This window comes from Bos javanicus, chromosome 7 (assembly GCF_032452875.1).
Source record: "Bos javanicus breed banteng chromosome 7, ARS-OSU_banteng_1.0, whole genome shotgun sequence".
In the NCBI taxonomy this organism is placed as follows: Eukaryota; Metazoa; Chordata; class Mammalia; order Artiodactyla; family Bovidae; genus Bos; species Bos javanicus.
Window position 1 is genome coordinate 39,882,710 of NC_083874.1, and position 287,516 is coordinate 40,170,225.

The window sequence follows — 287,516 nt, forward strand, 5'->3', positions numbered from 1 at the left end:
ATGGAAAAGGAGACAAGATTAATAGCCACAAAAAAATAGAAAAAAAAAATAGAGAACTGTGTTGCAATATAAAAAATTATTCTTCCCAAGAAGAGACAGAGAAAGTAGAGAACACAAACATGGTGAGAAAAGGGAACACAGATGCTGAGAGAGAAGGATCAGGGGAAAGACAATGGCACAGATGAGAGAAGACATAGGAAAAGGAGTCCCTGAGTGCAGAAGGCAGCCAGGCAGAGGCACAGAATTCTCCCGTTAACAACACATTAATGAGCTGTCTGAGTTCTGGGACTCTGGGAGCTGGGAGAGCCCAATGTCTTTGGCTCTGCCCACCCTTCTGGGGAGAGCTGTGGAGCAGACTGGATTGTCTTCAAACTCTTCTGGCTTTCCTCAGAGGCAGTTGCTTACAGTCTGGAGAGAAGCAGTACAATGGCCTGACCCTTCCCAGCTTCCTTCCCAACCCCCACTGGAACATCCTGCGCTCATGTTCAAGAGCCTGGCTTCTTCCAGGTGAACAGAGATCCACAGACCCTGTAAGGCCAAACTCAACAGATCCTGACACGCCAGACCTGCCTGTTGAGTCTCAGACTTTATCTCCATCTTGATATGTCCAAGTCCACTCAGGTTCCTACTGGACAGAGTCTGTGCTTGAATTCATACCATCCTATCTGCCCGGAATGCCTTCCCTGACTATTCATTCATTCAGGTGACACTTACTGAACATCTATAATGTTCCAGGTTCTGTTCTAGGTGTGGAGAATAGACTGGATAAGCAGATGCACTCCTCTCCTGGGATCTGACACTCCTGATGATCTTTCCTCCCAACCCCCCAAATTCTGACTCTTCCATCAAGTCCCTCCTCCTCAGTGGTCTCTCCTCTTATATGAGTTGGTGTCTAGAATTAATAAGTTGTTGATTAATCTTGTAGTGCTTTATTGACCAACAGAACATCAAAGTTAGCTTAAATAGGAATTTATAAACCCTGAAGTTATGCACAAAATTTGGTGCTTATGTGCACAATTATGGATAGAAAGTCTGCAGTTCTATTATATTCTCTTAAAAAGTGAAAATAAAATGCATTTCATTTCTAAATTGACATTATTTTTCTGGTGGTACTGTTTACACTTTCAAGAATGGATTTCCCCAAACTTAAATTACTGAACACAAACACTGTTAGTATGGTCTCTGTGTGCACCACAAGTGTTCACACCCAAGAACATGTAGCACTAAGGGGATGTGGCAGTCCAGCAATTCCCATGGGTGCAATCTCTCTGCCCTTAAGGGTACCAGGGAGGAAGTTCTCCACTATTTTGTGGAATCAAGAGAGGCCTCCGGGTGCCCAGGAGGTGAAGTTGGATCCTGAAGGATAATTGGAATATCCAAACTTAGCAGAAGTCAATTAAATACTTCAGAGATAGGGAAAAGACAGAGCTTGAGGCAGAGAAGAGAAAGCAAAATATTGATGGGGGTGGCAAGTTGGGCCTATTGACTCAGCAGAGGATCCGCATAGGTTGGCAGTGGAGGGAGCCTACCCATGAATGTTCAGATTCAAGAGTTGGAATGGAAACCTATATATCACCAGGTCATGGCTAAGAGATAGAATTTGGCCAATTATTAGCATTGGGCAAGTGCTCACCGAATCTTTCATCTCATCAATAAAATGACGTGTAATCATCTTCCACTGTGGTTATGAAGATTAAATGAGTTCACATGTTTAAAAGCTCACACAGAAAAGGCTCAGCAAATGGTGGGTATCCTTGGCTGTTGAGAAAAGGAGCAGGTCAATGCCTAGTCACTGAATGGCAGAGAGACAAGACAGAGGAGAGAAAGAAGTAACTACTAGTAATTAGCTATGATGGTCCAAGCAGGAGCCCCCCAGTTTTATCATCTTTAAAGAATACAATGAGGGTAAAATAGGATAATGTATATAAAGCCTCTTCTCTAATGTCTGGTATACAGTAAGTGCCGTATACACAGTGGCAATTATTATGATGTCTACAACCTCTGTTACTTATTATGCTCTGGACAAAAGTGGTAGCAGAAGGACAGTAAAAGAGGTAAGTTTTTTTAAAAGTTAATTGCACTGGAAATCAGAACATACAAGTTAAAAGAAAATTTGAGCTGTTTACTCTGACTTACCAAATGAATCAATTGATTTTTGATAAATGTCTTTTAATGAATTGATGGGAAAACTGATTTTTGCTAATAAGGAAACCCCACTATAATGTAATCTAACACTTTGCTATCGATTGATATACAAATTTCTCCAGAGAAAGCCTTCCCAGGTGGCAACATACAAGATTTTGCTTAGGCAAAGCAGGAGATATTTTAGGACAGAAAGGGTTTCCTGCACCACTCAGATCAGACTTGCTGGAGCCCAAGTCTGTACATGACACTCCTGCAGAGGTACACCTAGGAATTTTGTAAGAGAGTGCAAAGGGGGGAAGTCAAACCTATAGGGTAACTTTCTCAAAGAAGAAAAAGCTATAGGGTTGGAAAAGAAGGGAGCAGGCACATCAAAACATATTTCTCCAAATGAGAGTAGAGCTCTGACATTCAACTAGATGGGGTATTGGAAAGGACTTCCAAAAGAAAAATATATATATACAGGGTGTTGGGGAACAGCAAGAAGAAATTTGTTTTCTAAGGTTGGAAATATAGGCACATATGTAAGTAGAGGATTTTATCCTGTCTTTCAAAATCTAACAACCAGATATCATCACAGGCAGATAACTCTCCCCATACCCTGAGTCAGCCAATTTCAGGTAGTCTAGACTTTGTTGCATCCTCTCTCGACTTGAAAAGACAAATCATGCCCACTGTTCCTGAAACTTGTGATGAGACCCTGAGAGGTAATCTTCTCTTTCTGGGTCTCAGTCTTCCAAGCTTTAAACCGAAAACCTCAATCAAACAACCCTCAGGTCTTCTCTAGTTCTGCCCAAGGAATAAAGGATTAAGAGAGGTAAAAATTTTTTTCAGAAGTAAAATCTAACCACACGAGTTTCCTACCTTAAGAGAAATTGTAAACAGGAGAATGGCAGGAATGGTAGTGGGGTAAAAGACATTTGATAGCAGAGAGGTGAGATACAAGACACAGCAAAAAGAGCCTTACCTGAAACCAGGTAATCAATGACATTAGGAAAGCCTGGAGAGTCAAGAGGCAGATCCCACCGGGAGCCCTATGTCCTTGGTGAACAGATTTCACAACCCAGGGAGGACTGATCAGATCGGTCAGTTGGGTCTACAGTGGGATCTCTCTCATTGCAAGAAAGATCTTGTAATCTTCTTAAAGGAAATGGGCCTGAAATGGAATCAGGAGGGACTTAGGAAATGTAAAGAAAAGAAATTTCCAGGAGAAATAAAGTCTTGTGTGGTCAGAACACCTCAAGAATATCCTCCTGTCTTATGAAAATAGCAGTTAGCTGTGGTGCTATGGGTACTTCCCAAGCTGAGGGAGGAAATATTAAATGCCTTTCACCATGGTTCTGAAGAAATGCACTTAAGACTGGTTAAAAATGGAAGAAAATGAGTCTGAAAGAATGTAGAAATCTAGGAAAACCTGGAAGTGAGAGTTCCATGCTAAAACCTGGCAAAATCTTTAAGGGTTAAGAAAGAGTCTTTCAGGAACAAAAATTAGAGCACATAGAGACCAGACATTCCTCATCCCAAAGGAAAGCCGTGTGGGAGTGGGTCAGACCAGAAGAAAAGGGGCTTCTGGTTGGGAGAAAATATAGAGCCTCTCACCTGTGGAAGAAACCCCTTACTGGGCTAGGTCAAGCATCTATCTAAAAGACTTTATTCCTTGCCAACCCTCGCTGCCATCCATCGTTCTCCCTTCTGCTGTGACTGAGGAAAGTTACTTCTGTTTTCACAAATCCTTAGAGAACCCTCTTCTGCAACATCTTTGTTCCCAGTCCCTTGCAATTAAATCTCTTGGGGAAGGAAGTCTCCTTCAAAGTTATCTGCTCACCTGATCTCACCACAAAACAAAATCTCTCCTGGGGATATGTAGAGAAGAAAACTGTTAAGAGATTCTACAGGACAATCTGGGGGACATCGGCTATCCTTCCATTCCAAAATGGAATGGGAAATGTTGGCTTTTGTTCTGAGTTGTGGTCCACTTTGTGCGTGTTCAGTAAATAATGTGTGTAGCTGAAGCCACCAGGACAGCTTCCAGAGTCTTCCAGACTGTTGCCCCTCTGATTCCTTCTGCCTCTTCCCATTATCTAGGTTACATGAAGAGGGTGCACCATGTGCTGTCATGTCTGACTCTTTGTGACAGCATGGGCTGTAGTCCACCAGGCTCCTTTGTCCATGAAATGTTCCAGGCAAGAATACTGGACTGGGTTTCCATTTCCTACTCCAGGAGATCTTCTTGACCCAGAGATTCAATCTATGTCTCCTGCATCTCCTGCATGGGCAGGCAGATTCTTTACCACTGTACCACCAAGGAGACCCAGGATAAATGAAGAGATGCCCACCTAAAATCATAATGACCCTTCTAACCTCTGAGTTCAATTCTGCTGCAATTCAAAGTCCTCAAGAGATGAAAGATTCAACAAACAATCTGTTATGATAAAGAAGTAATCTGTCCCTGGACTGACCTCCTCCTGCCCACTTTTCTGTCATCTCTAACCCAGTTGAGCTTTTGTTATACTAAAAAATTTACAAAAAGTAAAGGTAGCATAGCACAACAGACACTTTACCTTAAAGTCAGGCAGAGCTGTATGTCCATGATGTTTAAACTTCTTTTATGCAAGGGACTCATGTGAACCCGTTTCCTCATTTGTAAAATGGAAATAATAATTTTAACTATAAAATATGTGTTCTAAGAATTAAACTGAATAGACAAACTAAATTCCTCTCCCTGTTGTAGAAATGCAGTTACTAGTGTAACTTCCCTGCATTCCCTCTGCTGCTGCTGCTGCTGCTGCTAAGTCACTTCAGTCATGTCCGACTCTGCGCAACCCCATAGACGGCAGCCCACCAGGCTCCCCCATCCCTGGGATTCTCCAGGCAAGAACACTGGAGTGGGATGCCATTTCCTTCTCCAATGCATGAAAGTGAAAAGTGAAAGTGAAGTCACTCAGTCCCTCTAAAGCCCAAAAATAGAGACAAAATACAGACCTTACAAAAATCGTTTATAAATCTCATTAAACAAATAGAGCAAGCAACAGAAACAATACTGAGGAGGAGGAGGAAGAATCTAATTTCCAGAATTACCACATTATCATATTCAAAATATCCAATTTTCAGTGAAAAATCACAAACTATAAAGACAAGAAATGCAAAGAAGCTATCCTTGAGAAAGCAGACATTAAACCTACCAGACAAAGACTTTAAGTCAACTGACTTAAATATTCTTTAAGTGCTGAAAGAAACTATGGAGAAAAAGCTACAGAAAACAATTTTTAGGAAATATTTTAGGAAAGCAATCCATGAATAAATAGACAATATCAATAAATAGATATAAATTATAAAATGAAACAAATATTCTGAACCTGAAAAGTACGTAACTGAAATGAAAAACTCACTAGAGGCATCAATATCACACTTTAAAAAGCAAAATTAAAAATGAGAGCCCTTGATTATGGTCAATTCAGATTAGCAAATCTAAGAAGTAGAAAGAACAAAGAATGAAGAATAACTAAAAGAATCTAAGAGACTATGGGATGTCATCAAGCAAAGCAACATAGGCATTTCTTTCTTTTCAAGAAAGAGAGGAAAGAAAGACACTGTAAGAATATTTAAAGAAATAAATATTGAAACTGTTCAAGTTTGATAAAAAGACTTGAATCAACACATTTAAGTTCAATGAATTTCAAAAAGCACAAACATGAGATATCCTTACAGTTACACATTGTAATTAAATTATTAGAAGGTAAGAATCTTTATTTTAATTTATTTTTTATTGAAGGATAGCTGCTTTACAGAATTTTGTCATTTTCTGTCAAACCTCAACATGAATTGGTCATAGGTATACATATATCCCTTCCTTTTGAACCTCTCTTCTATCTCGCACTGCATCCCACCCCTCTAGCTTGATACAGAGCCTCGGTTTAAGTTTCCTGAAACATACAGCAAATTCCCCTTGGCTACCTATTATACATATGGTAATGTAATTTTCCATGTTACTCTTTCCATACATCTCATCCTCACCTCTCTTCTCCCCATGTCCATAAGTCTATTCTCTGTCTGTTTCTCCATTGCTGCCCTGTAAATAAATTCTTCAGTACCATTTTTTTCTAGAGAGCACATATATGTGTTAGAATATGATATTTATCTTTCTCTTTCTGACTCACTTCACACTGTGTAATAGGTTCTAGGTTCATTCATCTCATCAGAACTGACTCAAATGTGTTCCTTTTTACAGCTGAATAATATTGCATTACTCATTCAGAAAACGAAGATCATGGAATCTGGTCTCATCACTTCATGGGAAATAGATGGGGAAACAGTGGAAACAGTGTCAGACTTTATTTTTGGAGGCTCCAAAACCACTGAAGATGGTGACTGTATCCATGAAATTAAAAGACACTTAGTTCTTGGAAGAAAAGTTATGACCAACCTAGATAGCATATTCAAAAGCAGAGACATTACTTTGCCAACAAAGGTCCGTCTAGTCAAGGCTATGGTTTTTCCAGTGGTCATGTATGGATGTGAGAGTTGGACTGTGAAGAAGGCTGAGCACCGAAGAATTGATGCTTTTGAATTGTGGTGTTGGAGAAGACTCTTGAGAGTCCCTTGGACTGCAAGGAGATCCAACCAGTCCATTCTAAAGGAGATCAGCCTTGGGATTTCTTTGGAGGGAATGATGCTAAAGCTGAAACTCCAGTACTTTGGCCACCTCATGCAAAGAGTTGACTCATTGGAAAAGACTCTGATGCTGGAAGGGATTGGGGGCAGGAGGAGAAGGGGACGACAGAGGATGAGATGGCTGGATGGCATCACTGACTCAATGGACGTGAGTCTGAGTGAATTCCGGGAGTTGGTGATGGACAGGGAGGCCTGGCATGCTGCGATTCATGGGGTCACAGAGAGTCAGACACGACTGAGCGACTGAACTGAAGTGAACTGAAGCTCTCCAATTAAAAGGCAAAGACTGGCAAAACACATTTTTTGAAATATCATTCAATTCCATCTTGTCTATAAGAAACTCTCTTAGATTTGAAACCACAAGTAGATGGAAAATAAAAAGATGGAAAAAAGATGCTCCACACAAATGTAGCCAAAAAATAGCTGAGGTGGAAATATTAATATAAGAAAAAAATATAGTTTAAAAGACTATGTTATATTATATGTTACAAGAAACTAAGTACATCTTGTGTTGAGAAAATTGTCAATTCATCAAGAAGCGATAACAATTTTAATCATACATGTATTAAACATAGCCTCAAATTAACGTGAAGCAAACTTTGATAAAACTGAACTGAAAAGAGATAGTTCTGTGATAATGGTTGAAGACTTAGTATTTAACTTTCAAAAACTGATAGAACATCTAGACAGAATATTAATTAGAAAATAGAAGATATCAACAATATTATAACCCAACTTTGTCTACCAGACATATATAGGACACTCTACCCAGCAACAGAAGACACACATTCTCCTCAAGTGTACATGGAGCACTCCCCAGGATACACCACATGTTAGACTAAAAATTGTCTCAATAAATTTCAAATATTGAAATAATATAATATCTTCTTTGACCAAAATAGAATGAAACTAGATATCAGTGATAGGAAGAGAATGGAAAATTCAAAAAATGTGGAAATTAAACAGCACACTCTTAAAAAACAAATGGACCAAAGAATAAATTAAAGATAAATTAGAAAAAATCTTGAGACAAATGAAAATGAAAACATAATATACCAAAATATGGGATGCCAGGAAAGTAATGCTCAGAGAGAATTTTACAGCCTATATCAGAAAGGAAGTAAAGAACTCAAAATGATTACCTGACTTTATACTTTAAAGAAAAAGATAAAACTAAACCAAAAGCTAGAAGAATGAAAAAAGCAAAGATTAGAGTGACGATAAAGAGATTAAAAAACTAAATAAAATTGACCAAACCAAAAGTCTTTTCTGTAAAGATAAACAAAATTGAACAAACTTAAGCTAGAATGGCAAACAAAAAGAGAGAAGTCAATAAAATAACTAAAATCAGAAATGAAAGTAGGGATATTACTAGAGACTGTACAGAAATAGAAATGAGTATAAGAGAATACCATGAACTGATGCTGAAGCTCCAATACTTTGGTCACTTGATGTGAAGAGCCAAGTCATTGGAGAAGACCCTGATGCTGGGAAAGATTGAGGGCAGGAGGAGAAGGGGGTGACCGGATGAGATGGTTGGATGGCATCATTGACTCAGTGGACATGAATCTGAGCAAACTAAGGAACATAGTGAAGGACAGGGAAGCCTGATGTACTGCAGTCCATGGGGTCACAAAGAGTCAGACACAACTGAGCAACCGAACAACCTCACACCAGGAAGAGTAACTTCTTTTTGCAGATTGTTTTTTCCTCTGCAATCCTTAGTGTTGTTTTGCCATTTCAGTTCTCAAATATCTGGTTAACAACTCCTTACACTACACTTTTTCTGCTAAAGTAACTTAAAAAGTTTTTATTCCTGGCTGTACCCTGACTGATATGTAAGTTATTAAACAATGGCTTGAATTCTGTCTTTATTTCTGTTCTAATCTCTACTTTCCAAAACAGATATAGTTTTACTTTTGCAGAACTTTAAGTACAGAAATAATCACAGTTGCCACAGCAAGTCTGGCACCTGAATAGTGCTTTTAGAAATGTTTTCATACATATATCTCTTTTGATGTCTTCTTTTTGCCTTCATTTAATAAGGTTTATTAAGTAACTACTACCTATGAGACACAAAACCAGGTACTGGAAATACATAAATAATTTATTAGCATTTAGGGATATATTTGTATTTCTTTTTTATTTAAGTATAATTGATTTACAATGTTTTGCCAATCTTCGCTATACAGCAAAGTGACTCAGTTTTACACATATATATATTCTTTTTTAAAAGTTCTTTTCCGTTATGGTTTATTCCAGGAGATTGGATATAGTTACCTGTGCTACACAGTAGGACTTTGTTGCTTACCCATTCTAAAGGAAGTAGTTTTCATCTACCAACCCCAAACTCCCATTCCATGACTCTCCCTCCCCCACATCCCTTAGACTAGGAACCACCCAATAAAGAATCATAGAGACTCAATTTCTCCCATCTAGAAAATTTTTATTTAAAAATATTTATATTTAGGTGAAATCATCAACTAAATAATATAGATGATACATAAATGAAAAAAGACTGTGGCCGGGACATAGCAAGCACTCAATAAAACACAACTATAACCAAGAAGAATTAAAAATAGAGTGAATTTCCTTCAAAGACTTCATAAATGATCAATAATGATAATAACAATGCATTGCTTCCTCATGGCACTTTAGATTTACATATAGTTATCCCAACAAAATCCCTGTGAGGTAGGGCAGTGTCATGATTCCCATTTATTGATAAGGAAACAGTCACTCACAAAGTGTGAATGACTTGCCAACATTATGCAAACAGGAGGTGGCAGCACCAGGCTCCAGATGCCCTGGTGTTCAGTGCCAGTTGCCAACCCTGCAGTGATCCAGCCCCTTCTTCAAGGCGCCCATCACCTCCCGATTTCTCAAGCTATAAATGAGAGGGTTGAGCATAGGTGTTAGGACTGTGTAGAAGAGAGAGACCACCTTGTCATGGCTTGGGGCCCGATAGCGCCTAGGCCTAAGGTAGATGAACATGGCTGCCCCATAGAAGAGGGACACAGCAGTAAGGTGGGAAGAACAGGTGGCCAGAGCCTTTTTACGAGCATGAGCAGAGTGCATATGGAGCACAGCCCCCAAAATTCGAGCATAGGAAGCCACAATGATGGAGAAGGGCAGGAGCAGCATGAAGATACAGCAAGCAAAAAGCAGGGAATCAAAAATGGATGTGTCTACACAGGCCAGTTTCAATAAAGCTGGAACCTCACAGAAGAAATGATCCACATTCCTTGGGCCACAGTAGGGTAAGCTTATGGCTCCCACCATTTGTATCATTCCATCTATTATCCCAAAAGTCCATGAACTCCCAGCAATCTGCAGACAGACCTTCTGGCTCATGAGGATGGGATAGTGAAGTGGGTGGCTAATGGCCACATAGCGGTCATAAGCCATGAGTCCCAGCAAGAGCCCTTCAGATCCCACAAGAGAGACAAAAAATCCAATTTGTATGGCACAACCCACAAAGGAGATGAACTTCCTGCCAGACAAGAAGTTGAATGCCATCTTGGGCACAATGTCACAGACCAACAGGAGGTCCATGAGGGAGAGCTGGCTGAGGAAGAAGTACATGGGTGTATGAAGTCGAGGATCCATGTAGATGAGGCAGATGAGGAGGACATTCCCACAGAGGGCCACTGTGAAGACCACCATAACCACAGAGAATAGGGCAAAATCAGCCTGGCTATGAGAAAAGATGCCCAAGAGAATGAAGCCATCTATGGATGATTGGTTCAACCATATCCCCATGGTTCAGTTGTTCACAGTCACCTGAAAACATGGACAGAGAAATTCTGAGATTGAGAGACATGTCTTTACTAATCTCTGAATTATTCTTCTTCAGTCATCTGTATCTTTTGTAATTCATTAGAGCACAATAGTACATACTTAGGGGTATATAAGAGGTTAGGAGCTTTCCAGGTGGCACAGTGGTAAAGAACCCACCTGCCAATGCCAGAGATGTAAGAGACATGGGTTTGATCTCTGGGTTGGGCAGATCCCCTAGAGAAGGGCATGGTAACCCACTCCAGTATTCTTGCCTGGAGAATCCCATGGACAGGGGAGCCTGGCCAGCTAGTCCATAGGGTTGCAAAGAGTTGGACATGGCAGAAGCGATTTAGCACAGCACATTCTTACATTTTTCCCAAAATATAGATGATAAGATATTTGCTATCTCATAGAATTGAACCATTTATCTACATTTGTATGTATCCATACCAAGAAGAATAGAATCTGAGTTAGTTTATGTGTCACAGGACTATTGGACAATCCTCTTTCAATAGGCAAAATACTGGCTTTCCCATATGGCACTGACTCTTTTTAGCAGGACTAGATGGACTCAGTATACTATCTCTAGCAGAACTTGGACCATTTCATCCCAAGAGATAATTCATATATGTTATAATAAAGGAAAGTAATGGATACTTGAGATGTTCTTTATTTTGCTGAGCTCAAATACCTTAGAATTATTTTTAATTCTTCTATGTCTTTTACATCCAACTATCAGAAAAGCCTCTTGTCTATATTATTCATAATATCTCAGAATCCAGTTAATGCTTATCTCCTCTACAGCTGCCTTGGTCCAAGCCACGATTCTGTCTTAGATGGACTCTTACAGGCTTCTAGTCAGCCTCCGGGCTTCTACCACTGAAACCCTAGAGTTTATTCTCATAACAGTTCAAATGAGTCTGCTTAAAATGTAAGTCATACAATGTAATTTTCTTGCTGAAAGCATCTCAATGACTTCTCAAATTAAATAAGAGCCACCAGGGAAGCTCCAAATTACCCCACATAAGGCCCAAATACTTAGAGTGGCACACAGGCCCTACACGATACACACACAAACACGCACTGTCATATCTCTGACCTCGCTTCCTACCATGTCCCCTTTGCTCACTGTGTTTCCTTGAATTTCCTTGGACACTCCCACCTTTGGATCTTTGCATTTTTCCTCTTTGGAATGCTCTTTCCTCATATTTCTATCTCTCATCTGCTTCAGATTTTTACTCAAATGCCAATCTCTTAAGAGATACATTCTGTGAAAGTCACTAAAATTATAAACATCTTGCATTTTCAAGTCCTTTCTTGCTTTTGTTTTGTCCACAGCACTTATACCATTCAACACACACAGGATTACATTTTATAACTTTTATTGTCTGTCTCATCCTATTGGAATAAGAGCATCATTTATCATTCACCATGACATTGGCACCCCCTAATGGGTTCAGCCCCTAATGGCTTCCTGGTTCATAGTATATCCTCAATACATATGTGTTGATTGAATAAAAATAATCAAGGTGAACTAATATATAGCTGCAACTTCCACTTTCTGAAAGTAGAGAGACTCCCGCTTCAATTGCTGTAGCCCTTGTTCTTGACCTCAATATATTACTTCATTGCTATATTTCTTCATCTGAGGGATAGTAAGTGATATAGTAAGAAGGGGACGACAGAGGATGAGATGGCTGGATAGCATCACTGACTCGATGGACGTGAGTTTGAGGGAACTCTGGAAGTTGGTGATGGACAGGGAGGCCTGGCGTGCTACGATTCATGGGGTCGCAAAGAGTCAGACAGACTGAGCAACTGATCTGATCTGATCTGACCTTGAGATACTTACAAAAGAATAGGATTTCTCTGCAAATGGATAACAGGGGTATCCAGGAGACATTGATTTAGGATATATTCATGTCTACTTTACCTCCTTGCAAAGAAGAAACAAGGCAACCACACAAGATACACTCTTTGTACAAAGAAACAGAGTAATTTCTAAAACTAGGATAGCCTTGCCCAGATCCACCACCATGGAGGTAGGCTCTCTGAGCTGAATTCCTACAGAACAGAGCATGTTCTGACTCATGTCCAGAAAAGACATGCCCAGGTATCCTTGCCAAAAACAACACAAAGGTGTGATGGGAGGTAAATCACACCTTTGTGTGATTTACACAAAGGTGCAAATACTACAGGAGCAAATCACTGTTCCTATAGTCTTCAAATACCATCTTGGCCATATCAGACCCAGACTGAATCAATCAACTGAACAAACCAGGTTCCACCTCACACCAGCAATTCCTCCTTTTATGTTAAGGACCCAATGTGTATATAATCATTTGGCTGCATGTACCTTCAAAGACATACACTCCACACCTCCACTTTCCCCCTCACCCACCACTGTATGCTACAATACTATAGAGTTGATTAATGACATATAAGCTCCCTTGAATTCTAATTCTTATATCACTCTATACTCACCATCTCCATTTGGATGTTCAATGGGCTTATCCTACCTAAAGTGATCAGATAGAGTCCTTGGTCTCCTCTGGAGAAACAAAACACCTGGTCTAACCTTCCCATGTAAATTAAGGGCAGGTCTGTCCAGTTTCTCAGGATATAACACATGGGTCATATTGAATTTCTCCTTCCCTCTCACATCCCAACATCATAAATCTCTGGTGGTTCTTTCTGCAAAATGTATCGACCCCTGACCACTTTCCATTCTTGCCCATCCTACCTGGCCACACTGTCATCACTGCTCTCCTGGATGATAATGGTCTCTAACTGCATTTGTCTCATCAGCCATTCCATCCCTGCCCCTATCCTAGTCTATTTGCACACTGCACTGCAAGGCAGGAGACCTGGGTTGGGAACAGCCCCTGGAAGAGGGCATGGAAACCACTCCAGCATTGTTACCTGGCGAATCCCCATGGACAGGGTAGCCATGGGGTCGCAAAGAGCTGGATGTGACTGAGCAGCTAACCACTAAAGTGAACTCATCTCTGTAAGAATAAAAGACAAAATTTTTCAAGAATAAAGGAATGCCTATCAACAGACTTTCTATCACCACTCAGACCTCCTTTTCTTCTGTTCTCCCCAGAATCCCCATGACTCTGGTCTCATCAGCATCCTGTGTTTACTCCCATCCCAGCCTCAGGGACCTTAGTGCTTGCTCTTACCTATTCATGGAAATTTGATCGCACATAAATTCTACCTTGTCCCTTCACCTACTAACTAACCTTCTAAGCCAGGGCTTCCTCAGACCTATTTGCAATTGAAATCCTTCTCTCCTCCCTATTCCTTCCCTGCCTTGTGTTTCTCATAGCATTCAACACCGTCAGACTTGCTACATTTAATTCATACAGATTTGTCTTCTGCTTTTCAACTAGAATCCATATTCCCCCAATGCCATTTTTTCTCATCGGGAATCCCCAGCTCCTAGAGCAGTAACTGACATGTATTATACACTCAGTAAATATTGTTGAATGAGTGATTGTAATATGCAAACAACTCAAGAAACTATCCTAGTATTCCACGTTATTAATTTCGTGCTCATTAATTTCCTTCCTTTCCGCTATTTAGTTAATGGCTTCATTTTTTCCCTGGAAAGGACAGCATAGAGAAGCCACTTTGTAGCTAAAATATACATTGGAGGACAGGTTGACACTAAGTCCCATATCAGTCCTGTCCTTCCTGCCCCTTCACCCCTACCTCTCCCCACTCATCCTTTGTCTTCCTGCTGTAAACCACTATTCAACCCAGGAACCCAACACTAAGGCTCCCAATCCAAACCGAGAGAAAAAAAAAAGGAAAAGATCAATTAGAAATTAAAGGAAGAAAAACAGAGAAATAGATCAAATGCAAAGAACTAGAAGAAAGGTGGGCTCTGTGACAAACTAGGGATGGAATGGGGTGGGAGGTGGGAAGGAGGTTCAAGAGGGAGGCGACATACGTACATAGAGGTACTATGGCTGATTCATGTTGATGTGGCATAAACCAATACAATATTGCAAAACAAATATCCTTCAATTAAAACTGAACAATTTTTAAAAAGAAAAGGACTGGAAGTAAGACAGAAAAGACACATAACACTAAAAGGTATATGCCCACCAACAACTCCAAAAAAAGCGGGGGGGGGAAGCTGAAGGAGACAGACAACAGTGGAAAGAAAAAATGATATTCAAGCAGAAATGTGAAATGACCAGCAATTAGTAATAGGAACTGGAAAGAGGAGAGAAGAAGGATGACAGGAAAAGATCCTCACTCACCTTTAAGTGGGTTCCCTGAAGAAAAAAAAATTCAGCAGATACCCTATGGCAGAGATTCCAGTGTCAAAATCATTTCATTGCCCTTTTCTTATTTGTACTTACTGTGTCAGAGTACACAGGGAGGAGACCCTTCCCCCAGCTTTGACCTCCTTCCTCTGCCCCCACCGACTTCTTAGCCAGACTCAGGCTGAGGTGTTGCCTGCAGCCTCCCTGTGACTCTCCAGCTCACACAGCAAGACTCAGACAGACAACAGCTTCCTCTTAGCATAAGGGGATATGGAGAAAGAAAACTTAGTCAAGGAGATGGTGGTGGGCAGATGGGGACAGAGTCAGGATCTGTGTATCTGAGCCCACCCTCTGATGCCAGTCCACCTTCCATGGGCTGCCCCTCTGCCCTTGTTGCAGAACTATCTCCCGTTGCCTGTGAAATACTTAACACTGAATCTGAGTGAGGAAGTTAAAACTGTGAAGTCCCAGAGGAGCCCACAAATTCCAGCCCTGGAGCAGAAGCTCCCAAGCTTATAATTAAAGAAAACCAAATAGGGAGCTTGGGGACAAGACCAGAAGAAGGCCAGCGGGATGGAGGGAGGAAACCTGGCCATTAGAGAGGCAGAGGGCAGCCAGGGCACAGGAAGTGGGGCAAGTTTCTTGGTGCTCTAACCTCCATCACAGACAAATTCCACATTTTCACAGTGACCCTGAGGTCTCTCATGGGGTCTCCACCCTTGGATTTCCTGATAGGCTTTTTCTGCATCCCACAATCCACGTTTATTTATTTATTTTTTTTTTTTGCCTTCCCCATGAAGTCAATATATATTTATTGAGAACCCATGATATACAGAGCACTGAGTGAACAGTTACACTCGAATCAAAGGTGGGGACTGAACACAATTCTAGCCCTAAGGAGTTTATAACCTAGTGGGAGGGAAAGAAGAGCATTCATCTTCAAGAGAGTCAAATGGTGTCAGGGGAGCTGGGTGTCATCCCAAACCTTGTCAAATCAGTGTCTTTCACAGTTTTTCTGTGAGCAGTCCTGTGATTTCATTGTGATTTCATTATCATGTCTGTCTTCCCAGTATAATCATGGACAGCACTTTCTTTCACTCTCAAGGATGCCCCAGGTTTGATGATAAGTTAATAGTCACTTTAATTTTGTCTTTACGTCCCATGAAATCAATTTTCAAAATGACCAATTCATTGGAAATCAAATTGCCTATGTCAATTTATGTTTTTCTTTAACTCTGTTTTTTTAATTAATATGTTTATTTTAATTGGAGGCTAATTAGTTTACAATATTGTAGTGGTTTTTACCATACATTGACATGAATCAACCATGGGTGTACATGTGTCCCCATCCTGAACCCCCCCTCCCACCTCCCTCCCACCAGCTTTGAATGCCTTATTTCATGCATCGAACTTGGACTGGTGATCTACTTCACATATGGTAATATACATGTTTCAATGCTATTCTCTCAAATCATCTCTCCCTCGCCTTCTTCCATAGAGTCCAAAAGTCTGTTCTTTACATCTGTGTCTCTTTTGCTGTCTCGCATATACAAGGTCATCGTTACCATCTTTCTAAGTTCCATATATACGCGCTAATATTCTTTAACTCTTTGAAGTATGACTGATTTTTATTTTATTTTCACAACAGTAATAAATACATTTTATCTGCCATACAAAGCTCTTGGGGCCTTCAGTTGGAGGTTGATGCACAGAAAGAACAGATTAGATCAGAAGGCTGAGAGAAGGGGAATCGAAAAGATAGCTGGGAAGACACAGGGAGGTGGAGACAGAGAGACCTAGAAATAAATAGACCTCTGTCAGGCTACTTCTAGGCACAGTAAACTGTTTTTTTAAGAAATTCCATACAGCCGTTCATACCCTTCTGCTCCAGCCTCCTTCTCTGTCATTGTCCTCAACCTGCTGACCTACTCTGGTTTCCTATAAGTACTTGAAGTTTTTCCACGTCCATATTTTTGCTCAAGTTAAACTTCTATTGGAAATTATTTTGTCTGCTTTGTCTTTTCCTACTGAAACAATTTATTCTATAAATACCCACCTAAAGCTCTTCATTACTATTCTCCCCTTCTAAAAATTCATTCCACACCCTTTAAGCCTCTCTGAGCTCATACAGTGTATTGTCCATACAACTGGTAATTTGTTGTATCCTGTGAAATCTATTATGTTACTATTTATTTAAACTACATAGTGACTGGGTGAAACATGATTGCATACAACCAAAAAACAGCTTTGTGTTTATATAGGACCACCTTCATTCCTGGAATATCCTTCACCACCTTTGATGGAGTTCAAGCTGATCCCAGGGCTGTCTGGTCCACTTTCAGGTAGAAACCTATCTCCACTTAGCTAATCAAGACCAACTTTCAGGTAGGCTAAGACCCAGCTTGATACAAGTCATATCTTAAATCTCTCACCAAATTAAAAACCTTGCCCATGGCCTCTGCTCAGTTCAGATCTGATTGGGAGCTTGGGGATCCACCACAGGGAAGAGTGGAAAAGAAAGATAGCACTAAGTCATGTCTGATTCTCGCGATCCCAAGAGCTATAACCTGCCAGGTTCCTCTGTCTATGGAATTCTCCAGGCAAGAAAACTGAAGTAGGTTGCCATTTCCTTTTTATCCTGCTCCTTTCATTTTGATACTTAGAGATCTTCCTTATTTGGTTTTCTAGGATTTTCTAGGATTTAAGGGAAGATCAGGAATGTAGGGGGGCACTGGGGAACCCTGTTGGGTATATATCAGTGTCATCTGCAGTGAGATATCTGAAGTCCAGTGTGTGATCTATCTGCTTGTCTGTCTATGTGCCTGTCTGTCTCTCTCTCTATCATTCCTGCATGTTAATAGATGTTGAATGCCCTCCCCACCTTCTGAGAACTCTGCAGTGACAGTTCCCTGGTAAGGGCAGACTGTCTCCAGTTGACCTCCTGTGACCCCCTCATTTCCTGACCCTGGCAGTTTCCTTTCAGTCCTTCACACAGACCACTCTCAGAAGAGAGTTTTCTAAGAAGGTTTGAGATGGTGGCCTCACAAAATATCTACTTGACAAAGAAGCAGTTTAGTCATCTTGACCCTAGACTGTTGCTGCACTTTGTCCTTTTCTTACAAGCATGAGCTGCCCCACCTTATCTCACAACTTCAGAATTCCCCAAGCACCAATTCTGCATTCACCTACATACACAGTCTCCCTGAGAAACACATGTCAACTTCTTCTTGGAGATCTGTCATCTGGTCAGCTCCATGGAAGCAGGCCCATGAGTGTTTGTAGTTAGTGAGCCTCCATCCAGAAGTTGAAAAGCCAGTCCCCTTTCTAGGAGTGTACCCAAGAAGGAGAACTTTTGAGTCCCCTCTCAATCAGGGAGCAGAGAAATAAAATGCCACTGTAGTCAAACTGAGTTAGGCTAGTTAATGTTTGATGCAACATGGAGAACAGAGGGGTCTTTAGTGAGAAAGTGTAAGAGGAGCTTGTTACAAAATTGTTAATGAAATTGTCACACAAGGTAACTTGTGCTTTGTTTCTAAATGGTTTTCTTTTAATGTGAGACACATCAAATCCTAAGAAACACTTCAATCCTTGATCAGAAATGCAATCTCCAACTTTGACAATAAATGTGGTTCTGGTGATCTCTGAGTGATGGATGCTGTATTCATCTGCTCAGGCTTCTGTGACAAAGTACCCAAGTCTGTGTGGCTTAAACAACAGAAATTAGTTTTCTTACAGTTCCGGAAGTACCAGATTAAGTTTATGGCAGAATGCCGCTTCAGGTGTAGGCGCTCCTCCTGAGTTGAAGATAGTGACTTTTTTCTCATGTGATCTTTCCTCTGAGTGTGTGCAGAGAAAGGATGAGCTCTCTGGTATCTCCTCCTATAAGGACACTAATTCTATCAGATTAAAAACCCCCATCCTTATGAACTCCTTTAACCTTAATTGCTTCCTTACACCAAATACAGTCATACTATGGATTAGAACATTACTCATGAATTCTGCTGCTGCTGCTAAGTCGCTTCAGTCATGTCTGACTCTATGCGACCCCATAAATGGCAGCCCACCAGACTCCTCTGTCCCTGGGATTCTCTAGGCAAGGATACTGGAGTGGGTTGCCATTTCCTTCTCCAATGCATGCATGCATGCTAAGTCACTTCAGCCATGCAACCCTATGGACAGCAGCCCTCCAGGCTCCTCTGTCCACAGGATTCTCCAAGCAAAAATACTGGAGTGGGTTGCCATGAATTCTGGGGAGACACAAACATTCGTTCCATTACAGACATCAAGGATACTTTTGACTTTGGTATCAAATAAATGCTTAACAGAATTAAGCAAAATTAAATATTTGTCCATACTGAACTTTCTATTTGTCAAAAAAATTGGAAAATCTGGACAAAATAAAAAAGAAATTTGAAAGCATCAGAAATAAATCAAGACAGCCAAGACTCAGGGAGCAGAATTATAGAGAAAAGGGAAGAATGTTAAAGTGAATTCAGTTTTATATGAGCTTTTCCTCTTGAGGTGTCTGCTGATCAATAAATAGCATAAGGTTCAGAGGTTGAGAAACCTAGCATAAAACAGAGACTAAAAGGTTAGGAGTTGAGTAGAGTTTTGGGGGTCTGATGTGCTGGAGATCCAAAAATAAGTGTTAAAGCTTAGCAATGAGGCAGTTATTCTCCTCTAAAAAAATTTAAAAAAGAAAAACAGTCTTTCAGGTGGAGTGTTGTAAAGGGCATACACTACAAGCAATGGTGAGCTAGGAAGAGATGAGCTTCACAAAGACGAAAATACAGTTTTAAATCAGTCCAATTTTAGATCATATTAAGGTGATCTTTTTAACTCTAATGGTCAACAAAAGCAAATTCTCTTTTTAGAAAGTAACAACCTTCAAATTATTTCTACAGTTAATAAAATCACCCAACATCTCAGGAGACAAGACCAAATAAACAAACAAAAAAAATTGTTAATAAGCAATAGAAACAGACATATGGGAGATTCGGGTGTAGGAGTTATAAGAAATAGACTTTGAAATAACCATTATTTATAAATCACATAGTGGAGAATTTTACTAGAAACTTGGAATCAATTTTTTTTAGAAAATGGAAATTTGAGAGCTGAAAAACATATTAAATAAAATTACAAACAAAATACATGCATTTACCTCCAGAATAGACACAGCTGAATATAGGATTAGTACCAGAAGAAAATATTCGACTGAAGCATAAAGATAAAAAGAATACTTAAAACAACAAGACTGCTCTAGCCTTGGGATCAACCTCACCCAAGAGCAAGTGAATAACATCTGTAGGGCAATCACAGCCCTGCAGTCCAGGGACTCAGGCCACTAGTCAGCAGGCCAGATCCTGTTCTGAGACCACCTGGGCCCTGGCCCCGCTTATCACCAGGACAACACAAGCTTTGGAACACCCAGACCCTACAGAAAGCTCTGTCAGGAACCAGCCCCAATAATCAACAGTCTGATACCAGTCCTGGGACCCCTGTGCCCTGCAGCAAGACCCCAGTATCCAACTCTGCCTGTCAGAGGTCCAGCACTAACCCCAAGATCTGGCTTCACTCACTAGTGAACAGACACCAGCCCTAGAATCTCCTAGACACTGACTCTGCTCACCAGTCAGCCAGCAATGGCCCTGGGGTCCAATGGTGCTATGCAGCAAGCCACCTCATGACCGGACCTTGCCTACCATCAGCATGCAGCATCTGCACATAACAAGGCCTGGCAGGCCAGCAGTGCACCAGGTCTACCAGACCCAATAGTCAGCTCATCAATACAGAAAAACCCATGAAGCTCACACAGAGGAGTGCACTGCTGAGATACATAGGACATCCCCTACAAAAGTTCACTTGTCCAAGGTCAAAAAACATAACTAACTTATGAAATACATAGAAATAAAGATAGCAGTTTAGGCAAAATGAGGAGACAGAAGAACATGTTCCAAATGAGGGAACAGGATAAAGCTCTTGTGAGGAAAAACAAAGTGAGTGGAGATAGGAAATTTACATAAGAAAAAGTTCAGAGTGATGATCATTAACATGATAACAGAATTCAAGAGAAGAATGGAAGCACAGAGTGAGAAGTTAGAAGTTTTGAACAAAAGTTAGAAAATATAGGCAACCAAAAATGAATAATACAGCAAATGAAATGAAAAATACACTGGAAGCAATCAACAGTAGACTAAATGACACAGAAGAACAGATTGGTGAGCTAGAAAGATGGTAGTGAAAATCAGTGAAATTGAAAAAAAATAAATAAATGAGGACAGTTTAAGAGACCTCTGGGACAACACCGTGTGCACTCATATTCCCATTATAGGTGTCTCAGAAGGAGAAGAGAGGGAGAAAAGGGGGCTGAGAACATATTTGAAGACATAATAGAAGAAAACTTTCTTAATCTGGGAATGAAAACAAACGTCCAAGTCCAGGAAGCACAGAGAGATCCAAACAGGATTAACCCAAAGAGAAATACACCAGGATACACCATAATTAAAATGGCAAAAATTAAGCTAAAGAGAGATTAGAAGCAACAAGGGAAAAGCAAGAAGTTATATACAGGGGAATTTCTGTAGATTACCAGCTGACTTTTAAGCAGAAATTCTGTAAAACAGAAGGGAGTGGCATAGTATATTTAAGTTCAGTTCAGTTCAATTCATTCGCTCAGTCGTGTCCAACTCTTTGCGACCCCATGAATCGCAGTACGCCAGGCCTCCCTGTCCATCACCATCTCCCGGAGTTCACTCAAACTCACGTCCATTGAGTCAGTGATGGCATCCAGCCATCTCATCCTCTGTTGTCCCCTTTTCCTCCTGCCCCCAATCCCTCCCAGCATCAGAGTCTTTTCCAGTGAGTCAACTCTTCACATGAGGTGGCCAAAGTACTGGAGTTACGAGAAAGAAAAAAAAACAACCCTACAACCAAGTATATTCTACTCAGCAAGGCTCCCATTCAGACACCTTCTTCACTAAGTGAGGCACGGAAAATTGCACAGCTACATATAAAAGAATAAAATTAGAACATTCCCTAACATCATATACAAAAACAAATTCAAAATGGATTAAAGACCTAAACATAAGATCAGAAATCATAAAACTTCTAGAAGAAATGTAGGCAGAATACTCTTTAACACAAATTGCAGAAATATTTTTTGAATCTGCTTTCTAGAGTAACAGAAATAAAAACAAAAGTAAACAAATGGGACGTACTTATAAGCTTTTGCACAGCAAAGGAAACTATAGACAAAACAAAACAACCTATGAACTGTAAGAAAATACTTGCAAATGATATGACCAACAAGGAATTAATTTCCAAAATATACAAATGGCTCATACAGCTCAATATCAAAAAAGCAATCAAAAAATGGGTGAAGGATCTAGATATTTCTCCAAAGAAGACATACAGATGGCCAATAGGCATACAAAAAGATGCTCAACATCTTTTGGATGGCATCACTGACTCAGTGGACATTATTTTGAGTAAACTTTGGGAGACAGTGAAGGACAGGGAAGAGTGGCATGCTGCAGTTCATGGAGTCACAGAGTTGGACACAACGACTGAACAACAAGAAATAAATAAATTTTGTGGCTTTAATAAAGATTAGGGCCAGTTTCCCTTTCAAGATGACTCAAGTCTAGCCAATAACTAGGGTAGACAACTCTTGGAAAATATCACCCACTTCCCTCCACAGGTTCTTTCTTCATCAGAAGTCATCTCAGAGAGATATATTCAGTCTCTCTGTGACCCAGTCTCTCCATTTGATCCGTCAACCCCTGTGGGACACAGGTTGAAAGAATTGTGACTAACTTGTGTGATGGAGCCTATCTGGAACCACACATGGGTAAATCCTGCCCCTACAGTTTGATTCTTCTTTGAATGTTGGGAACTGACCATCCGTTGTCCTCAACTTTTTGTTTCAGCTAAAATTCTGAGACATAGAGAACACCATATAACACCAAGTTGCATCTGTAATTATTTTGTTTCATGTTTAGCTTATTTGTTCTGAGTCGGTAGTAATGAGTTTAAAAATTCAAAAGTTAAAAAGGGATGTACAGAGAAATTCTCTCCAGAGTATTTAACGTATTTTTCTTGGTATATTTTATGCACTTAAAAACCAGTATGACAGTGAATTTCTCCCTCACATTTACACATGTTAGAACACTACTTTCTACACCTTGATTTTCTAATTTTTGTTTTTTATTTTAAAATATATATAAAGGCATACAAGAGGTTTATATATATATATATACTGCTTCTTTGCTAACTTCTTGAGATGAAAATTAGACATTTTCGGCCTTTTTCATTTTTAAGTACATCCACTTTTTTAGTGGAAGAGAGTCTGGAAAGCCCTTCTTCCATTGGCCTTGGTTCTTGGTAAGGATGAAAAGAATCTAAAGTCTTATCCATTTCAAGAAAATTTGTTGATGATAAGGAAAGACAGAACAGAAAGAACACCTCAAGAGAGAGGTAGGCCATACCAAGGGAGGCAATGGCCCTGGAGGGCTGGGGTACAGAGTTTTTAAAGCAAGGTAATTTCCATAATCCAGGGGGTCATTGATTGAGTCTTGATTGACAGCTGCAGGTTGTGTAACAAGATGCTCTACTATGCTTATCTTTCCCATAATTCAGTCAGCTATAATTAGATGTATGCATTTTTTGCCGACAAAGATCCATATAGTCAAAGCTATGGTTTTTCCAGTAGTCATGTATGGATATGAGAGTTGAAACATAAAGAAGTCTGAACACCAAAGAATTGATGCTTTTGAGCTGTGGTGTTGGAGAAGACTCTTGAGAGTCCCTTAGAATGCAAGGAAATCAAACCAGTCAATCCTAAAGGAAATCAATCCTGAATATTCATTGGAGAGACTGATGCTAAAGCTAAAGCTCCAGTACTTTGGCAACCTAATGCAGAGTCAACTCATTAGAAAAGACCCTGTTTCTGGGAAAGATTGAAAGCAGGAGGAGAAGGGGACAACAGAGGAGATTCCTGGATGGCAATGCTGACTTAATGGACAGGAGTTTGAGCAAGTTCATGGGGTCACAAAGAGTTGGACACAACTGAGCAATTGGACAACAACAATTCATGCAATATTTATGAGCAGTTAATGAACCCAAAGGCCACCAAAGGTTACTTTAGTACATGATGGTGTGAGGTGTGTGCATGTGCTGGAGTAGGAAAAGTCTCGCCAATCAGCAGATGGGGGATTTTTCCATCCCCCTGACTCTTTCAGGGTACTAGTGGCATATTTGGGGCAGGCCTGGTAAATTGCTCAGTTATATTAGATGACCATTGGACATTTAGCTACAGGTGCTACCTCTCATTGCTATTGACTAACTTCCTGTCTGGTAACTTAAGGTTATGAATTTCCCTCTAAACATGGCTTTACCTATTCCATTAAATTTCCATTTTGCTTTCTTATTTAATTTGCAGTTTACTTAGAAGCTTATCCCTTAATTTATGTATATATGAATATACTTTTTACCTGAAGAAAATAAACTCCAGATATTTCTCTAGCAAAGATGGATTTATTCATGATCAGCAGAAAATTGCAATTCAAGGTATGCAATCATGAGGAGCCCTATGCAAGTGTCCTAACAGAAAGGGAAGAAGAACACGTTTAAAAAGAGGAAAAGGAAATTGGAAAGGGTAGAGAAAAGAGAATCCACAGCTTTTAACTTGCCAAGTCATTGTCAGTAAAGTTTTTCTTCTTCTAGTTGGGCTTTGGTATCATGCCACAGCATGAAAGTTCTCCCTTTTTGTCTCACAACTCTATCTAATTGAGATTTCTGTTTATTAATTCTTTATAATACATATGAATGAATTTTTTACTTTTTCAATTAACTTCTAACATAATACTAGAAGAATATTGAAATTTGTCTAATTTCAATGCTCTGAAATAGTTCAAGACTTGCTTTATAGAATAGCATGTGATCAATTTTAGCAGCTGTTGGGTGTCCACTTGAAGAGAATGTGTGTTTTGTGGTAATTAGGTGGAATTTTCTACACAGGTTCACTAGGTCAAGTTGGTACTCTAGTTGTTCAAGTCCTCCATATACTTACTGGTATTTTATTACTGTATTCTAAATTTACTAAGAAAAGTGTGCTAAAATCTCACATTATGTTGTGTATTTGTCTACTTCTATTTTAGTTCTTTCAAGTTTCACTTTACATAAGATTACATTATTAGGTACATATAGTTTTTTCATTTTCTTTAATTTTTATCTTTTTACAGTAAGTTCTTTTTGGTTATAAATTTTAAACATGCTAATGCACACATGTCAATCCCAAACTCCCAATCTATCCCTCTACCCCCAAAATCTTGTCCCCTGGTAACCATAATTCATTCTCTAAGTCTTTGAATCTGTTTCTGTTTTGTAAAACAGATTTGTTTCTATCATTTTTAAGATTCTGCATATAAGCAATATTATATAATATTTGTCTGTATCTACCTGTCTTACTTCACTTGATTTGATAATCTCAAGGTCCATCCATCTTGCTGCAAATGGCATTATTTCATTCTTTTTTATGGCTGATTATTATTCCATTGTATATATGTACCACGTCTTTATTCATCAGTCAATGAACATTTAGGTTGCTTGCATCTCTTGGTTATTGTAAACAATACTGCAATAAACACTGGGGTGTCTGTATTGTTTCAAACCATATTTTTTCCCAGATATATACCAAGGAGTGGAATTGCTGGATCATATGGCAGCTCTATTTGTAGTTTTTTAAGGAACTTCCATACTGTTCTCCACAGTAGCTAAATCAATTTACATTTCCATCAGCAATTCAAAAGGGTTCTCTTTTCTCCACACCCTCTCCAGCATTTATTGTTGGTAGATTTTTTGATGCTGGACATTCTGACTGGTGTGAGAGTTCTGCAATGCAGTTTTGATTTGAATTTCTCTAATAATTAGCAATATTGAACATCTTTTCAGTGGCCTCTTGGCTATTCGAATGTCTTCTTTAGAGAAATGTCTATTTAGGTCTTCTGCCCATTTTTTGATTGGGTTGTTTGCCTTTTGGATACTGAACCACATTAGCTATTTGTAAATTCTGGAGACTAATCACTAGTCCATAGCATCATTTGCAAATGTTTTCATGGTTTTATTTCTGGCCTTTCTATCCTGTTCCATTGATCTATGTTTCTGTTTTTGTGGCAATAACATACTGCTTTGATGACTGTAGCTTTGTAGTATAGTCTGACGTCAAGGAGCCTGATTCCTTCAGCTCTATTTTTCTTTCTCAAGATTTCCAAGGCTGTTAGAGGTATTATGTTTCTGTATACAAATTTTAAGATTTTTTGTTCTAGTTCTGTGAAATATGCCCTTGGTAGTCTGAGAGGGGCTGTGTTGAATCTGTACATTGCTTTGGATAGTATAGCCATTTTGACAATATTGATTCTTCCAATCCAAGAACATGGTATATCTTTCCATCTGTTTTGGGTTGTCTTTGATTTCTTTCATTAGTGTCTTATAGTTTTTGAGTACAGGTGTTTTGTATCCTTAGAGAAGTTTATCCTAGGTATTTGTTCTTTTTCAAGTGGTGGTAAGTGGGGTTGTCTCTTCTCTTTCTGATCTTTTGTTGTTGGTGTACATAAGTGCAACAGATTTTTGTGTATTAATTTTGTTTCCTACAACTCTGTTTCTTTTGTAACTTGTTAGTATCTTGTTGAGGATTTTTCACCCATGTTCATCAATGATATTGCCCTGTAATTTTCTTGTTTGTGATATTTTTGTCTTGCTTTGGTATCAGGGTAATGGTGGTCTCATAAAATGAGTTTGGGAATGTTCCTTCCTCTGAAAATTTTTTGAAGAATTTGAGAAGGATAGGGAGGATAAGAGAAAAACTGAAAAGGGAGGAGAGTAGTAACTGCTGTAACTCAACTGCTTAATAGCCAATGTGCTGAAAATCAATTTGCTAAAACACAATTTTCTTCTCTGTTCCCAGGTCTTCCTGCCTCTTCTTCTGAACATCATCCTCAGTGTAGGAGCTAGAAGCAAGAGAAGAAAAAGGGGTACATTTTTTAAAGCTATAACAAAGTCATTGTTTTGAAGAACCCAGAAGAAAGGACAGCAGTGACCCCACAGAAGACTGAACCAAACCTACTTTGTAGCATTGGAGGGTCCACTGCAGAGGCATTGGTTGGTTCTGGCTCACCATGCGGACAAAAGTACTGGCAACAGAAGCCCTAGAAAACACCCATTGGCATGAGTCCTCCTAGAGACCATTGCCATTAGCCCTACATAGAGCCTATAAACTACAGGACTAGGTTACCTCAGGTCAAGCAACTAACAGGGAGAAAATACAGCCCCACCCATCAGCAAACCAGTGGATCAAAGTTTTACTGAGCACAACCCTGACCACCAGAGGAAGAACCAGTTCTACCCATGGCCAGGCCCTACCACTATGAAGCTTGCACAAGCCTGTTAGATAGACTCATCCACCAGAAGGAAGACAGCAGAAGCAAGAAGAACTACATTCCTGCCGCCTCCAGAATGAAAACCACACTCACAGAAAGTTAATTGAAATGAAAATGCAGAGGATTATGTCCCAGATGAAGGAACAAGATAAAACCCCAGAAAAACAACTAAATGAAATGAAGATAGGCAGCTTACCAGAAAAAGAATTCAGAATAATAATGGTGAAGATGATCCAGGGTCTTGGAAGAGAGAATGAATTCAGTGGAGGCAAAGATAGAGACAATGCAAAAAAGGTTTTAAAAAAAGACATAAAAGAACTAAAGAACACACAGAGATGAATAACACAATAACCGAAATAAAAAATACATTAAAAGGAATAAACAGCAGAATAACTGAGGCAGAAGAACAGATAAGTGACCTGTAAGACAGAATGGTGGAAATCACTGCCATGGAACATAATGAAGAAAAAAGAATGAAAAGAAATGAAGACAGCCTAAGAGACCTCTGGAACAATGTAAACACACCAGCGTTCACATTAGAAGTGTCCCAAAAGGTGAAGGGAGAAAGGCCTAGAGAAAATATTTGAAGAGATTATAGACGAAAAATTTCCTAACATTAGAAAGGAAACAGTCAACCAAGTCCAGGAAGTGCAGAGAGTCCTAGTCAGGATAAATCCAAGGAGGAACAATTACTATGTGTCTTGACATATAGCAATTAAATTGACAGAAATTAAAGACAAAGATAAAATATTAAAAGCAGCAAGGGAAAAATAACAACATACAAAGGAACTCCCATAAGGTTGAAAGCTGATTTCTCACCAGAAACTCTACAAGCCAGAAGAGAATGGTAGAATATATTTAAAGTGATGTAAGGAAAGAAACTACAACAAACACTACTCTACCCAGTGAGACTTTCATTCAGATTTGATGGAGAGATAAAAAAACTTTTCAGACAAGCAAAAGTTAAGAGAATTCAATAATACATTAAAGGATCATACGCCATGATCAAGGGGGATTTATCACAGCAATGCAAGAATTCTTCAATATCTGCAAACCAATCAGTGTGGTATACAATATTAACAAACTAAATAATAAAAAATATATGATCACCTCAGCACAGAGAAGACCGTGTGAGGAGGTAGCAGGAGGCAGCCATTTGCAAGCCAAGGGGATGCTTCAGAAGATGCCAGATCTGCAGATTCCTGAATTTTGGACTTCTTGCTTCTAAAACTGGAATGGAATCTTATATTTACTATAATGCTATTGAAAGATACTTATAAAAGTAAGTAAAAGGACAAAGAGTGCAGGCAGCGAGACGAAACAAGTGCACATAAACCCTGCAACACAGAGGGCGGGCACAGGGAGCCAAAACAAGTCCATATTAGCCCCTTTCGGCAGAGACCAGCCCCAGGAGCTGAAACAGGTGTACATAGCCCTGCGACACAGAGGGTGAGCTTAGGGGGCTGAGGGAAGCCCACACAAGTTGCTGCAACGCAGAAGGATACACACAAGCATCTACCTAGCAAGTTTCAGCCAGCAACGCAGGGCAGGACAGAGGAACAGAAGCACCAGCAGTGATTCCCAAGGACAAGTAGGGGACAGATGGCACTGCAGTTTTGCTGAGAGAGCCACTTTGAAGCAGCTGCAGAAACAGACGTGCCTAACTCCAGTACTCTTGCCTGGAAAATCCCATGGATGGAGGAGCCTGGTAGGCTGCAGTCCATGGGGTCGCTAAGAATCGGACACGACTGAGCGACTTCATTTTCACTTTTCACTTTCATGCATTGGAGAAGGAAATGGCAACCCACTCCAGTGTTCTTGCCTGGAGAATCCCAGGGGGAGCCTGTTGGGCTGCTGTCTATGGGGTCGCACAGAGTCGGACACGACTGAAGCGACTTAGCAGCAGCAGCAGCACCCTGAAAGCTAGAACGACTACCCAAAGGCATACTGAACCCATAGACACTCCAAAACCTACTACTGGACACTGCACTTCAGAGAGACGAGATTCAACTCCCTCAACCAGAACACAGGCACAAGCTCTGCCAACCAGGAAAACACCACAGGACACTAACCCAACGCCATCCACAGAGGCAGACTCCACAACCAAGAACTGCGACCTTGAAAACCCTTTAAAATTTTTTTTTCCTTTTTCCTTTTTCTTTCTTTCTTTATTTTTTCTCTTATAAATCACACTGTTTATTCCCCCTACATATCTCCACCTTCACACTAGCATTTACTGGTTCTGTGGAGTTTTCCTCTTTGTTCCTCTTGTCACTGAAAAAAAATTCATTTTAAGATTCCTTCTTCTTACAAATCACACTGCTTGTTCCCCAACATATTTCCACCATCACATTAGCTTTTTCAGGTGCTATGGAGTTTTCTTCTTTGTTTTCCTTGTTTTAAAAAAATTCATTTTAATATTTTTTTTCTTTTTCTTATAAATCACACTGTTTATTCCCCCTACATATTTCCCCCTACATATTTCCACCTCCATATTAGCCTTTTGCAGTGCTGTGGAGTTTTCCTCTTTGTGTTTCTTGTCAAAAAAGGCAAGAAAAAAAATTCATTTTAGGGTTTTTTTTTTTTTTTCTTCTTCTTCTTTCCTCTTTCTCACGTTTTCTTTTTTCTTGATGAGTGTTTTGCATTTTGTTTTGGATATATTCAACTTCTTTCCCTACTGTTCTTTACCAGCTGTAGCTATTCCTGAATATATGTAAATCTTTTCCACACATGTCTATTCATCTTTGCTTTTCTATTTTTTCTTTTCTCTCTTTTAAAAATTTTTAAATCCTCTTCTCCAGCCCTTCCTTTTCTCTTTTCCCTCCATTCTCCTCTTTCTTTTTTCTTTTTTTATTCTCCCTCTTTTCCTTCACTCTTTCTTCTTTCACCAAGTAAGTTAAATTATTGCACTCTCTATGCTCTATTCCCCAGTTGGCCTGCTGCTCATGCTCAGATTTCCAGATTGAGCATTAGCTAACTCTGCTTTCAATTCGTGGATATCACCTCAGGTTTCCCCTGCTCACCAAGTCCATCTCCTGTACTCTCTTCTTTAGAATGCTTTGGTTATAACTATATGTATAGAAGAGTTTGTGCATATGTCTCAGTATTTCTGTAATTACCTACTTGATCTCCTCCCACTAGAACACAAGCACAAGTCACCCCCAACAAGAAATCAACACAAACCACCCAACCAACATTTCCCTCCAAGGGCAAAAATAAAAAGAAGAAGTAATACAACCCTAAAGCCTGGGAAAAGGAGACCTCAAGTGGAGCAAGTTATAAAAAATATATGTATATATGATGAAAAGACAGAGAAATACAACACAAATGAAAGAGCAAAGTAGAAACTCACAAGACCAAATAAATAAAGAGGAAATAAGTAATCTCCCTGAAAGAGAATTCAGAATAAAGATAGTAAAGATGCTCTGAAGACTTGAAAATGAATGGAGAAAATGAAAGAAGCATTTAACACAGTTAAACACATTTAACACAATCACCAAGGACATAGAAGAAATAAAGAATAAGCAAACAGAGATGAATAACACAATTACTGAAATTAAAAATACTCTAGAAGCAAACAATACCAGAATAATTGAGGCACAGGAACCGATAAGTAAGCTGGAGGATAGAATGGTGGAAATAACTGCTGAAGAGCAGAATGAAGGGAAAGGAATGAAAAGAATTGAGGAAAGCCTCAGAGACCTTTGGGACAATATTAAATGCACCAATATTCAAGTTATAGGGGTCCTAAAGGAAGAAGAAAAAAAGAAAGGCACTGAGAAATTTTTTGAAGAAATTATAGTTGAAAATTTCCCCAGCATGGGAAAAGAAATAGTCAATCAAGTCCAAGAAGTGCAGAGAGTCCCCTACAGGTTAAACCCAAGGAGAAACACATTGAGACACATATTAATCAAGCTAACAGATTTAAGCACAAAGAAAGAATATTAAAAGCAGCAAGGGAAAAACAACAAGTAACATACAAGGGAAAACCCATACGATTAACAGCGGATCTTTCAGCAGAAATTCTACAGGTCAGAAGGGAATGGCAGGATATATTTAAAGTACTGAAAGAGAAAAACCTACAACCACGATTACTATACCAGGCAAAGATCTCATTAAAAATTGATGGAGGAAAAAAAAAATAATGGACAAATCTAAAGCTTTAAGGACAAGCAGAAACTAAGAGAATTCAGCACCACCAAACCAGCATTGCAACAAATACTAAAGGGAGTTACATAGCCAGTAAACACAAAAGAAAGAAAACCTACAAAACAAACAAACACAAACCCAAAATAATCAAGAAAATGCCAATAGGAACATATGTATCAATAATTACCTTAAATGTAAATGGATTAAGTGCACCAACCAAATGATACAGACTCAGTTCAGTTAAGTTCAGTTGCTCGGTCATGTCTGACTCTTTGTGACCCCATGGACCACAGCAAGCCAGCATCCCCGTCCATCACCAACTCCTGGAGTTGGAGTCTACCCAAACTCATGTCCATTGAGTCAATGATGCCATCCAACCATCTCATACTCTGTCATCCCCTTCTCCCGCCTTCAATCTTTCCCACCATCAGGGTCTTTTCAAATGAGTCAGCTCTTCACATCAGGTGGCCAAAGTATTGGAGTTTCAGCTTCAACATCAGTCCTTCCAATGAACACCCAGGACTGATCTCCTTTAGGATGGACTGGTTGGATCTCCTTGCAGTCCAAGGGACTCTCAAGAGTCTTCTCCAACCCCACAGTTCAAAAGCATCAATTCTTTGGTGCTCAGCTTTCTGTATTTACAAGGCAACAATGGAGATGCAGACATACAGAACAGACTTACAGACATGGGCCAGGGTGGGGCAGCGAGAGGAAGGAGAGGGTGGGACAAATGGAGAGAAGAACATGGAAGCATATACACTACCATGTGTAAAATAGATAACCAATGGAAATTTGCTGTATGACTCAAGGAATGCAAACCGGGCCTCTGTAATAACCTAGAGGTTCACCCCTAGAGGGGTGGGAGGTGGGAGGACAGTTCAAGAAAGAAGGGACACATGTTTACCCATGGCTGACTCATGTTGATGTATGGCAGAGGCCAGCTCAATATTGTGAAGCAATTTTCCTTCAATTAGCAACAAATAAGTTTGTGGGAGAAATACCAATAACCTCAGATATGCAGATGACACCATTGTATGGCAGAAAGTGGAGGAACTAAAAAGCCTCTTGATGAAAGTGAAAGAGGAGAGTGAAAAAGTTGAACATTTAGAAAACGAAGATCATGGCATCTGGTCCCATCACTTCATGGGAAATAGATGGGGAAACAGTGGAAACAGTGTCAGACTTTATTTTTGGGGGCTCCAAAATCACTGCAGATGGTGACTGCAGCCATGAAATTAAAAGACGCTTACTCCTTGGAAGAAAAGTTGTGACCAACATAGATAGCATATTGAAAAGCAGAGACATTACTTTGCCAACAAAAGTTCGTCTAGTCAAGGCTATGGTTTTTCCTGTGGTCATGTATGGATGTGAGAGTTGGACTGTGAAGAAGGCTGAGCGCCGAAGAATTGATGCTTTTGAACTGTGGTGTTGGAGAAGACTCTTGAGAGTCTCTTGGTCTGCAAGGAGATCCAACCAGTCCATTCTGAAGGAGATCAGCCCTGGGATTTCTTTGGAGGGAATGATGCTAAAGCTGAAACTCCAGTACTTTGGCCACCTCATGCAAAGAGTTGACTCATTGGAAAAGACTCTGATGCTGGGAGGGATTGGGGGCAGGAGGAGAAGGGGATGACAGAAGATGAGATGGCTGGATGGCATCACTAACTCGATGGACATGAGTCTGAGTGAACTCTGGGTATTGGTGATAGACAGGGAGGCCTGGCATGCTGCAATTCATGGGGTTGCAAAGAGTCAGACATCTGAGTGACTGAACTGAACTGAACTGAACTGAAGTTTGTGGGGGGTGGGGATGGAATCCTCAAACAATAACTGCTGGAGAGAATGTAGAGAGAAGTGAGCCCTCCTACACAGTTGTTGGGAATGTAAATTGGTATAGCCACTCTGGAAAACAATATGGAGTCTCCTTAACAAGCTAAAAATAAAGGTACCATATGATTCAGGAATCCTACTCCCAGGCATATATCTGGAGAAAAACACAGTCTGAAAGGATACACGCACCCCAGGGTTTACTGCAGCACTGTTTACAACAGCCAAGACTTGGAAGCAACCTAATCATCCATTGACAGAGGAATGGATAAAGAAGTTGTGGTACCCATCACCCTAATACCAAAACCTGACAAAGATGCCACAAAAAAAGAAAACTACAGGCCAATATCACTGATGAACATAGATGCAAAAATCCTTAACAAAATTCTAGCAATCAGAATCCAACAACACATTAAAAAGATCATACGCCATGATCAAGTGGGCTTTATCCCAGGGATGCAAGGATTCTTCAATATCCATAAATCAATCAATGTAATACACCACATTAACAAATTGAAAAATAAAAACCATATGATTATCTCAATAGATGCAGAGAAAGCCTTTGACAAAATTCAACACCCATTTATGATAAAAACTCTCCAGAAAGCAGGAATAGAAGGAACATACCTCAACATAATAAAAGCTATATATGACAAACCCACAGCAAACATTATCCTCAATGGTGAAAAATTGAAAGCATTTCCTCTAAAGTCAGGAACAAGACAAGGGTGCCCACTTTCACCATTACTATTCAACATAGTTTTGGAAGTTTTGGCCACAGCAATCAGAGCAGAAAAAGAAATAAAAGGAATCCAAATTGGAAAAGAAGAAGTAAAACTCTCACTATTTGCAGATGACATGATCCTCTACATAGAAAACCCTAAAGAGTCCACCAGAAAATTACTAGAAATAATCAATGACTACAGTAAAGTTGCAGGATATAAAATCAACACACAGAAATCCCTTGCATTCCTATACACTAATAATGAGAAAACAGAAAGAGAAATTAAGGAAACAATTCCATTCACCATTGCAACGGAAAGAATAAAATACTTAGGAATATATCTACCTAAAGAAACTAAAGACCTATATATAGAAAACTATAAAACACTGGTGAAAGAAATCAAAGAGGACACTAATAGATGGAGAAATATACCATGTTCATGGATTGGAAGAATCAATATAGTGAAAATGAGTATACTACCCAAAGCAATTTATAGATTCAACGCAATCCCTATCAAGCTACCAACAGTATTCTTCACAGAGCTAGAACAAATAATTTCACAATTTGTATGGAAATACAAAAAAACTCGAATAGCCAAAGCGATCTTGAGAAAGAAGAATGGAACTAGAGGAATCAACCTACCTGACTTCAGGCTCTACTACAAAGCCACAGTTATCAAGACAGTATGGTACTGGCACAAAGACAGAAATATTGATCAATGGAATAAAATAGAAAGCCCAGAGATAAATCCATGCACATATGGACACCTTATCTTTAACAAAGGAGGCAAGAATATACAATGGATTAAAGACAATCTCTTTAACAAGTGGTGCTGGGAAATGTGGTCAACCACTTGTAAAAGAATGAAACTGGACCACTTTCTAACACCATACACAAAAACAAACTCAAAATGGATTAAAGATCTAAACGTAAGACCAGAAACTATAAAACTCCTAGAGGAGAACATAGGCAAAACACTCTCCGACATACATCACAGCAGGATCCTCTATGACCCACCTCCCAGAATATTGGAAATAAAAGCAAAAATAAACAAATGGGACCTAATTAACCTTAAAAGCTTCTGCACATCAAAGGAAACTATTAGCAAGGTGAAAATACAGCCTTCAGAATGGGAGAAAATAATAGCAAATGAAGCAACCGACAAACAACTAATCTCAAAAATATACAAGCAACTCCTACAGCTCAACTCCAGAAAAATAAACGACCCAATCAAAAAATGGGCCAAAGAACTAAATAGACATTTCTCCAAAGAAGACATACAGATGGCTAACAAACACATGAAAAGATGCTCAACATCACTCATTATCAGAGAAATGCAAATCAAAACCACTATGAGGTACCATTTCACACCAGTCAGAATGGCTGTGATCCAAAAGTCTACAAATAATAAATGCTGGAGAGGGTGTGGAGAAAAGGGAACCCTCTTACACTGTTGGTGGGAATGCAAACTAGTACAGCCACTATGGAGAACAGTGTGGAGATTCCTTAAAAAACTGGAAATAGAACTGCCTTATGATCCAGCAACCCCACTGCTGGGCATACACACTGAGGAAACCAGAAGGGAAAGAGACACGTGTACCCCAATGTTCATCGCAGCACTGTTTATAATAGCCAAGACATGGAAGCAACCTAGATGTCCATCAGTAGATGAATGGATAAGAAAGCAGTGGTACATATACACAATGGAGTATTACTCAGCCATTAAAAAGAATACATTTGAATCAGTTCTAATCAGGTGGATGAAACTGGAGCCTATTATACAGAGTGAAGTAAGCCAGAAGGAAAAACATAAATACAGTATACTAACGCATGTATATGGAATTTAGAAAGATGGTAACAATAACTCTGTATACGAGACAGCAAAAGAGACACTGATGTATAGAACAGTCTTATGGACTCTGTGGGAGAGGGAGAGGGTGGGAAGATTTGGGAGAATGGCATTGAAACATGTAAAATATCATGTAGGAAACGAGTTGCCAGTCTAGGTTCGATGCACGATGCTGAATGCTTGGGGCTGGTGCACTGGGACGGCCCAGAGGGATGGTATGGGGAGGGAGGAGGGAGGAGGGTTCGGGATGGGGAACACATGTATACCTGTGGCAGATTCATTTTGATATTTGGCAAAACTAATACAATTATGTAAAGTTTAAAAATAAAATAAAATTAGAAAAAAAATAATAAAAAAAAAAGAAAGGAAACCCATCAAAATACAGAACTGAAAAACAGAAAAAAAAAAAGAAGAAGAAGTTGTGGTACATATATACAATGGAATATTACTCAGCCATCAAAAAGAATGAAATAACACAATTTGCAGCAGCAGGGATGGACCTAGAGATTGTCATACTGAGTGAAGTATGAAGAACAGAGTAGACAGAGGAGCAGAAACATCGTATAACATCCATTATAAACAGAATCTAAAAAGACATGATACAAATGAACTTACTTACCAAATAGAAAAAGTCTCAATGACTTAGAGAATGAATTTATGGTTGCCAGAAGGAAGGTTGGGAGAAGGGATAGTTAGGGAGTTTGGCATGGACATTGCTGTACCTAAAATGGATAACCAGTCTATAGTCATATCACCCTGATGCACCAGATCTCATCTAAATTGGACATTAACAAGGACCTATTGTATAGTACAGGGAACTCTACTCAACTTTATGTGGCAGGCTGGATGGAAGGGGAATTCGAGGGAGAATGGATACATGTATCTGTATGGCTGAGTCCCTTTGCTGTCCACCTGAAACTATCATAACATTGTTAATTGACTATATTTCAATACAAAATAAAAAGTTGTTTTTTTTAAAAAATATGGTCTCATCTTATCAATAACTGATGCTGTGGGGAGACAAAGCCTTGTGGTTCCTATTATGACTGCAACATGTCCTTCAGCAATAACTGTCAGGAAACTTTGAGAAAATAGAGGTTTTATTACTTATACAACACCCATGGGAACACACAGCAAGGCAGGATGTAGAGAAAGAGGGAGAGTGCACAGGCCTGGGGTCCTGCTTTTATTAGGGTAAAGAGTAGGGGCATAAGGCTTTAGGGGCTCATTCTTTATTAGTTAATTTAAACAGAAGACTATTAATTTAAGTCACAGGAAGAGAAAAATACAAGCAGCCCAAATGACCAATTATTGAAATCAACAAGGATTTCTAAAACAAAGGCACTTCAGAAGGGAGAGGCAGCCTGGCTCTGGCTGTTTATCTGGCAGTGTGGCTGGCAATGTGTTCATTCCATATAGTCCTCTTTGAAGTAGATGCCTTGGCAATCAAAGCTTAGCTCAGACACTTGCATTACAGAAAAAGAAGAAAAACCACAAACAGCCAAAATAACCAGTGTCAGAGCTTATAACACAGACACATAAAAGTATAAAGATTTAAAAGAAATAGCTTTTTTAAATTTTAAAAAGAAACAAATAACTTTGGTAACTTAGCCATTTGACAAGTGAATTGCCACCATATCGGCCAGTGAGAAAATGAACTACAATTTCTACAGGACAGAAAGCCAAAAATAGAGTTACTATAAAATTTATTGTCCAGGGACTTCCCTGGTGGCCCAGTGGTTAAGAATCTACCTTTCAACACAGAGGACGCAGGTTCAATCCCTCGTCAGGGAACTAAGGTTTCAGATGCCATAGGGCAACTAAGCCTGTGAGACAACTACTGAGCCCACATGCTCTAGAGCATACATACCACAGCCAGAGAGAAGCCCATGGCCTGCACTGAAAGATCCCACAGGCTCTAAGGAAGGTACCACATGTCCCAACTAAGACCCAATGCAGCCAAATAAATAGATAAATTTTTTAAAATTTATCATCCAACCTGGTACACTCCTGAGAGTGAAAGGGAGTGCTATCCATGATTACACTGGGATGACAGGCATAATAAGCAGACCACACTGCAGAGCACTGAGCTTAGATAAACTTCTGACAGGGTTTGGGAAGACACCCAATTCCCATGCCATCATCTGATTCTCTCGAAGGTGAGTGCTTTGCTTTTCCTCCCACCAGAAGGGCAGGGTTATGTTCAGTTTCCACCTTTGAATCAAGCACAACATCTCACCCAGTACTATGTATATCATAGGCCTCTGGTAGATACAGACTGGCTTTAGAGGTCAGGTAAAGGGCAGGTAGAGACCCCATGTAGATCCTGGAGGTCACTGAGGAACCACTGAAGTGTGCCTGTGGTGGGAAAAGAGTATCAAGAAACTTGTTCAACTTCCTGTACCCTGACTCTTCTGTGCCCCCCTCATGACTGTCCCACTGGCCCTTCTTCTGGTCCTGTCCCCAAGCTCCCTGTTTAGTTTTCTTTAATTGTAAGCTTGGGAGCTTCTGCTCCAGGGCTGGAGTATGTGGGCTCTCCTGGGACTTCACAGCTTTACTTTCCTCACTCAGGTTCAATGTTAAGTACTTCATGGGCAGTGGAAGACAGTTCTGCAAGCCAGCCTGGGTGTCAGCCCATGGAAGGTGGACAGGATTTAGAGAGTGAGTTCAGATACACAGATCCTGACTCTGTTTCCATCTACCCACCACTGTCTCCTTGACTAAGTTCACTTTCTCCGCATCTCTTTTTGTTAAGAGGAAGCTATTGTCTGTCTGAGCCCCAGTCTGAGCTAGAGAGTCACAGGGAGTCTGCAGGTGACGTGGAAACCCACAGCCTGGCTGAGAAGTTGGTGGGGGCTGAGGAAGGAGGTCAGAACTGGAGGGCTCCTCTCTGTCCTCTCTGACTCAGTAAGTGCAAACAAAGGAAGGAGAATGAAATAATTTTTCATGCTGGAATTGACTTCATATAGTATGTGCTGAGTTTGTTTTCTTCCAGGAAACCCACTTAAATGTGATTGATGGTCTTTTTCCTGTTACCTCCTTCTCTCCTTGCAATATCTATTATAATTGCAGTTCATTTATGCATTTCTATTTATCAGCAGTTTCTCTTTCTGCTATTTTCTGTCTTTATTAGTTTTTGTTTTCTTTTTTTTTAATTTAAATTTATTTATTTTAATTGGAGGCTAATTACTTTACAATATTGTATTGGTTTTGCCATACATCAACATGAATCCACCACGGGTGTACACATGTTCCCCATCCTGAACCCCCCTCCCACCTCCCTCCCTGTACCATCCCTCTGGGTCATCCCAGTGCACCAGCCCCAAGCATCCTGTATCCTGTATCGAACCTGGACTGGAGATTCGTTTCTTATATGATATTATACATGTTTCAGTGCCATTCTCCCAAATCATCCCACCCTCTCCCTCTCCCACAGAGTCCAAAAGACTGTTCTATACATCTGTGTCTCTTTTGTTCTCTTGCATACAGGGTTATCATTACCGTCTTTCTAAATTCCATATATATGCGTTAGTATACTGTATTGGTGTTTTTCTTTCTGGTATTAGTTTTTTTATTTTCTTTTTGGCAGATGAGGGGATAGGCATATACCTTCCAGTGTTATGTCTCTTCTCATTCTTTCTTCTAATCTTATCCTTTGATCTACTTCTCCCTTTTTCTCAACTTAACATCTCAATAGTTTTTTTCTTTCCTGTTTCTCTCTGTCTGGACTGAGAGATGAGTTGAAGAGTTTTCTAAAGCAGGGAGACAAAAGATGAGTGGAGATAGATGCAGGTAAAAAGTCAGGCAGGAGAAGAGATATAGAGTCACTTTTTCCCCAAAAGGTGACTTGCTTTATTATGTCATTTCTAGGGATATAAATGAAGCCACTACCCAAACATCCAGAGAAAGGAATGATGTTATGGTGTAAGAAATGAGCATGTGAGATGCCAGAATAATTTCTTGAATTGTTTTGCATAATACAATTAATCATTCAACAAATATGTGCTAAGAACAAAATATATGCCAGGTATTGTCCTAAGAGCCACAGATCCCACCATGAGCAAAAGTGGCATCAGGGAATACAGGTTCTAGTTGGGAAATTAAGAGTGTCCCAAACACATGTGAGTTAAATGTAGCATGCTAGATGGTGTTTAATGCAATGAGAAACATAAGGCAGGGAAACAAAGAGAAGGAAAAAAGAATTTCAACTCTAAATAGATGTGGAAGAAGGTCTGGCTAAGACCGTGAAGAGCATATAAGGGAACAAGGTGGAGTATATCTGTAAATAACTTTTTGTGAGGAGGTAAAAGGAAACCTTGCATCCACTTACTCTGTGGATGTGTCTATAAGATGTGTCCACTTACTCTGTGCTGCTGCTGCTGCTGCTGCTGCTAAGTCGCTTCAGTCATGTAGGACTCTGTGCAACCCCATAGATGGCAGCCCACTAGGCTCCTCTGTCCCTGGGATTTTCCAGGCAAGAATACTGGAGCGGGTTGCCATTTCCTTCTCCAATGCATGAAAGTGCAAAGTGAAAGTGAAGTCGCTCAGTCGCGCCCAACTCTTAGTGACCCCATGGACTGCAATGTGTCTATAAGAAGGTAGAGGAATAGGCTGGGGAGACCACTTTCTCCCCTACAAATTCACAAAAAATTCATTTGAATGCTGAGCGGAGGACACCAGGCACCCAGAAAGGCAGCCCATTCTCTTAGAAAGAAGGTAGGACAAAATATAAAAGACAAAAAGAGAGAGAGAAGAGTTAGGGATGGAGACCTGTCCTGGGGAGGGAGTTGTAAAGGACAAGTTTATACACAGTAGGAAACCCTCTCACAGGTGGGTTTGTGGGAAGTTTTGGAATCTCATAAGGCAACATAATTGAGGGGAAAAAAGCACACACACACACACAGAATACACGCTAAACTGCAACTGCGGAAAAGAGAACTTTCCCACAAAAGGCTCTAACCCAACAACCTAACGCACAGCCTGGCTGTTCACAGAACAAAGAATTGAGCGAATACCAAAGGAGAGCCAGCTGGCTGCGTACCAGCCCCTCCCCACTTGGAGGCAGAGGCAGGCTTGTGACAACCAGAACCGGAATGCAAGGAGCTGCTCCAGTCTCAGCCCCAGAGATGGCATATTCCACCGAACTGTGAGCAGGCTCCCAGTTGCTAACCATGTCTTCCTGAGATCCTCAGTGGCTACAGGACTGGAAAAGGTCAGTTTTCATTCCAATCTGAAAAAAAGGCAATGCCAAATAATGTCCAAACTACTGCACAATTGCACTCATCTCACACACTAGCAAACTAATTCTCAAATTTCTCCAAGCCAGGCTTCAATAGTACGTGAACTGTGAACTTTCAGATGTTCAACCTGGATTTAGAAAAGGCAGAGAAACCAGAGATCAGATTGCCAACACCCATTGGATCATCAGAAAAGCAAGAGAATTGCAGAAAAACATCCACTTCTGCTTTATTGACTATGCCAAAGCCTTTGACTATGTGGATCACAACAAACTGTGCAAAATTCTTAAAGAGATGAGAATACTAGACCACCTGACCTGCCTCCTGAGAAATCTGTATGCAGATCAAGAAGCAATAGTTAAAAATGTACATGGATCAACAGACTGGTTCCAAATTAGGAAAGGAGTATGTCAAGGCTGTATATTGTCACCCTGCTTATTTAATGTTTATGAAGAGTACGTCATGTGAAATGCTGGGCTGGATGAAGCACAAGCTGGAATCAAGATTGCTGGGAGAAATATCAATAACCTCAGATATGCAGATGACACCACCTTTATGGCAGAAAGCGAAGAACTAAAGAGCCTCTTCATAAAAGTGAAAGAGGAGAGTGAAAAAGTTGGCTTAAAACTCAGCATTCAGAAGACTAAGATCATGACATCTGGTCTCATCACTTCATGGCAAATAGACGGGGAAAGAATGGAAACAGTAACAGACTTTATTTTTGGGGGCTCCAAAATCACTGCAGATGGTGACTGCAGCCATGAAATTTAAAGACACTTGCTCCCTGGAAGGAAATCTGTGACCAACCTAGACAGCATATTAAAAAGCAGAGACATTACTTTACCACAAAAGCCCATCTAGTCAAAGCTATGGTTTTTCCAGTAGTCATGTATGGATGTGAAAGTTGGACTGTGAAGAAAGCTGAGCACCAAAGAATTGATGCTTCTGAACTGTGGTGTTGGAGAAGACTCTTGAGAGTCCCTTGGACTGCAAGGAGATCCAACCAGTCCATCCTAAAGGAAATCAGTCCTGAATATTCATTGGAAGGACTGATGCTGAAGCTGAAACTCCAATACTTTGGCCACCTGATGTGAAGAGCTGACTCAGTAGAAAAGACCCTGATGATGGGAAAGATTGAAGGAAGAGGAGGAGAAGGTGATGACAGATGATGAGATGGTTGGATGGCATCACCAATGTGATGGACATGAGTTTGAGTAGGCTCCAGGAGTTGGTAATGAACAGGGAAGCCTGGCGTGCTGCAGTCTGTGGGGTTGCAAAGAGTCGGACACGACTGAGTGACGGAACTGAACTGAACTCTGCGGTAGGAACAGAAGGGAGGCCAGTGAAACGTCAGCAGAGGGAATTCCATGGAGAGCAGAATGAAAGGTTTGGGTAGTGGAGGGGCCTAGCCATATGAAAGTCTTGCTTCATTCTTCAAGCATTTTGTCTTTTATTCTTAGGGAGATGTCTTCACCCCAGTGCTATAGACACCAGTGGCAAATAGACAGAATCGGGGCAAGGAAGGAATGGGAAGGCAAGTCAAGTTAGAGGCTTCCATTTCCACTGTAGGGGAGCAGTGACGATGATGTGTCCAGGTGGGACAGGCAGGAGTGAGAAATGGTCTGGCATGGGCATATTTTGGAAGAAGAGCCAGGAGTTTCTGATGTTGGGATGTGTGTGAAAGGAGGAGAGGAGTTAAGGATACACTGTGTGTTTTTCCTAGGCAACTGAACAGATCTTCCATGAACTGATCTGGGAAGAGTGTTTCTCCAGGGGAGACCAAGGGCTCAGGTTGACCACTTTAGGCAGGATGAACCCATTGGATTTTGAAGAAAGATGTCGAGTTCACAGTCAATATGAGAATCAGAGTTCAAGGGAGTCCTCCAGGATAGAGAGATAAATGTCATTAATCAACTATATAGTATTGTATTGGGGGCAGGAAGAAGAGGTGTTTGGTGGTGCATCTTGTTGAAGGTACATGTAGCTAAGTGTCTCTGCTCTCTGTGGGTAGAGCTGAGCATCCTCAGCACAGGACTTCAGCTATAAAGTCTGGGTGGGAGCTGTGGGGCGGGGGGCGAGGCGGGTTGGGGAGGGGGCATGACTTTTCAGTTTGTTGGTTAAGCTTGATATAGCCAACACCAACTAAAGGCTGTTGAAACAGCAATTTGTTCCTGTAGAATCCTCCCCCACCCCACAAAACATGCTCAAGAGTAGTCAATCAAATAATTTCTTTGCTTTTCTTCTGCTTTTAAAAAATATCTATTTATTTGGCTGTGTTGGGTTTTAGTTGCTGCACACAGAATCTCCCTTGCAGCATGTGGGATTTTGCAGCACGGGCTTCCCTCTAGCTGTGGCACATGGGTGCACAGGCTTCGGAGCACAGACTCAGTAGTTGTGGCATGTGGGCTTTCTAGTTGCGGTGCATGGGCTCCGGTGTGCATGGTTCTGCAGTTGTGGAATGCAGATTTGCCCCATGTCAGTGGGATCTTAGATCCCCAACTAGGGATCAAACTTGTGTCCCCTGAATTGGAAGGCAGATATTTAACCACTATGCCACCAGGGAATTCCCTCTTCTGTTTTTTCTCTATAAAATTCTTTTTACTGATTCCTATCGATGGAGCACTCCTAACTACTTCTGGTTTGGCACTGCCCTATTGAAATTGATTTTTTGCTCAAATAAACTCTTAAAAATTTTAGTATGCCACAGTTTATCTTTTAGAAAAATATGTGAATATATTATAACTTATAGTTAAGTTCCTGGATGCTATTGTTGGCAAGGGCATGTCTTCTTGGGCATGAGTCACACATGCTTCCTCCTCTATGGACACAGCTTAGCAACCTGCTTCCCTGGTCATGGATCTGAGCAGGTCCATCTTAGTTTAGGAAATCATACTGGGTCTTTGCACAAAGAGCACATCCCATGACGTCTTCTTGGTTTGTCTTTATAATGAGGTAAGGTAGATGGATATACCCTTCATAAATGTCTCCTAAAGGTGACTATCGTGCATTTGCAGAAAGCATACTTGTCATTTGTAAATATCTGAATGTATGAATTATGTTATCATTCACTGTTCCTCAGAGAAAGGTATCCAGTAGTGAACACCTAGTACATTCAGATCATTCATTGCATACTCTGAATACAGTGGTAACACAAGGGGGGAAAGTAGAGGGCAGCTGTAAAAAGCAAGCATGCATGCTAAGTTGCTTCAGTCGTGTTCAACTATTTGTGACCCCATGGACTGTAGCCAGTGGCTCCTCTGTCCATGGGATTATTCAGGCAAGAATACTGGTGTGGGTTGCTATTTCCTCCTCCAAGAGATCTTCCCGACCCGGGGATCGAACCTGCGTCTTCTGTCCTACATTGACAGGTGGGTTCTTTACCACTAGCACCACCTGGGAGCCCAAAAAGCAAGCATCTCCATTAAAGGGAAATCAACAGCACCTGGAGAGTGATTCAATCTGAAGCCCTTTGGGCATCCAGCATGGGTTATTTTGCGCTTGAGTAACTGGGATGGTAGGTGTCATTTTAAAGAAATATGAAAAAAAAGACAAGATATTACCTTTCTGGGGTATGTACATAAAAATTAATGCTTAGTTGTTTTCTGTTTCTTGTTTGTCAGCAAGAACTGTAATTTTGCATAAATTCTGTAGGGAATTGAAAGTTTGGCTCTAAGGCTAGGTCTGGGTCTTGGGAAGGGTATGAGAGCCAGTGAAGATTTTGTTGTCATTTGGTAAGACAGGCAGGCAGATGAATTCTCTGGTTTCTCTACCTCAGCCTCATGATCATCATTGCCCTCTGCCCAGGTCTTTACCTGAGTTTCACAGGCTGAGAACTGTAATTTAATTTTCATCTAGGTATAGGGAATTCTGGGCTTCCAAGGTGGTTCAGTAGAAAAGAATTCATCTGCTAATGCTGGAGACTTGGCTTCCATCCCTGGGTTGGGAAGATCCCCTGGAGAAGGAAATGGCTACCCATTCCAGTATTCTTGGCTGGGAAATCCCATGGACAAAGGAGCCTTGTGGGCTACAATCCATGGAGTCACAAGAGTAGGACACGACTTAGTTACTAAACAACAATCACCATAGGGAATTCTATTTATGTTTATACTAACCAACTCATAAGACAGGAACTTAACTATGTTATCATATATTGCTAAATTGCACCTATTTTGCTAAAAGTTTCTCTGGTGGCTCAGATCATAAAGAATCTGCCTGCAACGTGGGAGATGTGGGTTTGATCCCTGGGTCAGGAAGATCCCCTGGAGAAGGGAATGTCTACCCACTCCAGTATTCTTGCCTGAAGAATTCCATGGATAGAAGGGGCTGGAAGGCTACAGACTGTGAGGTCATAAAGAGTCAGACAATTTATTTGAGCAAAAGTCAATTCAAATCAGGCAATGCCAAAGCAGAAGTGGTGCGGCATGCTCTGTGGACAGGAACCAGCAGAAAGACTTATAGTGTAAAAGCAGAAGAAAAGCAAAGAAATATAATTGGCTGTACTTAAACATTTGGCTTATTGGAAAAGCCTAGTTACTGTTTGTGTTTGGTTGTCCTTAGGTATTGATTTCTTAACCTCAAAATATTTAGAAGCTTAGATTTTTGTTTGCTTCATAGACTACTAAGGCTACTCAGTCTAATGGCCTCCCTGCCTTATTAGTTTAATAATGATGAGAGCTATATTTGACAGGAAACTAGTACTGCTTTTGAGCAAAAAAATCTTCAAATTTTAAAAGTCCATATTATGGATCAGAAGGCTATAGAATGAGCCAAGAATTAGAGAAAAAGGGAATTGGAAGCTCATAACTAAGAATTTCTTCAAGACAAGGTAACTTGCCCTTCTAAGAATATTTTTGCACAAGAACAGTGTGATGTGATATAAACTTTCCAGAACTTATATTATAAAGGCCCATTCTTAAGTCTTGGTTCCACATTTTCTAACCTTGCAACTTCTGGCAATCCAGCCAACTCTTCAGAATCTCAATTTTCTCATCTATAAAAGAGGGTCTATCTAAAAACACCACTTTACCTTCATTGCAGGATCACTGTGAGAGCAAATGAAACATGAATGTGAGCACTGCGGGGTGCAACAGGTGAATTTATTTTTATGGATTGTGTATTGCCTGACAGTAGAACCAGGCAGAGAGACCTCTTCTCATCTGATGAGAGATAGACAAACTTAACATCCTTGATTCTTTATTCTCTAGGCAAATTACAAATCACCATATTTCTTAATGATAAGATCACTTGTTAAAATTAATGAGCCCAGTCTATTTATATCAACAGTCAAAGTTTGAGGTGGAATGTGAATGGTTATGATACACAACCTCTAAGATGGTCTCAATGATATTCAGACCCTGTGTGTCGCTCTCCCAGTAACTGGGGGCTGGATTTAATGACTCACTAATAATGAACAGAATTCAGCAGAGCTCATGGGATGTCACTTCCAATATTTGGTTATAAAACTATGGCTTCTCTCTAGGGTGCTTGTGCTCTCACTCTCTCTTGCACCACTCACCCTGGAAGAAGTCAACTGCCATGCTGTGAAGCAGCCCTGTGAAAAGGGAGCAAGGCCTGACACAGCCACGTGAGTGACCTTGGAGTAGAACCTCCTCCACACATGTCTTGAGAAGACTGCAGCCTGGCTGACCGTTTCAGGGTAAGCTCATGTGAAATCTTTTATGTCAGCGACAACTAAGTTGCACCCTCATTTCTGGCCCACAGAAACTGTGAAACTATCATTGTTTTCCCTGTATTATTTCAAGTTGTAAATTTGGAGTTATTTGCTTCATGGCACTATACAGTTAATACAAATTTAAAGAGAAAATTCTGTACTGCTTTGCTACTGGTAGAGCCATGAAAATGCCTGCCTTGAATGTACAGCCCTGGATGGACAAAGCAACAGGTGATATTTGAAGGTGACTGATAACCTAGAGGGGTGGGATGGGTGGGCAGTGGGAAGGAGGTTCAAGAGGGAGGGAAAAATATATATATGTATAGCTGGTTCATGCTGATGTTATCCTCCAGTTAAAAATAAATATATTTTTTAAAAAGAAGGTGGCTGATGAGAGAGAACAGGGTGAAATCTAAAAGCTGGAAATGACTTTGAAAACGAAGACAAGGTTATCCTGGTGAGAACATAAGGACAGCAAATTTGTGGTCAGAATATTATAATGCTTTTCATTCAGTTGCTTATAATCATTTATTTTATTTTCCTTGGGTTCAGATATTGTCATTATCATCAAGGCAGTGTCAATATTGTGAAGTTAAAAAATAAAATAAATGAAAAAAAAAACAAACAAAGAGGCAGCGGGGAAAATAAATAAATATGCACAATTTTTATTTCTTGATTTCAAATTTGTCAGTGTAAAATCAGGCCATGTCTCTGGTTCCCTTCCATATAACATATTTAGAAAAAAAAATCCTGTCCAAAATCAAGAGAAATCCAGTTTTCTTTGATGTGCTCCAAATAAATTAATTAGAAACTTCATCAGACTGTGAGTAAATGGTTCAATCCATGTGGAAGACATTAATTATAAAGATTTTACAAGAAAGCTCTTGGATTTCTACTTAGGATAACTGAGGGTATTAGTTTGAATTTTTATCAGCCAAGTTTTATTGAGTCCCTGATCCTGGGGTTATTTTAAAAATCTCACTGCAACTGAAGACCACACAGTTTTTTTTTTTTTTTTAATTGAAATATAGTTGCTGTACAATATTATATAAATTACAGATATACAATATAATTTACAATTTTTAAAGATTATTTCCATTTGTAGTTATTATAAAATATTGGCTATATTTTCATGTTGCACAATATATCCTTGTAGTTTATTTTACACCTATAGTTTGTACTTCTCACTTTCCTACCCCTATATTGCCCCTCCTACCCTCTCTTTCCCCACCAGTAACCACTAGTTTATTCTCTATATCTAAGACCTCATTGTTCTTTTGAGGTTTGGGCACCAATCATTTATTTTCCCCATTGGTCTTATGACTTTTCTGCCAATAAAGATATGTCAGTCAATTCAATAATTTTTGTCCATGTTCTCAGGTGACCAGGAGCATCAGCTGAGCCATGGAGATATGGTTGAATCAATCATCTTCAGATGACTTTGTCCTCTTGGGCATCTTTTCCCACAGTCCCACTGACCTTGTTCTTTTCTCAGCAGTCATGATGGTCTTCATAGTGGCCCTCTGTGGGAATGTCCTCCTCATCTTCCTCATCTTCATGGATCCTCAACTTCATACACCCATGTACTTCTTCCTTAGTCAGCTCTCCTTCATGGATCTCATGTTGGTTTGTACCAATGTGCCCAAGATGGCAGCCAACTTCCTGTCTGGCAGGAAGTCCATCTCCTTTGTGGGTTGTGGCATGCAAATTGGCCTTTTTGTCTGTCTTGTGGGTTCTGAAGGGCTCTTGCTAGGACTCATGGCTTATGATCGGTATGTGGCCATTAGCCACCCACTTCACTATCCCATCCTCATGAGTCAAAGGGTCTGTCTCCAAATTGTTGGGAGCTCTTGGGTCTTTGGGATAACAGATGGCTTGATCCAGATGGTGGTGGTAATGACATTTCCATACTGTGGCTTGAGGGAGGTGGACCACTTCTTTTGTGAGATGTTATCCTTGTTAAAGCTGGCCTGTATAGACACATCCATTTTTGAGAATGTGATATTTGCTTGCTGTGTCTTCATGCTGTTTCTTCCTTTCTCCATCATTGTGGCCTCCTATGCTCGTATCCTGAGAACTGTGCTCCACATGCATTCTGCTCAGGCTGTCAGAAAGGCTCTTGCCACATGTTCCTCCCACCTGACAGCTGTGTTCCTCTTCTATGGGGCAGCCATGTTCATCTACCTGAGACCTAAGCGCTACTGGGCCCCAAGCCATGACAAGGTGGTCTCTGTCTTCTACACAGTCCTTACTCCTATGCTGAACCCCCTCATTTATAGCTTAAGAAATCGGGAGGTGATGGGAGCCCTGAGAAAAGGGCTGGACCATTGCAGGATTGTCAACCAGCACTGAAGAGTTAGGGTATTTTGTGCCTGACTCTGCCACTCCCGGCTTTGTGATGTTACATACATTTTCTATCTGAGTCTTGGTTTTCTCATTAATAATGAGGCTCATGACCCTGAAGTTTTATGGAGGTGTCTTTTAAACTCCAAAGTAATACTTTCTATCTCTGGTAAAACACCAGCTTCCCTCCTCTCAATCTTTTTGGATTCATTTTTTTTTTTTTGGAGAATACATTGAAATGAAGTGCAGAACTTTGTAAGCTCAAGTACTGTGTATAAGTAGGCTCTAGGATTGCTATCACTTAGTATTTAAAACTGGATTTACTTCTACAGTCAGAGAATGCCTCAAGCTGCACTCCTTAACTGTTTATTTTTTAATTTATTGAAGCATAGTTGATTTACAAAGTTGTGTCAATTTCTGCTGTACAGCCAAGTGATTCAATTATACATGTGTACATATATATATGTTCTTTTTCATTTCAGTTTATTACAGCATATTGAATATAGTTCCCTGTGCCATACAGTAGGATCTTGTTGTTAATCCACTCTATATAATAGTTTGCATCTGCTAATTCCAAACTCCTAATCCATGTCTCCCTCTCCTCCAAGGCAACCACAAGTCTGTTATATATATATATATATATATATATATATATATATATATATACATATATATGTCTGTTATATATATGGACATGAGTTTGAGCAAGCTCTGGGAGTTGGTGTTGGGCAGGAAGGCCTGGTGTACTGTAGTCCATGGGATCACAAAGAGTCAGACCCAACTGAGAGACTGAAATGAACTGGATATATATATAAAACAAGAACTCCTTAACTCTTACTGGTAATCTCTACCACTGATTTATAGCCTACGATGTACCAGGCACATATATTCTTTATGAGTATATGTAGATATCCATTTTTTTCCTATTAATATATTGTCTCACGCTAGTGTCTTTGATGAAATGCTTCTAGATGACCAAATAAAGCTAATAAAATCTCACTCTTCACCCTGTGTAACTGAGAACTTTATAAAGATTTCTTAAAGTCATATTCTTCAAGAATAAAGTGAGATTCATGAGGAAAGTGGTAAATATTGGTTCATTTGTATATTCACAGTGCATGACACATAGAAAAGTCATCTTTAAGTGTTGTATATATAAAATCCTCCAATAAAATTGCCACTTTTTGTTTTAGTTTATAACATAGCTAAGTTGATGATACTATTTCTCCTTTGGGGGAGTAAGAAGAAATAAATCAGAGAATTAGATCTACTATTTGTAAACTTGTTTTTAAATGTTTTTAATTGAACTATTGGTATAACTTGTATCCACCTAGCTAAACTCTATACCAGTTCTTGTACACATTTGCAATAAAATTATCTTTACCTGGAACAAAATGCTTTTGTTGTATGCACAGAGGAAAAAGAGGACAGAACTGGGTTCTGGAAGTTGTACCAAACCACAGGGAGGTATTTGCTGTTTTCTGTTTCCAGGCTTGGAGAGAATGGGAGGCAGTAGCACTAATAGTAACTACAAGTCTGAGAACCTGCCAGGGAGAAATGACTTGATTGTCTACTCAGTTTAATATCACTACAAACATTTCATAGTGAACAACATTACATCCCTTTCGCAGGCAGGAAACTGGGGCTTAGACTGGTGAACTCCCTTGCTCTTATTCCCCAGTTTTCTTCTCCATGTCCCCCTAGGAGACTGTTTGCTGGAGCAGCTGAGAACAGAGAACTTTGCAAAGAGGTTTCCTTCCCTTGGAGTTCAATTTGCAGACTGGAGACAAAGATATGGCACAGGAGGGGTCTCCAGGGATTTGTGAAAACAGAAGCAACTTTCCTTAGTCCCATTAAAGAGGAGAGCAATGAGTGGCAGCAAGGAGTGGCACAGAATAAAATTTCTCAGCCAAAAGCTAGACCTGACCCAACCATTGGTCTCTTTCTCAGTTGAGACCACTCCACTGACTCCCAGTGACAGGTCTCTCCCCTCTTGGTCCAGCCCTCTCCCAACACTTCTTCTCTGATGGATGAATGTTTTCTCTGTGTTATAACTTCTGTTTCTGGAAAACATTTTCTTTTTAACATTTATTGATTGATTGATATTATATATATCATGATTCATATATATATACACACACATATTCTTTTTTCAGCTTCTTTCCCTCATCAGTTAGTACAAAATATTGAGTATAGCTTCATTTGCTATACAGTAGATCTTGCTGTTTATCTATTTTATAAACAGTAGGGTGAATATATTACTCTCAGAATTCTAATTTATCCCTCCCCCAGTCTTCCCCTTTGGTAACAATAAATTTGTTTTTTTATGTCTGTGAGTCTGTGTCTGTTTTATAAATAAGTTCACTTGTATCATTTTTTAGATTCCACATATGAGTGATATGGTATTTGTCTTTGTCTGACTTAGTTCACTTTAGTATGATAATCTCTCGGTCCAACCATGTTGCTGCAAATGACATTATTTCATTCTTTTTTATGGCTGAGTAGTATTCCATTGTGAATATGTACCATATTTATGTCCACTCATCTGGATAAATTGCAAACTCAAACAAAAAGGGTAAATTTTTGCTCACTATTTTTCTGATAGCTATCAGCAAGTGGTCAAAAAATAAAAACATATTCTCAAGCATTGCAGCTACTAAAAAGAATAATTGACCAGTAATGGCACCCCACTCCAGTACTCTTGCCTGGAAAATCCTATGGACGGAGGAGCCTGGTAGCCTGCAGTCCATGGGATCGCTAAGAGTCTGACAGGACTGATGGACTTCACTTTCACTTTTCACTTTCATGCACTGGAGATGGAAATGGCAACCCACTCCAGTGTTCTTGCCTGGAGAATCACAGGGACGGGGAGCCTGGTGGGCTGCCGTCTATGTGGTCACACAGAGTCGGACACGACTGAAGTGACTTAGCAGCAGCAGCAGCATATACAACACAGAGACAGAACCAAACTTCAGCTCAGTTCAGTCACTCAGTCATGTCCGACTCCATGGACAGCAGCACGCTAGCCTTCCCTGTCCATCACTAACTCCTGGAGCTTGCTCAAACACATTTCCACCGAGTCAGTGATGCCATCCAACCATCTCATCCTCTGTCATCCTCTTCTCCTCCTGCCTTCAATCTTTCCAAGCATCAGGGTCTTTTCCAGTGAGTCAGTTCTTCACATCAGGCGGCCAAAGTATTGGAGTTTCAGCTTCAGCATCAGGGTTCCAATGAATATTCAGGACTGATTTCCCTTAGGATTGACTGGTTTAATCTCCTTGCAGTCCAAGGGACTCAAGAGTCTTCTCCAACACCACAGTTCAAAAGCATCAATTCTTTAGCACTCAGCTTTCTTTATAGTCTAACTTGCAGTACATACATGACTACTAGGAAAACCATAGCTTTGACTAGATGGACCTTTGATGGCAAAGTAATGTCTCTGCTTTTTAATATGCTATCTAGGTTGATCATAGCTTTTCTTCTAAGAAGTAAGTGTCTTTTAATTTCATGGCTGCAGTCACCATCTGCAGTGATTTTGGAGCCCCAAAAAATAAAGTCTCTCACTTGGCTAAGTACAAAAACAAAGACACAAACATAAACACTGAGCACCAAAAAAGAAAAATGGAAATTCAGCATATTACATCATCTTTGATTTAAACAGCCCATGACACTGATGTATATTCTTCAACAGATTGCCCCACCAGCAGGATTTCTTCTCCAACCCCAGAAAACAAAAGAAAAAGAGATCCATAAGTCTCAGAATGAAAAGGGTTGGAGAATGAGTGAAGTGTAATTCTTTTCCTCTTTTCTATGGTTGATCCCTAAGCTCCCAATCAGGCAGGGGCCATGTGAAAATTTTGGATTGGCTAGGAGATCTAAACTGTGACCTGTGTCAGGCTGAATCATAGCTTACCTGAAAGCTAGTCTTTATTAATTAAATGGGATGAGACTTAACCTAAAGCTGCCCAGACAGCTGTGGTATCAGTCTTATCTCCATAAAACATAGAGAAAGATCTTCTAGGAGTGAATGTAGTCCCAGCTAAACATAAAGCTGTTTCTTGGCTATAGGCAATCAAGTTTCACCTGATCACTCTGTAGGTTAAATAGTAACCTAACAGAGTTCCCAGGGCTTCCCAGGCGGCACTAGTGGTGAAGAACCTGCCTACCAATGCAGGAGAACTAAAAGATACAGGTTTGATCCCCAGGTCAGGAAGATTCCCTGAAGGAAGAAATGGCAACCCACTCTAGTATTCTTGCCTGGAGAATCCCCCTGGACAGAGGAGCCTGGCGGGCTACAGTCCGCAGGGTCACAAAGAGTTGGACATGACTAAAGCAACTGAGCCTGCATGCATAACAGATTTCACATGGTAGAATAGAATAATTGCCAATTACATAGACAACCTCAGATATGCAGAGGATATCACTCTAATGGCAGAAAGTGAAGAGGAACCAAAGAGCCTCTTGATGGAGGTGAAAAGCTGGCTTAAAACTCAACATGCAAAAAACTAAGATCATGTCATCCTGAACTTCATAGCAGATAGATGGGGGAAAAGTGAAAACAGTGACAGATTTTATTTTCTTAGGCTCCAAAATCACAGCAGATGGTGACTGCAGCCATGAAATTAAGAAACGTTTACTCCTTGGAAGGAAAGCTATGCCACACAGAGACAGCATGTTAAAAAGGAGAAATATCACTTTGCCTACAAGGGTGCATGTAGTCAAAGCTATGGTTTTTCCCATAGTCATGTATGTATGTGAGAGTTGGAACATAAAGAAGATTGAGTGCTGAAGAATTGATGCTTTTGAATTGTGGTGCTGGAGAAGACTCTTGAGAGTCCCTCAGACAGCAAGGAGATCTAACTGGTCAACCCTAAAGGAAATCAACCCTGCATGTTCGTGGGAAGGACTGATAGTGAAGCTGAAGCTCCCATTTTTTTGGCTACTTAATGATGCAAAGAGCCGACTCATTGGAAAAGACCCTAATTCTGGGAAAGATTAAAGGCAGGAGGAGAAGGGAGTGGCATCGGATGAGAAGGTTAGATAGCATCACTGACTCAATGGACATGAGTTTGAGCAAACTCTGGGAGATAGTGAAGGACAGGAAGCCTGGTGTGCTGCAGTCCATGGGGTTGCAAAGAGCCAGACACAACTTAGTGACTGAAAAATGAACAACAGATGATAGAATGCAAGAGATAACAAAAGCTGAAGGGCTATGGAGTGAATTTTGGAAGGTAAGAATAGTAACAATGAGATTTAGATGGGTCTTTACAGAAAAAAAAATTTCAATAAAAAAAGACAAAGCAGGCTGAGTGACTTCCAGTGGGAGATTAACTTGAACAAGTGTGGAGGTGGGAAAACACCAGGAACTCGTGGGGGAACTGGCATAGGTCACCAGGTAGTGCAGAGTGAGCAGAGGAGGTTAAAACAGAAAGTGTGAATTGACTCTAAGGGGTTTCCTCAGAAGCCACCGTGTTCTGCATGGTACCAGTCTGACAGAGGCCTATTTTTTTCCTACATCCCTCTGTCTCCATCTCCCTGTGTCTTCCCAGCTCTTCTTTCAATCATCTTCTCTCAGCCCTCTGAACAAATCTATCTGTATATCAGCCTCCAACTGAAAGCCCCAAGAACTTGGTGGGTAAAACATGTTTTATTGTTTTTGTGAAAATAAAACCAGTCATATAAGGAATTCTGCTCAATATTGTGCAACAACCTAAGTGGAGAAAGAATTTGAAAAAAAAAGAATAAATACATGTATATGTATAACTGAATCACTTTGCTGCACACCTGAAACTAACACATTGTTAATCAACAATACTCAATATAAAATAAAATAGCCAGGACATAGAAGCAGCCTAAATGCCCATCAACAGAGGAATGGATAAATAAGATGTGGTACATATATAAAATGGAATATTTGTTTTGCTGTTTGTTAATAAGTAACTAAGTCATGTTCAACTCTTTTGTGACCCCATGAACTATAGCCCACCAGACTCTTCTGTTTATGGGATTTCCCAGGCAAGAATATTGGGGTGAGTTGCCATTTCCTTCTCCAGCAGATCTTCTTGATCCGGGGATCAAACCCTTGTCTCTTGCATTGGTGGCCGATTCTTTACACTGAGCTACCAAGGAAGCCCCAAATGGAATATTACTCAGCCACAAAAAGGAAAAAAATTGTGCCATTTGCAGAGATGTGGATGGACCTAGAGTCTGTCATACACAGTGAAGTAAGTCAGAAAGAGAAAAACATATTTTGTATAATAGCACTTATATGTGGAACCCACAAGAATGATACAGATGAACTTATTTGAAAAGCAGAAATAGAGACAGACATAGAGAACAAATGTATGGATACAAATAGGAAAAAGGGGTGGTGGTATAATTTAAAAGATTAGGATTGCCATATACATACTGCTGCTGCTGCTGCTGCTGCTGCTGCTGCTGCTAAGTCGCTTCAGTCGTGTCCGACTCTGTGCGACCTCATAGATGGCAGCCCACCAGGCTCCCGAGTCCTTGGGATTCTCCAGGCAAGAACACTGGAGTGGGTTGCCATTTCCTTCTCCAATGCATGAAAGTGAAAAGTGAAAGTGAAGTCGCTCAGTCGTGTCCTACCCTCAGGGACCCCATGGACTGCAGCCCACCAGGCTCCTCTGTCCATGGGATTTTCCAGGCAAGAGTACTGGAGTGGGGTGCCATTGCCTTCTCCACATATACATACTACTATTTATAAAATAGATAACTAATGACAACCTACTGTGTCTCACAAGGAACTCTACCCAATGCTCTATGGTGGCCTAAATGAGTGAAAGTGAAAGTCGCTCACTCATGTCTGACTCTTTGCAACCCCATGGACTGTATAGTCCCTGGAATTCTTCAGGCCAGAATACTGGAATAGGTAGCCTTTCCCTTCTCCAGGGGATCTTCCCAAACCAGGGATCAAACCCAGGTCTCCCACATTGCAGGCAGATTCTTTACCAGCTGAGCCACCAGGGAAGCAAAAGAAGAAGTATGTGTATACATATAGCTGACCACTTTACTGTACAGAAGAAACTGACACAACATTGTAACTCCAATAAAAATTCATTTTAAAAATAAAATGAAAGACTAAAAAATAGTCATATACCAAAGAGTTAAAAGAAAGACAGAAATTAATGGCCTGATGATTTTATTTCCGATGAACTGGTCATTTTGAAAATTCATCTACTTCAATGGGACATAAAGCACAAATCAAAGTGACTATTTAAATTATCATCCAACCTGGGACACCCCTGAGAGTGAAAGGAAGTGCTGTCCATGATTATACTGGGATGACAGAATATAATTAGACCACAGAAAACTGGGAAGGGCAGTAAACTCACAGAAATATCTGACAGAGTATTGGAAGACACCCAGCTTCCACACTATCATCTGACTCTAGTGAAGCTAGGTGCTTTTCTTTCCTTCTCACTTGGTTATAAAATGTAAGGGCCAGGACTGTGTTAAGTCTTCACTTTTGATTCAAGCACAGCTCACCAAGCTCTTGCATATCATTGGTGCTCAGTCAGTGTGGGCTGATTTTATGGGACAGGTAAAGAACAAGTGTGGATGGCAGGGAGACAGTCACAGGTAGATTCCATGTGGACCCTGGAGGTCACTGAGTAACCATTGATATATGTTTGTGGTGGGAGCAGAACACCAGGGAATTTGCCCTTCATTCCTGTGCCCTGGCTGCCCTATGCCCCTCTCATGATCAAGGTTCCTCACACTGTCCCACTGCCCCTTCTTCTGGTCCTGTCCCCAGGCTCCCTGTTTGAGTTTCTTTAATTGCAAGCTTGGGAGCTCCTATTCTTGGGTTGGAGTTTGAGGGCTCCCCTGGGAGTAGACAGTTTTAACTTCCTCACTCAGGTTCTGTGTTAAGTACCTCATGGGCAGTGGGAGACAGTTCTGCCACCCAGCCTGGGAGGCAACCTATGGCAGGTGGACAGACATCAGAAGGTGAGCTCAGATACACAGATGCTGACTCTGTTTCCATCTGCCCAACACTATCTCCTCGACTAAGTCCATTTTTCCCTTTCCTTTTTGCTGAGTGGAGACTGTTGACTGTCTGAGCCTCATTGTCTAAGCTACAAAATTGCTTGCAGCCTGAGGGTGACATGGAGCCTGGCCAAGAGGTTGGTGGAGGCTGAGGAAGGAGGTCAGAGCTGGGGGGTTCCTCCCTGTCCTCTCTGAGTTCATAACTGTAAACATACAAGAGGAGGACAATAAAATGAATTTGATGCTGAAATCTCCACCGGGGACCCACTGAATACTTTTTCTTCCAGGAAATCCACTTGAAGGTTAGTGAGGGTCTTTCTCCTGTCACCCACCCCTATTTTTCTTGCAGTTTCTGTTGCTGATTGCTACCTTTTTTGCCCCATTTTTACTTTCTTATCAGAATTTCTTCATCTTATTGTTTCCTCAAGCAGAGCTGACTTTTTTATTTTTAAAGGAGGGTAGGCATTCACTTGGAGAAGGCAATGGCACCCCACTCCAGTACTCTTGCCTGGAAATCCCACGGACAGAGGAGCCTGGTAGGCTGCAGTCCATGGGGTCGCTAAGAGTCGGACACGACTGAGCGACTTCACTTTCACTTTTCACTTTCATGCACTGGAGAAGGAAATGGCAACCCACTCCAGTGTTCTTGCCTGGAGAATCCCAGGGACGGAGGAGCCTGGCAGGCTGCCGTCTATGGGGTCGCACAGAGTCGGACACAACTGAAGCGACTTAGCAGCAGCAGCAGGCATTCACTATGTAATAGTATCTTTCCTCATCCTTTTTTTCCAGTTTTCTTTCTTTGACCTACTTCCCTTTTTCTTTCCTTGATTTCTCATTGTTTTTTTCATTTCCTCTTTCTGTCTGGATTGGGGTGCTCAGCAAAGGGTTCCTAAGTGGAAGAGTAGTCTAAAGCAGGAAGACAAAAGGTGAGTGGGGGAAGAGGCTGAAGGGGAGGGCTGGTATGAGACATAGAGTCAACTCATGCCTGAAAGAACATCACAGACACAAGGTTTCTTCTTTACAGTGTGATTTCTAGGAAGAAAAGTAAAGACAGTAACTAAAATCCCAGGGAAAGGATTTTTCTATTTTAAAGAAATTTAACACCCAGAGAAAAGGATGAAGTTAGAGAGCAGAAAAAGATAAGCATGAGAGGTGCTACACTAGTTTCTTGAGGGATCTGCATATTATAATTAATCATTCAACAATACTTACTGAGAACATAATATATGCCAGTCACTATGCTAGAAACCAGAGATCACCCCGTTGGAAAAAGTAGCATAAAGAAATAGGTTTTAGTTGGAGAAGAGGTAAACAAACAAATGAATCCATATGAATAAGATGTAGCACAGCCAAGCCATTGGCATATCATAAGCACAAGAGTGACATCATCTTGAGTGACTTAAGTTTCAGGTGATGGCTTAACCCTCTGATTGTTGAGTGGAGAAACAAAGACACCTTATGCAACCTAAGGAGTGCGTTCTCGGGTCAATGAATGTGATGTGGGAGGCCACAGAGGAAGGGATCACCTGGTGTATGAGGGCCATCAGGGCATCTTCATAGCAGAAGCAAATCTGAGCTGAACCCTGAAAAACAACAACATTTTCAGAGGAAGAGTTTGAAGGAAGATATGACAGATGAATGGAACAGCATGTGTAAAATCAAAAGGGGCAAAGAAAAGTAGTGTTAGGCAAGCTGCAGGTGTAAGTTCAGGTGGAGTGTAAGGCTCGCCTAAGAGGTGGTTTAGCACAAAAAGCTGGAAAGGGAAAGCAAACCACATAGGTCTTCAGTGGGATAGAAGGGGATCTCTGCTCAGAGTCTTGAGGAGTGAAGTGATCACAGAGAGGTACACTGTGAAGTACCTGCGGCTTGTGGTGACAAAGAGGCACTCAGGTTGGAGATATTGTATGAACGCTGGCAAAACTGTGATACTCAAAAGACAGTGGAAATGCAAGGGGTGAAAGCAGAGGCCAGGGATGTAAAAAGCAAGCGTCTCCATTAAGGGCACATTGACAGAAACAGGAAAGGGATTATATTAGGGTGCATGGGGCATCCAACATGGGTCATTTTGAGCTTGAATAATTGTGACAGTGGTATTATTTTAAAGAAATAAGATAAGAGAAGGAGATATTAGTTTTTTAGGATATGCAGATGGGAGTACCAGTTGGGTTGTTTTTTGTTTGAGTATCAGGAATTGTATACATTCTGCAGGGAACTGGAAATCTAGGGTTGGGAATGGGGATGAAGGTCTGGGATCCAGTAGAAATTTTGGTGTCCATTGGAGAGACAGGCAGGCAGATGGATTCTTGACTCTTCCACCTCACCCTACTAATCATCACCCCAGTGTATTTCCCCAAGTTTCACAGGGTCATAAATGTAAATATAATTTCACTTAGGTTGGGGGAATTCTGTTTATACTAACCAACTCACAATATGGGAATTTAATAACCATAAGTGATCATGCATTCATCTGTGATGAGAACTATATCTGACAGGAAACAAGTACTGCTCTTAAGCAAAAGGATCTCCTTTTCTTAGAGACCGTATTATGGATCTGAAGGATGCTGGGTAAACAAAGAATAAGAGAAAGGTGAAAATAGAAGCTCCTAAATAATAATTTTTTCCAAGATTAGACAGCTTCTCCTTGTGAAGACATTTTTGCTCAAAAACAGCATGATATGATTTAAATTTTCCAGAACTTTCCATCTCATGTTTGGTTTTGCATTTACTAGCCATGCAAACTTGGGCAATCCAGCCAATTCCTCAATTTTCTCCCCTGTAAAAGAGGGTCTATTTTAATAAAATCACTGTACCTTCATTGTAGGATCACTATGAGGATGAATGAAAAATGAATCTGAGTGCTGTGGGATGCAACAGATTTCTTTTTACTGCTTGTGAATAGCCTGGCACTAGAACCAGACAGGGAGCCTTTTTCTTCTCAGCAGGTGAGAGATAGATGGACAAACTCAACGTCTTTGATTCTTTATTTTCTAGAAAAGTTGCAAACCACGATTCTTCTTAATGAAGAGATCACTTGTTAAAATTAATGAGTCTAAATTATTTATATCAGTGGTCAAGATTTGAGATGGACTGTGAAAGGCTAAGGTACATAGCCTCTAAGATGGTCTCATTGGTCCTTAATTCATAATATTCATGCCTTGTGTATTGCTCTCCCAGTAACTTGGAGCTAGATTTAGTGATTCACCTATAATGAATAGAATTCAGCAGCACTCTTGGGATGTCACTTCTAATATTAGGTTATATTCTACCCCACACTTGGAAAATCCCATGGACAGAGGAGTGTGGTAGGCTGCAGTCCATGGGGTCAAAAAGAGTCGGACACGACTAAGTGACTTCCCTTTCACTTTTCACTTTCATGCATTGGAGAAGGTAATGGCAACCCACCCCAGTGTTCTTGCCTGGAGAATCCCAGGGACGGCAGAGCCTGGTGGGCTGCCCTCTATGGGGTCGCACAGAGTCGGAGACAACTGAAGCGACTTAGCAGCAGCAGTAGTAGTAGCAGGGTGCTTGTAGTCACTCTCTTGCACCACTCACCCTGGAAGAAACCAACTGTCACATTGTGAACCAGCCCTGTAAAGAGACAGCAAGACTTCACACAGTTACATGGGTAATCCTGGAGTGGACCCACCTCAAGACAAATCTTGTTGCTATTATTGTTCACTCGCTAAGTCATGTCTGACTCTTTGTGACCCATGGACTGCATCATGCCAGACTTCTCTGTCCTCCATGATCTCTTGGAGTTTGCTCAGATTCGTGTCCACTGAGTCAGTGATGCCATCTAATCATCTCATCCTCTGTCATCCCCTTCTCCTTTTGCCTTCAATCTTACCCAGCATCAGGGTCTTTTCCAATGATTCAGCACTTTGCAACAGATGGCCAAAGTATTGGAGCTTCAGCTTCAGTCCTTCCAATGAATATTTAGAACTGTTTTCCTTTAGGATTGACTAGTTTCATCTCCTTGCTGTCCAAAGGACTCTCAAGAGTCTTCTCCAGCATCACAATTCAAACCTAGACAGTGTAATAAAAAGCAGAGACATCACTTTGCTGACAAATGTCTGCATAGTTAAAGCTATGGTTTGTCCGGTAGTCATGTATGGAGGTGAGTTAGATCATGAAGAAGTCAGAACACTGAAGAAGTGATGCTTTTGAATTGTGGTGCTGGATAAGACTCTTGAGAGTCCCTTGGACTGCAAGGAGATCCAACCAGTCAATCCTAAAGGAAATTAATCCTGAATATTCCTTGGAAGGACTGACGCTGAAGCTGAAGTTCCAATACTTTGGCCACCTGATGTGAAGAGCTGACTCATTGGAAAAGACTCTGATGATGGGAAAGACCGAAGGCAGGAGAAGGGGACGTTAGAGGATGAGATGGTTTGACAGTATCATTGACTCAATGGACAAGAGTTTGGGCAAACTCCGGGAGATGGTGAAGAACAGGGAAGCCTGGCATGCTGCAGTCCACAGGGTAACAAAGAGTCAGATATGGCTGAGTGACTGAACAACAAAAAGGTTTGTCATAGCTTTCCTTGCAAGGAGCAAGCGTCTTTTGATTTCATTGCTGCAGTCACCATCTGCAGTGATTTGGGGGCCAAACAAAATAAAATCTGTCACTGTTTCCACTTTTTCCCTTTCTATTTGCCATGAAGTAATGGGACCAGATGGCACGATCTTAATTTTTTAAATGTTGAGCTTCAAGCTAGCTTTTTCACCTCTCCTCTTTCACCCTCAAGAAACTCTTTAGTTCCTCTTCATTTTCTACCATTAGAGTTGTATCATCTGCATATCTGAGGTTGTTGATATTTCTCCTGGCAATCTTGATTCCAGCTTGTGATGCATCTAGTCTGACATTCCACATCATGTATTCTGCATGTAAGTTAAGTAAGCTGAGCGACAATATAGAGACTTGTCATACTCCTCTCCCAATTTTGAGCCAGTAAGTTGTTCCATGTATGGTTCTAACTGTTGCTTCTTAACCCACATATAGGTCTCTCAGGAGACAGGTTAAGGTGGTCTGGTATTCCCATCTCTTTAAGAATTTTCCACAGTTTGTTGTGATCCACACCATCAAAGGCTTTAGTGTAGTCAATGAAGCAGAAGTATATGTTTTTCTGGAACTTCCTTGCTTTCTCCATGATTCAATGAATTTTTGCACTTTGACCTCTTGTTCCTCTGCCTTCTCTAAACCCAGCTTGTACATCTGGAATTTCTCAGTTCACATAGTGCTGAAACCTAGCTTGAAGGATTTTGAGCATAACCTTGCTAGCATGTGAAATGAGTACAGTTGCACATTGGTTTGAACATTCTTTGACATTGCCCTTCTTTGGGACTGGAATGAAAACTGACCTCTTCCAATACTGTGGTCACTGCTGAGTTTTCCATATTTTCTGACACTGAGTGCAGCACTTTAGCAGCAGCATCTTTTAGGATTTTAAATAGATTAGCTGGTATTTCATCATCTCCTCTAGCTTTGTTCATAGTAATGCTTCCTAATGCTTCCACTTGACTTCACATGCCAGGATGTCTGGTTCTAGGTGAGTGACCACACCATTATGGCTATCTGGATCATTAAGACCTTTTTTGTATAGTTCTTCTGTATATTCTTGCCACCTCTTCTTAGTTTCTTCTGCTTCTGTTAGTCCCTTACCATTTCTGTACTTTATCATGCCCATCCTTGCATGAAATGTTCCCTTGATAGCGCCAATTTTCTTGAAGAGATCTCTAGTCTTCCCCATTGTATTACTTTCCTCTGTTTCTTTGCATTGTTTATTTAAGAAGGCCTTATCTCTCTTTGCTGTTCTCTGGAACTCTCCATTCAGTTGAATATATTTTTCCCTTTCTCCCTTGCTTTTTTCTTCTCTTCTTTCCTTAGTTATTTCTAAAGCTTCCTCAGATCAGATCAGATCAGTCGCTCAGTCATGTCCGACTCTTTGCGACCCCATGAATGGCAGCACGCCAGGCCTCCCTGTCCATCACCAACTCCCGGAGTTCACTCAGACTCACATCCATCGAGTCAGTGATGCCATCCAGCCATCTCATCCTTTGTCATCCCCTTCTCCTCCTGCCCCCAATCCTTCCCAGCATCAGAGTCTTTTCCAATGAGTCAACTCTTCGCATGAGGTGGCCAAAGTACTGGAGTTTCAGCTTTAGCATCATTCCTTCCAAAGAAATCCCAGGGCTGATCTCCTTCAGAATGGACTGGTTGGATCTCCTTGCAGTCCAAGGGACTCTCAAGAGTCTTCCCCAACACCACAGTTCAAAAGCATCAATTCTTCGGCGCTCAGCCTTCTTCACAGTCCAACTCTCACATCCATACATGACCACAGGAAAAACCATAGCCTTGACTAGACGAACCTTTGTTGGCAAAGTAATGTCTCTGCTTTTGAATATGCTATCTAGGTTGGTCATAACTTTCCTTCCAAGGAGTAAGCGTCTTTAAATTTCATGGCTGCAGTCACCATCTGCAGTGATTTTGGAGCCCAGAAAAATAAAAAAAAAATAAAGTCTGACACTGTTTCCCCATCTACTTCCCATGAAGTGATGGGACCAGATGCCATGATCTTCGTTTTCTGAATGTTGAGCTTTAAACCAACTTTTTCACTCTCCACTTTCACTTTCATCAAGAGGCTTTTGAGTTCCTCTTCACTTTCTGCCATAAGGGTGGTGTCATCTGCATATCTGAGGTTATTGATATTTCTCCCGGCAATCTTGATTCCAGCTTGTGTTTCTTCCAGTCCAGCATTTCCTCAAACAACCACTTTGCCTTCTTGCATTTGTTTTTACTTAGGCATGGTTTTGGTCACTGCCTCCTGTACAACGTTACATACCTCCATCCATAGTTCTTCTGGCACTCTCTCTACCAGATCTAATCCCTTGAATCTATTCATTACCTCCACTGTATAATCATAAGGGGATTGATTTAGGTCATACCTGAATGGCCTAGTGGTTTTCTCTACTTTCTTTAATTTAAACCTGAATTTGGTAATATGGAGCTCATGATCTGAGCTACAGTCAGCTGCAAGTCTTATTTTTGCTGACTGTATAGAGCTTCTCAATCTTCAGCTGCAAAGAATATAATCAATCTGATTTCAGTATTGACCATCTGGTGATGTCCATGTGTAGAGTCATCTCTTGGGTTTTTTGAAAAGGGTGTTTGCTATGGCCAGTGGGTTCTCTTAGCAAACCTCTGATAGCCTTTGTCCTGCTTCATTTTGTGCTCCAAGGCCAAACTTACCTGTTATTCAGGGTATCTTTTGACTTCCTACTTTGCATCCTTATGATGAAAAGGGCACCTTTTTGTGTGTGTTAGTTCTAGAAGGTGTTGTCAATCTTCATAGAACTGGTCAACTTCAGCTTCTTTGGCATTAGTGGTTGAGGCATAGACTTGGATTACTGTAATGTTGAATGGTTTGCCTTGTAAATGAACTGAGATTATTCTGTCACTTTTGAGATTGCACCTAAGTACTGCATTTTGGACTCTTGTTGACTATGAGGGCTACTACATTTCTTCCAAGAGAGTTTTGCCCACAGTAGTTGATGTAATGGTCATCTGAATTAAATCCGCCCATGCTTGCACATTTTAGTTCACTGATTCCTAAGATGTCAGTGTCACTCTTGCCATCGCCTGCTTGACCACTTTCAATTTACCTTAATTCGTGGACCTAACATTCCAGATTCCTATGAAATACTGTTCTTTACAGAATCAGGCTTTACTTTTACCACCATATACATCCACAGCTGAATATCATTCCCACTTCAGCCTAGTCACTTCATTCTTTCTGGACCTATTAGTAACTGCCCTCAGTTCTTTCCTAGTAGCATACTGGACACTTTCTGACCTGGGGAGCTCATCTTCTGATGTCATATATTTTTGCCTTTTCATACTGCCCATGGGGTTCTCCAGACACAAATACTGGACTCAGTTGCCATTTCCTTCTGCAATGGACCATGTTTTGTCAGAACTCTTCACTATGACCCATCTGTCTTGGGTGGCCCTGCATGGCATGGCTCATAACTTCACTGAGTTATGCAAGCCCGTTTGTGATAACTAGGCTGTGATCTATGAAGGGGCTTGCCGCATCCAGCACAGCAGGTGAGAAAGATCTGAAACGTGGGTGAGCACGTAAGGAAAAGACAGACACATATAATTTGGTTAGAGGGAGTCAGAGGGCCCTCCTGCTCTCCATGGCAGGAAGACCAGATGGCTCCTTTCAGCCCTCACTTTTATTGATAGAAATCACGTGAGATCATTAGGAAATAGCTATACTGGGGAGTTTGATCAGCACACCATAAAGTGGGAGTAAAGTTAAGGCTCTGCTGATAATCAGGAACATCTTGCTCTGTTTCTATGGGAACAGACGCAGGGGCAGACAGTGAAGCGGAGGAGAGAGCACGTCCTACCCCAAGTATGTCCTTTTGGCATGCTTACTAGGACAGTCAGGAGGGTGCAGTTTGCTACACCCTCGAGTCATGGGGCAGGTTCTGATCTCTGCTCCATCAGGCTGCAACAGGGGCTTTTACCTTTCATTTATCTGTAATACTTTTGATATATTCATCAAATCTGAATTAGAGCCTGTCCAAGTAGTGTATTCTTGGTGAAGGTTTTAACTTTTCGTCACTTTAAATATAGCATGCTGCTCCCTTCTGGCCTGTAAAGTTTCTGCTGAAAGTCAGCAGATAGCTGAATGGGAGTTCCTTTATATGTAACATGTTGCTTTTTCCTTGCTGCTTTTAATATTCTCTCTTTATCCTTAATTTTTGCCATTTTAATTACAATCTGTCATGGAGTGGTCCTCTTTGGATTGATTGTATTAGGGATCCTTTGTGCTTCCTGGACTTGGATGTCTGTTTCCTTCCTAAGATTAGGGAAGTTTTCAGCTATTATATCTTCAAATATGTCCTCTACACTTTTTTCTCTTCTTCGGGGGTTAGTACTGGCTCATTTGAGGAAGAACTGGATTCTGAGGTGGTTGTGGGGAAGGGATCTAGTGGATTCTGGATCTAATGTTGGCTTGTTTTGGTGTAGGGTCAGTATCTGACATGGTTGGCTGTGGGTTCTTTTTTTTTTCTCATAGTGGTATATATTTAATGGTGTTTATGATTAGTTATTATAATTTTTAATTAATTTATTTATTTTAATTGGATGCTAATTACTTTACAATATTGTAGTTCAATTCTGGTTTCCTCAGTGTGTATGCCCAGCAATGGGATTTCTGGGTTGTATGGCAGTTCTATTTCCAGTTTTTTAAGGAATCTCCACACTGTTCTCCACAGTGGCTGTACTAGTTTATATTTCCACCAACAGTGTAAGAGTGTTCCCTTTTCTCCACACCCTCTCCAGCATTTACTGTTTGTAGCTTTTTGATAGCTGCCATTCTGACCAGTGTGAGATGGTACCTCATTGTGGTTTTGATTTGCATTTCTCTGATAATGAATGACATTGAGCATTTTTTCATGTGTTTGTTCAGTTCAGTTCAGTTCCGTCGCTCAGTCGTGTCCAACTCTGCAACCCCATGAATTGCAGCACGCCAGGCCTCCCTGTCCATCACCAACTTCCAGAGTTCGCTCAAACTCACGTCCATCGAGTTGGTGATGCCATCCAGCCATCTTATCCTCTGTCATCCCCTTCTCCTCCTGCCCCCAATCCCTCCCAGCATCAGAGTCTTTTCCAATGAGTCAACTCTTTGCATGAGGTGGCCAAAGTACTGGAGTTTCAGCTTTAGCATCATTCCTTCCAAAGAACACCCAGGACTGATCTCCTTCAGAATGGACTGGTTGGATCTCCTTGCAGTCCAAGGGACTCTCAAGAGTCTTCTCCAACACCACAGTTCAAAAGCATCAATTCTTTGGCACTCAGCTTTCTTCACAGTCCAACTCTCACATCCATACATGACTACTGGAAAAACCATAGCCTTGACTAGACAGGCCTTTGTTGGCAAAGCAATGTCTCTGCTTTTCAATATTCTATGTAGGTTGGTCATAACTTTCCTTCCAAGGAGTAAGCGTCTTTTAATTTCATGGCTGCAATCACCATCTGCAGTGATTTTGGAGCCCCAAAAATAAAGTCTGACACTGTTTTCACTGTTTCCCCATCTATTTCCCATGAAGTGGTGGGACCAGATGCCATGATCTTCATTTTCTGAATGTTGAACTTTAAGCCAACTTTTTCACTCTCCTCTTTCACTTTCATCAAGAGGCTTTTGAGTTCCTCTTCACTTTCTGCCATAAGGGTGGTGTCATCTGCATATCTGAGGTTATTGATATTTCTCCCGGCAATCTTGATTCCAGCTTGTGCTTCTTCCAGCCCCTGTATGTCTTCTTTGGAGAAATGTCTGTTTAGTCCTTTGGCCCATTTTTTTATTGGGTCATTTATTTTTCTGGTATTGAGCTGCATGAGCTGCTTGTGTATTTTTGAGATTAATTCTTTGTCAGTTGCTTTGTTTGCTATTATTTTCTCCCATTCTGAAGGCTGTCTTTTCACCTTGCTTATAGTTTCTTTCGTTATGCAAAAGCTTTTAAGTTTAATTAGGTCCCATTTGTTTATTTTTGCTTCTATTTCCATTACTCTGGGAGGTGGGTTATAGAGGATCCTGCTGTGATTTATGTTAGAGAATGTTTTGCCTATGTTTTCTTCTAGGAGTTTTATAGTTTCTGGTCTTACATTTAGATCTTTAACCCATTTTGAGTTTATTTTTGTGTATGGTGTTAGAAAGTGTTCTAGTTTCATTCTTTTGCAGATGGTTGACCAGTTTTCCCAGCATCACTTTTTAAGAGATTATCTTTTCTCTATTGTATATTTTTGCCTCTTTTGTCAAAAATAAGTTGTCCATAGGTGTGTGGGTTTATCTCTGGGCTTCCTATTTTGTTCCATTGATCTATATTTCTGTCTTTGTGGCAGTATCATACTGTCTTTATGACTGTAGCTTTGTAGTATAGTCTAAAGTCAGGCAGGTTGATTCCTCCAGTTCCATTCTTCTTTCTCAATATTGCTTTGGCTATTTGAGATTTTTTGTGTTTCCATACAAATTGTGAAATTATTTGTTCTAGTTCTGTGAAAAATACCATTGGTAGCTTGATAGGGATTTCATTGAATCTATAGATTACTTTTGGTAGTACACTCAACTATATTGATTCTTCTGATCCATGAACATGGTATATTTCTCCATTGATTTGTGTCATCTTTGATTTCTTTCATCAGTGTTTTATAGTTTTCTATATATAGGTCTTTTGTTTCTTTAAATAGATATATTTCTAAATATTTTATTTTTTTTCATTGCAATGGTGAATGGAATTGTTTCCTTAATTTCTCTTTCTGTTTTCTCATTGTTCGTGTATAGGAATGCAAGGGGTTTTTGTGTATCAATTTTATATCCTGAAACTTTACTATACTAATTGATTAGCTCTAGTAATTTTCTGGTGGTGTCTTTAGGGTTTTCTATGTAGAGGATCATGTCATCTGCAAACAGTGAGAGTTTTACTTCTTCTTTTCCAATCTGGATTCCTTTTATTTCTTTTTCTTCTATTACTGCTGTGGCTAAAACTTCCAAAACTATGTTGAACAGTAGTGGTGAGAGTGGGCACCCTTGTCTTGTTCCTGACTTTAGAGGATATGCTTTCAATTTTTTACCACTGAGGATAATGTTTGCTGTGGGTTTATCATATATGGCTTTTATTATGTTGAGGTATGTTCCTTCTATTCCTGTTTTCTGGAGGGTTTTTATCATAAATGGATGTTGAATTTTGTCAGAGGCTTTCCCTGCATCTATTGAGATAATCATATGGTTTTTATCTTTCAATTTGTTAATGTGAGGTATCACATTGATAGATTTGCAAATATTGAAGAATCCTTGCATCCCTGGGATAAAGCCCACTTGGTCATGATGTATGATCTTTTTAATATGTTGCTGGATTCTGTTTGCTAGAATTTTTTTGAGGATTTTTGCATCTGTGTTCTTCAGTGATATTGGCCTGTAGTTTTCTTTTTTTGTGGCATCTATGTCTGGTTTTGGTATTAGGGTGATGGTGGCCTTATAGAATGAATTCGGAAGTTTATCTTCCTCTGCAATTTTCTGGAAGAGTTTGATTAGGATAGGTGTTGGCTCTTCTCTAAATTTTTGGTAGAATTCAACTGTGAAGCCATCTGGTCCTGGGCTTTTGTTTGTTGGAAGATTTCTTATTACAGTTTTGATTTCTGTGCTTGTGATGGGTATGTTAAGATTTTCTATTTCTTCCTGGCTGTAGGTTCTAAAATATCCCAGAACTGGTGCAGACCCAGGAGTCTGGGCTAGATACAAGGGCAGCTGGCTGTCAAGTCCAAAGCATCTCAGAGCTGACATTGGTTTGTTTGTAAGTATGGCCAAGGTTAGGGGGATCCTGAGAATGGTGTCAAACTGCTGGTGCATGGGGCTATGGCTCAGGGGATTCGGGCCCAGTACTGGCTCACATGTAGGTGGAACCTGGTCTGAGGATCTCTGGCTAGACAGCCCAAGTGTTCCATCCCTATGGTGAGTGGTACCAGATCCCAGGGTAGCTGGCTGCAAGGCCCAGGGGATCCAAGGTCTGTGCTAGCAAGCTGGTGAGTGGACTGGGTCCTGTCACAGCCAGCTGTGTGATTGCAATGATCCTGAGGCTGGTGTCTGTCCACTTGGTAGCTATATCTGGATCCCAGATTCTCTGTCTGAAGAGCTCTAAGTTTCCACAGTTGGTGTGTTAGCCTGCTGGTGAGTGGGGCTGGGACCCAAAGGGTCCTGAGTCTGGTGCTTAACTGCTGATGGATGAGATTGGTCATGGGATTAATGCTAGCCCACTAGTGGACTGAACTGAGTCACAGAGTCTCTGGCTGCAGGACCCTAGGGGTTCCTGAGCTAGTGCCAGCACACTCATGTGTAGGGCCATGAGCTGGGCTGCCTGGTGGACATGGCCGTGTCTCCTGGTAGCCATGGATTCAAGAGGTCTTAAGGCAGCCTGTCAATTGGTGGGTGGGGCCGTGTCCCTGCCTGGCTAAGTGCTTGGCCTGCAGTGTCCTAGAACTCGTGTGGACAGGCTGTGAGTAGGGCTGGATCCTGATGCTAATAAGCTAGAGGGAGGATTCCAAAATGGTACTAGTCAGCATGAGCTCCTAAAAGTGTCTTCCACCAGTGCTTATGTCCCCAAAGTGAGATCCAGTTACCTCCTGTCTCTCCAGAGACTCTCCAACACCAGCAGGTTGATATGACCCAGATTCTGATCAAATTACTGCATCTACCCTGGGTCCCAGAGTGTGTGAGATTTCTGATGTATCCTTTAAAAGTGAAGTCTTTATTTCCCACAATCCTCTGTGACATCTGAAAGTAAACATTGACAGCCTTCAAAGCCCAATGTTCTGGAGGCTCACCTTCCTGGGGCAGGACCTGCAGGCTGAGGAGCCTAATGTGGGGTTTAAACCTGTTACTCCTTGAGGAAAATCTTCACAGTTTTAATTATCCTCCCATTTATGGGTCATTCATCTCAGTAGTTATGATCTTGACTATATCGAGTCATCATCTCCTACTTGTCTCCTTATGGTTCCTTCTTTATATCTCTACTTGTAGAGTATCTTTCCTGCTAGATTCTGATCTTTCTCATCAGCAGTTGCTCTCTTAAAAGTTATTTCTTCAGTTGGTCATGAGGGGAGATGAGCCTAGGGATCTCCCTACTCTGCCATCTTGTCCTGAACACCCCCACTCAGTTGTTTATAATTATTTATTTTTTATTTGCCTTGGGTTCAGATATTATGAATATCACCAAGGAAGCTTTATCATTTTATTAATAATACGCATTACTTCTTTTCTCAATTTGGTTTTTGTCCATGTAAAACCAGACCATGTCTGTTCTTTTATACAATAAGATATTTAGAAAAAATATCTGGACCAAATATCCAGGAAATATCTAGGAAAATATCTTTTCATTGACATGTGCTGTGCTGTACTTAGTCTCTCAGTCACTACTCTTTGTGACCCCATGGACTGTAGCCTGCCAGGCTCCTCTCCATGGAATTTTCCCTGCAAGAACACTGGGGTGGGTTGCCATTTCCTTCTCCTTGATTTCACAGTACTCTTGCCTGGAAAATCCCATGGATGGAGGAGCCTGGTGGGCTGCAGTCCATGGGGTAGCGAAGAGTCGGGCATGACTGGGCGACTTCACTTTCACTTTTCACTTTCATGCATTGGAGAAGGAAATGGCAACCCACTCCACTGTTCTTGCCTGGAGAATCCCAGGGGCAGGAGAGCCTGGTGGGCTGACATCTATGGGGTCACACAGAGTCAGACATGACTGAAGTGACTTAGCAGCAGCAGCAGCAGACATAATTTACCAAGTCAATGTGCTCTCTGATAAAAGGCTCAGTGTAATATAGTAAAGCCAATACCTTCTCTGTTGAAGGAAATTGACCAAAAACCTATGAAAGATAAAATAATTCTTTCCATTCTTATTGACACAGATACATCCCAATACAGCTATGTAGTCCAATTCTGTATACTAGAAAGTTTCCTGTTGCTATGTTGGGGATATGAAGGGTTGCCTGCTTCAATGTCCCAAAGCTTATGTTGTTAAACATTCTTGAGTTACAAACATAACAGCTGCCTGAAGATGTGGAATATAGAGGAAGCTGAGGAATATATAGAGGAATATAGAGGAATTTATAAATAAATTACAGTCAATCCAATATTTTTTGTCCATGTTCTCAGGTGACCAGGAACATCAGCTGAGCCATGGAGACATGGTTGAATCAATCATCTTCAGATGACTTTGTCCTCTTAGGCATCTTTTCCCACAGTCCCACTGACCTTGTTCTTTTCTCAGCAGCCATGATGGTCTTCATAGTGGCCCTCTGTGGGAATGTCCTCCTCATCCGCCTCATCTACATGGATTCTCGACTTCATACACCCATGTACTTCTTCCTTAGTCAGCTCTCCCTCATGGACCTGATGTTAGTCTGCACCAATGTGCCCAAGATGGCGGTCAACTTCCTGTCTGGCAGGAAGTCCATCTCCTTTGTAGGTTGTGGCATACAAATGGGTCTTTTTGTCTCTCTCGTGGGATCTGAAGGGCTCTTGCTGGGACTTATGGCTTATGACCGCTATGTGGCCATTAGCCATCCACTTCACTATCCTATCCTTATGAGTCAGAGGGCCTGTCTCAAGATTGTTGGGAGCTCCTGGGCCTTTGGGATAATAGATGGTTTGATCCAGATGGTGGTAGTAATGACATTTCCTTTCTGTGGCTTGAGGGAGGTGGACCACTTCTTTTGTGAGATGTTATCCTTAATGAAGCTGGCCTGTGCAGACACATCTATTTTTGAGAACTTTGCTTTTGCTTGCTGCATCATCATGCTGTTTCTTCCCTTCTCCATTATCGTGGCCTCCTATGCTCGCATCCTGAGAACTGTGCTCCACATGTGCTCTACTCAAGCTGGTAAAAAGGCTCTGGCCACATGTTCCTCCCACCTGACAGCTGTGTTCCTCTTCTATGGTGCAGCCATGTTCATCTACCTGAGACCTAGGAGCTACAGGGCCCCAAGCCATGACAAGGTGGTATCTATCTTCTACACAGTCCTTACTCCTATGCTCAACCCCCTCATTTATAGCTTGAGAAACCAGGAGGTGATGGGAGCCCTGAAGAAGGGGCTGGACCATTGCAGAATTGGCAACCAAACCTGAACTTCAGGCCAGATATTGTGACTCTGTGATGTTGGATAAATAAACTCTATGTGAGGTTCAATGATCTTATTAATAAAAGAATCATGAAACCTGAAGCCTTGGAGAGGTCTTTTTCAATCCCAAGGAACTATTAGATGACTCTGATTGGAAAAAAAATAAAAAGGCTTTCCCCTTCCATTGTTTTTGAACTGATCATTTTGTTTAAAATGGAATGCAGGATTTTGTAAACTCAAGAGCAGTGTGGAAATAAGACATTGGGATTTTGGTCTCTTAAATTGAAATTGTTCATACTATCAGAGAATGCCCTGACCCTAACTTCCTCACTGGTAACCTCCACCATAGAGTCAGAGCCTGCTGCTGCTGCTGCTGCTAAGTCGCTTCAGTCGTGTCCGACTCTGTGCAACCCCATAGACAGCAGCCCACCAGGTTCCCCTGTCCCTGGGATTCTCCAGGCAAGAACAGTGGAGTGGGTTGCCATTTCCTTCTCCAATATATGAAAGTGAAAAGTGAAAATGAAGTCTCTCAGTCATGTCCAACTCTTCGCGACCCCCTGGACTGCAGCCTACCAGGCTCCTCTGCCCATGGCATTTTCCAGGCAAGAGTACTGGAGTGGGGTGCCATTGCCTTCTCCAGAGTCAGAGCCTACTATATGCCAAACACATTGCTTTGTTCCTTCTATGTTTACAGAGGTATCACTTGTGTTTTATTTATATGTATAACACAGATATACCCTCACACTACTGTCTTAGATGAAATACTTCTAGATGACAAAAAAAGAAGTTAGTAAAATTCTTTAGAGAATGTGAATGCTTCACTCTAGTACCAGAATCATTATAATGACTTTCTCAAAGAATAAAAATGCAGTCTTTTAGATCATGATGAAAGAAGTAAGTACTTGCTTATTGGTATATTCACATAAAAATATGCATAAATGTTATATATACATATATGCAAACTTCCAATGAAATCAGTCATTTTTTTAATTTATTTGTTTTTAACTGAAGGATGATTGCTTTACAATATTGGTTTGATTTCTGCCACACATCAACATGAACTAGCCATAGTTGTATATATGCCCCCTCCCTCTTGAAGCTCTCTCCCACCCCGCTACTCCTTTTCCTACCCCTCTAGGTTGTTAGAGCTCCAGTTTGAGTCCCCTGAGTCATATAGCAAATTTCCATTGAATCAGCCATATTTTATCATTTCAGTTTCTATCAATAAACTAGGAAAATTAGCTATATTATTTTTCTTTGGGGGATTAAGATTGAAACATAAATGGGAGAATTTGATCTGTTATTTCAAATTTATTTTCACACACTTTTATTTGAACCACTGGGATTATTTGTACTCATATAGCTAAGCTCTGGACTAGCTCTTATACACATTTGCAATAAAACCATCTTTTCCTGGGGTAAAAATACTCTTAGTTGCATGCAGACAGAAGAGAAAGGATAGAACTGGGTTCTGGAAGTTGGACCAAGCCACAGGAAGGCATTTGCTCTGTGTTCTGTTTTCAGGCTTGGAGAGAATGGAGACTAGAGAATGTCATTAGCAATGACACTAATAGTAATTATGATTCTTAGGACCAACCAGGGAGAGCTGACTTGATGACTCAGTTTAATGTCACCATAAACATTTCATGGTGAACATCATTCACTTTTTGCAGGCAAGAAAACTGGACCTCAGATTAGTTAAGTCACTTGTCCTCATGCCCCAGTTTTCCTCTCCACATCCCCCAGGGAGAGTTTGTTGGAGCAGCTGAGATGAAAAGAGAACTTTGCAAGAGGCTTCCTTCTGTTGGAGTTTAATTTGCAAACTGAGGGGAATGATGTAGCACGTGTGGAGTCTCTGGAAATTTGTGAAAACAGAAGTAACTTTCCTTAGTCACATCAGAGGGGAGAATGATGGATGGCAGTGAGGAGTGGCAGAGAATAAAATCTCTGAGCCCGGAGGTGGACCTGGCCCAGTGAGGCATTTTTTCCACTTCCTCACTGGCTCCCAGTAACAGGCACCCCCTCCTAGTCCAGTCCACTCCCACAGTGTTCCCCTCATGGATGAGGATGAAAGTCCTCCTTGTGCTATAATTTTTGTTTCTGGAAAGCTTTTTCTTACCCCTAAATATTCTGCCAGAGTTTTAGGATGAAGCTCTCTCAGGTTTTTCTGGGTTCCTTTTTTCAGATCTATTTTCTTCCCATTTTAACCAATCAGTACATTTCTTCAAAATGTTTCTACAACCCTGTGGATGAGCACCCCAAACATCTTCATCAACTCTTATTTTCAAATGATAAGAGGAGATATTCTAGGGGAATTCTGACTGTGCAAGACTTTCTTTCTTCTGGAAATTTCTCTATTCTACCTTTCCTAGGCCCCTCCCTCCAGTTCAGGCCCATTTTCTTCAAGGTGATGAAGATAAACTGGTTTACCTACAAACCCAACTGACTGATCAGAGCAGCCCTCCCTGGATTGTGGAGTCAGTTCACCAAGGACATTGTGCCCCAGATTGGAACAACGCCCCCTGACCCTCTGGCACTTCTTGGTGTTATTGACTAGAAAGTTTCTATAAAACATTCTCCCTTTTTTAATATATTCATTTACCATCTCTGTCATTGGATATTTTAAAATGTTCTTTATTCATTATCTTAAAAACTGTTAAGTAAAGTATAAATTGATACAACCACTATGGAGAACTGTATGGAGGTTCCTTAAAAAATAAAAATGAAATTACCACATGACCCAGCAATTCCACTACTGGGCATATGCCCTGAAAAAACCATAATTCAAAAAGACACATTTACCCCCCACCAATGTTCACTGCAGCATTATTTACAATAGCTAGGACATGGAAGCAACCTAGATGTTCATCAACAGATGGATGGATAAAGAAGTTGTGATACATAAGCACAATAGAATGTTACTCAGCCAGAAAAAGGAGTGAAACTGAGGCAGTTGTAGGGAGATGGATAAACCTAAAGTGTCTCATATAGGGTAAAATAAGTCAGAAAGAGAAACACAAATATCGTATATTAATGGATATATATGGAATTTAGAAAAACAGTACTGATGACACTATTGCAGGACAGGAATAGAGACACAGACATAGCAGACATAGCAAACAGATTTGTGGACACAGTTGGGGAAGGAGAGGGTGAGATGAATTAAAAGAGTAGCACTGACATATATATACTACCACGTATAAAATAGATAGCTAGTGGGAAGCTGCTGTATAGCACAGGGAGCTCAGCTCACTGCTCTGTGATGACCTAAAGCGGTAAGATGGGTGGGTGGGAGGGAGCTTCAAGAGGAAAAGGATATATGTATACTATAGCTGATTCACATTGTTGTACAGCAAAAACTAACACAATGTTGAAAACCAATTATCTTCCAATAGAAAATAAATAATAAATAAATATATAAAAGATAAACTTGATGATTAAAAAAAACTGTTAAGGGGAGGATTGAACCACGCATCCCTTTTCTGGATGAGCTTGTCAAAGTTTTGGGTTTTTGTACAGACAAAAACACAATTCTTGCTCTTGTTGCGAGCAGGCTGGTGTCAGTGAGAGCTTCCTGTCCCCCACTGTCTGAGTAGGAATGGTATTGAAACCTGAGGAGTTCAGGGTTCCCATCACTTCCTTAGGGTCTTGACTCGAAGGTACCGCTCTTCCCACCTCAAACCATTGGACAACTGTGTGGAAAATGTGATGGCAAGTGTGCAATCTGTGAGTCTCTGTGAGTCCTCTATGCATCCTGCACCCTGATGTGCATATGCAATGTGTATAACTATGGCTGTTACCAGGGATGCTCTGTGATTGGTAGAGGCCTTGAGTTTGACACTGGAGTTCATCACCCAAGAGAAAGATAGAGATGGTTGCCCAAAGATTGTCAGTTTGGGGAGCTCTAAGGCAGATCTCTTCTTTAAATGCAAAAAGTATGGCTTCAAGAAGAGGCGATTGATGGGCTGCCACTTCCTTTCCTCATCAAACTGCTGCAGCTGCCAAGACAAACGCCTATGACTGCAAGCAGAAAGGAAGTGGAACACAGAGCCTCAGCTGAATTGCCTATTAGTACACTAGAACCTATCCACCCTTTCCTCTTCTCTCACTCAGAAGTGGTAAGAATGGAAAAAAGATTCTTCGCAGCACATTCTGGCAGGCGGTATCAGAGAAAAACTGATAGATTAGTTTCATAGTGTTTCTTAAATTCAAGAAGCAAGGCTGTGTTATCCACATCGAAAAGTTCTTTACACCAAAACCCTCTAAAACAGAAGTATCATTTCAGTCTTCTGTTTGAGGAGTTGACTGTGACACTATCTGCAGTGAGACGCATGTCTTACAGCAGCTCTGATAGCAGTTGTCCTTGATGAAACATCTGCAGTGTGGTGGAGAGCTCTAAGAACAATAAATATAGACATTTCATCTTGCAGTCATATCACTTTTCTTTTAGAAAATTGAAAACCCTTTCTGCTGCTCTTGTATTTTAAAGTAGCACACTGACTTTTAAAAAATTTTTACTTTCAGTTCAGTTCAGTTGAGTTGCTTAGTTGTGTCTGACTCTTTGCAACCTCATGGACTGCAGCATGCCAGGCCTCCCTGCCCATAACCAACTCCCAGAGTTTACCCAAACTCATCTCCATTGAGTCAGTGATGCCATCCAACCATCTCAAGCTCTGTCATCCCCTTCCTTTAAATTCTATTTAACTCATTAGTGAATGGGAAAAGTGAAAGTGAAGTTGCTCAATCGTGTCTGACTCTTTGCAACCTCATGGACTGTAGCCTACCAGGCTCCTCATCCATGGAATTCTCCAGACAAGAGTATTAGAGTGGGTTGCCATTTCCTTCTCCAAGGGATCTATCTAACCCAGGGATCGAACCCAGGTCTCCCACATTGCAGGCAGACGCCTTACCATCTGAGCCACCAGGGAAGCTATCAGACAGTAAAACCAGTTCTAAAAGCAACTGAGTCTGCATGGGCTATCAGAAAATTTCCTTTAAAAAATCAAAGAATATTAGAATAAGATTTCTAAGGTACACAAATGGTGAAAGTCCTATAAGATAATAAAACCATAACCTTTATAGCTGTGTTTTCTACTGGACATAAATCTACAAGTTAACATGGAACTTCACAGGGCCTGGCCTTAAGTTAAATAGCAAATATAAACACATACAATAAGAATTATTTTTCCCTATCATCCTTCTAGCATATATCAGCAAATGCATGAAAACAGATTCTCAATTTTTGCTGCTATCAATGGAGAATCAATTATCAGTCATGTGCAGCACAGAACTAATCTTTCCCAAGAACTAAAAACAAAAGCAAAGACACAAATACAGGACATCAAGAACAACAAGAAAATGAAAACCAGAGAGCCAGCAAAGAAAAAATTCTTAGCCCCCAGGGAATCATTATTCTGGGAGCCATGCTTGGGTTTAAGCAGCCCTGAGGTACACTTCTTCAGCAAAGTTTACCTGTTCCCTCAGGTGAGTCCACTCAAGCAAGTATATGGGACCTCCAAAGCTGTCCAAGCATAATTTTTTGAAAGGTAAAAACCTGACTCTCATATAAACATAAAAGAAACATGTCAAGTATTTTTATTTCATTTATATTAATTGATGAAGCAAGCAATAGGATGGTAAAGATGGCTCAAAGAGTAATTGAAGAGTTGAGAGTATGGGCTATCTAATAAAGAGCTGACAGGATAAAATGCTAGGTAAGGTAAAAAACTTCATGACCCAGATAATCACGATAGTATGATCACTAACCTAGAGCCAGACATCCTGGAATGCGAAGTCAAGCAGGCCTTAGGAAACACTGCTACAAACAAAGCTAGTGGATGTGACAGAATTCCAGTTGAGCTATTTCAAATCTTAAAAGATGATGCTGTGAAAGTGCTGCACTCCTAGGATGACCCAGAGGGATGGGGTGGGGAGGGAGGTAGAAGGGGGGTTCAGGATGGGGAACACATGTAAACCCATGGCTGATTCATGTCAATGTATGGCAAAAACCACTACAATAATGTAAAGTAATTAGCCTCCAACTAAAATAGATAAATTTTTCAAAAAAGAAAAGAAAGTGCTGCACTCAATATGCCAGCAAATTTGGAAAACTCAGCAGTGGCCACAGGATGGGAAAAGGTCAGTTTTCATTTCAATCCCAAAGAAAGACAATGCCAAAGAATGCTCAAACTACTGCACAATTGCACTCATCTCACACACTAGTAAAGTAATGCTCAAAATTCTCCAAGACAGGCTTTAACAGTACGTGAACTGTGAACTTCCAGACGTTCAAGCTGGATTTAGAAAAAGCGGAGGAACCAGAGATCAAACTGCCAACATCCATTGAATCACTGAAAAAGCAAGAGAGTTCCAGAAAAACATCTATTTCTGCTTTATTGACTACACCCAAGCCTTTGACTGTGTGGATTACAACAAACTGTTGAAAATTCTTAAAGAGATGGGAATACCAGACCACCTGACCTGCCTCTTGAGAAATCCGTATGCAGGTCAGGAAGCAACAGTTAGAACTGGACATGGAACAACAGACTGGTTCCAAATCGGGAAAGGAGTATAAGGCTATATATTGTCACCCTGCTTATTTAACTTATATGCAGAATACATCATGAGAAACGCTGGGTTAGATGAAGCACGAGCTGGAATCAAGATTGCCAGGAGAAATATCGATAACCTCAGATATGCAGATGACACCACCCTTATGGCAGAAAGTGAAGAAGAACTAAAGAGCCTCTTGATGAAGGTGAAAGAGGAGAGTGAAAAAATTGGCTTAAAGCTCAACATTCAGAAAACTAAGATCATGGCATCTGGTCCCATCACTTCATGGCAAATAGATGGGGAAACACTGGAAATAGTGGAAACAGTGAGAGACTATTTTGGGGGTTCCAAAATCTCTGCAGCTGGTGAATGCAGCCATGAAATTGAAAGATGCTTGCTCCTTGGAAGAAAAGTTATGACCAACCTAGACAGCATATTAAAAAACAGAGACATTACTTTGCCAAAAAAGGTTCATCTAGTCAAAGCTTTCCAGTAGTCATGTATGGATGTGAGAGTTGGACTATAAAGAAAGCTGAGTGCCAAAGAATTGATGCTTTTGAACTGTGGTGTTGGAGACAACTCTTGAGAGTCCCTTGGACTGCAAGGAGATCCAACTAGTCCATCCTAAAGGAGATCAGTCCTGAGGGTTTATTCGAAGGACTGATGTTGAAGCTGAAACTTCAGTACTTTGGCCACTTGATGCAAAGAGGTTATTGGAAAAGGCCACTTGATTAGAAAAGACCCTGATGCTGGGAAAGATTGAAGGCAGGAGGAGAAGGGGATGACAGAGGTTGAGATGGTTGGATGGCATCACTGAATCAATGGAGATGAGTTTGGGTAAACTCCGGGAGTTGGTGATGGACAGGGAGGCCTGGCATGCTGCAGTCCATGGGATCGCAAAGAGTCAGATACGACTAAGCAACTCGACTCAATTGAACTGAAAGTAAAAAATTTTTAAAAAGTCAGTGTGCTACAGAATAATATGTTAAATCTTTGGGATTATTTTTTCCATCTGAAAGAAATTTACAAGTTCAGGGTAGAACCTCACAATGTCTAAGCTCTAATCAAATAGTAAGTAGCAAAGTCAAACATACATATTAGAATATTAAATAATCCTTTGACAATCCTGTGAAACACAGATACTGAAAGGATATGCCTACAATATTAAATAAACCTTAGCTGAGCTTGTGAAACGACATTGAAAGGATATGCATTTATCCTCAAGCCATATTTCCAAACTTTGGATGACTTTTAACTCAGAGCTCAGATGATATTTAAAGCCATGAAACTGGATGAGATGGTTCATGAGTTGCCTGAAACTAGGAATGATTAAGCAATCCCTCTACCTTTTTGTGTTTCCGCAAATGGCTAAGGGACTAACCATGAAAGACAACTTCATTCTCACATAGTCTAAGAGCTGCCTCCGCTCTTCCTCAATGACTTTCTTGTTTTACAAAACCCCAGTTTTCTTCCTCTTCTTTGAGACTTTCCTCATTACTAAACATTCTCTGTATTATAATAGTCTGAATAAAATAATCTCTTTAGCTTTCTAGTGCATTTTGTCTTTGACAATCACTTAGGCATCATAAAGAAAGAAGAATCTGCTTTTTCTATGAAGCCCTCCATTCTTTGCCCCATTTCCCCAACTGCATTTTCAATATAAATTATTGTATTCATTTTTAAAAGGTAATAAATACAAAACAGAGAAAAAGACATACAGTGAAAAATGTCTCCTTTTCTCCTCCTCCTTCTGCTGTCTATTTCACCTCCCAAAGCAACAATTTCTTTCATTCTTTTCAAGAACTTCAGTGTGTTCCATTGTGTAGATGAACCACAATTTATTTTACTGTTCCCTATTGATAGCCAAACTTACTCCTTGGAAGAAAAGTTATTACAAACCTAGACAGTATATTAAAAAAATAAAAAAAAAAACAGAGACATCACTTTGCCAACATATATCCATCTGGTCAAAGGTATGGTTTTTCCAGTAGTCATGTATGGATGTAGAATTGGACCATAAATAAGGCTGAGCACCAAAGAATTGATGCTTTTCAAATTGTGGTGCTGGAGAAGATTATTGAAAGTCCTATGGACTGCAAGGAGATCCAACCAGTCCATCCTAAAGGAAATCAGTCCTGATTATTCATTGAAAGGACTGATGCTGAAGCTGAAACTCCAATACTTTGGCCACCTGATGGGAAGTGCTGAATCATTGGAAAAGACCCTGATGCTGGGAAAGACAGAGGGCAAGAGGAGAGTGGGATGACAAAGGATGAGATGGTTGGATGGCATCACTGACTCAATGGACATGAGGTTGAGTACACTCCGGGAGTTGAGATGGACAGGGAGGCCTGGATTGCTGCAGTCATGGGGCCACAATCAGACACAACTGAGTGATTGAACTGAACTGAGAAGTCAGTGATCAAGAAGCAAAGAGGCTTCAGGTAAGACCCAGATAGGATTACAGTCAATATCTTGTAATAACCTCTGTGGACAAAGAATGATGCCTGCCATATCAGTAAACAAAGGATATCACAGTCATCATCGATTTCAGGCACCTCGAGGGAGAGCCCTGAGGGAACTCAGGAAAGAAACAAAGAATGCCTGCCATCTAGTGGTTACCAGTCTGCAGCCACCCCTCAAGGGTGCAGCTTTAGGAATCTCAGGATGCGAAAACATAAGATACTTGCCCCAGATAGCTGAGTTCAGTTCAGTTCAGTTCAGTTCAGTCGCATAGTTGTGTCCGACTCTTTGCAACCCCATGGACTGCAGCATGCCAGGCTTCCCTGTCCAACAGCAACTCCTAGAGTTTGCTCAAACTCATGTCCATTGAGTTGGTGGTGCCATCCAACCATCTCATCCTCTGCTGTCCTCTTCTCCTCCTGTCCTCAATCTTTCCTAGCATCAAGGTCTTTTCCAATGAGTCAACTCTTCACATCAGGTGGCTGAAGTATTGGACTTGAGCATCTTCTTTCCAATGAATATTCAGGGTTGACTTCCTTTAGGATTGATGGTTTGATCTCCTTGCAGTCCAAGGGACTCTCAAGAGTCTTCTCCAGAAAAATGTTATAGTTAACCTGAGATATCTAGTTTATTTTTATTAACAGTAACCTTTTATTCAACCATCTGCTTTTTGTTGCAAAACTAATATTTCCAAGCTCCCCTCTTGCCTCTGCAAAGAAGTTTTCTCAGTGTTACTTGAGATGCTGCCTCCCAGGCTTGATGTCCTAAAAATGTCCACTGAATGAAACACATCTCTCAACTTTTAGGTTGTGTGTATTTCCCAGTTGACACCTGTAGAGGGAAAAGAATCTGATAAATGAGATTTATATATATATATTTATATATATATATATATATCATATATCAAACACAACATTGTAAATCAGCCATGCTTCAATTTTTTTTTAATTTCAAAGAAAAAACAAGAAAAGAAAACCCAGATAAGGAACACCCCCACCCCACCAAAAAATGCTGTAGGCTTTTGAAATATAACCTCTGAGGCTCCCTCCTGTTCATCGCAGCACTTTACACCATTCATCTACATTTTGCTCCCTGAATCCTTGCCTTTGAGGACTAACTGATGAGAACATTTCTGGTACATTCACCACAACTCTTTCCTAATGGGAGTAGGGTGAGGAAACCTGAGGGCAGTTTTCCCAGGCCCTCCCTGTCTTCAGGGATCCCATGTGGGTCCTTTTGAGACAACGGCTGGATTTGTCCCAACCCAGAGCAAAGGAACCAGTAGTTGGAACAGCTCTGGTGACAGACTACTTCTTTTCTGAACTTCTGTGTCCCAGGCCCAGGCTGCGTAAAATGAAGAACAATGGTGGGGAGGTGTTGGGGCAGTTTAAGGCTGGTGCCTTGTTACATGTCACAGAGGCCAACTTTGCCAACAGTACTCAGGCAGTCCAGAAAATGACCTCTTGATTTTGGCCTTTCAGTCACCCTGATAATGGACAGGATGCTTGGCAGAGACATTATTGGAAATAAGACAAATCTAAATGCCACAAAAGCAGGGAATTTCAGAGCTAGAAGGGACTTTTCAAGATCAACTTATTCTGCCCTCTCATTTTACAGATGTGAAAACAAGCTCAGAGATGGGGATGGATGGCTGGCATCACAGAGCACGTCCCCACACTCCATGCTCAGGTCTCCCAGGCCGTGCAGCCCTGGAACTGAATCCACATGGAGTTCCAAATAGGCAGAGACCAGCCAACATAGTTGTCCCATGGATGCCAGACTCAGAATGACCCTACCTGTGAAACTTCCAAAGCAAAGCTCCCCCCATTAAGTCTGGATTGCGCCTCTGTGCTCAATTTGACCTCTGGGGGTCAAAAGGACCTCAGATCTCTCAGGTTCCTTTCCAGGGTGCCTGAAGACCAGGAGAAATGTCAAGGGAACCAGAGGCTGATCTCTGAGCATCAGAATATTTCCTGCCTTATCAGTAAACAAAGGAAGTCACAGTCATCAGGGATTGCTGTCATCCCAAGGGTGAGCCCTGAAGGAACTCAGGGAGGAAACAAAGAATGCCTGCCATCTAGTGGTCATCAGACTGCAGCTACTTCCTATGGTGAACCCTGAGGAAACTCCAATATGAAAACACAAGATACTGGCCCCAGACAGCTGAGGAGCATATAAAAGGAATGATTTCAGTGAGTCCAGACTCTTGCATCTTCCCATGAATAGAAAAGTACTACATTCCTTAACTTGGGATATCTGGTTTTCTTGAACTAACAATCATTTTTTGATGTTCCACCTACCTGCCCTTTGTTGTAAAACTTCTGTATAACTTAGCTCCCCTGCGCACTCCTCAGAGAAATGCTTTCAGGGTTACTTGAGATGTTTTCTCCAGGGCTTGAAGTCCTAAAACTTCCCACCAAATAAAACATGATTCTCAAATTCAGGTTGAGAATATTTTTCAAGTCAACACCTCCATGCCAGATGAACTCGGTACATGGGGAGCTAGTCTGAAACCTTCTCCAGAAAGCTGTTTTCAGTCCCCGGGTGGAAGGTGTCACCCCCTTCCCAATCCCTCTTTTGTCATGTGCTTCATCTCATCCTATCCTATCCTATCTAATTTGGGACATCATATTTACAGTCAGTTTTGAAAACCAGTGAACATACCTAGCTCCCTCTGATCCTCAAACCAGCCCTAGGAGGGGATGATTCAAATGATGCTCCCATTAAACAGCCCTTCAAGGAGAGAAGTGTGAGCCATGGCATGTCAGTGTAGAAAGGAATGCCAGGGGGACATTCTCCTGGCAACAGAGAGGGGAAGTTCCTGCTCCTATGATGGGAAGAGCAGCAACTGTCCTCTACCCTGGAGCCCTGGCAGATCTCCCTGGAGCTGTTGCCAAGGACATGTGGCTTCCACCAGATGGGTGAGTGCTCCCAGTGGGAGTAGCCAAGACTCCAAAGCAGGGAGGGACTCTTTCTATCGAACTTGCATCCTTGGTAAGTTTCCAGCAAGACCAGGGACCTTTATGTCCCAAGGAATGCTTGCCTCTCCCAGCAGCTCTCTTGCTGAAACTTTCCTGTTAATGAGCCTGGAGTAAGGCACAAGGAGCAGGGAAAAGGAGAGAGAAGACTCTGCACTCTGAGCAGGTATACCTGAAGCCTGAGGAGCAGGTTTCAAAGGGACCCCAGGATGACCTCAACCCTCCTTGGTCCATGTCCACCTGAAAGAGCTCCTAAAAGAGCTTTCAGAGTGAAAGGCTCAGGGCCATCTGCTTTACATAAGTTGTAACAGTTAAGAGAAAAACAGAAGCTTAGGCTGCAGGAAAATGGGGCAACTACCAACACTTTTATTTTTTCTTTAGAATCCTTGATGATAATACACAGAAACCTCGGCCCAGCAGCCCCCCACCCACACATCTACCCACTCACATCAGGCCGGTGTGTTAGTCCCCTCCACTGTTTGTGATCCCATGGACTGTAGCCTGCCAGGCTCCTCTGTCCATGGGATTCTCCAGGCAGGAATACTGGAGTGGGTAACCATTCCCTTCTCTAGGGGAATCTTCCTGACTCAGGGATCAAAACCAGGTCTACTGCACTGCAGGCAGATTCTTTACCTTTGAGCCACCAGGGAAGCCCAGGCCCCCCTTTTGTCTTTCATTGTTCTAATCCCTCCCAGGGCTTCCTCTGGTCCTACCTCAGATGTCCTCCTCCCAGCCATCCTCCATTCTTGCTGGTCTGTATATTGTGTCTTCCTATTGTGCAACCATCCCTCCCCCAGCCCCTCTGATTGTAGTGCTGGAGAGCAGGGTACTCCTCTGTCTCCTTGCCTTCCTGCTGTATCCCCTGAAGCTAAAACAAAGCCTACCCTGGCACACCTGCTGATCCAGTAAGCATTTCTCAACTTGTGCTTTGCACTTGTTAATTCGTTTAACCCTCCTCATCACCCTATAAGAACACTACTATCATCTGTTCTGCAGATGAGAAATCTGGGACCTCCAGATGATGGCTAACTTGCCCAGGATCCACCCTGATGGTGAGGATGCAGAGGGGAGGCCTGACACCACCCCAGGTGGGAGTAGTCCAGAAGTCACACACACTCTTAACACTACAACTTCTCTGCAGTCCTAAGTGCTTATAAACAGAATCCTTTGAATTTTAATTTAAAAAGACAGTTATAGGGACTTCCCTGGAGTTCCAGTGGTTTAAAATTCACCTACCAATGCAGGGGACACAGGTTTGATCCTTTCTCTGGTGAGATTCCACATGGGCAATTAAGCCCATGTACACAGCTACTGAACCCCTACTCCAGAGACCATGGTCACAACAAGAAAGGGAACTGTACCTAGAGAGCAGCCCCTGCTCACTGCAACCAGAGAAAGCCCAGTGAAGCGACAAAGCCCCACGCAACCAAAACAAAAAGACAGTTACAGCATATAAAAGGTGAAAATCTCCTACTTGTTCAAGCACCAGTAAATAGCTTTCACATCATGCACAAAACATCAACATAAACTGGCACCTCGTGCAGACACACCATGGGGTGTGTGCTTGTTTTCACCATAAACTGGATTTTTTTATTTCTGTGACATTCAGTTTTCATTTTTTAAACTATCTCATGGTAAGTTCTCTGTTTTGGTAATTTTATGTTGGATGACTTCCATCACTCTCATTCAACTTCTGCAATCTTACAATGGCTGCTCACTTCATTTAATTGACATTTCTTTAAATGTACTCATATCTTTGTTACTTATATAACTACTCTAGCTTCATCGCAAGCAATACCATCAATAAATTTCAACTTTCAAGGTGCAAGATACACACCTGCTAAGCTACATTGAAGTGTTACATGAACAGTTGTCTCTGGGTCATTTAAGTAATTTTGCACACTACACTTGTCACCCGTGCCATTCCCTGAAAAATGTCTGCACACTGTTGTGGCTTTGGTTTTTTGTTTTAGCATTTCGTAACAGCTTTCTTGAGGTATGATTAATGTGCAACAAAGTTCATTCACTGTAAGTATACAGTTTTGTGATTCTTTACTCAATCTTTTTTACAGATTTCTGCAACTATCACCACAATTCAATTTTAAGTGTTCCATTATGATAAAAATTTCCTACATCCCCATTTGCAGTCAATCTTCGCTCTCTCCTTTAGGCACAGACAACCATTGGTCTGCCTTCTGTCTCTATGGATTTTACTTTTCTGGAGATTTCATATAAATGGTAGCACTGGAATTGTCGTGTGTTAAGTTTTAACTCTGCTATCAAAAAGTCAAACACAGAGTTACCATTGCCTTCTCCGCAGAGTTACTATACAACTCAGCAATTCACTCCTAGGTACATATCAAAAAGACTGAAAAGCATGTGTTCATGCAAAAACTTACACGTGTAATATTCATACTAGTATTATTCCTAATAGCCAACAAGTGGAAACAACCCAAATGTCCATCAAATGGGTAAATAAAATGTAGTACAGCTATAAAGAGCTTCTCAGGTGACGCTAGATAAAGAACCTGCCTGCCAGTGCAGGAAACTTAAAAAGATGTGAGTTTGATCCCTGGGCCTGGAAGAGGGCATGGCAACCCACTCCAGTATTCTTGCCTGGAGAATCCCATGGGCAGAGGAGCCTGGTGGGCTACAGTCCATAGGATTGCACGACTAAAGTGACTTAGCACGCACTCATAGCTATACAGTGTGATATTATTCAGCCATAAAAAGAAAAAAGTGAAAGAAGCCAGACACAAAGGCCATATCGTACAGGCTAGCTCTCTTCCTCTTCCCCAGTGCCAGAGATGACTCAGCATTATTCACAAGACTCTTCAAGGCCACAGCAGATAAGAGGGTGGCTTGGTTTAAGGCCCTGCTGTGTTGAAATTCTTTATGATTTGGTCTTTGAAGGTGGGCTGCCATCTATGGGGTCGCGTAGAGTCGGACATGACTGAAGCGATTTAGCAGCAGCAGCAGCAGCAGCAGGACAATGAAGCACATCTATGAACAGAGATCTATGCACTGTTGTGCATTATGTGTCCCGTGTTCCTTGCCACCCCATTTGTACACAATCAACAACATCTCTTGGGCCCACAAGGCATGCTAATGTTAAGTCGCTTCGGTCGTGTCCGACTCTGTGTGATCCCATGGACAGCAGCCCACCAGGCTCCTCCGTCCACAGGATTCTCCAGGCAAGAATACTGGAGTGGGGTGCCATTTCCTTCTCCATAAGGCGTGGGAATTCAGTAACACTCAAAGTCGAATTCAAGGTAAGCTGTTAGCTTAGGACTGAGTAAGGAGAGACAAGGAAAGGGAAAGATAGGGAGACCCACTACTCCTTCAATCTTTTCTTGTCAGTAAGCAGAAGGTAGAATGTCATTTCAAGAAGTGAAATAAAAATAGTTGAGCTAGTTTTGTGTAGCGCTTCCACTGTTACAATAAGAATGAAGTACCTGTGCGTTTATGAGCTACCAAATGAGGATCTTTTACCAAATGGCAATTCTGTATTTGAGTGAAATGTTCTTTTATCTGCATTTAAAACCAGCATTGCATAATAAAAAGGTGAATAGAAAGCCCATGCTAATAATTTAGGTTTTTAATTTTTCTTTACTTAGAATGACATTGACTAGCAAAAGAAAAAACAAACAAAAAAACAAAATCCACCATGACAAGTCATGAGCAAGACCACAGAAGAGTGGGAAAGCCTTGCATTTACGGTTTTAGCTTTACTATCTTTAACTTTCTTGCTTGTTTGAACAAGAGTCCCTACATTTTTTCTTTCTTTTTTTTTTTTTTTTTTTGCTCTGTGCCCTGCAAATTATGTAGTAGACCCTGTCTTTGAACCTGTGACCCATTATTCTCCGAGCATGCACCTCCAGCAATACTCACTGCCCACCACCCTCCCCGCCCACCCTGTCCCACCCCACTCCACCTGGGGCCACAGGTGAGGTCTGATATAAGAATGCACCTGCGTGCACCAGAACCATGAATGCTGCCCCTGCTGCACTCTGACTCTCCCATGTGCCTGAAAACTTGTACTTCTCCCTTTGCAGCTTTCTGCCTCTCCCCCGCCCCCCCTCCATTTAGGGTACATTCACTTGTCTCTCAGTATGAAACCCTATTTTCCCCACAAGTCCATGAGTTCTCTAAGGCACACATCCCTTTATGCTTAAGATCTAGAGCAGGGCCTAGAACAGGAGCAGGTCACAGAAATGTATGAATGAACTGAGTATATGAATGAATAAAAAGTAAAAGTGTGGGTTGCAATAATCCTTCATTCCTTCAACAAGCAAATTCTGACCAGCCCACACTCTTGACGAGGGACATTTCTTGCAGAAGTAGACTTAACTCTAGCCCTGACCAGTCCCAGATGGCATGCCAGTTTCCATCAACTTCTCCCCAGCAGTGTGCTAGTGGAGACCACCAGCACCTCTTTGCTACTTTACAAGTGTGAAACTCTCCCTAACCACCCTGGGTTCTGGGCCCTCCTGGTTCTTGGAAAGTCACTGCTCTTTTATTAAAGGGGGCTGTGTTCCACCTCTCTTGCACTATTTCCAAGAGTCTCAACATTTTTGGGATCGTGAACCCCTTGGTAAGTCTGGTGAACATTATGGACCTTCTCTCAGAATCATGTTTTATGTGTACAAAATACATTGCATCTTAAAGAACCTAATTCTACTGAAAAGAAAGAAAGAAAGTGAAGTCGTTCAATCTTGTCCAACTCTTTGCGACTCCATGGGCTGTAGTCCACCAGGCTCCTCCATCCATGGAATTTTCTAGGCAAGAGTACTGGAGTGGGTTGCCATTTCCTTCTCCAGGGGATCTTCCCAACTCAGAGATAGAACCAAGGTCTTCTGCATTGCAGGTAGATGCTTTACCATCTGAGCCACCAGTTACCATTAAATCAATTTTCAGTATAGAAATAAATATACTGCTTTATTAACACACTTAATAACAAGATCCAGAAGCATATCTAATAATTATCATAATTTTTTTAAATACTAAGGAGCATAAAGGATAAAAAGTATTTACAACAACTGTGATGAGATGTGAAAACATCTGCAATTTCTATTGGCAGTGAAGTCACAGGTCCTGTTAATCCTACTGGGGTCTGTTTCCTGCATTAAGAATGGAAATAAAGACTCTATTTCACTTAGTGATTAGGAAAAATATGAATTCTGTTCTTTTTTCCCATCCAGGTTCACAGAACCACCCCCTCACCTCCAAAGAATTCTCTTCCAAGATTGCAACTACCGCTTATTGGCAGTAGAGGGCGCCAACAGCAAGGGGTTCCCTCTGCCTGTTGGGAATAGAACCAGAACAGGCAGAATTGAGTCCTCAAGCTTTGACAGAAGAGTTTCCTTCTGTTAAATCGTGAATATCATTATTAGAAAAACTAAGAATGCTCTTATCTAGATGACCGTTATTTAGCTAAAATTATTATTTTAGCTAAAAGATTCATCTAAATGATTTCTTCAATGAGACAAGACATTACCCACACGGTTTGAAAGGATTCTATCCAGGTGATAGTTTGTCATGCCGGGTACCTGCTCACCTATTACTTTCTGGTTTCCCCCCTTGTTGCTTAACACCCATCGCCAGTGTCAATTGTGTTTTATTTCTTACTGAAAATTCTGGGCTTTGTGCACACATCCCTTTGAGCTTGGTTAATAGAGTAAGCAGAGAAGAAATGGACAACTTTCTGATGTTCTGGAAGGAGGTGTTGTGGGGGTTCCTGATGAAGGGTATATCAACAATCCTGAAGAGAGATGATGGCGGCAATAGTGTTGGATGGAGCTACCCTGTGGGCTTGTGAGTTGAACAGCGGGGAGGATGCTGGCAGCACTTCCTGAAGGCAAAGAAAATGTGATGTATCTATAGATACAGGTTCCCACAATGGTGCCCATGCCTAGTATAATCCTTTTCCCATGAGTGGCTATGACCGGATGTCACTCCCAGGATCATGTTACGTTTTATAGAAACAATGATTTTGCAGAGGAAATTAAGGTTACTGGTCAGTTGGCTATGAGCTAATCGAAAGGGGAATCATCTGGCTGGGACTGACTTAATCGGTGGGAACCTTTTCAGTTCAGTTCAGTTCAGTCGCTCAGTCGTGTCTGACTCTGCGACCCCACGAGTTGCAGCATGCCAGGCCTCCCTGTCCATCACCAACTCCCTAAGTTCATCCAAACTCATGTCCATCGAGTCAGTGATGCCATCCAGCCATCTCATCCTTTGTCGTCCCCTTCTCCTCCTGCCCCCAATCCCTCCCAGTGTCAGGGTCTTTTCCAATGAGTCAACTCTTCGAATGAGGTGGCCAAAGTATTGGAGTTTCAGCTTTAGCATCAGTCCTTCCAAAGAACACCCAGGACTGATCTCCTTTAGAATGGACTAGTTGGATCTCCTTGCAGTCCAAGGACCTTTAGAAGAAGATAAAGTCTTAGAGAGGCCTTACAGTGACCTCAAAGGAGGAGTAAACTGCCCTACTGTGAGATGGCCAGTGAACCAGCAGAGGGGCTCTTAGAAGAGCCCCCAGCCAACAGCTAACAGGGAAATGGGGATTTCAGTCCTACAACAGCAAGGAACTGAACTCTGCCAACAGCTAGTGAGGATGGGATAGAACCTGAGCCTGCTGCCATGTAGCAGCAACAGCCAACACCTTGATTTTACCTGGTAAGCCATGAGGAGAGGACCTTGCTAACCTGTCGCCAGGCTCCTGACTCACCAAAACTATATGGTAATAAATTTGTGTTGTTTTAAGCCACTAAATTTGTGGAAAATTTTTGTGCAGTAATAAAAAACTACTGCAGTGGTTTTCTCATTAACTCATATTCTTTATAATTTTTGTGCAAAGATATCTTTGTTATGTACTCTTATATGTGCAAAACTCATAAGTGCACAACTAAGTGAATACATGTCTGTGTGTGTGTGTATCACCCAGATTAATACAGAACATTTTCAGCACCCAAAATACTTTCCTCATGTCACTTGTCAGTATCAGTACTTCCTTCCCCACAGTAACAAAATTTCTAACCTCACCACTGATTAGTTTTACTCATTCTTGAGTGTCATATGTATGAAATCAACAGAATTCAAACTGTTTTTTTGTTGCTATTTAGTCACAAAGTCATGTGTTGTTGTTTTTGTTTAGTTGCTAAGTCTGACTCTTTGCAACCCCGTGGACTGCAGCCCACCAGGCTCCTCTGTCCATGGGATTTCCCAGGCAAGAATACTGGAGTGGGGACTTCCCTGGTGGTGCATTGGGTAGAACACCGAGCTCCCAATGCAGGGAGCCTGAGTTTGATCCCTGGACAGGGGACTATATCCCACATGCTACAACAAAGGCCTGGCACAGCCAAATAAATAAAAAATTTTTTTAAAAATACGAGTGGGTTGCCATTTCCTTCTCCAGAGGATCTTCCCAACCCAGGGTTCAAACCTGGGTCTCTTGCTTGTCAAGTGGATTCTTTACCTCTGAGCCACCTGGGAAGCCCGTACAAACTGTTTTACATCCAATTTATTGTGCTCGATATTAATGTCAATGAAATCATTCATGTTGTTGTTTGTAGCTGTAAGCCTGTCTTAGTCTGTTCAGGCTGCTGTGATACAATACCACAGACTGGGTGACTTATAAACAGAAAAAAATTATTTCTCACAGTTCTGGAAGCTGGAAGTCTGAGATCAGAGTGCCAACCAAGCCAAGTTCTGGTGAGGGCCGTTTTTCAGACGGTCAGTCAGTCTGTTCAGTTGCTTAGTCCTGTCCAGCTCTGTAGCCCACCAGGCTCCTCTGTCCATAGAACTCTCCAGGCAAGAATACTGGAGTGGGTTGCCATTCCCTTCTCTAGGGGATCTTCCCGACCCAGGGATCAAACCCACGTCTCCTGTATTGCTGGCAGATGCTTTACCATCTGAGCTATCAGGGAAGCAATATGTAGACAGCAAAAGCTCTGCTGCTGTCAGGGGCTGTAGTCAATTAATGATTCCGTGTAGTTTTACAGACACATTTTCTAATCCACACTGAGGTCCTCACTGTAGAGCAGAGGAAGGCCCTGTTATTAAAATGATTGAGAGGAAGTTCGTGTTATTAATATTAAAACAAAATACTTAGCTGAGGCCATCTCTGCAAGCCCATGAGGCCTGAAATACACACATGTTGGCTGAAAAACAGACAGCTATACAGTTCTAAAAATCACACCATCATCTTTACATTAAGGTTTAACATAAGCACCAAGAACACGGCCACACAATGCCGCAGTTATCTCAGTGTAGTCTACTCTAGCATTGGTAACCATCCTGTCTTTCAATCTCCCATTCAAAGTCAGGGGCCAGGGGCAGAAATCTGGCTACTTTTTTCTTCTAGAAATTGAGCTTTCAAGTGAAGTTTTGCACTCTGGGAAATGTGGGACTGTGCCATCTAGATTCTAGATTCTAAATTAAAGTTGAATATTCATAATCAGGAAAAAAAAGACAAATGAGATTTTGGAATATTTAATGACACAAAATCTGTCATTTTTTTAAATGACAAAAATCTGAGTTTAAAAAAAACTTGTCTCAAAGCATAGCTCCCTTCTTAGTATAATCGCCTTTTGGGAGGTTGAGCCACTTGCACAATATTGGAAATGTACAATCAGTCTCAGCTCTATGAAGAGAGTATTGACATGCAGACGGATCTGATACATGGCAAGACTGACCTTCCGCAGATGCAGGTAGGCAGCTGGAGCCAGGAGCATCCCCGAACCACCCACAAAGGAGACCTGCCACAGCCGACCAGGAGGCCCAGTCGAGCAGGAGGAGACACAGCCAACGGCAGAGCAAGAGAGGGACCAGGGTTTTGCTAACTGGTCCAAGTCTGGGGAGCAGCCAAGCCAGATTGCCAGCCCTGGCTTCGAGAAGGGGGGTGGGGGTAGGCGGACACAAGGAAGGCTGGGAATTTGATGACTAGGACTATCTGGAAGAGGAGCAATCAAGTGGTGCAGATTACAGAATTTCAGCAGCCCTTGAAGAAGCCAATAAGATGTTTCTGAGAACATCCTGAGCAAGAGAAGCAACTCTGGATGGTGGGTTTCAGATGCATTATGAGAAGACCTCGTTTCATCAGTTGGCTTTTACCGAAGAGCTTTTTTCCACTCATGATTGTCAATCATTTGACTGAAAAACAATGATTAGGTTATCTATATGATAGTAGTTCAACGATGCTATAAGAGGAAACTAGTCGGAAAAGACCCAGCATTCCATTGTCTCTAGGGTTCATTCCAAATAGTTACTTGCCAGTGCTTCAATAGTAAGTTTCCCCTTGGTCTCATGGCGCCAAGAATTGAACCTGTGCCTTTGGTAGCAATTCCAAAGAGTCCTTTCTGCTAGTTCAGTTCAGTTCAGTTTAGTCGCTCAGTCGTATCCGACTCTGCGACCCCATGGACCGCAGCATGCCAGGCCTCCCTGTCCATCACCAGCTCCCGGAGCTTACTCAAACTCATGGTGCCATCCAACCATCTCATCCTCTGTTGTCTCCTTCTCCTCTTGCCCTCTGTCTTTCCCAGCCCTCTGTCTTTTCCAATGATTCAGCACTTCCCATCAGGTGGCCAAAGTATTGGAGTTTCAGCTTCAGCTTCCAATGAATATTCAGGACTAGTTTCCTTTAGGATGGACTGGTTGGATCTCCTTGCAGTCCAAGGAACTCTCAAGAGTCTTCTCCAACACCACAGTTCAAAAGCATCAATTCATTGGTGCTCAGCTTTCTTTGTTATCCAACTCTCACATTCATACATGACCACTGGAAAAACCATAGCTTTGACTAGATGGACCTTTGTTGGCAAAGTAATGTCTCTTCTTTTTAATATGCTGTCTAGGTTGGTCATAACTTTTCTTCCAAGGATCAAGCATCTTTTAATTTCATGGCTGCAGTCACCACCTGCAGTGATTTTGGAGCCCCCAAAATAAAGTCTATCACTGTTTCCATTGTTTCCCCATCTATTTGCCATGAAGTGATGGGACCAGATGCCATCATTTTAGTTTTCTGAATGTTGAGTTTTAAGCCAGTTTTTTCACTCTTCTCTTTCACTTTCATTAAGAGGCTCTTTAGTTCTTCTTCACTTTCTGCCATAAGGGTGGAGTCATCTGTATATCTGAGGCTATTGATATTTCTCCCAGCAATCTTGATTACAGCTTGTGCTTCATCCAGCCCAGCATTTCTCATGATGTACTCTGCATAGAAGTTAAATAAGCAGAGTGACAATATATAGCCTTATACTCCTTTCCCGATTTGGAAACAGTCTGTTGTTCCATGTCCAGTTCTAACTATTGCTTCTTGATCTGCATACAGATTTCTCAGGAGGCAGGTCAGGTGGTCTGGTATTCCCATCTCTTTAAGAATTTTCAACAGTTTGTTGTGGTCCACACGGTCAAAGGCTTTGGCATAGTCAATAAAATAGATGTTTTTCTGGAATTCTCTTGCTTTTTCATAGGTCCAACAGATGTTGGCAATTTGATCTCTGGTTCCTGTGCCTTTTCTAAATCCAGCTTGAACATCTGGAAGTTCATGGTTCATGTACTGCTGAAGACTGACTTGGAGAATTTTGAGCATTATTTTGCTAGTGTGTGAGATGAGTGCAATTCCGCTAGGCCACCAGGGAATTCCCCAGACTGAGGGTATATTGAGAAACCTTTGAAGATTCCACTTTGTGCTCTATCCAAGTTGTGGTTATCAAAGGCTAAATTTGTAATGTAAGATAAACTGAGTATTCTTCAATATCTCAAAAGGATAATCAAGCCCCCAAAGACATATGTATCATGTGTGCTGTATCCAAAAATGTACTTCCAAGAGCATCTGAGATTTTGCTTGTACTTGTATCTTAAACGTTTAGAAAGCTACTGTGATCTGTAAATCAAGAAAATTCTTTGTCTTGACAATTTTTAAAAGTCAAAATTAAGACTTCCTTAATGAAGTTTCAAATTTTATACATTAAGATGTTTGTGAAAGGAAACCAAACTATTTCTAACATCTTTATACTCTAGAGAAATTGTTTATTTCTCTCGCTCTCTATTTTTCATTTGCTTTACAGGTAAAAGACTATTTCAACTTCATAATGTAAGAACTGTTAAGTGAAAATTGTCAAGTGGAAGGAAAGCCCTACATCTAAAAGAGATTTCGTGAACACTCATGTCTGTCAACCCTTAAAGATTTTAAACCTGCCCAGAAATCTACCTCAGTATCTGAAGTTTCCCTCTGTCTCCTCCTCTAATTAAGCTTGTCATAAGTTATGCACTGGCATGGAGATAGATAATTTTTTAAAAAAAAAAGCTTAATTCAAATCTGTATCTGTAGCATGATCACAAGTAAAGACATAGCCTCACTGTTGTTCAGTCTCTAGGTCCTGTGGGACTCTTGGCGGCCCCATGGACTGCAGCATGCCAGGCTTCCCTGTCCTACACTATCTCCTGGAGTTTGCTTAAGCGCATGTCAGTTGAGTCCGTGACGCCATCCAACCATCTCATCCTCTGTCACCTTCTTCTCCACTGGTGCAGGTAAAAATCAAGAGAAAAGCAAACTGGAGATTAGTTCACCAAGTATTGATGGTTGTCTCTGAGTTTGGGGCTTGCGAGGGGATTTTTTTCTATACATTTTTCTAGGATTTGCTATTTTTTAAGAAATTGGTTTTTATGATTGGTGAGGGGCGGGGAGGCGGGGAGGTCTCCATATAGTGTTCAATCAAGCTTGTTTTGTTAAGGCCCTATACCTCCACCTGGAACATTTGTTTCAAGGGTGGAAACATCAGGCAACAAAACTGCAAGGATGGAGGCTTCTGAGATGGTGGCCACGCGATCGTTAATGAGCCACTTCTGAATGTGTCCATGTTATTACCAAAAAATGTTATGGGGTAAACAAAAAAGAACCGGGAGAAGTAATGTAGGGTTCCTTTCTGTTTGTTTTTTTTTTTTAATTTATAAAACCAACAGAAGATCACAGTTAAAATATAAAAATAAAACAAGTGATAATGTAGAAGTCTTCCCCTGCGTCCACGCCCACTTCCCAAAAGTGAAAAGTCGGAGTGACTGGAATGTTCTTCCCCAAACCATTGTGTGCGGTGGTCTGGACTTCACGACTCATCCTTTGTCAGAGGAGCGCAGGGTGCAGATTCCGCTCCTGAGACTCTGGACAATCTAATTCTGCTAGTTGGGGTGTGGTTGGTTCTGCTCTGACCTGTAGAGGCACCGGAACACAAGATTTCCCTCAGGAGCCTGGGGACGTTATCTAAATTGAAAAACAATACCAAAAAAAGTTACTTCCCGGTACGGTAGCGTGGCCGAGCGGTCTAAGGCGCTGGATTAAGGCTCCAGTCTCTCCGGGGGCGTGGGTTCGAATCCCACCGCTGCCAGCTTGTTGACAACTTTTTTTCTCCCGCCCCCTCGCCCCTTCAATCCTCCACACAAAAAGATTATGCATATTGGTCGCTCAATCGCGACCTTACCTTTATTCTGAACATGAGACTGTGTTTGCCAGCTTTCAGCGAAATACCCCTTGGATCATAGAAAAAGCAAGAGAATTCCAGAAAAACATCAACTTCTGCTTCATTGACTATGTTAAAGCCTTTGTGTGGATCACAACAAATTGTAAAAAATTCTTAAAGAGATGGTAATACCAGACCTCCTTACCTACCTCCTGGGAAACCTGTATGCAGGTCAAGAAGCAACAGTTGGAACAACAGACTGGTTCAAAATTGGGAAAGGAGTAGACAAGCCTGTATATTGTGATCCTGCTTATTTAACTTATATGCAGAGTACATCATGCAAAATGCTGGAATGGATGAAGTACAAGCTGGAATCAAGATTGCTGGGAGAAATATCACTACCCTCAGATACTCAGATGACACCACCCTAAGGGCAGAAATCGAAGAACTAAAGAGCCTCTTGATTAAAGTGAAAGAGGAGAGTGTAAAAGCTGGCTTAAAGCTCAACATTCAAAAAAGGAAGATCATGGCATCCAGTCCCATCACTTTATGGCAAATAGAAAGGGGAAAAGTGGAAACAGTGACAGACTTTATTTTCTTAGGCTCCAAAATCACTGCAGAAGGTGACCGTAGCCACGAAATCAAAAGATGCTTGCTCCTTGGAAGAAAGGCTATGACAAACCTAGACAGCATATTAAAAAGCAGAGATATTACTTTGCTGACAAAGGTCCATCTAGTCAAAGCTATGATTTTTCCAGTAGTCATGTATGGATGTGAGAGTTGGACCATAGAGAAGGCCGAATGCAGAAGAATTGATGCTTTTGAACTGTGGTGTTGGAAAAGACTCTTGAGACTCCCTTGGGCTGCAAGGAGAACAAACCATCAATCCTAAAGGAAATCAACCCTGAATGTTCATTTGAAAAATAGATGCTCAAGTTGAAGCTCCAATACTTCTGGTGTGAAGAGTTGACTCATTGGGAAAGACCTTGATGCTGGGAAAGACTGAAGGCAGGAAGAGAAGGGGACAACAAAGGATGAGATGGTTGGATGGCACCACCGACTCAATGGACATGAGTCTGAGCAAGCTCCAGGAGATGGTGAAGGACAGGGAAGCCTGGTATTCTGCAGTCCATGGCGACACAGAGTTGGACACGACTGAGCGACTGAAAACAAGCAAAATCACCCAACTTAGTGAGTGCAAAGTCCCAAAGTGAAAGTGGGGTGGGTTAATACTACTTTCATGGGTTAATGCCTCTTGAGTATGAGAATCCAGAGGTGTAAATGTTAAATTTCTCTTCCCTGGAAAAGTGTACACCTCTGTAACCAGGTGAAGGTGATGACTGGATGTCTTGGACTGGGACGTCCAGGACTAGGACTAAATTTACCTCAAAGTAATAAATTTCCAATAGTGGAAAAAAACAAAAACCCTCAAGATGCTACCAACTTTGTTTCCCCTCAGCTTCAAACTGGAGACCTTTCACCTGTTAGATGAAGATAATATCTACTACAATACAGAAACGCCTGAGCTTGGTCATCTTTGTGACACTATTGATTTTTAGGAAAACTGGTGGGATCAGTGAATATACAGTTCTGTGGTGGGAAAGGATGGTCCCACGACCCAATCAGTGGAAACACCCGCGGGAGGCTCTGCTCCCAGTCTCTCACCGGAAACCATGGGCTCTGAAGCGCCTCACCCACTCTACTACCCGAACTTCTTTCCCATCCCCGAACGTTTGGTAATGCCCATTACCCGTCCAGGACCAAAACTGTCCACATGAGAGATTTTTAGAAAGAAAGGGACAAAGGAAAAAAAGAAAAGGGCTCGTCTGGAGTCTGAACCTGGGACCTCTCGCGTCAGAGGCAAAAACTGTAACCTGTAGACAAAATAGCCTGCCCCCCACTCGGGAATGATTGAGTCAGTCCGTGGTATGACGCTATGTGGACTCTTTTACCCACTGAGAAACCAATTTTTCTTTCTGGCACGTTGAAAATGTTCTGTGCATCTCGGACTTTCTCACGCCCGACCTATCCTAGTTCGACGATATCCACGTTCGCCTCCACGTCCGCCGTCTCAGCTGTTAGTTCTGCTGCTGCTGCTGCTGCTAAGTCGCTTCAGTCGTGTCCAACTTTGTGCGACCCCATAGACTGCAGCCCACCAGGCTCCACCATTCCTGGGATTCTCCAGGCAAGAACACTGGAGTGGGTTGCCATTTCCTTCTCCAATGCATGAAAGTGAAAAGTGAAAGTGAAGTCGCTCAGTTGTGTCCGACTCTTCGCGACCCCATGGACTGCAGCCCACCAGGCTCCTCCGTCCATGGGATTTTCCAGGCAAGAGTGCTGGAGTGGGGTGCCATTGCTTTCTCCGGTAGATAGTTCACTCAGCATCAATTCTCAGTATCTCTCGGCCCCTCTGAGATCTCCTGGAATGCCAACGAGCGCCTCGTTGCTAAGATTTCTCGGGCAGCAGGCAGGGGCACCCTTCCACTGTGGGGACTCTTTTCCCAGTGGAGCCCAAATAAGGCGCAAGTCTGGAGAACTGGAGGCAGGGCACAGAAGCCGGGAGAGCCTGAGGGTCCCTGAAGAGAGTCGGGGACGAGGAGAGATAGACTGGGTCAGTACCTGCCGCAGACGAAAGGAAATCTGGATAATCGCTTCCTATCGAGCGCCTGGTAAGGGGGCGGGGGCTTTTCCCTATCATTTTATGAAAATGTTTTCTAAAACAACTACTTATTTGCAAAGTATTCCGAAAATGTAGAAAAGTGAGAAATGAAAAGCATACATGAGATGACCAGGAACCCCGCTCCTTCAAGGGTGACCGGCAGCGGCGGTTGGTGCACACCCGGCAAAGTTCGCCTCCGTGCCCTCGCGCACACATAGGCGCGGCGCCCAGGCCGCGTGTCCCGGCTATCCGCCCTTGCTGCCTTCGGCCGGGATCGTCCCAGAACAGTCTTAGGTCGGGTGAACCGAAGGCCCAGACTCTGCGGGTGCTTTCCTGTTCCAATTCCACTGGGTAACCCAGTTGTGAAAAGCGGTTATTCTGATTCCTTGCTAGAAAAATTCACGAAAATCCACTTAGAGTTGACCCCAAAGTGTATTTTTGTGCCACTAGCAGAGAAATTCCCCTACACAGATGGCTGTTACAAAACAGCGTGGGAGATGAATGCTGGAAAACCCACTCCGGGATGGGGGTGGGAGGGTGGGGCAGAGAGTGCTCTTTTTTCCTATTGCCATTCTCTTAGATCTTAGCTCAGCGCTCTGCCGTGGCCTCTCCACTCAAGTGCTCCTCCTCTCGGCCTCTTCCTTGGAGACTACGATGCTCACGCACCTCATCTCCACGCGCTGTGTCTTCCCCTTCTCCATTGCGCATTCAGCAATGGAGGTAGGTGGGCTCACCTCTGCTTACCGCCGCGGTGCGTCCTTGGCCCCTTGGCCACTACTGCCTCGGTGTTGTAAGCATTCGCCTGTCTTCTCTATGGAATTATATAAAGAAAAATGCAACAAAAAGAAAGAAAGAAAGAATCCACATTCGTGATACCTGGACCTAAAGACTACAACTTTGTCACATTCACTTCCAATCTTTAAAAAAAAAAACAAAAAAAAACAAACTTTTGGTTTTCCTTTTAACGAACCAAAAGCAGTAATTCATGATGACCTGTCTGATTGATTTATTAATGCCGTGAATGGAAATCAAGTGCACAAATAAGCCTAAATCCTAAGTGAACAATGGGGGCCCTGCCCAATGGGCAGAACCAGGCCCGCTGGAGGTCTTGGGTGCCCGCCCGCCATGGCCTTCGCAGGCATGACCCATGGCAGGGGGTGGGGGTCTTGGCAGAGGCAGAGACGTGATTAATCCCGCCGCGCCATCCGGCGGGTGAGGACCCTCAGAAAAGCCCCGAGTGAGTCGCCAGTCCACATGAGGTCTAGCTTGGATCAGCTTTGGAAAATAGAGCCCGGGCCGTATCACCAGAGGAGAGAATACTGCTCTCGGGAACCTGGGCAGACGCCCAGGAGGGGTGAATGAGATAGGTGGGGTGAGTGGCAGAGGAGGGACTCGCTTCTCTCCGTCACACAAGGCAGATCTCACCCAAAGAATCACGCTTTGCGTCAAGAGCCGAATGGACCTGCCCCACACTGGCACGATGGGGCATTTGTGCGGCCCGAACTCCTGGATTCTTCAATCCCAAAGTGACTACCCTACTGGAAGGCCACCTCATTGAAGAAGCCAGATTTCGGGGACCAAAGGCAGACTTCCCGGGGTCTTAAACACAGCCCCACTCTCAACTAAAATAATAGATTCCCAGAGTACGGAGGTGGGTGTGGAGCGTTCACAGGTGCTCCCCGCGCAAGGAAGAAGAACGAATTAGAGAACACGGCAAAGCCCCTGGCCCGAGTCAGTGACGGGAGGGGAACAAAAAGACTCGCTATGAATTTGCCAAGACTACGCGCAGAAAGAAGCGAGGGAGGGGTCGCTGGGGAGAAGGCTCGCGGAGCCAGCGGAATCTGTGACCGCAAGTCCAAGGGAGCAGTGGGTCTGGTTCTTAAAGAGATAATGTTAGAGGAGGGGTGGAGGGAGCGATAAGTGACGGCCACTTGAGGGGCAAAAACACTCAGATCTGCTTAATTTAAGTCTACCCTTTCAGTATGGCGGAAAGTCGTGTTGGCAAGCGCATCTTCTCCTCTCCAGAAATAGGGGGGTGGGGGAAAAAAGGGCAATTAGGCCCCAGCGAGATTTGAACTCGCGACCCCTGGTTTACAAGACCAGTGCTCTAACCCCTGAGCTATGGAGCCAACTGCGATTCTGCACTCTGCGCACGAGCAGTTGATACCGCTATGGTCACCGCGCAGCCGCAGACAGAAGAGCGACGCGGAAAGGCGGGGCCCACGCTCCTCAGCCAGTGACCGCCCTGTCCGGCTGCCACAGCTGAGTCTGCAGCGTCAGTAAGTGTCAGTGTCACAGACTGAGCCGCAAATCCTGGGAGAAGTCCAGCGTAGAGGGGACCACGTGGGTGGGCGGAAGCTGGGAAGGATCGGGTGAGGGCGGGGCGCGCTGCGGAAGGGGGTGGGGCCACCAGTGGGCGGAATTGTTGGAGGGCCGGGGGCCTTCCTCCTGCCCTCGGGATCAGGGGCAAGACTTGAGTAGAGAGGTCCACTAGTAATTGTGTATGAGAACAGGGTTCAGGGAGAAGGCAATGGCACCCCACTCCAGTACTCCTGCCTGGAAAATCCCATGGACGGAGGAGCCTGGTAGGCTGCAGTCCATGGGGTCGCTAAGAGTCGGACACGACTGAGCGACTTCACTTTCACTTTTCACTTTCATGCATTGGAGGAGGAAATGGCAACCCACTCCAGTGTTCTTGCCTGGAGAATCCCAGGGACGGCGGGGCCTGGTGGGCTGCGGTCTATGGGGTCGCACAGAGTCGGACACGACTGAAGCGACTTAGCAGCAGCAGCATAGGGTTCAAGGCCGAGGCCCTGAGGGGAAGGCTAAAGGAATGGTGTCAACATGCCTGTCCTGGGAGGAATCCAGCTAGGCTGGTAGAAGAGATGATCAGGAGGGAGAGATTGGTAGAGAATGTGAGAAAATCAGATGGTCAGTGTGTTAACGACTGCATCAGGACAGGAGACCCAGATCACTGGGTAGCCAGGCCCAACGAAGTTTCCTAGGTGCCTTCCTGCCTGGATGCTGAGGACCAGTGTGAGGGTCTGGTGTCAAGGATGTGGGTTCTCATATCTATCACAACTTAAAGCAAATTAGGAAAAAGCAACCCTTAGAAGCCTGTCTTGGACTTTGGGAGAGCTGGGTCCATCATGGCTCCCCAAAGGACCCACGGAGCAAAGGGCAGAGGTTGAAAGCCCAGGTAAGGGACAGGAACCCTAGCCCAGAAATGGTCAGAAAATGTGTCTGTAGTTGGTAGAACTTGGTCTAATGGCCCAATCTGTTCTTTGGTGCCTTCAAGGCCAGATGACTTTGATCACTGGGTAGCCAGGCCCAAGGAAGTTCCCTAGGTCCCTCCTGTCTGGATGCTGAGGACTAGTGTGAGGGTCTGGTGTCAAGGATGTGAGTTCTCATATCAAAGTAGCTCTCAAGGATCCGGGACCAATGAACAGGTTGTGTCAGAAGGAAACCAAATTAGGCCAGTCATTGCTTTCAGAGGCCCAGACATCTCAGAGAGCTTACAATGGTCACAGGATGGAAGAGGAAAATGTATACACAGGCATACTCACACCAGCATTGTGACATCCTAAGTCACTGCACCACCCTGGAGACCAAGAGAGAACATCTCTCTTACCAACCACGTGTGATTGTTATGTACTGTTGTTATGTCTTCGGATATGTATATATCTATCTAGTTATTCTACAAACTCTGAAAGACATATAGTCATATTCACAAACATAAAAGCTGAAAATATACACACAGACAGCCAGCTCTGCAGTGCCCAGGCCTGATCCTATAGGCACCTCCACAAGTCACCCTACCTTCTGTGATCCATAATGTGTTGCCGTACTTCAGCACAGTTATTAGAGGATAGAAAGGGTAATTGTGACACTCAATCAAAAAGCCATACAAGCCATACAGCCATACATAAGGGCTTGATGATTTTCCTTGTAGAAATCAGTATATTCAAATACATGGATTGGGTACAGTGTTCTAGAGCTATACAACATAGGATTTACCCTTTGGGATGCTGCTGTAGGCTGGACTCTTAAATGATCCTGTCCCCAGCCTATAGGACACTGGATTCTGATTGCCTGGTGTTATGTCCACTGGGTCTGCCTCTAGAACAGTGTCATGCTGGCCTGAGCAAAACATCTCTCTTACAGTCCCTTGTATGCAAAGTGTGCTTGAAGTATCTCAGGGACAGAGCATGGAAACTCCAAGATGCTTGTAAGTCAGACTATTTAATTGTCAGTGTCCCTGCATGCCAACAATATGTGCAGGACAGAATTAGGTCTGAGACTGGCTTTCATCTAGCTAGGTAGCTAGGTAATGGGGGAAGGAAACCTTTGACCTTCACCTAAATATGGGGTGGCTAATATTAATATTTTACAACAACAAATCAATAATAGGGTGTAACCATACTGACTTAGGTCTGTTCGTACCTAAACCCTATATGCATACTTATAAATGCCCTCTATAAAATTTACATGGCCCTGCACCCCATTCCTGAGATCTAAGACATATACACACATACAGATGTTCCTCACACACATAACACACATGGCCACCTAGTCTGGCAGAAACTTTGCTCACAACTGCTCTTGCATTCAAACTGGGGGAGTTAAGAATTCGCCAAGGCACCATACAAATGAGCTCACAGTCTGTATTTCCATCCTCTTTTCCAGGAGCATACTAAGCAGTGAACAGCCCACCTCCACTCTCCCAGAAATGCAGCCATACAGAAGCTGGGGAACAGTTAGCCAAGGGAATAACACAGGCCAGGGTACAGACTGAGCAAAGCTTGAAACCAGGGTCTTCTGCCGTTGGCATACATTTGAGAAGCTCCAGGAACTGTCAGGGGTATGCCTGTGCCCTGCACATTTCCATTAATTGGAGTTAATTGCTTCTGTAAAATTATAAGTGCTGCCTTGAGTTTCAAAATTCCATAATCTTTGGTCTCCTTTCCCAGGGGAGACTGTACCTTGGCACTTGGAAAGGTTTAGGCAAATGTGAGAATGTGGGACTGTCATTGTGGCCAAGGATATACATATAATCTCATCAGGCTAAGCTGTGTTGAGTGACAGCAATGTCAATAGGCTGTTGTCCTGGGCTGTTCCTATTGTACATATCAAGGGTCTCTTCCCACTTCTGGCCTAGACTCTCCTTTGGGCTGGGAATACCATGCTCCTCCCTGAGTAGACGACTTTGTCAAGCTAGCCAGATCCAGGTTCTGAAGGCAAAGCTGGCAGCTGACAAGAAGGCAAAGCAGAAGGGATCATGAAGCTGAGCAGTCTGGGAGGAAGCTGCTCCCTTGCACAGCCAAGAGCTTGGTTTTGTTCCATGGAACTAGAGGTCCTGGTGAATTGGGGCAGTGATAGGAAGCACCTCTGATGGAGCTGGGCTCCTCTCATCCACCTCCACCTCCTTACAGCTCATGCCAAATCCTCACCAGGACAACAGGCAAGAGACAGAAGGGAGAGTCCAAGGCCATATATTCCCCTGCTGAATTAACCTTAGAACACTTTTCCCCAGTAGCCCAATCTCATGTGTTTGATGTTGTGGTCTGCAGAAGCCCCTCTAAGGCAGCCTGGGGCAACAGTCAGGAAGACAGACCCAAAGTATCCAGGAGGTTCCATCCGAGGGCAACAACCCTTCCCATGGGCAGCCAGGACTGGGAGGAGTTCACCCTTGACTGGTTTACTCCCTTCGGGACGCTGGACAATGACTCTCAAGGCCAGATTCGCAAGTAGGTGCCGGTAGAGCAGACAGAGAAAAGAGGGAACACGCGCTCTTGGAAGTTGACGCGGAAGGTATAGATGTGGCGCATGTCCTCTGCAGCGTAGAAGGACACAGCCCCCACCTCCAGGTCCAGGGCGACCCGCACGCGGGACAGGTGCCCACAGCTGAGGGGCGTCCGTTCAGGGCTGGTCACCGCCCAGTACTGCCCGTTGTTGAGCTGCAGCGCCCAGACGCCCTCCTCCGGGGTGAAGGGCGTGAGACCCTTGCGGCGCACGCTCTCACGGGCCACGCCGAAGGCCCAGCCGTCCTTGGAGCCCACTTCCACTTCCCAGTGGTGCCTCCCAGAGGAGAAACTGCAGGAAGCCAGAACTCTTGTGTTGGTGTCGAAGCGGCGCGGGTGGCTGGGCAGGTCCTGGGCTTGTTGCCCAAGGCGCACGCTCTTAAGATCCAGAGAGAGGATGAGGCGGGGGTTGGCCGTGTCGGGGTCCAAGGTCAGCTCCACTGCGGGGGATGGGTGGTTTAGGGAGGTGGAGAGACAGAGGACTTCCCATGCAGGCTCCTTGCACAGCTCCCCTTGCCCAACTGTCCCCTCAAATAAGTATATGTTGAAATCACACAGCTACAGTTTATGGGCTTGATTTGGATCTCAATTCACACAAATTGATGAATCCAATTTAAAACACTTGTATCATAATTTATGGAAAAGTTTTTCCATAAAGTTTTCTTTGATATTGTATTACCTTTGTGATACTATGTAAAATTTAAACTTAAAACATATATGTATTATTAAACTGTATTTTATAGCAAAAAGACACCTGGGGAATTTTGGACACTAGATACTGGAAAGAATCATTAATTTTTTATTTATAACAATGGTTTCCTCTTTATGCTTTTTAAAAAGTATGTCTCTTTAGAGACAGCATACTGAGATATATATGAAATGATATATATGAAATCACAGTTATCTATGATTTGCTTCAAAATAATCCAGTGGCAAGAAGTGGGTAGGGATGTTTATGAAAAATACTAGTCATGAGTTGATAATTGCTGAAGGTATATGATGAGTACATAATACTTGTTATGCTCTTCTCTCTACTTTAGTGCATGTTTGAAACCTTCCATAATGAAAAGTTAAAATACGCACACTTGCTGTAAATACTACTATGTTCCAGGTCTGTGCTAGGCCCTGTGAATCCCACAGAGGAATATCCCTGCCCTCCTGCAGCTTCCTTTCTATGGGGAGAAGGAGGAGAGACAATAAATGATAAAGGGATCAGAAGAGCAGGCTGTAATTTCAACTAGACAGGCCAGGGAAGGCCTTACCGAAAATGTGCATATGAGCACAGACATCAAGGAGATGAGAAAGCCAGACAGGTGGCTGTCTGTGGGAAGGGTGTTCCAGGCCCTGGCACAGCCAGTGCAGTGCAAAGGCCCTGAGGTAGCTGTGTGCTCCTGGTGCATTCCAGGAGCAGCAAGCACGTGTGTGACTGCACAGAGTGAACCAGGGGAAGAGTATGCAGTGAGGCTAGATTTCATGAGACCTTGAAGACCAGTTACTCCACCCCTTACTGAGTGAGAGGGAGAGGCAGGGCTGTCACAGAGTCCTGAGCAGAGGAGGACATAGTCTGACTCAGTTGGTTCACTAGGTAAGATATGACTTAGCTTAGTCATCAGCATCAGGAATATGTGCCTTCCCTTCCCCACTTTCCCAGCCCATTGGGGTTAGATCCCACTCACCCCAGAACTCTGCAAGAGTAATAACCGCTTCCCTTCCTGTTTTCAGTCTGACCCCTGACCCAGTACACAACCCCTGTCCCAAGAAGAGGTCTCCGTCTGTCTGGGAGTGGGAACAGGGAAGAGAGATTTGTCCAGGTGACTGACAAGCACTTCCAGATCTAAATACCCCAAGGTGCAGGGCACTCCTACTCTGGAATGACCCATAGCTTTATCGGCCTATGGGCCCCACTGTGACATGAAGGAATCATAATTATGAGGATGAGGGAGAAAGGACAGCTGATGGCAGAGTTGCTTAGGTAGATGGGCAGAAGGAACCAACCATGCACAGAGCCGAGAGACAGTTACTGTATCTCCACATGGCCAAATGACAGGTACTCACTGTCACAACAACCATCGTACCTTTTTCCTCTTTGTCCAGCTCTCCCCGAAGATCCTCTGAAGAGAAGAAACAGAGCAGGTTGTGCATGAATGACATGGAAAATTTCTATCTGGCAATGACAGTGACACCATCTCTTGACTTGTAAGCCCCACTGACTCACTCACTCCCTAGATAACCTAGAGATGACAGGCAGGTACCGGGCCAAGCACAAGGGTGGAAAGGGGACAGTAGTCTAACTCTACCTCTCCCACGTCCCTCTCTTTTGTCTGGAGCCATTCTGAGCTGAGCTCTCCTTCCTCATCCTTCTTTCTGCCCCTAATGACCCTCGACTCCATCTGTCTTCAGTTGAAGCTTTGTGTCCTGGGGTAGGGATGGGGGTTCTAAATAAATTAGCCACCACTAACTGCCCGAACCAATCTGGCTTTGAGAGACACACTAGTTCCTGTTTTATCACACAGCTTCTGGAAAGGCACATCCTTAGGACCCTAAACCACCAACACCAGGACTGCAAGGCCCAGCCCCACACACAGGCCCCTACCTTTGAACTTCTTGAGCAGCCCCTTTAAGACAAAGGTTTTGAGGGAAGCATTCCAGACTTTATTCTTCATCTCAGAAGAGACTGTGGTTGGCTTGGGGGCAGGCACATTGCTGCACCTGCAGGACAAGGACCCTGAAGAAGGCCCACAACCACTGTCCCACTCCCCCTGGGCTTGACAATTAGAATAGTGAGGTCCTCTGGGTAAAGAAAGGTGAAAAGAAGAGCCTGACCCTGTGCCAAATACCCATGGCCAGGCAGCAGATGTTTGCCTCAGAAAGTACTCAGGTAGGTTGGTGAGGGGAACAGGAGGTGAGAAGTCAGGATGGGGAATGACAAGAGGAAGCACAGTAGAAGAGGTGGCTCTTAGCCACCTTAGAGAGGCCTCAGGTATTGTTAGGTCCACTCACCTGCTTAGTGTGTTTTTGAATTCCTGGAAGGAAAGGTGAGAGAAAACCAAATCAGCATTCACCTTTGAGAAATAAAACTGGTCCCTTGCCCTGCTTCCAGAGGAATAAGCAATACAGAGATGCATTACCCCCTCTACACACACTGCTTGCATGGGCCCCATGTGGCAACAGCTTCCTCATATGGCAGACCACTGCGTGTCTCATCAACAAGGTAGACCCCTCAACCCTGCCCACACCTCTGCAATTGCTCCCATCATTACAGAATCATCACTGGAGACAAGTGCCAGGAGTCAGCGTTGCTTCTGCTTTTAACATAGCCTAAGAAAACTGATGGGGCTTCTCTAGTGGCTCAGATGGTAAAGAATCTGCCTAAAATGCCAGAGACCTGGGTTCGATCCCTGGGTAGGGAAGATCCCCTGGAAAAGGAAACGGCAACCCACTCTAGTATTCTTGCCTATACAGAAGACCCTGGCTGGCTATAGTCCATGGGATTGCAAAGAGTTGGACATCACTGAGTGACTAACACTTTCAAGAAAACTGACAGCCCCTATGCAACAACTGGTCACTCAGATCAGTGCTTTTTTCCCCCCATATATTATTATTTTTCTTCTTTTTTATTTTTCAAATTATGAAAGTATGATAACACATTTACCAGAGACTTGGAAAATACAGAAAAAAGTTACATACAGTTCCATTATATATCACAATTATTTTTTAAGTAGATAAGAATTTTAGTTGAATTTTCAATATCAGACTCTCAAAAATTAAAAAAATGAATAGATAAGTAGAAGGATATAATAGATCTGAAAAGCACTGTGAACTAATCCAACATAATTAAGATTTATACAATTTTCAGACAACAGCAAGATACAAATTCTATTCAAGTTCCTATAGACTATAAACCAGGAAACATTGGAACATATCTAGGGACATAAAGTGTTAGTTGCTCGGTCATGTCCATAAAACAAGGTGAAAAAATTCTTAGACCAGTGCCTTTTAAATGACCCTTCTTTTTAGCGGGGGGGGGGGGCGCTGCATGGCTTGTGGGATCTTATTTCCCTGATCTGTGTGGAAGCACGAGAGTCCTAACCACCAGGGAATTCCCTTAAATGACCGCTCAATCCATTTGTCCATTTGTGACTTGTGAAGTTTAATTAGTGGGTTGTGACTATTTATTTTAGAAGGACATATGATAGGAAAGATCAAAGTGCATCATATGTAGTACAGGTGTTATTTTCTGAGACTTTTTTCACACATATGTATATAATAGAATGCATTGTAAGATATATTATTGTGGATCATGGTCAAGAAAAATTTTAATCACATCCTTTTAGACTGCTAACCCCAGGAAAATCAGGGCTTTTCTCTTCAATACCCTTTGGCTCCAGATTGTGTGATTCTACTAAACTAATTCTGTTCTCGCTGCTGTTTCCTCATTTGAAAAGTTGGAGGGATACATTCAAGCCTCCTGCCTTAAAATTAATGACTCACACCCCTGGCCAAGCCAGACTCACCTGGAGAAAGTCAAGATCAGGCTTGCAAGTTGTCTCCTGGATCTGACTGCTGAGCTTGGAGAGCTGGGCAATCTCATCCCCAAGCTGGGCCAAGTTCTCATTCTGCTTCTGTGTCACCTCCCGGGACAGCTCCTCCAGGCGGCCTAGGAGTCGACCCTCCTGCTCCACCAGGAAGGCCCGCAAAGCCTGGAACTCCGCCCCTACCTTCTCCTGCTCAGCTGCCATCTGCTTCTGTCTCAGGAGAAACGAAGTTGAAGAAGGCAAGGGATGTGATCATCGATGGGTCATCGATCCCATCCCATTTGGATGGGAGCCTCTGTGCCATTTCACAGGACAGGGTTCCATCTCCCTCCGTGCTCGGGGGTCAGAGACTCATGTACACATACCCACAGTGCGCACACTCTAGTTAAGTATCAGAGTTCCGAGCATGCGGTAGCCTCGACATGTGCTTTCCCTTCCCCTGTCACAGTTGTGCCCATGTGTCACTTTAGACCTGGGCTCTCCCATCAACCTAGAACAACTTCAAACTCACTCCAGAACCACCCAGGGCTGCAGTTTCCTCATTTGAAAAATGGAAGGGATAAATCAGTGCCTTCTGTAGTTACTGTAAAGATTAAGCTGAGGTCCCCAAACACATTTATTTTGTGTTAAAAACAAGACAACAGGCTCCAAATGGAGTCACTTATGCTAAGCCCCATGTCACCAAACCGAGACCTAATTACAGTTTCAGCTCTCCCAGAAATAATACCTTAAACCATCCTATGAGGAATGGCCTCCTCAACATTTGTTTAGTAACCTGTCTGATAAAACCATGCCAGCCACTACAAGGAAAGTAACTTTGTAGTAGCCAGCCCACTTTTCTATGTGTGTGACCAAATTTATGATCTTTATTCTGCGGAAATCCAAACACATTATGGTTTCAAGTTACTAGAGTTGGAAAGTTGGAAAACATTAAAGTTGCAGAGTTGGAAAGCACCTTTTATAGCACACAGTGAGATCTCAAACGTAATGCTGTCAAACTCTTCTCACTTCTTTTTAGTTCAACATTTTTGGCAATGATTTAATAGATGATTTACAAGGCAACTTTAAGGTATGACTTTGAAGCAAAACCTTTGTGGAGCTGGGGGTGCCAGTGAAAATTCATTTTAAGACACAGAAATTTAAAGTGAACCAACAATGTCACTGGCTGTCAGATGGACAAGCCAACATAGTACCCTAAGTCATTGTTAGGCTGCGAGGCTGAAGCAAGGTGTGGAGAGATGGTGTCAGGTCTCACATTTAAAGAAGTACGTTCAGTGTTAAAACACGTACTAATAGAATATCAAAATTGAAAAATTGGAAGTAAATTTTAAATAACTCTACTTTCACAGCTTTTTTTTTTTTTTCTGTTTTTGGCCACATGGCATGTGGGATCTTAGTCCCCTGAGTAGGGATTGAACCCATGCCCTTGCAGTTGTAGCATGGAATTCTAAACACTGGACCTGCCAGGGAAGTCCCTCAGAGCACTTCTGATATTTAAATTCCCTCTCTAATCAGACACCCAAGTCACTTTAGGACCGTAAATCATGTTGATGAATCAGTTTATAAGCCCTTACTAGTGCTGACTGAGGCTCCACAGGCAGCAAAGACAGTTCTTATTCAGAATATGTGTCAGTTTCAGCCAAGATAAAATACTTTCCCTTCCAGGGTAGAAGAGGTCCAAGGCAATCCATCTGCTACCAAGTAACTGGTTTCCTTCAAGGATGATGCTGTATCAGGCCTCCACATTGCCTCTGTTGCTACCAGCCTGAATATTGTGTGGATCACAACAAACTGTGGAAAATTTTTAAAGAGATGGGAATACCAGACCACCTTACCTGCCACATGAGAAACCTGTATGCAGGTCAAGAATCAACAGTTAGAACCAGACGTGGAACAACAGACTGGTTCCAAATTGGGAAAGGAGTACGTCAAGGCTGTATATTGTTACCCTGCTTATTTAATTTCTATGCAGAGTACATCAGCCAGAACACTGGGCTGGATGAATCACAAGCTAAAATCAAGATTGCTGAGAGAAATAGCAAACTCAGATATGCAGTTGATACCACTCTAATGACAGAAAATGAAGAGGATCTAAAGAGCCTCTTGATGAGGGTGCCAGAGGAGAGTGAAAAAGCTGGCTTGAAACTCAACATTCAAAAAACGAAGATCCTGACATCCAATCCCATCACTTCATGGCAAATAGAGGGGGAAAAAGTGGAAACCAGATTTTATTTTCTTGGGCTCCAAAATCACTGCAGATGGTAACTGCAGCCATAAAATTAAAAGACACTTGCTCCTTGGAAGGAAAGCTATGACAAACCTAGACAGTGCAGTAAAAAGCAGAGACATCACTTTGCTGACAAAGTGGTAGCCATTTAGTCAAAGCTATGGTTTTTCCAGTAGTCGTGTATGGATGTGAGAGTTGAACCATAAAGAAGGCTGAGCACCAAAGAATTGATGCTTTTGAATTGTGGTAATGGAGAAGATTCTTGAGTTCCTTGGACTGCAAGGAGATAAAACCTGTCAATCCTAAAATAAATTAATCCTGAATATTCATTGGAAGGACTGATACTCAAACTGAAATTCCAATACTTCGGCCACCTGATGTGAAGAGCCAGCTCGTTGGAAAATTGAAGGCAAAAGGAGAAGGGGGTGGCAGAGGATAAGATGGTTATATAGCATCACCGACTCAATGGACATGAGTTTGGGCGGACTCCAGCAGATGGTGAAGGAAGCCTGCTGTGCTACAGTCCAGGGGGTCAAAAAGAGTTGGACAGGACTTAGCGACTGAATACAACAGCAAAGAAAGAAGAAAGTGAAATCAATGCCAGTGATCAGAGGTAACAGCATATCCACAAGAACTAAGTGAGAATATGCTGTGTGCAAGCTTTATATTCTATTCTTTCCATTATTACCATTCACGGGATTTTCTCCCCTGTGTTTTTAGACCCAGACTCTCGCCCAGGGATGGGGGAGCCTGGTGGGCTGCCATCTCTGGGTCGCTCAGAGTCGGACAAAACTGAAGCGACTTAGCAACAGCAGCAGCTTGCCCCTGATCCTCTTGATTCTTTACACAAACACATGGGAGGGACTCTGTGTGATATCACAAGTGGGGCCTCTCGTGGCCAGTGAGAAGAATCCCATCCCTCCAGGACAAGCTCAAATGTCAAAGTTCCTTTTCCCTGAAAATGTTATGGGAGGAAAGAGTAGCTAGAAGAGCAGACTGTAAGTGAGTTCTGAAGTCAGGCGACCCGGGGTTCAGGTCACTGCTGCCTAGTCTTCAGGATGTTGGGCAAACCGGCAGCAGCAATAAGGGGCACTTTACAGGTATCAGCTCCCTCAGTGATGACAACCACACAATGGCATGGATATACTCTCATCCCAATTTACAAATGGGGAGACGAAGACAGGTGAATTACCAGGAAGCGGGAAGTCAGGATTCTAATCCAGGGAGTCTGACCTCAAAGTCCAAGCTTCTTACACAACAACACAAGTGGAAATAACACAAGTGTAACAATATTTGCCAAAGAACTCTAAATCAGGGTTTCCTGCCTGGGTGCTATTGACATTTGAGGCTAGATAATTATTTGTTGTGGAGGGCTTTGTCCTGTGCTTTGCAGGATGTTTAAGCAGTACCCTGGCCTCTACCAGTAAACACCAGTAGCACCTCTGCCCCAGTGTTGACAACCAAAAATATCTCCAGGCATTGCCAAATGTTCCCTGGGGCCCAAAATTGCCACCAGTTGAGAACCACTTCTCTAAATAGTAAGAGCATTTTCCAATAAAAATGTTCTTTCTCTTTGTTCTCATGGCAGCAATAATTGTTTCATTAAGCAGGTATCTTGCAGTTCTAAAGGATGTATGGGCCAGAGAGGGGTTGGCTGGGTGGGTGTAGGACAGAGTAGAAAGTGCTAAGCAAGGCCATGGGATGTAGGATCAGAGACCATGAAGCTGCCCAAGCTGGAGAAGGCCCTCTGGTCATAGATGTACAGCAATGGCCAAAGAACCACAGGTTTATTCCTTTTTCCAGCAGAGAGGGTGGAGGTGTGGAGGGGTAAGTTCTTCCTTATGGAGGGAAGTGAATTTTCAGAAAAGAAGGCCTGAGGTGTGCACCGAATGCAAGTGTACCCGATGCAGTTCAAGATCAGGAAAGAACACTGGGGCATCTGTACACATGCCTCCCCTTCACCCCACCTGTCCTCCCTTTAAGGATAGAGGGGTCCTCAGATTCCTTTCCCTCCATTTTCCAACTTCACAACTACACAGTCCTGTGCTAACAAGCAGGATCTGAATTTTCGAGATAGAAAATAACAGTGACCCACATTTTCCCACCTTAAACAAAATGAACCCCATTTCACTTTCCTGTTTCACTTCAAGGAAGACGAAATACCACCCCAAGCTCTGGGCACAGGGGTGCTGGCACAGTCAGCTGCTGAAAACCCAAGTCCGCAAACCTTCTGCCCTCTGCTGGGTGGGGAACAGCTCTGCCATCCTCTCCTCCACCCCCAACCCCCTCTCTCCTAGCCTCAATTTCAAAATCTAAAAAACTCTAAAAATGAAGAAAAAGTTTTTTTCATAACTCCTTTGGTGGTAAAATTTGCCCTAAAACTGACAGAAGGCTACTTATTTTCCATTTATATGTTTCTCTACAGGAATATTAATGTATTCAATTACAAGATGCTCCACAGACCCTAACTGAGGTGTTATGTCATATTAGGGGGACTATACTTCCTGATTCACTGGGACAGTTCCAGTTTAAGCCAGATGTTCGAAAATAATTATTTTAGCTGTCCCTTTTACTCTCAAAAGCTCTGGTTACATAATAAATTATATGGTCACACTATATGATATGCATACTATTATATTTCCAAGAAGAGAAATGCAAAAAAGCAAAATGGCTGTCTCAGGAGGCCTTACAAATATCTGTGAAAAGAAAAGAAGCAAACAGCAAAGGAGAAAAGGAAAGATATACCCATTTGAATGCAGAGTTCCAAAGAATAGCAAAGAGAGATAAGAAAGCCTTCCTCAGTGATCAGTGCAAAGAAATAGAGGAAAACAATAGAATGGGAAAGACTAGAGATCTCTTCAAGAACATTAGAGATACCAAGGGAACATTTCATGCAAAGATGGGCACAATAAAGGACAGAAATGGTATGGACCTAAGAGAAGCAGACGATATTGGGAACAGGTGGCAAGAATACACAGAAGAATTGTACAAAAAAAGATATTCATGACCCAGATAATCACGATGGTGTGATCACTCACCTAGAGCCAGACGTCCTGGAATGTGAAGTCAAGTGGGCCTGAGGAAGCATCACTATGAACAAAGCTAGTGGAGGTGACGGAATTCCAGTTGAGCTATTTCGAATCCTGAAAGATGATGCTGTGAAAGTGCTGCACTCAATATGCCAGCAAATTTGTAAAACTCAGCAGTGGCCACAGGACTGGGAAAGGTCAGTTTTCATTCCAATCCCAAAGAAAGGCAATGCCAAAGAATGCTCAAACTACCGCACAATTGCACTCATTTCACACGCTAGTAAAGTAATGCTCAAAATTCTCCAGGCCAGGCCTCAACAATACATGAACCGTGAACTTCCAGATGTTCAAGGTGGTTTTAGAAAAGGCAGAGAAACCAGAGATTGAATTTCCAATGTCCACTGGATCATCGAAAGAGCAAGAGAGTTCCAGAAAAACATCTGTTTCTGCTTTATTAACTATGCCAAAGGCTTTGTGTGGATCACAACAAACTGTGGAGAATTCTTAAAGAGAAGGGAATACCAGACCACCTGACCTGCCTCTTGAGAAACCTGTATGCAGGTCAGGAAGCAACAGTTAGAACTGGACATGGAACAACAAACTGGTTCCAAATTAGGAAAAGGAGTATGTCAAGGCTGTATATTGTCACCCTGCTTATTTAACTTATTTGCAGAGTACATCATGAGAAACGCTGGGCTGGAAGAAACACAAGCTGGAATCAAGATTTCCAGGAGAAATATCGATAACCTCAGATATGCAGATGACACCACCCTTATGGCAGAAAGTGAAGAAGAACTAAAGAGCCTCTTGATGAAAGTGAAAGAGGAGAGTGAAAAAGTTGGCTTAAAGCTCAACATTCAGAAAACTAAGATCATGGCATCCAGTTCCATCACTTCATGGCAAATAGACGGGGAAATAGTGGCTGACTTTATTTTGGGGGGCTCCAAAGTCTCTGCAGATGGTGATTGCAGCCATGAAATTAAAAGACGCTTACTTCCTGGAAGGAAAGTTATGACCAACCTAGATAGCATATTCAAAAGAAGAGACATTACTTTGCCAACAAAGGTCCATCTAGTCAAGGCTATGGTTTTTCCAGTAATCATGTATGGATGTGAGAGATGGACTATAAAGAAAGCTGAGCACTGAAGAATTGATGCTTTTGAAGTGTGGTGTTGGAGAAGACTCTTGAGAGTCCCTTGGACTGCAAGGAGATCCAACCAGTCCATCCTAAAGGAGATCAGTCCTGAGTGTTCATTCGATGGACTGATGTTGAAGCTGAACCTCCAATACTTTGGCCACCTGATGTGAAGTGCTGACTCGTTTGAAAAGACCCTGATGCTGAGAAAGATTGAGGGCAGGAGAAGGGGACGGCAGAGGATAAGATGGTTGGATGGCATCACTGACTCACTGGAGATGAGTTAGGGTAAACTCCGGGAGTTGGTGATGGACAGGGAGGCCTGGTGTGCTGCAGTCCATGGAGTCGTAAAGCGTCGGACATGACTGAGCGACTGAACTGAACTGAACTAATATTTCTAAAATCCACCTCTGTTCCACAGGCACACACTTCAAAGCCAGAGTGGTAGGTGGCCCTGTGTTGTCAGCCTGGGCACAGGGTTGGGGGAGGGGGAGCCAACCTGGGGGTTGCCATTCTCACCAGGAGCTCCTTGCTCTCCTTCTCTTCTGTGGAACGAAAGGCCTCATAGTCCTCCAAATCCTTCTTCAAGACCTTCAGCCTGGACTCCAGAAGCTCCTGCAGGAGGGTGAGAAGGAAGACATTGGAGGGAGAAGATTCTGGAAACCCCCACATGGGCCTTCCTGAAACCACCCAGAAGAAACTGAAGGCCCTGCTCACTGAGGTGGAGGAGGCAGGATTGAAGCCACCTCTGGAAGTTGGGATGGATACAGCCTACACAGTCTGCACTTAAGGGTACAGGGCAACTGCAAGCTGATTCCAAAGACCTCAGGGTCTCTGGTCCTCAAGATCATCTGTGCACAATCTAGGCTGAAATGCAAGCACTCCAGCGCCCAGTCTGCCTAGTCCTCTTTTCTACTCTCCTCACCAGCATCAGAAAGCCATCTGGGTAGGAGGGCTGGAGCAGAGTCAGAGCAAAGAGAGACTGGGGACTGTGCCGCAGGCCTCCTAGTGCACACTCCAGCAAGTTGGCAGGAAAGGGAGGCGGCAGGCACCCAGAATCCCAGGTGGCTCTTGGCACTCTACTTAACCCTGGATCCACTCACCCCCTTAGCCCAACCTCCTGGGAAGGTCGTTTCACTTGGCCACAAGAGGTGAGAGAACATTGAACAGAGCTATGCCCGTGGTAAGGGTTGATAGTAGGGGTAGCAGATATGGGGGTGTGAAGGAGGCACTACTAGAAGCCAGGGACCGACAGAAAAATCGCCAAATCTGTGCGGTATCATGCAGTTGGTCCAGTATGGGCCTCAGAGGAAATGATAGGGGTGTGGGAGGCTGGTGACGGAGAAGAGAGCCGCGTTGAGTCCCGAAGCTAATGCCAGGCAGCATGGGATAGGACAACAAAAAGCAAGGGCTCACCTGGGCCTTCCTGCGTGCGCGGGAATGTAGAACCGGGACTGCAGGTCCCGAGAACCCGCATGGGTGGGGACGACGCTCACCTTAGCCTCCTGAACTGCCTCGTCCAGCGGCAACACGGCGTGAGCGCGGTGCTCGCGGGCGCGGTCGCACACCACGCAAATAGCCCGTCCGTCGTCCTGGCAGTAAAGCTTGAGCGGTTCGCCGTGCTGCGCGCACCCGGCCGCCACGGCCTCCGGAGGCCCGCGTTCTCCTGGCGCTCCGGCCGGCAGGCTGAAACGCCGCAGCAATGTGGCCACCGCGGCCAGCTGCCGGTTGGGCCGCAGCTGGCTGGGGCGCGCGGGCTCGCGACACTGCGGGCAGGGCAGCGAGAAGGACAGCGTGTGGGACACGGCGGTGGCCCTCGTCCCCGGGCGCTCCCAGCAGCGCGCGATGCAGGCGCGGCAGAAGCTGTGGCCGCACTCGACGGACACTGGCTCGCGGAAGAGCTCCAGGCAGATGGAGCAGGTCGCCTCTCCTTGCAGCTCTGCTGCCAGCGCCAGCGCCTCGGCCCCGGCGCCTGGGCCAGTCCGCGGCCCCACTGCCGCCATGCGCGCCCCCAGCTCACCGAAGTCGGGCGACGCTGGGGAAGTTGCTGGACCCGACAGTGCGCGGCCGGGGCGGGCGTCCGAGCGGCCGCTGAAAGAGGAAGGGCGGGGCTGACGCCGGCTGGCAGAGACTAGAGCTGAGTGCTCCAGGCTGAGAAACGCTAGAGGAGGGTGCGTCTTGACAGCTGGCGGAGTAGCACAGGTCAAGGGGATCCAAGCGCGGGCCAGTGCCTTGCGTTCCCGCTCTGAGCCCCCTCAATACCCCGCCTTGGCCAGCGGCCTCGGAGGTCCCGCGGCCCTCTCTCCGTCTCTCCCTTATTTCAGCTCTAACGCGAACCTACGCTGTCCAAGCCTGACTCCGTCGGCCGTGAGAAACGGGCCGGGACGGGTGGAAGCACACGCCCACCTGGGCGCCACTCCCAGTTGCTGCCCGAGGCCGACCCAGCACAGCCCGAGGGTCTGGCGCCCGACCACGGTGTCGGGTTCCCGGAGCACAGGTTTGTCCGGCCCTGTACTAAGTTAAATTTAGAATCTGGAACCTGGCTCTTGCTCCTACCCCCACCCACATGAGTGGCCTTTTATCCACTTTTGTAGCTACCTTTCTTGCATTTGTGTCCTCCCCTGCCCGTTTATTCTTTTTTTTTTTTTTTAATGCAAGTAATACACTTACAGTCAATACCCCCGCTTTATTCAGTGTTATCCTCCTCCCCTAAAAAAAAACCCCATCCTCTATTGTCTCTTTATCTTTATTTGTACAGCTCTCTGCAGCCCTTCTGGAGCTGCCAATAATATTTGCTCACGCCCGGTCTCCCCTCGGGGGCTTCCCTGGTGGCTCAGACAGTAAAGAGTTTGCTCGCAATTCGAAAACTCGGGTTTGATCCCTGGATCGGGTAGATCCCCTGGAGAAGAGAATGGCTACCCACTCCAATATTCTTCCCTGGAGAATTCCATGGACAGAGGAGTCTGGCAGGTTACAGTCCCTGGGGTCACAATGAGTCGGACACGACAGAGCGGGTAACACACACACGTCTGTCATGACTCCCTCTGGAGGGCACTCGAAGCAGATTTCTTCCTCAGCCTCCTCAGAAACCGCGCTTGTCAAGGTCACGGGTGACCGCAGCGATCATAACCCAAAGACGAAGGCAGGCGGCTTCTTAGGCTTTACCTCCTCTCTCCTGGGATGTTTCCTCCTTCTAGCACCATCTCTTCCTTCCGGGGTACTGTACTCCCTGGCTTTTCTCCCACTTCTATGGCCTCCTACCAGCTTCTTGGTCACCATGGTTGTTTCCTCTTCCTCTCCCTGCCCTTGCTTGGTCCTTGGACTTTCTGTCTACGCTCACTTCCTTGTGATCTCTTCCACTTTCTTGCTTGAAAGACTTTCTCTCTGCTCTACGGACAAATCTCCAGCCCAACTCTTCCTAGGATACCTGGCTCCCACAGCCAACTCACTGGGCAGCATCTCCACATGAGGCGTTCTAAGGGAGAGTTGCACACTCGACACTTCCACAATGCACTTCTGTCTGCCCCTCCACCTGCTCTTCCCATAGCCTTCCCCACTACACTCCATTTAACAGCAACTCCATCCATCCAGGTGCTCAGGCCCAAACCGGTGAGTCTTCTGAGACTCCCCAAGAGACGGGAAATGTACAGGACCCACCCCTAATCCTCAGCATCTCTTCAGTTCTTCCACAGCATCATCACCTATAATTTGATGATCACAACATTTCTTTCCCCTTCTGTCCCTCTCCTGCCCTATCTTCTCCATCCAGCTGTGAGAACAATCCTGTTAAAATGTTAAGTCAGATAGGGGCCCTCCTTTCCTCAAATTCTCCCGTGGCTCCCACCTCTCTCAGAGTAAAAGTTGAAGTCTTCACACCGTCTAAAGGTACTATCCATTCTTTCTCTCCATCCCCTGCATACAAAGTGATAGGGGATGCATCCCCTCACCTCCTGTCACTCTCCCCTGCTGCATGGACCCCCTTATTATTCCTGCAATAACATGTCACAAAGCTCCTACCTCAGGGCCTTTAAACTGGCTCTCACCTTTACTTGGACCTCTCTTTTCACAGACACTTTCATGGCTCACATTCCATCTCCTTTCAACCCTTTTCTTCAAACGTCACCTTCTCAGAATCATGCTTTACTCCATTCTCTCTCTCAAGGCTGGCTCTATTTTCTCTTTAGCACTCAACCTCCTCTGAAACCAGAGCTGAAAGATGTAATGAACTATGTCAGTTTTGCTTATGGCCGAACTCCCAGTTTTCTACAGCAGTTCTAGGTACACAACAGAGCTTGATTAACTTTTCTTGGATTCAATTAATTTAAATATGGCTCAAAATTCAGATGTACAGAGCATTTAACAGTGAAAACCTTTGCCCATCGCCTATGCCCCAGCCCCCTTCCAATCCTGAGCGTCAACTTTGCAATTCTGAATTACTTTGTACAAATATTGCACACTTTACTACACTCCCTCTTCTCAACAATACTTGAAACAAGAACTTCCAGATGTACAAGCTGGATCTAGAAAAAGCAGAGGAATCAGAGATGAAATTGCTAACATCTGTTGGATTATAGAAAAAGCAAGAATATTCCAGAAAAACATCAACTTCTGCTTCATTGACTAAGCTAAAGCCTTTGACTATGTGGATCACAACAAACTGTGGGAAATTCTTAAAGAAATGGAAATTCCAGACCACCTTACCTGCCTCCTGAGAAACTGATATGCATGTCAAGATACAACAGAATCAGACATGAAACAATGGACTGGTTCCAAATTGGGAAAGCAGTACATCAGGGCTGTGTATTGTCACCCTGCTTATTTAACATCTGTGCAGAGTACATCAAGTGAAATGCCAGGCTGGATGAATCCCAAGCTGGAATCAAGATTGCTGGGAGAAATATCGATAACCTCAGATATGCAGATGACACAACCCTAATGGCGGAAAGTGAAGAGGAACTAAAAAGCCTCTTGATGGAGGTGAAAGAGCAGAGTGGAAAAACTGGCTTAAAACTCAACATTCAAAAAACTAAGATTATGGCATCCAATCCCATCACTTCATGGCAAATAGGTGGGGAAACAATGAAAGCAGTGAGAGACTTATTTTCTTGGGCTCCAAAAGCACTGCAGATGGTGACTGCAGCCATGAAATTAAAAAACGCTTACTTCATGGAAGAAAAGCTATGACAAACCTAGACAGCTCCTTAAAAAGCAGACGTCACTTTGCAGACAAAGGTCTGCAGAGTCAAGCTATGGTTTTTCCAGTAGTCATGCATGGATGTGAGAGCTGCACAGTAAAGAAGCTGAACGCCAAAGAATTGATGCTTTCCAACTGTGGTGCGGGAGAAGACTTCTTGAGAGTTCCTTGAACAGCAAGGAGATCAAATCAGTAATCCTAAAGGAAATCAACTCTAAATATTCATTGGAAGGGCTGATACTGAAGCTCCAATACTTTGACCACCCGATGCGAAGAACTGACTCATTGGAAAAGACCCTGATGCTGGGAAAGATTGAAGGCAGGAGGAGAAGGGAACAACAGGATGAGATGGTTGGATGGCATTACCGACTCAATGGACGTGATTTTGAGCAAGCTCTGGGAGACAGTGGACGGGGAAGCCGGGCATGCAACAGTCCATGTGGTGGCAGAGTCGGACACAACTGAGCGACTGAACAACTCTTCTCTTTGTTTAACAAACGTAGCATCCTGCAGCTAATCTTACTTTGCTTCTTTCGGCTCACAATTCATTTTGGGGCCTCGTGCCGGATGACTTTCCCTTCTTTTTTCACCGCTGCCTCCAAGTGTTTATCCTGGTCCTGTGCTACCCTTGGTCGTCATCTCGGTCGAAGTCCACTCGCTTAGAGTCAGTAGAGGACCCTGGAATAGCTCCCAGCGCTGGCCGCTGGCCTTTGCAGCCTTTCGATTGTCAAAACCAGCAGATGCCTTTCGTTCGACCGTGCTTTTTGCCAATAACCACCTAACAGAAATTAGAGGAAGGCTTGCGGCGGGCTGGGGATGTAGCTCAGTGGTAGAGCGCATGCTTTGCATGTATGAGGCCCCGGGTTCGATCCCCGGCATCTCCAGAACAAGCAGCAGTTCCTGTTTTGCTTCCTCTCGACCCTAGAGTTTAGAAATGCAGAACCCAAGGAAACACCCTAAATTGTGGAGTTTGCGCAGGTTGTGGGCACGGCGGCGGCCTTCACCCACTCTAGGCTCAACCCCCGACGGTGCATTTAAACTTCGGACTGAAAATTCACGGATTAAGCTCTGCTATTGCATCAGGATGCAAACATTATCCCTCCTCAGAGCCTGTGTTTCTCAGGGATGGAAAAGGGCTAGGGTGATGGCAGAAAAGGGCGAGCAGAAAAGGGACGGAAGTGGAAAGGACGGTCAGTCAAGCATGATTGGTAGAGTTTGAATTTCTCAGGTTGCCAATAATCTTGTCTTTAGTGGCCCAATTTTGTCCCAATTAAATTCAACTTTAAACTTCAAGCTAGATACAACCGAAACCCTTCCTTCAAGTAAAAGTTAATGAAAAGGAAGTTCACGTGCCCGGCTAGCTCAGTCGGTAGAGCATGAGACTCTTAATCTCAGGGTCGTGGGTTCGAGCCCCACGTTGGGCGGCAGGTGTATTTTGCTCTTAACTACCGGAAGGTTGATAGGGAAAAATACTTCTGTTCTTGATCCATGTGTATAAGTTGATGTGGGCTTCTTGCTGTTATGCTCTTGTTCGTTGATTACTGTATCCTTTACCTACTAGCAAAGCAACATTTTAGAAATTATTTAAAGAATCCGTCATACAGTGCAGGGGACGTTAGTTGGATCCCTGGTCTGGGAGGAAGCCGCATTGCCTTGGGCAACTAAGCCCATGGGTAACAACTGTTCAGCCTGGGCTCTGGAGGCATAGCCGCAACTTCTGAAGCCTAGGTACTCTACAGCCTGAGCTCCACAAGATATACCACTGCAATGAGAAGCTTGTGCACCGCAATTAGAGAAAGCATCCGCCCAGCAAGGAAGACCCAATGCAGCCAAAAATAAATATTTTTTTAAATTGTTCAAAATGTATGTAATAAAATATACTATTTTCACTATTAAAAAATAATTATAGCTGATACACAATGTGTTAGTTTCTGCTATACAGCAGATATATATATCAGTTCAGTTCAGTTCAGTCGCTCAGTCGTGTCCGACTCTTTGCCTGTATGTATATGTATATATGTCTATATACATATAGACATATGTATGTATACGTATATACTTTGTCATATTCTTTTCCACTATGGTTTATTAGAAGATAGTGAGTATAGTTTCCTGTGCTATACAGTAGGATCTTGTTCGTTTTCACTATTTTAAAGTGCACAATTCTGTGCCTCTAAACACACTTACTTGCTAGGCAACCCTCATCACCATCCATCCTCAGAACTTTTCCATATTGCCCAACTGCAATTCTACCCAATGAACATTAGCTCCCTATCTATCTTTCTCCCAGTCCCTGGCAACCACCATTCTACTCTCTGTCTCTATGCATTTGGCTATTCTTTGTTATTGTTGTCTAGTCACTAAATCGAGTCCGACTCTTTGAGATCCCATGGGCTGTAGCCCACCAGGGATCCTCCGTCCTTGGGATTTCCCAGGCAAGAATACTGGAGTGGGTTACCATTTCCTTCTCTGGGATCTTCCAGACCCGGGGATCCAACCCACTTCTCCTGCATTGCCTGGTGAATTCTTCACTGCTGTGCCACTCTAGGAACCTCATATAAGATGAATCAAAATTATTTTTCCTTTGTGATTGGGTTATTTCACTTAGTGTGATGTCTTCAAGATTCTTCCATGTTGTAGCATGCTCCAAATTTCTTCCTTTCAAGGCTAAACAACAGGGGGTTCCCTTGTGGCTCAGACGATAAAGAATCTGCCTGCTTTGTGGGAGACCTGGGTTTGATCGCTGGGGTCCCAAAGAGTCAGACACGACTGAGCGACTAACACTTTCACTTTTCAATATTCCATTGTATGTATATATCATATTTTGTTTATCCATTTATCTCTCAGTAGACACTTCAGCTCAGTTCAGTCGCTCAGTCCTGTCTGACTCTTTGTGACCCCATGGACTGCAGCATGCCAGGCTTCCCTGTCCATCACCAACTCTCCAAGCTTGCTCAAACTTATTTCCATCAAGTCGGTGATGCCATTCAACCATTTCATCCTCTGTTGTCCCCGTCTCCTCCTGCCTTCAACCTTTCCCAGCATTGGGGTCTTTTCAAATGAATCGGGGTCTTTTCAGTCCTTTGAATCAGGTGGCCAAAGTACCGCAGTTTCAGCTTCAGCATCAGTCCACTTAGATTCCTTTCATCTTTCAGCAACTGTGAATAATGCTGCTGTGAATATGGGTTTACTTATATCTGTTCTGTTCAAGTTCCTGCTTTCACTTCTGCACATATATCTAGAAGTGGATTTGCTGATCATAAGGTATTTCTATGTTTATTTTTTTTAAATCGTCATACCATTTTCCACAGAGGCTGCATCACGAAATGAGTTTTTAAAACATCTTTTGAGTAGGTAATATACTGTACTGTTCAAAAAGTGAAACATCTATAAAAACATTCAGTGAAAAGTATCCAACTTCTATTCTCCTTTTTTAGGTAACAAGTTTGTATCCATGTACATATTCTTCCAGAATTTTTTTAATGCAAAGATATTTTTATTTTCCTCTATCTTACATAAAGATATAATTACAACTCTGTTATATTTTGATTTTCTTTCTATCTCAAGACATAGAAATTTTACTCAGTCTTTTTTGCAGCTGTCTAATATCCCACTATAGATGAATCCTAGTTCATTCAGCAGATCACCTACTGATGGATATTTATAGTTTCCAATCTCATGCTATTTCAAGTGATGCTACATTAATAAGCATGTAGTGTAGTCATTTTGCACTTTTGAACTTACATCTGCAAGGAAAATTACCAGAAGTAAGATTCCTGGGTCAAGTAAGATTCATTATATATGAAGCTGTAATTTTACAGAAATAGACAAATTACCAGGCTAGGGCTCCTACAGGGTATTATTACTTCCCACCAGTCATGAATGAGACTGATTATTTCTCCACTGCCTTGGTGGCATCAAGCTGCTTGAAAAACAAACCTAACATGTGGCTGTCCCTATCCCCTTAATATTGCCAGGGTCCGTCATTGTCTGTCTTATAAGATAATAACCATTGCAGGGCCTACAGGATACTACCTACAGAGAAAGGGACCTTCCTTTTGCCTGTCATAGGAGCATACTTGGACAAAAGATTTTGAAGATCACATTGTCACTCTAACTTATGATTTCTAATCCAACTGTATAGGATAACACTGTTTTCTCTTTTCAGACATGTTTTTGTGGGAGCCATCGTGTTTTCTTCACTTGCAAAGCCATGACATCATTGGAAGGCCTGTTAAGTTATTTTTACTTGGCAAATTTTCTCCCTTGGGCAGGAAGACTCCAGTCAGATATAGGAAATTAAATTTGTATGTGATTTTCTATAAGGTCTTGATGTCATGTAGGGCATATATAAATTATTAGATCATGCATGTAGATTGTGAAGTGATCCCGAATAACAATTATATATAATTTATATGTAAAGGGGCTTCCCTGCTGGCTGAGAGGTTAAAGCGTCTGCCTGGAATGCGGGAGACGAGGGTTTGATCCCTGGGTCAGGAAGATCCTCCTGGAGAAGGAAATGGCAACCCACTCCAGTACTCTTGCCTGGAGAATCCCATGGAGCGAGGAGCCTGGTAGGCTACAGTCCATGGGCTTGCAAAGAGTCAGACACGATTGAGCGACTTCACTTTCACTGATCAACCATCTACTTTTTTATTTAAAAATCTCATTTGAAACAGAAAATTATCTTCAGGTTTACTATATTCATGGCTAGCGGGTAAAGAACCTGCCTGCAATGCAGGAGACACAGGAGATGCAGTTTTGATCCTTGGGTCAGGAAAATCCCCTAGAGGAGGAAAGGGCAACTCACTCCAGTATTCTTGCCTGGGAAATTCCATAAACAGAGGAGCCTGGTGGGCTATACAGTTCATGGGATTGCAAAGAGTCGGACACAACTGAGCATAAACAAGTAGACGGATATTCTGACCAGTCTAAAAATATTCTAGTATCAAAAATAAAAATACTCCTGTATCTTTAACAGTTACTGGTTTCCCTTTCCTTAACTTGAGAAAATCATTCTTCTATGGTCTCTGTAGCATCAGCAAAGATGGTTCAAACATCATCAAATGCTCACCCCATTATTTCAATGCTATTTATATCACATTGGTTTAAGGGTGCAAGTCCCCCTAGAAAAAGGCATATCTCAGTCACATCATGGGGAATATGAATTTTGGGTAAGGAAGAAGACAAAATGTCAACTAGAGCAAGCTAACTCTGGAGGACTCCCTGCAAAAGGAATAATGGCCAAAAAAGATGACCCAGAATGACCTGCTCCTCTAGTCTGTGTCAGGACCAATTGGATTAAAATCACTGCCTATTTTGGGAAACCCTTTCTGCTGTCATTTGAGATGTTCAGTGTCTAAGGGCAGTGGAAGGCTTTTGAAAAAGGAAAGGAATATATACTTCTTTTGTGATTAATATTCATTGTATTATAGTTACAAATGTTAAAGTCTAGTTTTTCTCAAGGTTTTAAATTCAATTAAAAAATATTGTTGTTTTTCTTATAAAGCTAGAAAATGTTGAAACAACTGGAACAATCCCTTTCATTGGTTCTTATGTGAATTAAAGCCACCGAAAGGCATCATTCTGAACATCTAAGCCACTGATGATATTCTCTAAAACATTTTAAATGATAATTACAGACTTTATCTGAACCCTTAATTCACGACGAGGTGAGGGAGGCGCTGGTGAGGTCACACAGCTAGGACCTAGAGCTGATGTTTATTGTTTATTTGAAAATTTCTGAATGAACCTGTGTGTTCATCTTAAAAACTCCGCACTGTTAAAATTCCTACTGTGTTCATTTGCTTGGGAGTCCTCAAACACATAAAATCCTGTGTCCTCCACTCATTTTTCTACCCATCTGCAAACAAAACCAGCAAATGGTGTGGATGCAGTCATCAGAATGCAGGGCCTTGAGGGTATAGCTGTGGCTCCTTAACCTCCAAGGTTGATTAAGGAGGTCTTGGTTTTTTCCCCCATCCTTAAATCCACCAAATTTATGCCTACTTCAGGGCCTTTGAACCTTCTGCCCCTTCTCCCAAAGTCCATTTCTCCACGATATTTCTAAGGTGGCTCTTTCTTATCTTTCTCAGCTCATTGTCACCTCTTGTGATGTATCTTTCCTGGACTATCTCTCTAATACTGTCCTCTGCCTACCACTCTGTCAGATAACCCTCACTAATTTTCTCACAGTCTGTATCACTCTCTAAGATTCCCTTTCTATCTGCTTATTTGTTTGTTGTTTTAATTGCCTGTTAGAAGGTAAACATCAGGAGGTCAAGTCTTTTTCACTGGCCTGTCTTTTTCACTGCAGTGTAAATGAATGAATGAATGAATGAAGTTTCCCTTTAATGGTGGCACACCATAGGTTTGTTGCAAGAGTGGAAAGAATCAATGTGTGCCCAGCATCTAGAACAGTTTTTAGTCCATGGTAAGGATTCAATTCACAAGGTTTGTAGCTATTAATATTATTTCCTAACACTGAAGTTTTATACAGTAACAGAATAACCAGAGGGAAAGGGAGATGATCAATAGAGTGACTATAGAAGGATATATCATGAGATCTACGAGGAATATAAAGAAATGAGCCAGTGGGGTGGGAACTGGTGAATGTAGAGATAAAACAGAAATGGTGAAAGAGAGAAAAGTGTTGAAGCTGAGTGATGAGTACTTGGGACTTCTTAATACCATTCTGTCTACTTTAAATTTCTTAATAAAAGTTTAAAAAATAAAAGCAAAAAGTAACACAATTACTTTTGAGTGAGAAATTTAGGTAAATAATTTTGTAGAGTATTGATGTTGAGTATATTTGATTGAGGTTTATTTGGGGGAAAAAAAAAAAGGTAAAGATCCAGCAAAGCTACAATTAAATAGAGCTCTCAGTGTACGTTTACATCCTTTAAAGGATTTCCCTAGGGAACCTCAGAAGTGGGGGAGCCAACCTTTGGTCCCATGCATTGTGTCCTGGTACCCATATTTGACTCTTTTATTTTTTACTAAAAAAAAAAAAAACCTTTCTGAACTTGATTCTTTCAAGAATTCTTCCAAGTGAGGTCCAAAATTATTCTTTATCTAGGAAAAATTAAAGATAGGCCTGAAGTGTGAGTTTCTACCAGGAAACAGTGTGCTTTCAAATTGTCAGGGCAGTGCTGAAAGGATAAAGGGGCCAATTTTAAAGGGGCTTCCACTGACAAGCAGCAACAATTTAAGCATCAAAAAGAGGTTAACTTTAGCATTAATTGAAACAAGATGAAACTAATAAAGCTCTCAAGCCATATTGACAAGTTAGCATTAAATGTAACCCAAAAGAAATATGACCCTCATGAGACAACTTCCTGTGGAGCTTATTGCCCAGCCCAGCTGCCTCTTTGGTGTTAACTGTGTTGCAGTGGATTTGTTTACTGTCTCCCCAAGGAAGTCAGAGGAGACTCTAAGGTTAGCTGAGGCAGGGACCAAAATCCACCTGGTGAAGAGTGACAGGACTGAGTGATGATCCTGGCCTCCCGGAGTCTTGGATGGGCTTGGAGGGGATACAGCAAGAGACACTCTGACAGTCCAGAGCCTGGGATGCAGGGACTGTTCTGATTTATCTCAAATCAGTCAGTAAAATATGAGGGGGGGAAAAAAAAAGAAATTGAGTGAGCAGGGGAAACTCTGGGAAAATTCTTCCAAGTGGGGTCCAAAATTCTTCACTCTTCTAGGGCTCTAAGTTGTACAGCTGGGCCCTAGCCGTTTTGGTCGAGTTTACATCTGTAAACCAAGCTAACGCATATGAGTGAGTATTTTTTAAAAAGCACTGATAAAGATATGGGCATGATATTGATTTTGTGTCTGTGAAAGTTATGTGAATGCAGGTAACCTAACAAGCTTTGCCATCACGGAGCTAGTTTTGATTATGCATTATCTGCATTTAAGATGTGAAAGTGCTTTCACTGCCAGGGCCTGGGATTTGATTCCTGGCCTGGCAACTAAAATCTCTCAAGCTGCCCAGCACGGCATCCCAACCTTCCACCCCGCCCCCACCTCCGCACAACCAACACCCCCGGCCCCAGCCCCGCCCCAATGCAAAAAACAAAAACAAAAACAAAAACACCCTGTGAAACTTTATTTAAAAAGAATTTGATTTACCACTTAGATATTTTATCTATTTGACTTTCAAGCTTGACAGAAGTCCTAGGGAAAAAAGTAGTTGCTTTTCGCTCGTGTAAATTGTTGTACAGTCAGGTGTATGAAAGTGTAAACCCCATTTTCCATGCATAGAAGCAGGCTATACTTCTTCAGAAGTCCACACCGTGTGCCTGTCTGCAGACATCTTTCAGGCCGGGAACTCTGGCCTGGGGACTCCAAGTACCGCTGGTCTGCTTCTCTGAAGCCTTCGCTGACGTTTTGCCCTTGACCTCTGGAGCCCGTTTCCTAAACCACCCTTCGAGTCGCATAGGCACGCAGCAGATACGCAGCAAGTGAGGACGGATGAAGAAGGCGGCTGACCGAGACACCTGTGGAGAGGCTGATGTTCTTTTTACTGTTCTATTCTGCCGCTGAAGACGGATGCGTAGGTGCAGGCGGGGAGTGAAACCAGTCAGGATAGAAGAACTCAGACTCGCTCACGGTGGTGTCCCGTAAGGTGAAGGTTGTCGCGCTAATATTCGTCAGCGCTAAGCGGGAACGAGTCACCAGCACATCTCTGGCAGAACCAGGTACTTTCCCGGCTATGCTAACTTGAATTTCTCTCGGTGCCGTTTCATTCCGCATTCTCCGTCCTTTAGCTCCGTCTGCTACTTCCTCTACCCCACATTTAGTCACTTCGTGTGACGTGTCTGTGGCTCAGTGGCCTCACCTGCAGGAGAGGGAGACACCGACAACAGGACCAGTTAACGTGATTGTGATAGATGGTGAGGTTATTACTGCTCTTTCCTGTGAACTCTCTTTCCCAGTCTGACTTCCACTATATGATTCCAACGCACTTTTTGTACTTTCTACTATTTCATTTGTCTTTGAGTGGCATTCCTGCCTTCTGATCTTCTAGGATTTTAAGTTCTGTGAAGGATGGCTCTAATGACAGACCACCTTCTCTTGCGCTACAGACCTAGAGATCCGTAATATACTCGCTTGAAGTGAACTGGTAATAGATTGGAAAAGAGAGCGATAGTATAAAACTGTAAAAGCTAAGCATACTTTTACGCACACACATTCCAGGGACAGATGATAGAACTTGACAAATTGACTAGAAGAAAGTGGTTGTAGCTGGGGAAAATAGAAACATTCTTGTTGTTTCCGCCCGGTTTCGAACCGGGGACCTTTCGCGTGTTAGGCGAACGTGATAACCACTACACTACGGAAACACCTGACAGTCAGCCCTTTCAAATCCCTTATAGACTATAGTCATTGTCATTGCCCGGGCCCTCCTGGAGCCCTTGGAACAATTCTACTCTAGGACATCGGTCCCCTGGTGGCCCCAGGTAGCAGTGTTTGTCAAACTTGTGGAGCACGACAGGTTGGTAGGTTATGAAATCAGTCAAGTTCAGCAATTTTTAAAAAGGCGTGAATGAAAGCAGCGAGCCTCGCCGAAGGGAAGGTAAAACGTGGATAACCCTTTTCATTATCTGTCTTCTAGGGAGACTGCTGATGCTGGGTAAGATTGCGGGCAGGAGGAGAAAGGGACGACGGAGAATGAGATGGTTGGATGGCATCACCGACTCAATGGACATGAGTTTGGGTAAACTCCGGGAGTTGGTGATGGACAGGGAGGCCTGGCATGCTGCGGTTCCTGGGGTCGCAAAGAGTCGGACACGACTGAGCAACTGAACTGAACTGAGGGGGACTGCTGCCGGGTTTAAATTTTCACATAATTTGTGCTCTATTGATAGTTACACTCTAAAGGATTCAAATACAAAGTACATGAGATTTGAATATATTTTCATCAAAATATATGTTAAATACGAACAAGCAACAAGGAAATTAATTTTACATATGCTTTCAGAATAACTATTTCTTAGAAATAATATAAAATTATTAAGAATAAAGGGGAAATTGAAACATATCAAGTTTTAAGTCGATGTTACTTAAATAAAGCTGAAATTTTTATTAAATTTTGAAAATGTAGTGAAATCTCTTAAGTACCTTATAAAAATAAAATTCATCAATCCTAGCATTCGATGCCCAGAATTGGGATGAAATTTAATGTATATTATATGTAGTTTACACATATGCAAATTTAAGAGCAGTATGGATGGTTTAAAATACTGCAAAGTGTTTTTCTGCCACCAGCGCTGGTTGCCAAAGACCAAGGTAACCAGGAATTGGAAAAGAGGCTGGGTCGTACTGAGTGGGGATTCTTAATGTGTGAGTAGGGATTCTGTGACAGGGAAGCCCCTCTCCCCCAGAGAACTGGGCAGGAGACTCTCTTGTCAGAGTCTAGTTCAAGGTTAGCAAGGAGACTGCAAGTGGCTGAATTCATGCACGAGTTACAATTTTCCCTTCCTAAACCATAATTTGACTCTACCCATTTGTCCTTCCTTTTTTTGCACATCTCCACTCCCTTGGCTTCAGTGGAAGTTTTGCTGCTGGGTTTCCATCTAATCGGACTCTTCCATGTACTTGAGGCCATGTCCCTGAGGGTCAAATCTCAGCTCACACTTGACCCACTCTCCTTCCCTGCATCTGTGACTCCAGCTGTGACTGCTCTCCCCAAGCTTCAGAACTTCCTGCCTTGGACATGTCCTTTTAGACATCTCCCAACCTGTCCAAGACTGAACTGACTAAACCTCTCTCCTCCCTTCCCTAACAGCCCCAATCTTCAGTATCTGATCTTGATTATTAACCCATATAAAACAAAAATTCAGGAGACCCCTTTCCTACCCTGAGTACAAACCATACATCCAGCTCCTTTGCCGCTTCTCCGTCTGGCTGCTGCCTTGACCCTGGTGCAAGCCCCTTCCTGTCTGGACTGTGGTTGTGTCCTTCCAGCCCCTCTCCCTGAGGAAGTCTCACTTCCCTCACACCTTCAGCTCTTCATTCCTGAAAGGCTCCAAAATGTACATCAGAGTCTTTCTGCCTCTTCAGCCTTTAAAGAGCAAAGATCCTACCGTGCATTAGCCTGATTTCTGAACTGCTGAACGCCAAGAGCCTCATAGGTTACTTACTAGCAGAGGGATCGGAGAAGACAATGGCACCCCACTCCAGTACTCTTGCCCGGAAAATCCCATGGATGGAGGAGCCTGGTGGGCTACAACCTGTGGAGTCGCTAAGAGTCGGACACAACTGAACGACTTCACTTTCACTTTTCACTTTCATGCATTGGACAAGGAAATGGCAACCCACTCCAGTGTTCTTGCCTGGAGAATCCCAGTGACAGGGGAGCCTGGTGGGCTGCTGTCTATGGGGTCGCACAGAGTCCGACACAACTGAAACGACTTAGCAGCAGCAGCAGCAGCAGCAGCAGAGGGATTCCAAACAAGACCTGACCTGAGGGGCTTCTGTGGAATGGGTGGAGAGGAGAGAAAAGCAGAAATTGTAGCAAAAAGCTGGGGAGGGTGTGGCCTTGGCTTGTTGGGAGACAGGGAAGAGAAATGTGTACATTTGGACATTCTCTTAATGAAAAAGTCAGAATCTTTTAATAATGTTTTCCAGTCCCAGTAAAGGTGGTAAAAACAAAAACAAAAACAAAAACAAAAACAAAAAAACCCTAAAGCAACTTTGCAGATGAATTTGCAAGCCTTTTGCAACACGAAATGCCAAAGTCCAAACTATTTCAACACTGGCTTGTTTAGACCCGTCTATTCCAAGAAAAGATGGTAATAACAGTAACTCCCCAGGGATCTGTGAGTTATGACTGTACTAGGAACTCTACCTGTTTTACCAGCTCTGCCCAATTCCTGTCTTGCACTGTCTTCAGAGGGTGTCATGCTAAACTCTCCCTAACTCTTCCTTTCCATACACTTCTGACACTGAAGGTGATAACTATCCTTCACTTATCGAGTTTAATAAACCAGCTTTATATAATCAGCCGACTTCTGTTGTGGTCTGGAATGTATGTGGGGAGAGTTCTACAGATGGAAAATAGAAAATGAGATGAATTTACAGGACCGAGGAACAATAAATGGAAAAGAATGAATTCATGTGAAGTTAAGGAAGAAGCTGGTGACAAGACCTGCTGAAGATGTTCATGTTAGGGTCTTTTTAAAAAAGGGCATTTTAGCTGGAGAGGATGTGAAGAAAAGGGAACACTCTTACATTGTTGGTGGGAATATAAACTAGTACAGCCACTATGGAGAACAGTGTGGAGATGCCTTAAAAAACAAGAAACAGAACTGCCATATGACCCAGCAATCCCACTGCTGGGCATACACAATGAGGAAACCATTGAAAGAGATTGAAAGAGACATGTGTACCCCAATGTTCATCAAAGCACTGTTTACAACAGCTAGGACATGGATGCAACCTAGATGTCCGTTGGCAGACAAATAAGGAAGTTGTGGTACATATACACAATGGAATATTACTCAACTATTAAAAAGAATGGATTTGAGTCAGTTCTAATGAGGTGGATGAAACTGGAGCCTATTATACAGATTGAGATAAGTCAGAAAGAAAAGCACCAATATAGTATATTAATGCATATGTATGGAATTTAGAAAGATGGTAACAATGACCTTATGTGCAAGACAGCAAAAGAGACACAGATATAAAGAACAGACTTTTGGACTCCCTCGGAGAAGCCAAGGGTGGGATGACTTGAGAGACTACCACTGAAACATGTATATCACCATATGTGAAATAGATGACCAGTCCAAGTTTGATGCATGAAACAGGGCACTAAAAGACATTGCACTGGGACCACCCAGACGGACGGGATGGGGAGGGATGTGGGAGGGGGGATCCGGTGACTGATTCATGTCAATGTATGGCAAAAACTACAATATTGTAAAGTAATTAGCCTCTAATTAAAATAAATTAATAAAGAAAACAAAAAATAATTTTTTAAAGAACTGTAAAGACCTGTCATAAGCATATCCTCCAACGCTGACCAAATGCCTTTTCCCAGAATAATGTGTTTGATAGGTCATCAGTCTTAGAACTCTATAAATAAAATGTATCATGATTTTAAGATTTAAAAAGGGGGGGTTATTTTAACATTCCTTTACGTGTGGGGGGAATGTGGAGACTAGGATGTGTAGGGCAACATTTCACAAAAGATCGACTCAGTATCAAGCTTAAAGAGAATATATTGAATGTGAGGGCTTCAGACTTCGAAATAGGGCCGTGGCTTTAAGAGCCCGGAATACTAACCTCAAAATCACCTCGTAAAGTGGCCGCTAATCAGGGTGCCCTGTCGCCCGGTACTCAACCTTCACTGTCCCCTTAGAGCTTGGTGCACTCCATCTGTTCTGTAGCCCAGCTTCTGGGCATCATCAGCGGGAAGATGGATCCCAGAAGGGTCTCGGACTGCTGCCCTTACACTGAGATCTCTTTTATTGTCTCATTTTCCAAAATCTACTATCGCCCAACGTGGGGCTCGAACCCACGACCCTGAGATTAAGAGTCTCATGCTCTACCGACTGAGCTAGCCGGGCTACAAGTAGACGCACGCCTTCTGTCCCAGGAGACCAAAATCCACAAGCAAGGATGCAGCTCACTACTGCTGCTAAGTCGCTTCAGTCGTGTCCGACTCTGTGCGACCTTGTAGACGGCAGTCCACTAGGCTCCCCTGTCCCTAGGCTTCTCCAGGCAAGAACACTGGAGTGGGTTGCCATTTCCTTCTCCAATGCGTGAAAGTGAAAAGTGAAAGTGAAGTCGCTCAGTCCTGTCTGACTCTTAGCGACCCCATGGACTGCAGGCTACCAGGCTCCTCCATCCATGGGATTTTCCAGGCAAGAGTACTGGAGTGGGGGACCATTGCCTTCTCCGGCAGCTCACTACTAAACAACTACAAAAGTACTATGGAGCTCCTACTGTGCGCCTCGCGAAGGGATCTGAAATCTACACCCTCTCAACGTGGGACAGCTGGCCTTGCAGGCTTCCGAGGGGAAGAGCAAGGAGATTAGCTAAGGTGCCAGAACCGAATTTCCACTGGAGCACTTAGGTAGAGTATTGCCTGCTACAGTGCCGCTTCACTGCCTGTCTCCGAGAAACAGAAATACAGGTAAACATAGTCACACACACACGTTTTTGATGTGACGGTCTTCAATCCAGGACGCGAGAGAGGTAATGACTAGAATTGAACAGAAATACAGGTAAACATAGTCACACACACACGTTTTTGATGTGACGGTCTTCAATCCAGGACGCGAGAGAGGTAATGACTAGAATTGAAAAGTAAAACATGTTTCCGCCCGGTTTCGAACCGGGGACCTTTCGCGTGTGAGGCGAACGTGATAACCACTACACTACGGAAACGCCCACAACAATTGTCTCGCTGATTACTCCCTGAATCTACACATGGCCCCTACTGGTCAGGATGATACAAGATTCCAAAGGGACATGGGGCTCCGTTTAGGGGCCGTCTGAACCACGTTCAGGTCTGGTGGTCCCATTTATCTGCCACAGTAGCGCTTGCAGCTCCTGGCACGGCCTAGTACATAGTTTATGCACGAAGATTCGTAGTTTGGGCGCGTTCCGACCACCATTTTATAAAGTACATGTCCTTTTGTGGAGTTTCCACAAGAGGCGTGAAGCACCTCGCGATCAGGGTCAATTCTGCGTGCCCAGTTCTGGCATCGCGCAGCGCCCGACACTCACTAGGGAGTCCCGTAAGTTTCCCTGCTGTTTAAAAAATTTTTTTTTAATTAAGCAAGATCATGTTTTTTAAAAACATCAAGTATTATTTCTATCGCACAAATAATCCATTTGGCTGAGATGCTCCAGGTACCACAGTAGCATCTTTACTGATACCGTTCTACATCCTAGCTAGGATTCTCTCAAGTAAAACCCAATGCCGCAAACCCAGTTTGAGCCCCTGCTCTTACACTGGGACTCCACGAAGACAGACCTCGAAGTATTCTGGGCGTGCAGCACGCGTGGTGCACAGCTCAGAAAGAGTTGAAAGACTCAATAGCACTTTGGGGGTGGGAAACAAAATTATTATTTTTTTCTTTAAGGCAATAAATTGACTTGGTTCAAGTTCAAAAGATACAGAACAACATTTACAGAAAAGTGTCCTAGATAAACTAGTATTCATCCAGAGATAGACAACAACGATGATAATGATGGATAGCTAAACCTTGTATCTCACTTACTATGTGCTAGGCAATATTATAATAGTTCTGCACGACAGTAATTTCACTAAACCCTCTGAGAACTACCTTTATGAATTAGTACAGGACTATAAAGCTATTACATACATTTAACATCCTATCCTCCTCCCTTCTTTACAATTATACTCTACACATTGTTTAGCACCTTGTTTTTTTCATTTCATTTGTACATTTTGGGGAGGATTCCCTTTTCTACATCTGAAGTGTTCCACTGTGTGAATGTGCATGTCATGATTTGCTACGGTTCCTTTACTGATGGCAGTTAAGAAAGTTCATCCAAACGAAGCGACAGTGACCGATGGTAGTTTCTACAGTGTTTGGAAATGCCAACTACAGCGGGGAGTATGGGAAGGGTCTCCGGTCCCACCTCCACCGTACTTCTACAGACCCCGCCCCCTAGTCAGTCTCGGACCGACTCTCGGAGTCTTCAAACAACAAAGTCCTTCGCCTAGATGGGCCGGAAGTACTTCAGGGTTCTCACCGACACCCGCCCTTCCCATTTCCGGCATCGGCCTTGGGGAGTTCCTGCTGCAGTTCTCCGTGTCCGGTCGGTAGGATGGCGCCGGGCCGATACGGTCATAGCAACGAGAGTAGACGGGTGCCAAGCCCTTCCAAGGTCCCCCGAAATTTATCCCCAGTGGCGGGCGATGGGGGAGGCCGGGCTTTCAGTTTCGTCTGCGTTCTCCACTCCCTCGCATTACAGAGTCGTACGCCTCCGTCCTTCTAGGCCTCCCTCCCTGTTCCTGAGTGCCTGCTAGAGCGTCGCCCCACCGTTTCCTGTCATCTGGGGACCCGGGGCGGGGAAGCGGGGGGAGAAAGGGGCGTAGCGTGACCTAGGAAGGAGCTCGCGATCTTGGATGGTTAGCAGCACCGGAAGTGTTAGGGGAAGCCGGAAGTGAGGGGGCGGAGCCAGGAAGTGAGGAGGGGCGGGGGTTTATGAGGAGGCCAAGGGAGCGTTGGGGCAGATTTGCACTCAGGGCCACCTGAGGGACTTGGCGGTATAGCTCAACTCTGTCCCCTCCCCTTTCAGGGACTCGGTTGTGGTTTGGGAGTAGGGAACTCTGTGTGCAGGGGTGTGTTGTCGGGAGGACATTTCTTTGGCTGCGCTTGAGGCGAGGTGTGGAGGGGCAGGGCTGGGGGTGGGGCTGGGTCGTCAGGGAGTCTGAGAGGGAAGACCCCCCCGCCCCCTACCACCCACCACCCGTCTATACTGGCTGACTGGACACTTAAGATGGCTGCCGTTGCCATGGCACCCAACCCTGTGCAGACCCTTCAGGAGGAGGCGGTGTGCGCTATCTGCCTCGATTACTTCACGGACCCCGTGTCCATCGGCTGCGGGCACAACTTCTGCCGAGTGTGTGTAACCCAGTTGTGGGGAGGGGAGGATGAAGAGGATAGAGAAGAGTTAGACCGGGAGGAAGAGGAGGAGGATGCAGAGGAGGAAGAAGTGGAGGCTGTGGGGGCCGGTGGGGGTTGGGACACCCCCATGCGCGATGAAGACTATGAGGGCGACATGGAGGAGGAGGTCGAGGAGGAAGAAGAGGGTGTGTTCTGGACCAGTGGCATGGGCGGATCCAACTGGGACAACATGGACTACGTGTGGGAGGAGGAGGAGGAGGAGGAAGACCTGGACTACTACTTGGGGGACATGGAGGAGGACCTGAGGGGAGAGGAGGAGGAGGACGAGGAGGAAGTGCTGGAGGAGGACGAGGAAGAGGAGCTAGATCCCGTCACCCCACTGCCCCCGCCTCCAACTCCTCGGAGGTGCTTCACCTGCCCTCAGTGCCGCAAGAGCTTTCCGAGGCGGAGCTTCCGGCCCAACCTGCAGCTGGCCAACATGGTCCAGGTGATTCGGCAGATGCACCCAACCGCTGGTCGGGGGAGCCGTGGGAATGAGCAGGGCATTTGTCCCAAACACCAAGAAGCCCTGAAGCTCTTCTGCGAGGTGGATGAAGAGGCCATCTGTGTGGTATGTCGAGAATCCAGGAACCACAAACAGCACAGCGTGGTGCCATTGGAGGAGGTGGTGCAGGAGTACAAGGTGAGAGTAGAAGATGGGAGTTTAGTTGGGGTGGAGAAGAAGTAAGAGGAACTGGGGAAAGGAGATGGTGTCTTTCCCGTTCAGAGAGCCTCGTGTACTGTTGAGCTGATTCTCCTTACCTAAGCACTTACTGGCACCAGGATGATTAGAATGAGAAGGATCCTGGACACAAAGTAGACACAGTGAAGAAGACCAGGGAAGACTGGCTTCCTCAAACGAAATCTGGTGATGTCATATCACTGGACTTTGTCTTTTGGGGAAAAGCCACTGCTGTTTTGCACTTCGACTGTCCCTAAGTTATAGAAATGCAAGTGACAAGCCCTTAGGGCTTTACCACCAGTCTTATTTAACTGTGAATGACTCTTACAACTCTATCCTTGATTAAAACCTCTAGAAATGGAAAGAACTTGCTCAGTCACAAAGTCCTGGCCGACTCTTTGCGACCCCATAGACTGTAGCCTGCCAGGCTCCTCTGTCCATGGAATTTTCCAGGCAAGAATACTGGAGTGGGTTGCCATTTCCTTCTCTAGGAAAGAGCTTGGGCCTCAAATAATAAAGTGCTCTGAGGAACAGAAGTGTATATTGACTAACTACTAGTATTAGACTCATATGCTCTGCTCTTGTTCTAATGGGTTCCCCACCCACTCCAAGATATGGCTTTGTTTTCCCCTTGAGGAATTTTGTTGGATCTGAATCATTCTGGTGTACTGGCCAGGACTTCTTACCTTTCCTGGGTATTTAGAAAAGAGGGATAGGCTTTTAAGTCAGAAGATCTGGCCCTTAGTCTCTGAATGTCTTTGAACTTTAATTTCTGCAGGATTAAAAGTTAATATTTACTCTACACTTACTATGTACCCCTGCACTGTACTAAGCACTTTTTCATGGACTGTCTCATTTAAAATCGAAAACAACCCCGTGTGTTTGCTGCGGTTTGTATTCCCGTTTTACAGATTGGGAAACGGAAGGGAAACAGAACCAGAGAGATGTAAGTAATATACATACAGGGCCACACAGTTACTAGTAACTACACCCCCCACCCCACCCCGCCTTTCCTGGCCTATACTGTTTATAACATCACCACTATTAGGTGTCTGTTGTTTGATTTTTCTGACATGTGACTTTTCTTCTCGAAGTTTAATTCTAATTTAGTTAATATCTTTTTGGACACAGGTAAAGGAGATTTGTGTGTGAGATAGCTGGTAGAAATAACATTTACCGAAGGGCCAGATGGTTTGTAGAAGTGGAACCAGGAGGAGAGGGTAGCTTCTTCTGTGTAGTCTGCACAGAGCTTTTCTGTTTCATGGCTTGTGTTTTCATAATCTTCTCCTGATTTGTACAGTAACTTCATTTGGGTTTTATTATCATTACCCCAGTTTTAGAGTAAGATGTCTAGAGCTTCTCAGCTGGAAGTGGTATGTACAGTTAAGACAAACCTACACACCTTATGACAAGTAACTGTTCCTCCCACAGAGTGATTGTCAAACCTGGCTGATTGTTCCAGTTATTAGTGGAGGTTTTCAGAAGTAGAGTGGGCCCTACCATCATTGATTCTGAACCACTGACAGGGAGGGTTATCTTTAGGAAGCCCAGGCTACTATGGAAATCACTGCACTGGTACTACCACCTGCCTTTTGGGCCCTACATTAGGGGACATTGTGAGCTCCTTTTGTCCTTCCCTTTTGTATCCTCTTAGCTTCTAGTTACCTGTACCCATCAGTGTGTAGTCACTTTGTTAACTGGATCCCAGGGTGGCATATCCATGGGGCATTCCATCCCTTCTCCACCCTCTCCTTGCAGAACTCTTCTGAAGAGCTTCTGAAATTGGATTTTAATTTGTGTTAGCCGTAGCTGTTGAATGCCAGCCCAGTAGAGCTCTGCAATTTGAAAAGGCCACTAAACACCAAGTCTGACATTAACTGATCAGTAAATATAAATACATAAGTTTTATTGACTAATTTGAGTCTCTTCTAAATTACAGGGTATTTTACAGGCAGGTAGTTTCTTTTCAGATACATACACTAACTAGCACTAGCTTAGCACAGTGTTGTTTTGTAGAAATATTTCTTTATTGAATAGGTAATAATGCACAAGTGATATAAAGCTTCAAAAAGTTAAAGGTTCTTGAAAATTTCTCTTAAATGGTACTCTATTTGGATTCGTGTATGAATTTTTTGTCCATAATTTAGGAAGAATATTAAATGAGAAATATAAGCATAAATGTTGAATTAATAGAGTTGAAATTATTGACCCTACTGGAAAAAAGTAGAAAATAATAGCAAAAGGCAAATTTTTGTGTTGTTTATGCTATTTTTATGTTATGGATTGTAATTTTATTACGATTTTTTTTTTCAACTCTTTAACCTTGCAATGACTACCTTTTGTGCTCTGGGTCAGGAACCTCTTTAGATCAAGGGTCATTATCAGATTGTCATTGGAAGCTTAGGCCTGGGTAGGGAATTGTAGATAACATTTAGTACTGATCTTTTGCTCTGTGCCAGACATTGTGCTAAGCGTCGTGTCCACAAGGTAGATTCTGTTATTCCTTTTTAAGATGAGGTAACTTGAAGCATGGTCACCTGCCTGCATTCAGGTTCAGATCAGAGTCTAGGCTTGAGCTCTTCTAGGCTGTATCACCCCCCAAGGAAAAGGAGGCTGAAAGGCAGAAGTAGTAGAAGGCACAAAAAAGGAAAGGGCACAAAAACCAGGCTTATCCATTCTGGTCTTTAAAGCACAAGATTCTGTTACAAACGATTAGAACACAGAGCTCAAGTGCATTTTCGTTGCACAAGTTAAAACTGTAGGAGGAGAGTGTATTTGTTTTCCATTTAGCAAGTAATTGAGTGGGAGAGAAGCATAGAAATTAAAATAAGTGGGGTCCGTGCTCCCATGAGCCTGTGTGTCCTAGGGACAGAACACATGTAAGTGATTACAGTGCAGGGAAGTATTGTAAAGGTGTATTCATGTTCCTTGGGATCACAGAGGAAGTTGGGGGTGGGAAGCATCAGGGGCATGGACAGGTAGCTGGGTTTTAAAGGAAGAATGCCTTGGGCTAAGTGTAGAAGGCAGTCCCAGACAGAGGGAGTAGCATGGATAAAAGTATGGAATTACGCTCAGGAAAAGACTAGAAGTTTTATGACTAAAACTAAAGATTCTGTGTTTAGGAGGTATAGGAGGGGAGGCTAGAAATGAAGGTGCAATGAGAGCCTCATATATTGCAAGTCATGGAGAACTGTTGAAAGATTTTTAGCATAGGCATAAAATCATCAGAAAAGTATTTAGAGTTGAAAATTATGAGGAAGATTGCTCATGAGGAGGAAGGGACCATATGTAAGAGCATTCATATGGAAAGACTTTGTGCATTGAGGGGCTCAAGCCATGTTCACTCCCAGCTCTTGAGTGTGGTGCTGTGTAGTCATCAGGATCCTAACTTTATTTATTATTTTGACCAGGCCGAGTAGCATGCAGGATCTTATTTCCCTGACTGGGGACTGAACCTGTGCCCTGTGCAGTGGAAGTGCAGAGTCTTAACTGCTGGACTGCCAAGGAAGTCCCAGAATCTTAACTTGCAGACTTTGTACATGAGTTCAGGAGGAGGGTTGAAAGCCTTTGTCATCATCTGAAGAGAAGAAAGGGGAGGAAGGGAATTTGATGCTCATTTAATACCTGTAATGGGTATCAGGCTTTGAGCCCAGCCCACTGCAGGGAGAATGGGGGATATGGCCTTTGAGGGCAGGTGCTTCTCCTATCCAAGACCTCTAACTTTCCTTTCTCCATTTCTTTAGGCCAAACTGCAGGGGCATGTGGAACCACTGAGGAAGCACCTGGAGGCTGTGCAGAAGATGAAGGCCAAGGAGGAGAGGCGGGTGACAGAGTTGAAGGTGAGTGAATGTCCTTGACAGGGCTGACTGGTTCTGTGGTTAAACCAGAGCAGGAAAGATGGGCTCTCACAGGTGGTGACTGGATCCTCTGAAGAAGGACAGCCAAGCCCTGGGAGAGAAGTAGACACCTTGGGTGTCTGTGAGGAGAGGTGTCTTAGCAGCTCAAAGAAAGAGTTAGTTGCTCAGTTATGTCCGATTCTGTGATCCCATGAAGTGTAGCCCAACAGACTCCTCTGTCCATGGAATTCTCCAGGCAAGACTACTGCAGTAGGTTGCCATTCCCTTCTCCAGGGGATCTTCATGACCCAGGGGTTTAAACCAGGTCTCCTGCATTGCAGGCAGATTCTTTACCATCTGAGCCACGAGGGAAGCCTTAGCAAATCAAGAGGCATGTTTATTCCTAGGTTCCAAAATGGAATGAAATAGGTTTAGCTTGGAGAGGGCTGGTCCCTGGCTCAAGGTTGCAGAGCATGTTTACCATCCCAGACACTTAACCCTAGACCTGCTGCCCCATACTATCACTCCAGATAGCACAGAGGACAGAAGAGGGCAATGCAAAATTCACATATCAGCTGTCAGAGAAGCTCCAGGCTCCAAGACAGATGTCAGGTGGTGGGCAAGGCATAAGTGAGAGGAACATGAGTGGAGGAATGTCAGCATTGCAGAGACCTATTATCTTCTAGTCTGGTGTTTTTCAGCCTTTTTTCATTATTGCTTACCCCTCCCCATGGAGTATTTTTAAATATTTTCCCCCTAATTCCAGCCCTTTACTCCTGCCTCTTTTTGTAAAGCTGGCAGGCACTGGAATGACCTGGCAATGAGCTTTGGACACCAAGCCAGGGCATCCCTCCTATCTGACATCTTTCCCCATCTCTCTAGTGCCTGCCATCCTGGCAGGATGGCTGAGCCTTGCCACTTTCCAGGACCCATGCTCATTCATTGCCACCTATACATTAGGGACTTTGTTGCTGGGCACCTAGTAGGAATCTTGAGTCTGGGAGTCAGGGAGTTTCTTGTTTCTAGCCTGCTGCCCAAATTGAGATTTTTGGGCTCCTGGGGTGCAGCGGTGTCAGGAACTGAGTTTCACTGGGATAGAGAGTGAAACTATTTTCTTCACACACTTGACCAGCCAGGACTTCCCTCCACACTCTGGTCTTTTAACTCTTTTTACATACCCTTAAGAATATCTCCAGCTTATATCTGGGTGAAAAGTGTGCTGATCATCCAGGGTTGCCCGGCCGAGGCAAATGGGGTGGCAATGGGTAGAGGTCTTCTCTCTTTATATATTATTGTTATCTACATAATATTTTTTATTTTGCCTCATGGCCCATAAAGTGTAAAATCTTATCTGACCCTTTATGGAAAATTTACTGACATCTAACCCAGAAGCATTGGGTGACTTTCCCATGGTCATTAGTGGAATAGCCAGGACCCTGATTTTGTATCTTGATTCCTGAATTTTTTATTTCAAAAACTTCTCACCAAGCACCTACTCGGTAGTCGGCACTGTTCCAGGGTCTGAGGACCCTGTGGTAACAGAGCTTACAGAGCAGTGGGGAAAGAGGATTTTAAAAGATACTCCAGTGTAAATATAACCTTTCAAATTGAGGCATATGCCACGAGGAGATATTTATATAAGTAACCCTGATTTAGATCTGGAAGAGAGATAAGACATTTCTCAGGAATATTTAAGCTTAGACTTGAAGAAAGAGTCAAGTAGCCAAGGTGGAGATAAGCATTGCAGGCAGTGGTTGGTGGGTTTGGGACCATTGTGCCAGGAGCATGCTAAAGCCTGCTAAAGCCAGAAGATGGGGAAGGGGTCAGGGGCTCTTTTCCATTCAGAATGTAGGGCTCCTTTGCCTTGGATTGAGGGGCAGCAGTTACCAAATTGGAGGTTTGTTTCTGTGTGTTGAGGTGGTATCCACCATCCCCTTTGCATCATCCCAGAGCCAGATGAAGTCAGAGCTGGCAGCTGTGGCCTCAGAATTTGGGCGGCTGACACGGTTTCTGGCCGAAGAGCAGGCAGGGCTAGAGCGGCGCCTCCGAGAGATGCACGAAGCTCAGCTGGGGCGTGCAGGAGCAGCGGCCAGCCGCCTCTCAGAGCAGGCTGCTCAGCTGAGCCGCCTGCTGGCTGAGGCCCAGGAGCGAAGCCAGCAAGGGGGCCTGCGGCTACTCCAGGTAAGCAATGGCCCCTTCCTTGTCCACCCCCGCCTCCCCCACCGCCCCAGCCCTGTGTCTGCTGTAAAAGGTGGTGCTTACCAAACACCTGTCCAGAGCTACCTCTCTTCTCATTGGGAGGAACCCACAGTGATTTAACCCGAATTTTTGAGGCTGGAGACAGATTGATTGATACTGAATGTGGTGTGTGATAATTGTACCTAATGAAAAGAATGAAGATTCAGTTTGTAAAAGGATTTTAAGAGTTTGGAAAAGAATTTTTGACATTAACATCTTGAAAAATAGGACCAAGTCATATTGTGAAAATTCTTTTACTGGGGCTGTAAATTCTGTTGGGCTCACAGCAGGATGGGTTAAATTAGGCATAATGAGTCACATGGGTGATTGAAATGGATGCATGCTTATTGAAGGCCTTGTATGTGCTTTCTCACTGTCCAAGTTCAAGTTCTTTCTCTGGCTGGAATCAGATGGGGAGAAGGGAACCATCCCTGTGCAGCTGACTCTCTGTTTCTTTCTCCCTCTCCCTCTTTTTGTTATTCCCAGGACATCAAGGAGACTTTCAATAGGTGTGTTCTCACCCTTTATCCTTTGTGACCCAATGGCATCTGGTTCCCCATCCCTGCATCTCTTGGATATCCCGCTCCTCTCCTTCCTTCCCCAGGACCTGAGTTTCTGCCTCCTGGACCCTCTCCTTCCCCTCAGCTTCTGCTCTTTCCTCTGGGAATATCATGGTCCCACCCCCTGCCCGGTCCCCTTCTCCAGGTGTGAAGAGGTACAGCTGCAGCCCCCAGAGGTCTGGTCCCCTGACCCGTGTCAACCCCATAGCCATGACTTCCTGACAGACGCCATCGTGAGGAAAATGAGCCGGATGTTCTGTCAGGCTGCCCGAGGTAGGGAGGTCACCTGTTCGACCTTCCTTTGCCTTTCCCTTCACAGACCTGAGATTGGGTTCTGAGGGGAAGTTGGGCCCTGGGGGAATGGGTGCTGAAATTGGAGCAGGATAAAGGCAGGCCAATTGGGGCTTCAAGCCGAGAGCAGCTTTTGTTCTAGCCCAGGTGGGTGATGGGGAGTAAAAGCCAGGACCAGAGGGAAAACCTGTCTGGTGTCCTGAAAACAGAGTGGGGAAAAGAAGTGGAGTCCCTAGGAACTTGAGCCCAGACTCTGTCGGGGCAGGGAGCTGAAGTCAGTTGGATGGTGGGGAGGGCGAGAGGTGAAGGGGAAAGCAGGAAAGGCCAAACTTTGGAGTTAGCCACCAACAGTCATTCCAGCCCTGGCGTATTTGTCCTCCCTCCTCCCAAGTGGACCTGACGCTGGACCCTGACACGGCTCACCCGGCTCTGATGCTGTCTCCCGACCGCCGGGCGGTCCGCCTGGCAGAGAGGCGGCAGGAGGTTGCTGACCATTCCAAGCGCTTCTCGGCTGACTGCTGCGTGCTGGGGGCCCAGGGCTTCCGCTCTGGCCGGCACTACTGGGAGGTAGAGGTGGGTGGGCGTCGGGGTTGGGCGGTGGGTGCTGCCCGTGAATCAACCCATCATAAGGAGAAGGTGGGCTCTGGGGGGTCCTCTGTGGGCAGTGGGGATGCCAGCTCCTCTCGCCATCACCACCGCCGCCGCCGCCTCCACCTGCCCCAGCAGCCCCTGCTCCAGCGGGAAGTGTGGTGTGTGGGCACCAATGGCAAACGCTACCAGGCACAAAGCTCAACGGAGCAGACACTGCTGAGCCCAAGTGAGAAACCACGGCGGTTTGGCGTGTACCTGGACTATGAGGCTGGGCGCCTGGGCTTCTACAATGCAGAGACTCTGGCTCATGTGCACACCTTTTCGGCTGCCTTCTTGGGCGAGCGTGTCTTCCCTTTCTTCCGGGTGCTCTCCAAGGGCACCCGCATCAAGCTCTGCCCTTGATCAGCCTGCCACCCGCATGGGCCCCTCTGGTTAGCACTAGGGGGGCGGGTGGTGGTGGAAGGTGGCCCATAAGTTTGGGGGCTAAAATGCTCCCGTTCCTGCGTTGCTTCATGCTCCTCCTCTGACCCCAGGCCCCTGCTTCTATTTCTAGGAGTCTAATAAACTCTCCTAGCCTCCAGCTCAGCTTTCTCTCACCTACTGGGTCTGTTCAACAGGTCTGCATGGGTCCCTGATGACAACAGCTGCCTGGTGTTCCCTTCCTGTCTGCCCAGGGATCTGAGTTTTTGAGTAGGGGATAAAGGGAGGTTGTAATCTCATTACTAAACTTCCCTTTCCCCATTTCCTGTTCAACTTTCATGTCAGTTCTGAGGCTGGAGGATTTGGGCAAGACTCATGACAGCCCTCATTCCATTTTCTGATGCAAATTTTAGCTAAGGGATTTGGAAGCTTTTTTGGGGGAGGCAGGCTGGGAAAAGGGTAGAGCTGGATAATCAACAGTCTACTCTCTGGGGGAAGTAGGAAGGATTCTAATTTTCCTTCCATCCCCAATTTCTACCTCCATAGACTGGCCAGAATTTAGCTTCAGTGAGATCTGGAATGGTCGACATGATGGAAACTACATACATCATCCAATTATTTCTTCCCCCTTCCTTTTTCAGCACTAATCTAGGAGCAAGGCTCCTCCCCCACCCCAATCCCTCAGGTCTTTTCACCACCAGGCTCCTTTCATTTTCTGTAAAATCCCCATGTCAGTTTCCAGCCTCTTTTCATGTGCTTATTTCCCTCCATTTGGTGAGCCCTGGAGGGGAGCCTTGGGACGGATTTGAATCCCTAGGAGAGCCTTGGGCAGAATCTATTTTTCTAGTAACCCTTTGCCTTCTGTCACTTATCAGCTTTTGTCCTCTGCTTTGATGGCTGAGGTCAATTTTATGCTCCTGGGAGAAAGGAAGATGGGTTGTGTTGTGAAAATAAAAACTATTTGCTGCTTTTGTGGAGTCCATTCCTTTAGAAGAGTAAGGTGTTGCTAGTGGTAAACAATCTGCCTGCCAATGCAAAAGAAGCAAGAGATGTGGGTTCAGTCCCTGGGTGGGGAAGATCCCCTGGAGAAGAAAATGACAACCCAGCGACAGAGGAGCCTGGGGGGCTATAGTCCATAGGGGTTGGAAACCAGAGTTGGACATGACTTGAGTGTGCATACACACACAAAGGAGATGCCACAGAATGGAGGAGTGCTTAATTAGATCTTCTTTGTTTCAACAGAGCAAGGTATAAATCCTACCACCCTCCATCTGGGTCCTCTGCCTAGCTTGTTATTGGCAGGCTCCTCAGGTCTACTTCAAGATCATCTGCCACTTCTTTTCTACCACTGCTTAAGACTTTGGTTTTCCTAATAATCTCCATACTGTGGCCCTCATGCCCAAGACTCAGGCACACTACATCTCCAATCTTTTAATGTATTGTATCTAGTTGGAAGTCAAAGAAGTCTCGTTGCCATTATGAGTTGGGAGGGTATATATACAGGAGACCTCTATGTGCCACACATCTGTCATTTAGCTGCCACCTGAGGAAAAGCCACCATCTCCATATCACTACACCTAATTTTAAATATGTATGTAAGATGAGTACAAAGGAGTCCTTGCCTTAAAGGACCAGAACAAAACCTTTTTAATCAAAGCCCCGGTTTGATGCAGACTAAGCTAACGTGATGAGTCCCAAGAAGTTTTCAGAGAAAGACACTCACTATAGAAAGTCAGAAAACCAGTTTTTTTAATTTTTAAAGCTCTGCCGTGTTTGTTCCTAGCGGGTGCCGATGGTTACCTGCCACACTCGCACCAGGTTGTCCGTGTAGCCAGCAAACAGTGTCTGCAAGGGAGAAATGACAACATTAAGTTAGAGCCATGCAATTCTACAGTCCTGTTAGTGCAACAAACATGACCCTTGTTTTAAGATGTCCACTCTTCTACTATTCACAGGTGATTATGTATTCCTAGAGGAAGCAACAGCTGGTCGTAAGGATTCACTTGATCAGTTGTAAACTGATAAAGTTAATCAAGGTTTTAATTGAAGACAGGTAATCACTGTCCCTCCACAATTTTCCTACTGACATTAACACATGAAGGCTGATCTGTGTTCACTGGCACAGTTATCCAAGTCCCGCCAAAGGCAATCACCTATTTTGTAACTGGCTGAAGCGCAGAAAGGTTAAAAGCTGAATCACCAGAGGATAGATCCACTTACCTGGCCATCAGCAGACCAGGCCAGAGAGGTACACTGGGGAGGCTCTGCCTTACTGCTGGTACTGATAACTTCTTGCTTCAGTTCATCTACAATGATCTTGCCCTCCAAGTCCTGGGGAAGGGGAAAAACCAGGATAGACACGTCCCCTCTCAAACGCCCCTTTAATTGTAATTCAGTAATTCTCAGCAGAGAATTACTTTCTGCCTCTTTGGGGACCCTTGGCAATGCCTAGAGGCATTTTTATTTTTCACTAGTTTGCTACAGGCATCTTGTGGGCAGTAGAGCCTGGGATGCTATTAAACATCCTAAATAATGCACAAGACTGCCTCCCCTCCAACAATGGATTACCCAGACCCAAGTGTCAACTGCACTGACGTTGAGTAGATCACTACAATTGGTCTTCCTTTTTTTCCCCCCAATCCCAAGAAGTTATAATTCATCCTTCTTGGGTATCCATTGATAGCATGATGGTTCTGGAGTTGTTTAGGAAGTTCAAATCCCAGCAGCGAGTCAGAAGACACACTGAAAATTTACAACATTGCCAAGGCTTGCACAGCCAGATATCTAGCCTCAATTGCAGCCCACACTCACCCAGATCTTGATGCTAGGACCCGTGGCAGCACAGAGCCAGTAGCGGTTAGGACTGAAGCACAGGGCGTTGATGATGTCCCCACCATCTAGTGTGTAAAGGTGCTTGCCTTCATTGAGGTCCCACAACATAGCCTGCCCATCCTGGGTGACAGGAGAAAACCAATCAGAGAAATATGACTTCTTCCACATATTAATCCCACCCATCTTGCCTCAAGATGGGACCTTTATTCTTAACTGTTTACTGCAGTATCCTGTCTTTATAAAATTAATTTCACAAGTATCACCAGTTATCTTTTTATGTAAGAGATGACACTTCACCAACCCTACAAGAACCTGACTTCAAAATGCATCACTGTAAACTCCAAAAGCACAGGATTCTAATCTCATCAACAGCTTTAAGAAACCAGCCTCACATAAGACAATCTCTTAATGCCTTAACTCATTTTCAAAATGTTTCTCCCCTGGACTGCTATCCCATTATCTTAAGTATCCAATTGTTCCCATTGATTAGGGGACTCCTGTGTCTATGAATCACCTTGCCTCCAGAAGCACAGAGGGATCCATCTGGAGAGACGGTCACAGTGTTCAGGTAGCCTGTGTGGCCGATGTGATTGGTCTTCAGCTTACAATTTGCCAAGTTCCATACCTAAAATTGGGTCAAAGGTGAAGAACCTGGGCTCTGGATCTATCAAGGTCAAAAGGGTTCAGGTCAAGAAAAGGCATGGCATCATGCTTAAAAGGCATCCCTGGATAGGACAGCCAATTTCCATTCTGTCATTGACAAAAAAGTTCAAGAATTATTTATCTTGGCCACTTAGGGAAAAAAATGCTTTCCGTGTTGCCACCTTACCAGGGACTCTGGGCTCCCAATTAGCTACTTTAGACCAAATATCAAAAACTAAAGGCCTGTACTGAGAAAGTATCAGGAGGAAAATGGTCAGTTAAGGGACAAGTTGGTCAGTTAAGCATTCGAAGTTGATTATGACCAACTGGGAGGCAGTGGGAACACATTCTGGTTGGTAAAGGCCTCACACCCTGGCTCCAAGCTCACCTTGACCAGCTTGTCCCAGCCACAGGAAACAATAATGGGATTGCTGCTGTTGGGCGAGAAGCGGACACAAGACACCCACTCTGAATGGCTTTCATCCTGCAGAGGATGGAAAGGAAATAAGGAGAAATTGTCTTGTCTCATGAAACTCCAGACCCCACACTTCCCCCTCAGTTATGTGGGCTATATATTCAGTATGTTGACAACCTATATTCACACTTCAGAACCCAAACCTTTAAGATAGAATCCCTTTAGGTTCCAGATGAGGCTTGAAATCACCATATAAAAGCATCAGTTAAGAAGGATAGGGGAAAATGTTCAACATATGCTCCCTGCATGTGCCTTTACTTTACCTGGACAGTATACTTGCATACACCCAGAGTATTCCATAGTTTGATGGTTTTGTCTCGGGAGCCAGAGACAATTTGCCGGTTGTCAGAAGAGAAGGCCACACTCAGCACATCTTTGGTATGGCCTACAAATCGGCGAGTGGTGGTGCCCCTGAGAGGGAGGACTTGGTTACTCTCTAGACAGACTCTGCAAACATTCTTCCACAGTCAGACTGCTTCCCTAGCCCAGTTCCTCACCCAATGGAGCTGCGTTACCCACACAACCCTGGATATGACTTTGATAAACGGCAAGCCCTTGGCCGAGAATATGCCAGAGAATCCCTTCAGAATTGCAGGACATGTCCTCACTCCCATGTGGGGATTGGCTGACAATGTCATCTGTCATCACCAGGATCCTCCATTATGCCTGACCACCCAAGACCGAGCTCCCAATATACAGCATGTTCAAACATGTTGCCCACTCCCAAATACAACATCTGATAAAACTGCTATAACAGACCATTCTTCAGCAATTCTGCGTCTCTAATTAAAAGCAACGGGGAGGGAGGCGGAACAACCACAAATATCTTCTCCAGGTACTCTGCCTTACAGTTCCCACTCAAGTACCAAATCACTACCCTGGGAAACCTGATGGTATCTACCTGCTTTCTACCCAGCTTCCCCCCAGTGCCCCAGAGCAGCTACTTGCGTTGTGAGATCCCAAAGGCGAAGGGTTCCATCCCAGGAGCCTGAGAGGGCAAATTGGCCATCTGAGGAAATGACCACATCACTAACAAAGTGGGAGTGACCCCGAAGAGCACGCTGTGGGATACCATAGTTGGTCTCATCTCTGGTCAGCTTCCACATAATGATGGTCTTATCTAAGGGGAGGTAAAACGAAAAAGAAGACCCAGTGAAAAAACCCCACGGCTCACCATCTGACCTTCTGGATCATAAATCAAGGGCATTTAGGGGTAGGGAAACTATCTAAAGGCTGAGAAAGTAGTTTTTAGCCAAGTCCAAGTAACTCTAGTGAAGAGTCAAGCAGAGCTAAGTTGCACCCTCAGAATTTAACTCAGGTGTGTGAAACCTTACCAGGTTATGGATGCCCCTTTCGGAAATCCAAAACGATTCCACATCTATTTACTGGGCTTCCCTAAGTGGCTCAGATAGTAAAGCATCTGCCTGCAATGCGGGAGACCTGGGTTCAATCCCTGGGTCAGGAAGATCTCCTGGAGAAGGAAATGGCAACCCACTCCAGTACCCTTGCCTGGGAAAATCCCATGGACGGAGAAGCCTGGTAGGCTACAGTCCATGGGGCTGCAAAGAGTCGGACACGACTTAGCGACTTCACTTCCACAATGCATGCGCACAGCAGGCTGGATATGGAAGAGTAGCTGTGGGCCTCCTGAGACTACTGCTAGGGGATGCAAGAAATACCTGCAATAGAAAATTCACTTTAGACGCTAAGGATTGGATGCTTTCACTGCAATGTGTTCCACTGAACAAACTTTCCTAGTAAGTGCCATACATGATGGTAGCCTCAGATGAACTATTTTTAAATAGCGTGAATGCAAAAAGCAATCGACAAGAAGTCTCCAAATGCAGTCAGGCACAGAGAGAATGAGAAGAAAAAAAAAGCGGGGGGGGGGGCTGGAGAAAGGGCTGCCCTGAAGTAGCCGAGAGACTAGACACGAGGTCCTCCTTGAAGTCCACTTTTTAATGAGCAGAGGGTCCGGGCAGCAGCTCAGAAACAGCCTCTGGGTTTCAGCATAGGCACTCAGATGGCATGTTGGGATCATCACCGCGCCGCCCGACCCGAAGGCTCCTGGGCTCACAGTTACATACACGGGTTTGAGAGGTAGAGATTAAAAAGGCCGCAGCCTTGCAACCCTCCCGGCAGCCAGCTGTTTCGGAGCTCGCAAAGTCGGGGACGCCTCATGGGTTTATCCGCAATGAGGCCTAGGCACAGGTCAATTCACAGCCCACCTCGCGGCCCACAGGCCCAACCACGTGACGCGCGCCAACGACCCCTGCCCCTTAATCCAGCACCTCAGCCCGTACCTCGAGAGGCGGACAATATCATGTCCGGGAACTGGGGAGTGGTAGCGATCTGGGTCACCCAGCCGTTGTGGCCCTTGAGGGTGCCACGAAGGGTCATCTGTTCAGTCATGGCGACGGAGAATGCGGGTGTCGCCGCAGCGACAAGGATGGAACTGGATAACTCAGAGAGGCGACCCGCGCACCCGCTTCCACCGCGGCCCTGCAGAGGAAAAGAGCGAGCCGCCCACGCCGGAACCGGAAATACCCGCCCTCCCGAACAAAATGGCGCCCTCCCATAATTCACTTCTGCTCAAGATGGCAGCCCCATGTAGTTCAAAGGGAGAAATAAAAGACTTTTTGTCCAGACCGTCGTACAACGTAATTTGGTAGCACCGTACAAATTCCCTTATTAAACCAACATGCCTGAGTATTTAAAAAGGCTCCTCATGGTTGGGGCATGATGTCTCAAAAGCGTCAGAGAGGAAGTACACGCCCCAGAGCTTAGTAAGGAGAGCCTAGTGGCTTCACTGGCCCTACGTGGCACAGCCTGAACCCCTCCCTTTCCGCTTGGTGTTTCGGAGGGCATCGCAGAGGGAGCTTAATTTCATGGGCACAATTGTGAGTAACAGTGGGCAATGTGAATAATACTATATTAAATTTTCAAAGTAAACTGCGTTCAGGTGAACTATTAAACCCTAACAGATTCCATGCGCGGGCGGCGACTCTTCCCTCAAGAGGTTTATTCACTGATGGTGTTGGGTGAGGAAAGACAGTCCACCCAGGACTAAAGCAGGAATGGGTTACAGAGAGGAAAACCGGGAATGAAAGATAAGTTAGTCTATGGGCTGCTGGACAGTAAACCCCACTCCCGCCTAAGCAGAAGCGTGGAGAGCTCTCGCAGAAACTGAAAGGCCCCAAGAGGAAGGTTGGCTCGCGCAAAACCACCTCATAGAAAGGTCCTTGGGTCTGGGTGTCCAGGCGTGCCCAAGTATTTCTTTTCTGGTTGTCACATGTATTATTTTCTCATGAAATGAAATTGGGAATAATAGTACCTACCTCACATGGTGTGGAGAGTATATTAGATAGGTAAAACACCCAGAAAGATCCCTGGCAAAGCAAATGCACAGAACTTAGTGAGCACCTCTTGGCTACCAGACACGGTTTTAGGTCTTGGGAACATAGCTGTGAACAGGATAAAAGGGACCTGTTTCTTTGTTTTTTGAGTTTACATCCAATGAGATGGGGAAAAGAGAGCTCAAGGGGGAGATTTTTAACAAAGAAAGATATAGGTGAGAGCTTTAGGGATTTATGGGTGGATGTTCCAATCCGAGGAAAGAATCAGTGCAAAAGTTCAGAGCTGGAGCGTTGAAGGCCTTGGGGACCAAACCAATGCGATGGAGGTGGGGGCGGGGGTGGCAGTTGACAGAGGGCCTTGCAGGCTGGGGGAAGGACCTTGCAGACTACTAGAAGGCCTGCCTTTGGGAAGGAACAGTGTGGGACAGTGGCAAAGCTTCTACGGGCTATGGCTGCTCAGATGTGTGAAGAAGGCCAGAATCCATCCCTTGAAAGCAGCTACTCTCCTGGTGCCTTGCACACCTCTGCCTTCCTCCACAGCCAAGTTGGGCTCATCAGGAACAGCCTTCGCTGTGTTCCTGCACAGCCTAAGGGCGCCCCCAACTGGCTGTCCTGTAGTTTTTCCAACACTGAACTCTACCCCTACCCATGCTTTTTATTTATTTATTTATTTATTTAGCTGCACCCTGTCTTAGTTGTGGCATGTGGGATCTAGTTCCCTGGCCAGGGATCCAACCGTGGCCCCCCTGTATTGGGAACCCAGAGTTTTAGCCACTGGACCACCAGGGAAGTCCCTACCCATGCATTTTGTTTCTCCTGTGATGGTGAGAGATCCTTGCCTTTACCCATCTTAGTATCCAGCTTGCTGCCCACAATTTAGGCCATGATTAAGCCTCCTTGGGTACTCAGCACAATGGAGAGGTGAGTGATTCTGTGGTTATCTCTGTGGAACGTGAGATGTGTTATGCAAAATTTCCTCTGTCCTCAAAAACACTTGCTCTTCCACCTCCTACCTCTACTCTCCAAAGACACCCTCACTCAATCACATTATTATATTTTTTTTCCCCCTCGAAAAACCTCATTCAGCTGTTTTTTGAATTTTGTCCAGGGTACCCCTGTGGAATCTGCATCCTTGAGGCAGGGTGCCAGGAAACCAGGTTTAAAAGGAGCCCAGGTCCCTCATACTGGCTCAAAGATGGGACCTTTCTGTAACACCAGACTCTTTTCCAGAAGCCTCCCAGACGATCCTTGCTCTCCCAGGTTCCCAGCCTGCCCCTGCCCAGCCCCTCCCAGGTCCTCCCTGTCCTGCCTCTGCTCTGAGACAGTTGAAGGTGACTTTCCGAACCCACAGGCTTCTCCCCACACTTGTCTCTAATCTTGAGATGATTCTGGCGGGAGCCCCTCCTATGGGGTCAAGGAGGGAATTCGGGTTTTGCCTTGGTGCTCACCAGGACTAAGCTGGCAATGCCAGTAGAGGAGAGAGAGAAATAGTGGACTTCCCCATAGACCAGAGACCCTGCAGGATTCAGGCTTTCCACTTCAGAGCTCTTTTACAGCCACCACCTGGTCTCTCCTCTCTTGAAGGTGAGGCTGGCAGGCCACAGTGCCACTGAAGGACAGTCTTTAGCTGAAGGAGGCCTTGCCTTGACCCTGGGGACACTGGGCACCTCTTTGGCATTGGCTCTGGGTAGAGATCGGGGTGGAGTGACCTTTGCAGCCCAGCCACATTCACGCCTGCTTCCCTCAAGGGCACTCTGTGGCTCCCTGCTACAGTGGTTCCCAACCTTTTTGACATCAGGGACCAGTTTTGTGGAAGACAGTTTTTCCATGGACGTGGGGGTGAGTAGTTTTAGGATAATTCAAACACATTGCATTTATTGTGTACTTTATTTCTAGTATTATTACATCAACTCTGCCTCAGATCATCAGGCTTAGATCCCAGATGTTGGGGACCCCTGGCATGGAAGCCCTCACTTTGCCCTGGTTAGGGATCTGCTTGGACTCCTCACTCCTGTTGAGGAGGTTGTAGGTTGTTTTGGTTAGCAGAGAGATCCTGCCCCCTTCCAGCAGGGTGGTGTCCCTCAGCTGCTGGACAGTTTGAGAATCAGCTGCACCCTTCTCAACAAAGTCTATTTACTACCCCGGCCAGACCTCTTCCTTCTCATTCAGGGCATTTCTTCTTCAACCTCAGGGAGGTGGAAGGCTGCTGGAGGCTCTCATCTGCCCTTTAGGGAAGACTCAGCTCTCCTCCAAGGTATCCTCCCACTTTTCGAGGCAGCCCACACCCTGTAGGTAGAACCAGTCCTGGCTCTGAGCTTACTGCTGTCTCACCTACTTATTGTCTTAGCCCCTGGGCAGCCCCATCTTTCCCTTGTCCCCATGGGCACCACCTCTAGTCCACACAAGGTAAGAATCCCACAGAAGAAATTGGAGATGCTCTTCTAAGTAAGTCTGTCTCACCATTCATTTCCTGAAGGAAGCCCCTAGGACCCACATAGCTGGAAAGGGTCCTTCAGACTTCTTATTGGATGCTCATGATCTCCAGGAGCAGAGGCTTCTCCATCCCCTCCTGCCAGCATTCAAGAGGTAGGAGAGGTCTTCCCTTGAATGCTGAGGTGAGGACCTTAAGGAAAAGGTGTATGGCCGGGACCAGAGGGCCTCCTGACTGCCAGCCCTGGGCAGATGGCTTCCTTTTGTTTTACTGTCCTTCCACAGACTTAGTGTGGTTGGCTCTGGCATACCCCATACTCCATTGTTATGACTACATTGGCCCTCCCTTGCTCCTCCAACTCATCCATCAATTCTCTCCCATACAGGATATGCATTGTTCTGTCTGGAAGGCCCACCATGTCTTATTACCAACCCCCTCCCCCCCCCAACCCCAACCTTAGTTAAATCTAAGCTTCCTTCAAGTCTCAGCTCAAGTTGCCACATCTGGGAGGCCCTCTGTGACCCTCAGGTGTATGTCAGGCTCCTTTATTTAATGCTGTCCTACTAGTGGTGCAGTGTGTGTTGGGTCTCTTAAATTCTGCCAGCCTCTCCTGTGAGTGCTGTAAGGATAGGGATTAGGCTGTTTCTGCTCACATTTTGCATTCCCAGCACCAGGTAGAGGGTTTCACATGTGGAAGATTCTAACTTTGGTGGTCAGCCTCACAGGCTGAGTACTTACGAACAAGTAGTTAAAGGCAGGACATTCTAGGCAGAGGGATCAGCTTGGGAGGAAATGTGCAAACTTGTGCATTGTTTGCATGCACAAGTTTGAGCATGATTATTTCAAGAGAGAAGGCAGAATGAAATCCAAGGTGGGCAGTTCACCCTAGTGATTTTGTCCTGAAGCTCAGGACAGTCTCTTAAAGATTATCTCATCCCTGTCCTGCCTACCCTTGATCTTACTGAAAGGCATTTGTTGTCAAAGTGGAGGCTAGGTTGGAGGAGTAAGACTAGAAAAAAGTAAGAATTCAGAAGCTGAAGAGGGCCTCCTGGAGGATCATGAGACTCTTATAAAGGAAGGAATAGAAGATTTACCAAAGGTCTTATGAGTGAGGGGTTGAACATCTCTTCCAGTCCATCTCTACCCTGCTTCCTCCATTCCAGGGTCTAGAGTCAGGTTCTGTATACAGAAGCTATGTAATGATTGAGGCCTAAAGAATTAAGTTAAAAAAGGCTGAAGACAGGGAAATGTGAGACTATAATTACAGGTTTTGTTCCATTCTTCCTAGTCAGAGGCAGGGATGTGGCATTAAATCAATGTTGGGAATAGATCTTGAAATCACATGCCATTTTTTAATCTCTTGAAAGGTCCCCTGTCCATCTAAGGCAGAAATCTGAAGTCTAACAGTCTCCCAGAAAGCTGCTAAGATATCCTGTGGGTCTTTCCTGAGAGATGGACTGGCATTCCCCAGGCTCTGGGTGCTTTAGCACAGTGGTCCCCAACCTTTTTGGCACCAGGGAACATTTCATGGAAGACAGTTTTGATACAGATGGGGGCAGGGTGGGGAGGTGGTTTTGGTTTCTCTCATCACTCAACTCCTACTATGTGGCCCTGTTTGGGACCCCTGCTTTACCAGATGTGCAGAGTCACAGGCTATGAAAGTGGACATGATCTGGGCAAGTGGCTATATTCCAGGCAAAACGTAAGAAATGCCAGCAAAAGGCAAACTTCTTTGCTTTGTTAAAGGATTTAAAACAGCACTCGATGGAAGGGAGAAACAAAATGTGACCCAGGGTGCTTGTTCTCAGCTTTTTACCAGGAAGAGAATTTCATATGAACCAGGGTCAGGAGATTGTGCTGGAATGGAAACTTGAGGCTAACTAGCTTACTACAAGATATGAGGGCTACGAAGCAGACAGCCCTCAGCCCATGTAACCTTTCCCTGCTCACACTTGGGTTAAATAGCCAGAGCGTGCTGAGAAATTCCATCCTTTGCTATAGAGGGAGAGAAGGGATTTTACACACCTAGGAAATGGTAGTCAAAAAAGGGGTGTGACCTCCAGGGATCCTCTTGCAGACCACCTGGATCCTCCTTTAACTTTGCAGGGCCCTGCTTGATGCCAAGTGGAACTGTTGACCAGAAGGCCCTGACCAACTCTGGATCTGAATCTTTTAGGATGGGGGAAAAGGCAAGGAAGGTCTCAGCCTGAATGCAGCTAGGAGGAATAAGCCTCCTTGTTCTTTAAGGCTATTTCTAATTCAAATCCCTAAGGTATCCATTTTTCCCCTTCTTTGGAAGCAGGAGAGTTGGGGAGAAGAGTAGCAGGTCTCCTGCTAACAGGAGCCTTGTGGCATCTCCACCTATACTTCCCACATGCACAGGTGAGCTGTTGCCCCAAGTCCAAGATTCTCTGAGGGCTCTGATTTGTGGGCAGACACTATCATTAAAAAGTTAAACCAAATAAAAGCTTATTTATACTTAAACTTGTCCTGTTTTGAGGTTCTAGCCCCAGCTCTTTTGGGAAAGTGGGTAATAGTTTTTAGCTACTTTCCATTAGAATTCTCCTCTGTCACATCTCCCACATGTGATCTATATGGATCACAGGTGTAACTGGCTCAAGACCATTTTGGTCAGGTTTAAACAAACAAATCGCCTTTTCTCCTTTTATACCTAAAAATATAACCTTACAGCCTCTCTCCTGATTGAGAAAAGAAAATTGTCTTTTCATCTTCCCTTTGGACTTTACTACTCTTGAGAGTCCTGCTACTGCTGCTGCTGCTAAGTCGCTTCAGTCATGTCCGACTCTGTGCGACCCCATAGACAGCAGCCCACCAGGCTCCCCCGTCCCTGGGATTCTCCAGGCAAGAACACTGGAGTGGGTTGCCATTTCCTTGTCCAATGCATGAAAGTTAAAAGGTGAAAGTGAAGTCACTCAGTGATGTCTGATCCTCAGTGACTGCAGCCTTCCAGGCTCCTCCGTCCATGGGATTTTCCAGGCAAGAGTACTGGAGTGGGGTGCCATTGCCTTCTCCGCTTGAGAGTCCTAGGAAGGATCAAAATTCAACCTGTTTTTGTATAGAACTATATAGTCCAACATGATTTGATTCCCTTATGGCTCATTCAGTAAAGAATCTGTCTGCACTGCAGGAGACCTGGGTTCAGTTCCTAGGTCAGGAAGATCCCCTGGAGAAGGAAATGGCAACCCACTTCAGTATTCTTACCTGGAGAATCCCATGGACAGAGGAGCCTGGCAGGCTACAGTCCATGGGGCCACAAGAGTCAGACACGACTTAGCAACTAAACCACCACCAGCCATGTGTGACTAAAATAAATGAGTTGTACTAATCATGTTGCAAGAGCTCAGAAGTCCTATGTAGTCAGTGTTTCCTCTATCATATTGCATAGCACAGATTTAGAACACTTCCATCATTGCATAAAGTCCTTAGAGCTGGTATAGAGGGCTACTGTCCCTGTCTCCTCTTTGTAACCCAAATTTGTTGGTCAATAACTATCTGTGATAATTTCACTGTTATAGGATAGCTTCCAAAGGGGGTCAGGGATAAGGGGTGGGAAGCAGCATAGAATCTTTAGGTCCTATAAAGGCTTCAGGAGGCATGGCACAGGGACCAGAGGTTGATGGGCAATGGCAGAGGAGCCTTAGGTTTTAAAGAAGTGCTTTAAGGGCTGATGGATCAGTCCAGGGCTACTCCCACTCTGACAGGAACAGAGGCTCTGGTCATAGTTCTGAATACTTAAATACTGCCGTATGGCTCTGCTGAAACTAAGGAACAGATGAAGTGAATGCCTTTTATTATTCATTGTTTCTAGATCTTATTTCATATACTGCTTTATCTTAGTCCTTGATGGCAGTGATATAGGCAACTCAGTTTAAAAAAAGGCCTGTTGACCCTGTTACCTGTATGCCAAGAACTGGGAGAAGTAGGGGTCTTAGTTAATCCACTGATGCTATCACTGCATTTAATAAAATTCCAGCTGGGTGAGGCTATTCTTCCCTGAACACTTTTAAACCCCCCTGCCAGGTACTGACTATACGGCCTAAGTGAGACTAGTAATGGCAGGTCTGCAGACAGGACTAACTTTTCTGAGACTAAAGCAGTGATTCTTAAGGAGGGATACTTTTGCACCATTCCCTCCAAGACATCTGGCAATGTCTGAGACATTTGTGGTTGTCACAACTGATGGAGTGCTACATACATCTTGTAGGTGGGATCCATAGATGCTGCTGCTGCTAAGTTGCTTCAGTCGTGTCCGAGTCTGTGTGACCCCATAGACGGCAGCCCAACAGGCTCCCCTGTCCCTGGGATTCTCCAGACAAGAACACTGGAGTGGGTTGCCATTTCCTTCTCCAATGCATGAAAGTGAAAAGTGAAAGTGAAGTCGCTCAGTCATGTCCAACTCTTTGCGACCCCATGGACTGCAGCCTACCAGGCTCCTCTGTCCATGGGATTTTCCAGGCAGGAGTAGTGGAGTGGGGTGCCATTGCCTTCTCCTATAGATGCTGCTAAGCATCCTCAAATGCATAGACTATCCCCCACCCCCCAAAGCAAAGAATTATCTCACTCAAAATGACAAGAGTGCTGAAGTTGAGAAAACCCTGGTCTAGAACACAACATGGATCAGTTCTTCATGCCAAGACTAATCATGAGGTACAGGGTCAGAAGGATAGTAAGTAAGGCTAGCAAGTGTCTGATAAATTGGGAAAGGAAGAAATTAGGAGTCAGTGGAACACTGGCCTCCATAAGATGAAGGGCATGTATAACTGGAGTGTGTTTAACTGTACTGGAATGAGAGGTCATGGTACAACTGGAGTTCAGGATTTCAGGTGTGTAGCAAGTCTGTGTGAAGAAGAGGTCCAGGGTACAGCCACAGTAGAGAGGAGCAAGTTTAAACAGTCTGACTTGTGATACAGCAGTCAACAGCTGAACCTAGTAGGGAAGACATTCAATAAACAGATGAGCATCTGATGGATTTGGATATGTATCAATTTTTCTCAATGTTTTTGTAACCCACACATGTTTTATAATCCCTTTCCCCCCCACATATCTTAACACCTCACATTCTCCTTCCTTCAATGTTATTTAAAATTACAAACTTAAGTTTCATGACTAAAATTAATCAAAGCAATGGTAAACTTTGGAAGGCAAAAATTTATTCAAATGATATAATAACCATGTCACTGTTAAGCCTTTTCTTTCCTGGATGGTGTAGAAAATGCAACAAAACACAAGCTGCTTTGACAACACTCTTGCAGTGTTTTCTCCCACAGTTAGTTATACCAATTTAAAAAAAAAAAAAGCTTTTAAGATACAAGGAGAAAAATGGAATAATGAAGGATTAAAATGTGAAAATTTCTAGTCAAAACAATCCAACTTTGAGTTCCACAAACTCCTGAAGTTCTTCCAGTGAGAACTGAACATTAAATGTGAAACATGAGACATTCTTCCCAAAGCTACCACAGGTAGGTTTTAAGAGGTCAACAAAACATCACCCAAAATAGTTTTAGATTTTCCCTTTTTTTCCCCTGGAAATAACATTCACGAATCTGGTTCTCGAAAGATTAGCCAAGAAAATTGACATTTTTCACATGAGTGCGCTATTTGTAGAGATTTTTGGCAAGTGCTTAAAGTGCTCATTTCATAACAAGCAGTGATGTTGGTGTCTGTTCCTTGACATTTCAGGGTCAATGTATTTTAAGCTTCAATGTGTTAAATTCTGCTTAAAGTTTTAAAGTACAGATTCTTTATCATTGGTGTCCCAAGTTAGTTGTTCTGTCCATAAATTCAGGTGAACCAAGTTTTCTGATCAAGGAAACTCAGTGCATGACAGAAAATACTCTGAACAGCATTCAGATTTTTGAAAACCAAGGCAAACTGGGATCAGATGGACTACTTTTCACAACAGTTATGCTGACAGCAAGGTTTAAGATTTCCAGTAGATTATGGGCAGGCTGATGAAGTCAATGCTTGGTGATGACTGCTACGGTACATCTCACCAGTTTTCTTCAATTTTTGACAAAGACCCATATCTAAAACATATACTTCTCTAATTTTTTTCTTCCAACCAATTTCATTTCATACAACTTCAAAAATACTGTCTTTAGTGCTAGGCTTAGTGAAAATAGCACATCCAGAGTTTTTAAAGCCTTACTCTGAACAAAGCAAAGTACAATTTTCTTCATCAGTAGATTAATCTCAACTAACAGCAAAGAAGGATGAGCTGATGTTTGTTTTTTGTTTTTTTTTTTAAACCTGATGTTTGCTAGGCTCAGTCAATGAATTCAGATGCAGAAGTTGATGAAGAAATTCTGGAATTCCTCAATTTCCTCTCAAAGTTATGGCAGCACTTGGAATGCAAGGTTTCACTAGTTTCTCCATTTTTTTCTCCTTTGCAATTAAAAGAGTTATTTAGTATTAGGTAGGCATTCATGGCCTTTGAAGATTCTTATTAATATTCCAATACTGTCCAATCTTAAAACTGCAGAGAACTGTGCTTTGCAGAATACTTCACTGTTTTAGTGGCATAACTTTTAACAGTGTTTGGCATGTATCACTGCTCAACACTTTCAGATAACTCAGCCGAAGAAGCTGACCCTATCTTCTGCATCATTCATGAATACATACTTGATAAAAGCCTCAAAAAATGTTTTGGCTGCCACCTTTAGCTACCTTAAGGAAAAAAACAGAAAAACAGGAGTACTGATGATGGAAGCCTCTGGTCCGTCTTGTAGAGCGATGAATGATTTTACCCGCGGCAGCTGGGTGGCAGGGCAATACAGGCATCCAGTTATGCCTGAGCCTCAACAAGTGACATCTTTGTTCATTTTCTTTTTATACACCCATCTGCTGGCTAAAACCTGACACCATTTAACAGTACCCTTGGTCAATCTAAACGATCTTACTTTCATAATCCTCTGATTCTAGCTTGAAGAGTCAAGACGAACTCTTAACTCATGGGGTGAACAAAATGGAAGATGTAAATAATTAAGTGTTTCAGAGCTAAAAAAGCCTCTTATACAAAATTAAACTTTAAGGAATAGCAGTATGAATGGTACCATATCCACAACAAACATCTCTGCGTATACAGTTTGTTATATACCTCACTGATTATAGATAGGCTTTACTCTGAACACTTCTTGGTCTGTCTTTGTATTCCCACCAGCCAAGGAGCTCTTTCCAATTTATTTCTTATATTATGAAAAATTAAATCTTTTTTCTTTTTAACATTACAATATTAAGTATGATTTCATAAACTATAACTTTCCTCATACCCTGCAATGCTGATATAATGTGTGAAGGGAGGGGGAGAGAATGCTTTCTATTTCTGAAAATCACTAACATGTTCCTTGAGTCTATGAGTAACAACTTCCTACTGTAGCCCCTAAAACTAAAAAAGCTTGATCACCTCCAAAGGAGATTATAATTTTGGTGAATTGGGAGATGGTGATGGACAGGGAGGCCTGGTGTGCTGCAATTCATGGGGTCGCAAAGAGTTGGACACGACTGAGCGACTGAACTGAACTGAGAGAATTTAATGTAACCAGAACTGTGTGGTGGCTAATGTATAGCAAATTAAATAAACCATTATACAAAAACAGTTCCATATAACGTTATTATTGTGAGAACTTTGTATCATAAGGCTCTAAATCATGCTACTGTAAGATGCATGTTTACCAATAAAAACCAAAACTATAAACCATATAAAGAAGGCCTACACAATTATTACCTCTTCAGTGTAATTCCTGTGTTTGGTAACACCATCAATCTAAGTTCTGGTATATGTTTGAAAAAAGAAAGTTTTATACTCTTTTAAATAGTATATATTTTGAAAGGGATTATTTCCAATTTAACTTGATTGTGCTGTTTATACTTACAAGTGTGCTTTATAAGTAACTTCCGAGGTTTCAAATGAGTGTTAGCTGGCTTCCCAAGATAAAGAGATCACCTCTTTTTCTCTTGTCTAAATTGGCTTTCAATTAAAATTTTGGTTCAAAAATTCTTTTCAGGAAATCCTAGCAGAGGAATGAAAGGTTACCTCTTCTCCTTAGCGTTAGGTACTAAACCCCAGAAGTACAGGACACAGTTTCTTCTATAGGCAAACTTAATTATTACCCTGGGGGGAAAGCAGATACTAGGGTTTATCCTTAAATCATATTAATATGATGGAATTAGCAATGGTTTGTAATGAAGATCTGTGTCTTAACTGTGTACTTACCAACAGTTACTGTGAAATGGGGCGGGGGTGGGGTGGGGGGCGGTGAGGGATGATAATATCTAATATATAATACCTGTAGGGCAGGGTTCTGTTTGTGTTTTGACTGCAACCCAGAGTAAGCGATATGTTTTGTGGCCCAAGTATACACCTGTGTACGTATAATTTAAAAGTTTCATAAAACAATACTTACCCTTACTATGCTCCCGTGCACTCGATATTTTCTCATTTCATTTAAAAATAATGCTGGGCATTGACCCATTTAAGACCCACTAATTGGTCAAAACCCACAGTTTGAAAACCACTGCTGTAGAATATGAGAAAATACACTTTATAAACTGTAAAGCACTACTGAGACATGAGCAACTGCTACTAAGACTTTTAGGGACCTGAAGACAACCTTTCTCTCCTTTGGGTACTGCTAGGAGTCATATCCATTTAGGCTTTTTGACAGTCTTCATGCTGTCACTGAGATAATTCTCTAATACTCAGATCAGAACTAGAAATCAAGGTTTTAACCATATCAGAACCCATAAAAATTAGAGGAAACTAGAGGAAAGCCAAAGAAACATCTGTTTAGTGCTTTATGGTTTATAAAATACTTTCATATAAGATCTCTTTTAATTTTAACAAGCTTAGGAGAAAAGTAAAGCTAAGAGGTTGAGGCTTGCCCAAGATTAGACAGTAAGTTTTAGAGCCAGGTCATCTGATCCTAAATCCTTAACTTCTTCCGCTATGATAAAGTAACAGGTAAGGAAAATGATCGGGGCAGGTTTATTCTGATGTTTATGTCCTCTGCCTTTCTCTACAGGGGAAATGGGCCCCACTGAAGGTAGCAACGTAACTCCAGACTTTACTAGGCAGGTATGTCCAGCCGGTCTTATTAGCAGGAACCACACCCTGGCTTTTTGGTCTACCAATTAGTCCTCAGTTTTGACACTGCTTGTGCTGATGTCCTAAATGTCTAGTTATTTACAAGCATATGGCTTTCCATTCCTGTGTATTAAGGGTCCTAGAGTCTTGGTCAGCTATAGACTCAGTACTTACATAAGAGGGAAATTAAGTCGGGGAGTGGGGAGGAGTCTGTCACTTGTACCCCCTTACACTTGGGCAAACTGAAAGGGAGTAAGGACAGTGGTCAACTCCTGATTACTGTCTTTAGTCTTTACTCAGTTTCCTCTGGGGAAGCCAGTTAGCCTCCGCCAATGTTTCTTTTCTCCACATATGTCCATCTCTCTTCACCCTGTGCCTCATCCCTCACAAAAAAAGAGGCTCAGCTACAAAGTACCCAGCTGCCCTGGTTTCTCCTCCACTTCCTTCAAATCCCCACATTCTCCCACGCTGCTCACCTTGTACTCGTGCACCGCTTCGTCTAATGGCACCACACTATGTTGTTTGTGGCTCCTGGATTCTCGACATATCACACAGATGGCCTCTTTGTCCACCTCACAGTAAAGTTTCAGAGCTTCCTGGTGTTTGGAGCAGATGTCCTGATCATTCACCCGGCTCTCTCGATTAGGAGTGGGACACATCTGGCGAATTATCTGGACCATGTTCGCCAGTTGCAAGTTGGGACGAAAGCTGCGACGCTTAAAGCTCTTTCGGCATTGGGGGCAGGTGAACTGCCGTGGAGGGGCTGGAGGCGGGGCCAGGTGAGTGTCAGGGTACAGCTCTTCGTCGTCCTCATCGTATTCTTCCAAAATCTCCTCCTCTTGCAGGTAGACGTTAATTCTCAGGTCATGTCTCAAGCCTCCCAGGTAGTAGTTCGTATCTTCCTCCTGGTCCCACACATAATCCATGCTGTCCCTTATGCCACCGTCACCGACCCAGGGTTCATCATCCTCTTGGTCCTGGAACAACTCCTCGTCAGCATTCCCCTGGTATAAAACCTCCCGAATGGAGTTGCCCCATCCACCGATGGCCCCTACTGCCTCCTCGTCGTCCTCGTCCTCCTCCCATTCATCTTCCTCTTCCTCCCTGTCTTGCTCATTGTCTTCCTTGCCCCACAGCTGGGTCACACACCCACGGCAAAAGTTATGACCACAGCCGATGGACACGGGATCCTTGAAGTAATCCAGGCAGATGGCACACACGGCTTCCTCCTGAAGTGTCTGCAAGGGATTAGGAGTAGTGGCACTGCCAGCCATCTTAACGCGCGGCCGGTTGGTGTGGATGCGTCGTCAGTTCAGAGCCGAGGAGCAGGGGACGCACCTGCGGACATGCCTCCAAGCTACGCTGGTGATTCAAAGCTGTCCCCAACTGCTCTCCCTCCTCAGGCTCTCAGAGAAGCCTTGCTTCCTTCTCTCGGGCGCTCCCTGAACTCACAGCTGCCCTCTGAAGGCAGTGGGAAAAGAACCAGGCTGCGGCCCCCCACTTCCCTTCGAGACCCAGCGTTCAAACTCAGACCACTCCACGCTTCTCGCCTGCCTCCGGGTGTACGCGACCCGGCGGCGTTCCCCTCAGAAGCCGGCCCTCCTCACTCCGTCGGAGGCAACCGAAAATGACGTAGGCACGCTAACACGCGGGAGACGGCGGACTGGGCAGGCGGAGGACCACGTCTCTATGGTGCCCCCGGAAACGCGCCAGGCAAGAGCACCGGCCGCCCATTCAGCTACCACAGATAGAAAAAACTGCCTGGTCAGAATGGGTGGAGGCGGCGAGAGAATCAATTTAAGCCACGATTTCTCTAATCAGCCAGACCCAGAGGGTCCAGCAGCTGCTCAGGAAAGCCCGTCCCTGCATGCACCCAAAAGGGCCGTAAGTGCGGCGACCAAGCTCTGGTGCTCTCCTGTATTTCCGACCCCGGTCTACCCAGAGTCTTTTGTGGTAGGGAGGACTCCTCCGAGGCTCCCGCGCTCGAGGGTGTGGTCTGTAGGAACCTGGCGGGATTGAGTTCGCTGTGCCCCTGAGTGGCCGTGAAGTGGAAGAATCTCGCATAAAAACCCGGGTGCTTCCAACTTTCCTTCTCAGATCAATTCACCCCTTTCTTGCTACCTGCCCTCAGACACCTTAGACTCGGCATACCCTACACTGACTTCGTCTGTGAATCTTTTCATCTCCATCTATAATCCTTCCGTTCAGCATCTACTCTCCATGCATGCGACTTCCCTGGTGGCTCAGACGGTTAAAAAGTCTGCCTACAATGCGGGAGACCTGGTCTTGATCCCTGGGTGGGTAAGATCCCCTGGAGAAGGAAATGGCAACCCACTCCAGTACTCTTGCCTGGAAAATCGCATGGACGGAGAAGCCTGGTAGGCTACAATCCATGGGGTCGCAAAGAGTCGGACACGACTGAGCGACTTCACTTACCCAAATAACCATTCATTTTTCATCCATCCCTCTGCCTTTGCATTCATCCATCATATTCATGAATAACCCTTCCATCCATTTATCCACCCACTTTCATCTGTCCACATTATAAGAACAATAACAACAGAAAATGAGTAAGGCATGATAGGGTCCTTCAAGGAGTTACAGAATTATAGACGTTTGGTCATCTGTCACCCAAGGTTTACAGGGTTTGTTTGTTTAACTTGGCCCTCAGTAAGAAGTACATTGCACATATTGATCCAATACAGGCTTCCACATACATGACAGAAACAAAATTTGGGGAAATTGTTCTTTTCCTTCAGGCATTCATATCACTCTGATATGTTCTGCTTCAATAAGATGCTGTTCAAGACCCACTGGAGTGATTGCAAAGTGACCTCACTAATTGGTCACTTTGGTGTGAGGAACTCCACTTGCCCTAACAGAAACTTCAGCCAACCCTGGATCCCATGCTCTTCCTCTCCGGGCCTGAGCTTGAACACAGAGTAAGAATGATAAATGCACTATTCAACATTGTGCACACAGCTCCATCATAGTGCTGAATATACAGCTAATACTCCCTATATATCTGCAAAGTAAATAAAGGAAACCCAACAAATTGCTAGGATCATGTCCTGCTGATTTTTATCTCCTCAAATCTAGGTCTTCTCTATTTCTGTTTCTTCCAGCCTATATTTTACCCTATCAGCTTCCAAATGGACAAAACATTTTCTGAAGGGTCATTTGCACTCATTTCAGTGCATCCTTCAGCTACCAGTACCATTTACCTGAAATGAAGGTCTGACACACTCTTGCCAGGCTGTTGCCTCTGTCTTTGGACATGTTGTTCACTCACCTAGAAGGCTTGCACTTCGCTGCTTCACGTAGGTATAATGCCTAATTAAGCTTCAGGTCTCTGCTTAGGCATAAACTCCTGAAGGAGACTCTTCCTAGAGGATGGCTGCTGCTGCTGCTGCTAAGTCACTTCAGTCGTGTCTGACTCTGCGCCCCCCATCCCTGGGATTCTCCAGGCAAGAACACTGGAGTGGGTTGCCATTTCCTTCTCCAATGCGTGAAAGTGAAGTTGCTCAGTCGTGTCCGACTCAACAACCCCATGGACTGCAGCCTACCAGGCTCTTCCTTCCATGGATTTTCCAGGCAAGAGTACTGGAGTGGGGTGCCATTGCCTTCTCTGCAGAGGATGGCACTGAGAGTCAATTCCTAGGCAGGCTGATAAGAAGTCCGGGGTCCCTGAGGAGGAGGAGGAGGAGAAGAGAGGGGTCCCGAGCCCTCGAGAAGGAGAAAGGGGTCTGGGGCTCTTAAGGAGAAAAGGACCAACAATTTTTTCTACATTGCTTTGTCTTAGTCAATATAACAATTTATCTTGCTCAAGGACATGTTTCTTCTTCTTGAGAACCTTTTGACTAATCCTGTCATCTTAAAATGTATATTATGGGAGCGGGTCTGGTGAGACCTTTCTGTTGTTAGTTCTAATCTTGTTAATTTAAGATGTATGTTGTGAAAATGGGTCTGGTAAAGGTACATAAGGCCTTGATAATACTAGCAAGTGGGGGCACTCTCGTCCCCCTTCTGATGTCTATGTCAGCTTTCTCTGTCCCTTTTTATGCTTTAATAAAACTCTGCTACACAAAAGCTCTTGAGTGATCAAGCCTGGTTCCTGGTCCTGAAGCTGCACGTTTCACAGTGAGCTATCAGCACCAGCCTGTGTTCAGACCCCAACTCTGTTACTCATTTTCTGTATGACCTTGGGTTAGTTACTAACATCCCTATGCTGCAGTTTTCCCACATGCAACATAAAGATGATAGTAGCACACACATCATGTGTGTGTTAGTCCCTCAGTCGTGTCTGACTCTTTGTGATGCCATGGGCTGTAGCCTGCCAGGCTCCTCTGTCCATGGAATTCTCCAGGCAAGAATCCTGGAGTGGGTTGCCATTCCCTTCTCCAGTGGATTTTCCCAACCCAGGGATTGAACTCAGGTCTCCTGCATTGCAAGCAAACTCTTTACTGTTTGAACCACCAGGGAAGCCTAGCACCTACTTCATGGGTTGGTATAAAATTGGATTAGTTGTAAAATGGTTAGAACAGTGCCCACTGGAGTTATTTTTGTGTTTTTATCACCTACCACTGTATTACTTTCCTGTAGTAGATAAGTCTCAGAAGAAACTCTCCCTTATCTCCTATTCTCTCTTACTTCAAGTATGTTCAAGTGATTGGAACCCTGAGGGGAAAAATAACCCACCATATGTCATCCTACTTTTTTTTTTTGCCCTCAACAAGCAGGGTCCAGAGCAGGGATCAAACTCCTTCCCACTGAAGTGGAGGTGCAGAATCCTAACCACCAAACTGACAGGGAATTCTCTGTTATCCTAGTGGTTCTGAGAGCCTTTATTCTGGAGAGGGCAGGAGTAGAAACCCAGGTCTTCCCTGTGTAAGGTGGGACACATATCCATGTTGTCTATTTGTTAGAAAACAAACATGTGAGCTCCCATATACAATCTGAGAGCCATCCTGGAGGTAATGACTGAGATGCCGCAGTGGGTAATACGTACAACAGGAACTGGAATTGAGTTTCAAGGCTGGAATACTTCCCCATCCCTGAATTCAGGTTCTCCCCTGCACATGGAAGGGGGTTGGCAAAGAGCTGGGGAGCAGACCAAGAGAAGAGGGGCCTGCTTATGAAAGCAAGTTCCTGTTTGCCCCAGGGAGCAGAGCCCAGGTGGGAAGGAGAGCTGGAGAAAGAGCAAGGAGGAATGAGTGAAAGAAGATGGTGAGAGGAGGCTAGAGGGAGCATCCTGAAGGAACCAAAGTGACTTAAACATATAGTGGACACCCATTCTCAAGAATACCTAGCTGAATGAAGTCCTAATTCAGTACCTATTTTATTTTGCTTCTCTTCTGAATTACCTCCCCTCAAATCTAAGCGGCACCTGAGAGAGGGACTTTGTTTAATTTCCATCATGTAGTGAAACCTAGCTGATATTTTCCAGGGTATACAGGCGGCTTGGTTTTAAGCCGTCTTGCAACCTGTACACCCTCAGCAACCAGGCACACTCTCCTATTCACAGAGGACTGCTAGCCTTCTCTTGAACTCAGCTGGGGGCTGTGGGTACTTGGAGCAGATCACTTGGCACACACAGGGCCTCGGTGTCATTGTCCCGGGGCACTGGGAAAACAGAGCTGTGGAGGGCACTCAGGAGCTAGGGCTCAGCAATGAAGGTGGCTGCCAGGGCATTTTTCTCAGGATTCTGATTTCAGAAGACTTATCCATGGAAACTCACATCAGCCTTTTTAGGCTGAAGAATCCCATACAATGGCAGATGATTATATTCCAATTTATGGTGAGGAGGCAAGCATTTGTCACACAGACACTGGAAACCACTTTGTCAGAGGTATCCGAGAGGCAGTAGAGCATGGGCTTGACCACACAGGGGTTGGCAAATCTGGCCCTTGGTTTCTTTTTGTAAGGCTCAAGAGCAAAGAGCAATTCTTAAATTTTAAAAGGGTTATAAAACAAGAAAACAAAGGTGAATATTTAGACAGAGACTGTGGCCAGAAAGGTCTAAAATATTTACTGTCTGACACTTTACAAGAAAAGTTTACTGAACCCTGGGATATGGGGTTAGAATGGAGGACCTCTAGAATGCCTTGTTGTTTTTTTTCAAAGTAGTTGATTTACAATATTGTGTTAGTTTGAGGCATACAGCAAAGTGATTCAGTTACACATATATACTTATATATATTCTTTTCCAATACGGTATATTAGAGGTTATTGAATATAGTTCCCTGTGCTATACAGCAGGACTTTGCTGTTGGTGGTTTTTTTGCTGTGCCACGTGGCATATGGGATCTTAGTTCCCTGACCAGGGATGGAAGTTGCAAGCTGCTGCATTGGAAGCACAGAGTCCTAAGCACCAGAATGGCAGGGAAGTCCCCAGAATGCCTTCTAATGTTACAATTCTGGTTTGTCTCTACCTTCTGGGTTCAAGACTCAGGCTTGTCCACCATGCCCTAGCACCGTCTTCTCCGTCAGATTCCAGAGGTCCTGGCTGGACAGAGTGAGTATGACCAGTGGGTCAGCCTTGCTTTTCCTTAATACAGGCCCAGCTTCTTCTCTGCCTTGGCTGCGGTGCAGAGAGCTCGGGCTTCCTGGGTCTCTTCCCTATCCTGACTCTGGCACTGTGGAGTAAAAGGACCTGGAGGGACAGGCCTTTGGCATAGACAGCTGAAAGGCTGACCCCCTCCTCCCTGGCTGTTTGCTTTGAGATGAGGTTGTGTGGTTCCCTTTGTACTGTGTGGCAGTTTGGGGCAAGGAGAGTCTAGAAAGACACAGTTGTGAATGAGCCTATGTCCTTGATTATGCTTTTGATGCCACACTGATCTGTGAACATTTCCAGAAAGTTAGAGGAGAAAAAAAATACCAGGCCAGGGCTGGGCCTTCCTGTTGGCCTTTGTCATTAGTTCCCATCTGACCAGGCTGTGGCTGCTTGGATATCCTGCATAATTCATCATGGTACCCAGGGCAGGCACGTCCAGGTCTCTGAGTTCTGGATGGCCTTGGGAGGGAGGCAAGGCTGGAACACTGATGGAAACTGGGTGAGTCAAGCTGCACTGGAGATGATATTGTAAGAAAGCCTTGCTGTTTGGACAGTTTGGATTCTAATGATATTCTTTGAATACCCATGATTCATATTATTCATTAGTGAATTCCTTCATTCGACGCGTAATCACAGCACCGGGCCATACTGAACAACCAGAGAATTCTGTTCTGAATGGAATAGCCCCTCAAGAAGTTGTGGTTTGGGACAGGACTCCTGAGTGAGTGGTTAGCATGTGAGATTTGCGCAAATGGGGGTAGGGAGGCCATCAGGGTGGCCTGAGGCTTAGAAGTATGACTTAGCAGTCCACCCACAGGTTGAGCAAGGGGTGTGTCTGTGAGTAGAGACCTCACAGTTCTGAGCCACAGCCCAGAATGGCTGACAGAAGGAAGCAGTTCCCTAGAGAGGCCTGTGGCTGTGCCCTCAGGACACAAAGTCAGTGCCCTGCTGGATAGGAAGGCTGTTCCCTCAGATCAAGGATTTGAGGGAGGAGCTCTTGCAAAGCTGCCATCCTACCCCTGCCAGATTCCTATGCCCTTTCTAGGGCACTCAGAACCCTCCTTACTTGCCTTCCTGCCTCTGTCCACTCCTGAGACCATGGTGTCCATCGGTGAAGCTGAGAGGAACACTCAGAGCTAAGACAAACTCCCTGTGCATTTTCCTTCTGTCCCCTCACAAGTTTCTCTCCTGGCAGCAGTGGCTGGGGAAGGAAGCCAAGAGAGGCAGATGTCCAGGTGGGTTCAGCTAGGCTCAGAGCACCAGACTTTGGTTGACACCATTGACTAGCTGCTACTAAGCAGTGAAACAAAAATGGGGATGGAGGGACTTCCCTGGTGGTCCAGTGGTTAAGTGTCCACCTTGCAATGCAGGGGACTTGTGTTTGATCCCTGGTTGGGGGCCTCAGATGTCACACACCCCAGAGCAACTGAGTCCACACTCCACAACTACTGAGCTGGTGTACCACAATGCATGACACAGCAAAGGTCCTGCATGCTACAACCAAGACTGATGCAGGCAAATAAATATTTTTTAAAAAGCCAAAAAACAAAAATGGGGGTTGAGCAAAACCTGGGTTATGGGAGACAGCCATGCTTTCTAAGCCTCCTCATCCCTTGGTGCCATTAGATCCCTGCGTTCACTCCTACTGTTTGTGGGATGGTAATTGAACCATGTTCCTTTATTTCAATTTTTGCAACTGCACCAGACATAAACCAATATATGCTGGGGTGTGGATGGAGGTAAAAGAAATGTGCTTGAGAGAGAGCTCACAGCCTGGACAGGAAGGACTCTAACGTGAGAGGCCTCAAAACCTCAGCAGAGGGAAGTAGTGTGATAGGGGTGGGGCAGTTAGTGAGAGGGTCAAATTATCAGGGGTTCAAAGAAGTGCTTCAGGATCTTTTTAGGTCCAAAATGTATTATTTTATTTTGTATTTATATATATTTTTTATTTTGTTTTGTTTTCCTAAAATGTATTTTATGGTCCTATGGGCCAACACTGAACTAGTCTATAAGGGAGATATGATTAAAACAAAATAAAAGCGATCCAGTTACCAAAGATTTCATAATCTGTTTATGGAACACACACTTCTTGAACATCAGGACAGTGGTGCCACTGGCAGCAAAAAGGCTGGTAGGTTCTGCCTGGGGTGTCAAGTTTGGGGTGGGGGCTACTCCACCAGGGAAGGGTTAGTGGGACTCAGGAAAGGGGAGGAAGGCCCCTCAGGCCAGGGTAGGCAGTGTAACAGCTGTCTCCTTGCCTCAGGCATTTCTATCAGACCCCTGGTCCCAGAGCCCCAGGTTTTCTTGCAAATGTTATGTTCTGATGAGGAGATCAGAGGCTGGGTGGACAGAATGAGTAGAACCAGCAGGATAAGGCAGTGAGGTGTAAAAACCAGGGTTTGTGGATGGATATCCAGGACAGATGTAGACTGCACATCCCTTGCCCTCTGGCAGTTTCTAAGCCAATTAGCCAATGAAGCTAATGGAAGAAGGAAAGACCATACCTTTAAGGGGCAGGTGCTTGGGCCCTGCTGCTGTCCTATAGGGGCTCTTATGGCACTGTTCTAGTTTATGGCCTCTCTGTCCCTTTAATTCCACAGCCCCAGAAGTATTCAGGGTCCTAGACACAGGGAAGCCCAGAACTGGACAGGAACTTCCAGCCTATTCTGCCCAGTGCATAATTACAGAAGCCAGACCCTATATCTAAGACTCCCTGAATATACCACCTCCTTGCATCAAAGAAGCCATGCAGATTGTCAGTCTAAGGGCTACACTTGGTTGGGTGAGATCAAAACTGGGAGGTGGCTCTGGAGGGTCTATAGAGGAACCTGAACCCCCATAACCTTGGGGTACAGAAGGGTGACCAGGCTATACCAATTCAAAGAGAGAAAGACTAATCAGAAGCCTCCTTCTATCTGCTTCTTCCCAAAAACGTTCTGCCTCTACTCCTTCCCCAGAGAAGAAACTTCCACTTCTTCTCAGGAGGCCCTAAGTGTACCCAGGGCTGAGGGAGCATTGAGGGTCCACCTGGGCACTTGTGCCTCCCATTGCTGGGGACCAGACCTGACCTTTGTTATAACTCGTCTCACCATACAGCCAGAGAACTGAAAAAATAAAACACGTTTATTACCACAAAACCTTATTAATACAGGTCCACAATCCCTTACCCAAAACCCTTAGAGTCGGATATAGTTTAGAATTTAGAATTCTTTAGGCTTTAGAAAGATACCAAGATGTGAATGCTGAATGTTATATAATGGAGAAGGCAATGGCACCCCACTCCAGTACTCTGCCTGGAAAATCCCATGGACGGAGGAGCCTGGTGAGCTGCAGTCCATGGGGTCGCTAACCGACTGAGCGACTTCACTTTCACTTTCCACTTTCATGCATAGGAGGAGGAAATGGCAACCCACTCCAGTATTCTTGCCTGGAGAATCCCAGGGATGGGGGAGCCTGGTGGGTTGCCGTCTACGGGATCGCACAGAGTCAGACATGACTGAAGCGACTTAGCAGCAGCAACCAGAGATGTCTGGGGTGACATCTAATAATCCCCCAAATCAATATTTCTGTGAAAAAAATGTGAAAAGGCACATTAGAGGAAGTAAATGAAGAATATGAATAACCCCACTTGACTCTTTCTTTTTTGCTCCATAATGGGGCATGTGGGATCTTAGTTCCCTGATTAGGGATCAAAACTGTGCCCCTGGCAGTGGAAGCACTGAACCTCACTTCCCTTTAGGATTTTTTTTTTTCCCTTCCTGCCCCTCTCCCAGGTTATGTTTTGATGACAAATTTGGGAAGACACTTCTAGCTTCCAGAGGTTTTTGTAGATTTCAGAATTGCAAATAAAGGATTATAGACCTGTACTTACTTGCCCATTTACAGAACAGCTCAGTTATTGTTGAGGCTTTGGTGCAGCGGTGAGGTGGCCAGGCTGCAGCAGTCCTCACATCCTAGCTCTGGCATGAATCAGCTGTGGGACCCTGGGCCTCAGTTTCCTCATCTGTACCACAGGAGTATTAATTCCCCCTCACAGTCATGCTTGGAAGATTAAACAGCTTAGTATACAATAAAGTATAAAATAAAGGGCTTCCCTGGTGGCTCAGATGGTAAAGAATCTGCCTGCAATGCAGAAGACCCAGGTTCGATCCCTGGGTCAGGAAGATCCCCTGGAGAAAGGAATGGCTATCCACTCCAGTATTCTTGCCTGGAGAAGTCCGTGGACAGAAGAGCCTGGTGAGCTACAGTCCATGGGGTCTCACAGAGCTGGACACGACTGAGCAACTAACATGTAATAAAGTGCTTAGAACTCTGCTTAGTAAGTGGTTTGCACAGCATATATGGGGCATGACAACATCAGTGAGAAAGACAGACATATAAGACATGTCTTCAGTACAAGTCAGTCATTACAAGCTCACTGCTTAGGTCCCACAGGCCACCAGGGCAGGTTGAGTCTTTTTCTAGTATTACAATCATTCACATCCTTGGCCTTTGGGCCTCCCAGGGCTATAGACACAGAGGTTTCAAACTCCCCACAGGAGGCTCTGTCACACTTTGGAGTCAGCTGAAGGGGAGGCAGAGGGTGCTCTGGAAGGGGTCTGACCTTGTGTCTTTTATGACAATGGAGCACGCTATCTCTCTGCCTCGGCTCTGGAGTCCCAGCTGCTGGCACATCAAATGGCCCTAAGATTGGATTCTTGTTCATAGAGGGGACAAGGGGTTTCTGCTCCACTGAATATGCAAAGGTGAGGCTGGGCCTTCTCCAGACATATCCTTCATAGGCATTTTCACATGACACAGAGAAAAGGGGTTTTTCCTTACTGTAACAGTAACCTGTGCCTATTGTAAAAATTCAACCATTCAAAAGGATAGGACATAGGGAAAGTATGGTCTGAATTGTTTCCCAACCTTCAGTTGCCTGGGACTAACTAACAGGTCTCCAGGTACCTGTCTTCTGAGCTTCTCCTCAAATACAAAAGAATACCACACACCACACATACCACTCACCCTCACATGCACCCCATATATCCTCTCACCCTCAAACATACACACCCACACATCCTCACCTTAACACACCTCCTCAGTTTCACACACCTACCCTTACTGCCTCCCCTATACCCTCACACACCCAACACTCTAATCTATACAAAAGGAGATCATACATATATACAGAACACACCTATGAAAGAGGCAGGCATTCAGCCATTTCTTTCTGATGCTAGCAGCTTCACACATGATGCTGCCGCTATAACTCTTGGATATTTTTCGGGTTTTTCCCTGACTGCCCAGACCCTTGGTTTTCATGTTGGGCAAGTGGGAATAAGAGTAACATTGTCAAACTCATAGAGTGCCTGAGAAGCTCAAGTGGTATTTACAATTAACATGAAATCACTCTGCAAACTGTCAAGTGTAAGAGGACCTGAGGGATTACTACTGCCCCCCCTTCCCACCCCCCAAGCCAGAAATAATTAGACGGCAGGAGGCCTTCAGGCCCCCTAACACCCCACAAAACACTTCCTTGATCTGTGACAGTGACTTCTGTCAGGAGATGAGTTGAGCAGCTCCTGATCTTGCTGGGCCTTGAGAATTATGGGGGTCCTCTTAACCTGCAGGAAGAAAGGAAGGGAGGTGATCCCAACAGGCTCCCCAGCCCTCTTCCAAACCCAGATGGTGGCTTTCTGGAGTGCTCCCTACCCCCTCTGCCTAGGGGCAGGATGGTGGCATGGGGCAGGGGGCTGAGGCCTGGGAAAGCATACACCCCATGCCCCACCCCCATCCTGAGTTCTAAGGCATCTCCGCTGTGTTGGGAACATCTGGGGTTTCCTCTCCCCAGCTGGTCCATACCACAGTCACCTGGGGGTTGCTCGTAAGGTTCCTTATTCCTGGCTGTGGAGAGAAAGAACACAAGAGACCCAGTGAGTGTTGGGTCCCCACCATCCCTCTTCCTCTCCCCAGCTGGGCCTTTTCCCAAGTCAGTCCCAGGTCTCCCCTGACTGTGGGATCCATAAGGTCCTCCTGGTGGTGTGCAACTGGGGTAGGGTGGGGACATGTGGGCTTTTCTACAGGTGGGGGACAGGGGGCAGGACCTCAGCAGTAGTTGCTGCTCCCAGGAGAAAACAGTTCTTGCTGTCGCAGGGAAGGATACATTGTATTGTTCCCTAAAAGGCTGTACCAGCCAGAGGGCTTCCCACTCCTTTGTTCCTTACCCACCTACCTTGAAGGCACTTGGTCAAACTCACACCACCACCAATCACCAGCAAGATCAGGATGAGAGAGATAACCATGGCCGTAAGTCCTGGATGAGAGGGCATTTCTAAGAAAGACAGAGAAAAGTGAGCACTCCCAGATCATGGGCCTGTCTCTGGTCCCCTAGGACCCTCCCCTTCCGCTCCTCAGCCCCTCCCGGCCAAGCCCAGCTTCTCACCCCAGGACACAGTGAGCGTGTGATTCAGGCTGCAGTGCTGCACGTGGCATGTGTATTGGGTCTCATCTCCAGCCGGCACCCACACGGCCATCCACGTCTGATAGGTGCCATCTCCACTGGGGCGTGCCTCCACATACTCAAGCTTTGAATTCAACTTCTTCTCACCCAGCCACCAGCTCAGTGTGATGTCTTGTGGATAGAAGCCCAGGGCCCAGCACCTCAGGGTGGTACCCCCGTCCTGGGCTGAGTGCTTTGTCACCCGTACTGTGGGTGGTTCTGCAAGGAGAGGAGGGAGGAAGACTGCTGAGTGGCTGTTCTCTGCCTATCCCTTATGCTTAATTCTGGGCTCCTCCAGCATCTTCCAGGGTGGAGGACAAGGAAATGGGGACAAGGTCTCTCTCTAGGGGAGGTACCCAATCACTGTTGCAGGCAGGGATGACTGATTTCCAGCTGTTACAAAGAAGCATTGACCTGTTAATTGCCATGAAGGGGACTGACTTCCTGTCCCCAACCTCCAAGGACCTACCTCTGTGGGGCTGTTGGGTCCTAGATACACCCCCTTCTTTCTACAGAGATCCTAGGGTTTTCTCAGTGACTTTATTTACTTCCTCTGTGACTTCCTGCATACAGTAGGTATCTAATCAGTTCAGTTCAGTCACTCAGTCGTGTCCAACTCTTTGTGACCCCATGGATTGCAGCACTCCAGGCTTCCCTGTCCTATCACCAACTCCTAGAGTTTGCTCAAACTCATGTCCACCGAGTCGATGATGCCATCCAACCATCTCATCCTCTGTCATCCCCTTCTCTTCCTTCCTTCAGTCCTTCCCAGCATCAGGGTCTTTTCAAATGAGTCAGTTCTTCCCATCAGGTGACCAAAGTATTGGAGTTTCAGCTTCAGCATCAGTCTTTCCATTGAATATTTGGGGTTGGTTTCCTTTAGGATTGACTGGTTTGATCTCCTCACAGTCCAAAGGACTCTCAAGAGTATTCTCCAACACAACAGTTCAAAAGCATCAGTTCTTCAGTGCTCAGCTTTCTTTATAGTCCAACTTTCACATCCATACATGACTATTGGAAAAACCATAGCTTTGACTAGATGGACCTTTGTTGGCAAAGTAATATCTCTGCTTTTTCATATGCTGTCTAGGTTGGTCATAGCTTTTCTTCCAAGGAGCAAGTGTCTTTTAATTTCATGGCTGCAGTCACCATCTGCAGTGATTTTGGAACCCCCCAAAATAAAGTCTCTCACTGTTTCCATTGTTTCCCCATCTATTTGCCATGAAACACAGTTCTGCCCATCAATAGAAAATTGGATTAAAGATTTACTGAGCATGGCCCAGTAGAAAAGAGTTTCAAAAAAACATCTACTTCTGCTTTATTGACTATACCAAAGCCTTTGACTGTGTGGATCACAACAAACTGTGGAAAATTCTTCAAGAGATGGGAATACCAGACCACCTGACCTGCCTCCTGAGAAATCTGTATGGAGGTCAGGAAGCAACAGTTAGAATTGGACATGGAACAACAGATTGGTTCCAAATAGGAAAAGAAGTACGTCAAAGCTGTATATTGTCACCCTGCTTATTTAACTTATATGCAGAGTACATCATGAGAAACGCTGGGCTGGAAGAAGCACAAGCTGGAATCAAGGTTGCCGGGGTATCAATAACCTCAGGTATGCAGATGACATCACCCTATGGCAGAAAGTGAAGAACTAAAGAGCCTCTTGATGAAAGTGAAAGTGGAGAGTGAAAAAGTTGGCTTAAAGCTCAACATTCAGAAAACGAAGATCATGGCAGCCAGTCCCATTACTTCATGGTAAATAGATAGGGAAACAGTGAGAGACTTTATTTTGGGGGGCTCCAAAATCACTGCAGATGGTGACTGCAGCCATGAAATTAAAAGATGCTTACTCCTTGGAAGGAAAGTTATGACCAACCTAGACAGCATATTAAAAAACAGAGACATTACTTTGCCAACAAAGGTCCATCTAGTCAAGGCTATGGTTTTTCCAATAGTCATGTATGGATGTGAAATTTGGACTATAAAGAAAGCTGAGTGCTGAAGAATTGATGCTTTTGAACTCTGGTGTTGGAGAAGACTCTTGAGTCCCTTGGACTGCAAGGAGATCCAACCAGTCCATCCTAAAGATAAGTGCTGGGTGTTCACTGGAAGGACTGATGTTGAAGCTGAAACTCCAATACTTTGGCCACCTGATGCGAAGAGCTGACTCATTTGAAAAGACCCTGATGCTGGGAAAGATTGAGGGCAGGAGGAGAAGGGGACAAAAGAGGATGAGATGGTTGGATGGCATCACCATTCAATGGACATGGGTTTGGGTGGACTCCAGGAGTTGGCGATGGACAGGGAGGCCTGGCGTGCTGCGGTTCATGGGGTCGCAAAGAGTCGGACACAACTGAGCGACTGAACTCAACTGAATAATGAGTGACATTGAACATCTTTTTATGTATTTGTTGGTCATCTGTATGTCTTCTTTGAAGAAATGTCTACTTAGGTCTACTCATTTTTTGATTTTTTTTTTTTTTTAAATATTTGAGCTGCATGTTCTATTTGTATATTTTGGAAATCAATCCTTTGTCTGTTGCTTTGTTCACAAATATTTTCTTCCATTCTGAGGGTTGTCTTTTCCTCTTGTTTATGTTTTCTCTACCATGTAAAAGCTTTTAAGTTTAATGAAGTCCCATGTGTTTATTTTTGTCTAGGAGGTGGGTCATTACTCTAGGAGACAAGTCAAAAAGGATCTTGCTGCAATTTATGTTGAAGAGTATTCTGCCTGAGATTAACATTTGAATCATTGGACTCAGTGAAGCAGACTGCCTTCTGCAGTGTGAGTGGGTCCATCCACTCAACTGAAAATCTGAACAGAACAAAGAGGTTGAGTAACAGGGAGCTCCACTAGCGTGACTGCTGAGCTGGAACATTGGTCTTTTCCTGCCTTCAGACTCAAACTGAAACACTGACTCTTCTTGGGTCTCAAACTTCCTAGCATTTGAAGGAACCATACCACTAGTTCTCCCAGTTCTCAGGCCTTTAGTCTCAGACTGGAACTGCAACATTGGCTCTCCTGGGTCTCCAGCTTGCCAACCGCAGATGTTGAAACTTAGCCGCCATAGTCACATGAGCCAGTTCCTTAGAACACAACTCTTTCTCTCTCTCCATGTAGCCTGTTGGTTCTGCTTCTGTGAAGAATCTCACTAATCTCCCAGGTGAAGGACATAGGACAAACCTGGTGCTAAATGAGAGTTCCACAGTACTCTAATGCACACCTAAATGAGAGTTCCACAGTACTCTAATGCACACCAATATGGTGCTTTGGAGAGGCAGCGGCTATTATTACTATCCTCATTATACTGATGAGGAAACTCAAGTGCAGAGAAGGCGAGTAACTGGCAGGAGGTCACACAGCCAGTTAATCTTGGAGCTGGGATGTGCTATCTGGAGGCTAGGCTCCAATGCCTGAGCTCTGTCCACCATGCCCTGCTCTCACAATCACATCTTCTACTCCTGATGTTATCTGTCCTGTCCTCCCTTTGAGGAATATCCTACTACCTCAGCTGATTCACGTCCCGCCATTCAATTGCCAGACATCCATGGTGTCCTGGGTGTTGTGATCAGCTCCACCCCTGGCAACCTCAGCCAGAAAGGCTTTCACCCTAGGCACCCCCAAGAACCCACTTTCCCTAGTGTCCACCCCAGCCTTTGTGTCTCTAGCCTTGTTGGCTGGGGTCAGGAGAAGTTTATGATGCACCTGGAGTCTGGGGAGCACATTGAGCATGAGGGGTGTGAGGGCAGAAAGGGGAAAAAAGCTTAAGCTTTCCTGTCAGTCCCCAGTGGTCTAGGGAGAGGTGAGGGCTGCTGTTCTCCTGGAACCTGAGATCTGTTTCCCAAGGAGCAGAGTTACAGGCTGGTAAATCCCCAAAGGATTTTAGGAGGACCTAGTTTAACCCACTTTCTCTGCAGATGAAGAAAATGAGACCCAGATTAAGAGACTTTATTCCCAAGACCACTTTGGAACAGGGGAGACTCCAGAACTCTGCACTCTATCTTATTTGGAGCGAAGACCTGAGGTCTGGGCTTTGTTCTTAGTCTGCAGCAAAAAACAGTTGGCTAGCTGGCCATCTTTCTGGATCCCAGAGGGCTTGCCTGGGCCAGGGGGACACAGCCTGGGGACGCAGCTCACCTCTCATTCCCCAGAGACTTGTCTGTCAAATGGGATGGCTCTTGAGAATGGGAGCATGGGGCCAATCTACATTGCCACAGGCTGAACCTTACCTCTCCGGGTGAATCTCTGGCCTCCCAGCTCCAGGTATCTGCGCAGGGAGGCGAGGCAGGGGCCTTCCAGGTAGGCTTTGTTGTACTCAGCATAGCAGTGCTCTGTCTCCATTCTACGCTTGGTCAACAGAGCCACGGGGTTAGCTGACACCCAACTCAGAGTTTCCATGTCCAGTGACACGTGGTCTTGCCCATCATAGCCAAACTGCCAGAAGCTGTTGGAGTGGCCATCTTCCTGGATCTCACAGCCAAACATGCGGTGAGTGCTGTGCATGCCTGTGAGTACAGGTAAGAAAGCTGTCACTAGTGGGGACTGAGGGTCAAGTCCCTGATAGCCAGGGAGAAGCCCACCACCCACAAGGACATCAAAAAAGTAGAGGGACAGGGCATCATCATTTAGATAAAAATCCCCCAAGTAATTTTCATAAGCAGCCTGGGTTGAGAAACCTGCTAGGCCTCTCATGTGGGACAAACACCCCAGTTCATAATTAGACACATCCTTATTTCATATCCCACACTACTTGAAAGTGAAAGTGAAAGTTGCTCAGTTGTGTCCGACTCTTTGTGACCCCATGAACCATACAGTCCATGGAATTCTCCAGGCCAGATACTGGAGTGGGTAGCCTTTCGCTTCTCTAGGGAATCTCCTCAACCCAGGGATTAATCCCAGGTCACCCACATTGCAGGCATATTCTTTACCAGCTGAGCCATCAGGGAAGCCCACCTGTGGGTGTAAAATGTTCTCAATGGTAAGACTAAGTCATGCCATGCTTATTCTGGGGGCCCTTGGCTGATGCACAGCCCTTCTCAGTCTCAATCTTTTATATCCTTTGTATCTACTGATTCTGAGGCCTCTGGGGACCTGAGGCTTTTAGTCTGGGCATTTGGGTATCCAGGCCCAGAGAGGGATGGTGTTGTGTGAACAAGCTGTGCTCCATAAGCACTTCATTCAGAATAAGCAGCGGCCCTGGTGGTGGGCCCAAGCGCACTGTTGCTGAGAGGGGGAAGCTGAGGTGGTGCCAGAGGGCCTGGGGGTACTGCATGAGTGAGGATGAGGCAGGAAAATCCTCTCCCCATCAGCTGAGTTTCAGAGCCCAGGTTAGCTAAGGGGTAGGCAAGGGCTGAGGGGGAGACATCATGGGCCCCCAGCTCCTGTGATGCTTGCTGCACTGGCCTGTGTGCTGGCTGCTGAAGCCACAATGGATTTTGAGGCCCTGAGGCCCCTGCTTGACTGTGGGGGAAGGAGACTGAAAAGAGCCAAGTATCAGAGGCTTGCCCCACACCCTCTGACAAACCTAGCTGCCTGGAGAGTGAGCGTGCAGAGGGTGAAGGAAGGAGAATGGGGCGTCCACCCAACGTACCGCTGCTGTGGTTGTGGTAGCCCATCATTTGCCATGTCTCCACCTGATGAAGCTCTGCCCATTTCTTCTGCTTCTTGGTCTCCTTCTCCCAGTACTTGGCATTCATGGGCATAATCCATGGAGCCTGGGGCTCAGCTTTGTCCACACGACTGTCATACCGGATAAAAGGCTGATCATCCACGTAGCCTACAGCCTGAAACTTAGGGAGGCTCGGGTCCGGCTCTGACAGGTCCAGGTAGTGGTAGCGGAGGGAGTGCGTCCCTGTGGAAACACAAACTGGTCTTGGGTTCACATAGACGACCAGGATCTGCACCAGGCCTCAGTGTGCTGGGTGAGGTTGGCAGTAGAAACTTATCCAAGAGAATTTATTATGAGCAAGAATGTGTGTGCGCGTGCTAAGTTGCTTCAGTCATGTCCAACTCTTTGCAACCCCATGGACTGTAGTCCACCAGGCTCCTCTGTCCGTGGGATTCTCCAGGCAAAAAAACTGGAGTAGGTTGCTGCTCCTCCAGGGGCTCTTCCCAACCCAGGGATCAAACATGAGTCCCTATGTTTCCTGCATTGGCAGGTGGGTTCTTTACCACTAGCGCCACCTGGGAAGTCCATTAGCAAGAGTAAGCACTAGCAATTTCAGTGAAAAAAAAACATAAGGGCATCCAAAGAGATTAATATAGAGAGAACCAGTTGAACATTGAGGCCAAAGGTCATGCATTAAGGCTTATGGACTTTATTCTCAGAAAGTTTCTCAGCTCCTCATGCAGGGCCTACTTACTCATACTTCGTATTCATCTCTAGTGAGTGTGATTGTCTGGTTTCCAATTTCTCACAAAAAGGGTGGGAAATTTTTAAAAAGTTGGTTGCTTGGGAGCTTAATTTATGTGGTTGCTGCTGCTGCTGCTATGTCGCTTCAGTCGTGTCTGACTCTGTGCGACCCCATAGATGTCAGCCCACCAGGCTCCCCCGCCCCTGGGATTCTCCAGGCAAGAACACTGGAGTGGGTTGCCATTTCCTTCTCCAATGCATGAAAGTGAAAAGTAAAAGGGAAGTCGCTCAGTCGTGTCCAATTCTTAGCGACCTCATGGACTGCAGCCCACCAGGCTCCTCCGTCCATGGGATTTTCCAGGCAGTAGTACTGGAGTGGGTTGCCATTGCCTTCTCCAAATTTATGTGGTTAATTAAGCTTAATTCATTGCCCAGATATGCTTGAGAAAGGTTGGACATCATTCTTAGCTTGAACCATTACTGCCAAGCTGGTGGCACCTTGACTCCATTCCCCACTCCCTTCTGTTCCCACAGCAGACATTACTGTGTGTTAGTTGCTGAATCATGTCTGACTCTTTGTGATCCTAGGGACTGTATCCCACTGGGCTCCTCTGTCCATGGGATTCTCCAGGCAAGAAACCTGGAGTGGGTTGCCATTTCCTTCTCCAGGGGATCTTCCTGACCCAGGGATCAAACCCAGGTTTCCTGCATTGTAGGCAGATTCTTTACCATCTGAGCCACCAGGGAGGCCCAAAACTAGTTGATCTCTTATCTCTTTGAGTCCAAATGCTGCCTCTCTACCATAACTCCAAACTCATTGATTTAACTTGGTGCTGGAGATGAAATCTACTTAGCAGCCAGTCCTGACTCAAGCTATTCAAATAAATGCTGTATCTTAAACTCAGGTCACATTTCTCAGAGATATCCCTGGCTTACTTTCGTATTTTTAAAAAACTTTTGCTCAGAGGTTTTTATCCCCTAACACGCCTGTCTCTGTGTTATTTTTCTCCAGAGCACTGGAGAGAGTATGCATTTGCACTGACTAGAGAGTATGCATTTGTTTGTCTTGTTAATGGACTCTTTCCTCTGCAGTGTCAGCTCTCCAAGGGCAGGGATTCCTGTATGGATTGTTCTGTTTCCCCAGCACCTAGAACAGCTTCTGGCATACAGTGGGTGCTCGTTGGTTGAACATTCACATGTGAAAAGAGTCAAACACATCTCTACTCTCACAGCTCTCTTTTTATTGCCTCCTTGTTACTTCAGGCTATACCAAACTCTGGCCAGGTCCTCTGTACCTGCTGTTTTTTCTGCCCTAGGCATCCCCCTTTCTGCTTTCTCTCAGCCACTCTCCACATCCCTCAGGTTGCAGTCAAACATCCCTTCCTCCAGGAAGTCCTCCTGATTTCAGCCTGATGTCTCACAGAGGGATCTCAAGAGTGTCCTGTGCTTCCTGTGAAACTATGGATTTCATGAGGGTGGGAAATCCATCTGCCCTCTATTTATCCAGGACCTAGCACACAGCTGCAATGGCACCCCACTCCAGTACTCTTGCCTGGAAAATCCCATGGATGGAGGAGCCTGGTGGGCTGCAGTCCATGGGGTCGCTAGGAATCAGACATGACTGAGCGACTTCACTTTCCCTTTTCACTTTCATGCATTGGAGAAGGAAATGGCAACCCACTCCAGTGTTCTTGCCTGGAGAATCCCAGGGACGGGGGAGCCTAGTGGGCTGCCGTCTATGGGGTCGCACAGAGTTGGACACGACTGAAGCGACTTAGCAGCAGCAGCAGCACACAGCTGGAAGTTGCTAAATTGGACAAAAAACAAGAACATGAATGGTATGAGGATAATCAGAGTTGCTATTTTTGGTGACCGCTGTGCCTGCACTGGTTTAACTCCTCCTCATTCACTATTTTAGTTCATCCTTACAATAAACCTAAGAGGTCATTGTGATTGGTCCCATTTTACAGATAAGGGAATCAAGGCCCAGGGGAGACCAAGTGTAGTACTCAAAGGCATATACTAGAATGAGGGCAGCCCAGATTCTCTCCCCAGGGACTGCTGTCTTCTTCTAAACTGAGAAAAGGGATGCTGTCTTCTCATGCCTGGAGAACCTCCTCATGGGAGGCAAGAGTGGTCAATGTTAGGAGTGTTTGAGTGAAGGTTAACTTCAGGCCTGAACTGATGTGGGCCTCCTGGGAAATGACTGAATTATCTCTCGTGGTGCTGTTTCCTTGCACATCTTTGAGTTACTCAAAGGGCAGTGTGGGGGTACTCCTGTGCTGGCAGCTGTGAATGGGCACAAAGTTCTTTGGGGGAGAACAGAGGCTATGATTTCTCCACGTCAAGGTGATCCACCCACTCCTTGGCTCTGATCTGCAGCAGCTCTACCTGCCCTGGAAGTGAGGGACAGAAAAGATCCTGTGTCTTTGTGTAGCTGCTGGGACTCCTGGGTAGTGAGGAATCTGTACAAGCTGGGCCTCCAGTCCTGCCTCCCTCTCCACAGCTCAGCAAGCATAGTGGGGTAGGCTGAAAAATGCCCCCCCGAGATATCCCTGCAACTGTTGAATGTTAGTTTATATGGTAACAGGAGTTTTGCAGATTAAATTAAGGATCTTGAGATGGAGAGATTATCCCAGATTGTCTAGGCAGGCCCTAAATGTGTCCTTAGAAAAGGGAGGGAGAGGGAGATTCCAGCAGAGAAAGATGCAGGAAGGCACTATGTGCCAAGAAATACAGTTCTAGAATGGAAAGGCCTCCTCCAAAAGGGAATTCTTTATAAAAGACAGGAAGGAACCAGCCATATAAGGATCTGACAGCATTCCAGGTCTGCAGAGGGGAGAGCCAGTGCAAAGGTCCCAAGTCAGAAGCATATGTCAGGTGTCCCGAGGCTGCTGCAAGAAGGCAGGGAAAAATAAAATGGTGCTGTGATTCAGTGTAGCAGATGTGGGGTGAAGGAAGGGGCTGAATTCTGAATCTTTCCCAGGCTTGTCCAGATCTGGCCTGGCCCTCCTTGCCATGAGGGGTCTGGTTCCTGGAATCTGCTCTGCCCTGGACTACTTACCATGGCCTACATCCTGGCATCTGGTACCCATCCTGGGAGTCAGGGACCTGCTTTTTAGAACAAGTTCATGACTGTGGCCTGCCTCAGTTGACTTTCAGGTACTGCTTCCCATGTACCCAGTGAGGGGCCTGTCACCCTTCCCTCCCTGAAAATCCTACCAGTCTCTGCTCTGCCTACCAGATAGTCTTGAGAGTCCAGCCTGCTCTCTGTGGGGGCTCACATACTGCTCATTGCCATTTTTGCCTAGGAGAACAATCTCAGCTGGGACTAGATTGCCACCTGCTAACTGGACCCAAGTGGAATCATCATGCCTTGGGCTGCAGCCCACAGTGAAGCAAAAACAGCTGAGGAAGGCCACCTCCCTGGCTTTGGAGGTGATACCACCTGCCAGGCTGGGGTCAGTGCCAGGCACTGTGAGACCAAGGCAGGAGGAAGTGGGGGCTACACGGCAGGCATCCAGCGGTATCTGCTCCTGCAGTGACATGGCCTAAGGAAGTTGCTACATGCCCATTGTTGTTTCAGGGCCTGCGTGAACATTAGTTTTTCCCCACTTCCACCCTAACTCTCCACTTCCTAGTCTCTTGGCCACATGGCTGGTCTTCAAAAAGGAGCAGTCCTGTACCCCATTAGCCTAGCCTCCTTCTTCCTCTGACCATGGTTGGGGAGGAAGGAGCCAGTCCCTTTGCCACCCAGGCCAGGAGATGTTTTTGTGTCTGCCCCACCGCTGAAAGAGATGGGAATACAAGACCACCTGACCTGCCTCTTGAGAAACCTGTATGCAGGTCAGGAAGCAACAGTTAGAACTGGACATGGAACAACAGACTGGTTCCAAATAGGAAAAGGAGTACGTCAAGGCTGTATATTGTCACCCTGCTTATTTAACGTCTGTGCAGAGTACATCATGAAAAACGCTGGGCTGGAAGAAGTACAACCTGGAATCAAGATTGTCCGGAGAAATATCAATAACATCAGATATGTAGATGACATCACCCTTATGGCAGAAAGTGAAGAAGAACTAAAAAGCCTCTTGATGAAGGTGAAAGAGGAGAGTGAAAAAGTTGGCTTAAAGGTCAACATTCAGAAAACTAAGATCATGGCAGCCAGTCCCATCACTTCATGGGAAATAGATGGGGAAATAGTGGAAAGTGTCAGACTTTATTTTTTTTGGGCTCCAAAATCACTGCAGATGGTGATTGCAGCCATGAAATTAAAAGATGCTTACTCACGGGAAGGAAAGCTATGACCGACCTAGATAGCATATTCAAAAGCAGAGACATTACTTTGCCAACAAAAGTCCATCTAGTCAAGGCTATGGTTTTTCCAGTAGTCATGTATGGATGTGAGTTGGACTGTGAAGAAAGCTGAGTGCTGAAGAACGGATGCTTTTGAACTGTGGTGTTGGAGAAGACTCTTGAGAGTCCCTTGGACTGCAAGGAGATCCAACCAGTCCATTCTGAAGATCAGTCCTGGGTGTTCTTTGGAAGGAATGATGCTAAGGCTGAAACTCCAGTACTTTGGCCACCTCATGCAAAGAGTTGACTCATTGGAAAAGACTCTGATGCTGGGAGGGATTGGGGGCATGAGGAGAAGGGGACGACAGAGGATGAGATGGCTGGATGGCATCAACGATTCAATGGACATGAGTTTGAGTGAACTCCAGGAGTTGGTGATGGACAGGAAGGCCTGGTGTGCTGCAGTTCATGGGGTCGCAAAGAGTCGGACACGACTGAGTGACTGAACTGAACTGAACTGAACACCTCCCCTACGATCCATATAGCACTGCCAGTCCCTAGCTGCATGGCTCTGAGGAAGTTATTTCAATGCTCCAGGCGTTGGTTTTCTCATCTGTGGGTAGGCTCAATGAACTGACCTGCTCCACAGTGCTGGAGCATCCAATGAGATAATGAACATAAGAAAAAGTTCAGGCATGGGGCAGGCTTCCCAGGTGGCTCAGTGGTTAAAGAAAAAAATGCCCACAGTACGGGAGACTCAGGTTAAACCCCTAGGTCAGGAAGATTCCCTGGAGAAAGACATGGAAACCTACTTGAGTACTCTTGCCAGGGAAATCCCATGGACAGAGGAGCCTGGTGGGCTACAGTCCATGGGGTTGCAAAGGGTCAGGCATGACTGAGCAACTAAACAACAGGCATGGACACAGCACCTTCTTAGTCTCAGTCTTTTCCTATTCTGAAGGGAGAGGTGGCCTTGGGAAGGAGAGAGCTGGAATTTGGGGTGGGGTGAGGAAAGATGCTTGGGTCAGCTCTCTGGAGGCCAGGTCTCAGTTCCTGGGACACTGTCCAGAGGCCCTGGCCTCTGTATCCTCTATCCTGGCAAAGTTTCCCCACCCCAAGACAGTCCTCCAGATTCCTAGACAGTGAACATGGTCTCCTGCAGGCTGGGGGCTCCTGGCCTCCACCATCCTATCCTTTCTTTAGCAGGTGGGCAAGGTCTTACCTCTAGGCCATGACTTGTTTTCCAACTTCAGGTTTGCCAGTTCTGCCATCACCACCTTTGCCATGGAAGCTGGGCCATCGGCCACCAAGGGCAACCCCCAGGGACTCTCTACAAGGGGAAAATGGAAAAGGATAGTATGAATCTTAAGGCATAAACATCCTTCCCATCCTTGTGTTCGCTGGGAGAGATAGTATGGAATGACAATGAGAGGCACATTGGAAGGGAAGAGAAACATGGGGGTCTTATCTCAGGAGTGACGGGAAACTTCCCCAGCAGGCAGGCACAAAGCCAGGAGAGCAGCCAGGACTGGGATGTCTCCATCTGGCTGCCTAACACCACCCGGCAGCTTTGACAATCCTGCCATTGACATGGATTTAGTTGGTTTGGAGGTACAGGAGGGCTGGACACTGGCAGGCGTTGAAACCTCCCAGGAGATGCTCATATGCTGCCAGAAGGAGAACCCATGCACTTCTGCCTGGCTCAGCCCTGCCCAGCTGCTCAGCTAGGCAGCCCTGACCTCTCCCTTTGCAATATTACTCATTTGACAAACATGTTTGTTGTTTAAAGAACACTGGAATGGGTTGCCATTTCTTTCATTTTTTTTTAAATAACAGATTATATAGTAAATAGGAGAAATGGAACATGCATATACATCTTTGGAAAAATACATATTCATTTTCTGAGGACAGATGTATATTTAGTATATGAAACAGAATACCCAGATACAGAAATCCTCCCCCACATTTTTTATGTTCAAGGACATTTATTATACCATTCTTTTTTAAAAATTAATTTAATTGGAGAATAATCACTTTACAATATTGTGCTGGTTTTTGCCATATATCATCATGAATCGGCCATAGGTATACATGTGTTCCCTCCCCCCATCGAACCTGCCTCCCACCTCCCTCTCCACCCTATCTCTCTGGGTTGTCCCAGAGCACCGGCTCTGGGTGCCCTGCTTCATGCATCAAATTTGCACTGGTCATCTATTTTACATATGGTAATGTACATGTTTCAATGCTATTCTCTCAAATTACCCCATCCTTGCCTTCTCTCACTGAGTTCAAAAGTCTGTTCTTTACATGTGTGTCTCCTTTGCTTGGCAGGTGAATTCTTTACCACTAAGCCCCCAGGGAAGCCCTGAATCCTCCTATTGCATTCAGGAGCCTCAGCTTGGAGGAAAAAAATAACCTCTTTATTTTCACTAAGCTCTAGCTGAAGTTTGGCCCATTTTCCATGCTGAATGGAAGTTCAGCAGGATTAGCAGAACTTGTGCAGTGGTCCATGATAGAATCCACAGATGTTTTCCAATCATATGACAGTGGTTTCAGACACCTGTAAATATGCTTTACTCTCAATACTTACAAATTCTGGGAACTGTAGCTATTTAATTGGTGATTTAATGTGTTAACTTAGAAGCATATATATTACATATCACAAATTTATACTTATAGCTAAAAATTTTAATAGCTTATAAAAATATAATTTGGATCCTTAGGAATCATACGTATTTCATTTATGTATAAAAAACATTCTGAGACAAGGCCCAAGTACAAATATGGTTAAAAACTCTGAGAAAAAGAAAGGAAAAAAATTTCCGAATCTGGATCCCAGTGTTGCCCCCTAGCGTGCTCTCCGGGCCCTATTTTAAATCTGTAAATTGTACATTTTGAATTTTCTACAGCCGAAATGGCTACTTGTACTTAAAGCTTTTAGTACAGAGCCTGGAATAAAGGACATCAGCTATTATTACTGCCGTGACGGTGGACACTCCCGGTCTGTGCTAATAATCTTCAGGCCTCTGGGCAGTTAGGATGGGTGGTGCTCGGTGTGGTGGTAGGGAATCTGGCATGGGAGGGGCGAGGAGAGGATCAGCCCTGCAGTTCTGCGTGCAGAATGGAAACTGGAAAAGGATGGAAATTCCCGGCCAAGTCAATTAAATCCTCGCTGCTCCTCTCACCCGCTACCTCAACAAGGAGCTGCCCGGGCCACACGCGATAACCTCGGCAGGGAGCCAGGGAGACCTATAGCAATGGGCAGGTGCCTCGTCAAGCAAGTAAGCAGAGGCTTGTGCAGATTCCAAGGCCGCGCTCAGATTCCTGCCCCCAAGGAGCTTTTCTCCGGGGCCTTCCTGGAGGACCAGGTCTGGGAGCCGAGTGCGAGCGGCATCCTCCAGACTGGCCAAGGGATCCCCAGGAAACTGTGGCTTTGGCTATGTTGGGTCAGTCAGCTCTCCAACTGACCATGCTCTCCTCTCCTCCAAACCCGGAATGGCCTCTGTATTCTTGGAGGATCCTTCCCTAGCAGCTCCCCCGCGGCCGCCGCCGCCCCGCGTTACCTGCCGCTCCCTTCTGCACCAGTCCTGACAGCAGTAGCAGCAGCCGCAGCAGTGATGGTGGTGGCGGCGGCCGCGGGTGCTGCGCACTCCCGGAACTACGAAGCCACATGGTCGCCAGCCTCACGCACCGCCCGAGGGCGCCGGTCCCCGGGGGGGGGGGGGGGGGGCGCCTTCAGTTGTGCTAACGCCGGCCGCGTCCGCTCCCGGGTCCCCGGCGGGTGAGCGCTCAGCTCCCTCTGGGCCGCGGAGGGTGCGACCACATCCTGGCTCAGGTTCAGACTTCCGGCTGGGACACTATCGTACCACTGGGACCCGCCCCCAGCTCCTCGATGGCTCCCTCTGCTGGGCCTCGGATGAAAAACAGGAACGAAAACCAATCGATTAATTGTGAAATACAGCCTCACAGCCTTTCGTGTATACTACCTCACCAAAGTAGACCAGGCGGTGAAGCTCACGTTACAGCCGTCTGGCAAGTCGAGAGGTGTCTCCGACTACTGTCGTCATTCTAAAACTCTTGTGGTTTCTGTTGGGGACCAAGGCACCGCTCCTGCTAACCTCACTGAGCTTTCTTACCTCCATCCATCAGGGAAGAACGGCGAAATTTCAAATAGAAGTTAGTGAAAATAAAGGTTATTTTCCCCATCTGGGTTCACAGAACCCCTGAATTCTCACTAGGGACTCTCATGTTCAGAAAAATGGTTTTCAGCCCAGCGTTCTCTGATATTTGAAAATTCATAGGGAGGGCTCTGGTGATCCTGATTGGGGTGAGTGAGGGGGACGATTTTCACATCGGAGGGAGGGAGCAGGAGTGTCAGATGTGCACTCCTGTCTGGGGACCACCACACAAATGGTGTCCTGCCAGCTAACAGGAGGAAAGGAACCAGACTGTAATGATCTGAGTCTAGAATACAATGTTTGTTAAGTTTTAATATTGTCAAAAAAACACATGGAGTGAAAAGAATAGAGGAAGGTGGGCATCAGAAAATTTAAGCAAATACAAATTTGTGTGTAAAGGAAAAAACCTACAAAATTAATGAATCTGCTTTATGATATGACTATTATATTCACAAAGATTGTGACATAGCTGCAGACATTGTTGTTTTTCTCTTGTTCAGTGGTGTCTGACTCTTTGCAACCCCATGGGACTGCACCTCTACAGACTTCCCTGTCCTTCACCATTTCCCAGAGCTTGCTCAAATTCATGTACTTCGAGTTGATGATGAAATCCAACTATGTCATCCTCTGTCACTCCTTTCTCCTCCTGCCTTCATCCTTTCCCAGCATCAGGGTCTTTTTCAATGAGTCGGCTCTTAACGTCAGGTGGCCAAAGTATTGGAGTTTCAGCTTTAGCATCAGTCCTTACAATAAATATTCAGGGTTGATTTTCTTTAGGATTGACTGGTTTGACTTTCTTGCTGTCCAAGGGACTCTCAAGAGTCTTCTCCAGCACCACAATTCGAAAGCATCAATTCTTCAGTGCTTAGCCCTTTTTATGGTCCAACTCTCACACCCATACATGACTACTGGAAAAACTATAGCTTTGACTATATAGACCTCCTTTGCTGGCTAGGTGATGTCTCTGCTTTTTAATATGCTGTCTAGGTTTGACATAGCTTTGAAAGTTATTTTTCTAGATAATCCAGGTTTATTTGGGGGGCCAAATGGTGGCTCAGATGGTAAGGCATCTGCCTACGATGCAGGAGACCCGGGTTCCATTCCTGGGTGGGGAAGATCCCCTGGAGAAGGAAATGGCAACCCACTCCAGCACTCTTGCCTGGAAAATCCCATGGACGGAGGAGCCTGGTGGGCTACAGTCCATGGGGTCACAAAGAGTCGGACACGACTGAGCGTCTTCCCTTTCTTTAAATCAAATAAAGCAACCCAGTTAGCTTTGGTTTGTTTCAAGGTATAAAGTGGGGTAACCAACTGTCCTGGTTTTAGTATTGAAGGTTCTGTTGGCTATAGGACATGATGGGCCTACTCATAAGGAAGCAAGCAACTGTCATTTTTTGCTTCCTTTGTACACACTGACGGAGAAGGCAATGGCACCCCACTCTAGTACTCTTGCCTGGAAAATCCCATGGACAAAAGAGCCTAGTAGGCTGCAGTCCATGGGGTCGCTAAGAGTCAGACATGACTGAGTGACTTCACTTTCCCTTTTCACTTTCATGCATTGGAGAAGGAAATGGCAACCCACTCCAGTGTTCTTGCCTGGAGAATCCCAGGGACAGGGGAGCCTGGTGGGCTGCCGTCCATGGGGTCACACAGAGTCGGACACAACTGAAGTGACTTAGCAGCAGCAGCAGTACACACTGAATCTTTCAGGAAGGCAGCCGTGCTGCAGATAAAAGAGAGGTTGTACTTAGTGCTGTGGGGTACTTTACCAAGAGAGGCTTTCTGTAGTGCTGTGTCACCCTCAGGGATGCTCCAGATTGTCCACACTGCATACTCAAATCAATCTGCATTTATAGCTATCATATTTACAGAAATTTTTTTGCATACATGTAATTAATTATGTCATCAGTTTATTTTGTATATAGTCAACTGAAACATTTAAGTATTCAAACACATGCTATTATTTTACATATTATAATTTAATTTTTAATACTTTTTGTTATAATTACAGCACTACATTGACTCCAATTTATAATTCTATGGGTTGTTGTTCAGTTGCCAAGTCGGACTCTACAGCCCCATGGACTGTGGCACACCAGGCCTCCCTATCTCTCACCATCTCTCAGAGTTTGCCCAAATTCATGTCCATTTAGTCAATGATGCCACGAAACCATCTCATCCTCTGTCACGCTCTTCTCCTTCTGCCTTCATGAATCATTGCCTTGTTATGGTGAAGGGGCTTGGGTAACTCAATGAAGCTATGAGTCATCCCATGCAGGGCCACCCAAGACAGATGGGTCACAGTGGAGAATTCTGACAAAACATGGTCCACTGGAGGAGGGAATGGCAAACCACTTTAGTATTTTTGCAGTGAGAACCACATAAACTGTATAGAAAGGCAAAAATTCTATGGGTATATAGATTAAATTATCTTTGAATTTCTTTTCAGAAAGAAAATGATGTTATAAAATATTTGTAACAAGGAGAGCTATTCTGATGGGGCTTTGATACCCACCACTGGTAAAACTTGGATACTGAGCAGGAAGAGGGGCCAGGCTCTTAGAGGTGGTGAGAACTGACCTAGTTCTTGACAAAGGGGGCAAGGAAGATGAAGGTGTAGGATGAAAGGCAATTCTGGGCAGGGATATGCAAATAGAGTGGTGTGTGGGGAGCAGCGGGAGGTGCCGGGTGGTGGAGGGGACAGGTGGAAGGACAGCTCACAGAGCTGAGGGTTGCTGGGGGCCTGATCACAGAGGGTCTTGAGTGAAGAACTAAGGAATCTGCATGCTGGCCTCAAGGTGTAAGCAGTCAGATACAACCGTCCATTCAGCTGGGCAGGAGTGTCTGCTCTGCAGCAGGTGCTTGGCACAGGCAGGAACCAGGTAAGGTTACTGCCAGGAGAAAGTCCACAGTCTGGAAGAAGGTGATTTACATTAATTATCCTAGTAAACAGCTAACCCCAACACATAAATAATGGTGGATGGATCAGACAGGTCCTGGTCCAAACCCTTCACTTACAGCTGCCATTTATTCCACTCAATAACCTGAGTCAGGAGCATCGTTATTTCTCCATTTTGAAGATGGGTAAAGTGAAGCAGTAGATATAATGGTCATCTGAGTTAAATTCACCCAGTCCAGTCCATTTTAGTTCACTGATTCCTAGAATGTCGACATTCACTCTTGCCATCGCTTGTTTGACCACTTCCAATTTGCCTTGATTCATGGACCTAACATTCCAGGTTCCTATGAAATATTGCTCTTTACAGCATCGGACCTTGCTTCTATCACCAGTCACATCCACAGCTGGGTATTGTTTTTGCTTTGGCTCCATCCCTTCATTTTTTCTGGAGTTATTTCTCCAATGATATCCAGTAGCATATTGGGCACCTACTGACCTGGGGAGTTCCTCTTTCAGTATCCTATCATTTTGCCTTTTCATACTGTTCATGGGGTTCCCAAGGCAAGAATACTGAAGTGGTTTGCCATTCCCTTCTCCAGTGGGTGAATTTAACTCAGACGACCATTATATCTACTACTGCGGACAGGAATCCCTCAGAAGAAATGGAGTGGCCATTGTGATCAACAAAAGAGTCCGTAATGCAGTACTTGGATGCAATCTCAAAAACAACAGAATGATCTCTGTTCATTTCCAAGGCAAACCATTCAATATCACAGTAAGCCAAGTCTATGCCCCAACCAGTGACGCTGAAGAAGCTGAAGTTGAACGGTTCTATGAAGACCTACAAGACCTTCTAGAGCTAACACCCAAAAAAGATGTCCTTTTCATTATAGGGGACTGGAATGCAAAAGTAGGAAGTCAAGAAACACCTGGAGTAACAGGCAAATTTGGCCTTGGAATACGGAATGAAGCAGGGCAAAGACTAATAGAGTTTTGCCAAGAAAATGCACTGGTCATAGCAAGCACCCTCTTCCAACAACACAAGAGAAGACTCTACACATGGGCATCACCAGATGGTCAACACCAAAATCAGATTGATTATGTTCTTTGCAGCCAAAGATGGAGAAGCTCTATACAGTCAACAAAAACAAGACCGGGAGCTGACTGTGGCTCAGATCATAAACTCCTTATTACCAAATTCAGACTTAAAGAAAGTAGGGAAAACCACTAGACCATTCAGGTATGACCTAAATCAAATCCCTTATGATTATACAGTGGAAGTGATAAATAGATTTAAGGGCCTATATCTGATAGATAGAATGCCTGATGAACTATGGAATGAGGTTCGTGACATTGTACAGGAGACAGGGATCAAGACCATCCCCATGGAAAAGAAATGCAAAAAATGGCTGTCTGGGGAGGCCTTACAAATAGCTGTGAAAAGAAGAGAAGCGAAAAGCAAAAGAGAAAAGGAAAGATATAAGCATCTGAATGCAGAGTTCCAAAGAATAGCAAGAAGAGATAAGAAAGCCTTCCTCAGCGATCAATGCAAAGAAATAGAGGAAAACAGCAGAATGGGAAAGACTAGAGATCTCTTCAAGAAAATTAGAGATACCAAGGGAACATTTCATGCAAAGATGGGCTCAATAAAGGACAGAAATGGTATGGACCTAACAGAAGCAGAAGATATTAAGAAGAGGTGGCAAGAATACACAGAAGAACTGTACAAAAAAGATCTTCATGACCATGATAATCACAATGGTGTGATCACTCACCTGGAGCCAGACATCCTGGAATATGAAGTCAAGTGGGCCTTAGAAAGCATCACTATGTACAAAGCTAGTGGAGGTGATGGAATTCCAGTGGAGCTGTTTCAAATCCTGAAAGATGATGCTGTGAAAGTGCTGCACTCAATATGCCAGCAAATTTGGAAAACTTAGCAGTGGCCACAGGACTGGAAAAGGTCAGTTTTCATTCCAATCCCAAAGAAAGGCAATGCCAAAGAATGCTCAAACTACCTCACAATTGCACTCATCTCACATGCTAGTAAAGTAATGCTCAAAATTCTCCAAGCCAGGCTTCAGCAATACGTGAACCGTGAACTTCCAGATGTTCAAGCTGGTTTTAGAAAAGGCAGAGGAACCAGAGGTCAAATTGCCAACATCCACTGGATCATGGAAAAAGCAAGAGAGTTCCAGAAAAACATCTATTTCTGCTTTATTGACTATGCCAAAGCCTTTGACTGTGTGGATCACAATAAACTGTGGAAAATTCTTCAAGAGATGGGAATACCAGACCACCTGACCTTCCTCTTGAGAAATCTATATGCAGGTCAGGAAGCAACAGTTAGAACTGGACATGGAACAACAGATTGGTTCCAAATAGGAAAAGGAGTACATCAAGGCTGTATATTGTCACCCTGCTTATTTAACTTATATGCAGAGTACATCATGAGAAACGCTGGGCTGGAAGAAACACAAGCTGGAATCAAGATTGCTGGGAGAAATATCAATAACCTCAGATATGCAGATGACACCACCCTTATGGCAGAAAGTGAAGAGGAACTAAAAAGCCTCTTGATGAAAGTGAAAGAGGAGAGTGAAAAAGTTGGCTTAAAGCTCAACATTCAGAAAATGAAGATCATGGCATCTGGTCCCATCACTTCATGGCATCTGGTCCCATCACTTCATGGCAAATAGATGGGGAAACAGTGGGAACAGTGTCAGACTTTATTTTGGGGGGCTCCAAAATCACTGCAAATGGTGACTGCAGCCATGAAATTAAAAGTAAAATTAAATTACTCCTTGGAAGGAAAGTTATGACCAACCTGGATAGCATATTCAAAAGCAGAGACATTAGTTTGCCAACAAAGGTCCATCTAGCCAAGGCTATGGTTTTTCCTGTGGTCATGGAAGGATGTGAGAGTTGGACTGTGAAGAAAGCTGAGTGCTGAAGAATTGATGCTTTTGAACTGTGGTGTTGGAGAAGACTCTTGAGAGTCCCTTGGACTGCAAGGAGATCCAACCAGTCCATTCTGAAGGAGATCAGCCCTGGGATTTCTTTGGAAGGAATGATGCTAAAGCTGAAACTCCAGTACTTTGGCCACCTCATGTGAAGAGTTGACTCATTGGAAAAGACTCTGATGCTGGGAGGGATTGGGGGCAGGAGGAGAAGGGTACGACAGAGGATGAGATGGCCCTATGGCATCACTGACTCGATGGACATGAGTCTGAGTGAACGGGAGTTGGTGATGGACAGGGAGGCCTGGCGTGCTGCAGTTCATGGGGTTGCAAAGAGTCGGACATGACTGAGTAACTGAACTGAACTGAACTGAAAGTGAAGCAGATTGAGGTTAATTCAGGCAGCTTGTAAGAAGCTGAGCTAAGATTTGAACCCAGGCAATCTGAGTCCAGACTCCAGGCTCTCAAACACTCTTTGAGCACATAAGGGCCACAGGGCACTCTAAGCGCTATGATAGAAGTTTAGAGGAGACATTGGAAGGGATTGGCCATTGCCTAATGGGAATTTACAAAGGGTGTACTGACAGCTGTCCCTGGGTCCAGGTAAGGGTAGGACACTAGCTCTGTGACAGAGGAAGAGAAAGACCCCAAGAGGCCATCCTCATCTAGCACCCCATGGGAAGGGCTTTCTGAGAAGTCTGGGCACCATCCACACCCTGCTATGTACTTGCTGGTTGCCCTGGGATCAGCAGTGTTTCTAGAATTTCCCCTAGACCCCCCCTCTACTTGCATGGTTATTTAGTCTTGGTCCAGGGGCCCATTCACCTAAGGTCTTTGTTTTAGGGACATTGGCCAAACTCTTCCCCATCCCTGGCTCCATTTTCTCCTCTGGATCTCCGTCCAGACATCCAGGGGTGATTCTCCATCAAATGCTTCTCATGAGAGCTGAGGGCTGAATTCTCCTGTAGGTGCACCTGAGATTCTCAGAATCCCTGATCAATCCCTGTAGAACAGCTCACCATCAGGGCTAAGGACCCAGACATTGGAGCAGAATCCCTTCTAGGTTTACTCCTAGAAGGATGGGAGGCTCACCATCAAAGTTAAGTTGTCAAAATCAATTACCTTTATCTCAGTCAGTTAATACAATAATCAACAATTCTGAAATTAGCAATGTTAGCATAAACAACATTCATTACTTCTGCGGAGTGAGTCTGGGCCAGGATTTCTACAGCCAGGACTTCCACAGGCTTTTGTAGTATATGTTGGCTTCTACAGAGAGAACCCAGGCAACCTGGATTTCAGAGGACCTCATTTGATTGTGTAAACCCCTTGTTAAAGGAAGAAAGGAAAACTTAAAAGCTGAGACACAAAACTGAATGTGAGATTCAGTTAAGAGATTAAGCATGGACAGCTTATAAGACACTGTCTCTTTAAGCAAAGCTGAAGTGGGTTTTGGTGTGGGTTTTGCAGAAGCCAGTGCTCAGAGGTTGGGGATTTTCAGAGTTGAGAGTGTTTACTTTCCAGGCTCTGGCTGACTGGCTGACTTTCAGAACTGTGGTCACAGGGGACTTGTTATAGATTGGTGATCACACAGGTTGAAAACAGATTCCGGTGGTTTCTTTTTACCATGGCTACATGGTAAAGGCAGTAAGAGCTTTTAAATTCTCACCCTTCACAACCTTATCCTTCACTACCCTTCATCCACCATAGGCTCCCTGATCAAAGTCTTCATTGCTCTGGCCTGAGATCTTTGAGGAGAGAAGGAAGAAAGGAAGTTGGTGAACAGGTTGGGGAGCATTGCCTGAGAGCAGGAAGGAACCTCAGAGTGCTCCGAGCTGGAGGTCTTGCCCTCTCTCACACCTTTCCCACCTTCCGAGGTCTGCTTAACTCACCTTTAGAGTAAGACAAGGCAAGAGAAGAGATACTAACGGTGGTCTAGGTCCACAGTCAGGAAGCACTGGGGCATGTGTGGGGCTGGAAGGAGAGAGAAAAGTGGAAATGGATGAGGACCCCAGGCCAGTAAGCATGAGAAGCTAAAATGACCATGGTCCTGGCAACCTTATCTAAGAAACTTGCTTTATGGTAGCAAACCCACGTGTGCGTGCATGCTAAGTCGCTTCAGTCGTGTCCGACTCTTTGCCATCCTATGGCCTGTATGTAGCCCACCAGGCTCCTCTGTCCATGGGATTCTCCAGGCAAGAATACTGGAGTGGGTTGTTGTGCTGTCCTCCAAGGGATCTTCCTAACCCAGAGATCAAACTCACGTCTCATACATCTCCTGCATTGGCAGGCAGGTTCTTCACCACTAGCTCCACCTGGGTAGCCCAGCAAACCCTTGAAGGCGGTGCTGATGGAGGGAAAGAGACGGCTACAGGTGGGATGCAGGGTGCTGGAACTTCCCGTCAGAGGGTCTTAACATCCACACCTCGGACCACGAGGAGCCACATGGGGTACCCAAGTTTGATTAGGCCTTTTATCCTTTCCAGGGTGAGAGTACATTCCTTGTCCCTGTTCCCCCCACCCCTGATTTCTGGGGGCAAACCCTGAGCAAGGAATACTTGTAGCCTAGGGCTTCTTCTCTGGGAACCCAGAACACTTGGCTTTTCACACTTGCCATCACCCTCCCCTTGGAGCCCGAGACTTCTCTCTGTGTGGTGAGGACCCCACTGTACCCCTGCTTGAAATGCTTCACCTGGGTGGCCTCTACTGCCAGTCAAATGACTCTTCTATATGTCAGATCTTTGAAGTTCTGGAAATTCACTAAATGCAGAGATAAACTGTAATATACTGAAGAGTTTCGGAGAAGGCAATGGCAACCCACTCCAGTACTACTGCCTGGAAAATCCCACGGGCAGAGGAGCCTGGTAGGCTGCCATCTATGGGGTCGCTAAGAGTCGGACATGACTGAGCGACTTCACTTTCACTTTTCACTTCATGCATTGGAGAAGGAAATGGCAACCCACTCCAGTGTTCTTGCCTGGAGAATCTCAGGGATGGGGGAGCTTGGTGGGCTGCCGTCTATGGGGTTGCACAGAGTCGGACACGACTGAAGCGACTTAGCAGCAGCAGCAGCAACTGAAGAGTTTAGCAAAGTGTTTTGCTTAGAAAGTGTTAAAAACCACAAGGAACTGAAAGAAGGTTGGTTAGCTGAGATGACACACATTTGAGCGTGGGGTGCACAGCAGATACTCCATCATGTTTTGTGCTAAATTACTATTACTTTGAACTTTCTGTGAAACATGATGATATTAATGTAGCTGTTCCTTATATGTCAATGGAGTTATATGAGATTGATTTGTGGTGACTTCAAGTTTTCAAAAAAGGCTCCAAAAAATAAATGCAACTTGTCCATTAAAAAATTTACCCTCATTTTCCAAATGAAGAGATGGAGATATATATGACTCGTGCCTGGAAAATCCCATGGACGGAGGAGCCTGGTAGGCTGCAGTCCATGGGGTCACTAAGAGTCAGGCACGACTGAGCGACTTCACTTTGTCTTTTCACTTTCATGCATTGGAGAAGGAAATAGCAACCCACTCCAGTGTTCTTGCCTGCAGAATCCCAGGGATGGGGAAGCCTGGTGGGCTGCCGTCTAGGGATCACACAGAGTCGGACACGACTGAAGTGACTTAGCATAGCATAGCAGAAATGGAATCAAGACAAGTGCTATATGCTCTTGCTTAAGTTAATTTTTTCAAAGCTAATTAATTTTCAGCCCTTCCTATAGGAGGACAACCTCTGCCCAGGAGACAGTAAGGCCCAGGTGGACCCTGGGATATCCTCAGCCTCGTATCCCCAGAAGCCCTGCATGGGGAAGTGCTTTCACATTTGCTGAATGAGGTGTTGATACTGTGGATGCGCAGCCTCTAATCACTGGAAAAGCAGTGAGCAGCATAGCTTGGCCATCATTCTACAAGGGCACAGTGAGCTGCTGTGATGAGGGGTTGGAGGGACAGGTACCAGTCTGGTCCATAGGCTTGCTCTTGTCCTTTAGGAACCTCTTCAGAAGGTAGACACACTCATGCTCCAGTCCAGACTCTGCTTCTCAGTGGCCATATCACCTCCCAGTTGTACTTGGTAATGAGAATGACAAGGCGGATATTGGTCTCTAAGTTAGTCTCTAAGTGATGCAGTAGTCCTTCACAAACTGGCAAAGCCCTTGGATGCTGCCATCAGCCAGGATCTAGAATCTGACCATGAGCTGGAGAACATGGCCCTGGAAGGCTCCAGCCTTATTATGGTTTTTCTGGGGCAGGAGGTAGGATGGGGTGTAAGAACCCAGGGAGGCTGCCTCACAAGACTGGCTTTCTGCTCAAAGCCTGAGGATCCTTTCAGGTACAAATGAACTTATTTACAAAATAGAAATAGAGACACTGATGTAGAAAACAAACTTATGGTTACTAGGGGATGATGGGTGGGGAAGGGATAAATTGGGAGATTGAGACTGACATACACACTACTATGTAAATGAGATAACTAATAAGAACCTGCTGTATAGCACAAGGAACTCCACTCAATACTCTTAATGACCTATACGGGAACATAATCTTAAAAATAAGAGTGAATATATGTATACATATAACTGATTCACTTTGCTGTACACCCGAAACACAATATTATAAATCAATTATACTCCAATAAAAATTTAAAAATAAAACCAGAAGGGACTTCCCTGGTGGTCCAGTGGTTAAGAATCCACTTGCCGATGCAGGGACATGGGTTGAATCCCTGGTCCAGGAAGATTTCACAAGCCTCAGAGCAACTAACCCCATGTGCCACAATTACCGAGCATGAGCGCCTAGAGCCTGTGTTCTGCAAGCAGAGAAAAGAAACAAAGGGCTAAGTCGTGTCCAACTCTTGGGATCCCATGAACTGTAGCCTGCCAGGCTCCTCTGTCCATGGGATTCTCCAAGCAAGAATACTGGCGTGGGTTGCCATTCCCTTCTCCAGGAGATCTTCCTTGCCTAGGAATTAACCCAGGTCTCCTGCATTGCAGGCAGATGCTTTACTGACTGAACTACACAGAAGAGAAGCCACTGCAATAAGAAGCACCAGAATGAAGCCCTGCTCGCCACTACTAGAGAAAGCTTGCACAACAATGAAAACCTGGCACAGCCAAAAAATAATTAATTTAAAAAAGGAAAAATAATGATGCATATTCAAACACACTGTCACTATTAAAATTTTATTATTAATGAGAATATTTACTGTGTGAAAAGGTTTTAAGTATATTTAATATGTAAAATAAATGTTAAAATGTAAAAAATAAAGCCTGAAGACCCTTTCAGGATATGCAATTTGTATTTGTGCTTTTTGGTACATTGAACATGGATAATTGGAAGCTCTCTGAGTCTGTCTTATGATTCTCTCCTCCACACAGTGCTTTTATGTGAATTGCCCTACTTCAAGGCTGCTTCCACCACTCCAACCTTGACAGCCTATTCCTCCCCAGGGTACCAGCACTGGTCAGCCAAGCAGGGAATGTCTTGCTGCCCCCTGACCTGCTGGGTGAGATGAGTAGTCCTGGACCTCAGGTCTGGGGTCTCTACGGGGTGATGCTGTGCTGCTTCCTGAATCACTCACCCTGGCTCTCACTGAAGTAGCCCATCATGATATGCAGGCAGTCTTGGAACCATCGTGACTCCACTTTCCAATGCTCAGTGTCAGCCTGGGTGACCATTAGGTCCTCCAGGCACATGAAGGCACTGTACCCAGGGATTCTGGGGGTGAGCCTGTGATATCACATGGAAAGAACAGCAGAGAGTGGGATCCTGGGAGGGGAAGAAGTTCCTGTCTCTAGGTCATGATGGACCTGAGTTGTCCTGACTTCACTTGTTCAAGCCTTTTCATGACCCCCACTTTAGAGATGAGGACACAGAGACACAGGGAGGTTAGTCTTCTGCTCATGGTCACAGAGCTGGGAAGCAGATGAACTGGGTCAGAAGCAAGGCTGTGAGGTTCCAGAACACACACAGGGTCCCTGCAAAACTGAAGGGAAAACCCAGTGATCTTGCCACCATACTCCCACCCTTCATGGGCTCAGAAGCCCTGGGATCCAGCTCTGGGTTGGTCCTTATTAACTGTGTAACTTGGACAATAGTCTCTGCAATGGAAATACTAAATCTCTTTGTGAGGCAGGAGAGTGGACATGGGTGAAGGGCTGGCTGGGACTGGAAAAGGTGGGTATACACAGGGCTGCACAAGAAGAGGTATATCATGTTACTAGTAGAAGAGCTGGGCTTTAAGGCTTCTTTGGGAAGTAGGGATCCTGGGTAATCACACAGGGCTCCACATCCCTCTGCATCTTGCTGCACATAAAATAGGCTCAGAAGGAAATGAGACAGGGAGGGGAACAAAAGCCACACTAGGAGGGTTTGGACAAGGGGAAGCAGAGGACAGGGGCCAATCCAGGTTCCTACCCCTAGAGATGGCCCCTTCTCAGGAGCCACTGACTGATCTTGAATTGCTTTCAGCTCCTCAATTCTCCATCCCCACCACCCGCCTAGTGTGGGCAGTGCTGTAAACCCTCAGGAGACAATAAAATAGAGGTGACCTGGGAAACCTAACTGAGGTAAGTTATACTTGGCAGGAGAAGGAGGGTCAGGGAATAGCCAGGCTTATTTGGGAATGGCATTCTAGGGACAGATTCATCATCACTGGGAAAGAGTCTTCCAGACAGGGGTGTCCTGGAGACCTAGGAACAGGTGTTGACAGAGTGGGATTTTAGAGAGAGCCATGGAAACTAGCTGCTGGTCAGAGGAGCTTGAGCCCAGGATGCAGTAGAGGAGGCACTCCTCTGGTTCACCCAAGACCCCCTTTCTCCACTGGACCTTCCTGGACCCTCTGTCGTGTTTTCCAGGTGGTGCAAATGAGGCAAAAGTTGGGAAAGCAGCACCTTCCTTTCTTGCGTTGTGAAGTGTCTGCTTCTAGCTGGTCTCTTGCTGCTGTAGGTGCAACAGGGGTGGCAGCTGGTGTAGGGAAAGTGGCAGGTGTGTAAGCAAGTGCTTTCTAAGTGTTAAAGCCAGCAGATAGCTAGATATGAGCAAAGGGGGGCCATGGACCAGGTGGCAAGAAACCACACATCTTGTGGTAACAAGGGTCCTAGAGGCAGACAAAAGAGGCAGAAAGGTGGGACTCTCTAGCTGTAACTTTCTGCTCATTATGTCCTCATTACAATAGAAGTAGCTTTGCAGATAAGAATTTGCCATCATAAGCTGACACCGTGACACTTCCAATCAAGACCAAATATGAACAAAAATCTCTCCTCACCTCCGGAAGGTGGAACCATAATAGCAGAGGGACTGCTGCTGTTACTGCTAAATCGCTTCAGTCGTGTCCGACTCTGTGCGACCCCATAGACGTCAGCCCACCAGGCTCCCCAGTCCCTGGGATTCTCCAGGCAAGAACACTGGAGTGGGTTGCCATTTCCTTCTCCAATGCATGAAACTGAAAAGTCAAAGTGAAGTCGCTCAGCCGTGTCCGACTCTCAGCGACCCCATGGACTGCAGCGTACCAGACTCCTCCGTCTATGGAATTTTCCAGGCAAGAGTACTGGAGTGGGTTGCCATTCATTGTCTTCTCCGCAGAGCGACAGGAGAGCACTATGGCAGCCCTGCTCAGCCATTGGTCGGTGCCGAGTGGGCCCCTCCCCCAAGCAAGCAACTGTCAGTCAGCGACTCTTCGTGGTTCCGCAACTGTCAAGGAGCAACTGGCAGTGATCCTGCTCAGCCATTGGTCGGGGAGCAGTGGGACTCTTCCCCCTTCTGCATAAAAGGAACCCGAATTGGTACTGAGGAGAGATGGTTTGTTTGTGTTTGTTTATTATTTATTTATGGCTGTGCTGGGTCTTCACTGCTGCGTACGAGCTTTCTCTAGTTGTGGCGAGCAGGGACTACTCTGTAGTTTTGGTGCTCAGGCTTCTCACAGTGGGGGCTTCTCTTATTGAAGAGCCTGGGCTCTGGGCTGTGCTGGCTTCAGTGGTTGTGGCAGCCCAGCTTAGTTTCCCCTTGGTAGGTGGTATCTTCCCAAACCAGGGATCGTACCTGCATCCCCTGCACTGGCAGGTGGATTCTTAACCGCTGGACCCCCAGGGAAGTTCAAGAGATGGTTTTTGGGTAATCTTCTATCTTCTTGGTGTGCTAGCTTTCCAACTAAAACTTTTATTCCTGTTCCAACGACTTGTCTCCCAATTGATTGGTCTGTCTATTGTGTGAGAGGCAGAGAGAGCCTGGGCTTGGTAACAGAAGTAGGATGAAAATCAGGAAATACGATCCAAGACCCCTCTCTCTTCGGTGACTATTCCATCCAACCATTTTAATACCCGTATCACCAGTTTGCCAAAGGAACTCAGGGCAGTTACTCACATAAGCCTGCTCACTCTCCCTTCTGAGAGTGTGCTGAAGTGAAGTGAAGTGAAATCGCTCAGTCGTGTCTGACTCTTTGCGACCCCATGGACAGTAGCCTGCACCAGGCTCCTCTGTCCTTGGGATTTTCTAGGCAAGAGTACTGGAGTGGGTTGCCATTTCCTTTTCCAGGGAATCTTCCCGACCCAGGGATCGAACCCAGGTCTCCCTCATTGATAGACAGACCCCTTACCATCTGAGCCACCAGGGAAGTCTATCACTTAATAAATCCTCACTTTGCTTTCTTGGCCACTATTTCTTGTCTCTAAATTCTTTCTGTGAGAAGACACAAATAGCATTAGTGGCACAATGCTATTTACACAAACACAAGGTTGGCTTTATCATCCTCTGGTTCAGAAATCATTGTTTACTGATAGAGGGGATGTTGTGTAATGTGGGTGACTGACTGCAGTAATAACTCTAAAGCAACTACCTGAGATGACAGTTTTGCCTGCAAGGACTATTTTACTCCTCTAATACAAAGTGTATGGAAATTGCTTTAGCTAATGAGGAAAGAGACTGAAACTAAAATCCTTCCCAGAGAGCTGGGGGGACCCGTGCAGACCTGATCACACTACATCAGACTGTCACTGACCCACAGATTCCGCTCTAGTATTAACGGACAAGATGCTGGGTCATCTGAGAGGAAATTGGTCCATTCTCACTTCTCAGCCCTGTGCTGAGGCCAGGCCTGGAGCCTACACTACTTGGTGCAGGACCCCTTGGGGCTGTGGAACAAATGCAAGGCTGGAGGGGAAGGGCCTGGAGAATTCCATGGACAGTCCATGGGGTCGCAAGGAGTCCGACATGACTCAGTCACTCTCACTTTCTTTCTTTCAGTCAATGATTTGGGACAGACGACAGGATGGGGACTGTAATTTCTCAGCCAGTAACACTGAGCTGCAGGGATTAGAAGAAGGCCTCTTTCCTTTCTCACTAATACCAGCTCTCTCACTGTCATGAAAGGAGTTTTGTACTCACAGAGTAAGACATATGGGGACCAAGGAAGTGTATGGTACACTGATGTGATATGTCTGGCTATAGGCTGAAGGCTACCAAATGAGACAGGTTCACTCAATGCTTAAAATGTGGTCAGCTATCATATAATCTCCTGAAGGAGCTACAAAAGCCTCCTCTGACAGAGTCTGGAGGGACCTCAGATGCTACCCTTATAAGAGCCTGATGCTTATACACATTGATAGGTGGACTCACAGGTCTCAGTTTGGAGACATCTCAAAGTTCCATCCCCTCCCACCAGACTCTGAGACTTCCCTTCTTCTTCTTAGCCACCTCCCAATTCCCCACTTCGCTCTGCCTGTGAAATCATTCAGTCCCTTCTGAATGCCATGTTAGGTATAAGAAACTTCCCTTTCACCCTTGGACCATGTTGATTAAAGCAAAGCACTGGAACTGCCTCTCTATTTTCCTCCTCCTGAGTTCTTTCTTCCCAGATGGAAAGATTCATTAACCCTGCTGTCTCATCTGGGAAGAGGGAACTTTGAAAATAAAAAGCACAGATGTAAATATTTGATAACTCTTGTTTTGTAGCAAGGGTGTTTCCAAGGGACCCACACAAGATACATTTGATTTGTCCTTTGCAAATTGTCCTTTGCAACAAGTGGCCTTGTTGGAAGGCCACTGAAATGGAGTAAAAAGGTCCAGGGACCTTGGAAAGTCATGACTTCTGGAGGAGGAGAAGATTGTATGAGTCCCTGTGTTGGCCACATCTGATTGACAAGCTGAGGTAGAGGTAGAAGGAGGATTTCCTCAATATCCATGCTCTTTATAAGGACAGATGAGGTCTAGGGGCAAGTTAACAAACAGACTGTATTCTGAGAGTGTAAATACTGCACAGGGATGTGAGGAACAAAAGAATTTTTAAAATCAATGCATCCATAACAGAAGGTCACAAGCTCCTTCCCTTTTAACACTTCACATACCTATTAAATATGAGGCAGCGCACACAGTGATCTCCTTCATCCCCCACTGACTGCACCCTCTCCTGAGCAGAGGGCGAGCATGGAGGAGTAAAGTGATGGTGGGCTATGCATGCCCTCTTCCACATCTCAGTGCCCTCCACCCTCTGAGAGGACCTCCAGAATATGGGGATTTGAGGGATGACTTCTACCATGTACATATCTTACTCAGTACAGATCCTGATCCACTATCCTATACCAGTGATGGAAGAAGGAAGAAAAGTCACATATGTGACTATAATTACTATAACATCAGGAATGAGAATCCCTAAGACTGAGATAGGTGATGTTGATGTGTGCTAGGTCGTATTTCAGAAGTTTGATATAAAATTTGGTGAGTGAAAAATGCACTCATTTTCTCTCTTCTGTCAGTTCACTTATTCTTTGCTTTCCTTCCTAATTCATTTTTACTCTTTCATATCTCTGTCCCTCATATTGTCTTGTTAACCCAGTGTTGAAAAAGTTCTGGAAATATAAACCCTGAGTTGGTTTCCTTCCCCCTAATCCTCAGAAATATCTGAAAATATGACATTCTATACTCTCTAATCCTCTCTCAACTATTTCTCCTATGTAGTTCTCTAAACTCTTCACTTGACCATGGTCCCAAATGTGTGTATTTTCCCTCATTTTCATGAGGAGGACATTGAGATGATAATGTCCCAGTGATGATAATGATAACAGGGGATCATAATTCATAAAAATCCAATGGATAACAGTCATCCTCATTGTTGCCAAAATTTTATTATCTGAATAAATCATGCAAAAGCAAGCTACTTTATAACACTGGAAGATTAATGAAAGGTACATGGTGCATTTCTATCATGATTCAAGGAAAACAGCTTAGAGAGTGCAGTAAACAGGCTATGGGCAAATTCTCTTGTAGAGCAGTAAAGCATCAATGTGGAGCAATAGGCTTACTCTAACAGAAGATATTTTCAAATTGGGGAGCATTGGCCTTGGTGGTATGCAGAAGATCCTGACCCACTCAGAGAACACAACATGTGAGGTTCACTTATTCACATAGGCAACTCCACCCGTCTCTACTTCATCCTACCAGACTTCATCTCCTCAGTCTTAGCCAGGACTCTCTTAGCATCTTCCGCCACTGTATCAATGAATTTCAAATGTAGAAAGTAGACTTTATAAAACTGGAAAACAGAAGACGGGAGGAGTCCAGTAACTGAGAAAACAAACTCAGCACACTTCTTGACATTGGCTATTATACTGTCATCCTTCACAAGTGAGTTGAAATCTGTGGACTTCATGAGGCTGTAGATCTCTTGCTCAGATGTGCCCAGGTTCTGGGCAATCTGACTGACCGACTCCTCATCCAAACCAAAAAGGCTCTGATACTGTTTCAAGTCCCTCTCGTGTTCAGACAATTCAAAGCCACAGCAGAAAGGTGTCAAGGGAATGAAGGCCAAAACGGCTGCCCGGAAGGCTGTCAGCCAGAGCTTCTCCTTGATCATAGCTCTCTTCAGCTGAATGAAAGATTCAGACAAATTTGGCAACAAGAGGAGAGCGGTGTAGCGCTTTTCAGCAGGGAGATCCTGCAGCAGTGTCTCCTGCAGTTTTGGGAAATCAAACTCCTTCGACTTAAAGTTGGACACCAGGAAGACAGTCGGCTCAGATACAATTTTGCTGAGATTGATCAGACAGTTGTCTCGGATCTGCTGAAGGACTGTCTCCTTATTGAAAGATCTGGGTTTGCTTTTACTTTCATTATATAAATCACTATCCACCTTGGTTCTAACAAAGTAGAATTTTTTTCCCTTCTCCTGAATCTTCTGGGCCAGGAAAGCATCGTTTGAGCTAAACCGTGAGGACGAAATAATGATGAAATAGTCATAGTTATCATCTCCCACTACTTCTTGATAAGGGTTTGGAAGGGATTCTGGGGTCCCCGTTCCAGGCAGGTCCCAGAAGGTCATGTTGGGATACTTTGGATGTGTATAGGGAGTTTTCTTTCTGGTGGTTGGCACAACTCCAACAGAAGCAGATCCAGCCCCTTCATGACCAATTCCTCGCAAGACATTGATGAAACTGGACTTGCCAGAACCAGATTGCCCAATCACAGCCACATTCTGGGGAGCATTCTCGGCGCTCTGAAGTGCTCTCTGAATCTCATCAGCCACGTCTTTCGGTTGCCCCTTCTCAAAGCCTTTTAGAATACGTTTAAGGCTTACCTGAGAGAGGATCCCCCCCACTTCACTGACTAATGTTTTGTAGCCAGACAGAAACTCTGAGGCTAGTTGCTTAGAATCATTTTTTTTAATGACGTTTAAGAGGAGTGGATCCATGCCAGTTAACTGAATAATCTGTGGAAAAGAAGAGAGAATTAGGAGATAAGGTGAATGAAGCAACAGAACAGACACAGAGTCAGCTGAGAAAACACACTGGTCTTAACCGACCAGTCCCATCCCTCATGCAGACTCATGTCTCTACAGTTAATTTATTTTCTCTGATGACTTATTTTATTGAAGTATAGTTGATTTATAGCATTGTGTTAGTTTCTGGTGTACAACAAAGTGATCCAGTTACACATATATGGATTTATAGGTGGCTCAGTTGTGAAGAATCTGCCTGTCAATTCAGGAGACACAGGAGGCATGGGTTCTATCCCTGAGTTGGGAAGAACTCCTAGAGGAGTAAATGGCAACCCACTCCAGTATTCTTGCCAGGAAAATCCCATGGGCAGAGGAGCCTCGGGGGCTACAGTCCATGGGGTCGCAAAGAGTTGAACACGACTTAGTGACTGAACAACAACAGCAATTAATAGTTTATGTCAGCTAATTGTAAACTTCTAATTTATCCCTCTCTCCTCTTGCCTCTTTGGTAAGCCTAAGTTTGTTCTCTATGTCTGTGAATTTGTTCAGTTCAGTTCAGTTCAGTCACTCAGTCGTGTCTGACTCTTTGCGACTCCATGAATTGCAGCACGCCAGGCCTCCCTGTCCATCACCAACTCCTGGAGTTCACTCAGACTCACGTCCATCGAGTCAGTGATGCCATCCAGCCATCTCATCCTCTGTCGTCCCCTTCTCCTCCTGCCTCCAATCCCTCCCAGCATCAGAGTCTTTCCTAATGAATCAACTCTTTGCATGAGGTGGCCAAAGTACTGGAGTTTCAGCTTTAGCATCATTCCTTCCAAAGAAATCCCAGGGCTGATCTCCTTCAGAATGGACTGGTTGGATCTCCTTGCAGTCCAAGGGACTCTCAAGAGTCTTCTCCAACACCACAGTTCAAAAGCATCAATTCTTTGGCACTCAGCCTTCTTCACAGTCCAACTCTCACATCCATACATGACCACAGGAAAAACCATAGCCTTGACTAGACGAACATTTGTTGGCAAATAATGTCTCTGCTTTTGAATATGCTATCTAGGTTGGTCATAACTTTCCTTCCAAGGAGTAAGCGTCTTTTAATTTCATGGCTGCAGTCACCATCTGCAGTGATTTTGGAGCCCCCCAAAATAAAGTCTGACACTGTTTCCACTGTTTCCCCATCTATTTCCCATGAAGTGATGGGACCAGATGCCACGATCTTCATTTTCTGAATGTTGACCTTTAAGCCAACTTTTTCACTCTCCACTTTCACTTTCATCAAGAGGCTTTTTAGTTCCTCTTCACTTTCTGCCATAAGGGTGGTGTCATCTGCATGTCTGAGGTTATTGATATTTCTCCCGGCAATCTTGATTCCAGCTTGTGTTTCTTCCAGCCCAGCGTTTCTCATGATGTTCTCTGCATATAAGTTAAATAAACAGGGTGACAATATACAGCCTTGATGTACTCCTTTTCCTATTTGGAACCAGTCTGTTGTTCCATGTTTAGTTCTAACTGTTGCTTACTGACCTGCATACAAATTTCTCAAGAGGCAGGTCAGGTGGTCTGGTATTCCCATCTCTTGAAGAATTTTCCACAGTTTATTGTGATCCACACAGTCAAAGGCTCTGGCATAGTCAATAAAGCAGAAATAGATGTTTTTCTGGCACTCTCTTGCTTTTTCCATGATCCAGTGGGTGTTGGCAATTTGATCTCTGGTTCCTCTGCCTTTTCTAAAACCAGCTTGAACATCTGGAAGTTCACAGTTCACATATTGCTGAAGCCTGGCTTGGAGAATTTGAGCATTACTTTACTAGCGTGTGAGATGAGTGCAATTGTGTGGTAGTTTGAGCATTACATAAGTTCATTTGTATCATATTTTAGATTCCATGTATAAGTGATATCATATGACATTCATCTCTTTCTGACTTAGTTCACTTAGTGTGGTAATATCTAGGTCCATCTATGTTGCTTCAGATTTCATTTGTTCATTCTTCTTTTATGGCTGAGTAGTACCTCTTGATGGCTTTTGTTTCCACTGTTGCAGAAGACACTGCCTATTTTCTATGCTGATAATTTATGTGTCCAAAGAGTCAGGACAGTGTGGAAGACAAAATAATGGTTCCTAAGATGTCCACATTGTGAACTCCATAACTTGGGAGTGTGCTGCTTTACATAGCAAAAAGCACTTTTTACTTGACATTAGTTTTTAATTCCACTGCTAGACAAAACCTAATGCTTAACCTGTCCATGTTTGATTATTGCAGGTAAAAATATCATCTAAAAATTTGAGGACAAGAATAAAGGCTTAGTGTATTCAGCAGTTTTTGAAGGTAAGTAAGTTAATGATGCTCAGATGAAAAGATTATCTTGGCTTATCCAAGTGGTCTAAATATAATCACAGGAATCACAGGCAAGATGGAGGCAGGGCCAAATGCTGAAAAGAAGATAGGCTAATAGAGCAGAGGTTGGAGAGAAGATCTAGGAAGATGGAGGAAAGGCAATGAGCCAAGGATTGTCAGGCAACTTCTAGAGGCTGAAGTAGACAAGAAAATGGATTATCTCCTGGGGCCTCCAGATAGAACAGGCCCTGCTGACACTTTGATTGTAGCTCCTTAAGATTCATTTTGTCTGCTCACTTCCAGATCTATAATAGAATTAATCTGTTACACAGCAAGGGGAAACCAATATAGACAGTCTGTACTGTCATGACCCCTGAATACAGAGACCAGCACCTTTCCATTCTGCAGGAAGAATCACTTAGGTGAAGACATTAGTGAGCACAGAAGGCTTCCAGAAGGATCTCATTTCCAATAATCTGCAGCAAATCAGGACGGGACCTAGCTTGTGGGAGAGGCAGGAAGCAGAGACAAATCCACCAGGTGGTGACCACCAGGACATATATTCCAAACATGTGTTATAAAATCTGTTTCCCATATGTCCTGGAGAACAACCAAAAACATAGTCATTGTGGTATAGCTGTCCAGTTGGAGCTTAATATCTATTTACCTCACTTCATGGACCAATATGGGTAGAATATAAAATGTGTAACAAGAAGCTGTAGAGGAAGTAAATAAGAGCTCTAATTTCCCCTACCCAGTTCAATACAGTTTTGAAACATAGGTATCTGCTTAAACCAAGGTAATTTAAAGAAGTTATTAATATTACATCGATGGACTCTCCTGTCATTTACTATGAGCAAGGACGGTTATATCAAGAAAGTGTGATTTAAGAAATATTTATACACATAAGGTTGTCTCAGGAATTACCAGTGGGCTCTCTCCAATAGGGGTGTGCTGAATGCTCTCCACCCCCATCCTACATATTGAGCAAGGACAATCTTAAAAAAGTAAGGAAAATCATGATTCTCAAATATAAAATAAATACATGTTAAGGATTTTATTAACTAATGACTTATGAAGGAAGTAAGCAGATGTTACTGCTAGTTGAATGAATACTCAGGAAGAGATACAATTGTAGTTCAAGAATATTGAAATGAATGTCAAAGTGAGACAAGAATGCTGTTTTCTAAGGAGAGGGTGGGAGGTCTATTGAACTGTAACAGACAGATTTTATATATGTCTCCTGTTCTCATAAATTCACAGGTGAAATTAATGCTCAAAGTGATTGTATTAGTAAATGGACCCTTGCAAGTTGCCCGGGTCATGCAGGCAGAGCCATCACAAATGGATTAGTGCCCTCATAAAAGAGACCTCAGAGATCTAGCTTAACCCTTCTGTCACATGACTTTACAGGAAAAGGCACCCACCTAGGAAGTGTGCTCTCATCAGACACCCAATCTATAGTTGCCTTGATCTTGGTTTCCAATTTTCCAAAAATAAGAGAAATAGATTTTTTTTTTAACTAGGGAACCCAGTCTGTGGTATTTTGTCATAGCCTGCATGGATTAAGAAAATGGCAAAGAAAAGAATTACTTTTCATTCCTCTTAATTATCAAAACTCAGAGAGATTTAAATAGCTCTGTGGTAATAAGGCTAGAGGAGAAGGCAATGGCACTCCACTCCAGTACTCTTGCCTGAAAAATCCCATGGACAGAGGAGCCTGGTAGGCTGCAGTCCATGGGGTCGCTAAGAGTCGGACACAACTGAGCGACTTCACTTTCACTTTTCACTTTCATGCATTAGAGAAGGAAATGGCAACCCACTCCAGTGTTCTTGCCTGGAGAATCCCAGGGACGGGGGAGCCTGGTGGGCTGCCATCTACGGGGTCACACAGAGTTGGACACGACTGAAGCGACTTAGCAAGCAAGCAAGCAAGCAAGCATTAAGGCTAGAATCAGAAAACTCTCAATGTGCATCAAGCATTACATAATTTACCATTGGTGAAAGCAGTAAACATTCTCTTATTCCAAATTTTCTTACAACTTTTTCAATTTAAAAAAAGGAGAAGAAGAAAAGGCATCTTTAAACACCAGGGTTATCTGTTTTCCAGAGAGGTTGGCATGAACTTCTGGATGGAATTTCAGCTCTCTACCAGCCACCCCTGCCCTCAGTCCTTCAAGCACAAAGCCAGAATTAGCCACTGCAGATATACAGCATGCTTCCTCACCAGTTCTAGAGAGAAAACAGATTTCCTATGACAGAGCAGATCCAAATGTTTCCATGAAAACAGCAGATGCTGCACAGGAACACTTCCCAGAACTGTTTTTACTAGGAAATGCAATCAGAGTGTGCTTCTGTGCTCACTGTAAAGAACAAGGCTTAGCAAGTCTCTGTGCTCCCTGGGTAATGAGGCCCGAATGGGAGGCATCAGGAAGCCTCTAACCTAAACGTCTCTCTCAGGAAGAATTTGAGCAAACTCTGGGAGATAGTGGAGGACAGAGGAGCCTGTCATGCTGCAGTCCATGGGGCTGCAAAGGATCAGACACAACTTAATGCCTAAACAACAACAGGAAGATGTGGTTGATATTTTAGAACTCACATTTTGAAAAAAAAAAAATGGGAGGAACTTCCATACCATGTATGGTATATTTTATACATCATGAAAATAAACAAAGCATATTTTATACTGCACTTTGGTGCCAGCATAGAGATAAAGCAACTGACCCTCAGAACACAACATTGATCCTTATGTTTGACTCAAGTGTGTGTGGAATTGTGTTTAATAGGAGACATATATGGCACGTCAGTGAGTAAAGAAGGTACTGTGTAGTAATGGAACTGGAAAAATTGGTTATCCTGGTTATCCATATGGAGAATGTTACTGATTCTCTACTTCTATCACTATTGATAATCCACTCTAGAAGGAGAATAAAGACTGAAATTTCAAATGGAAAACTCTAGAAGAAAATATAACTGATCTTAGAGTAAAAAAATTTCTTAAACAAGATACCCAGATGATAGCTGTATAAAAAAAGATTGACAAATGAGGTGCTTAGACTACATTAAAATGAAAAGCTTCTTTTCATGAAAAGAGATGCTTAAGGGGGGTAAAAAATTTCTTTAGACACAGGGAGAAGATATTTGCACAAATGTGTTAGACTAAAAATCAATGCAAAGAAGATATTTTAAAAATGTAGAAACACTAAAAAGCAAGACAATCTAGTATGGAAGTGGAAGAAAGGAATAAACAGATCTTTCTCAGAAAAGGAAAAGGAAAAAAAACCCACCTGTGATTAGTAAGCACACAGAAACTTTAACAGCCTCCTTAGTAATGCTGCTGCTGCTGCTAAGTTGCTTCAGTCGTGTCCAACTCTGTGCGACCCCATAGACGGCAGCCCACCAGGCTCCCCCGTCCCTGGGATTCTCCAGGCAAGAACACTGGAGTGGGTTGCCATTTCCTTCTCCAATGCATGAAAGTGAAAAGTGAAAGTGAAGTCACTCAGTCATGTCCGACTCTTAGCAACCCCATGGACTGCAGCCTTCCAGGCTCCTCCATCCATGGGATCTTCCAGGCAAGAGTAATGAGGCAGATGCAAATCTGTGCACACTGAGATGACTGCTGCTGCTAAGTCACTTCAGTCCTGTCCAACTCTGTGTGACCCCACAGATGTCAGCCCACCAGGCTCCCCCGTCCCTGGGATTCTCCAGGCAAGAACATTGGAGTGGGTTGCCATTTCCTTCTCCAATGCATGAAAGTGAAAAGTGAAAGTGAAGTCGCTCAGTTGTGTCCGACTCTTAGCGACCCCATGGACTGCAGCCTACCAGGCTCCTCCATCCATGGGATTTTCTAGGCAAGAGTACTGGAGTGGGGTGCCATTGCCTTCTCCACACTGAGATGACAGTGCATATCAATTCAATTGGAAAATTTTAAAAGTTTGACAACACTGAGTATTAGGGTCTCTGAAACTTTGAAAAACAAGTATGGATAAATTTTATAAAATTGTGCATTCATGTACTTTGTGACCCAGCATCTCCACTCCTAAGATGGTACTGAGGAGTCAGTGTGCAAAAAAGTACAGGTGACATGTAAAAAGTATTCCTAATGGCAGTCTGCAGATTGACAGAGGATGGACAAATAAATTGAGTTCTACAGCACTGATAAGAATGATCCACTGTTATGCTGCTGCTGCTGCTAAGTTGCTTCAGTTGTGTCTGACTCTGCGACGCGATAGACAGCAGCCCATCAGGCTCTGCCGTCCCTGGGATTCTCCAGGCAAGAACACTGGAGTGGGTTGCCATTTCCTTCTCCAATGCATGAAAGTGAAAAGTGAAAGTGAAGCCACTCAGCCGTGCCCGACTCTTAGTGACCCCATGGATTACAGCCTACCAGGCTCCTGCGTCCATGGGATTTTCCAGACAAGAGTACTGGAGTGGGTTGCCATTGCCTTCTCTGCCATTGTCATGCATAGGTTAACAAACACTGTGTTTTAGTAACACGATGTTGAGATTAAAATGTATAAACAGAAGTTAGTAAAAACAATAGGAAAAAAAAGTAGAATACCTTTTATATCAAAGAGTGTTCTTCTTATATTTTCTTCAAAGAGTTTTATAGTATCTGGCAGGCTTTCTAAAGAAACATTTCTCTAAGAAAGGCATACAGATGGGTAAAAAGAACATGAAAATCTGCTCAGCATCACTAAACAAGAGAAATATAGATCAAAACTACAATGAGGTATCACCTCACACCAGTCAGAATGGTCATCACAAATAAATGCTGGAGAGTGTATGGAGAAAAGGGAACCCTCCTATACTGTTGGTGTGAATGTAAACTGTCACCGCCACTAAGACGAATGGCATGGAGGTTCCTTAAAAAACTAAAAATAGAGCTACCATATGATCTTGGGAAAGGAGTACGTCAAGGCTGTATGTTATCACCCTGCTTATTTAACTTATATGCAGAGTACATCATGCAAAATAACAGGCTAGATGAAGCACAGACTAGAATCAAGAATGCCAGGAGAAATAACAATAACCTCACATATGCAGGTGACACCACCCTTATGGCAGAAAGTGAAGAAGAACTAAAGAGCCTCTGGATGAAAGTGAAAGAGGAGAGTGGAAAAACTGGCGTAAAACTAAACGTTCAAAAATTAAGATCATGGCATCCAGTCCCATCACTTCATGGCAAATAGATGGGGAAACAATGGAAACAGTGAGAGACTTTATTTTCTTGGGCTCCAAAATCACTGTAGATGGTGACTGCAGCCTTGAAATTAAAAGACACTTGCTCCTTGGAAGAAAAGCTACGACCAACCTAGACAGCATATTAAAGAGCAGAAACATTACTCTGCCAACAAAAGTCCGTCTAGTCAAAGCTATGATTTTTCCTGTAGTCATGTATGGATGTGAGAGTTGGACCATAAAGAAGGCTGAGCACTGAAGAACTGATGCTTTTGAACTGTGGTGTTGGAAAAGACTCTTGAGAGTCCCTTGGACTGCAAGGAGATCCAACCAGTCCATTCTAAAGGAGATCAGTCCTTAATATTCATCGGAAGGACTGATGTTGAAGCTGAAACTCCAATACTTTGGCCACCAGAGGCGAAGAGCCCACTCATTGGAAAAGACCCTGATACTGGAAAAGATTGAAGGCAGGAGAAGAAGAGGACTACAGAGGATGCGATGGCATCACCGACTCGATGGACATGAGTTTGAGTAAGCTCCAGGAGATGGTGATGGACAGGGAAGCCTGTTGTGCTGCAGTCCATGGGGTCGCAAAGAGTCGGACATGATTGAGCGACTGAATTGAACTGATGATCTAGCAGCCCCACTCCTGGGCAAATATCTGGAGAAAACCATAATTCAAAAAGATACATGCACCCCAGTGTTCGTTGCAGCACTATTTACAATAGCCAGGACTTGGAAGCAACCTAAATGTCCCTCAACAGAGGACTAGAAGAAGTTGTACATATAATCTATGGACTATTACTCTGCCATAAAAGCAAAATAATGCTTTTGCAGCAACATGAATGCAAATAGAAATGATCGTACTAAGCAAAGTCAGAAAACAAAAGACAGAACCATAGCTATCACTTATATGTGGAACCTAAAGTATGGTGCAAATGAACCTATCTATGAAACAGAAATAGATTCACAAACATAAGGAACAGACTTGTGGCTGCCAGGGGGAGGGTGTAGGGGAAGGGAGTACTGGGAATTTGGGATTAGCAGATGTAAACTATGATATATAGGATGGATAAGCAACAAGGTCCTATTATATGGCACAGGGAACTATATTCCATATCCTATGATAAATCATAATAGGAAAGAATATATAGAAAAGAATGTCTATATGTATATAACTGTCATTTTTCTGTACAGCAGAGATTGGAAAAACATTGTAAATCAACTATGTGTCAATAAAAAGCTAAATTAAAATTACTTAACTAAATAACTAATCAGGATTTATTGTATAACACAGGAAATGCTACTCAATACTCTGCAACGGTCTATATGGGGAAAAAAACCTAATAAAGAGTGGATATATGTAAAAGTATTTACAGATTAACTTTGCTGTACACCTGAAACTAACACAGCATTGTAAATCAATAAAAAAATTTTAAAAGGTAGAATACCCTTAAATATATTTTCAAGGAAACATAACAAACTCTTGTTTGGGCAGGCATATTAAGTGATAACATAACAAATGAAACAAAGCTGTCAAACACATAGTTTATGAAGTTGTTACCCAAGGGCTGGTGACAGGGCATGGAGTAAATAGGAACATATAAGTAGGTATAGTCATTGAAGGTGTTCTGTTTCTTGGAATGGTTGTACAGTGTGTAGGTGATAAAGGATTTTAAAAAAGAAAATATCTCAGTTCTTTGCACATTGGTGCTGCATTTATTTTTTCATCTGTAGTCATGAATCTCTCCCTCCTTCCCTAGTTTGGGAATATTCTGTCTGACATACAGAGACAATCAATGTTATGATGGAAAAAGGAAAACTGAGGAATTCTTAAAGGAGGTGGTGGGGACAAGAGAGATTGGCATTCTAGGAAGAAAAAACTGCAAGGCAAAGATGAAAACATGACGAACTTGACAACTAGCTATGGATTCAGATGAACACACACCGACACCGAATGAAAGACCTCAGTATTAAAAATACCGTTCAGGTTTCCTCAGGGCTGGGCTGGTCCTTATTTTGAGGGTCATTCCAAGTCTCACGCCCCATTTGCTAGACTCTGGTATGGAGTGGCCATTTCTCAGTGGGCTGGGGCATGATGTCCCTGAATGCACAACTCACAATCAATAGTCAAACTTTGTAGCCCTAGGTCGACTAAGATCACATAAATCTTCCTAAGAACAAGAGATGACACAATTTGTCAGGGTCACTACTGGGCACCTACAGAGTCGAACTGTTCCTTGGACACAAACACTGCTTCTGCTTCTTCAGGAGGAACTCCTAACAGGCCCCATCAGAGGCCTGTGAGCCTCTGCAAAGATGCCTTCTTCCCACACAGGGTAGGAATCCAAAGTAGAATCTAGGCAGAGTCCACAAGAGACATACCAAGGTTGCTTGCTGACTGCACTTTAGAGTCACATTTTGAAAAGCTTTTCTATGTTTGGATTCCACTTTCAAGGCTAATCTGGCCATTAAATGCCTGAAATGTTTTGGGACTGGGTTCAAAGGAATTCACAGGGTCCAGGAAGGAGACCAGATTCAGCCTCTTTTGCTCCTACCACCTCCTTTCATGTTCCCCCACCTTTCGACAAACACTTAACCCATAAGATGCTTAAATGTCATCCCTTCACAACCAGAACTGGGCAGGCTGGAGTGTGGACCATGAGGCTGAGTGCCAGGCCTCCATTTAATCCAGACTAGGCTCGCGGATTCAGGTAAGAAATCGCGGATTCAGGTAAGAAAAGCAGGGAACAGGAGGAAATGGAAGAATGTTGTGTCAGTCTGAATGTGGGCTGGAAAAGAATTTCCAGACACAGAGTATTGCAGAAGGACGTGAGTTTACTAAGCACAACGAGCACTGCATATATGTACCACAACTTCTTTATCCATTCATCTGTTGGTGGACATTTAGGTTGCTTCCACGTCCTAGCTATTGTAGATAGTGTTACAATGAACGTTGGTACATGTGTCTTTTTCAGTTATGATTTTCTCAGAGTATAGGCCCAGTAGTGGGATTTTGGGGTCATATGGTAGTTTATGGGGCTTCCCAGGTGGTGCTAATGGTAAACAGACTGCCTGCCAATGCAGAGACATAAGAGATGCAGGTTCAGTCCCTGGGTTGGGAAGATCCCCTAGAGGAGGGCATGGCAATCCACTCCAGGATTCTTGCCTGGAGAATCCCATGAACAGAGGAGCCTGGCAGGCTACAGTCCATTGGGTTGCAAAAAGTCAAACATAACTGAAACAACTTAACACACATGCATGGTAGTTTTATTCCACTTTGTTTTAAGGAATCTGCATACTGTTCTCCATAGTGGTTGTATCCATTTACAGTCTCATCAACAGTGCAAAAGAGTTCCCTCTTCTCCAAACCCCCTCCAGCCACTTTTATGGCTGAGTAATCAGCCATAAAGAAGAACTCATTTTAAAAGTGAACTCATTTTATGGTTAAGTAATCAGCCATGAAAAGGAACTCATTAGAAGTCAGTTCTAATTTGTGAATGAACCTAGAGCCTGTATAACAATACAGAGTGGAGTAAATGAGAAAGAAAAACAAACATTGTGTATTAATATTTATATATGGAATCTGGAAAGAGTATTGATGAACCTGTTTGCAGGGCAGCAGAGGAGATGCAGACATAGCAGACTTGTGGACACGATGGGGGAAGGAGAGGGTGGGACAAATCAAGGGAGTAGCACTGAAACATATACTTTACCATATGTGAGAAAGATAACCAGTGGAAATTAGATGTATGATGCAGGGAGTTCAAACCTGGTGCTCTGTGACAATCTAGAGGGGTGGGATTTAGTGGCTTAAGGGAGTGGGGATATATGTATACCTACGTCTGATCCATGTTGATGTATGGCAGAAATCAATATAATATTGTAAGGCAATTACCCTCCAATTAAAAATAAATAAATTAATTTAAAAAAGAAAGTTACTCTGGACACCTGCTTCCAAATGACATAGAAGTATCTTTTATTTAGAATTAAATCTTCTGATTTAGACCACAAATTCAGCAACCACGGGACTACCATTTCTTGTCTGGGATTTGCAGCTATGCATTTCAGCTATGGTCCGGCAGCAGGGGTGTTCTCTTTTATTAAAAAAAAAAGAAGAAGAACAAGAGGCGTAATGTGGGTGCTGTGAGCACAGCGGCTGACCTCCTGACAGACAAGGGAGACAATGGGACACCGTTAGAACAGCAGGCAGGCTCAAGGGAGAACTGACACTTTTCATGGGTTAGTAGCTTATTTTTATGGTCTCAAAACAAAGAAAAATACTGCTGGAAGGGTGGCATTAGGTGATTTGTTAGGGTGCTAGAGAGTGTGTCCTGGCCTGGGCATTCTGCCTAATTTGTGGTCAGAAAGTTGGCCTGTAAGGATCAGAGGGGATTTTGGCAATGATTACATGGGGATCAGTCAATTTTGGAGATGACCTTGATTCTGGGCTCTACTTCTGTGGCATTTGTGTAAAGCTTCCCACCTTTGGCCTTGGGAGAGGACTCCATAGAGGATGGGTATAAAAAGAGTTGCTTAGAGCCCTCAGGCTGTGGTGTGGACCAGCAGTTTTCAGCCTCATTTTACTCGGAAAACCCTCTGCAACCGGTTTAACTATAAAAGCAGTTGCTCAAGTAGGAAAGGGGTGGAGTCTGTGAATTACTCTGCAAATGCTTGCTAAGATTTTCAGTGGCAGTGATAACAGTTCTGTGGTGACTGACATGGCTAGACTTCTAATATTTTCATCTTCTTTGGGCATAACATGTTCAGGGGGAGGCAAGTATATCTGGACATCATACGGTCTCTGAAATTCAGACGCAAAGTACACAGCTCCTGGTTTGCAGAGGCAAGGAATGGCTCAGAAAATATCCTGTCTCCTGGTCCCAATCAGGTAGACAAAATTCCAAACAGTCTAATAAACAATTTCCAAATGGTTATAGAGTTGAAATCTCAACTGCCCTGATTCAGTCCCTCCTCCAACTGAGGCAATTGCTTCAGGGAGAGGAAAAGAGGCAACTTCTCCTCTCTTTCTCTTTCTTTCTCCAGCTTCTCCTCTCTTTCTTTCTCCCATTATAAGAATAGGAGCTGACTGAGAGGATGACACTAGCATCAGGGATCTTAGCCTGGAAGCAGGGCATTTAAATGTTTTAAAAAACATGTGACTCTTAAGGGATACAAAGGAAGGAACTTTGAGCAATGAGAAGACATTCTGTTTCAAAGTGAAAGAAAAATAAGATAAATGACCAGTGTAGGGGAGCAAAATTACCACCCCAAAATGTTTCTCTGGTATTAGGATTATTTTAGATTGTTTATTTTTCAGAAACAGAACGCTCAGGAAGCTTTCTTTTTTACCTCCCTCTTAACTGCCTAAAAGCATTTAGATAGGGGGCTTCCTCCAAGAAAGGAGCTATCACCAGAGGTAACTAAAACCAATAGGAGCTGGGCATAGTAGGCTGGGAAATTGACCAAGGCCTATTTGCTCACATTCTGCTCTGTGTCCCGCTGTCTCTATATGGCAAGACAACTACTTGTTTACCAGACTTTTGCTCTTCCCATTACTATGTGCATTGTCTTCCTCACCTTTGAAGTACTAGCCCCCTAAACCCACCAACTTTGCTCAGAATGGATACATTCTAATTGCCTGATTGCCTCTGAGTCTCATATTCTTCTACAGCCACCCCCTTACCTATGTATAGTAATTGTTTTTGCTTTTATTTTCCTCCTGTTGATTTATCTCATGTCAATTTAATTCTTAGACCAGCTACAAGAACCTAGAAAGGTAGAAGAAAAACTTTTCTGCCCCAAAATCATTTTTTTAAAACTAAAGCAGTTTAAAAACTGTGGCTGACCAATCTTGTTTTGTTTGCACTTCCCCACTGCAAACTGAGATCTACGATTGGGTGTGTCTATGTTGTAAGGGAACAAAATATGCTGCCCCAAATGTGTCTCCTTGGCATTAGGGTTATCTAGAATAATTAATTTTAAGAAACCAAAGACTCAAGAAGAGCTTTTACCTTCACCTTAACTGCCTTAAAGAATTTAGATAAACGGCCTATTCTAGGAAGGAAAACTATCACCAGAGATACCTACAGAGTATGTGCTAGGTAGACTAGACTTGGGGAAACTTAGCAAGGCCTATTTGATCGAAGTCTTCTCTCTCTCCCATTGCTTTCTGCCTGGCATGGCAAACATTTACCAAACATTTGTTTTTCCATCTTTCTAAAATTGTTTTCCCCTTTGAAGTCCTAGGCTCCTACCTTTCTCCTGAAATCCAAATGGCATATAAGCACCAGTTGCCTGAATGTCTGTGTGCTATATATTATGGAGTCCCCGAACATAGAAAATTTAATTTGTTTTTTCCTCATATTAATCTGTCTCATGTCATTTTAGTTGTGAGACCAGCCCAATGCACTCACAAGTGTAGAAGAAAATTATTGCCTCCCCTAAAACAGGCTCAGTCCTGATGCTGCTCCACATACATTCACCATTTAGGTTTTCTTACCCTGTCCCATGTTACCCAGCACCACCTCTGTGCTGAAGGTGCTGAAGTCTTCCCTAACCTCACTCACATATATCCCACTGTTTACACAACATCTCCCACTTGTGTGTCTAGAATGATCTTTAATAACTGAACAAGGCCAAACCTAACTCAAGTCCCTATCCCTTTCCTTCTATAGTCTTCTCCCTTCCAGGTAATGTCAGTGCCACCCTTTGTTTGCACATGGGGTCATCCACATAATTGTCTTTCACTCTTATCTCATATCTACAATCCTCTGACCTCCCCAAGTCTATCTGGAATCCAGTTACTCTGCTTATTTCCATCATCGTTGCCTAGCCCTTGGCTTGTCACTCACTCTCTTAACTACCTGAGGATGACCAGGTCTTCTGCACCAACTCTCAGCTTTCCACCAGCCAGCTCTGCCCTTCAGGCCTCCAAGCAGAAGACCAGCATCCCATCACTTCAAGTACAAAGAATTTGCTCACTTACCAGTTGAAAGAGGAAAGATATTTCTGGTCAAAGCTCAGATCTGAAAGTTTCCACTAAGTGAGCAGAAAATGCAGTCTGGTGAATCGCTCCCTGCAGCGCCCAGCACAGGAACACTCCAGAGAGCTGTCCTTGTCCAGGCAAATGCAGACAGAGTAGAGAGCAAGGACAGGTAAACCTCTAGCCTGCCTGGGAAATGACGTCCAGGATGGGAGGGAGTAGAGAATATAAGAGCCTGTGGCTTGAGCCCTTCCTTGGGGGTGGGGAAAAAAAGATGATAGTTGATAACCCACATTTCTAGGAAATGAAAATGAAACCATGGCAATCATGTTTATGTCTTTCTCTACAGCAGAAATATTTCCCAGAAAAGAAAAATACAAGAGTGTAACTTTAGGAAGCTCAGTGATTAAGGAGAGGGCACAGAGGTACTAGAGGCGAGGAAAGGCAGGTTTCCAAGGACCCCTGGGAGGTCACCTAATGAAGACACCCAAGGGAGCACAAGGGACAGGGAAGGAGGAAGGCTGTGAGCAACTTTTCAAAGCTTCCAATGAGTGAGGGAGAAACATTTCTCTAACCTTTCTCTGTTTTTATTTTTTTTTCTTAATTTTATATTTTATATTCATAATCACAGAAAACTAGCCAATCTGATCACATGGACCACAGCTGTGTCTAACTCAATGAAACTAAGCCATGCCGTGTGGGGCCACTCAAGACAGACGGGTCATGGTGGAGAGGTCTGACAGAATGTGGTCTTCTCTAACTTTTTTCTGTCTTTATGTTTTTTTTCTTACTTTTAAATTTTATATTGGAGTATACCCAATTAACAATGTTGTGGTAGTTTCAGGTACACAGCAAAGGGCCTCAACCATACATATACACGTACTCATTCTCCCTCATGTCCTTCTGTTCTTTTGTCATTAGGAGCCCTATACCTGACTGCCACGTAGTCAAACCTGGATTGGATTACTCTGGCAGTCATGGGGTTCCTAAATTCATGTGGAAGATTAAAGGGAAAATACCAAATTTTTTAAGAAAAAAGAATAAATGGGAAGGTTTGCCATACCATTTATGGCATATTTTCATGTATATTTTAATACACTGTAAAAAGAAACAAAGTATATATTAATGCTGTACTTGAGAACAGCACAAGAATGAACTAACAGACCTATAGAACACAGTACTGAGCCTTGTGTCAAACTCAGGCATGTATGAAATTCTGAGGAATGGAAGAAGTGCATGGCATTTCAGTGGGTAAAGAAAGCACTGTCTAACAAATGGAGTTTGACAAACTAGTTATCCATGTGGAAAAAGGTACTGCCCCACCTTTACATCACTTTTGATAATCAACTCTGGAAGGTGGAAAGGTCTAAGTTTCAAGTGGAACATTCTAGAAGAAAATATAGTTGATCTTAGGGTATAGATAACCTTTTTCTTAAACCAGAGACCCAGGTGCCAGACACCCAAGTGATAGCTATATAGTAAAGACTGACAAATGAGGTGCCTTTGACTACATTAATAAGAAAAAATTCTGTTCATGAAAAGAAATGTTTAAGGACAGTAAAAACTAAAGAATTTCCAAAAACCTGGAGAAGATATTTGTATACATGATGTCAACTAAGGATCAATAGGAAAAAGGTATATTTGAAATTTCAGAAACCACTAAGCGCATGAGAAACAATCTAGTGTAGAAGTGGGCAAAAGACATTAACAGACCATTCTCTGAAAGAAGAACAAAAACAAAACGAAACATGTCTGGCCAATAAACACATAGGTAGCTTAGCAGCCTTCTTAGTAATTAGAAAAATGTAAATCTGCGCAAAATGAGATGACACTCTACATCAATTCAACTGGAAACATAGAAGTTTGATAATATAGAGTATTAGTGAGAATGTGGATCAGTAGGATCTCTGAAACATAGTTGCTGAGAATATAAATCAAAATAATCACTTTGATCAACTAAAAATAATAAAATTGAAAAGGTTACAGTCACTTTGAAAAAAACAATATGGTTTAGTTTGATAAAAGTTGTGCATTCATACACCTTGGATCACAGCATCTCCACTGCTAAGAATCACTATGCACAAAAGTACAGGGAATGTGTAGCAGTGTGTTCCTAATAGTGGACTTCATAATTGTGGGAAAAGAGGATAGCCATTGACAGAGAATAGAAAAGTAAAAAAAAATAAATAGAGCTTTACAGCACTGAAAGGACTGAGTCATAGCTTGCTGCTGCTGCTGCTAAGTCGTGTCCGACAGCGTATTAAAAAGCAGAGAGAGCACTTTGCCAACAAAGGTCCATAGTCAAAGCCAGGTTTTTCCAGCCATCATATATGAATGCGAGAGTTGGACCATGAAGAAGGCTGAATACCCCAAAATTGATGCTTTTGAATTGTGGTGCTGGAGAAGACTCTTGAGAGTCCCATGGACAGCAAGGAGATCAAACCAGTCACTCTTAAAGGAAATCAACCCTGGATATTCATTGGAAGGACTGATGTTAAAGCTGAAGATCCAACACGTTGGCAGCCTAATGTGAAGAGCTAACTTACTGGAAAACATACTGATGCTGGGAAAGACTGAGGGCAAAAGGATAAGAAAGCAGCAAAGGATTAGATGGTTAGATAGCATCATTGACTAAAGGGACACCAATTTGAGCAAACTCCAGGAGATAGTGAAGGACAGGGAAGCCTGGCATGCTGCAGTCCATGGGGTCACAAAGACATGACTTAGGGACTGAACAACAGCAAAAGGCCTCTAAGAGGTCTTTTTGCATCTTAGTGGTTTGACTCTCTGTTGAGATACAGTTTATTGGTGGTCAAATGATGGATTCTTTTAAAATCAAGTAATTAAGTAAGTGTTAGTCGCTCAGTTGTGCCCAACTCTTTGTGACCCCATGGACTGCAGCTCACCCGGTTCCTCTGTCCATGAGATTTTCCAGGCAAGGATACTGGAATGGGTTGCCATTTCCTTCTCCAGGGGATCTTCCCAACCCAGGGATTTTACCGACTGAGGTAAATAACATAACCCTGAGATTATGCCAGGGAATAACTCTCTGCTTTCAGGCTGTGACTAATTTTTTAGTTGACAGTTTTGGCCAACTGAAGGGACCCAGTGGGCATAAAGTGATAAAGTGCACTGCAGGCAGATTCTTTACCGACTGAGCTACTAGGGAAGCCCAAAGAAACTAAAAAATTACTGAACCTAGAGTGCTTTCATCGTAAACAACTGTTTTGTTGTTTCCTATGTAATACAAATCAAACTAACTTATTATAAAAACTTCTTTTGTTTAGAATGAGAAAAACTGGTTTGGGAAACTTCATTGTGGTTTTGCACCACTTCCTACACAAGGAACTTAAAGATCACAGCTATCATTGATGATAGCCCTACAGGGTAAGCTGGTGAACCCTAAGGAAATTCAAGAAAGAGAAAACTATCTTTGTAAAAATGCAAGATCCTGGCCCCAGATAACTGAGATGCATATGAAAGGAATGACTTCCATAATCCAGATTCTTACATCTTCCTTTACATAGAAGAGTGCTAAATTCCTTGATATCCAGTTTTTCTTACTTAACAATAATCTTTGATATTCAAACTGCTTGCCCACTTTGTTACAAACTTGTATATAACCTGACTCCCTCTTCCACCTCCTCAGAGCAGTCTTTCAAGATTACTGAGATGCTCTCTCCTAGGCTCAGAGTTCTTAACTTTCCTACCAAATAAAGTAACTCTTACTTTCAGGTTAGGACTAATTTTTTACTTGACAATATAAAGGAAGGAAGGAATAACTTATGACAGTTCACATGCTGTTTTCATTCCCCAAACTGTGATTACTTTCAGCTTATTGAGACCCTGTTTGGAAGCAAGTTAATGTTTTTGAAGATATAAACTCAGTATTGCTAATACTGTAGCAAGTTCCAGAGCTTTTACATCAGAGGGGAGGCAAGGTTTGGTTTTAGGCAGTAGAGTAAGATGAAATACAAATATAATTAAACACAGTTACTCTCTGTTTAAGCAGTGAAGTTGAGGCCACTCAGAGTCTCAAATTAATGTCTACGGTCTGTGATCAGTCTCAACATTAGCCATGGATACAGGACTTTTTAGTAAGCTCAGAGCTGTTCACAGAACCAAACCTTTCTCCCCTTGCTTCCTTCAATTCACATTATCACTTTATGCTCACGAAGTCCGCTCATAGATCTTATAAAGATATTCATAGAATACAGTAAATCTGATTAGAAAATAACTTTTTCATTAATATGTAAAACACTGCACATAATATTATTTTGTTATAGAGAACATATACCTAATAATTATCTACCAACCCGAGTGCAAAAACCTCTATATAAATATTATTCATTAAATAACACATTCTAGCAAGTTCACATTATCATGAAGATGAGTAAAATATTTTATTAAACTACACTTTTTTAAAAGAATATATTCATGTTGTGCAAAACAGCAGAGGGGTTCTTATAAAAGTGTTCTTTTCATTACCTCTTTCTCTTTGATTCAGACGTTTGATCTAAGACCAAATTTCTGGTCAGTCTTTTTGTCCTGTCTATTCCATTGTATTTTTTGCAAATTCTCCAATTTTGCATGTTTCCGTGGCCATCCTGTGGTTAGGACTTCACCTTCCAATGCAGGTGGTGCATGTTCAATTCCTGGTTGGGTGCTAAGATCCCACATGCCTCATGGCCAAAAAACCAGAACATAAAACAGAAGTGATATTTGTGATTTTTGTCCAGTTAAAAATAAAATAAAATTAAAATGTAAACAAGCTCCCCCAACAGTTACAAATAAAACAGAAGCAATATTGTAACAAATTTCAATAAAGGTTTTAAAAATGGTCCAAATCTTAAAAAACAAACAAACAAACACATAGTTAAATTTAAAATTCAGAGAAATAACAAATATATATATTTTTAGGTACAGAAGTATGTTGCTAGTAGCTATCAGTCAGTTGTTTGGTTCTTACAGTTGAGATAAACCTCCAAGATATGAATTAAAATTAATTATGCTTTTAGTAGTCAACCGGAATCCATGGGAACTATATTGGTTTTCTGTCCAGGTTGTCCACCTTTCTCCTCAAGAGCCTCATTGAAGAAACATGACATTTAATGATCAAGAAAATCAACTCCTTTTTAAGATATGATAGTCATTCTTTGAATGAGGGGCATCTGTTAAAGAGGTGAGCTGGATATCTCATGGGGCAAGAATAGAAAATACTAAAATTCTTATGTATGTTATTTTTCCAAGAATTTTCATTTTCTCTTTTTAGTTTATGGTTATGAGACCTGTTGTATACCAATAAAATTATTCATATATGTAGTTAATAAATAATTGTGACTATATTAGTACTTAACCCATTACTCAATATTCTTTTATTAATACTAGTAGTGAACTAAGATCTTTAAAATATTAAGAATGTTAAGCATCTAAGTCAATATTACTCTGGTGGTTCTCCTGAGTCCTACATAGGAGCAGAAGTAAAAAGTAAGGGACTTCCAGTTTTATTTTGTTGGACATAATCAGATGCCTCCAATGTGCATGGCTGTCAGATCTACAGTGCTCTCTTTTGTTAAAAATACTCACTGTGGTTTCATGTATTCTACAGACAGAGTCTATCTAGTTGATTGTAGACTTGGATGTTATCTGCATTTGTGCAACTGATGGAAAGGTTTTTGATCCTCTTCCTTAATTGCTCTGCCCCTGGAGCTCAACTGTGGGTTTATCTCCACCTCTGCTTGTGGATCATCCACAGGAGTCTGCTCCCAAGGCTGCCTTTGAGGACTTGGGTCTACCCCAGTGAGGACAGGGATGGAGGTGTTGTGGCTGCTTGGATCATGAGGACCCCAAATGTGACAGGTGCACAGGTAAGCTGGTGGCCATGGGTGCAATAGATATAACTCTATTAGGTGCTTTTTCTAGCTTCAGAAGCTAGCTCTCAAAGGGCAGCCCTGGCTGGGGTTCTTCTCTATTGTGCAGCTGCTGGTGCCAAGGTGTGGGGAAAGAGGCAACAGTTGTGGCTAAGTCCCCTGCTGTGACTCTGTGTCCACCTGGCTTCCCAGCTAAGGCATTCCCCATTGTGGACTTCTTCCCTCCTGTTCCATCTGGCCATCTCCCTGCATTCAACAGTAGTCCTCAGCCCAGGATTGCTCTCCAATCCCCACACTCTCACTTCCAGCTCCCATGTGTACCAGTGGATCCACATCCCAGTCCCAGGTATGTAAGGCTGTATCATGGATTGTCTTTGTGGTTCTTACTCTATTCAGACTGTCATGTATCAGTTGCTTCACCCTCCTCTGACAGCCTCAAATGCTTTGTTTCTGTCTCAATAAATCTCCCTGGATGTGGGAGTCTCTCCTGTGCTTCAGTTACCCCACTTCCAGGAACAGATCCAGTCCTGCGTGCTCTTTTCCTTCCCCTTACTTTCTTTCATCCTATTCGGCCAGGCACGTATCCATAAAATCTCTGATGGTCAAGGACTCTTACTATCATCTAGCTGGTATTTTGTGGGAAACGCTGCATCTGTAGATGTATTCCTGATGCATTCATAGAGAGATATGCACTCCATATCTAAGTACTCTTCTGCCATTTTGGTCCTCAATCTAATACTTTTCTATGTATAGGAAGATGTGAGGGGGTTTCCCTGGTGGCATAGATAGTAAAGACTCCACCTGCAATGCAGGAGATCTGCGTTCAATCCCTGGGTTGAGAAGATCCCCTGGAGATCCCCTGGAGAAGGAAATGGCAACCCCCTCCAGTATTCTTTCCTGGAGCATTCAATGAACAGAGGAGCCTGGTGAGCTACAGTCCATAGGGTCAAAAAGAGTCAGACATGACTGAGTGTCTATCACTTCACAGGAAGATGCAAGAATCTGGGCTTTTTGAATTATTTCCTTCATATGCATCTTAGCCATCTAGGGCCACTATCCTGTTTATCTCCATCCTTAGCTCCTCTCAGTGTGCACCATCCTGATTGTCTGTGGAGGCTGATGACTTGGTAGCTGCAGCATCCTTTGTTTACTGAAATGCCAGGTGATATTTTTTTATGTAAATTTCCCTCAAGAAATAGATGTTTAGATAGCTGCTGATGAGGAAGAGCTGACCCAAGATGCAGAGCACACTGAGCTCAACTGGAAGCCTCCTCACCTGGGAGGAGCCTCAAGACAAGAGATTCTCTTACAGTAGTGAACATGAGTGAAGGCCATCCCTGTGGAGGAGTCGAGATATACCTGCCTAGTGACAGACCTGGCCTGTGGGAATCTCTCTGCAGCCTGGGGTGAAGAGTGAGAGGAAGGGCAAGAGAAGAAAGAGAAGAGGGGGCATCTGGGATTGTAGCACAGGGCCAGCAAGCACCTGGGGAGACCTTTCTGTCTGTCCCTTCCGTCTCCAGAACCAATACCCACCTTCCTGTCTAGGCTGTTCCTGGCACTGCAATGCTGTCCTTCTCAAACCAGAGGTGATCAGAGCTGTGGGTGGAGGAGGAAATGACAGAAGGAATGAAGACATGAATATGGAACAAGGAGAAGGTGGTCATGCTTCCTCGCACATGTCTGTATGGCTGGATACCAGCCCCCACCACTTCTCCATTCCCATTTTGTTTCTAGTATTATAGATATTTTTCTCACGTAAAGGATAAAAATAAATAATCTAGAACCAAGTGTAGTCAGGAGAAGAAGTTAAACTCTATGAGTGCTCATGTGTCAAACAGCTGTATCAGAGCCAAAATATGTAACGGCTTAAAATGTGTAACATTCTTTCTTGTTCACTTATTTGTTCATTTACTTTGGCCAACTGACTAAACCAGCATTTACATAAATGAGTAAATTAACAAACTTGAATTACAATCTCTTTTTTTCCTAAACTGTTAGAACCATTCCAATCTGAAAACTGGTGAGGTGTTTATACTTCACTAATGCAAAGTAATAGGAATAATTTGCCTAACTGATAATGCACGATCAGTTTGGTTTTTGCTTTCAGTGGACAATGTGGTTCAATTGGGCCAATAATGAATGAGCTTGCCCAGACCTTGGTCCTGGGCCTAGTTTTTATCTATTGAGGTCTACACATGGGTTGGATTGAAAACACAGGCAGGCCGCAAAGGGCTTGATAGCAAGACTGAGGTTTTACCTCTGCCCATCTTGAGGGGCTGTCACAGAAAATGCCTTTCTCATAACTTTCCCTCTTGGCTCAGTCTTTGACTCCATCCTTAACTGCCTTCTTCTCCTACTTCTGCCCTCTCATTTTTCTTCTTTCCTATGGCAGTGAGATCCCAGGATTGATTCACTTGAAAGGATTTAGGGAGGGTGCCCTTTTAAGTCAGCTGTCACTTAGCTTTCCTTGGTTGAAGGGACTTAGAGATTTTTATTAAATGTCTAATTAATATCCACCACCACCACCACCACCATGGCCCCCGCTGCCCCCGCCTCCCCCCCCCATAAAAGGTCACACTCAAGAATTCACACAAAATCTTAGAGGGTTCCTAAGTCTGCTTGGGCTTCCCTGGTGGCTCAGATGGTAAAATGTCTGCCTGCAATGCGGGAGACCTGGGTTCAATCCCTGGGTCAGGAAGATCCCCTGGAGAAGGAAATGGCAACCCACTCCAGTACTCTTGCCTGGAAAATCCCATGGACAGAGGAGCCTGGTAGGCTACAGTCCATGGGGTCGCAAAGAGGTGGACGTGACTGAGCGACTTCACTTTAACCTTTCAAATCTGCTTGAGCCATAGAACCCAGGAGACCTTGTGTGAGCTCATTTTCTCTTTTTCTCATATGAGGGTGTGGACAAAGAATGTCCCCTGTAATTTCAGAAAACAAAAGATGTTTGGATCTTAAAGCTATCAGCCAGGGCAGCTGCATCCTGACTGAAATTCAGTATGGAGAAAAACAGGATACTGGCACTAGATAGTTAAGTTGCATATCAGAAGAATGATTTCAATAAGTTCAGACTCTTGCATCTGCCCTTACATATAAAATAACTAAAACTATTAACTTTATATATTTTAGTTTTTTGTGTGATTAGTGGTAATTTTTAATGTTCAACTATGAGTTTTTGATTTTTGTGTTTTAGGAAAATATCCAGTATACCCTGACTCCTCCCTTAATGCTTGGGAACTGTTCCTCAAAGTTGTCTGAGAGACTGTTTCCTGGTTACTAATCCTCAGTAAGGCCACCAAATAAAACATAATTCTCAACTTTGGGACGCTGCGATTTTTATCCAGTCAACAAGGGAAACATTCCAAATCATATCTGCAAAATTTCCAGAGACAAGAATGTTGTCATTTGCAAGTTATAAACAGCATCTGAGTAAATAAGAAGCAAATATAATGTACTTTAACTACAGTGATTATTAGGAAACAGAAAACAAAAGTGGACTCAGGTTCATTCTACAGGAAGGAAATACCACAAGAATGAGTCCCTGGCATGGGGATGTACAGAGGAAAGAGGGGGCCTAATTTAGATTCTTAATCTAAAAAGTAACTCTAAAAAGATATATTTAATTATGCACTAGACATTAAGCAAAGTCTTCCTCAGTGATCAGTGCAAATAAATAGAGGAAAGCAACAGAATGGGAAAGGTTAGAGATCTCTTCAAGAAAATTAGAGATACCAAGGGAACATTTCATGCAAAGATGGGCACATTAGACAGAAATGGTATGGACATAACATAAGCAGAAGATATTAAGAAGAGGTGGCAAGAACACACAGAAGAACTATACAAAAAAGATCCTCATGACCCAGATAATCACGATGGTGTGATTACTCACCTAGAACCAAACATTCTGGAATGCAAAATTAAGTGGGCCTTAGGAAGCATCACTACAAAGCTAGTGGAGGTGATGGAATCCCAGTTGAGCTATTTCAAATCCTAAAAGATAATGCTGTGAGAGTGTTGGACTCAATATGCCAGCAAATTTCAAAAACTCAACAGTGGCTACAGGACCAGAAAAGGTCAGTTTTCATTCCAATCCCAAAGAGAGGTTATGCCAAAGAATGCTCAAACTACCGCACAATTGGTGGCTCAGAGGTTAAAGCATCTGCCTGGAATGCAGGAGATTCGGGTTCGATCTCTGGTTTGGGAAGATTCCCTGGAGAAGGAAGTGGCAACCCACTCCAGTACTCTTGCCTGGAGAATCCCAAGGAGGGAGGAGCCTGGTAGGCTACAGTCCATGGGGTCGCAAAGAGTCGGACACAACTGAGTGACTTCACAATGACATCACGACGACTGCACAATTGCACTCATCTCCCATACTAGCAAAGTAACGCTCAAAATTCTCCAAGCCAGGCTTCAGCAATACGTGAACTGTGAACTTCCAGATGTTCAAGCTGGTTTTAGAAAAGGCTGAGGAACCAGAGATCAAACTGCCAACATCTACTGGATCATTGAAAAAGCAAGAGAATTTCAGAAAACTATCTATTTCTGTTTCATTGACGATGCCAAAGCCTTTGACTGTGTGGATCACAATCAACTGTGGAAAATTCTGAAAGAGACGGGAATATCAGACCACCTGACCTGCCTCTTGAGAAACCTGTATGCAGGTCAGGAAGCAACAGTTAGAACTGGACATGGAACAACAGACTGGTTCCAAATAGGAATAGGAGTATGTCAAGGCTGTATATTGTCACTCTGCTTATTTAACTTATATGCAGAGTACATCATGCAAAATGCTGGGCTGGATAAAGCACAAGCTGGAATCAAGATTGCCGGGAGAAATATCAATAACCTCAGATATGCAGATGACACCACCCTTATGGCAGAAAGTGAAGAAGAACTAAAGAGCCTCTTGATGAAAGTGAAAGAGGAGAGTGAAAAAGTTGGCTTAAAATTCAACATCAGAAAACGAAGATCATGGCATCTGGTCCCAACACTTCATGGCAAATAGATGGGGAAACAATGGAAACAGTGATGGGCTTTTATTTTTTTGGGCTCCAAATATCACTGCAGGTGGTGACTGCTGCCATGAAATTAAGACACACTTGCTCCTTGGAAGGAAAGTTATGACCAACCTAGACAGCATATTAAAAGCCAGAGACATTACTTTGCCAACAAAGGTCCATCTAGTCAAAGCTATAGTTTTTCCGGTGGTCATGTGTGTATGTGAGAGCTGGACTATAAAGAAAGCTGAGCACTGAAGAATTGATGCTTTTGAACTGTGGTATTGGAGAAGACTCTTGAGAGTCCCTTGGACAGCAAGGAGATCCAACCAGTCCATCCCAAAGGAAATCAGTCCTGAATATTCATTGGAAGGACTGATGCTGAAGCTGAAACTCCAATACTTTGGCCACCTGATGCAAATAACTGACTCTTTGGAAATGACCCTCATGCTGGGAAAGGTTGAAGGCGGGAGGAGAAGGGGAAGACAGAGAATGAGATGGTTGGATGGTATCACCAACTCAAAGGATATCAGTTTGAGTAAACTCTGGGAGTTGGTGATGGACAGGGAGGCCTGGCATGCTGCAGTCCATGGGGTCACAAAGAGTCGGACATGATTGAGTGACTGAATTGAACTGAACTGAACTGAACACTTAGAAATCACTGGCTTACATTTTGCCACATTCCTTGCACCAGCTGATACCCCTGTTGCACCTATAGCTCAAAGCAGAAATTAATGGTCTGCAGACTTTTAGCAACACAAACAAGAGGTTGCTGCATTTTCTGCCTTGGCCTCATTTACACCACCATCTGGAAGACATTACTGAGGCCCAGGAAGGCCCAGTGGAAAAAAGTGTTCTTATATGGACCAGAGAATTGCTGCCCCTCCTGCATTTTGGCTCCAGGCTCCTGGGCATTAGGGTCCTGGGACACAGCAACTATTCCCAAGGACTTGGCATAAGTCTCACCCATGAGCAAAGCTGGTACAAACAAACATATCTCTATATGGCTACAGAACTAGCAGAGCCAGAGAAACTACCTAGACTCCTCACTTTGTTATTAGGCAAAAAGTGAGGTTAATGCTAAAGCCATGCAGGTATTCATCCATGGAAGAATATGTAGAAGTATGGCGTTCCTGAAAGGAGAATCCAGTTACATCACTGGAGGGAAACAATAAGAAAAATGCAAGTCTTGTTGCAGTAGAATTGGTCACAGCAATATTTCCTTTGCTTGCCTCCCTAAGAAAATACTGTATGGGACTGATTTATCTGGTGGAGGTGACCACTCCTGTGTGGGAAAAGAAAAGTTGCGAGTGAGTGCCCAGCAACTTCATCTGGGCCATCAGACTTAGAGATTCATCAGGGGACATAGGTGTACCTATGGCTGAGTCATGTTAATGTTTAACAGTAACCAACACAGTATGTAAAGCAATTACCTTCAATTAAAAATAAATTAATAATTTTTTAAAATTAAAAAAAAAAAGAAAAACTAGGAATAAAACTACCATGTGACCCAACAATTCCACATACCCTGAGGAAACCATAATCTAAAAACACACATGTACCCCAATGGTCATTGCAGTACTATTTACAATAGTTAGGACACAGAAGCCACCTAGATGTCCATTGACAGATGAATGGAGAAAGAAGTTGTGTTACACATACACAATGGAATATTCAGTTCAGTTCAGTTGATCAGTTGTGTCCGACTCTTTGCGACCCCATGAATCGCAGCACGCCAGGCCTCCCTGTCCATCACCAACTCCCAGAGTGCACTCAGACTCATGTCCATCGAGTCAGTGATGCCATCCAGCCATCTCATCCTCTGTCGTACCCTTCTCCTTCTGCCCCCAATCCCTCCCAGCATCAGAGTCTTTTCCAATGAGTCAACTCTTCGCATGAGGTGGCCAAAGTACTGGAGTTTCAGCTTTAGCATCATTCCTTCCAAAGAAATCCCAGGGCTGATCTCCTTCAGAATGGACTGGTTGGATCTCCTTGCAGTTCAAGGGACTCTCAAGAGTCTTCTCCAACACCACAGTTCAAAAGCATCAACTCTTCGGCACTCAGCTTTCTTCATAGTCCAACTCTCACATCCATACATGACCACAGGAAAAACCATAGCCTTGACTTAGACGGACCTTTGTTGGCAAAGTAATGTCTCTGCTTTTGAATATGCTATCTAGGTTGGTCATAACTTTCCTTCCAAGGAGTAAGCGTCTTTTAATTCCATGGACAGAATCACCATCTGCAGTGATTTTGGAGCCCAAAAAAATAAAGTCTGACACTGTTTCCACTGTTTCCCCATCTATTTCCCATGAAGTGATGGGACCAGATGCCATGATCTTCTTCATTTGCTATTATTTTCTCCCATTTTGAAGGTTCTCTTTTCACCTTGCTATTGGTTTCCTTCGTTGTGCAATAGTTTTTAAGTTAATTAGATCCCATTTGTTTATTTTTGCTTTTATTTCCATTATTCTTGGAGGTGGATCATAGAGGATTCTGCTGTGATGTATGTCAGAGAGTGTTTTGCCTATGTTCTCCTCTAGGAGTTTTATAGTTTCTGGTCTTACATTTAGATCTTTAATCCATTTTGAGTTTATTTTTGTGTATGGTGTTAGAAAGTGTTCTAGTTTCATTCTTTTACAAGTGGTTGATCAGTTTTCCCAGCACTGCTTGTTAAAGAGATTGTCTTTTCTCCATTGTATATTCTTGCCTCCTTTGTCAAAAATAAGGTGCCCATAGGTGCATGGATTTATCTCTGGCTCTCTATTTTGTTCCATTGATCTTTATTTCCGTCTTTGTGCCAGTACCATACTCTCTTGATGACTGTAGCTTTGTAGTATAGTCTGAAGTCAGGCAGGTTGATTCTTCCAGTTGCACTCTTCTTTCTCAAGATTGCTTTGATTATTCAAGGTTTTTTGTATTTCCATACAAATTGTGAAATTATTTGTTCTAGTTCTGTGAAAAATACCGTTGGTAGCTTGATAGGAATTGCACTGAATCTATAGATTGCTTTGAGTAGTATACTCATTTTCACTATATTGATTCTTCCGATCCATGAACATGGTATATTTCTCCATCGATTTGTGTCATCTTTAATTTCTTTCATCAGTGTGAGAGGGTAACAGGCAGGAAGGCCAGGGGTCTCCAAATGGAGGAAATAACCTGCAAGTGTCAGACATTTTTATCTCTCTTAAGCGGCAGGAGGAAACAAACTAGCAATATTTTTTCCTTCTCTATACAAATTTAAAGGGAGGTTTCTCTTAAAATACTGTGTTGCCATAATGACATCTGGTTTCGCCTGAAGTTAGCTATTCTCGAGCCTAGAGATAACCAATGCCTTTTTCTTATGGAAATGTCCGTCTTAAGCTATGTTAATGTACTATGCCTTTACCCCAAACTCTGTCTCCAAGTCGGTTCCGCCTCTTGGCCCAGAACCTACTTGACAAACCAGTATGGATATTGTTCCCCTAATCTATGTAAATGAAACTATTTGTATGGTGGTCTGCCCTTCTTCAAGATTCAAGTTAATCATTTTATGGCCCAGGATAAACCATTTGGTGCCAAGATTATCCCAAAATGCATCTTACGGGTGAGGGGCCTGGTGCCATTCTGAATTTTAAAGACATTCCTTTCTTTCATTAACAGACTGCTAGTGACTATATAACATCCAGCTAAAGACTAGCAGAGGGGTACTCTTTCTGCCCCCTTCTGATGCCTATGTCAGAAGCTTTCTCTATCTCCTTTATACTTTAATAAAACTTTATTACACAAAAGCTCTGAGCGATCAAGCCTTGTCTCTGGCCCCGGATTGAATTCTTCTCCTCCGGGGGCCAAGAATCCTGGTGTATTCGCGTGATTCAACAACAACCTTTCAAGTGTTTTATTTATTTATTTATTTTTTTAGTCTCACTACTTTTACTCCCCTAAGATCCTACTGTTATGATTTCTCCCTGTCCCACTGCCTCCCATCTCACATTTCCCATCCCACGCCATCCTTTCATTATATTTCAACTTGCATCCTTTCATGATAGACAGTCATGAACTTGGCCGACAAGTCTTCACAGGGCTTGTATCCTAGTGAAGGGAACAGACAGACTAAAAGTCAACAAAGAAGCAAGGTCATTATAACATGGTGATCATCATTATAAAGATAATAATGAAAAGATGTGATGAGGAAGGAAGAAGAGGAGGGCCTACTTCAGAATCTGGGTCAAGAAAGTCCTCTCTGAGGAGGCAACTGCAAGGACAGAAAGAGAAGGAGGGAGAGAGGTATGAGTCTGAGGTGGGAAAGATAGGCAGAAGCTAAAATGATTCTGTGATTTAATGCCCAAAGACAGTTGGAGAAGGAAAGAGGGCACTATTAATAACTGTGTAGGCATGATACAGATAAAAAGGGGCTGCCCTGTGATCTGAGTGTGGCCCTAATAGAGGCCTGCTTCATAGACAGTGAGGAGAAGATTGGATTTTATTCTAAGGATAGTAGGATCCTCCAAGGGTCTAAATTAGGACAGCTCTGCTCTCTCTCTGTGTTTCAGATAAATGGATTGGAGAGGGTAAGAGTGTGATGGGGTGGAGGCCAGAGGAAAGACCTGTCAAGAGGCCTGCTTCCTCCAACTAAAGATGCTGGTATCTTGAACTGAGGTGACTGGGTTCATGAGAAAGAGAAACGAATGGTTTCACATATATTTTGGAGAAGAAATGTTGAGTTGAATCTGTTGGATAAGGACAAAAGAGAACCTAGGGATGACCCCTCAGTTTTTGGCTTTAACTAATAGGTAGAGAGTGATCTCTTTACTGAAAGGTGGAAGAATGTGAAAGACAGACATTTGGGAAACTAGAACCACAATTGGGTTCTGCATATTGAAAGGTTGTTGTTGAATCACGCGAAGACACTGGGATTCTTGGCCCCCGGAGGAGAAGAATTCAAGCCGGGGCCAGAGACGAGGCTTGATCGGTCAGAGCTTTTGTGTAATAAAGTTTTACTAAAGTATAAAGGAGATATAGAAAGCTTCTGACATAGGCATCAGAAGGGGGCAGAAAGAGTACCCCCCTTTCAAGTGTTTTATAGTTTTCTATATATAGGTCTTTTGTTTCTTTAGGTATATTTATTTCTAAGTATTTTATTCTTTTTGTTGCAATGGTGAATGGAATTGTTTCTTTAATTTCTCTTTCTGTTTTCTCATTGTTAGTATATAGGAATGCAAGGGATTTCTGTGTGTTGATTTTATATCCTGCAACTTTACTATATTCATTGATTAGCTCTAGTAATTTTCTGGTGGCGTCTTAAGGGTTTTCTATGTAGAGGATCATGTCATCAGCACACAGTGAGAGTTTTATGTCTTCTTTTCCAATCTGGATTCCTTTTATTTCTTTTTCTTCTCTGATTGCTGTGGCTAAAACTTTCAAAACTATGTTGAATAGTAGTGGTGAGAGTGGGCATCCTTGTCTTGTTCCTGACTTTAGAGGATATACTTTCAATTTTTCACCATTGAGGAAGATATTTGCCATGGGTTTATCATATATGGCTTTTATTATGTTGAGGTATGTTCTTTCTATGCCTGCTTTCTGGAGGGTTTTTTTTTTTTTTAATCATAAATGGATGTTGAATTTTGTCAAAGGCTTTCTCTGCATCTATTGAGATAATCATATGGTTTTTAGCTTTCAATTTGATAATGTGGTGTATCACATTAATTGATTTGTGAATATTGAAGAATCCTTGCATCCCTGGGATAAAGCACATTTGGTCAAGATATATGATGTTTTTAATATGTTGTTGGATTCTGTTTGATAGAATTTTGTTAAGGATTTTTGCATCTATGTTCATCAGTGATATTGGCCTGTAGTTTTCTTTTGTTGTGGCATCTTTGTCCAGTTTTGGTATTAGGGTGATGGTGGCCTCATAGAATGAATTTGGAAGTTTACCTTCCTCTGCAATTTTCTGGAAGATTTTGAGTAGGATAGGTGTTAGCTCTTCTCTAAATTTTTGGTAAAATTCAGCTGTGAAGCCATCAGATCCTGGCATTTTGTTTGCTGGAAGATTTTTGATTAGTTTTGATTTGCTTGCTTGTGATGGGTCTGTTAAGATTTTCTATTTCTTCCTGGTTCAGTTTTGGAAGGTTATATTTTTCTAAGAATTTTTCCATTTCTTCCAAGTTGTCCATTTTATTGGCATATAGTTGCTGATAGTAGTCTCTTATGATCCTTTGTATTTCTGTGTTGTCTGTTGTGACTTCTCCATTTTCATTTCTAAATTTGTTGATTTGATTCTTCTTCCTTTGTTTTTTGATGAGTCTGGCTAATGGTTTGTCTATTTTATTTATCTTCTCAAAGAACCAGCTTTTAGTTTTGTTGATTTTTGCTGTAATCTTTGTTTCTTTTTCATTTATTTCTGCCATAATTTTTATGATTTCTTTCCTTCTACTAACCCTGGGGTTCTTCATTTCTTCTTTTTCTAGTTGTTTTAGGTGTAAAGTTAGGTTATTTATTTGATTTTTCTCTTGTTTCTTGAGGTAAGCTTGTATTGCTATGAACCTTCCCCTTAGCATGGCTTTTCCTGAATCCCATAGGTTTTGGGTTGTCGTGTTTTCATTTTTATTTGTTTCTATGCATATTTTTATTTCTTTTTTTATTTCTTCTGTGATTTGTTGGTTATTCAGAAGGGTGTTGTTTACCCTCCATATGTTTGTGTTTTTAATAGTTTTTTTTCCCTCTGTAGTTGACATCTAATCTTACTGCATTGTGATCAGAAAAGATGCTTAAAATGACTTCATTTTTTTTAACTTACCAAGGTAGATTTATGGCCCAGGATATGATCTATCCTGGAGAATGTTCTGTGTGCACTTGAGAAAAAGGTGAAATTCATTATTTTGGTGTGAAATGTCCTACAGATATCAATTAGGTCTAACTGGTCCATTGCATCATTTAAAGTTTGTGTTTCCTTGCTAATTTTCTGTTTAGTTGATCTATCCATAGGTGTGAGTTGGGTATTAAAGTCTCCCACTATTATTGTGTTATTGTTAATTTCCTCCTTCATACTTGTTAGCACTTGCCTTACATATTGTGGTGCTCCTATGTTGGGTGCATATATATTTATAATTGTTATATCTTCTTGGATTGATCCTTTGATCAATATGTAGTGTCCTTCTTTGTCTCTTTTCATGGACTTTATTTCAAAGTGTATTTTACCTGATATGAGTATTGCTACTCCTGCTTTCTTTTGGTCTCCATTTGCATGAAATATCTTTTTCCAGCCCTTCACTTTCAGTCTGTAAGTGTCCCTTGTTTTGAGGTGGGTCTCTTGTAGACAGCATATATAGTGGTCTTGTTTTTGTATCCATTCAGCCAGTCTTTGTCTTTTGGTTGGGGCATTCAACCCATTTACATTTAAGGTAATTATTGATAAGTATGATCCTGTTGCCATTTATTTTGTTGTTTTGGGTTCAACTTTATAAACCTTTTCTGTGTTTCCTTTCTAGAGAAGATTTTTCAGCATTTGTTGGAGAGCTGGTTTGGTGGTGCTGAATTCTCTCAGTGTTTGCTTGTCTGTAAAGCTTTCGATTTCTCTTTCATATTTGAATGAGACCCTTGCTTGGTATAGTAATCTGAGTTGTAGGTTTTTCTCTTTAATCACTTTAAATATGTCTTGCCATTCCCTCCTGTCTTGAAGAGTTTCTATTGAAAGATCAGCTGTTATCCTTATGGGGATCCCCTTGTGTGTTATTTGTTGCTTTTCCTTCGCTGCTTTTAATATTTGCTCTTTGTGTTTGATCTTCAATAATTTGATTAGTATATGCCTTGGGGTATTTTGCCTTGGGTTTATCTTGTTTGGGACTCTGTGGTTTTCTTGGACTTGGATGGCTATTTCCTTCCCCATTTAGGGAAATTTTCAATTATTATCTCAGGTATTTTCTCATGGTCTTTCTTTTTGTCTTCTTTTTCTGGGACTCCTATGATTCGAATGTTGGGGCATTTAACATTGTCCCAGAGGTCTCTGAGGTTGTCCTCATTTTTTAAAAATTCTTTTTCTTTTTTTCTCTTTGTTTCATTTATTTCCGCCATTCTATCTTCCACCTCACTTATCCTATCTTCTGCTTCAGTTATTCTACTGGTGGTTCCCTGCAGAGTGCTTCTGATCTCAATTATTGCATTATTCATTATTGATTGACTCTTTTTTATTTCTTCTATATCCTTGTTAAACATTTCTTGCATCTTCTCAATCCTTGTCTCCAGGCTATTTATCTGTAACTCCATTTTGTTTTCAAGATTTTGGATCATCTTTACTATCATTATTTTAGATTTTTTTTCAGGTAGACTCCCTATATCCTCCTCTTTGGTTTGGTTTGGTGGGCATTTATCATGTTCCTTTACCTACTGAATATTACTCTTTCTTTTCATTTTGTTTAAATTTCTATGTTTGGTGTGGCCTTTCTGTATGCTGGAAGTCTGTGGTTCCTCTTTATTATGGAGGTCCTCCCTGTGGGTGGGGTTGGACGAGTGGCTTGTCAAGGTTTCTTGGTTAGGGAAGCTTGTGTCAATGTTCTGGTGGGTGGAGCTGGATCTTTTCTCTCTGGAGTGCAATAAAGTGTCCAGTAGTGAGTTTTGAGGTGTCTATGGTTTTGTTGTGACTTTTGGCACCTGTATTTTAATGCTCAAGGTTATGTTCCTGTGTTGCTTCAGAATTAGCATGGTATGTCTTGCTCTGAAATTTGTTGGCTCTTGGGTGGAGCTTGGTTTCAGGGTAGGTATGGAGGCTTTTGGATGAGCTCTTGTCGATTAATGTTCCCTGGAGTCAGGAGTTTTCCGATGTTCTCAAGTTTTGGATTTAAGCCTCCTGCCTCTGGCTTTCAGTCTTATTCTTACAGTAGCCTCAAGACTTCTCCATCCATACAGCTTTGATGATAAAACATCTAGGTTAATGGTGAAAGATTCTCCACAGTGAGGGACACCCAGAGAGGTTCACAGAGTTACATGAGAAAGGAAGAGGGAGGATGGAGATAGAGGTGACCAGGAGGAGAAGAGGGGGAATCAAAAGGGGAGAGAGCAATCTAGCCAGTAATCAATTTCCTATGTTCTTTTCACAGTTTGGAACACTCAGAGAGGTTCACAGAGTTACACAGAGAAGAGAAAAGGGAAGAAGGAGATAGAGGTGACCAGGAGGAGAAGAGGGGGAGTCAAAAGGAGAGAGACCAGTCTAGCCAGTAATCAGCTCCCTAAGTGTTCTCCACAGCCCAGAACATGCAAAGAGATCCACAGAGTTAAGTACAGAAAAGAAGGGGGAGGGAGGAGATAGAGATGATGTGCGGGAGAAAAAGGAGAGTCAAAAGGGGAGAGAGCAATCAAGCCAGTAATCACACCACTAGGTAAAAATGGGTACTGAAGATTAGATTCTTAAAGGTACAAAATTGATAACAAATACCAAAAAGCAAAGGTTAAAAATCTAGAGTAGAAGTTAGACTTTCAAAAATACAATATTAAAAATACAAAACAAAATCACAAAATATATATATATGAAATTTGTTTTAAAAATAGAAGGGTTTTTTTTTTTTTTTGCAAGGTAATAGTAAGTTATAAAAATGAAAATTAAAAGAGTAATAAAGAACTTAAAAATAAAAAATGATAATAGCAAGATATATCTAGGAATTTCTCTGGAGCTGTTGAGGGCAGTATGGGGTCAGTTCAGTTTCAGATAGTTCCTTATTCCAGCTTATACTTCTTCTCAAGGTCTATAGGCCCTTTCCAATGCTTAGTCAATGGTAACGACAGGGTTTTAATCTGTTGCATCTGTCACTTCCAGAGCAGTTCCCTCTTCTTGTTTATTTTGGCTTCCTCTGTTTGCAAGTCTCTTCAGTGTTTAATTTCTGCCCTGACACAAGGGGCCGAAGGTGGTCACTTATTTAGGCTCACTTGTTCAGATGTGCTCTGGGAAGGGAGGAATACTGCAAACAAATATCACTGGCGTGTGTGGGGAGTGTTCGCAGTGTATGGACCACGCTGGGGTTGCCCCAGCTCACAGCGTGTATGCTATCCTGGTCTATACTGCTGAGGCTCCGTGTTGCTCTGCAGGGGAACTCCAAAGTGGGCACTGGGTTTTGTGCACTTCCTAGGTTATGGGAACCTAAGCTGTTCAGGTTCAGGTTCTAGGGTACTCCACAAAGGTATAGACTTTTTTGGGCATGTGTTTTTTGCTGATCACCTCCTCTTTTACCCCAGACTCCTTCCAGGGCAAGGGCATGTTTGGGCTATAAAAAACTCCTCTGATTTCACATCTGGTATTCTACATCCTCGGCTCTTCCTCTCTCTGATTTTTCCTTTATCTCTTACTCATAGCTTCTTCCTCTGAAATTCCCCTGAGTTAACACAAGATCTTCAGAAATGTTATCTCTACACACATGGAACTATTGAGGGAGGAGATCAACTTCTTCAAAATCAAGTCTGTGCTGTGATGAGCAGCTGCCCACAGGCACAATCAGTAGACAATATTTCCACATGGACTCTTCACACCTTTATTTCTAAAATAAAATTATCAAGAAGAGAAAGGAAACACTGTTTATACAAAATGCTGGCAGGAGGGAGCTGTAGATATGGCTTTTAAGGGTGCTAGGGCCTAAAGCTGAAGGGCCCAGAGCTTTGCAGAGGAGGTGACATGTGCTGAAGTAAAATTTAGAAGTGACATGATGATGGTTTGTGGTTCTCAGAGAATAATCCCATATCTTCAGTATCACCGTGCCCTGAGGTCTTGTTAGGAATTCAAATTCTAGGCCCCACTGTAAACTTCCTCAATTAGAGAGGCAATGGTGGGCCCAGAACCAGTTTTTAGGACCTCTTCTCCTCTGCAGGACTCTGCTATATGCTCAAGTTTGAGACCACCCTTGTAGTGGTGGTACACATGGGGAGTGTTTCTAATTATTTGCTGAAAGAAGATAAGTTGATGAAGCCCTCACTGAAGGGATATGTTAAAGTGTCAGCACATATTTTTCTCAGGCTCTGTTTTCCTTGGAAATTGGACTAAGACACAATTCAACATGCAAAGTGAAGGAATTGTCTAACCCAGTGCTTGCCCACGTCTACCCTCAGGGTGGAAAATTCATAAACAGCTGTGTGTGTGTGTGTGTGTGTGTGTGTGTTTTTAAACACCTAATGTTTACCTTATATTTATACTTCTACCTTGTTTTTAAACTTATTTAAGGCAAAACATTAGATGCATGCAAACAATAAAAAGAAAACATGCTTACTTCTGAGGTGCCCTTTAATTTGATCTGATACTATCTAGGTACTCTATTCACAGGACCTGGACAGTCTATCAAATCTATTGATAACTGGATCTTGAGGAGCAAGAGTCAGTCTCTCCAGAGTGGAGTCTTGTCACCCTGACTCTGAATTTGCTCAGAAAGGAAGTAAACAAGTGATTGCTCCAAATCTCTCTGTTCCTGCCTCCCTCAAGTGACCAGCAATCCCCTGTAATCCAGGTGATTGCTTTACAGAAGGAGGAAAGAAAGGAAGGAGAGGGAAGAGTAAGACCAGGCAGAATTATCCTGGCAAATAGTAAGGTCCTCACTGCTCTGGAAACAGGAACATCAGATGGCAAACAGTGCCGTGAGTAATAACAGACTGATAGGGCTTCCCTGGTAGCTCACATAGTAGAGAATCTGCCTGCAGTGCAGGAGACCCAGATTCATTCCCTGGTTCAGGAAGATCCCCTGGAGAAGGAAATGGCAATCCACTCCAGTGTTCTTGCCTGGAGAACACCATGGACAGAAGAGCCTAGCAAGCAACAGTTCATAGGGTCGCAAAGAGGAGGACATGACTGAAGCGACTTAGCACTCACAAGTCTCCTCCCATTCCACTGCTTTGAAATCTGCTCTTAGTCATGCCTCTGCAGCTCTTCACATAATCTCAGTTCCTATGCTGTCTTCCAGGTCTGAAACCATCTGCTCAGGAAGATAGACAGTGTCAGCCTCCCTGGACCTTGAACAACTTCCCTGGGCTGTGACTTCCTTGCACTTCTCCTCTCCTAAGATGTCTTTCCCACCTACATGGAGCTGGCAAAAGGAAGCAGGTTCTTGGTACCTAAAAGGTTTCCAGAGAACGAGTCTTGGAACCCAAGAGTTGCCTTGCTAATTCTTGGTCCTTGGCACATCTACATGAATTTTAGAATCAGGATGGCAATCTACACTAAAAAAAAAAAACAAATATAGACCAATGGAACAAGCTACAGAGCCCAGAGATAAGCCCATACACATTTGGGTACCTTATTTTTGACAAAGGAGGAAAGAAAATACAATGGGGCAAAGATAGCCTCTTTAATAAGTGGTTTTGGGAAAACTGGACAACTATGTGCAAAAGAATAACTTAGAGACAGTCTTCCTCTGTGAATTTATCTTTTATGGACTATATATATATATATATATATTTAGTTTTTGTGCCAGTATCATATTATCTTGATGACTGTAGCTTTGTAGTATAGCCTGAAGTCAGAAGGTTGATTCCTCCAGCTCCATTCTTCTTTCTGCTTTGGCTATTTGGGGTCTTTTGTGTTTCCATATGATTGTGAAATTTTTTGTTCTAGTTCTGTGAAAAATGCCATTGGTAATTTGATAGGGATCACATTGAATCTGTAGATCACACATTTTGGTAGTATAGTCATTTTCGCAATATTGATTTTTCCTATCCAGGAACAGGGAATACTTCTCCATCTGTTTATGTCATCTTTGATATCTTTCATCAGTGTCTTATAATTTTCCATATACAGTTCTTTTGTCTCCTTAGGTAGGCTTATTCCAAGATATTTTATTCTTTTTGTTGCAATGGTGGATGGGATTGATTCCTTAATTTCTCTTTCTGATTTTTCATTGTTAGTATATAGAAATGCAAGTGATTTCTGTGTATTGACCTTGTATCCTGCGACTTTGCTAAATTTGCTGATCAACTCTAATAATTTTTGTGTTAGTTTCTTTTGCATTTTCTAAGTATAGTATTATGTCATCTGCAAAGAGTGAGAGTTTTACTTCTTTTTCAATCTGGATTCCTTTCATTTCTTTTTCTTCTCTGATTGCTGTAGCTAAGACTTCCAAAACTATGTTGAATGATAGTGGTGAGAGTGGACACCCTTGTCAACAGTAATCTCTTGATGGTCCAACAACCTGGTCATTTTTGCAGACTGTCCTATATATCCTGGCTCCTCCCTTACCTCTTCAGAGAAGTCCCTTAGAGATATTTGAGAGCCTGCATTCCAGGCTTAAGTCCTCAATTTTGTCTCTGAATAAAAAACTCTAAACTTTTAGGTTGTGCATTTTTCTTCAGACTCAGAAATCAGACAGTGGAATTCTCCCCTAGAACCTTGGAAATATCATGGTTCTGCCAACATATTGATTTAAGACTCCTGGCCTTCAGGACTGTGAGAAGATGCATTTCCATTTCTGTATGCTTACCAGGTTATTGTACTCTGTTGTAGCAGTCGTCAGAAACTGAGAGGTGCTAGAAGAATCAGAAGAGGGGAAATAAGAGTAACTGCTTAATGGGTAGAGAGTTTCCTTTTCAGGTACTGAAAATGTTCTGGCAAATATTCCAAATTTGCATTGCCAATAAAAATATTTGGAACTACATGAATATTGTGCAACACTGTGAATGTTAAAGCCAGGAAGTTGGTCATTTAGAATGGCAAATGTTATGCTATGTGAACTTTATCTCTAGTTTTGAATATTAAATTGGTAAACCCATCCATTGCACTATTGGTGGGAATGTAATGTAATTAATTAATGTAATGTAATTAATTAATGTAATGTAATGTAATTAATGAATGTAAGCCACTATGGAAGATGGTATGGAGATTCCTTAAAAAACTAGGAATAAAAGCACCATATGACCCAGCAATCTCACTCCTAGGCATATACCCTGAGGAAACCAAAATTGAAAGAGACACATGTATCCCATTGTTCATTGAAGCACTATTTACAATAGCTAGAACATAGAAGCAACCTAGATATCCACTGACAGGTGAATGGATAAAGAAGTTTGGTACATATACACAATGGAATATTACTCAGCCATAAAAAGCAACACAGTTGAGTCAGTTCTAATAAGGTGGGTAAGCCTAGAACCTATTATACAGAGTGAAGTAAGTCAGAAAGAGAAAGATAAATATCATATTCTAACACATATATATGGAATCTAGAAAAATAGTATTGAAGAATTTATTTACAGGGCAGCAATGGAGAAACAGACATAGAGAATAGACTTATGGGCGTGGGGAGAGGGAAGGAGAGGGTGAGATGTATGGGAAGAGTAACATGGAAACTTACACTGTTTAACATTTATCTATGTTAAATAGATTAACTTACACTAAATAGATAGTCAATGGGAATTTGCTGTATGTCTCAGGAAACTCAAACAGGGGTTCTGTATCAACCTAGAGGGATGGGATGAAGAGGGAGATGAGAAGGATGTTCAAAAGGGAAGGGATATTAAAAAAACACAAGCCCATCCATCCACCCATCCTTCCATCAGTCCACCCATCCTTCCATCAGTCCATCCATCCATCTGTCAATCCATTCATCCTTCTGAAGTTTTGACTGAGATTGAATTGAATCCACAGAATGACTGATCATACTACATACTGGTCACTGCTGCTGCTGCTGCTAAGTCGCTTCAGTCGTGTCTGACTCTGTGCAACCCCATAGACGGCAGCCCACTAGGCTCCCCCGTCCCTGGGATTCGCCAGGCAAGAACACTGGAGTGGGTTGCCATTTCCTTCTCCAATGCATGAAAGTGAAAGTGAAGTCACTCAGTTGTGTCTGACTCTTCCCGACCCCATGGACTGCAGCCTACCAGGCTCCTCTGCCCATGGGATTTTCCAGGCAAGAGTACTGGAGTGGGGTGCCATTGCCTTCTCCGATACTGGTCACTACACTACTACAATAGTGAAGTTCTAACATGTGAATAAATCTTTATGTAAGTCTTTTATGTCTTTTAAAGTGTTTATTTATTTGTTATTTATATTTCATGTGAGTCTTCTTACATGTCAGCCTAATTTTTCGTAGATATATTTTCATAGCTTCATTATGCATATGTGAGGAAATAACATTGATTTTTTTTCCTCTGCAAAAATAGCACAATAGACATCCATTCTCACTAAACGATCTAGTGTAGAGATCTTTCTATGTCAGCACATAGAAAACATTCTCATTCTTTCATGTCACACAATAGTCTACTCATATGGATACATCATCACATACCTAGCTAGTCTCCATGGATAGGTTTTGGGTTCTTTCCATCTATGGTAAATCTGTAATAAACAATTATGGACATATGCCACTTCACAAATGCACAGGTTTATTTGAGCAACAGCTCTGACTCCCCACTCTCCTTTAACCTGGTGTGTATGACCCCAACTTAATAGGGATCAGAAACTAAAAAAACAGAGTCTGGAAGAGGTTTCTCCTAATCAAGCCCCCTATTTTCTAGCTCATGGGTGTTGGGAACTCCAGGGTACAAGCCTTTTAGTCTCTGCCTCACCCTAACTCCATTTCTACTAGTCCAAATTCAGTACCCATCAGCAGAGGTTGACCCCATGCACACACACTAACCAAGGTGGAAAGAAACCATTGTCAAGTTCTGTGGTCTTAGCTACTTCTGTCAACTAAAAAAACAAAAAACAAAAAACCGTAGAATCTAAAAGTTGAGAATTATCTTTTATTAAGGGCATTATTGAAGATTTCAGCTTGGGAAACAGCCTCTCAGATAGCTCTGAAGGACTGTTTTGAAGAGCGTTAGGGAAATTAAATGAATAGTCTTGCTTAGCTTCAGAGACAAAGCGGAGTGGGCCTCTGACCTTGCTTCTAACCTGCTGGACACTGCCTTGACTAGGAGTGACTGGGAGTGACTGCCTGGTATGAGTGTAAGACTTGCAGCAGCAGAGATAAAATGGGGGAGGAATCTTGAGATTGTTGAGCCCCTGGAGGGGGCCCAACCTAGATAGCATATTAAAAAGCAGAGACAAAGGTCCATCTAGTCAAAGCTATGGTTTTTCAAATGGTCAAGTATGGATGTGAGAGTTAGACTATAAAGAAAGCTGAGTGCGGAAGAACTGATGCTTTTGAACTGTGGTGTTGGAGAAGACTCTTGAGAGTCCCTTGGACTGCACAGAGATCAAACCAGTCTATCCTAAAGGAAATCAGTCCTGAATATTCATTGGAAGGACTGATGCTAAAGCTGAAACTCCAATAGTTTGGCCACCTGATAGAACTGACTCATTTGAAAAGACCCTGATGCTGGGAAAGATTGAAGGCGGGAGGAGAAGGGGACAACAAAGAATGAGATGGTTGGATGGCATCACTGACGCGATGGACATAAGTTTGAGCAAGCTCCGGGAGTTGGTGGTAGACAGGGAAGCCTGGCGTTTTGCAGTCCGTGGGGTCACAAATAGTCGGACAAGACTGAGCGACGGAACTGAACTGAATTGGAAGGGGCCTGGCCAACCAAATCCCAGTCTTAACAGCATTCCAAGTTTTACAAGGCAAAATAAACAGCATTAACAGGAAACCAGGCTTGCAATTTGGTCACAAATTGATGATGATATCAGTTCGCGTCCATCCTGGGATTACAAGCGGGAACTCTGAACCTCAATCTTTGAAGTCTCACCCACAGAGCAGATGTGCTACCTGGGACATTTTCCCAATTGGGAGTCCAGATGTGCCATAACACGGGACTTCCCAGCACTAATTAAGTCTGGATGTTGGTCAAAACCCAATTTAGGAATGTATCTTCTGCTCTATTTCTTTTTTCTTTTAGTGTTAGTATGTTGAAAGTAAGCTAGATAATTCTCTAATAAATATTTGTATTGTTTATTTGCAAATAATGAGTGGTTTATTTTGTTAACAAATCTTTTGAACCTGAGATGAAAGTGAAAACTTTCGGCAAAACATTAATTGGCGCTGTGAGTGGGATTTGTGAGACAATGCCACTCTTTAAGAAGCAAGAGATTAAGGTTGATGACGTTTTTATTCCTGGATGGAAAGATTCACCTTATGGCTCATTAGCTAATGAATGGGATGTATTCACTGAATTGTGTGAGAATTGGAAACTTAAAGCAGGCCAAAACTTTAGAAGCTATTGAATGTTTGCGGCTTGTGCTGATTGAGAAAGGTTAAGAATGACTGAGCAAGGTTAAGAATGTGCCATGCTAGGTGAGAGGTTGGATCTTCCTCTCCTTACTGGAAGGCACATGAATTTAACTTGAAATTGTCTGAAAAGAAGTTACAGTTGGAAAAAAGAATTATGCTATTTGTGAGGATGATTATTCATGTTACAATGCCAAAATTATATTTTAGTTGATCATATCGTCACTTTTTAAGTCGGCTCTCCCTTGAGATAGCCCACAGCTCTAACAGTGTCCCCCATCCCCCTTTCTTTCTCCTTTCTTTGTCCTGTTGCTGCCTTACACCACTCCACCCCCTCCCCACACCCCATCCTCGCCCCCCCGCCCTGCCCCCAACCCCACCCCGGGCCCCATCTGCCACTGTCTCCCTCTCCATCAGCTAATCCCCTTCTATCTTTCCCTATCTCTCAGTAGGGGCAAGGGAACCCCAACTTCCTCCACTCCTTCTCCTCTAGCAAGCTTTTTTTTTTTTTCCCTGCCCCTGTTACCAGAGTCAATTTGAACACTATTTGGTCTATATTTTAGCTGTAAAACTATGAAACACAAGAGAAAGGAAAAATGACTTTTATGACACAGGATGGCCATGATATTCTTTAGACTCTGGAGAAAACTGGTTAAAATGATTTTTTTTTTCCTTCGAAACTGCAAAACCAGTTCTTTTTGCATATGCAATTTAAAACAGCTAGCTTTTTACAAAGGCCTGCCTAGATAAAAACTTGAAGCCAACCTTTGCCTGGGCTTTCCAGATGGTGCTAGTGGCAGAGAATCTGTCTGCCAACGCAGGAGATCCAAGAGACACGGGTTTAATCCCTGAGTTGGGAGGATCTCCTGGAAGATCCCATGAACAGAGGAAACTGGTGGGCTACAGTCCACGGGGTCACATAGACTTGGAGACAACTGAAGTGATTTAGCACAGCATGCAACCTTTGTCACGTCCTTGAAATACAGAGCCCAGTTTGCCAGAGCAAATTAGAATTTCAAGCCAAGGTTAAAAAAAAAAGAGAGAAAAGAGTCAAAGAGACATTTTAAATTTCAAGTGGAAAACTATGAGATCTTTGTCTGTCTGGATTTATCTATGTCTCAGTATGTGTCTTTGTTTTTGGATAATATGGGGTTGATTTCTAAATGAGCTCTAATTCAATTGGCTTAAAGAATAGTTAAGTGCTTACAAATCAATTACAAGAGAAATTAGCCTAAATGAATTTCAGGTTCACGTGAACTGGGAAATATTCAATATTAAATATCTAGTATTAATGTTTATTTGCTGATCTAATTGTTAGGTAGTTAGAATAGGAAACAGGAGTCCAGAATGGTGGTGGCTAAAAGACAAGGAAGGGAAAAGCCCTCCAAAATAGAACAAAGGAAGGTCCTTGGACCTGAGTGAGCACCTCAGGCAGAACAAACAACACTCTTGGCTAGTCCAATTTACATAGGGCAGGCCCAGGGGGAGAAAAAAACCTATAAAAAGAAGAGCCAAAGGGCTGGGGCTCTCACGCGCGCGTGTGCACGCGGTCTCAGGCTCTCTTCTCTTTGCATCTTTGGGTCGACATGACCTCACGCCTCGAGGATGGATTTTCCTGCTATTATCTAAATAAAATAGAGCTGTAACACGGAGCTGTAACACTGATTTGTCTAAGAGCTATAAAACAGTCCTTTTGAGACCTGAGAGCTATAACACGGTCTGTCCAAGACCTGAGAGCTGTGACATGCCGAGGGCTTTAATGTCCGTCACTCCAAATCTTTGTTGTGATGAGACAGAACTGAGGGGAATACACTCGCCTGACATAATTAAGACATGTCTTGAGTCATCAACATTGTATAATACTTTTATTGTGCCTAGCTTTAATGTAAGCTAAATTTGTCAACAGGGAAAATAACTCAAGTGAAGAAAATTTTTCTTAAAAAAAGAGAAATATAAATGGGACAAGGGCTTTTAAATTAACTCTATTAAGAATAATTGTATTTTAGAATTGTCTGTCTAAATTAGTCTCTCCAGGTTGGGGTAACTTGAATTTCTAGAGTTATGCTAAACTAAGTGATGAAAATTTATTGAATAGCTAGGTCAACAAAATAAGATTTGAAGACATTAATTACTGAACACTAACTTCCTCTCACAGAGAAGCTAGAGAGATTTTGGACTATTAATGAATATGTTTGGTGCCATCCTGAGATGTTTTGTATATGAAAGCAAGTATTTTTAGAAATTATCACTGGTATTTATGTTCAACAATCTACAGTATGCTAATATAAAGGACAGTTAATGGTTGCTTAAGGAAAATAAGATGTGTTTTTAGAAAAGAAAAAACTATGAGAAATGAAATTACATTTTATTAAGAAAAAAAAGAAAGTAGGTCTGACTTACAGGTGGTTGTTTTAAATTGAACAAAATGATTTTTTTTTTTAAGAGATATTTTATTGAAAGTGGACTCCAAGAAAAGAGTTCTGTGCATAAAATAATTTTTCTTGAGATGTTGAACTGCCTTTGATAATGGATTTTAAATGTCTTTACCTCTGAAGTGATCTGTTATATGTTCACCTTTGAAATCTTTTGTTAACTGTGGCTAAGCAAATAACTGCTGTTTCACAATGACCTATATGATCCTATCTGACTGAGTGTTATAAACCCTGTTAATTTTTGGCAAAACTTCCTAAGATTAATGAAGTTCTTTTGACCTCTAGCTGACTTTGGGATGCTTCAGAGAGCCCTGAGAGCTCCCATAGAGGTAATAAACTGCATGGGTTCATTTGACACATGAAAGTACATGGGAAGTACTGTTGAAGTAATGATAAATCTTCTCAGGTTATACTGTATGGTTGATTTTACTAATATAGATATCCTAAATTCTGTGGAATTCATAAAGATCTGATATGTCCTGATAAAATATTGTCAATTTTAATTCTGGTTATCATATTAAAGTGTTACATGTCACAGCAATTACCAGGTTCCTTTGTCAATTGCAATATAATCAGATGTTAAACATACTTTCCATGGCTTTGCTCTGATGCCTTTAGAGGAATACTGCTAGTTCTTCAAAATTTATGAAAAAGACTTTTCTAAGATTAACCAGATAAACAAATTTTGTTATTAACAGTAACCTGGTAGCAGACTGGAATTTGGTTTTATCTCTCTGTTAAGAGGACAAAGTTTTCTTAGAATGCAGCTTTTGATAACAGATTGTGAATTTCTTTGAATTTAAGTGATTTATATTTGTTTTTTAAAATCTTTTGCTACTTTGGTGAAGTAAAGAAGTATTATTTCACAGGGATCTATGAAGATTATGGTACATGTAGATAAAGCTTCTCATGCTTCTACAAAATTAACCCCTGACTGTCCAACTATTGCTATCTTGATGTCCTTGACAGTGAGTGTCCCTCAGCCATGTCTGACTCTTTGTGACCCCATGGACTATACAGTCCATGGACTTCTCCAGGCTAGAATACTGGAGTGGGTAGCCTTTCCCTTCTCCAGGGGGATCTTCCTGACCCAGGGATTGGACCCAGGGATTGAACCCAGGTCTCCCACATTGCAAGCAGATTCTTTATAAGCTCAGCCACCAGGGAAGCCCCTTGATGTTCTTAAAACATGGGAATAATCTCCTCCTAAATCGGGAGGTTTAAAATGAGTAAGCAATTAAATTGTAAATTGCTTAAGTTGTAAATTAAGCAGTCAGGGCTATGGGAAATTTGAGACATCTCCTCGACAAACCTCATTTTTATATATAGGTTTAAAGCCTTCCCTGGCTGCAGGGTTAATGCCCTCACAATGAAAAATGTTTATGTTTCACCTAACATCTAATTCTAATCTTGTTATTCACTTCTGAGATAGTTCCCTGTTGTTATGTTGTATTGTTTAGATTTTAATTAAGTTGTTAAAAGGATACTCTAACTTTGTTTCTAAAACTTGTATCAGTAGTTAATCTTTGGATAAAGATCAAATGCTCCATGATGTACAAACCAGGAGATTAACCCCTGGCTATAATCATTTAACTAAGTCAGATAACTTGTGGTATACTGGGCTATACCTAATGAAAGTTCTTGACTTAAATTCTGGCTTGTGACCCTACTGATAACTGCTAGTTATATTATTTTCTATGTTGCCTGTTTCAAAAAATTTCTGTCTCTTACATTACCAAGTAGGTGATTGAGCCACTGACAAAATTATATATATATATATATATATATATATATATATATATAGTTCCATATGAGATCAATGATTGATGATTGTAATAATGTAACTCTAGATATGGGAAGAAGCAACAAGAGGGAATATTTTCCTGGACCAAGAGACTAGCAAGACAGGAATGGTCTGGAGACTTTTGCTATTCACAGGGCCTGGTCCAGTAACAGCACACTGAGTGGCATACCAATGGAATCTTCACTAGACCTGGAAATAAGCCTTTCCAGCACCATGAGACATAATGGCCATGAAATTCCCCCAAAGCATGGTCAAATCAGTAGCTATAAAGGGCCCTGCTGACTGGAAACTGGCACTTGTAGACTGCGCTTGCAAAGATGAAATCATGGCCACTACAACTGTTGAACTTCACAACCCCTTGAAAGGAATTCAGGGTGGATATCAGAAAAGCACTCATTCTGTGGAAAAAATGGACAAAGCAGGCCTTCAGACAGTCAGATTTTTCAAGTAATGATTTTTTTTTCTTTTTTTTTAATGAGCCCAAATTTTTGAGCCTTCTCATACCTAGAACGGCTATCCACTCTAGTATTCTAGCCTGGAGAATTCCATGGACTGATAGTCCATGGGGTCGAAAAGAGTCGGACAAGACTGAGTGACTTTCACTTCACTTTACTTCTCATACCTACAGAAACACTAACATCATGGGCCAGTGTCTGGCCCTGATTCTCCTCTCTAGCCTTTCTTCTAGGCACCTTGACAGCTCTTCTGCTTTTATGCATTTTTAACCCTCTTATAAGTTTGTTTCTTTGAGAATATAGCAAACGGATCTCCAAATGGTAACACAAAAATATCCCCTGCCCTACTGTTGGCCAGTAGAAGCATAAAATCATATAATTTTGCAAAGGTGGTTAAATTATCTAGGCTTTGGTAGCACCCATTTACTGACAGACTGTGACAGGGCTATGGCAGGACTGCTGTATGGACCAACTGAAGTTTGAGAACTCTGCTTATTGGAACACTCCATCAATTATTGTGAATGGACTGTTTTCACTGAAACCTACAATATGTTCTACATCGTTACTTATAGAATGAATAAGACTCTATTATTTTGCCTTGTTCCTATGTTCTTCAGCCTAAATAATCCTGGGGCCGACTGTTAGGGAAATTAAATGAATAGTCTTGTTTAGACTTCAGAGACAAAGAAGAGCAATCCATCCTGAGATTATAAGCAGGAACTCTAAACTGCAGTCTTTGAAGTCTCACCCATAGAGCAGATGCGCTGCCTGGGACATTTTTCCCAATTGGGACTCCAGATGTGCTGTGACATGGGACTTCCCAGTGCTGATTGAGTCTGGATGTTGGTCAAAACCCAATTTGGGGATGTATCTTCTGCTTTTTCTGTTTCTCTTTTCTTTTACTGTTAGTATGTTGAAAGTAAGCTAGATAATTTTTTAATAAATATTTGTATTATTTATTTGTATATAGCGAGTGGCTTATTTTGTTAACAAATCTTTTGAACTTGAGATGAAAGTGAAAACTTTCAGCAAAACAAAAAGGTAAGTGAGGAGTCAGGACATGTAGGAGTTTTTGCAAACAAAAGCAAAGAAGCCCAGGTAGTCTGAACATGAAAAGATTACTTCTAATGAAAGAAAATCTGACATCTCAAGTTAATGAATTTAATGCTTTTCTAAGTATGGGAAGCTGCAAGTGCCTAGGCATATTGAATTACACCTTTGATATGCATCTTAACTTCTAGGGACAGCATCCTATTTATCTCCATCCCATCCACAGTTCCCCTAAGCATGCACAGTCTGAATTGGCTGCAGAGGCTGATAACTTGGAAGCTACAACATTCTTCATTTACCAAAATGACAGGTGACATTCTTGGTCTAAATTTCCCTCAGGAAATCAATGCTTGGATGGCTACTGGTCAGGAAAGAGCTGACCCAAGGTGCAGAGCACACTGAAAAGTGGCCTAGGACAAGCCTCCAGACATGAGGCTCCCTTATACAGAAGTGAGCATTTGTGGAGGCCATCACTGGGGAGATGCTGAGATGTACCTGCCAGGCCTGTGGGAACCTCTCTGCAACCTGTGGTGGAGAGTGAGAGCAGAACAAGAGAAGAAAGAAGAGGGGGGCATCTGGGATGGCAGCACAGGGCAGGCAAGCATCTGGGGACACCTTCCCTCTCCAGACCTGCTACTCACCTTCCTGTCTAGACTGTTCCAGCACTTCACTGCTGTCCTTTTCAAGCCAGAAGTGATCAGAGTTGTGGGTAGAGGAAGAAATGACAGTTGGAATGAAGAAGTGAAGATGGATTGAGAAGTCAGTGGTCATGCTGGGGCATGCGCCCCTGAATGGATGAATACCTGCTCTCATCCTCACCCCCAGTTCTCTGTTCACTTTTTGTTTTCAGTATTACAGACATTTTCCCTCACATAAAGGATAAAAACAAATTCTCCAGAACCAAGTATAGTCAAGAGAAGAAGTTAAGTTCTATGAGTCCTCATATGTCAAACTGCTATATCAGAGCCAAAGTGTGTAATGGCTCAAAATGTGTGATGGTTCATTTCTTGCTTGGTTACTTGGCAAACTACCTGGCCAGCTGACCAAATCAGTACTCACATAAGTGAGTAAATTAACGAACTTGAATTACACTCTCTTTTTTCCCTTAAACTGTTAAGACCAATCCAGCAAGAAAACAGGTGAGGTGTTTACACCTCACTGATACAAAATTAAAAGGAGTAATCTGTCTGATAACAGATGACGCTTCATTAGTTTGACTTTGACTTTCACTGGACAGTGTGGTTCCAACCAGACCAATCCTGAATGATCTTGCCCAGACCTTGGCTCTGGGACTGGTTTTTACCCACTGAGGAATCCACTTGGGTTTGAACTGAAAACACTGACAGGGTGCAAGGGGCTTGATATTAGAAGTAGGTTTTTGCCTCTGCCCATCTTGTGGGGCTATCACAGAACATGCCTTTCCCAGCAGTCTCTCTCTCTGCTCATTTTTTGTCTCTCTGTCCTTATCTAGTCTCTCCCACTTTTGTCCTCTCATTTTGTTCCTTTTGGCAGTGGGATGCCAGAATTGTTTCATTTGAAAGGATCTACAAGAGTGCATGTCTAAGTTAATTGTCACCTTTCCCTGGTCAAAGGGACTTTATTAAATCTTTGAGCAACAATCCCCTACCCACTCACCACTACCACCAACCCGAAAAAGCACACACTTAACATTTAACACACAACCTCAGAGTATCCCTATGTCTGCTGGAGCTACAGAACCCAGGAGACATGGTCTGAATCCATTTTCTCTCTTCTCACATGAGTGTGTGGACAAAGATCACCTGCCTTTTCAGTAAATGAAGGATGTTGGGGCCTTAAAGCCATCAGCCCCTGCAGCTATACCCTGAGGGGAATTCAGTATGGAGAAAAATGTGATACCATCATAGATGATTAAGATATATCTCAAAAAAATGATTTCAATAAGCCCAGACTCTTGGATCTGCCCTTACATAGAAAAACACCAAACTTATTAACCTCAGATGTCTGGCTTTTTTGTGTGGTTACCAGTAATCTTTTGGTGTTCAACTATATGTTGTTGTTGTTTTTTTTCCTAGCAAAATCTCTTATATATCCTGGCCCCCTCCTTACATTTTTGGAACTGTTCCTCAGAGCTATTGGAGAGATTGTATCTTGGCTATTGATCCTCACTGAGGTCACTGAATAAAACATAATTCTCAACTTTTAGTTTCTGCAATATGTTTTAGTCAGTAAGGCATATATCCTAAATTCTAACCTCTGAATTTCTAGGGACAAGAATGTTGTCCTGTGTAAGCTAAAAATAGCATATGAGTAAATAACAAGAAAATATAGTGTTCTTCTACTACAAAGATTATTAGAAAATAGAAAGCATAAGTGGACTCCAGAGGTCATTCTACAAGAAAGAATAAGGTAAGAATTAACCTCTGGCAGGTGTGGGGAGGCGGTTACAGACAGAAAGGGGACTGAGTGGGCCTTATATAGATGTTGAATCCAAAAACTAGTTCTCAAAATATGTTTATGTCCATTATGAAAATTTAATTGTGCACCAGGCATTAACCAATACCAAGGATTACTTCTGATTTTGTCTGATGTGCCAAGGTCATGACATTCTGTAAGAAAATGCCCCTGGTTTTTAGAAATTCCTTCCTGAATTATGTTGGAGCAGAATAACAAGTTGTCTAGGATTTGATTTGGGATTGTATTCTGCAAAGAAATGGACAGAGACACAGGAAACGTGGTATTAATTGTTATGTAACCAGGGAGGCCTGGCGTGCTGCAATTCATGGGGTCGCAAAGAGTCGGACACGACTGAGCGACTGAACTGAACAGAACTGAACTGAACCGAACCTGGTTGGTGGGTATAAGGAGAGGTCATTATATTCTTTCTACTTCAGTGCCTGTTTGAAATGTTTCTAAAATGTTTCTAAAAAGCTTTTAACAGCCTTTTTTTTTCTTTAGGAAAGCAGGCCTAGGGCAAATGCACAAGTGATTTTTCATTTCAAGTTATAATAAGTTGCTATTCTTCTGCCTCAACTGCTTATAGCTACTCTAAAAATACAGTTAATCTTCTTCAAGAAGTTTGATCTTCATCCCTTCCCCTGCCAGTCTTGTATTTGTCCCACAGTCCCCAGGGTCCTTGTACCCAGTAGGTCAGGCTTCAGACCTGGCACATGGCTGGGAAGTGAGGGTAACCCAGTTTCCTCTCAGATGACCCAGTATCTTGTCCATTAAGATAAGGAACCTGTGGGGCAGTAATTTTTGGTACAGTGAGATCAAATCTGCATGTGATCTGCCCAGCTCTCTGAGAAGGATTTTAGTCTTGGTCTCTTTCTTCATTAGCTAAAGCAATTTCCATATGCAATATAATAATGTAGTAAATAGTCCTTGCAGTCACAACTTTCATCTTAGGCAGTTGCTCTTACAGTTATTACTGTAGTCACTTACATTCCACAGCATTCCCTCATATCAATAAAGAATGAGTTCTGAACTAGGGGGTGGTAAATCCAACCTTGTGTTTGTGTAGGCAACATTGTTCTATTTAATTTACTAGAGAGTAGGTTCTTGTCTCATTGCAGAAAGAATTCAGAGACAAGACACGGAGTCCAAGAAAGCAAACTGAGGATTTATTAAGTGACAGTACACTCTCAGAAAGGGAGAGTGGGCAGGATCATGTGAGTGACTGCCCTGAGTTCCTTTGGCAAACTGGTTAAAAATGTTTGGGCAGAATATCCATTGAGGATGGAAGGGTATTTTCTGATTTTTATCCCAGTTCCACTTTCCCAAGGGGAGGAGGGGTTTTTGTTCTTGTTTGCTTGTTTTTTTTTTTTTTTCCTAGTTTGTCTTCATTTTTAAATATTTATTTACTATCAATTGATTGATGATTGCTTTATAATATTTATCTGATCTTGGTTAGATGTATCAAGGCATTGATGCATGATGGGAACTTCTTATCTGTAAGCCTAATTATATTGTAATGAGAGCATAATGAGGGAAAACTTACCTTCTGACACCAGAGATTCCCACCTTCCTTCACCTTTCTTTGTCTGCCTCTAGGATCCTTGTCACCCAAGATATATGGTTTCTGTCAATCTGGAGGTTACTGTTTTGTCTGCCCAAGACTCCCTGTCATTCACAAGATGTATGATTTCCTGCCACCTGATCAATGAACCGTTATTCTCTGGTCATATCTAGCTATCTTCCTGCTCTTACATTTAGAAAGCACTTCCTTACACACCTGCCACTTTCCCTACAGCAGCTGCTGTCCCTGTTGCACTCAGAGTTCAAAGCAGAAACCAGCGAGAAGCAGACGCTTAACAACACAAGCAAGGGGGTGCTGCTTTTCCTGCTTTTGCCTCACTTCCACCATCTGGAAGACATGACAGAATGACCAGGGAGGCCCAGTGGAAACAAGGGGTCTTATATAAACAAGGGTACTGCCTTCTCTACTCCATCCTGGGCTCCAGACTCCTGGGAATCAAGACCTTGTTACCTAGCATCTTACTCTCAAGGGAGCAGTTTTTTCCATGAGCCAAACTGGTAGCAACAGGTAAAATTTTATATGGCTGCAGAACTAGCAGAGCCAGAGAAACTGCCTAGACTCCTTAGTCTGCTACCAGACAAAAAATGAGGGAAATGCTGAACTGGGCAGGCACTCACCCACGGGAAAACTTGCAGAAGTCAAGCTCATCCTTGGAGTGAAAAGAAAAATGCCAGTCTGACTGCAGCAGGGACAGTAAAAGAAACTTTCCCTGTGCTGCCCTTCCCCAAGGAAATATTGAGTAACACTGATTTATCCGATGGAGGTGACCACTCCTTGTAGGAAAAGAAAAGTGTTGAGTAAGTGACAGTCACGGCTGGAAAGATTCAGTTTTTCCCACCAGCCTCTCAAGTACTAAGGTGGGAGTTCTACAACTGATGGCATGGAGGATATTGGGAAAGAGACAGAAAAGAATTTAAAGGTTATTAAAAAGATTGTGCTCAACAGGAAAACATCCCATAAGCCTCTCAGGGCACCATCCCCAGGGATTTCCCTAGCAGGTGCACTGGTAACCCAGATGGGCATGAACACTAAGCCCAGAACTCCCATCTCTGCCACAGGCGCCTTGTGTGCACTCCCAAGTGTGTCTGGGAGAACAAGTTCTGATAAACATGGAGTGATGCCTGAAGAGAGAGCATGACGGTTGGCAAGAAAGACTATAATGCCACCTTGTGGAAAACAAAAGAGCAGTTTCCAATAACCAGCCTGGTATATTGTAAGAGCTAGTTCAGTTCAGTCTCTCAGTTGTGTCTGACTCTGCGTCCATGAGATAGCACTTCACACTGGTCAGAATGACCATCATCAAAAGTCTACAAAGAATAAATGCTGGAGAAGATGTGAAGAAAAGGGAATCATCTTACATTATTGGTGGGAATATAAAAATTCCCAAAATTGATAACAGCCACCATGAAAAACGGTATAAAGATTTCTTTAAAAACTAGAAGTAGAACTTCCACGTGTGGGTGCGTGCTAAGTTGCATCAGTCATGTCCGACTCTGTGCGACCCAATGGACTATAGTCTGCCAGGCTCCTCTGTTCATGAGATTCTCCAGGCAAAAATACTGGAGTGGGTTGCCGTGTCCTTCTCCAGGGGATCTTCCCAACTGAGGGATCAAACCCACATCTCCTATGTTTCCTGTATTGGCAGGCAGGTTCTTCACCACTAGCACCACCTAGGCGTGACTCAACAGTCCCACTACTGAGCATATACCCTATGGAAACCATAATTTAAAAAGACTCTTGAACACCAATGTTCATTGCAGCACTATTTACAATACCTAGGATATGGAAAGAACCTAGATGTCCGTCGAAGATGAGTGCATAAAGAAAGGGAGGTACATATATACGATGCAATATTACTAAGCCATAAAAAGAAATACATTTGAGTCAGTTCTGATGAGGTAGAAGAATCTACAGTCTATTATACAGAGTGTAGTAAGTCAGAAATAGAAAAATATCATATATTAACACATATATATGAATTGTAGAAAGATGGTACTGATGAACATTTTCATAGGGCAGCAATGGAGATGATGACATAGAGGACAGACTTGCGGTCACAGGTGGGGAGAGGGTGGGATGAATGGAAAGAATAGCATGGAAATATTTCTTGAGTCCCTTGGACTGCAAGGAGATCCAACCAGTCAATCCTAAAGGAAATCAATCCTGAATATTCATTGAAAGGAAATCAATCCTGAATATTCATTGGAAGGAATGATGCTAAAGCTGAAACTCCAATACTCTGGCCACCTGATTGGAAGAATTGACTCTTTGGAAAAGACCCTAATGCTAGGAAAAGTTGAAGGAGGGAGGAGACAGGGATGATAGAGGATGAGATGGTTGGATGGCATCCCTGACTCGATGGACATGAGTTTGAGTAAACTCTGGGAGTTGGTGATGGACAGGGAATACCGGTGTGCTGCAGTCCATGGGGTTGCAAAGAGTTGGACACGACTGAGCGCTGAACTGAATTGAACTGAACTGATATACATTACCATATGTAAAATAGATAGCCAGTGGGAATTTGCTGTATGAGTCAGGGAACTCAAACCAGGGCTCTGTGAGGAGTGGGATAGGTTGAAAGGTAGGAGGGAGGTTCAAGAGGGAGGGCACATAAGTATACCCATGGCTGAGTAATGTTGATGTATGACAGAAACCAATACAATATTGTAAAGTAACTATCATTCAATTAAATATAAATTAGTTAAAAATGCTAAATATATGTGGAACCACAGAGCAGCACAAATAGCCAAACTGATCAGGAAAAAGAAGAAAGAAACAAGAGGCATCATACTTCCTGGATTCAATGCTAGAGTAATTAAAACAGCAAGACACTGACTCCATAGTTCATTGCAACTGAGTAGAGTCCTCAGAATTAAACCCTAATATATGCTGAGTGAAGAACTCCCAAGGGGGATGGTATCTTCAACAAATGATGAGCAGAAAACTGGATAACTACATGCCGAAAAATAAAATTGTACTCTTGTGGCACTCACAAAAATTTAAATCAATATAGATCAAAGATTTGAATATTATCTGATACCATGAAACACCTAAAAGAAAACATGGAGGAAGCCTCTTCCACGGTGATTTTTAGAATGACACCTAAAGTAACACCAATGATAGAAAAAAATCAATAACTAGAATTAAATCAAACTAAAAAGCTTCTGCTCAGCAAAGAAATAATTAACAAAATGAAAAGTCACCATACATGGGTGAGATCAGAGTGGAAAAGGAGAAATATCCCAAATTGTTCTTATCCCATGAATACATCAAAACTACAAATCCATATATAAAAACCTGAGAATGGCCTGAAGATTTGTAGAACATCTATCTAAAATGAAGAATATAAGGAAAAGCACACTGAGATAGGTAGGAAAGACAAAAGCACAATTTAGTCAGGACCCCACCCTTGGTGCAGTGACCCACAAGCAGGAGTCTGTGTGTGTTGGTTGCTCACTGATCTGATCTGAGTGACCAGTGGTTGCACAGGGGCTGTCAGTTGTCTTGAATGTGTTAGTCACTCAGTCGTGTCCGATTCTTTGTGATCACATGAACCATAGCCCACCAGGCTCTTATGTCCATGAAGTTCTCCAGGCAAGAATACTGGAGTGGGTTGCCATTTCCTTCTCCACGGGATCTTCCCTATCCAGGGATCGAACCTAGATCTCACACATTTTAGGCAGATTCTTTACCATCTGAGCCACTTGGAAAGTGTCCAAATCAGGAGAGGCTATCACAAATATAAAACTCCTCCCTAAGGAGTGAGGGGTTTAAGCCCCACACCAGGCATCCCAGTCCTGGGAGCATGACCCAGAGGATAAGTCTCCATAATGCCTGCTTTTAAGCCAGTAGGGCTTACACCGATGAGAGCTAGAGAACTGTTGGAACCCAGTATTCTGCTGTTAGAGTGCTTATGCACAAGCTAATTTACATCAAGTTCCAGAACAGATGCAGTAGCTTGAAAGTGTGTTTTGCTCCAGCTACATTGACAAGGCTACCCCAGCATGTCTCTGAGCCTGTGCCTATTGCAGCAACAGATACCCTAACAAGACAACTCCAGCTGTCTGGGCATGCCCAGGGACCTCTGCCACTTATACTCACTCTAGCCCTAGTCATGTGACCAAGGCAACCTCAGGCCAACCCAATGCACTCTGAAAAATCTGGCCTGCACTGGCTCAAACTACAGTCATCCTACAAATGTGGTCTTGGCACAGTGCACCTTGAGACCAATCCCTCCATTTTCCTCACTTCAAGAACAACTGTCCTAAGAAACAAGCTCAGTTCTAGCACATTCCAGGAAAAACTGGCTTGTGCCTGCTCCAGCTGGATTCAGCCTGATGGGGAAAAAGCACATATCATCTACATATGGGATGTGGTTACACAAGGCCATGCCTTCAAGACTGGAGGAAGTAAATATTTTTCCAAATTCAAAGAAACAAACACAAAAAGTCAAACAAAATAAGGAGACAGAGAAATATGTTCAAACAAAAGAGTGAGACAGTGAAATGGGGATAAGTGACTTACCTAATAAAGGGATTAAGTAATGATCATAAAGATGCTCACTGAACTCAGGAGAAAATACAGGAACACAGTGAAAACTTCAACAGAATTAGAGCCAATCAGAGCTGAAGAGTACAATAATTAAAGTGAAAAATACATTGCAGAAAAACAACAGATTGGAAAATATGGAAGAACGCATAAGATATCTGACAGACAGAATAGTGGAAAATCTCCAATCACAACCACCACCAAAAAAAAAAAGAAAAAAAAAAAGAAATAACAACTAAAACATTAAGGATAATTTAGGAGACCTCCAGGAGAACATCAAAAATATCAGCATTTGCATTATAGGAAATCTAGAAAGAGAAGAGAGAAAGTGGCAGAAAATTTATTTGAAGAAATAATAGCTAAAATTTCCCCTAGTTTGGGAAGGGAACAGATACCTAGGTCCAAAAAACACAGAAGGTACCAAATAGGATGTACACAAAAAAATCCACAACAAGACATCCTAATTAAAGTGACAAATGTTAAAGATAAAGGAAGAATTTTAAAGGTAATCAGAGAAACACAACTAGTCCCATTTAAGGAAAAACTGATGAGGTTATAAGCCAGTATTTCAGCAAGAATCAGGTCAGAAGGGAACTGTATGCTGTATTTAAAGTTCTGAAAAGAAAAAATAAACACTTACCAGATTATTCAGCAAGGTTATCTTTCAGACTTGGAGGAGAGAAAAAGTGTTTCCCATAAAAGCAAAACTAAAGGAGTCTATCACCACTAACCAGGCCTTACCAGAAATGTTAAAGGGTCTTCTTTAAGTGGAAAAGAAAAGACAATAAATAGATATATAAAAATAGATTAAAGAAAAAATTTCATTGATTTAGACAAATATATAGTAAAAGCAGTGGACTGGGCCTTTAAAATGCTAATGCAAAAGTTCAAAGATAAAAGAGTAAAAGCGACTATATCTACAACATATATAACTATATATATAACTATATCCTAAGCAAAAGGATGTAAAATATAACATCTATAAGATAAAATGTGGGGTAAGGGAGTAACAATGTACTGTTTTTAGAATTTATTTGAACATAAGCAACTATCAGCTAAAATAAACTGGTATAAGCAACTATAATTATATATAAAATTATATATATATATAGAGAGAGAGAGTGAGAGAGAAAGAGAGACAAGCAGGGAGAGATAGAAAGAGAGACAGAGGAACAAAGAGAAAATGATAGATAGATATAAACCTCATAGTTTATAAATAGTAACCACAAACCAAAAATGAATAATAAAGACATAAAAAAAATTTTTTAAAAAGCAATCAAAACATAACACTAAATAAAATCACCAAACAACAAGAGAAATGACTAAAACAAGAAGAAAGAAACAGAAAAACTACAAAAACCATCACAAAACATTTTTTAAATTTATTTATTTTCTAATTGAAGGATAATTGCTGTACAGAATTTTGCTGTTTTCTGTCAAACCTCAACATGAATCAGCCATAGGTATACATATATCCCGTCTCTTTTGAACCTCTCTCCCATCCTCCTCCCCATCCTATCCCTCTAGATTAATACAGAGTTCCTGTTTGAGTTTCCTGAGCCATACAGCAAATTCCTGTTGGTTATCTATTTTACACACAGTAATGTTAAGTTTCCATGTTACTCTTTCCATACATCTCACCCTTTCCTCCTCTCTCCCCATGTCCATAAGTCTGTTTTCTATGTCTGTTTCTTCATTGTTGTCCTATAAATAAATTCTTCAGTACCATTTTTCTAGATTCCATATATATGTGTTAGAATATGATATTTATCTTTCTCTTTTTGATTTACTTCACTCTGTATAATAGGCTATAGGTTCATCCACCTCATTAGAACTGACTCAAATGCATTTATTTTTATGGCTGAGTAATATTCCAGTGTGTATATGTACCACAATTCTTTACCCATTCATCTGTCAACAGACATCTAGGTTGCTTCCATGTTCTAGCTATTGTAAATAGTGCTGCAATGAACAAGGGCTCCATGTGTCTCACAAAACACTTTTTGATGGCAATAAGTTCATATTTATCAATGATCACCTTAAATGTAAATTGAGGAAATGTTCCAAACAAAAGATGTATTGGTGGCTGAATGAATAAACAAGCAAAATCCATCTATATGCTGCTATGAGGCTCACATCAGATCTTAAATGCACACAAAGTGAAAGATGCAGACAGATAGTCCATAGAAATGGAAGTGAAAATAAAGCTAGAGTAGCAATATCATGTAAGACAAAATAAACATTAAAACTAAGAATGAAATAGAAGAAAAATGAGGACATTAAATAATGATAAAGGTTAATCCAAGAAGTGGATATAAAATTTGTAATAATGTGTGCGCCAACCTTAAGAGTACTTAAATATAGAAATAAAATATTAACAGGCAAAAAGGGAGAAACTGACAGTAATACAACGATAGTAGGGAACCTTAACACCCTATTTATACCACAGATCATCCAGATAGAATATCAAGAATGAAACACAGGCCAAAACAGACCAGATTGATTTTAAAGATACATACACACACGCACACACACATATATATAAAATATTCCATCTGAGAACTTTAGTAAATTATTGCAGAACACACATTGTTTACAAGTACAAAAAAATTATTCCTCAGGAAAGATCACATTTTAGGTCACAAAACGAGTCTCAATAAATTTTTAAAAATTGAAATCACATGAAGCACTCTTTTTCTGACCATAACAGTATAAATTTAGAAATTAATTGACAAAAGAAAGCTTGGAAAAACATAAACACATGCATCATAAAGAACAACCAATGTCTTCATTTCTCAATGAAGAAATCAAAGAGGATATCCAAAAATACATTGAGACAAATAACAATGAAACATAATGTTCCTAAATACGTGGCATGTAGCAAAAGAAGTTCTAGGAGGGAAGTTCATAGTCATATTCTGGAGAAGAGAATGGCAATCCACTCCAGTATTTGCCTGGAGAATCCCATGGACAGAGGAGCCTGGTGGGCTACAGTCCGTGAGGTCACAGAGTTGGACATGACTGAACAACGAAGACTACCTGAAGAAACAAGAAAAGTCAGAAAAAAAAACAATCAATCTTTGCACCTAAATAAACTAGGAGAATAAAAACCAACAAAGCCCAAACTTAGTAGAAGGAAGAAAATAATGAAGATCAGAGGAGAAATGAAACAGAGACCAAAAAAATGAGATCAGTGGAACTAAAAAAACTATAGTTCTTGGAAAAGATAAGGAAAATTAATAAACTTTTATCCAGACTCATCAAGGTAAAGAGAGGGACAAAGTAAATAACTTCAAATATAAAAAAGGGGAAAGTTACAAACTTCCTGTTGAACTATGAACTATCATAAAACTCTCTTACAAAAAACTATATGGCAACAAATTACACAAACTGGAAAAAAAGGGTAATTTTTGGAAACATATCATCTTGCAAGACTGAGTGAAATGAAACATGAATAGAACAATTATGAAATCTGTGGAACATATGCCAAATCCTAGTACAGAGTCTTTTCATAATGTCCATAGGGGTTCTCTAGGCAAGAATACATGGAGTGAATTCCCATTTTCTTCTGAATTCTAATGTCAGAAAGTGAAAAGAAACTAAAGAGCCTCTTGATGAGGGTGAAAGACCAGAGTGAAAAAACTGGCTTGAAATTCAACATTCAAAAAACTAAGATCATGGCATAGATTCCATCACTTCATGGCAAATAGATGGGGAAAAAGTGGAAACAGTGACAGATTTTATTTTCTTGAGCTCCAAATTCACGGCAGATGGTGACAGCAGCCATGAAATTAAAAGATGCTTGCTCCTGGAAGGAAAGCTATGACAAACCTAGACAGCATATTAAAAAGCAGAGACATCATATTGCCAACAAATGTCTGTACAGTCAAAGCTATGGTTCTTCCAGTAGTCATGTGTGGATGTGAGAGTTAGACCTTAAGGAAGACTCAGCACCAAAACATTGGTGCTTTTGAATTGTGCTGGAAAACTCTTAAGAGTCTCTTGGACTGTAAGAAGATCAAACCATTCAGTCATGAAGGAAATCAACCCTGAATATTCACTGAAAGGAGTGTTGCTGAAGCTGATGCTCCTGTACTTTGGCCACCTGATGGGAAGAGCTGACTCACTGGAAAACACCCTGATGCTGGGAAAGATTAAAGTTAAAAGGAGAAGTGGGAACAGAGGGTAAGATGGTTAGACAGCATCACTGACTCAACAGACATAAATTTGAGCAAACTCCAGAGGATAGTGGAGGACAGAGGAGCCTGGCATGCTGCATGCTGTCCATGGGGTCTCAAATAGTTGGACATGACTTAGCAACTGAACAACAAAATTATGATGTTATAAAATATGAGACATAGTAGTGAGAAAAATACATTGCCTGACAGGATTTTGAGTTTATTAGAATTTGTAGTATAAGATTTATGATGAAAATACTCCAGTGTTTTTGTTGTTGTTTTTGTTGTTCTGCTTATGCAGTTACACATTCTTTTCTTATGCCTTTTCCCTGGGGAATGGGGCTGAGAATTAATATCTTCAAGTTATATGTATTCTTTCCAGCAAACATCGTGTCTCCACCTGTGCCATACATTAAATTCAATTGCCATGCAATGTGAAATTCATTTTACTTATTCATGGTTTCTGATGCAGATTTTATATATTACTTGCTTTGTCTACATTTCATAAAGGTCTATTTATAAACTAATCATAGTGGGTAACATTTTCCGTTAATAATATTGCCAGCTTTATTTTTCTTGTTACTAATCTATTATCACTTAAACAAATCTTTCTCATGTTGTCTCCTTCAATTTCCATTATCATTTTATGCTACTGATGTCCACTCATAGATCTTATAAAGATATTCACAGTATACAGTAAATCTGATGAGGAAAATAACTTTTACATTGATATAACAGTAAAACATTGCACAAAATGTTATTTTGTCATATAGAATACATACAAGACCTTCTGGAACTAACACCAAAAAATGATGTCTTTTTCATCATAGTGGACTGGATTGGAAGAAACTCCGGTACTTTGGCCACCTCATGCGAAGAGTTGACTCATTGGAAAAGACTCTGATGCTGGGAGGGATTGAGGGCAGGAAGAGAAGGGGACGACAGAGGGTGAGATGGCTGGATGGCATCACTGACTCGATGGTCGTAAGTCTGGGTGAACTCCGGGAGTTGGTGATGGACAGGGAGGCCTGGCGTGCTGTGATTCACGGGGTCGCAAATAGTTGGACACGACTGAGCAACTGAACTTAACTGAACTGAATCCTCCTATCACTTCATTGAGAAAATTTTGCCTCATCCCACAAGACACCTGAGTCTTGAGCACTCACATTAATGAACTTGCAAAACAGAAACTCACCAGGCTGAGTCAATGAAGTGAGTCCATGTATGTGATATGAGGCTCTCTAGATATAATTATAAGGAAAGGATGCCATCAGCCCATCTCCCTCCAAGCCCATAATTTTCATGCCATACGTAGAAACATGACATCTCTGGTCTTTGGATTATTAGCATAGGGATCCCCCAAAGGGGGCTTATCTCATTCCTAGAAAAAACAGAGTAGGACGAGCTGGTCCCAAATTGTTCCATGTGGGAGCTCATTTTCGTAGGTCTTTTGGCCTGATGACAGAAAACAGAAGTCAAACAATAACCCTCAAATCAGAATGAGTAAAGCTCAATGTCAGATTTTCCGTGTATCCTTGCTAGTTCCAGGAACTCCTGGTGTCTTGCACACATGGTCCCCAGTATTACTTAGTTTTCAGGGTCACACCTAGACTATAAGCAGCTTTGAATGATTTAGGAAAGTGACCCTTCAGCCACAACTCTGAGCCAGGGCACCAAACACAAAAAGCAGAATGCAAGATGCTTTTTATATTTTATCAATATATTTATTGACAATAGGAAGGTCAATTTCATTTCAAGCAGTACTGAAATTTGGGGTATGGACTGTCCTTCCAGAGATATTTTACTTGAAGTATCAGACTACTGTGGCAGCATATTTTGTCACTGTCATTCTTCAGTATTCTGTTTCATTTCACGGGAGGGTTTGGCAGTGATTTCAACTGCCAACTTTAGGGCACCCATTCTTCAGTAAATGTCAGTTTTTCTTTGTTACTTTGACACCTACCAACCACATTGTTTTTATAACCAACTCTAAGTGAAAGTGAAAGTGACTCAGTCATGTCTGACTCTTTGTGATCCCATGGACTATATAAGTTCATGGAATTCTCCAGGCCAGAATACTCGAGTTGGTATCCTTTTTTTTTTTTTTTTTCTTTCTTGTTTTTGGAGTTGGTATCCTTTCCCTTCTCAAGGGGATCTTCCCAACCCAGGATTTGAACCCAGGTCTCCAGCATTGTAGGCGAATTCTTTACCAGCTGAGCCATAAGGGAAGCCCAACTAACCTTAAACTTAACTTTAATTATGACTGTGACATTTGTGTTCCTCTTTGTTAAGCACCATTTGATTTTAAAGTGGTAAACATAATCCTCTAGCACTAGGAATATTAGCACAGATCATAAACTCTCAACCTGTTTGGGCTTAATATGATGTACATCTCACGTTTCATTTTGACCCTCTTCAAACCATTTATTTGGACTCATGAACATATATCTCACAAACTGAAGCAGTCTGGAACACACTTCTCCCTGCTGTTTTCAAACCATCATTAGCTACCATTGTAATAACATCATTGTGCATTCCATATGACTTTCTTTAGCCTCTTTTCTTTCTTGGAATTTTCCTTTCTTAAAATTTTTAAATTTATTTTTAATTAGAGATAATTGCTTTACAATGTTGTGTTGGCTTCTGCCATTTATCAACATGAATCAGCCATAGGTATGCATATGTCCCCTTACTCTTGAACCTCCCTCCCACATCCCACCCTATCCCATCCCTCTTGATTGTCACAGAGCACCAAGTTGAGCTCCCTGCTTCATATAGCAAATGGCCATTGGTTACCCATTTTATATATGGTAATGTATATGTTTCAATTCTACTCTCTCAATTTGTCCCACACTTTCCTTCCCCAACTAGGTCCATAAGTCTGTTCCCAATGTCTGCATCTCTACTGCTTCCCTGCAAATAGGTTCATCAGTATCATCTTTCTGGATTCCATGTGTACACAATAATATACAGTATTTGTTTTTTTATTTTGACTTACTTCACTCTGTATAACAGGCTCTAGGTTCACCCACCTCACTAGAACTGACTCAAATGCATTCCTTATTAAGGCTGAGTAATATTCCATTGTATGTAAGTACCACAAAGAAATATTTTAAATTTCATGTCAAAAAATTTCTGCCAAGTGCTCAGTGAAAAAAACTGTGAAGCAAGAATATTATACCCAGCACAATTGTATATGTAAAAAATACAATAAATGTATCATTTGACTATTGATGATTTGCATTTCCACTTTGAAAAATGTCTATTCAGTTCTGCCTATTTTAGAGTTGTTTTATTTTTTGATGTTGACTTGTATGATCTGTTTATATATGTTGGATATTAATCTCTTATCAGACATATCATTTGCAACCATTGTCTTTTATTCAGTAGGCTGCCTTTTTGTTTTGTTAGTGATAAATAGCTTAACATTGCTAATCATCAAAAGAATGCAAGTCAAAACCATAAGATATTACCTCAAACCAATTAGAATGGTTATCAGAAAAAGAACACAAGTAATAAATATTGGTAAGGATGTGGAGGAAATGAGACCCTCCTGTGCTGTTGCTGGGAACATAATATTTGGTCAGCCACTGTGGGAAACAGTGTAGAGTTTTTTCAAAAAACTAAAAATAAAATTCCCAATGACCCTGCAATTCCATTCATGAGTGTATATATATATATATATATATATATTAAAAAACACTAATTCAAGAAGATGCATACACCCCAATGTTCATAACAGCATTATTTACAGTTGCCAAGATAAGGAAGCAACCTGTATCCATCAACAGATGAATGGATAAAGTAGTGGTACATATAGATATATGCAATGAATACTACTAAGCCATAAAGAATAAAGTTTTGCCATTTGGAGAAACATGGGTGGACTTGGAGTGCATTATGTTGAGTGGAATGTTAGATAAACACAAATATTATATGATATCACTTATATGTAAAATCGAAAGTATACTAGAAACTAGTGAATATAAAAACAACAGAAAAAAGGAGCAGAGAACATATTAGTGGTTTTCAGTGGTGAGTAGGGAGGGACAATAAAAGGATGTGAGAGTGAGTTGTACAAATAATGGTACAAGAAGGCAATGGCACCCCACTCCAGTACTCTTGCCTGGAAAATCCCATGGATGGAGGAGCCTGGTGGGCTGCAGTCCATCGGGTCGCTAAGAGTCGGACACGACTGTTCGACTTCACTTTCACTTTTCACTTTCATGCATTGGAGAAGGAAATGGCAAGCCACTCCAGTGTTCTTGCCTTGAGAATCCCAGGGACGGGGGAGCCTGGTGGGTGGCCGTCTATGGGGTCGCACAGAGTCGGACACGACTGCAGTGACTTAGCAGCAGCAGCAGCAGGCTACAAATATGTATTGTATGACACAAAGAATACAGTAATATTTTGTAATAACTGTAAATGGAGTATAACCTTTAAAAAATGTATAAAAATTCCAAAATATACAAAGAAGACATTCCAGATCAATAAACATTGAGACAATTTAAAACTAGAAGACCTATCTAAAAGAAAAACTAAAAAACGCTCTTTAGTCTAAAGACATACGCTACTTCAGGCTTTTAGCTCAAGATGGTGGAGTAGAAGAATGTGCACTCATCTCCTCCTGCAAGAACACCAAAACTGCAACTAGAAGTTGAACAGCCATCAACAGAAGTATGTTGGAACCCACCAAAAAAAGATATTCCACATCCAAAGACAAAGAAGAAGCCGCAGAGAGATGGTAGTTCAGTTCAGTTCAGTCACTCAGTCATGTCTGACTCTGTGCAATCCCATGGACTGCAACATGCCAGGCTTCCCTGTCCATCACCAATTCCTGGAGCTTGCTCAAATACATGTCCATCGAGTGGGTGATGCCATCTAACCATCTCATCTTCTGTTATCCCCTTCTCCTGCCTTCAATCTTTCCCAGCATCAGGGTGTTTTCCAATCAGTCATTTCTTTGCATTGGGTGGCCAAAGTATTGGAGTTTCAGCTTCAGCATCATTCCTTCCAATGAATATTCAGGACTGATTTCCTTTAGGATCTACTGGTTTGATCATCTTGCAGTCCAAGGGACTCTCAAGAGTCTTCTCCAACACCACAATTCAAAAGCATCAGTTCTTCAGTGCTCAGATTTCCTTATGGTCCAACTCTCACATCCATACATGACTACTGCAAAAAACATAGCTTTTACTCTAGATGGACCTTTGTTGGCAAAGTAATGTCTCTGCTTTATAATATGCTGTCTAGGTTTGTCATAGCTTTTCTTCCAAGGAGCAAGTGTCTTTTAAATTCATGGCTGCAGTCACCATCTGTAGTGATTTGGGAGCCCAAGAAAATAAAGTCTGACACTGTTTCCATTGTTTCTCCATCTATTTGCCATGACGTGATGAGACCATATGCCATGATCTTTGTTTCTGAATGTTGAGTTTTAAGCCAGCTTTTTCACTCTCCTCTTTCACTTTCATCAAGAGGCTCTTCACTTTCTCTTTGCTTTCTGCCATAAGGGTGGTGTCATCTGCATATCTGAGGTTATGGATATTTCTCCTGGCAATCTTGATTCCAGCTTTTGCTTCATCCAGCCCAGCATTTCTCATGATGTACTCTTTATAGAAGTTAAATAAATCAGAGTGACAATATACAGCCTTGACTTATACCTTTCCCAGTTTGGAACCAGTCCATTGTTTCATGTCTGGTTCTAACTGTTGCTTCTTGACCTGCATACAGATTTCTCAGGAGGCAGTAACGTGGTCTGGTATTCATCTTTTGAAGAATTTTCCACAGTTTGTTGTGATGCACACAGTCAAAGGCTTTGGCATAGTCAATAAAACCTAAGTATATGTTTTTCTGGAACTGTCTTGTTTTTTCTATGATCTGATGGATGTTGGCAATTTGACCTCTGGTTCCTCTGCCCTTTCCAAATCCAGCTTAAATTGGTGGGACTATAAATTGTTGCATCCACTATGGAAAGCAGTCTGGATTTTTCATTCAAAACTAAAAGTAGAGCTATCATGTGATCCTGAGTATATATCTGGTAAAAATGAAAATTCTAATTTGAAAAGACACAAGCACTTCAATATTTATAGCAGCACTATTTACAAATGCCAAGACATGAAAATAGCCAAAGTGCCCAATCAATCAACAGATGATTGGCTTAAGAAGTTGTGTTATCCATATGCAATAAAATATTGCTGAGCTGTAAAAAAATAATAAAATATTGCCAATTGCAGAAACATGGATGGACCTAGAGAATATTATACTTAGTGAAGTATATCAGGCAGAGAAAGAAAAATACTATATGATATCACTTATGTGTGGAATCTAAAAAATAATACAAATGAATCTATATACAGAGCAGAAACAGACTCATGAAGGTAGAAAACAAGCTTAGATTTTGTAATGTATTTCAATCACAAAGTTTTATTATGATTCATATGGCCTGATATCAAGGACTATTTTCATAGACATAGAAAACTAAATAAAATCTTTTCTGCATCTAGAAAATCTTGTCTTGGGCCTTATTACTGGGACTCACAATTCTAACCTGACTTTATCCTCTTTTGTCATGTGAAATGTGGGATTGCCTCACATGACACAATGTTAGAGAGAGCCTTGCCCGAATGCTCTTTACAGCCCATGTTCTCAGTAGCAGCTGGTCCGCTTTCCTGCTTGTAGTCTATGTTCTAAGCAATAGAGAGTCTATAGTCTATGTCCTAAGCAATAGAGGCATCACCCACTCTAATCTTAGTTAGCAATCTGGGTTTGCATGTGTTTCCACATGCAGTCATGGATCTCCTCTTGGGAGTTCAATGCAACATCTCTCTAATATTTATATAATCAACTGTGAAATGTTGCTAACTTTTATTGGTTACTTCAGCCTCATTCGTAGTTCAATGTGTTTCATTTTTTTTTCAATGTGTTTCATTTTTTGATGAAACTTGCAATTGCTTTACATAAGTTTCTTCAAAAATACTCCAATTTTTTAACTCTGTGCATCAAAGTTGACTTATTTACACATTTTTTATGGATAAATGACAGTGCTTTATAAGAGCTTAAAAGTATCCCATACGGGGGAAAAAAAAAAAAAAAACAGGTGTGAATATGGACTGATTCCAGAGTCTGGGAAATATTTGGCATAGGCAGAGGGTACCTCCTCTAAATAGCTGATGGGTAGGTGTAGCCTTCTGATACTCTTATTTCTACTTTTTATCTTGAGTTACAAATGCACTCAATGAATGAAGAATCCAAAGCTTGTCCAAGAAAAGCTTCTATCCAAGATAGGCAGAGAGAATAGAGACAACATATTGCGTTTTCTAGGGTATTTAGGGCTTCCTTGGTGGCTCAGATGGTAAAGAATCTTCTTGCAATGTGATAGACCCAGGTTCAATCCCTGGGTCAGGAAGATCCCCTGGAGAAGGGACTATCTAGCCACTCCAGTATTCTTGCCTGGAGAGTTTCGTGGACAGAGGCTACAGCCTATGGGGTCGCAAAGAGTCAGGTATTTAACAGAAAAAAAATTATCTTTTTATTGTCCTTGATAAAATCAATTCTTTTTTTACATCAGTCACATATGTCTTTCACAGGAACTTTGTACTTCTAACAATGGAAATTAACAAGACTTGAATTACCAATAATGCCAAATAAAGCTGAGGCTTAAGGACACTTAAAAATGTCTAAATATTTGATGTTTAAGAAGAGAAGATTGGAAATTTGTCTGTGCTTATGAGCTGATTTGATTAATAGCAATTGGATTGATCTATTTTGAAAACAAGCTATTAGAAACTGAGAAAAAGCTCCTTATGAACTATTTATTATTGAATTAATATTGTTAATTGAATTCAATAATGTGGTTTGTGTATGGGGTTACAGCAAAGTTCCTCATGCTTGAAAATGCCACTGAGATGCTCTTGAAGTCTTTGTTTTTGACCCTCTAGATAACTGTTTTCCACCTTGATATGTATGTGGTCCATTTAAAGACTGGATGCTTCCTCAGGACCTTCTGAAAAGCCCCCAAAACATCTTTGTTTCTCAAGCTATAGATGAATGGATTGAGCATGGGTGTGAGCACAGTGCAAAATACAGACACAGCCTGCTCCTGATCAGGGGTATGAGAAGAACCAGGTGTCATGTACATATAAACACATGGTCCTAGATAAAAGCTTACCACTGTAAGATGGGAGAAGCAGATGGCCAAGGCTTTGCTCCTGCCTTGGGGGGATTTCATATGAAGGACAGTGTGGAAGATGAGCATGTAGGAAGCCATAATAAATCCAAAAGGGATGATGATGAAACAAATGCCCATCACGAAGACCACCACTTCATAGATGGAAGTGTCTTTGCATGAGATCTTCATGATTGCTGGCATCTCACAGAAGAAATGGTGGATTTCTCTGGAGCCACAGATAGGCAGGCTCATAGTATAGAATGTGTGGGCTGTGGAAGCTAAAATTCCCCCAGTCCAAGACACTATGACCATTTTCAGACAGACCCCATGGTTTATAATGGCTGCGTATCTCAAGGGGTTACAGACAGCCACATATCGGTCATAGGCCATGAGAGTCAAGAGGATACATTCAGCACCCCCAAGAGTAAAAAAGAAAAATACCTGGGTTCCACAGGCTGCCCGAGTGATGTCTTTCCTTCCAGAGAAAAAGTTTACCATCATCTTTGGAACAGTGCTGCTGATGAGGGCCAGGTCTATGAGAGAAAGCTGACTAAGCAGAAAGTACATTGGAGTGTGGAGACTCAAGTCCATCCATATCAGGAGGAGCAGGAAGAAGTTTCCTGTTACTGCAGCAAGATAAATTAAGATGATAATGTAGATAAGAATACTGACATAGTTCATATTGGGGAAGAGTCCTGAGAGAATAAAATCTGCTGTTAATGTCTCATTTTCTTCTTCCATGGTTGACTGATCTGGTTGAGCTATAAGAAGAAGGAAAGGGAAACAGAAGTAAAATAAAATAAAAGCTTTTGAAAATATTTTTATTGGTCAGGTATTGCTGTAATAATATGAGGTAAAAAGTAACTCCACAAATTTCAGTGGCTTATGATAGTAAACATGTGTTTTCTTGCTCCCATATTTGTAAGTCAGGTGGAGGCATTTTGCTTTAGGATGCCCGTCAAGTACAGATATACTCCACCATAAGTCTCTCACTCTGGGGCTTGCTCTTCTCAAAGAAGATGGCAGGAGCCAAAAAGGGACAAGCAAATTACCTGATTTCCCCTAAGTGAGTGAAGTGAAGTTGCTCAGTAGTGTCTGACTCTTTGTTACCCCATGGACTGTAGCCTACCAGGCTCCTCCATCCATGGGATTTTTCAGGCAAGCGTACTGGAGTGGGTTGCCATTTCCTTCTCCAGGGGATCTTCCTGACCCAGGGATCAAACCTGGGTCTTGGATGGAACCTGGGTCTCCCGTGTTGCAGGCAGATGCTTTACCCTCTAAGTCACCAGGGATTTCCCCTAAGGGCAGAACTTAAAGCTGACTCTATTACTTTCTACCATGTTCCACTGACTAAAGTAAGTCACAAGCAGAAACCCAACATCAATATGATGGGGAAGTAAGCTCCACCGACAGCAAACTCTAAAATGATGAGGCATGAAGAGAGAATTAGAAACAATTAATATGATCTATTACATTTCTCAGAATTCCTGCCTCTATCATTCTCAATTTTATGATCTTAATGCTGGGTATTCAGATATTTCATAATTTCTTAGTATCCTATTTAATACGCTCTACTAAGACTCAGTAATAAAGATCTATGGGTTTCCTATGATCACAAACTATTTTCACTATAAAGAATGCCTTGAGGTCATATGTAGCAATTTCTTACATTCATGACTAGACATGCAATAGGTAAATACATAAATTTTTTCTTAGCTCTCCTCTACCTGTGGATCTAGTTACATATATTTATGGAAGAAACCATAGATAAATATGAAATAGAGTATGTCAAAATGAAACTGTTGTCTTGTACTTGAATCTAGGGGGTCATTTTCTAAAACAATATACATTAGCCAAGAAATCAACCAATATAGTCAAAGCTGTGTTCTCCTTTATATTTTTTCATAGAAACTTATATAAACCACATCAAGATAAATTCAGAAATAATAATGAAATTAGATTTCATAAACTCTAAATGAGAAATAAGATTGTGCCTACATTCAAGAGGGAGGATGTTCCTCTCTACAAGTTTATGGAAATAGAAATGGAGAATTTTCTACTCTAAGTAGCTTGAAACAGATTAGAAGCAACTAAGCATGAACTTTAACTTTTATGTCTGTATCACTAGTTACTCAGGTTGTATGTAGGCAGTAAGAAAACTTCAATCTACAAGGGACAAATTTCAAAGGGAAAGCTCTGATTGGGATATGAAAAGCTCTAAGATTTCCCATTTTCCCAACCAATACCACCAAGTACCTCCTGGTGGCAACTGTGATTATGTGTAAATTTCATTTTCATCTTACCACTGAAAATGAAGGTAACACTGACAATTTACTCTTAATGTTGTTTCATTGATGTTTACCAGATTTACTTACTCCTGGGACCCAATAATTGCATTTTCCCATCAGCTGACTACTAAATTTCTAGACAGAAGTTATGGAAAACTCTTACGAACAGTGAGACAAGGAGGTGAAAGTTGAAGAACCAGATGCAAGAGGTGATTTAGTTTAATAAAAATGTTCCTAATGTTTGTTCCATATCCTTAAGTTGCGCCCAGTTAATTGAACAAAATATTCCCCTCTGGTTGTTCAAGATGCTACAAAGGACTCTATTAAGTGGAAATACTCCCTTGAAGAGAGGCAAAACAGTAGGTAGAATTATTGGAAGCCAGGCCAGTCTCTTCATTTTACCTGCACTTGTGTACCTACACACACTGGGTTTTCCTCAACACAACATGCTTCCCCCAAAGAAGTGATGCTCCTGGTTACTTCCCCAAGAAGGCTTGTTATGGGAGACTGGAGCATTTTGTTTTCCATGTGCAAGCAATATTTCTGAGATCATATAGACAATTACACATACATTTGATAAAAGTAAGTACTCCAGAGGATCCTTGAGAAAAGTAGGAAACCACAGAGGAAGGGAGTCCCTAGATACCCATTAAACAATTTGTTTTTCTCTATTGCCTTGCATTTTGCTTAAAACAAGACTCTATGTGGGAGGGTGGGCAGGGTAAATCACTTTGTTTATCTGGTATTTTATTATCCTGGGTTGCTTAAATACGTCCCTCATTTTGGCTTCTTATGGAGCCTCATTTATTTGGGTGATTTTCTGACTCATCAACAAGTATGTTCTGTTAAATCTTTATTGAATTGACCTGAACATAGTAAATTTTACTTTTTCCAGTAGCAGCCACATACAGAAGGGATATTTCTCTCACACAGATTCAAAAGGCATTGTCCCTCAGGACAAACATAGCTATTCATATCATGAAAACTGGCCATCTTGGTTTTCAAATAATTTCTTTCCTAATGGCTTTCCACAAGTGAAATTTAAGTATATGAAAAGAAATAAAGTTTTTTTTTTTTTTTTTAATATTCACTTGCAAGACTAGGGAATTCCCTGGTGACCCAGTGGCTAAGACTCCATACTCCCAATGCAGGGGGCTCAGGTTCAATCTTTTTTCAGGAACTAGATCCCACACGTCACAACCAAGTGTTCACATGCTGCAACTAAAGATCCTGCATGCTGCAACTAAGACCCAATCCAACCAAATAAATAAATAAATAAAAAATTTGAAAATACTCAGTTATATAGAACAACAATGACAAAAATCTCAAAATTTGTATGCAGACACAAAAGACCCTGAGTGGCCAAAGCAATCTTGACAGAGAAAAACAGAGCTGGAGGGATCAGGCTCACTGACTTCCAACAATACTACAAAGCTACAGTCATCAAAACAGTATGGTGCTGGCACAAAAACAGAAATATAGATCAATGGAACATAACAAAAAACCCATAAATAAACCCATGAACCTATGGTCAGTTAATCTATGACAAAGACTACACAAGAAAAGACTACACAAGACAAGACTACACAACATTGGAAACATCATCCCTTCAACAAATGGTGCTGGGAAAACTGGACAGTTTTACATGCAAAAAAATGAAATCAGATCATTCTTTAACATCATACACAAAAATAAGCTCATTATAGATTAAAGGCCTAAATATAAGGCCAAACACTATAAAACTTCCAGAAGAAAACATCAGCATAACACTCTCTGACAAATCACAGCAGTATCTTTTTCAATCTGTCTTCCAGAATAATGGAAATAAAAACAAAAATAAATAAATGGGACCTACTTAAACTCAAAAGTTTTTGCACAGCAAAGGAAACAATAAACAAAATGAAAAGACAACCCACAGATTGGGAGAAAATATGTGCAAATGATGTGACTAACAAGGAATTACTCTCTAAAATTTACAAACTGTTCATGATGCTTAACAGCATACAAACAAACAACCCAATCAAAAAATGGACAGGGGGCAGAATCAAGATGGCAATGAGGGAAGACACAGAGTCTGTGTCTCCTCAGGCCTAGGATACTTAGCAGGTGCTGGTGGGGGGCCTCTGGCAGACAGGCTGCAGGAGAAGCCCAGGGGGCAACCTGGTACTGGGTAGGGGGAAATGGGGGAGGCTGAAGTTGGGGGACCAGCGGCTGAGGGGCTGCTGGGGGAAGGGAAGAGATTTGGGCTCAAAAAACTGTTTGGGTGCAGGAGTGGTTTTGGTTCCTTGGGTGCCAGTAGAAACAGTTTGGAACAGCCAAAAGGGAGGAATCTCCTGGGATTGGAGGATCCACTGAGGGAAGCCTCTGGGGCTCTCCATCACTCAGCCAGGTTGACTGAGGGGCTGCTGGGGGAGGGGGAGTCATCTGGGTGTATTTGGGTGCTAGGAGCAACATGATTGCTTGGCCAAGAGAGACCCCTGATGGGATCAGAGGATCCATCGAGGAATCCCTTGCGGTTCCCATTTCACTTGGTCCCAGGGAGCCTTCTGGGGACCCCTGGGCCTCTGAAGCCCCATCTACCTCCAGTTGAGCCCTCACCCCTTTGGGGCACTCTCTACTCTTCAGGGGCTCCTCTACCTGTGTGGGTCCTGTGGACATGAGAAGGAGGGAGGAGGTTCCTGTGGAGAGAGGAAAAGGTGGGCCAGCTAGGGGAGGACCTTGAGGGATTCCAGGAACAGGTAACTGACTGGTCTTGTCCCACCCGCTCAGCCCTGGGGAGCCTCTTAAGGTCCCCAGGCCACCTTCTCCACCCTTTGGAGTCAACTCTGTCCTCCAGGGCCCCCCTCTACCCTCCAGGCTGCCCTCTGCCTTCTAGTTTCCAACTCCCTCTGGGACCCCTTTTTCCTGGGGCCCCCATCCTCCTTCTAGGGACACCCATCTGGCCTCTGGACTGGGCCAGTTTCTCTTCGGCCCTCCAGGGCCCTCTTCGTCCTTTGAGGCCCTCTTCCTCCCTCCAGGCTGATCCCTCTGCTATCCAGGAGTCTCCCTCCATCCTCCAGGGTCACCCTCTATTCTCTGGTTCCCTCCTCCCTCCAGGGTCCCTCTCCTCTGTGGACCCCTTCACTCCTGCAAACTCCACTGCTGGAAACCTCAGGCCAAACAACTAGTGAGACAGGAGCAGAGACACACCCATCAAAAAAAAAAAAGAAAGAAAGAAAGAAAGAAATGACAAAAAATAGATTACAGATGAAGAATCAAGGTGAAAAACTACAAGACCAAATAAATGAAGAGGGAATAGGCAACCTATCTGAAAAAGAAATTAGAGTAATGATAGTAAAGATGTTTAAAAATATTGAAAATAGAATAGAAAAAATTCAGGAAATATTTAACATATTTAACAAAAACATAAAAGAAATAAAAAGCAAACAGTGATGAACAACACAATCACTGAAATTAAAAATACTCTAGAAGGAATTGATAGCAGAATAACTGAAGCAGAAGAATGATTCCAGTGAACTGAAAGATAGAATGATGGAAATAACTGCTGAGGAGCAGAATAAAGAAAAAAGAATGAAAAGAGACAGTCTAAGAGACTGCTGGGACAATATTAATATTGAATATTAAATTAAATATTAAATCCCTAGGAAAAGGAAAAGTTATGAGAAAATATTTTAGGATATTATAGTCAAAAACTTCCCTAACATGGGAAAGGAAATAACCACCCAAGTCCAGGAAGTC

The 287,516-nt window shown here is 43.1% G+C and overlaps 8 protein-coding genes, 4 long non-coding RNA genes, 9 other non-coding genes and 2 pseudogenes across 36 annotated transcripts; 11 read left to right on the forward strand and 12 right to left on the reverse strand.

Annotated features, from left to right (window-relative positions):
• Positions 1-9,627: 9,627 nt before the first annotated feature.
• LOC133251124 (olfactory receptor 2V1) lies at positions 9,628-10,575 on the reverse strand. The gene has a single exon (XM_061423193.1). It carries the CDS (start codon positions 10,573-10,575, stop codon positions 9,628-9,630), a length of 948 nt encoding a protein of 315 aa, XP_061279177.1.
• A 34,599-nt stretch (positions 10,576-45,174) lies between these two features.
• LOC133251133 (uncharacterized) lies at positions 45,175-47,673 on the forward strand. Its single transcript, XR_009737528.1, has 3 exons — positions 45,175-45,915; positions 46,128-46,180; positions 46,570-47,673. It is a non-coding gene; the product is annotated as an uncharacterized LOC133251133 (long non-coding RNA).
• A 29-nt stretch (positions 47,674-47,702) lies between these two features.
• Positions 47,703-49,486, forward strand: LOC133251122 (olfactory receptor 2V2). The gene has a single exon (XM_061423190.1). It carries the CDS (start codon positions 48,166-48,168, stop codon positions 49,111-49,113), a length of 948 nt encoding a protein of 315 aa, XP_061279174.1. The 5' UTR covers positions 47,703-48,165; the 3' UTR covers positions 49,114-49,486.
• Positions 49,487-71,855: 22,369 nt separating this feature from the next.
• Positions 71,856-72,841, forward strand: LOC133251123 (olfactory receptor 2V2-like). The gene has a single exon (XM_061423192.1). It carries the CDS (start codon positions 71,856-71,858, stop codon positions 72,801-72,803), a length of 948 nt encoding a protein of 315 aa, XP_061279176.1. The 3' UTR covers positions 72,804-72,841.
• Positions 72,842-93,394: 20,553 nt separating this feature from the next.
• Positions 93,395-94,360, forward strand: LOC133251126 (EP300-interacting inhibitor of differentiation 1-like; annotated as a pseudogene).
• A 2,335-nt stretch (positions 94,361-96,695) lies between these two features.
• On the reverse strand, positions 96,696-100,482 carry LOC133251128 (uncharacterized). Its single transcript, XR_009737522.1, has 2 exons — positions 100,015-100,482; positions 96,696-97,039 (listed from the first exon to the last, which is right to left on the reverse strand). It is a non-coding gene; the product is annotated as an uncharacterized LOC133251128 (long non-coding RNA).
• TRNAL-AAG (transfer RNA leucine (anticodon AAG)) lies at positions 97,082-97,163 on the forward strand. Its single transcript has one exon. It is a non-coding gene; the product is annotated as a tRNA-Leu (tRNA).
• Positions 100,483-101,950: 1,468 nt separating the features above from the next.
• On the reverse strand, positions 101,951-102,023 carry TRNAT-UGU (transfer RNA threonine (anticodon UGU)). The gene has a single exon. It is a non-coding gene; the product is annotated as a tRNA-Thr (tRNA).
• Positions 102,024-104,544: 2,521 nt separating this feature from the next.
• On the reverse strand, positions 104,545-119,277 carry TRIM7 (tripartite motif containing 7). Of its 3 annotated transcripts, none has more exons than XM_061423168.1 (7): positions 118,118-119,252; positions 117,141-117,236; positions 110,210-110,440; positions 108,696-108,718; positions 108,289-108,404; positions 107,771-107,806; positions 104,545-106,135 (listed from the first exon to the last, which is right to left on the reverse strand). In XM_061423168.1, exons 1-7 carry the CDS (start codon positions 118,622-118,624, stop codon positions 105,624-105,626), a joined length of 1,521 nt encoding a protein of 506 aa, XP_061279152.1. In that variant the 5' UTR covers positions 118,625-119,252; the 3' UTR covers positions 104,545-105,623. The 3 variants fall into 3 exon arrangements, with proteins under 3 accessions (XP_061279152.1, XP_061279154.1, XP_061279153.1); XM_061423170.1 differs by lacking the exon at positions 118,118-119,252 and adding an exon at positions 118,038-118,117; XM_061423169.1 differs by lacking the exons at positions 104,545-106,135; positions 107,771-107,806 and having other exon boundaries at positions 108,339-108,420; positions 118,118-119,277.
• A 3,350-nt stretch (positions 119,278-122,627) lies between these two features.
• TRNAA-UGC (transfer RNA alanine (anticodon UGC)) lies at positions 122,628-122,699 on the forward strand. The gene has a single exon. It is a non-coding gene; the product is annotated as a tRNA-Ala (tRNA).
• A 467-nt stretch (positions 122,700-123,166) lies between these two features.
• Positions 123,167-123,239, forward strand: TRNAK-CUU (transfer RNA lysine (anticodon CUU)). The gene has a single exon. It is a non-coding gene; the product is annotated as a tRNA-Lys (tRNA).
• Positions 123,240-129,896: 6,657 nt separating this feature from the next.
• LOC133251132 (uncharacterized) lies at positions 129,897-131,906 on the forward strand. The gene is made up of 2 exons (XR_009737527.1): positions 129,897-130,514; positions 131,432-131,906. It is a non-coding gene; the product is annotated as an uncharacterized LOC133251132 (long non-coding RNA).
• Positions 131,087-131,159, reverse strand: TRNAV-AAC (transfer RNA valine (anticodon AAC)). Its single transcript has one exon. It is a non-coding gene; the product is annotated as a tRNA-Val (tRNA).
• Positions 131,907-135,316: 3,410 nt separating the features above from the next.
• Positions 135,317-135,389, reverse strand: TRNAK-CUU (transfer RNA lysine (anticodon CUU)). The gene has a single exon. It is a non-coding gene; the product is annotated as a tRNA-Lys (tRNA).
• A 750-nt stretch (positions 135,390-136,139) lies between these two features.
• Positions 136,140-136,212, reverse strand: TRNAV-CAC (transfer RNA valine (anticodon CAC)). The gene has a single exon. It is a non-coding gene; the product is annotated as a tRNA-Val (tRNA).
• A 673-nt stretch (positions 136,213-136,885) lies between these two features.
• Positions 136,886-148,056, forward strand: TRIM41 (tripartite motif containing 41). Of its 3 annotated transcripts, XM_061423159.1 has the most exons (7): positions 136,886-139,110; positions 142,893-142,988; positions 144,903-145,166; positions 145,710-145,732; positions 145,929-146,056; positions 146,466-146,647; positions 147,632-148,056. In XM_061423159.1, the coding sequence occupies exons 1-7, from the start codon at positions 138,301-138,303 to the stop codon at positions 147,977-147,979; spliced, it is 1,851 nt and encodes a 616-aa protein (XP_061279143.1). In that variant the 5' UTR covers positions 136,886-138,300; the 3' UTR covers positions 147,980-148,056. The 3 variants fall into 3 exon arrangements, with proteins under 3 accessions (XP_061279143.1, XP_061279142.1, XP_061279144.1); XM_061423158.1 differs by having other exon boundaries at positions 144,936-145,166; positions 146,466-148,056; XM_061423160.1 differs by lacking the exons at positions 145,710-145,732; positions 146,466-146,647; positions 147,632-148,056 and having other exon boundaries at positions 145,929-146,015.
• Positions 148,057-148,812: 756 nt separating this feature from the next.
• RACK1 (receptor for activated C kinase 1) lies at positions 148,813-153,523 on the reverse strand. Its single transcript, XM_061423188.1, has 8 exons — positions 153,338-153,523; positions 151,983-152,154; positions 151,298-151,445; positions 150,948-151,043; positions 150,432-150,542; positions 149,897-150,037; positions 149,306-149,416; positions 148,813-148,930 (listed from the first exon to the last, which is right to left on the reverse strand). Exons 1-8 carry the CDS (start codon positions 153,444-153,446, stop codon positions 148,865-148,867), a joined length of 954 nt encoding a protein of 317 aa, XP_061279172.1. The 5' UTR covers positions 153,447-153,523; the 3' UTR covers positions 148,813-148,864.
• LOC133252200 (small nucleolar RNA SNORD96 family) lies at positions 151,611-151,689 on the reverse strand. The gene has a single exon (XR_009737824.1). It is a non-coding gene; the product is annotated as a small nucleolar RNA SNORD96 family (small nucleolar RNA).
• LOC133252210 (small nucleolar RNA SNORD95) lies at positions 153,017-153,084 on the reverse strand. The gene has a single exon (XR_009737833.1). It is a non-coding gene; the product is annotated as a small nucleolar RNA SNORD95 (small nucleolar RNA).
• Positions 153,436-167,198, reverse strand: TRIM52 (tripartite motif containing 52). 4 transcript variants are annotated; one of them, XM_061423184.1, is made up of 2 exons: positions 166,401-167,198; positions 153,436-159,865 (listed from the first exon to the last, which is right to left on the reverse strand). In XM_061423184.1, the coding sequence occupies exons 1-2, from the start codon at positions 167,196-167,198 to the stop codon at positions 159,755-159,757; spliced, it is 909 nt and encodes a 302-aa protein (XP_061279168.1). In that variant the 3' UTR covers positions 153,436-159,754. The 4 variants fall into 4 exon arrangements, with proteins under 4 accessions (XP_061279168.1, XP_061279166.1, XP_061279169.1 ...); XM_061423182.1 differs by lacking the exon at positions 153,436-159,865 and adding an exon at positions 161,460-161,768; XM_061423185.1 differs by lacking the exon at positions 153,436-159,865 and adding an exon at positions 161,971-163,226.
• LOC133251131 (uncharacterized) lies at positions 163,503-170,013 on the forward strand. Its single transcript, XR_009737526.1, has 3 exons — positions 163,503-165,915; positions 166,571-166,703; positions 167,061-170,013. It is a non-coding gene; the product is annotated as an uncharacterized LOC133251131 (long non-coding RNA).
• A 5,569-nt stretch (positions 170,014-175,582) lies between these two features.
• On the reverse strand, positions 175,583-227,069 carry LOC133251116 (interferon-gamma-inducible GTPase 10-like). 9 transcript variants are annotated; one of them, XR_009737519.1, is made up of 10 exons: positions 226,858-227,062; positions 193,177-193,524; positions 190,836-190,943; positions 184,556-184,831; positions 183,195-183,470; positions 178,902-179,177; positions 178,692-178,790; positions 178,331-178,363; positions 176,349-178,083; positions 175,583-176,043 (listed from the first exon to the last, which is right to left on the reverse strand). XR_009737519.1 is itself a non-coding variant. In XM_061423179.1 (9 exons), the coding sequence occupies exons 2-9, from the start codon at positions 193,283-193,285 to the stop codon at positions 178,079-178,081; spliced, it is 1,182 nt and encodes a 393-aa protein (XP_061279163.1). In that variant the 5' UTR covers positions 193,286-193,524; positions 226,858-227,062; the 3' UTR covers positions 175,583-178,078. The 9 variants fall into 9 exon arrangements, 5 of the variants coding, with proteins under 5 accessions (XP_061279163.1, XP_061279162.1, XP_061279165.1 ...); XR_009737518.1 differs by having other exon boundaries at positions 178,322-178,363; XR_009737521.1 differs by having other exon boundaries at positions 184,556-184,816; positions 226,858-227,061.
• Positions 227,070-281,499: 54,430 nt separating this feature from the next.
• Positions 281,500-287,516, forward strand: part of LOC133252098 (RNA N6-adenosine-methyltransferase METTL16-like) — an 8,356-nt pseudogene continuing 2,339 nt past the window's right edge.

Excerpts from the sequence above, each read along its gene's own strand:
- LOC133251116 (XM_061423177.1), bottom strand. The coding sequence starts at position 212,328 with ATGGATCCACTCCTCTTAAACGTCATTAAAAAAAATGATTCTAAGCAA.
- TRIM41 (XM_061423158.1), top strand. The coding sequence starts at position 138,301 with ATGGCTGCCGTTGCCATGGCACCCAACCCTGTGCAGACCCTTCAGGAG. Across the intron at positions 139,111-142,892 it reads AGGTGGTGCAGGAGTACAAG|GCCAAACTGCAGGGGCATGT; the intron begins GTGAGAGTAGAA and ends CCATTTCTTTAG. Across the intron at positions 145,167-145,709 it reads GGGGCCTGCGGCTACTCCAG|GACATCAAGGAGACTTTCAA; the intron begins GTAAGCAATGGC and ends TGTTATTCCCAG.
- LOC133251123 (XM_061423192.1), top strand. The coding sequence starts at position 71,856 with ATGGAGACATGGTTGAATCAATCATCTTCAGATGACTTTGTCCTCTTA.
- TRIM7 (XM_061423168.1), bottom strand. The coding sequence starts at position 118,624 with ATGGCGGCAGTGGGGCCGCGGACTGGCCCAGGCGCCGGGGCCGAGGCG. Across the intron at positions 110,441-117,140 it reads AGGAGAGCAAGGAGCTCCTG|AAGCAGATGGCAGCTGAGCA; the intron begins GTGAGAATGGCA and ends CTCCTGAGACAG. Across the intron at positions 107,807-108,288 it reads GCTGCTCAAGAAGTTCAAAG|AGGATCTTCGGGGAGAGCTG; the intron begins GTAGGGGCCTGT and ends TCTTCTCTTCAG.
- LOC133251124 (XM_061423193.1), bottom strand. The coding sequence starts at position 10,575 with ATGGGGATATGGTTGAACCAATCATCCATAGATGGCTTCATTCTCTTG.
- TRIM52 (XM_061423182.1), bottom strand. The coding sequence starts at position 167,198 with ATGGCTGGCAGTGCCACTACTCCTAATCCCTTGCAGACACTTCAGGAG. Across the intron at positions 161,769-166,400 it reads AAGCGGTGCACGAGTACAAG|GTTCAGCTGTTGACTGCTGT; the intron begins GTGAGCAGCGTG and ends CTTCCCTACTAG.
- LOC133251122 (XM_061423190.1), top strand. The coding sequence starts at position 48,166 with ATGGAGATATGGTTGAATCAATCATCTTCAGATGACTTTGTCCTCTTG.
- RACK1 (XM_061423188.1), bottom strand. The coding sequence starts at position 153,446 with ATGACTGAACAGATGACCCTTCGTGGCACCCTCAAGGGCCACAACGGC. Across the intron at positions 150,543-150,947 it reads GCTGGGACAAGCTGGTCAAG|GTATGGAACTTGGCAAATTG; the intron begins GTGAGCTTGGAG and ends ACCCAATTTTAG. Across the intron at positions 149,417-149,896 it reads GTCCTAGCATCAAGATCTGG|GACTTGGAGGGCAAGATCAT; the intron begins GTGAGTGTGGGC and ends CCCCTTCCCCAG.